Source organism: Globicephala melas, chromosome 8, assembly GCF_963455315.2.
Source record: "Globicephala melas chromosome 8, mGloMel1.2, whole genome shotgun sequence".
NCBI classification, from domain to species: Eukaryota; Metazoa; Chordata; class Mammalia; order Artiodactyla; family Delphinidae; genus Globicephala; species Globicephala melas.
This window is the reverse complement of record NC_083321.1, coordinates 68927246-69195726: the sequence shown is the minus strand read 5'-3', so window position 1 is coordinate 69195726 and position 268481 is coordinate 68927246. Positions and strand designations below refer to the sequence as shown.

Here is a 268481-nt window from a genome sequence, read left to right as displayed (position 1 = left end):
AGCCTTTTTGTAAATACTGCCTATCCTGTTGGGTCCTCTTTTGAGAAATAAGGTTGCAAGTCTAAAAGTAAGAAGGAAAATATTTTATAATTGAAATTAAAAGAGAAATCCTAATAGCTTACTTTAATAGTCCACAAAGTACTTGTAAGCATGATTTCTCATTTGGTGTTCACCAAAACCCTTCAGCCTCTGTAAAGTTGGTAAGATTATCCTCAATTTATTAGTGAGGAAATGGAGCCTAAGAGTTAAGTGACAAGCCAGAAACAAATAGTATTCACAACCAAACTAAAACAAAACCAAAATATTCTAAAGTCACACTGTCCATTTGCCCCTTTTCATTCAACAAACACTTATTATGCACTTACCGCATTCTCAGTAGGAGTCTATGATCTAATAATGAAAAAATTAAGTAACTACTCAGAGCAATATATGATTAAGTAAGTACCAATTGAGTGGTTGATGCAATGGATATTGGCTCAGTTTTTCTAGGAATATATTTGTTCACAGAAGGAAAAGATTACTGTGAGTCAAAGAGGTCAGAAAAACCTCATATAAAATGCAGAAATTAAGGAGAAGTAGGATTGGATAACAAAATGGAAAAGTTGAGGACACTGAGCAGGGACAGAGCATGAGCAACAAGGAGGAAGAAGTATGGGTGATGTGGGGGGAAAGCAAGTTATAGGCTGGGGCAGAGTTCTGGAAGGTGAGTAGCGAGAAGTATGGATGCATGTAAATTCTGGGGAAAGACTGATAATGAACTTTATCATATGGTTATCATAGGTTGAAGAATTTAGAATTTAGAATTGATCTTGGAAGAACTGAGGACTCACTGAGGTTTTCCATAAAATGGGTGACATGATAATCAGTATTTAGGAATGATCCTTATGGCAGTGGTGTGAAAGTTTTAGAGGAGTCAGGCAAAGGGGATAGCAAAGATGGGGGGCAGGGAGGTTGTCAGGAGATTAGGAAGATGTGATGCAATAGGAAAAAAAGGGATGGATGTGAAAAAAACAGGATTCTAGGACTTAATATGACCAGATGCCCTCCTGGGGTGAGAGGGAGACTCAGTCCCAGGGTTTGGGAGCCTGAGACAATAGCAACACTGGTGACACTATTTTGCAGGTGGTCATACCATCTTCCCCCAGGAGGTGGAACCCCCTTCCCCACTCTCAATCTATGTGATTAGTGCTCCAATCCCAGAAGTATTGGCTTCTGCTTGAGCAAGAGCTCCTGGGTGCAGCCATTCCAATGAAGCTGAGGCAACAGACAAGTCGCACTCTGGCACACACTCCTGCACACATGCATGCATTACTTCTCAGTCATTCAACAAACTGTAAGTATCTCAAGCCCTGTACTCAGTCCTGGGGATACAGAGAAAAAATTCAAAGACTTGAAGGAGCTCTCATTCTAGAAGGAAGAGTTATTGAAACCAAGAAGGACTCTATGGGGACTTACCAGTGACAGACCCCTGGTGGCCCCCACCTCTTGTTTGTAGAAAAGCTTTAGCCTCCTGGGCCTTCCCCAAGTTCCAAAGAGCAAATTTAATCAGAGAAGTGAGAAAATGCAGAAACAAAGGAAAACAGTCAAGCAAGACAAAAGAATAGTTTAGCTATAAAACAAAGTCAAGGACTTTTAGTTCCTCACCGGATGCTATAGAAAATACCCTGAGCCATATCCTTGAGTTGTTTTGCAGATACTAAAACCCCCACCAGGAGGAAGAAGTTAACTACATGCTGACCACCAGCACGTCAACCCCAGACCAGCTGGAACCAGGAGGGTGATGATGTCGACTCCCGAAACACCACCATTACCTCACCACCAACCAATCAGAAGGACATACACAAGCTGATCACACATCCCTCCACCTCACCTTTAAAAACCCTTCCCTGAAAACCACTGGGGAATTTGGGTCTTTTGAGCATGGGCTGCCTGTTCTCTTTGCTTGGGCCCACGTTGAGTGCCTTGCAATAAATGCTGTACTTTCCATCACCACAACCAGGATTAGTAGATTGGCTTTGCTGCACACTGGGTACGTGGATCCACGTTCGGTGCGGTAACATGAGAACACAGGCATATAATCTTGAGTGTAAGACAGATCAGATGAGGTTTCCTAGATGAACTAATGCCTAAATGTGGTCTCAAAGAGCAAAGAAGTGTTACCCAAGCAAAGAAGATGGAAAGGGCTGATAGAGCAGACATTTTGCCAACTCTGCACCCACACTACATTCTTTGGTCTAAGAGGACACCTTTCCCATTCTCATTCTATATATGCTTTGGGTGGGGCACCACACCCACCTCCAGCAATGGAGCAAGTGACTCACCCTAAACTATTAGCACACTAAGCCCCCTCATACATTGATGGAGGGAGGGCTTGTGATCCAGGTCTGGACAAATTGGTGTAATTCTTCCCCCAACCAAGCCACCCTGGACCACAGTGATTAGTTCAGGGACAGCTATAGAGTGGCTGATTGCTTCAATCTGAGGGAAACTAGGGACTTGTGAAGGATCTCTTTTTTTGTGCACTTGGAACTGGGGATGTGAGTCTAGAGCTTCTGGCAACCATATGGCTAATCCAAGGAGAGAATCTCCCAGAAACGTCTATGAGGGCTGGACCAGTTGGATGTAAAAGACCTTAGAAGATCTGCTCTATGACATTGCAACCCAAACAGTTGTGAGGCAACTCCAGACTCCCAGCTTCCCCCAGAGTGCCCTGCACCAATTCTTCCCCTGCCTCACCCCTCCCAGTATAGGGCACACTTTCCCCCCTTTGACTCCTCTCCCTCATCTGAGTCAGAACCCTAGGCAGATGCCATGATTCAGGTATCCTTGTCCTGTCCCAGGTCCCAGCCTCAGACATCAGTACGCAGAGCTATAAACCCTTAGATAGTTGGGGTTCAGTCTGTAGCTGGACCCAAGCCACATTCCCATTCTGTCCAGAGACAGACCCAGGAACAGTGGTCCTCCTGAGGTAGACATATTTCCTGGACCAGAATATATAAAGTTTATACCCATGTATGACTGTCTCCCCATGATAAGACAAGCACTTGACAACTTACATGACTACTGTGGATAGAGATCAAAAGGAAGACCCTCCCTGCCCCTGCAGTAGGATCTGTCTATCCCATCAGTGCACGTCACACCTTTGAGAACTCTCCCAGAGTTCTCACATGCATCTCCCCTATTTCAGTCCTGTGATGAGCTTGAAAACTGTTCTGCTGACTTTCAACAAGTACAGGTTGAGGACCTAAAGCATGTGAGGTGCAGGGCTAGGTGTTGCTTAGATAAAAATATGAACAGGACCCAAGGGACAAAGACAGTATTGGCTGCACAAGAGAGGTGAATAAGAATTATAAGAGGAGAACAAAATGCCCTGAGAATTTAGGAGAGAGGGCGAGACGATGGGCTCTCCAAGTGGAAGGGATGGCTTGAGCAAGGGGGTAGGGGAGCGGGAGAGGAATTAGAGGTCAGTACTCAATGGGAGTGAAATTGTAGTGAACTGTGAATGCTGGATTAAGGCATTAGTATATATTATATCTACAGTTAATAGCCCCTGAAGATTCTTGAGCAGGAAATTTGACCATATACTTGTTTTGGGAAGACAGTTTTGGTAGAACCCCATATCTGACTTCTCTTCATTGTACCCACCTATCTGATTTTGCCCACCTGCTTCTGCTCACTTGATCAAACTCCTTCCTGAGCTTCCACCTCTGAATACCAAGCCTACATAGCTGACCAAGGCTCTGTTTACCTTCATGGTTGATTTGGGGGATTTTCTTCCTTGGTGTCTGACCTCAGCTGACCTGACCTCAACTTAGCTGAGCCTCCCTTTCCCGGTGGCCCGGGGATGGCATCTGCTTGCCCTGTCTGATCTGGTTCTTTCTCTGGCCAACTTGGGAAGTTTCACTGTCTCTCTTTACTTCAACATCATGTTTTCCCAACTTTCCTCCCCTCCTCTTTCCTCTTTCTGGGTCCTATCTCAGCAGAGAATTCCTTTTTTTTTTGGCAGTGGAAGTGCTGAGTCCTAACCACTGGACTGCCAGGGAATGCCCTAGAATTCCTTTGTTGATGGAGCCATACCAGGTCTGATAGTCTCTGTATCAGCAATGGATTTCTGTTAGCTTCATTAAGCACGACAGATCAAAAAGCAAAATAACAGGTATTTTCAGGGCTTCATGTTCATCTCCTTGAAGACATTATCAAATGATCGTATACCAGTGACTCAGATACAAGCTCCCAAGCAGTTCCTACAACAAAGCTCCCCGCAGTCTCTAGTATGAATGGTAGTTTTGCCCACCCTGCAGACTTTTCAGGTTGATGGAGCCAGAGGTCAATGTGCTCCTCTCCTCTGCACACAGCCTTTCCTCCAAATAAGGGTTGAACAAATGTTTTTGCAGATATCAGTTGAAGGAGTCCCAAATTATTTATCTGCCCAGAACACCAGATTACTAGCCTGCCCAGGCACGCTCATGTGCCGACCCCACCCTGCCCTTTGTGTGGAGTCGGTATGGGGGGAGGTTCCTGGGACAAAGGAGGAAGCCATGGTTCAGGCCCCCACGGAGAAGCCAGGGATGGGCCTGACCAGAGAAAAGCCAGTGCTCCAGGAATCACAGGGCCAGTCCTCCCAGAGGCAGCAAAGCTCTCTCTCCCCCAGGTGCCAGGCTCAGCTTCCAATCCAGATAATGGAACTGAGAACACAGGAATCCGGACAAAAGGGTCAGAGAATTATAACGATGATTTTGGTAGCAAAAGCCTGGAAAGACAAATTTCTTCAGCTGGTGACTGGGAAAATAAATTAGGGCACAGTCATACCACTTAGCCATACAAAAGAACTAGGTGTTTCTACAGGTAGCAAGATGGCATGATCACCAAGATGCTAAATGGTAAGAGCAAATTGCAGAACAGCATGTAAAGTATGATCTCATTTGTGTGTGTGTGTTTTTAACAATGTACATATACATGCAAAGAAAACATTTGGAAATACGTCCAGGGAAACCATGAAGTGTAGCTTCTGGGACATGGGACTGAGGCCACAGACAGGAGCAAGAAAGGACGAGAAGTTTACTATTACTCACCCTCTACCGTACTGTGGGAATGTTTTACTCTGTACCATTGTACTTACTTTCATAATAAAAACAAGCTCACATTTTATTTAGACAAGAGGGTCCAGGCTGTTTGGCTACTGAGGGGTCAAACTTCTCTTCTTGTGTGCCTTCTACCTCTGAAAACACAGCTGCCACCACAAAGTGTGCTGTGAGGGTGGGAGCTCCTTCCCCACAGAGGAGATTGGCATCCTGACCAGGGAGCACAGCACCTCCTCAGCCTCTGGTTTGACAAATCCAAGTCCACTATCTAAGCATCAGGACCGAGGTCTTGGGGACACTTGGGTCTGTGCACATGAGGTCTTCTGCCTCTGTGTATCCACTGAGCCTACATGTGTCTGCCCAGGAGCAGGAGTTCACTTCTGCTCTACAAGGCAGAAGCCTACATTTCCGTGTGCAAGGGAATGGTATAAAAAGTCTGGATACCTGACAATGGGGCTTTATGATAGAGGCTCTTGTGTTTCCCAGCCTCACTTGCAGCTTGCATGGTCATGTGACATAGTTCTAGCCAATGAGATGTAAGCATATATCACTCCCTGGTACTTCTCTGGATTCAGCTAGTAGAGACCCTTTCTGTCCTTCGCTCTTCCCATTATCCATGCCCAAAATGAAGACATGACCACTGGAGCTTTAGCAGCCATCTTGAGAGAATGAGGAAGAAGGTCACACCCTAGGGATGGTCAAGTGGAATGCCAAAAGAACCTGGGACCCTGAAGTTGCCAACCTCTGGACTTCTTTTGTGTAAGTCAATAAATAGACTTAAGCCAGTGTTTTTTGGGCTTAAGAAAACAGTGTTTTTCTGTTAACTAGCAGCTGAATACTAGTCCTAACTGAACGGAGTGTTCAGAAGAAGAAGGAAGAAGAGCAGAGGGAGAACTGAGTCATCCTCAGGCTGGCTAATTAGTCCCAGAGTAGGCATAGTTGCCTGGCTTTATACTGGTCACCCAGTAAGTCAATGACAGAGCAAGGATTAGATTCAGAATCTCTGGTGTCCTCTCTAGGTTCAGCCTGAAGGGTAAAAAGCTATAATGAGATTATTCATAAGAGCTTGTCATTCCAACAGGCTCTGTGGGAAAGATGGACATCTGAGCCTCCTCACTTCTCTACTTCAGGTTCCCAGCATGTGTGACCATGCCTGCACACACATATACCTACATGGAAATGTGTGCTGAGCAAGAGTTCCTTACCATGAGTTGTCTGGCAAAGCCACCTTAACAACAGGCAAGCATATCGGAGGGAGGGGAAGTGTTCGCTGCCTTCCTACAACGCATTGCATATACTGCATATTTTAGTACTGAGTTATATGTCAACTTGTTTTGTGCATTCATGGATGTGTGTCATTCTTATCACTTAAACAGCCAATGGTCACTCCAAGAGAGAATTAGGTTTTCTATCATAGTTGTTCCTAAATGTCCACCCATGTACCAACAATATCAGAATTATCTGGGACATTTCCCAAAAATGTCACGCCCCACTTCAGGACAATTGAATCAGACTTTCTGCTGGCAGGACCTGTGATATCTTTATTTTTCCTCACCAAACAGTTCCTACAACAGGGCATTCTAGTGCTTGCCCATTCTGATTTTTCTTTCCTCCCATGAAAAGGGGAGATTAAAGAGCTTTCACAGTTAGGTGGGGCTATGGGATTTTGGCAAACAGGCTATGAGTGGAAGTAATATGTGTCACTTCTGAACCAGGGCATTTAACTGCCATTGCAAGACTCCTCACTTCCTCTGCTGTAGGGGAAGCCTCCAATGAAGATAGTAAGATCTCAAGATCCAAGCAGCCTGGCTGCTAGTTTGTTTGGGGAGGACAGCTGTCCTGGAGTCATTGGTCCTCTGTGAACCAGAGTGGATGAGAAATACACCTCTGTGATATCAAGCTCCTGAGATTTGGGGCTTGTTTGTTTCTGTAGCACAACCTGACCTATTCTGACTAATACAATTCCAATGTGCATACAAGTTTGGAAATCACATTTCTGTAGTACTTAGCATAAAACCCATAGTAACTATTTGAAACCATAGGAACTGTTTAAATCCATAGGAACGATAGAAAATGGAAAAGGTAGGGGAGAGAAGCAAGAAGAACTACAAACCTGCAGCCTGTGGAACAAAAACCACATTCATAGAAAGATAGGCAAGATGAAAAGGCAGAGGGCTGTGTACCAGATGAAGGTAAAAGAGAAGACCCCAGAAAAACAACTAACTGAAGTGGAGATAGGCAACCTTCCAGAAAAAGAATTCAGAATAATGACAGTGAAGATGATCCAGGACCTCAGAAAAAGAAAGGAGGCAGAGAGCGAGAAGATGCAAGAAATGTTTAACAAAGACCTAGAGGAATTAAAGAACAAACAAACAGAGATGAACAATACAATAATAGAAATGAAAAATACACTAGAAGGAATCAATAGCAGAATAACTGAGGCAGAAGAATGGATAAGTGACCTGGAAGACAGAATGGTGGAATTCACCACTGCAGAACAGAGTAAAGAAAAAAGAATGAAAAGAAATGGAGAAAGTGTAAGAGAACCCTGGGAGAACACTAAACACAACAACGTTCGCATTATGGGGGTCCCAGAAGGAGACGAGAGAGAGAAAGGACCCAAGAAAATATCTGAAGAGATTATAGTTGAAAATTTCCCTAACATGGGAAAGGAAATAGCCACCCAAGTCCAGGAAGAACAGAGAGTACAATACAGGATGAACCAAGGAGAAACACATCAAGACACATAGTAATCAAATTGGCAAAAATTAAAAACAAAGAAAAATTATTGAAAGCAGCAAGGGAAAAATGACAAATAACATACAAGGGAAATCCCATAAGGTTAACAGCTAATTTCTCAGCAGAAATTCTACAAGCCAGAAGGGAGTGGCATGATATACTTAAAGTGATGAAAGGCAAAAACCTACAACCAAGATTACTCTACCCAGCAAGGATCTCATTCAGATTCGATGGAGAAATCAAAAGCTTTACAGACAAGCAAAAGCTAAGAGAATTCAGCACCACCAAACCAGCTCTACAACAAATGCTAAAGGAACTTCTCTAAGTGGGAAACACAAGAGAAGAAAAGGACCTACAAAAACAAACGCAAAACGATTAACAAAATGATAATAGGACATACATATCGATAATTACCTTAATCGTGAATGGAGTAAATGCTCCAACCAAAAGACACAGGCTTGCTGAATGGATACAAAAGCAAAACCCATATATATGCTGTCTACAAGAGACCCACTTCAGACCTAGGGACACATACAGACTGAAAGTGAGGGGATGGAAAAAGATATTCCATGCAAATGGAAATCAAAAGAAAGCTGGAGTAGAAATAATCATATTAGATAAAATATACTTTAAAATAAAGAATGTTACAAGAGACAAGGAAGGACACTATATAATGATCAAGGGATCAATCCAAGAAGAAGACATAACAATTATAAATATGTATGCACCCAACATAGGAGCACCTCAGTTACTAAGGCAACTGCTATAAAAGAGGAAATTGACAGTGACACAGAAATAGTGGGGGACTCTAACCCCTCACTTACACCAATGGACAGATCATCCAAACTGAAAATTAATAAGGAAACACAAGGGTTAAATGACACAATAGACCTGATAGATTTAATTGATATTTATAGGACATTCCATCGAAAAACAGAAGATTACACTTTCTTCTCAAGTGTGCACAGAATATTCTCCAGGATACATCACATCTTGGGTCACAAATCAAGCCTCAGTAAATTTAAGAAAATTGAAATCATATCAAGCATCTTTTCTGACCACAACTCTATGAGATTAGAAATCAATTACAGGGAAAAAACCTAAAAAACACAAACACATGGAGGCTAAACAATACATTACTAAATAACCAAGAGATCACTGAAGAAATCAAATAGGAAATCAAAATTACCTAGAGACAAATGACAATGAAAACACGACAATCCAAAACCTATGGGATGCAGCAAAAGCAGTTCTAAGAGGCAAGTTTATAGCTATACAAGCCTACCTCAAGAAACAAGAAAAATCTCAAATAAACAATCTAACCTTACACCTAAAGGAACTAGAGAAAGAAGAACAAACAAAACCCAAAGTTAGCAGAAGGAAAGAAATCATAAAGATCAGAGCAGAAATAAATGAAATAGAAACAAAGAAAACAATAGCAAAGATCAATAAAACTAAAAGCTGGTTCTTTGAGAAGATAAACAAAATTGATAAACCATTAGCCAGACTCATCAAGAAAGAGAGGAAGAGGATTCAAATCAAAAAAATCAGAAATGAAAAAGGAAAAGTTACAACAGACACCGCAGAAATACAAAGCATCCTAAGAGACTACTACAAGCAACTCTATGCCAATAAAATGGACAACCTGGAAGAAATGGACAAATTCTTAGAATGGTATAACCTCCCAAGACTGAACCAGGAAGAAGTAGAAAATATGAACAGACCAATCACAAGTAATGAAATTGAAACTGTGATTAAAAATCTTCCAACAAAAAAAAAGTCCAGGACCAGATGGCTTCACACATGAATTCTATCAAACATTTAGAGAAGAGCTAACACCCAGCCTTCTCAAACTCTTCTAGAAACTTGCAGAGGAAGGAACACTCCCAAATTCATTCTATGAGGCCAACATCACCCTGATACCAAAACCAGACAAAGATACTACAGAAAAAGAAAATTACAGACCAGTATCACTGATGATTATAGTTGCAAAAATCCTCAACAAAATACTAGCAAACAGAACCAACAACACATTAAAAGGATCATACACCTTAACCAAGTGGGATTTATCCCAAGGATGCAAGGATTCTTCAATATATGCAAATCAATCAATGTGATACACCATATTAACAAATTGAAGAATAAACACCATATGGTCTTCTCAATAGATGCAGAAAAAGCTTTTGACAAAATTCAACATCCATTTATGATAAAAACTCTCCAGAAAGTGGGCATAGAGGGAACCTACCTCAACATAATAAAAGCCATAAACGACAAACCCACAGCCAACATCATTCTCAATGGTGAAAAACTGAAATCATTTCCTCTAAGAGCAGGAACAAGACAAGGGTGTCCAGTCTCACCACTATTATCCAACATAGTTGTGGAAGTCTTAGCCATGGCAATCAGAGAAGAAAAAGGAATAAAAGCAATCCAAACTGGAAAAGAAGAAGTAAAACGGTCACTGTTTGCAGATGACATGATACTATACATAGAGAATCCTAAAGATGCCACCAGAATACTGCTGGAACTAATCAATGAATTTGGTAAAGTTGCAGGATAGAAAATTAATGCACAGAAATCTCTTGCATTCCTATGCACTAATGATGAAACATCTGAAAGAGAAATTAAGGAAACACTCCCATTTACCATTTCAACAAAAAGAATAAAATACCTAGGAATAAACCTACCTAGGGAGACAAAAGACATGTATGCAGAAAACTATAAGACACTGATGAAAGAAATTAAAGAGGATATCAACAGATGGAGAGATATACCATGTTCTTTGATTGGAAGAATCAATATTGTGAAAATGACTATACTACCCAAAGCAGTCTACAGATTCAATGCAATCCCTATCAAATTACCAATGGCATTATCTATGGAACTAGAACAAAAAATCTTAAAATTTGTTTGGAGACACAAAGACCCTGCATAGCAAAAGCAGTCTTGAGGGAAAAAAACGGAGGTGGAGGAATCAGACTCCCTAACTTCAGACTATACTACAAAGCTACAGTAATCAAGACAATATGGTACTGGCACAAAAACAGAAACATAGATCAATGGAACAAGATAGAAAGCCCAGAAATAAACCCATGCACCTATGGCCAACTAATCTATGACAAAGGAGTCAAGGATATACAATGGAGAAAAGACAGTCTGTTCAATAAGTGGTGCTAGGAAAACTGGACAGCTACATGTAAAGAATGAAATTAGAACACTCCCTAAGACCATACACAAAAATAAACTCAAAATGTATTAGAGACCTATGTAAAACCAAACACTAAAAAACTCTTAGAGGACATAAATCACAGCAAGATCTTTTTTGATCCACCTCCTAGAGTAATGGAAATAAAAATAAACAAATGGGACCTAATGAAACTTCAAAGCTTTTGCACAGCAAAGGAAACCATAAACTAGACGAAAAGACAACCCTCAGAATCGGAGAAAATATTTGCAAACGAATCAACGGACAAAGGATTAATCTCCAAAATATATAAACAGCTCATGCAGCTCAATATTAAAGAAACAAACAACCCAATCCAAAAATGGGCAGAAGACCTAAATAGACATTTCTCCAAAGAAGACATACAGATGGCCAAGAAGCACACGAAAAGCTGCTCAACATCACTAATCATTAGAGAAATGCAAATCAAAACTACAATGAGGTATCACCTCACACCAGTTAGATTGGGCATCATCAGAAAATCCACAAACAACAAATGCTAGAGAGGGTGTGGAAAAAAGGGGACCCTCTTGCACTGTTGGTGGGAATGTAAATTGAAACAGACACTATGGAGAACAATATGGAGGTTCCTTAAAAAACTAAAAATAGAATTACCATATGACCCAGCAGTCCCACTATTGGGCATATACCCAGAAAAAAAACGTAATTCAAAAAGACACATGCATCCCAATTTTTATTGCAAGACTATTTACAATAACCAGGTTATGGAAGCAACCTAAATGCTCTTTGACAGATGAATGGATAAAGAAGATGTGGTACATATATACAATGGAATATTACTCAGCCATAAAAAGGAACGAAACTGGGTCATTTGTAGAGATGTGGATGGACCTAGAGACTGTCATACAGAATGAAGTAAGTCAGAAACAGAAAAACAAATAATGTATAACACAAATATGTGGAACCTAGAAAAATGGTACAGATGAACCAGTTTGCAGGGCAGAAATAGAGACACAGATGTAGAGAACAAATGTATGGACACCAAGGGGGGTAAGCGGTGGGGGATGGGGGGTGGTGATGTGAAAAAAAAAAAGGTAGGGGAGGGGTGGAAGTAAGAGAAAGTCTTTCCAGTGTCTATGCAGCAAACCACCCCTAACAATACATAATACATATGTAACAATAGGATAGAAGCTCCAGCTCTTATGAGTCTTAGAAGATGCAAATCATGCCCAAGGAACAAAGCAGGTGGGTGACTTCAAGGGGCCATCCACAGGAAGCAGCCTCCGGTTTAGCTTGAGTGCACTCATTAGAATGCCCAAGTTGTTGGGTCGTATATTGTATTTTTAGTGTATCTTCAGGGTGACCCCACTCTGAGTGACTGAGTAATCACCACGCCTCAGATTCATCCTCAACCTACATTCCAACATTTTGACTCAAGCTGAGGATGTGTCTATTTCCTGCTGTGAAGGAATCCAGTGGGGTTGGGAAGTGTCCCATTAACTACTGCTTTAAAGACAAAATGTTTACATTGCCAAGGCCAGGGGCAATACCGTGAAGGGAGACACCTTCCATAGGCAGGTGAGATCAATCATTGTCAGAACGAACCTGCCTGTGGAAATCCTCTAACCAGTGCAAAGGTGGGATGCCAGTTTAGATTCCGAGGGGTTTGTAGCTCACTGGGGCTGTGCAGCTCACCAGCATCTCCATCCCCCACAACCTGGATCTTTTAGTGGGATTTTTTTTCCCTTCCATTCAACCATCGAGCAGTTGTTGAACCTCTACTGTATATGGGACATTAAATTAGAAACTGGAGTCAAGATGTATAATTCTCAGTCCTTGTATTCAAGAGATTTCCCATCTGGTTGGGAAGACAAAACATAGGCATTGGTGAATGAATAGCAACACCGAGTTTTCTATATTAAGGGACAACTAACCGTATAGAGCCCAAATGTCTGAGTGTGTGTTGGGGGGATGCAGGATGAAGACGAGTTGCAAAGTAACATCAGCAGAGGGTGTGGTCAGAGCAAACATGTGAGATCATGTAGTCACAATAAGGACAAATGGTGCTGTCTGAGCTTGAGATGGACTGAGGTTCACCAATGAGAAAACAGGACTAGATTGGGACAAGTGCCACGTGGCAAAAGGAAGGGTGAAGATGGCAGTTTCGAGTTGCAGCTCGGGCACAGCCACGGCCTTAATCAGATTAATAGTTTTTGAAGCTATCCCATCCAGTGATGCGCTCCTCTACACCTTGCTCACCCTGGTTTCCCCCTGGCATCCCCTAAGTCTTGAGTTCCCCCTTCTCCCACTTCATTTCCACAGAAGCCCCCCAGGCACCAAATACACACAGTAAAGGGAAAAGAGAATGAGCTTGAATTCCAATGCCTGCCTTGATGTTGTGAGGTCTTGGGGAAGTGACTTAACTTCTCTGAACCCCAGTTTCCTCAGCTGTAAACTGCTGACCATGGCAGAGCCACTGTGAGGGGTAAATGAGATGTGGAGCCCCATGCACAGTGTCTGGGAGAGTTAGCGCTCAATCAGTGGGAGTCAGGGGAGTTATGATCGTTTCTGGCAGAACTCTAACTAGAAAAGAGGAAAATGTGACCACCTGAGGTCTCTTTCCCATGGATATCCTGCTCTCCAGAGAACCCCTCAAGACAGGAGGGCTACCATGAAGACAAACATTTCCTGAGCGCTAACCCAGTGCCCGGCACCATATCTGAGCATTTACATATCTCCTGATACCCACCCTGTGGTGGGCTGATGATGGCTTCCAAAGATAAATTGACATCCTAATCCCATTATTTGGAGAAAGAGTCCTTGCCGATGTAATTAAGTTAAGGATTTTGAGATGAGGAGATGATCCTGGATAATCCAGGTGAGTCCGAAATGCCAGCAAAAGTGTTCTCATAAGGAGGAGATAAGACACACACAGAGGAGAAGGTGATATGAAGACGGAGGCAGAGATTGGAGTGATGCCACCACAAGCCAAGAATTGTCAGCAGTCCCCAGAAGCTGAAAGAGGCAATGAGTGGATTCTCCCTTAGAGCCTCCAGAGGGAGTGTGGCCCTGACAACACCTTCATTTCAGACTTCTGATCTCCAGGACTGGGTGAGAATAAATTTCTCTTCTTTTAAGCCACCTAGTTTTGTGATAATCTGTTCCAGCAGCCACAGGGGATGAATATACCTTCCCCCCACCCCCATGCAAGGACTGTCATTATCCCCATCTCACTAATGAGAAAATTGAGGCAAAAGAAGAAAGAAGAAGAAGAAAGAAGGAAGAAGGAAGAAAGAAGAAGAAGGAGGAGAAGGAGGAGAAGGAGGAGAAGGAGAAGAAGGAGAAAAAAAGAAGAAGAAGAAGGAGAAGAAGAAAGAAGAAGAGGGAGGAGGAGGAGGAGGAGGAGGAGGAGGAGGAGAAGAAGAAGAAGAAGAAGAAGAAGAAGAAGAAGAAGAAGAAGAAGAAGAAGAAGAAGAAGAAGAAGAAGAAGAAGAAGAAGAAGAAGAAGAAGAAGAAAGAAGGAGAAGGAGAAGGAGAAGGAGAAGAAAGAAGAAGGAGAAGGGGAAGGGGAAGGGGAAGGGGAAGGGGAAGGGGAAGGGGAAGGGGAAGGGGAAGGGGAAGGGGAAGGAGAAGGAGGAGGAGGAGGAGGAGGAGGAGGAGGAGAAGGAGAAGGAGAGGAGGGGAAGGGGAAGGGGAAGGGGAAGGGGAAGGGGAAGGGGAAGGGGAAGGGGAAGGGGAAGGGGAAGGGGAAGGAGAAGGAGAAGAAGAAGAAGAAGAAGAAGAAGAAGACTCAACTACTTGCCTAGTAAATGGAGCAAGAATTCTAAGCTTCTCAGTTGATGCCAGAGCCCCACACTCGCCAGGAGGCAAGGCTGCCTTGGCATCTTGTTAGACCACTTGGACTACACTTGGCTAAGGAAAACTTTCCTGGGCCTCCTGGTCCCCCTGACCAGGGCAGGAGATCTGTCACCCCTATACATGGCAGGGAAAGCTTTAATGACAACTCCTGGAATATAGTAAGGACTCAAGGATATTGTATTGTCTTTGAGTTCTCTCAAACCCCACAGACCTTGGTGTCCCACTACCCAGAGGTGAGAAAGGGAAGAGGGGGACTAAGATGGTGTTCATGAAGGATGGGGAAAAGGGAGAATTAGGGAGGGGAAGGTGGCAGGGACTGCCAGCTGCCTTATATTCTTGCTCCCTTTCTTAGTAACAGAATCAAACGCTGCTTTTATTCAGGCCCAAAAAAGCACAAAACTAAAAGACTATATTTCCAAGCCTTCTTTGTGTCTTTGAGTATCCAATGAGATGTAAGTAGAATTGGTTGGGTGGGGTTTTCATGAGAGCCCTTTAAAGGGCTGATGCAGCAGAAATTATGCCCCTTCTACCTTTCCCCTTTCTCTCTTCCTTCTTGGATAACAGGCATGAGGGCTGAGTCCTAGCAGCCATTTTGTGACCATAAGCTTCCTTGAGGAGTAAAGTCGCATGCTAAGGATAGTGGGTCAGAAACATAGAAGGCCTCTGAAATCCTATCATGCCACCTGTCCCACCAGCCTTAGACTGGCCACCTCTGCATTTCTTTCATAAGAGTATATCAAACCCTAATTTATTTAAGCCACTCTAGTCTTGTCTTTACTGGCAGCCAAAAGCAATCACTAACTGGTATAGTAACCCCAAGAGATTCCCGAGGCATCAGGCCCAACACATGATTTTTTCTGCTGATAAGATAGAAGTTGAGATTTGAAAGTCATCATCTGTCTAAGACCAAGCGCTAATGAGGTGAGATCCTTCTCTTTATTTCAAAGCTTATAAAAGCCTTTCTCTTCCTCTACCTGCTTCCCTTCAGTTGGCTCTTCTTTCAGGTAAACATACAGGGCCTTCCCCATCCTAGGGCCTGCTCATAGGGGGTGTTCAAAACCCTTTACCGTCAACTGGGCTGCCACAGTGATATGGCTGGGTAAACTCCCTTAACAGACCCTAACTTGGGGTTTGAGTAGTCATCAGTTTCACTCGTGTCTAAGTATGGGTCTGCCCGTGAGTTAGCACCCACGAAGACCCCTGCATTTCACTGGGAAGAAAAACAACCTGCTTGTGTGTTGGTGGCCTAAGGAGATCTTGGTGAGAATTGTAACTTTAAATAAGGTGATCCACTCTGGTTCCATTAAAGACCAGGCTTTACCACTGAAGCACAGTCACACCTTAATTAAGCACTTTATGAGCAGGACTGGCAGGAGTGAATCAAATGCTAACACCATCCCCAGGCAAGTCAAAGGAGCCCTGTGTCCCCATTAAGCCCAATGGTGAAGAGGAGGAATATATTCATCAGGAGAAAAATTTTCTAAATAGAATGTAACTCCTAAATCCTATATTTTCTAGGAAACCTCCATGCTTAGAGTCTCAATTATGTTTTTGACCCCTATGATCAAGAAAAGGTACCAAGTGGAAAGTTCAATGGCACCATCTGATGGCTATCATACCTTGGTGAAATGATTTCAATTTATTTCTTATCTCATCCTTGTGAATCAGGATTTATTAGGCTCTTGGCACTGCCTAATTTTGGTTTCCAAGATTTTTTACATCACTGAAACTTTGGCACTCACCTTTCTTTCCCCCTAATTTTTGCCCATTCCCCTTATTCAAAGATAAAGCAACGAGAACAACTAAATTGACAGTGATTAGTTCTTACTTTTTGTGTGTGTGTGTGATCAGTAAATAGCAATTTTTTTAACATCTTTATTGGAGTATAATTGCTTTACAATGGTGTGTTAGTTTCTGCTTTATAACAAAGTGAATCAGCTTCGAAGCTTCGAAGCTTCGTAGTGTATATATGTCCATGCCACTCTCTCACCTCGTCACAGCCTCCCCCTCCCCCTCCCCATATCCTCAAGTTCATGCTCTAGTAGGTCTGCGTCTTTATTCCCGTCTTACTCCTAGGTTCTTCATGACCTTTTTTTTTTTTTCTTAGATTCCATATATATGTGTTACCATACAGTATTTGTTTTTCTCTTTCTGACTTACTTTGCTCTGTATGACACACTCTCCATCCACCTCACCACAAATAACTCAATTTCATTTTCTTTTTATGGCTGAGTAATATTCCATTGTATATATGTGCCACATCTTCTTTATCCATTCATCTGTTGAGGGACACTTAGGTTGCTTCCATGTCCTGGCTATTGTAAATAGAGCTGCAATGAACATTTTGGTACATGACTCTTTTTGAATTATGGTTTTCTCAGGGTATATGCCCAGTAGTGGGATTGCTGGGTCATATGGTAGTTCTATTTGTAGTTTTTTAAGGAACTTCTGATTCCAAATGACCGGCCTTTCTCAGTCCTCCATGGGTCACTGTCACTGACAAACTCTGTGTAGGGAAGAGGGGTTATTTTACATATGCTGGGTCTTCCTCTCCACCAACAGAGCACTCATCCTCCAGCTGCAGAGGTGACTGGTGTACATCAAACCACTAGAGAGCAAAGCAGGGAGAAGGAAACACTGTGTCCTAGGCCAGATAAAGACACCAGATAAAGCTCCATGAGGGGTTGGGAAGGAAGCTGATCAGAATAAGCCAGGGCTGTGGGGAAAAACTCTGTGGGTGAAGTGAAGAATTGGAGACCGTTCTTAAAGAATAGGGAAAAAAATGAATGGGTAAATAAAAATATAGAATACTTCAAAAATTGTCACATATCCCCACTCTCAGGCTTTCTTCAACTCTGATTTCTAGGCTGAACATTTGCAAATCATCTCTCCTTGCATTGCAAAAAATCTTTCTAGAACTGGCAAGTAAGGTAAGATGTTTTTCATTTGGTTTTGAAAATTATGTCTAATGCCTTAGAATTATACTTCTCAAGTGACTTTAAGGATTGTGTTTCAACTCCCTTGTTATACAAAGTAAGGAAATTGATGTTCAGAGAGATTATGTGACACGTTCAAGGTTACACAGCAGGTTGGGGGCAGAGCAAGGACTAGAAGTCAGGTCTCCTGGTTTCTAGTCTAGGCTCTTTCCACTCGTAATGGAATACTAGGCACCCGGCTGTCATGAACTTCTAAATATTGGGCACTTTCTGGGTGTGAATATCTAACCAGCAGAGAGTCCTCAGAAGTGCTGTCTACTCATCCTGCAGAAGCTAAGAGGCATGGTCACATCACCCAAGATGATTCGTTGCTCTGGGGGAAATGGCACAATGCAGAGCACACATAGTGAACTCCATACTTGTCCCATAATCGTGACATCTTCACATATGTCACCAGTGGCACCCATGACACTTGTGAACCATGGCACCTGAGACATGTGTCCTGTGGTCTTCAAGCAAGAGTCAGCAGCCAACCACAACTGTACCTTCTTAGAAACTTGCCCTGAGCCACTGGCCACATGAGTAGCACTTCCTGGCATGACTGCTGCCAAAAGCCAGCACGCATCACATCCTCACTCAGGCTCCCTTTTAAGAGTCAGGAGTCTGCCCCACATAAACATTGCTCCTTGACACACCAGAAGGGAACCCTTGGGGACCTTGGCATCCCATGTATGACATCTAGTATGCCAGCTTCTCCTAAAGGGCTGGAGTACTCCTCTATGGAACCACAGCATTTGTTAAACCACCTTACTCTAATCTGATGACAAACTGTGTTTTAGTCATGCCTATTCTCTTTTTTTTTTTTCTTTTCTTTTTCACCATAACTATTTTCATACATTTTATTGTAATTTCTTCAAAGCACCATATTCTGGCTGAAATGATCTACAGAGATCCCCTAGCTTCTTCCTGCACCCAGCCTTGTGAAAATGCCATTTTAGTATTTGAGTATTTAAAGTACTCTGGGTTTTTAAACAGACTCCCAGACATAGAAAACAAACTTATGGGTACCAAAGGGGAAAGGTGGGGCAGAGGGAGGGATAAATTGGGAGTTTGGGATTAATATATACACGATATACACACTACTATATTTAAAATAGATAACCAACAAGGACCTACTGTATAGCACAGGGAACTCTGCTCAATTCTCTGTAATAACCTAAATGGGAAAAGAATTTGAAAAAGAATAGACATCTGTATATGTATAACTGAATCACCTTGCTGTACACCTGAAACTAACACAACATTGTAAATCAACTATAGTCCAATATAAAATAAAAATTAAAAAAAATAAAGTACTTTGGGTTTTTGAATGAACCCAGGTAATTGGTTTGGTCACTGACACCAGTGATCATTTTCAATGTCTTTCTGGAAAGAGTGACAAGTGAGACTAAACCTGCCCTTGGTAAAGAATTGGGTCTTTCTAGAAAGTTCTTATTAATGGAATCCCTGACTTCCCTCAAAGTTGAGTTTAATTCAATGGGAAAGGATCACCTTTGCCAGGAAAAGTTTGCATCGTGAAAAAATATTGGCTCTGAAGTCAAAGCAATGTGAGTTTGGTGCTGCCTTTTACATTATAAACAAGTACTTAACTTCAGAGCCTCAGTTCCTTGTTTGTAGAGTGGGAATAATAACATCTGCGAGCAGTAATGAATTAAAAGTCTCTGGTGCAATCACTGGGTCAGAGTAAATGTTACCAAACAGCTATACTGGCACGGGCATTTCAGGAGAAAGATAGAATTCTGTGCATATGGAAATGTGTCCAATCACATTGCGCTTAAAGACTACACTCACTACCCTCAATGCACACATCTTGAATATTTTCCCATCCAATAGCTGTCACAATGATCATTTTTCTATTGATGCCTTTTTGAGGACAGCAGAGCTCTATTTTCAGGGAAAACCCCTGGCAGTTAGGAGAGTCTTTCAACCCCATATCCATGTGTCACAGTACAAACTACAACCATCAATTGTCAGCAGATGTGAGATTGAAAGAAGAGCATTCTCTGGAAATAGCCCCTGGACATTAAATTTCCTGGTACAAAGCTTAAGGAAAAGTCTTTCTTGGTAGCCTGGCTGGCATGAGCATCATCCTTTTTGAATAAACAAAACATGACTATGCCTCTTTTGTGTTGTTAGAAAACCTGGAAGCCGTGTGTCCAAGCCAACTGGGTCTTTGGTCTTTCCCCAGGGCAGGGGGACCTGGCATTTAAAGACCTGCTGGCAGACCCCATGAATCTTAGCAACTAACCTCATCTTTAAAAAGTGGAACTTGGATTTGAATGCACTGGGCTCTGCCTATCAAGAAAGGAACAAGCATCCGAATATATGACTATTTGCCAAAACATCTCAAAAGATGTTCTAAGAACTACGACGTTGAAAATATGCACGACAGTTCTGTAGCCAGCAGGTGATTTCGGAGGGAACTCCAGGGAGCAAATGAGAGATTTAAGACACAGCACTCTGGGAGGAAGAGGGGTAACAAGCGCTATTTTCTGCAAAAATAAAAAGTCAGGGACATAGAAGACTGCAGCATCATCTCACCCAGCTATGCCCTGGGCTCTGGAGATAAATATTGCCCTCAGATTGAATGAGCTGGGGCTGGAACAAACCTCTCACCAGCAAAATAAAGCCATTTCTAAGTGGACTCAAGGAAACTCTTAAAATACCAGCCAAATCTATTATAACTGTCCCCCTTTTTTAAACGTTACAAAATAAAATATAACTACCTAGAGCATACTTATCTCTAATTATGATGTTTCATTCCAAAAATAAAAACTAAGAAAACATTATGTGTTTTAACAGTGAAGAATTCTTGAAATTTCTCAAATTTTTATCCCAAGTTTTAACTTTTTTTTTAACACAGTGAGTCCAGAACCCCTGGAAGTTCTTAGTGGTACCTAGTGAAACTTGTCCATATAGAGAGTAAGCCATTATTCAAAACACATGGTTTTGTACATGGCTCTTCACAGACGAGGCTGTGAATAGATGGAGCTAAGAATGTCTCTTCCAAATTACACACTCGCCCATGCAAAGGCTCTCCAAGCAAACACAAAACCCCTCCTGTTGATTTAGGTCAACTCACTCCCACTGTAGCCACCCAAGGTATACAACCTTCCCCAAGCAGATTCAAAAAGGAGCCAAACCTGGGAGTCTATGGGGACCCCAATTTCACTCACTTGTCTTCTGCGAAACTTTTCCCAGTAATAACGTTCTTTCCTTGGGGTACATAGTTCCAGTATTCTTCCACAATCCCAATGTGGTATGTTCTGGTAACTGCGCCAACCATCCCAGACAGACCCAGGAATGTAAGGAGAAGGATGCAGCCAGCTGGCCGCTTCCGAGGCATTTGTGGATGTAACTCGGGCAAGCAGCCTGCACAGGAGACAACACTGCCTGTCCCTCCCCCTCACTCAGAGCTAGTTATAAATAAGGAATGGACAAGGTTCAGCTCCTCCTACTTAGGTAGTTTGGGGTTGGGACAGAGGCTGACAACTTGTATAAGCAAAGCAAGCTCCATGGGGTAGCTGCTATGATGACCAAACTTTTGCCAGCCATCCTAGTAATGTAACTGGCTTATTTATTTACTCTCCAAACCAAGCAGACTTGTTTCTGTAAGGTTTTGTGCTCTGCTCTGACATTAGTCTTTCATCTTTGCCAGGAATGTCAGTACAACAAGTTGGGCTGATGGCTTCCCCCTGCTTTCTCTTTTTTTCTCTACACCTATTACAAGAACATATTAAAATTGGAAAACTGGGTTGGGTCTGCGTGAAGCATCAGGAAATAATCCCAAGCATTAAAGAAGACTTCATCTCTGTCGAAAAGGCAGAGGGAGTGATGTAATCATCCTCCACCTTCTCCAACTTTCATGAGGCTTTCATGTTTCATGAGGCTACACGAAACAATCAACTCACATCATACAGTTTATAACAACATTGTAAAACCTCACTAATTCTCCATTGCTCGTGCACCATCTTCCCCAGAGGCTCTCAAATCCCATCAGCAAAAATGAGGCACTCAGTCGCCCAGCTCAGCCAAAATTTTAGAGGCCATCACCCCCAAGGGCAGAGAGCTGCCTTTCTTAGAATGAATGAAAATAATAAGGAAGAAGTACCCTTCAGGCACATGAAGAAAAAATTCAGTAGCAGGTCTTAGGGTCAAAAAGGTGAAGGGATGCTCATTCTTCTATTTATTCTAATCTGTGACCTAGAATCTCCGTGTTGAAAGAGACCTCATCCAACCCTGGAAGAGAGCCAATCTGATTCCCATGCAGAGTTACTCTTGAGGCAGCAGCCATGGAATGAAGGAGACAGCCTCCTGGCTGGGCTTTGAGGTTAGACAGACCTGTGTCTGAATCTAGTCCTACCAGTTACTAATTTAGTGGCACTGAAGAATAACTTGACCTCACTAAGTCTGGGTTTGTAAAATGGGGATGGAGGGATTGTTAAGAAAATTTAAAGGATGATATAGGAGCAAATCTAGATGAGTTTGGGCTTGATAATTTTTTAGATAAAACAGCAAAGACATGATCCATGAAAGACATAATTGATAAGCTGGACTTCAAAACTAAATTTCTGCTCTGTGAGAGTGAAAAGAATGAGAAGAAAAGCCACAGACTGGGAGAAAATACTTGCAAAATACACATCTGATAAAGAACTGTTATCCAAAACATACAAGTAACTCTTAAAACTCAGCAATAAGAAAACAAACAACCTGATTAAAAAATGGGCAAAAGACCTCGACAGACGCCTGGTCAAAGAAGATATACGGTTGGAAAATAAACATATGAAAAGATGCTCCACATCATATGTCATTAGGGAATTAAAATGACAATTAAAATGACAATAAGATGCTACTACACACCTATCACAATGGCCAAAATCTGGAACACTGAAAACACCGAACGCTGGTGAGAATGTGGAGCAATAGGAACGCTCATTCATTGTTGGTAGGAATGCAAAACGGTACAGCCATGTCAGGACACAGATTGCCAGTTTATTATAAAACTAAACGTACAGTGCACATTAAATACTCTACAATTTTATTTGTCAACTGTACCTCAGTAAAACTTTTTTAAAATCCCTAAAATTTTGCCATCTGATAGCAATCACATTCTTTGGTATTTACACAAAGGACTTGAAAACTTATGTCTAGACAAAAACCTGCACAAAATAAATGAACAGTAGTTTATTTATTCCAGATAATGGAATATTATTCAACAAAGAAATGAGCTATCAAGCAATGAAAAGACATGGAAGGACCTCAAATGCATATTACTAAATGAAAGAAGCCAATCTGAAAATCTACATATTGTATGATTCCAACTAGATGACACATGGGCAAAGACAAAACTATGGAGACAGTAAAAAGATCAGGGATTATCAGAGGTTTGTGAGGAGGCAGGGATGAATAGGCAGAGCACAGAGGATTTTTAGGGCAGTGAAACTACTCTGTATAATACTACAGTATGTGGTGGATACAGTCACTATACATTTGTCCAAACCCACAGAATATAGAACACCAAGAGTGAACCCTAAAGTGAACTCGTTATCATTGGGTGATAATGATGTATCACTGAAGGTTCATCGATTGTAATAAATGTACCACTCTGGTGGGGATGCTGATAATAGGGGCGCTCAGCATGTGTGGGGGAAGAAGGTGTGTGAGAAAACTCTGCAGCTCAGTATTGCTGTGAACCTAAAACTTCTCTATAAGAGTCAAATCTGTTTTTTTAAAAGAAGATCTGTAAAGATGATGTCTGCAAAGTGCCTACCATACCCACAGAATAGGTTTGCAATAAATGTTAACGTCCTTATTCCTCATCTACACCCTCTAAGAGAGCCTCTGCCTCAGCCCGTGTGATAACAGATGCATTTTCACCAACATTCTTCTGTTTTCTTTCCCAGAGTCCCATCCACCACACCTCCCACTAGCCTCAAGTAAGAGAGTTCTTTCTCTTTAAATAGTAGGTGTGCTATAGATATGCCATAGCATGGGTTTTGAGTTGACATCCATCTTAGCTAATAAAATACATGCTGAGTATCTTGTTTCATAGCCAAGCTCTTAATAACTTTGATTTATTGATTTGCTTTTATGTCAGGACACTTGTACAATAGAATAATTTCCATAGCACATTACCCTTTAACTCAGATCTATTCTTTAGTATAAGTTTGGAAGCTTTGTGTGAGTTCGTCACTTTAATATCCACTGCAGAGGAAGGATTCACAGGGCGAACCTGAGCACGACCTCAGAAGAAGTAGGGCTTCAGGAGTTCTTGGAATTTGGAAATGTCCCAGAACAAATAGCTTTTTGTTTATACCCCAGAGAAGCAGACTATTTTGGGCCAAACAGGCTTGACGTGGTATCAAAAACTTCATTAGGACATATTGCACACAATTCTTGTAGACGGGAGAAACAGGCATAAATGACACAAATCAAAAACACACCGTTAACTTTTCTACTCAGGATACTGAATGCATATAATGAAGACCCTGAGGAAGGCATCACCTAACTTCTGATTCAAAATGAGGCCCACAGAGAAGACCCAGAGCACGGGAGGTGCTGTAGCCGATAAGATGAGTGCACTCAATCCATTCGAAGCAGAGAACGTGGTTCCTGAGGGGCAAAAGAGCCAGGGAAAGTTTACTAAAAGTGATGAAATAAAGTTCTGGAAATTTCTCTGACTTTCTTCCTTATTCTAGGACAATAGCATCTGAATTACCTAAGAGCTGAGGAGCAGAAAAGAAAGGTGTGTGAGTGAATGAATTGTTCCTGTAACACTCATTTCTGAAAACCCACTGCTGATTACAAGGCGTCATGGACAATGTTGAGAGTTTGATTAGGAAGTCTGTGAGTAATAATGTGAACAAATACTTTAAACTCCATTGGACACTCTTCAGACATAAATAAAGCAGAGAAATGCAACATTTATAAAGCACCTACTATGTGAGATGGACAGTCCAGGTATTCACTCCCTGATTTCCTCAGTATACTCACCAGGTTTAAGACATGGTAAATCTGATGCCATGCAACAATAGGACCATATTATATTTCTCTGAAACATACTACAGGATACTTAGAGAATAAAACTTTTAGTGGGAGAAGCCAATTCAGATAAATAGTATTCCAGCTAGCCTTAGCTGAGGTGTCATTTTAAGTAATAAGTAAACTGTGATTGACAAAATTGGCTGTCCCATTCTTTAGACTTTTTGCGTGTGTTAAGAGAAATATTAAATACTCCTTAAGAGATTTTCGATATTCCAAACTCCGACCAAAAGCTTTCACTGGTCTAGCCCTCTCACTGCCCTGCCACAGTAGATCATGGCTCTTCAACCTCCTTGGGTCCCGTAGTTTCTTTTTTTTTTTTTTCGGTCCCGTAGTTTCTTGATGGGATCTTTTTATTTCTCACCTGGAGGAAACTTAGACCTTTCTAGTTGCTCTCACAGGGCCCAGAGTGATCATCCTGAATGGAGATGGGACCAGGTTTCTCCACTGCCTGAGATTTTTCAGTAGCTCCCCATGGCCTTCAGGATAAGGGCTGATAGCTTTGACTTGACTTTCAAGACTGGTCCTGATCTGGCTCCTAGGGACTGGAGCCCTCTCCTCAACATTTAGCCCAGGCTCTCATCATCATCATCGTCGTCATGGCAACCAGTTTGCCCTTCATCTGTGCTCCCATCATCACTTTGTGTGTGCCTTTGCCATAGCATTTATCACACTCACATAGTGCAGTAATCATCTGTTTGTCTGCCCTCCCACACAACACTCATCAGAGGCTTCTTATGCGCAGGGACTGAGCCTTGTTCATCCCTGTGTCCCCGGTGTCTGATGTTAAATGGTGAACCAACGCATGCGCAAATGAATGAATGAATACATTAGATGCTACCAGTATGTACCACGTGTGTGTTATGTGGTGGTTTCTATGCTAAGCCCTTTACGTGTATTATCTCATTTAATTATAACAACATCTCCATCAGGTGTGCACCATTTTATCCATTTTACAGATGAGGAAACTGAAGTTTAGAGGGGTTCCATAATTTTCTCAGCACCCCACACTGGTAAGCGGTAGAGTTCTGTGAGACTCCAACACCAGCATTTCTACCCAGACAAAGGAGAATGGGGAGGTCAGAGTTTATGTCTTCCTGCTTTATACTACTGAGTGGGACCCACTCTCTGTAAAGAAATATGAACCAGGACTGTTCAAGGACCTGTCCATTAAAGGAGGATCCCCAAATGCCACCCCACCAGCCCAGTTCATGCACCCCTGACAGCCAGGGAAAGTCCTAATTATTACAGAACACCCAAACATGCCATTCTGCTTCATGCCTCCTGTTCTGACCCTCCACCCGCTCCATGTCTCACCCGCACTAAATTCCTCACCAGCCTCCTGAACCTTCCTAGGCGCTTCCTCTGGGAAGCCTTCCTTGTTTCCTGCTATACCCACCACACCTTCCCTCCCATGTGTCCCTCCTCTGTGCTTCTTCTGGACTTTGCATACATGCTTATCCTTGTTTATATGATTATTTGCTTACATGTCAGTCTTCCTTACTAGGCTCTAAACTCCTTGAGAACAGGGTCTGACCAGCCCTCAACACCTCCCTCCTGCTATGCCTGAAGTCCTAAGACTTTACTAAAAGAACTCACTGCTCAGGGCCTGCTCCAGCCTCCACTTGCCACCCCTGGGTCCCCCATCTCAAAACTCTTGCTCTCCTGATACTCTCACCTGCCCATTCTTTTTGCACCATCCACTCACCTGGGATGGGATTTTGCCCTCCCTCCTCCCCTCCCTTCCTCCTTCCCACCATCCTATCTTCCACTCATGCCTCTGCTCCAAACTCTGAGGTCTGAGAACCAGTCCTGCCTCATCCCTACATCCAGTTCTGTGCTCAGGCCCCTTCATATGTGGATTGGGAGATTTGAAAGGCATCCTGTTCATCTCTGCATCCTCAGTGGTAAGCACAGAACCAGTGGTTAGCAGTATGCACTGAGGAAAAAAAGGGAATAACAACTGTAGCATTTACAACACACCAGGCAAGGTACTAAATGTTTTACATACATCATTTCTTATTCCTTACCACCACAATACTCTATGAGGTAGATATTTTTGTTCTTGTATTGCAGGTGGGAAAACTAAGGTTTGGGAAGATTAATAACTTGCCCACGTCACACAGCTAGAAAATAGTAGAGCCAGGATTCAAACCACGGTCTGTCTGATACAGAAGCCTACACTCCAGACCACCACACTGGACTAAATGAAAGCCAAGGCCAGTTCAGGAGACCATTCCAAGAAAGGAAACATGAGCAGTATACAGAAATTTCTCCAAACATAAACATGACCTACAATTTTTAAAGAAGCAGAATGTAGAATGCACATGGACAATCACTCCACCAAACAAAGGTCCAGTGATGAAATCATTCATTCCACTATTTGAAAATATTTGCTGAGCACCTACTTTGTTAACTGTTCTAGTCAACTGAGAATGAGACAGGCCCTGCCCTCAAAGAGTTTATGTTCTAGTGAGGGAGACAGACTGTCGATAATAAACAAGTACTAAAGTATTTATTTAAAAATATTAACCAAATATCATGATGAGTTCAGTGAAGTTCAAGTAAAATCCAGTGTGAATGGTGTGGGGAGAATGTCAGGGCTGTACCCAGGAGGTGTCTGAGAGGTTTGGGGAGGTGGCCCAGCAGCTTGCTCTGAAGCATGCTGGTATTTTATAGAGTGGAATATAGCATATTAGAGACCCATCCCTAAAGCCTCACCCACTGCCATCATCAAAAAGGAAGGAAGGAAGGAAGGAAGGGGGAAAGAAAGAGAGAGAGAGGAAGAGAAAGAAAGAAAGAAAGAGGAGAGAAAGAAAGAAAGGGAGAGAGAGAGAAAGAGGGAGGGAGTGAGGGGGGGAAGACGGAGGGAGGAAGGAAGGACGGAAGGAAGGACGGAAGAGAGAGGAAGAGAAAGAAACAAAGAAACAAACAAACAAAGAAAATAGAGCTGCAATGAACATATTGGTACATGACTCTTTCTGAATTATGGTTTTCTCAGGGTATATGCCCAGTAGTGGGATTACTGGGTCATATGGTAATTCTATTTTTAGTTTTTTAAGGAACCTCCATACTGTTCTCCATAGTGGCTGTATCAATTTGCATTCCCACCAACAGTGCAAGAGTGTTCCCTTTTCTCCACACCCTCTCCAGCATTTATTGTTTGTAGATTTTTTGATGATGGCCATTCTGACTGGTGTGAGCTGATATCTCATTGTAGTTTTGCTTTGCATTTCTCTAATGATTAATGATGTTGAGCATCCTTTCATGTGTTTGTTGGCAATCTGTATATCTTCTTTGGAGAAATGTCTATTTAGGTCTTCTGCCCATTTTTGGATTGGGTTGTTTGTTTTTTTGTTATTGAGCTGCTTGTAAATTTTGGAGACTAATCCTTTGTCAGCTCTATTTATAATAGCCAGGACATGGAAGCAACCTAAGTGTCCATCAACAGTTGAATGGATAAAGAAGATATGGCACATATATACAATGGAATATTACTCAGCCATAAAAAGAAACGAAATTGAGTTATTTGTAGTGAGGTGGATGGACCTAGAGTCTGTCATACAGAATGAAGTAAGTCAGAAGGAGAAAAACAAATACCGTATGCTAACACATATATACGGAATCTAAGGGAAAAAAAAGTCATAAAGAACCTAGGGGTAAGACAGGAATAAAGACACAGACCTACTAGAGAATGGACTTGAGGATATGGGGAGGGGGAAGGGTAAGCTGTGACAAAGTGAGAGAGTGACATGGACATATATACACTACCAAATGTAAAATAGATGGCTAGTGGGAAGCAGCCGCATAGCACAGGGAGGTCAGCTAGGTGGTTTGTGACCACCTAGAGGGGTGGGATAAGGAGGGGGGAAGGGAGGGAGACACAAGAGGGCAGAGATGTGGGAACATATGTATATGTATAACTGATTCACTTTGTTATAAAGCAGAAACTAACACGCCATTGCAAAGCAATTATACTCCAATAAAGATGTTAAAAAAAAAAAAAAAAAGTAGTTCCCTTCAGGCTCGAGGGACTTTCTGTGGGTGACAAGCAGTGTGGTGGAGCCCGAGTGCCCAGAATGTAACTCTGGTGGAAGAGCTCAAGATCAGAAGGTAATCTCAGTACCACAGGAAGAGCACAAAAATGAGAACCACGAATTCTCTCTTGGTTTCCCTGACCTGAGGCACGTCACATCTTCTCTGATCCTGTTTCTCCATTTGAATAATGAGGAAAAAATAATATCGTCCTGACAGCCCCCTGAGGCTGCTGACAGAGCAGCCTAGGCACAGCATAGCAAAGCACTTTGCTGCCAAGGTAGGTTACCAATTACGATACAGTTAGGCTTTGGGAGGCAGGTATCTGATCATAGAATCACTTGGTTCTTCTTTCTCAGAGGTTTCACAGCACCCTGGGTGTCACTGTATAGGAAAAATAAAACTTGGGAGATGACCAAAGGGAAATGTGCTCTCATGGGCAGGAAGGAGTGGCAGCAAAAGACCAAAGACAAAGAGGGCTTTCTCCTGCAGCCACGCTGCTCACCGACTGGGAAAGCCGAGATGGAGGCCAAGCAGCGCCATTTGGGGCTCATCCCACTGGGCAACTGGGTAACCAGATTCCTGGCCCTGAGCCCCACACGGTTACACTTCCTCCATCTCTTGCAGCATCAATTTCACAGCGTCAGGGGCTGGAGGGATGGGTGAGAAGCGGGAGGGGGCCCACTTGAGAATCCATTTCCTTTCCTTGGCTGGCTGGGGCATCAGGTCTGGCTGGAAGACCAAAGCACGGCCAGGGAGCCGCACTGCACATCTATGTGAGACGCCATTAGCCGACAGCTTGGGGTCTGGAGCAGGGGAGCTGGAAGATGAAGAGGTGGCGAGACCCTGCTGCAACCCTCCCCGCTCAGTAACTGGGACCTTCCCCACACGTGTTCACGCAGGGCTGGTGGGCCCTCCCTGCCCACCCACATCCCCTCCCTTCCCGCATCTCAGCTGGGTGGAAACACATCCGCCAGGGAAACTTTTCAGAGGTTATCAGGAATGACCCGGAGGGAGGGGCGGAGCACAGTAAGTGCACACGCCTTTGTGGCTGGGTGGCTGAGCCCTTCCCCTGGGGACGTCTGGCAAGGGAGGAAGTGCTGGCTCTTACTGGGGGAATTTGAGCCACTTTGCCGAGACTGGGGGAGAGCAAGAGAGACGTGGGTCCAGACAGGAAGAGGGGAGCCCTCTGCCCCTCAGAGCTCAGCGTGCTGTCATGCTGAGGGGCCTCAGAAGGACCTGGAAAGGCCTTCAGACTCTAAAGAGACAAGAGACCACCTCACAGGGGGCCTTCAGGGAAGAGAAGATGACAGCTGTGATTAGATGCATAAATGGTCCTGGTGCCTGGGACCTATTGCTCCCCAGCACCTATTAAGTGTTCACTTTGAGCCTCCTGAAAAGTGGAAGGATCCAGGGCTCACCCAGAAACTTCCAGCGGCTGAGCTAGATTCTCTGGAACTGCAACACTGCTGCTGGCCTGGCCGGGCCGGGGTGCCTTGCCCAGGGGAGGCTGCCCACTGGGCCTGTGCCCAACCCCCACTGACCAGGTACTGGGTGGACGGGTATGTCTGTGTGTTTCTGCTTGAGACTGGGCAGGATTGGTGTTGAAAGCCGGTCCCCACAGCCTGGAGCTGCACAGCTGGCCTAAAACCTCAGTGCAGCAACCATGCTGAACAAACCCAAGCTTAGGGTGTCATTGTCTGACACGTATGAATATGATGATACAGGGAGCATGAGGCAGATTATTTGATGTGAAGTCTGTGATCAAGGAACTCAAGGGCTTGTGACTGTCCCACCTGTTGAGGCCACAAGCTATGGGGACCGGACAACCTCAGAAGACGAGCTGCCCCGTTACAAGCTCCTGGGTTCTTGGAGCCTCAGAATGTCCAGCAGCAAATGAATAAATGAATAAAATAGGCATAATCATGATGTTTCTGTCACTGAACTATGAAAGGATCGAGTGAGAGCATGCCTGTGAACAGGAATGTGACTACTTTTGCTGTGATTTCCAACTATCTAGCTATATAACCTTGAACAAGTTATTTCAACTCTCTAGGGCTATGCTGCCCAGAAAAGGAAGGGACTAAATTTCCACGAGTCCTTAGCAACTCTAACATTCTCAGCCCAAGAGAATGACTGGCTTCTCACAGTTTTAATTAGGTGCTGTCAGCTGAAAAAAATGCACCACCTAAATTTGAGAGTTATCTTGTATTCAGCGGACAAAACTGAGGACTTAAGCCCAGGAACAGCATCTCAGATAACTCTGAGGGACCGCTCGGAAGAGGTAAGGGGGGGAGCCAGGATATAGACGAGTTTTTGCAACAAAGACCAGGTAGTCAGAACATCAAAAGATTACCGTTAATGAAAGAAAACCAGACATCTCAAGTTAAGGAATTTAGCGCTTTTCTAAGTATGGGAAGATGCAAAGTCTGGGCTCATTTAAACCATTCCTTTAATATGCACCTCAGTATCCTGTGCTTCTCATCCTGAGTCTCCTCAGGGTCCATCTTCAAGGGTGGCTACAGTGGCTGACGGCTAGATGGGGGGCAAATCCTGCCTCCATCCTCAGTTCCCTCAGGGCTCACCGTCAGGGTGGCTATAATGTGATGGCTTGACGGCTGCAACATCCTTTGTTTACTGATACGGCAAGTGGCATTTTTAGTTCATGGTGCCAGCCAACCTTGGGGGCTGTGTGGTTCCCTTTCCAAATGTGGCCACAGTCTCAACCCCTACTCCCTTCCCTCCTAAGAAGATCTGCAGTTTTCCAGGAGGGTGAGGACTATTGTATTTGTTATTGGAAGAGCTGGGACATCTAGGTGTCAAGGAGCCACAGGGGCTGTTGGCTTTGTATCCTTTTACAGAGTGTAAGAAGGCTCAACAGCACTGGATTCCCAGCGCTCCCAGTTGTTAAGCATCTGCCCTCACTGGGAATAACTAGAAGTGGACACGAGCAGACCTACATTTGAGGATCGGCATTGACATTTACGGGCTGGGAGACCCTGCAATCTTGTTTAACTTCTATAAGCCTGTTTCCTCTCAGAGCTAGGGAGCTATTACCTCATGGGGCTGTTTGAGGATTAAATGAAATGATGCATACCCTGTGTCTGGACAAGTGGCAGTAGCTGTGTGTTATTGTTGCTCTTCTTACAGTATGGGATCCCCGTAAGTGTTAAATTTTCATTACCGCTACTCTCAGTGATCACAATGCGAGTGAGGTCAGCAGTTTCAACCTCCCTCATCCAAACAGAGGTGGCGCCCCATTCAGGCATCAGCTTTCTGTAGCCCTGAACTTGGATATCAGATAGAAATAAGACCCCAGGCATTACCACCCTGCCTAACCCATTGTGCATTAATACCTTTGACTCTTCTGGGGGAGTAGAAAGCTAAGGCTGGACATTTCTCAATTTGGTCCCTGAAAAGAGGTCCCTGGCTCTACAAATTGTTCCAGGTCCCTCTGCTCCCCACCCACCGCCCACCGTGGGAAGGGCCATTCGTGGCACCAGGCCTCTGTGTCTGGGAGCCGGGTAGTGAAGGAGCTGCTATTCAGGAGTCAGTTAACAATCTCAGCGTGAATCTGAGTCAAGAATGGGCACAAAGGGCTGTTGGGAGAGCGCCACCTAACACAAAACAAGAACCCTTCCCTGGGTCTCAGAGGAACATTCTGGAGCCCCTGGACCTCGGCGCAGAGCACCAGGGCTCACGCTGCTCAGGCAGCCTTCACCCGGCAAACAGGATACTCAGTTTACTCCAAACTCATTTATGCCCAGGAGAAAAAAAAATGCATCATTATGCAAAGATGCAAAACCTTTCCCTCTTTCCCTCTTTCCATCTGCCTCCAGCCTGGCTTCTCAGAAATCTCCAGGCTCAATAATCTCTACTGACAAAGACATAAATCAAAGGAGAGGCCAAGATGATTCAGATTTGCCTTTAGTTCTTTCTTCTCCAGCTACCACACGTTGACAGCCTTGTAGGAGAACATTTTGAAAATATTATTTTCATACCCTCAACAATTCCATAATGTGAGTGCTATTGTCAGTCCCATTTTGCAGATGAAGAAATTGAGGTGAGAGATGTAAAACAACTTGCCCAGGGTCACACAGCTGCTAAGTGATGGAGCCACAGGGTTTGGATCAGGATCTAGTTCATAATCACTAGGGGAATTCCTCTGGGAGTGGATGAAAGAACCCGAACAGGGTAACAGCAAGTTCCTAAACATCACCTCGATTGCCCCAACCCTTTAAAGAAACCCTATTGAACATCTGCTAGAGCCAGGTGCTGTCATGTTGATTTTACCTTCTTTAGTCCACGCACCGCCATCTGTAAAGTCAATGTTTTCTCTGCTTTACCGAGGAAACTGAGGCTCAGAGCGGTGAGGTGCTGGCTCCCCAGGTCACACCGTTTACCAGTGGCAGAGCTGGACTCGCCGTCTTGCTCTTGGGGCTCTGAGGCTGACGCACCCTCTCCTGACTCTGCAGTGCCTGGAGCAGGCAGCTTCCTGGTGTTGGTTGTTTCTTTCTCCCTTCCAGGGAGGATCCACCATGTGTTCTGAGACGGGCTCCAGGTACACGGGGCTGCTGCTCTTGGCCTTGGCCATCGCTGCCATCATCGCCAACCTCCTGCTGTACTTTCCCAGCGGACAGGTGCTGGAGCCTGCCAAGATCACAGACTTCGTCTGGTTTTTCCACGGCTTTCTTGGAGCTGGACTCTTGGTAAGCATGAGGTTTAACTACCTTACCTCCTCCAGGTGAATGATGCCCCTAAACAACCTTCAAGTCACAGTGCAATTCATCTCCTCATAGGGCCACGCTCCTAGGGCCCCCAGAGCATGGTCGGCTGCTCCTCCTCTGTACCCCACAACATGTGATACATAAACACCCTCCACACTGGCACCTCGTACTGCAAACATCTCTTTATGTGTCTGCCTCCCCCATTAGCTGTGAGCTCCTTAAGAATACAGTCCAAGTCGCATTCACTGTGGCCTCGAAATTACCTACCTAGCAAAGTGCCGGCTTCGCCTAGAGCTTAGTATGTGGTTGTTATAAAAGATATGCATTAAGAAAAGCACAACAGCAGAGCATTTGTCAGGTCACCAGTTTTCAAGATGGTCATCTCGAAAAATAAATTGTGTAGCTCCCATCAAGTCTTCCCTCGGCTAGGTTATGGGGTTGGCAAGTTTTTTCTGTAAAAGGCCAGAGAGTGACTATTTCCAGCTTTGCAGGCCACACGGTCTCTTGTTTCAACTACTCAACTCTGCTGTCCTAGGGCAAAAACCAGCCATTGACGATATGTAAACAAATGGGCGGAACTGTGTTCCAATAAAACTTTATTTATAAAAACAGGCAACCTGCTGGATTTAGCCCACAAGTTGTAATCCGTTGCCCCTAAGGTAGACATTGAGTGTTTTTCCTTCCTTTCCACCTTTATTTTCATCTGGCTCCTCCTTTCCCAGGCATCCAGAGTCCCTTAGGAAAAGATCATGGGTTAATGTGAGACCCCAGTGCTGGGCACTGAACTCAGCAAATGGAAGGATGAATGTATGAAGGATAAAGAACCCTCAGAAAAAGGTGACCACCTCCCTTCCTGTTTCTCCTCCCCACGCAGTAGTAGACGCAGTGATGTCTCAAGTTTCATCCAGTGGCCACCTGCCCCTCCCATCCTAGCAGAGCTGGGCCTTCTCTTCCTGCCCAAGAGAACCTCTAAATCAGCAATGCCTCAGCAAAGGTTGTCTGTTTCTCAGCTCACAGCCCTACCTAAGAGGCAGTACAGACCTAGTTGTCAGGACAGGTTTGCATTTCTCAGTTCCACCGCCAAGCAAATCATTAAACTCCCCTTAGCTTCACTCTCCTCATCTGTAGAATGTGTAGGTCCATCGGCACCCAACTTCTCTCAAGACATAGATGAGCAAATACAGTGACTATTGAAAGGGGTTGAGTAGCTTGAGGGAATTTAGGCTTCTTATTTGCAGAATCTTAGAATGTTCACTGAAAGAAAGTGACTCAGAGAGGACACTCCCTGGTCCTGGGGAAAGCAGAATGGAGCCTGGCTCAGGCAGGGACCAGACACCCTGTCTGCATAGCAACCCCCAATACCAGCCAGCTGTCCAATCCTCACTCCAATTTTCCAACACAACCTCCCAGGATTTCCTGAAAAGATGCTTACACTTGTATATTCACGGCGAAATGGGGATAAAATAAACAGGACCAAACCAGTCCATGCAGTTGGATAAAGTAAAAACCAATGAGCTATCCCCTTTTCTCTTCTTTCTTTCCTTTTCCTTTTTCCTCCTTTTTCCTTTTCTTTGTTCAGTCCACTTTAGTGTCTACTCTATGCCTTCACTCATGCCTGGCTCTAAGACCAGCTAAGGCAGTGGCCATGAGGTTGGAGAGAGGAAGGTGCAGAGGAGTTGGCAGGATCTGAAGAGTGATGGAGGTAAGGGGGCACAAGGAGAAGTCAGGGTGGCTCTGGCATTCTCGCCTGAGCAGCCAGGGAGATGGTGAAGGCGTTCCCTGGGGCAGGGACCTCGGGGGGGAGGGCAGAGGCTGAGCTTTGCTCCACATTCGCCCTGAAGGAGCAGAGGATGGTTGGGCTGGGACTGGAGACCTGGGGAGAGGCAACCTTGAGAACCACCATGGAGAGGTGATGTAGAACCCCAGGGGACAGCGGGTTTGCCCAGGGCTTGTGAACTGACTGAGAGGAGAAAGAAGCCCAGGTCGAAACCCCAGGAAACCTTGCAAATTGAGAGTATGCAAAGGGAGGGGAGGGGAGGAAGGAGACTGAGAAAAACAGCTAGAAAGTTTCAGGCAAAGCGAAAAAGTGGAAAGTGAGAAAAGTCGGAAAAAAGAAGAGAGAAAGTTTCTAGAAAAAGAGAGGAATCCCAGGGTCAACTGCAGCAGAAGGGACATAGCTGGGACGTGAAAAGCATCTGGTACCCAGCAAGGTGCTGACGGCTCTTGGCTGGAGCGGTCCTGAGGGAGGATGGGGACCCCAGACTGCAGAGGGCTGAGGAAGGTGTGGAGGTGAGGAGCTGGGCTCTGAACGGAGGAAGAGAAGCCAATAAGCAGAGCTGCCTTCCTGATAACAAAATAAAAGGCCAGAAAGATCTCAAAAGCCACAAGGGACACTGCAGGCAATGACAAACACACTATCCATTTATCATCAGCTCCATGCCAAACACTGTGTAAGATATGGAAGGGAGAAATCCTGAATTCACAGTTCCTGCCCTTTAATAATCATTGTAACAGCCGTTTGCACAAAGGTTTCGAGTGTATCAAATGCTTGCACACACGTTATATCATTTGTGAGGTGGGATCATCACCTCCATCCTATGGGTAAGGAAATGAGGCCCAAGCAGATTAAGTCATCTGACTGCGGCCACGCAGAGGGAGCCCAGCAGAATTAGGACTTAAAACACTCATCTGAGCCCAAAGCCCATAACCTCTCCGTTTCTCCCATTTGATGCACACGTGCGCTTGCAACACGGGACACAGAGAAAAAGATGAAGCTAAGTCAGCAGAGCCCTGATGAAACAAGACAGGAAAGTGCCTGTGGGGGGGCTACTCTAGACAGTGCTGCTTTCCAGATGAGAGAGAAAAACCGGACCACATGAGTCACTGTCTCCCCACCCCCCCGCCAGGAGGTCAGCCACTCAGGGGCTGAGTTTATACACACAGGGCTCACGGCCATGGTGTGTAAAGTCACATCCAGCAGTATGTCATCTCCTAGTCCCCATATGATTGCTGGAAGGCAGCCTCGGGACCCCAGCAGGGTAGTTGTCTCAGCAAAGCCACGGCCAAGGATCACAGCTCTCTGTTCTCATGAGGCCACAGGCCAACCCAGAATGCCTGGCAGGCTTCTGTGGTTAAAACAGGGCACCTGGGACTACCATGACATAAACCGAATTGGTTGCTCTAGGGACTGAGATGCAGGGCCCCAGTTTCTTCCCATAGGTAACTAATGGCTGTTTTCCAGCAATATTATTTGCAGACTTGGCAAGACCATTAGGAGGGAGAGGTTAGAACTAGTCCGTGGTGTGGTTTGGGATCACTTGAGGTCTGATTGGAGGTGGAAGGTCTGCAAGAGGTGGGGGTCTGCCTGACCCAGCAGAGATGGCCCCTAGGTTCCTTCACCAAGGGAGATGGGAAAACACACAACTAATTCAGCCCAGTGGGGTGAGTACCTGCCACAGTGGAGGCCTGGAGTCTGCAGGAGAGGGAACAATCAACTCTACCTCTGGGAACCAAGAGAGGCATCCCAGGGAAACAGGTATCTGAGCTGTACTGTATAGAGTTACAGAATTAGTAGGTATTTGCCAGGCAGAGAAGGGAGGAGCGTGTTCCAAGCAGAGGAAGCAGTTTTTGTAAAGGCAGAGGAGCATCACAGAGTACGATGCATTCATGGACACTGTGCAGTTTGGTGTGACTGGAGCAAGGGCTGCTCACATGAAGAAGGGATAGGAAACGGTGCTGAAATGCAGACTTAGGCAACATTCCATTTGACCTTGCGTCCCATGCTGATGAGCCAGTCCCTTACCCTTGAGTAGCTGACCCACAAATATTCACTGAGCATCTACTATGTGCTAGCACTGTTCTGGGTATTACAGTTCTACTCTCCTAGGGCTTACGTTCTAGTAGAGAAGAGAAAGATCATAAATAATCCACTATGTGCTGATGTCAGGTGGTGAGAGCACTAGAAAGAAAATAGAGTAAAGGAATAGATAGACAGCGAGATACTGCCTGAGGAGGTGGTGTTTGAGAAGCCACTTGAATGAGGGAAGAATAGCCACGCTGATATTTGGGGGAGGAGCATTCCAAACAGAGGGATTGGCACGTTCTAAGGCCCTGAGCTGGGAATGGGCTGAATAATTCCTAGATCTGCAAGAAAACCAGTGTAGCTAGAACCACGTGAAAAAGATTTGGAAGAGAGGGTAGGAAATGAGGTCAGGGGAGGAACGAGCATCCACTAGAACTTTTAAGCAGGAGAGACGCACGCCCAGGTGCCGTCAAGCTATGACAGTTCTGACTTGAATCCATCGCTTCATCCTGACCCCCGTGTTGGAGCCTGGTTTGCTGGAAACGCCAAGCTATGCTCCCCAGAAGGTGCTTGGAAACACTCTCAGCACCTACCTTCTCCAGGGTGGTTCCAAAAGCTCTCATTTGTCAGGCCCAACCTTGTACCCTTGCCACACAATCTCCAGTTGACCCTCCCATTTGACTCAAGGGAGCTTTGGGTCTCCCAAAGGCCCAGCATAAGACAGAAGAATCAGTAATTCCTGTTGCCAGAGAATCACCAGAACTAGGAAAAGAAACTCAAAGAAGGGAGAGCATTACCTCATCTCCAGGTTATGAGTGTACAGCGACCTGAGGCTCAAAGCTGCCCTCAGCCATCCCCCAGGGAAGCCAGGAGTCCCGGCCCATCTCTTCCTACCTGGGAGGTTCCTGTCAGCTCTATATCCCAGCACAGAGTTACCATGAGATAACTGAGAATCTGAGATTTTTGTGAAATGGGTCACCTTGGTGAGAAGTAGGGATTTCCCAGATGCCTGCATCAGCAAACACATTTACCAACTATCTCTCAGGGTGAGGTGATTTTTTTTCATAAAGTTAAGTTCATCCATTATGTATTTATTTCTTGCTCCTGACCCATGGCCCTATCATGCCCCTACCTTCCTGCTACCCCACAGTGCCAGAAGAAACATGGTGAAATGTCATCATAGATTTCACCACCATACCACTGGGTCCTGATTCCATGTTGGGCACCGTGGGAGACGCTGCTGAACCAGCACTCAGAACCCAGTGGTAAAAGGAGAATGAGCACGCTCAGTGCGACAGGATGGAGTGACTGGAAGGAAGGAACCATTCATGTTGCCGGGGGTGGATGAGGGGGTCACTGAACAGTACAAAGAGGAGATGTATTGGTTTCCCATAGCTGCTATAATAACTTACCACAAACGTAGTGGCTTAAAACATCAGAAATGTATTCTCTCACAGTTCTGGAGGCCAGAAGCTCTCAGTAGATGTGTTGGCGGGGCCCCCTGTTCTCAGCTGTAAGGGAAAATCATTCCTTGCCTCTTGCAGCTTCTGGTGGCTGTTGGCATTCTTTGGTTTGTAAAGACATTGCTCCAGTCTCTGTCTCCATATCCCCTTCTCCTCTGTGTGTCTCTCAGAACCCCTTCTGCTTCTCTCTTGTAGGGATACATGTGATTGCATTTAGGGCTCACCCAGATAATCCAGGATAAACTCCTCCTGTTAAGATTCCCAACTCAGGGACTTCCCTGGTGGTGCAGTGGTTAAGAATCCGCCTGCCAATGCAGGGGACACGGGTTTGAGCCCTGGTCTGGGAAGATCCCACATGCCGCGGAGCAACTAAGCCCGTGCGCCACAACTACTGAGCCTGCGCTCTGCAACAAGAGAAGCCACTGCAATGAAAAGCCCACACACCACAAAGAAGACTCAAGGCAGTCAAAAATAAGTAAATAAATAGATAATAAAGATCCCAACTCAATCATATCTTTTGTCATATAAGGTAATATTCACAGGTACCAGGATTCAGAAGTGAATATATCTTTGGCAGGGCGGGGGCGGGGGGAGCTTTTTTATTCAGCCTAGTACAAAAGATAACATTTGAACTGACCCTTTGCAGGTGAATAAGAGTTTATCTGATGGCAAATGGTGAAGGGCATATTCAAAAGCCCAGAGGCAGGAAGGTCCCGGGTGTCTCCTGGGGGACCATAAGGTGGTGTGTCAAGAGGTCTCTATGGAGGAGAGGTGAGGCTCTGGTGGCAGGTCAGGAGCAGGGCATGAGGGCTCACATACAATGTCCAGGACCTGTGTTGTGTCCTACAGGCAATGAGGAATCATTAGACATTTTTAAATAGCTTGAGTTTTGGAACTTTGTTCCAAAATGGTAACATTCCCTTCATTACAAGAGCATCTTCTTTGCCACAGGTTATGGTGCCAGCACTGATAATGTTGAGGGGAGGTGGAGAGGACTGCTGTGCTCACAGATGCGGGGTAAGTACTGTGGGGTCTACAGAACGTTTCGACTCCCACCCATACCCCCAAAAGGGCTTACTTCCCAGGCTGCAAGCTTTCTCTCTTCTGAAGGCCAGACTATTAACCCATTGACCATAGTCTAGTACTTCTAATACCCTCCTTTCATTTATTTAGTTTTACTGAAGTATAGTTGATTTACAATATTGTGTTAGTTTCAGGTGTGGAGCATAGTGATTCAGTATTTTTGCAGATTATACTCCATTACAGGTTATTACAAGATCATGGGTATAATTCCTTGTGCTATATAGTATATCTTTGTTGGTTATCTATTTTATACATAATAATTTGTATCTGTTAATCCAATATGCCTAACTTGTCCCACTCCCCTTCCCTCTCCCCTTTGGTAACCATGAGTTTGTTTTCTGTATCTGTGAGTCTGTTTCTGTTCTGCATATACATCCACTTGTATTATTTTTTCCACATCTAAATGACAAATACTTCCTTTTAAAGTACAGTGATATTATGCAGGGCTCTCTCCAACAGTGATGAGGGTTATTGCATGAGATCCCAGGAAGAATGAGCCTGGAGAGGGTATAAAGAGAGCCGTTAACGCACAAAGCCTGTGAGCTCTGGTGGACCAGCCTGCCAGGGTTTGGCTGGTTGTTTCTATCAGTCTGTCTGTCTGTGGGAAGGTCTAGGACCCTCCATCCTCTGGCTTTCTTATTTCCCTAACAGCCAGTAGATTAACACATCCTAGAACTGGGATTTGAGCAAGAAGGGAATTGGAGATTTTACTGTCAAAAACTCTTTCACAGATACTCTCTTACAGTCGCCCCATGAAGAACAGAAGGCTGACACTCTGTAAGTGTATCCATTATGTATTTGTGTCTTGTTCCTGACATGTGGCCCTCTTATACCACTGCCCTTTCCACTGCCCAACACTGCTGGAAGAAACCAATGGAACTGTCACCACAAATTTTGCAAACTTGTCTACATTTGATGAATAGGAAAGGAAATGCCCAGAGAGACTGAGTGGCCTGCCCAGATTCGCATGGCTGTAATCTCAGAGCTGGAATGGACATATAGGACTATTTACGCAACTCCAGGAAGAATATAAGCTGCTTTCTTCAAGGCAAGGTCCACAGTTATCATCTCCATACTCCCAGATGCCTGAAACACGGTCGGCTCTCAAGACACACCCAGTGAAGGCAGGTCTGGCTGAGCTGGGACTCGTCTTGGTCTCCTGACCCCCAAGATTGTGCTCTTTCCCACATACAAACCTGCTTACCAAGGTCCCTGCTCACAGCGAGCTGTTCACTGTTCTTATATTCCTAGTTCATACACTGTCTCACTTCTTTTCTACTCCCAGAGTCCCCTCTCCCAACCCTTGCAGTCCCCAGTCAGACCCTCCAAAGAGACCTTGGTCACCAGGTCATTTGAGGACCATCTCCAAGGAGCTCCCTGAGTCATTCCATTCAACTCCAGCCAGCCCCTCCCTCCCTTCCTGTGGTAAGAAAGACACAACATGGATGTGTCAGGAATAAGAGCTCATGTTTTGAAGCAAACGAGTCCCTCAGCTTTGCCCCAATTTAATGCGCTAATATGCCAGGAGGTCGCCTGTCCCAGACACTTGCCTCGCTGTCACACTCATTCACCCGTCCAGTCAACACGTTTATGGAGTTTGTACACAGTACAAGGCCCTGTGTTGATCGCTGACTCAGGCATTAGAAAAATGATTATTCATTTATTCATCCAATCATACAATACTTACTGAACATCCACCACCAGGATGGCGAGTAGGTTTCATTTAGGTTTCAAACAAAGCCAATACCAATAGGTCAGTTGCTCTGTTTTGAGAACTGTGGCACTTTTTCTTCTAGGGGAAGAGTACTGAGATCAATAACTGATGTCTGCTGTGAGTGCAGACTAGGAGACTGGAAGCACACCTATATTACGTGCCAGGCAGTGTGTAGGCTCTAAGAGTTCAGTGATAAATAAGTTACATTTTCTGCTCACAATTTTGTAGTGTGTGATTTCATTCATTACAATTGCAAATGGAACACCCATTTATGATTAAAACCCTGTAGAAAGTAGGCATAGAGGGAACCTACCTCAACATAATAAAGGCCATATACGACAAACCCACAGACAACATCGTCCTCAATGGTGAAAAACTGAAACCATTTCCTCTAAGATCAGGAACGAGACAATGATGTCCACTCTCACCACTATTATTCAACAAAGTTTTGGAAGTCCTAGCCATGGCAATCAGAGAAGAAAAAGAAATAAAAGGAATCCAAACTGGAAAAGAAGAAGTAAAGCTGTCATTGTTTGCAGATGACACGGTACTACACATAGAGGATCCTAAAAATGCTACCAGAAAACTACTAGAGCTAATCAATGAATCTGGTAAAGCAGCAGGACACAAAATTAATGCACAGAAATCTCTTGCATTCCTATACACTAATGATGAAAAACCTGAAAGAGAAATTATGGAAACATTCCCATTTACCATTGCAACAAAAAGAGTAAAATACCTAGGAATAAACCTACCTAGGGAGACAAAAGACCTGTATACAGAAAACTATAAGACACTGATGAAAGAAATTAAAGACGATATAAACAGATGGAGAGATATACCATGTTCTTGGATTGGAAGAAGCAACATTGTGAAAATGCCTATAATACCCAAGGCAACCTACAGATTCAACGCAATCCCTATCAAATTACCAATGGCATTTTTTACAGAACTAGAACAAATCATCTTAAAATTTGTATGGACACACAAAAGACCCCAAATAGCCAAAGCAGTCTTGAGGGAAAAAATGGAGCTGGAGGAATCAGACTCCCTGACTTCAGACTATACTACAAAGCCACAGTAATCAAGACAATATGGTACTGGCACAAATACAGAAACATAGATCAATGGAACAAGATAGAAAGCCCAGAGATAAACCCACGCACCTTTAGTCAACTAATCTATGACAAAGGAGGCAAAGATATACAATGGAGAAAAGGCAGTCTGTTCAATAAGTGGTGCTGGGAAAACTGGACAGCTACATGTAAAAGAGTGAAATTAGAACACTCCCTAACACCATACACAAAAATAAACTCAAAATGGATTCGAGACCTAAATGTAAGATCAAACACTATAATACTCTTAGAGGAAAACATAGGAAGAACACTCTTTGACATATATCACAGCAGGATCTTTTCTGATCCACCTCCTAGAGTAATGGAAATAAAAACAAAAATAAACAAATGGGACCTAATGAAACTTCCAAGCTTTTGCACAGCAAAGGAAACCATAAACAAGACGAAAAGACAACCCTCAGAATGGGAGAAAATATTTGCAAACGAATCAACAGACAAAGGATTAATCTCCAAAATATACAAGCAGCTCATGCAGCTCAATATTCAAAACAACAAACAACCCAATCCAAAACTGGGCAGAAGACCTAAATAGACATTTCTCCAAAGAAGATATACAGACTGCCAACAAACACATGACAGGATGCTCAACATCACTAATCATCAGAGAAATGCAAATCAAAACTACAATGAGGGGCTTCCCTGGTGGCGCAGTGGTTGAGAGTCTGCCTGCCGATGCAGGGGACGCGGGTTTGTGCCCCGGTCCGGGAAGATCCCACATGCCGCGGAGCCGCTGGGCCTGTGAGCCATGGCCGCTGAGCCTGCGCTTCCAGAGCCTGTGCTCTGCAACGGGAGAGGCCACAACAGTGAGAGGCCCGCGTACCACACAAAAAAACAAACAAACAAACAAAACTACAATGAGGTATCACCTCAGACTGGTCAGAATGGCCATCATCAAAAAATCTACAAACAATAAATGCTGGAGAGGGTATGGAGAAAAGGGAACCCTCTTGCACTGTTGGTGGGAATGTAAATTGATACAGTCACTATGGAGAACAGTATGGAGGTTCCTTAAAAAACTAAAAATAGAATTGCCATATGACCCTGTAATCCCACTACTGGGCATATACCCTGAGAAAACCATAATTCAAAAAGAGTCATGTACCACAATGTTCATGCAGCACTATTTACAATAGCCCGGAGATGGAAGCAACCTAAGTGTCCATCGACAGATGAATGGATGAAGAACATGTGACACATATATACAATGGAATATTACTCAGCCATAAAAAGAAATGAAATTGAGTTATTTGTAGTGAGGTGGATGGACCTAGAGTCTGTTATACAGAGTGAAGTAAGTCAGAAAGAGAAAACAAATACCATATGCTAACACATATATATGGAATCAAAAAAAAAAAAAAAAAAAGAAGGTTCTGAAGAACCCAGGGGCAGGATAGGAATAAAGACTCAGACGTAGAGAATGGACTTGAGGACAAGTCCTCAAGTACCCTTAAGGGGAAAGGGTAAGCTGGGGCGAAGTGAGAGAGTGACATTGATATATATGCACTACCAAATGTAAAATAGATAGCTAGGGGGAAGCAGCCGCATAGCACAGGGAGATCAGCTCCATGCTTTGTGACCACCTTGAGGGGTGGGATAGGGAGGTTGGGAGGGAAACGCAAGAGGAAGGGGATATGGGGATATATGTATATGTATAGCTGATTCACTTTGTTATACAGCAGAAACTAACACAACATTGTAAAGCAATTATACTCCAATAAAGACGTTTAAAAAAATAATAATTGCAAATGGAGCAGATGAATGGACATATGTCTTCTCAGCTCTAGTGCCCCCATTTTTTGTGTGCATTTGGGAAGCAAAACAAGGATGCCCACCAGGTCAATTCCCCTCTTCAATTTGCCAGGAAACTCAGGATGGATCTTTCAAAAGGACCACCTTTTGAAAAGGTGCTGCACTGCTGCACTGAATTTCTGATTCTGTTCCATTGCAGATGCTGTTCCCTGTGCTCCTGGCCATACAGGGCACTGTGGGCGCCGTGTACTGTGTGGTCATTTCTTCACTGGGTTTGCTCAGTGGCCCCCTCTGTGACACAGGCAGTGGAAACTACACCTACCCGTTCAGGAATTACTCCCTGGAGTGAGTAGCATTTATGGCCTTGGGTCCCTGTCTAACATCTAAAGATGACACCGTGATGACCACAAAGAGTGTGTGCTCTGAGAATTGACTATGCAGTAGTGGGGCCAGGTACCTCCATTCATACTTGGTGTCTTGCTCCTCTCTCTGTACCAGATTGACACATTTATTCCCAAATCACCAATCTCTAGAGGTGACTGGCCAAGGCAAGGTGTGCCCATGAATTAAGCAGTTCACCCAAGGTATTCAGTACAATACCTTGACTTCATTTTCCCCCATTATTTTTTTTTTTTTTTCTTTTTCTTTTTGCGGTATGTGGGCCTCTCACTGCTGCGGCCTCTCCCGTTGCGGAGCACAGGCTCCGGATGCGCAGGCCCAGCGGCCATGGCTCACGGGCCCAGCCGCTCCGCGGCATGTGGGATCTTCCCAGACCCGGGCACGAACCCGCGTCCCCTGCATCGGCAGGCGGACTCTCAACCGCTGCGCCACCAGGGAAGCCCCCCCATTATTAAACACAGGTGAGCACGTGCTGAGGGCTTGCTTAGTACTGACTAGGCGCTGTGATAAGAGAAGGGATTCCAAAAGAGGGATAAGACCACTTGCCTATTTACACCTTGCCTGTTCACAGTCTAATTGGGGAGACAATAGTCAAATTTGGGGTTTGTTTTGTGACGACCTCAGCCTATCAATAAGCAGTGTTGTGGCTGGACCAGTCCTTATGGTTCTTATTATGATTGCAAGACGCCCTTTAGCAATAACCATCAAGAAACTTTGAAAAAATAAAGATTTCTTACATACAGGACCTGGAAATTACACAGCACACCTGGGGTCACACAGCAAGGTTGGGGGGAGGGGAGGTGGCGGGGTAGGGAGCGCAAGTGCATGGGCCTGGGGTTCTGCTTTTATTGGGTTTGAGGCTGGGGGTCTAGGGTTTCACAGGCTCACTCTTTACTGATGAATTTACAACATAAAAGCAGGAATTTAAAGCACAGGAATAGAAAAAATAAGTGGCCCAAAAGGTCGGTTACTGAAATCAACCAAGATCGCTAAAACAAAGGAGCCTCAGTCAGGCTTTTACCTAGGTGTGAAGCTGGCACTGTGTTTATCTGAGATAGCCCTCCTTGAAGCGGATGCCTCACAATCAAAGCTTAAATCAGGCACTTGCATTACAAAAAGAAAAACCAACTGTCAGGGTTTACGCTGCAGGGTTGCACAGATTATCCTTAAATGGCAGGCCCTGTGACGCCCACTGATTTTCCTAAAGGAATAAGGAAAGAAACCCAGCACCAATGATTGAGAAAGACACTGCTTCTCCTCTCATTTCACGTTCTCTCCCTGGTAGAGCTCATCCATCCCCATGGCTTTCCGAACCCTCCATCTACCCATATAAATAATCCCCAAATGCCTATCTCTAGCCCAGATCTTTCTTCTGAATTCCTGATTCAGAGACCAAATCACCTCTTTGAAATTTCCTCTTGCGAATTTCAGATCACTTCAATAGTTATATGTCCAAACCCTTGATGTTCCGTTGCCAGTTTCCTCTCTGTCATCCCCAGCCCGTTAGACGGCACCCAAAACCTGTGAGTCGCTGATTATTCTCCCTTCTGCACCCCAAGTTCAATCCACCACCAAATCCTGTGAGTTCTACCTCACCAGGGCACCTTGAATCTTGGCCGCTGCGCTTCGCCTAGTCTGTCATCACCCTGTTCCAAATCTGCAACACCCTTTGCTTCCGTGTCTACACCAGCCCTCCAGCAAGCATCCCAGCTCCATTTTCCGCTTCAATCCTTTCGCTGTAGATGAGCCAGAGGGGCTTTGTAAAATGTAAAAGTACTCATTAAGGCCAAGAAATCCTTACATTTAAGGAACTTGCAATCTCACTGAGAACTCAATAGACGAGAATGGATATGGGTGAAGGCGGAGATTTAAAGGCAGAGATACCAAATAGTATATAACTATGAAACAGGGCCTGAAAACCTATTCCATTTTCTCTTTGTCCAGCTAGAACCCTCTGATTCCAAATATTCCTTAGAGTGTTTGTTTGCCTGCTGTTTCCTCTTATAATGCACTGGCTGCTGCCTCCTTCGAGGCCAGGTGACTCCATCCTTCCCTCACGAAACCCTGTCCAGCTACTCTAAACCTCTAGACCTCCCCGTTTTATGATAATAATGATAAATATATTGCCTACAGTGCCTACTGCATGGCAGACACTGTGCTAATATCTAATCCTCCCAACCCACTCCATGGTACTGATGTTATTTTTTAGCCCCATTTTACATATAAGGAAGCTGATATACAGAAACACTTAGGCAACTATTGGGGCCAGGGAAGGCTGTACATTGACACATATATCAATCAATGGTATATTGATTATTTTGAGTGAAAGTTGCTTAAGAAAGAGATGATGCAAGAAGCCCATTCTGACCCTCCTCTCTTGTCTCCCTGAAAGCAGGAAATAAATCTCATGTGAAAGGTGCACTCCCTACATCGGGGGCTAAAAGGACACCCTTACTGCCAGAGATAGAGCATTCAGGGCCAAGGAGTCTATATGAACAGGCCTTGTTACTTCCTTAATTTACTACCAAGCTCGAACTGTTTAGATTCTTTACTAATTAAGCACCCAAACCTAGGTTTCTTTGTCCTGTCGATTCCTCACCAATGTATTGTTTCTTTGTCTGAAGAGTGTAAAAGCTGCCTCCTTTGGGGAATCCCCTGGTGGTCCAGTGGTTAGGACTCTGCGCTCTCACTGCTGAGGGCCCGGGTTCAATCCCTGGCTGGAGAACTAAAGTCCCACAAGCTGCGTGGGGTGTGGGCAAAAAAAAGGCTGCCTCCTCTGGCCACTACTTTAGGTCTCATTTCTACGAGATCTCCAGGGGCATGCATTAAATTTTGTTTCTCTTTCTCCTGTTAATCTGTGTTGTGTCAATTTTATTATTAGTCCAGCCACAAGAACTCAAGATATGTAGAGGGGGACATTTTATCCCTCCCTGACAAAGCTTATCAAGAACTTCCTAGTGAAGAAGCTGGAGTTAGGATCTGGGTCTGTGGGACTTCAGAGCCCGAGCTCTTAACCAATCCTTACCACCCCTGAGATCTTTTGAGCAGTTCAAATCTTGCACCACACAATTTCCCGCTTCTTCCTCTGCTCCCTTGTGTGGCTATGTCGGTACCCACAATGCCTTGCTCAGATGCTGTGCTGTTACAGGGAAAGATGGTGTGTTCGACCCTCGACCAATGGGCAGTCATGAATGTACTATCCTTATGAAGATGAGAGCGATGTGATAGACTAGTGCCTCTCACATGCTGGTAAATGGCAGCTCTCTACCTTTCCTGGCTCTCAAACCAGGCTAATTGTCTCCCCTGTCCTGGCAGGAACAGCTACTTACTCAACCAACCCACCTGGGCTAACTGCCAAGAGCCTGAGCACATCGTCCTCTGGAACGTGGTCTTGTTCTCCATCCTGCTGGGGATCGGCGTGGTAGAAGCTGTCCTTTGCCTCAGCCAAGTCGTCAGTGGACTCTGTGATATCTTCTGTGGTACATGCGTCCGAAAAGGACAGGTTGGTGCTTCTAGAACACAGGAATGTTCAAGTCATTTCCCCTGACCTGTTTCTCACATCTCCCTCCCGCCCCAGCCTCACACTCCCAGAGGTAATCCGGTAACCAGGAAATGCCTTTTGAAATGTCGAACTTCATGTGCCACTTGGGGCTTAATTTTCTTTCAGGTGACCATAACTGGCTTATGACCAGCCTAAGAGGACACAACCGATTGGCAGAGTTCCCCGGCTTCAGAAGGACTGGATCCGGTGACTATCAATCCCCAGAGTTCTGAGAAGCTGAGGAAAAGCCCCTGATTTGTACAAAAGTCAACAGTTTTGATCTTCTTTGCTAGAATCAAGATGGTCATTTCCCCCAAATGATCTCTAAGAATAATATAAGAAGTCATAGGGATGTAAATAATAAAAAAATTTTAATAATAATATAATAATAGATACTTAACTGTATTCAGTTGTTACTATATCCCAGGCCTGGTGCTAAACACTTTATCTACGTTATTTCAGTTAATCCTACGAAGCAAGAAGCGTGATAATGCCATCTTACGGATGAGGAACTCAGGCTCAGAGAGGTTCAGTTACTTGTCCGAAGTCAGCAAACCTAAGTTTTGAACTTGAGTCTGATTGAAAGATTTATATTCTTGACCACTCTCTCCAGTGGTACTCAAACCACTGGACTAGTTCTGTGGATTGTAATAGGTGTCATTACACCCCAAAAAAGGGGTGGGGGAGACTCTGTGGTCAAGTTAATTTGAGATACACTGGATTAAACAAAGTGTAATCGGTTTCTCTACTGCAGGACTTGTCAGAACCTCTACAAAGCCAGTGTGTATAGCTAATTTCCAGGAAGAGAATAGCAAATGCACAATTTCCCAGAAGTCTTATTTGACCACAAAACCCTCTTCTCCTGGAACAATTTTTTTTTTTTTTTTTTGCGGTACGCGGGCCTCTCACTGTTGGGGCCTCTCCCGTTGCGGAGCACAGGCTCCGGACGTGCAGGCTCAGCGGCCATGGCTCACGGGCCCAGCCGCTCCGCGGCATGTGGGACCCTCCCAGACCGGGGCACGAACCCGTGTCCCCTGCATCGGCAGGCGGACTCTCAACCACTGCACCAGCAGGGAAGCCCTGGAACAATTTTTAACGGGGTTAATATTCCATGGAGCCCACTTTGAAAAGGAATGCATCACTTAGTGATGAGGTAGAACCTACCTCACTTAACCCATGAGAATCCAAGAGACTTTTCCAAACCACCAGAGAAGCAGAAAAAACATGGGATGAAACAGGTTAAGGACGACTCACCTGTGTTGAAAAGAAAAAAAAGTTTTGCTACAATTGCTGGAATCAGAAGTTTTCTTTTCAGGCTTCCTTACTGTCATTGCAGCAGACATTTATTTTTATTTTTTTAAATTTCTATTGAAGTATAGTTGATTTACAATGTTGTGTTAGTTTCAGGTATACAGCAAAGTGATTCAGTTATACATATACATATATCTATTCTTTTTCAGATTCTTTTCCATTATAGGTTATTATAAGATATTGAATATAGTTTCCTGTGCTATACAGTAGGTCTTTGTTGTTTATCTATTTTATAGATAGTATTGTATATCTGTTAATCCCAAACTCCTAATTTATCCCTCCCCTTTGATAACCATAAGATTGTTTTCTCTGTCTGTGAGTCTGTTTCTGTTTTGTAAATAAGTCCATTTGTATCATTTTTTTAGATTCCACAAACAAGTGATATCATATGGTATTTGTCTTTCTTGAAACAAACACTTTTAAGAACTTAATCTACCATACAAGCCATGGCAGTTCCCAAAGAGGCATCAGATAGGGTTTCTGCTTCAGGAAGCCTGCAAACTAATAGATCTTGCATAGCTGACTGCTTCCACAAATGATATCCAACTTTGTACAAATAAGAAAAAAAGCAAATGTTATAGCTTGGTAAGTAAATAGAGCCAATGGCAAATTTTTAAAAGGTGACTTCTCCTCCAGGTTGATGCCCATTTGGGGTGGAATCATGTTCCCCCCACAATTCATATTTAACAGGAACCTCAGAAATGACCTTATTTGGAAATAGGGTATTTGTTGATGTGATTAATTAAAATGAGGTCATACTAGATTAGGTTGGACTCTAAATCTAATATGACCAGTGTCCTTGTAAGAAGAGGAGAAACACGCACAGAGAAGGCCACATGAAGATGGAGGCAGAAATTGGAGCTATGCTGCCACAAACCAAGTGATGCCAAAGATTGCTGGCAACCATCAGAAGCTAAGAGAGACACATGGTGCAGATTCTCCCTCTGAGACTCCAGGACCAGCCACATCTCGATTTCAGACTTCTAGCCTCCAGAACTATGAGTGGATACATTTCTGGGGTCGTTTGTTTGTCTGTTTGTTTGTTTTGGCCATGCCATGCAGCTTGCAGGATCTTAGTTCCACGACCAGGGATTGAACCCCTGCCCTCAGCAGTGAAAGCACAGAGTCCTAACCAATGGACCACAAGGGAATTCCCAAGTTTCTGTTGTTTTAAGACACCCAGTTAGTCGTAGTTTGTTACAGCAGCCCTCAGACACCCACACACAGTCCCACACGAGGGCGCACGCGAGCCGGGCACAGGCTGGATCTCAGACCCCCCACTCAGGCTGGACCACTGCCTTGTACAGAAACATTTATCCTACTCAAATGAAGGTGGCCCTGCTGATGTCACAAATGCCCGGCTGCCCTGCTACCCCAGGCTGTTCCTTCAGCTTCCCTTTAGCCCTCCCACTGACACGAAGCAGATACACAACCCCCAGAAAGAGAAGTATCCAGAACCCTGCAATGAGCCCAGAACTGAACTGGCCCCCGAGACAAGCCCTGACAATGCTGAGGTTGTCATCCCTGTAAGAAAACTGGGCTTATGGAGGGGAAGTCTTTAAAACGGTTGGTCCATCAGATTGAATGGCTCTATATGGCCCAAATACCGTCTCCCTGGGAGGGAAAAAATCCAAAGCGAAAAGTTTTATTAGCTTTTTCCCATTAAAACACCCTCTGTGTAAAGTGATAGATTTGAAGCAAGGGAGGAGAAAGGTTTTCTGCCTCTGGCAAAAGTCCCTCTTGTGGTCCTTCCTTTGGTGAGTAAAAGGAAATTGGAGTTAAAGACACCAAACTACAAACATTATGTGGCTAATAAAGTGGACCCCAGCTCATAAAGGCAACAGAGTTCGGCTAATGTGCTCCATCAAGGGCTTTGGAGGGCGGAAAGAGCGTCACCAACATCTTAAACGTAGGGCCAGCTATAAAATGAGTCATGATTAATCCATTAAAAAGTGTTTATTGCCAAATGAAAAATAAATTAAAATAAATCTGAAATTAAATATAAACAGTTGATTTTTGAGGCTGACTTAGGTCTACTTCAGCTACATGTCAATTATTTCCTGAGTTCCTACAATGTGCAAAGCAAAGTGCCTGGAGAAAGGAGGGATGGACAGGGCTCTCAGTTCTGAAAGAAGGGGTTTAAGCGGAGGGAATTTTTTTCAGCGCACAACTACCCAGATGTAAGGCAGAAGAAGCAGGGGAGGTGGTAATTTCCACTTCAATCTCTGTATCTTCAAGCATATCTCATCTTTTTAAGTTCCTTACTTTCTCAAGAGAAACCACGTTTTCCAGATCAGAGTTGACTGACATTGCTTTTTCCAAACCCATATTCTGGATGTTTCCAGTGTTTATATAACATGGTACATCTGTTACTGGAAATATGAAGAAAATAGCTCTTCATGGTGAGTTTAGAGATTCTTTACTCTTTATACTTTGCTACAGTATAAAAATGTCCACATTTTCCAGAATGAGCACTTAGACTTTTATAATTATAAAACATGTGAAAAAAGAGATTTTACCATTTTATGAAAATCATCTAGAACACTTATCGGTCTGCCATGTCTGGTGAAAAGCTCTTATAGTTATGACACTGACTTGAGAGAAACGTCATGGTTCAAAGGCTCATTGACAAGCCAACATCCAGTATTTCTCCCAAGTCAAATGGGAAGAAATCATTTTAAAGGAGGGAGATGCCCTATAGGGAGTGGGGGGAAGAAAATGAAACTAACCTAAATAGCTTTGGAAATTTTGGAAACCTTGATTTGACTAGAAACCATAAGGCTAAGGACAAAGGGAATTGTATATAAACACTGTACTCTAAAACTGCTTCTCACAGGGGTATGAGTTAACAATTATGAAACAGCTATGCATATATAATGGAGTTGAATGGTGGATGGTGGGAGCCAGGTTTCTCACTGTCATAGGGATAATTCTCACAGATAAGCAAAGAGGGAAGGCTAGAATAATCCATGTAGTACTGGATTAGAGTCAAGGACATCAATATAAACTCATGTTCGGCTTAACATAGATACAGAGGGATAAATACAGAAATATGTGTGTATGCATGGGTTATTATACATATATATTTCCTGCTGAGAGAGCTAGAAGCAGTGACAGCCCAGTAGCAATGAGCACACCCAGTGCCAAGGTCTTGGTTTCTAATGCCATTCTCTACTGAAAGCAACTAGGGCTCCTTGAAGAAATGACTGATTCTAGGGGTGAGAATGAAGAATAAAGATGAGCGTGGAGCATATTGCTGTGCCAGAAAGCAAGGAAGTGCTCAAAAAGCAAAAAGCAGGACGTGAAAATAAACAAACCAAGGGGACACAGAAGCCAACCTGAAATGGCTCCCAAGGGCCAAAGCAGAAACAAATTGAGCAACAAAATAAATAACATAGTATTAGGTTATAGCCCAAATATAAAATAAATATCTATGAGTCAACGCTGATATAAATAAATGATTAAATAAATAGGGAGAAAGAGACAAATCTTCCTTAGAGAAAAATTTCAAATAATTTATATAGATACTCCTGTCTCTTTGAAATGGAGTTCTGTATCCCACCCCTTTTAGTGTGGACTGTGCTTCCAAAAAATAGAGTACGGAAGGTGGGGGAAAAGTAATTTTAGAGTGGAGAAAATTAGAAAATACCACTTTGGCCAGGAGACATTTTAATTGATATTAACATCACCAGTGATAAATCATGTTGATAGCAAGTACTCCTGATATTACATGATAAGGGCACTTCAGCTGTGTGACCTCCCCAAATCCATAAACCCATTCTAACTATGAGAAAAATATCAGACAAACAAACAAATGAGGGGCATTCTACAAAATATCTGACCACCACTCCTCAAAATGGTCAAGGTCATCAAAAACAAGGAAAATCTAAGAAACTGTCACAGCCAAGAGGAGCCCAAGGAGGCATGACAACTAAATGTACTATCAGATCCTAGGTGGGGTCCTGGAACAGAAAAAGGACAGGGCTGCCCTGGTGGCGCAGTGGTTGAGAGTCCGCCTGCCGATGCAGGGGACGCGGGTTCGAGCCCTGGTCCAGGAAGATCCCACATGCCGCGGAGCAACTAAGCCCATGTCACAACTACTGAAGCCCGTGCGCCTAGAGCTCATGCTCCACAGCAAGAGAAGCCACCACAGTGAGAAGCCCGCACATCAATATGAAGAGTAGCCCCCGCTCGCCACAACTAGAGAAAGCCCGTGCGCAGCAACGAAGACCCAACACAGCCAAACTAAATAAATTAATTAATTTAATTAAATATTTTTTTAAATCTTTAACTGTCATTTAATTAAAGTATATCACTAATTTGAAATAATTTATTCAACTAGGCCCTTCCTAGTAAGATAATATGGTTGACCAATAACAAGTAAACCTCCTCTCCACTACCTGGGTCTTAGGAAGGAAGAAGGCAATGAGAGATAAGCCTCTGGATTCCAAGATAACAAGCTGGCGGAGGGGCAAATGCAGAGCTCATTCTGCTCTAATGGACAGAAACTGGGGAGAAGCACTATCAAAAGAGTTACCTCCGGGCTTCCCTGGTGGCGCAGTGGTTGAGAGTCCGCCTGCCGATGCAGGGGATGCGGGTTCGTGACCCGGTCCGGAAAGATCCCACATGCCGCGCAGCGGCTGGGCCCGTGAGCCATGGCCGCTGAGCCTGCGCGTCCGGAGCCTGTGCTCCGCAACGGGAGAGGCCACAACAGTGAGAGGCCCGCATACCACAAAAAAAAAAAAAAAAAAAAGAGTTACCTCCTTGTGACAGACTATTGTAAGTGGGCATAACCCCGTCCTGTTGGCATGACATCCTGAATCCCAATATCATTTCTCCAGCTTTCCTGGGAGATAAAGTATGGTAACCCATCCAACCAAAACACTGTTCAGAAGAAGCCGTTAATACCATAAACCACATCCAGTCCAAAGGGAAGCATGAGAAAGCCCATCGGAACCTTCCATCTAAGGACCAGGGTGGGCAAACAGAAGCTGGCCAATTGACAACATCCATATACTTTCCCCTTTGTCCATGCCCCCAGTAAATGCCCTTCCTGTCCTTTTTAAGCTGGTGTTGAGTTTAGGAAAAGATTATTTAGGTTAAACTTGCAAATGGGCCAGAGGAGAATTGAAACAGGCTAGGTGAGTATTCCTAGAGCTAGGCAGGGTCTATGCTAAGCGCTGGACTGCACTAGTGAACAAGCTGACCCAGGTCCTTGCCCTTGTGTTGGTTACAATCCAGTGATGTTCAAACACTAACGCTTGGAATCGCTGGCCTCAGAGCTCTTGTTCTGCAGTGGACCCTCAGGATCCATACAAGGCATTTAGGTCTGGTGGTGTAGGCAGGAGACTTGGAGCAAATGAGACCCGAGTTCAAACTCCAGAACTTCCTACCTTGAACACATGTCTTAACCCCCCTGAGTCTTACTTTCTCATCTGCAAGGTATAGATGGTAATCTCATCAGCTACGTGGAGTTGTTGGAAGAACTAAATGAGATGATGTATGCAGAGTATTTTTTTTTTTGCGGTACGCAGGCCTCTCACTGTTGTGGCTTCTCCCGTTACGGAGCACAGGCTCCGGACGTGCAGGCTCAGCGGCCATGGCTCACGGGCCCAGCCGCTCCGCGGCATGTGGTATCCTCCCGGACCGGGGCACGAACCCGTGTCCCCTGCATCGGCAGGCGGACTCTCAACCACTGCGCCACCAGGGAAGCCCCCAGAGTATTTTATATGGCACTTGCCACATGATAGCTGTAAATAAATGGTAGCTATTATTGTTAATAAGAATAATTTTGATCCCCCAACCATGAATCTCTTTAGAAAAAAAGTAAAGCCCAGCAGAAGGCACACACTTAGGTGTCAGGGAGTCCCAAGTTTGGTCTCCATCTGCATCTTCAGATGTGTCCCAATCTTACTACCTCAGTCTTACCAGACAGAGAATGGGAATAACACTCACTACCTCCTAGGGCTGTTGTAAGGAAATATTAATTACTTTTTGCAGGGCCCTTTGAAGTTGAAATTGCTGAGTAAATATCCCAAAATAGAAAATTAAAAGGTATATCAATTGTACCAAGGCAAAACATCAAACTGGTACCTGACCCTTTGTTACCAGGGATATGGCCCCTGCAGCACCATCTTCCCGTCTTTGACTAATGCTAAGTGCGATCAGTTCAAATAACACGACAGTAGATGTCACACTGCCACCCATCACTCACCTCCAGCCCAGAAAGGGAATGAGCATTTCAGAAAACATTTTTTGACAAAAACGTGCTTTCAAATTTTTGACCATAATAAGAGATTACACGTGCATCCTAAGATGTCCGTGGCCACATTCCAAGGAGCTTTGTATTAAGTCAGGGTACTCCAGAGAAATGGGACCAACAGGGATGCATAAAGAGAGAGAATTGGCTCACGTGATTATGGAGGCTTGGTAAGTCCAAAATCTGCAGGGTAGGCTGGTAGGCTGGAGATCAAAGAAGAGTTACAGGTCAAGCCTGGAGGCCATCTGCTGGCGGAATTCCCCCTTCTCTCAGAAAGATCCATCTTTTTCTATTAAGGCTTTCAGCTTAGAAGAGGCTTTCAGCTTAGAAGAGGCTCTCCCACATTATGGAGGGTAATCTGCTTTACTTAAAGTCTACCGATTTAAATGTTAATATCATCTGAAAAAAAGCTCTTCAGATGCTCTAGGATGGTGCCCAGCAACCTGCTTTTAAAAAGCCCTTCAGGGGATTCTGACAGGTACTGAAGTTTAGGGACCACTGGCTTAAGAGCAGAACAAGTCCAACAGGTGCTGTAGGAAACCAGCTCTTGGGACCCCAGTTTTTCTTCTTTTTCTCAATACACTTTGAAACTGTTTAGTGAATGCCTTCCATTTGTGATATTTCAGGGTTGGTTTCTCAGCAAGCCAGAGTTTTTCAAAATGTGAATCCCATTTGCTATATACCAGGCACTCTTCTAAAGTGCTTTAATGACATGCATTCGATTTCATTTAAAATGATGTTTTTTCCCTAAGTTTGTAGCATGTATTCTGAAGACAATATGGCTTAAAATTGCACTAAGACATTTGGAACATCCCCTAACAACTCATCCTTACAACAGTCCCATAAACCAAGTACTATGATTATTGTCACCATGTTACAGATCAGGACACTGAGAAGCAAAGAAATGAAGTCATTTTCCAGGGAACCTGGCTTCACAGTCACATCTCCAACCACCCTACTGCCTGTGTGGCACCCTTCTCTTAACTTACAAACTGCTTGCACCTCAGTCCTGAAGGCTGATTGGACCCACAGTGGACTGAGGTGTCCTCCAATGTCCATATCTAACCCCAATGGCCTCCACTGGCTGTGGCTTGCTGGGTGCACTTGTTTCCAGAGCATTCCCCCAAGGGCCTGTGTGCCCTCAGAGGTATGTTGCCAGCATCACTAAACCAAGTAATTTGGTCAAACTATTTCAGCAGCTCCCACCTCCACTGACCAAAGTGGTCAAGGGGATTGTAGATTGTTAGAAAGAGTTTGCATTGGCCCGACTTCCCAACTTTGTAGGGCACAGTACAGTAGCTTAATACAAAATATCAATATTAAGTATTAAGCTAATATTTAGTAGTATTTATTACAAAGCAGGAGCGATCGCCAAGGACTCTTCCCACTAAGCAAACATTCTAGTTACTGGAAAGTTGCCATATGTTCTATCCAAGGATTGTTAAATTAGACAAATTCTAGAATCATAAAGCATATATTTTGGAAATTTGAAAAAGACCTTCTGATTTAAGTCAACACACCTTCCCAGTGCCTGGGTCCTCTGATCATAGTCTTTGGCAATTATTCACTCAGACATTGATTGATGGGAATCTATCCCCAAGGCCATCCATGCCACATCGGGCAGCCAGATTCTAGAAAGATCTTCATTCTAACGGGCCAAGGGCTATCTCTCTGCAGCCTCAGAGTTTGACCCCTGTGTTTAATCTGTCCTTCACTTCATCCTCAGATGCTTGAAAACAGTGATCATATCTTCCCCAAGCCTTCCTTCCCTCCAGCTCTCAGCTCTGCAATTCCTTCTACCAGCTGAGCGTCATCTCCAAACTCACCCGGATTTTGTCCTGTCCCTCATCAAGTGCGGTATCCAGAACCGAGCCCCATACTCCAGGACATGTTCTGATCGAGAAAAAGAAGCACAAAACAATCCCCTCCCAGTTGACAGACTGGGATACAAATATAGCTAATGCCATCTTGATGTGTTTTTATAGGCACAGATACAGAGTTCATTTCGGATTACATGCATAGAAAAAAATTCTAAATACTAGGAGTCTGGTAAATGACAAAAAGCATTTTTAAATATTCGAAAAATTTTAAACAATTTAAAAACACATGGTTGATCCTCACCCCTCCCGCGCTCCTCTGTGCCTTCCCTTTCAATTAATGTCATGAGCGTGACAGCAGTTGGTTGGAAGATTCTGGAATTTCAGAGGATCTAAGAGCCACTACAGGAGCTGCCCCAGGTCCTCCTACCTGCATATGGAGATGTTCCTCCCCCGCCCCCTGAGTTACTGGGTCGGGAGGTAGAACCTGCCTCACTTTGTGATTCATAGTCATGAGCTTACAGTAGATGAAGCAGCAATGGGACTCAGCCACTCCTGGGAGCCAGCCCTGTGGTCGGACATCCTGGGCATTTGCTCAGCCGCTTTACAAAAGCAGATTCAGGCCTCTTCAGCCACTGAGGGCAAGGGAAGGAAAATGTGTTGAGCACGATTATGTGCCAGGCACTATGGTGTTTCAATGCCTTCTATCTCCTAGTCCCCTCACCGCCTTCTGAGTGATGTGTGTTGTCCTCAAGGAGCAGAGAGTGGGTGTGTAACCTGCCCGAAGCCCTGCAGCTGGTTAGAAGCATGTGGGATGAGAACAGTTGCCCAGGGTGACGCATCCCTCTGACAGGCCCTCCAGGGAGGCCAGATGGGTCACCACTCTCCAATGCAGCCTGCAGTGAACATCGTGCTCTGTGCGATGAGGCTGGAGGGGCCTGGTGGGAACCACCAAGGAGGCCCCTTCTCAGGAGCAGAGACCCCGAATCCCAGGAACCCCAGGACCCAACAGGCTCTTAGCCCTGCCCCATAATAAGTCACTTTGCTACCCACCTTGGGAAATGGGTCCTTGGCTGGCTCACAGATGTTTGGGTTTTCTCTGTGGTCTGGGAAAATCTTGGGCCACTGCTAAGTTAATCAGTGCAAATTAATTAACAACGATGAGCATTTTTCTCCCCTCCCTTCACACTTAGTGAAATGCCTTGGATTAAGCAGATTATTCATGATACATAAAACTGCCACTTTTGGGCTTCCCTGGTGGCGCAGTGGTTGAGAGTCCGCCTGCCAATGCAGGGGACACGGGTTCGTGCCCCGGTCTGGGAAGATCCCACATGCCGTGGAGTGGCTGGGTCCGTGAGCCATGGCCGCTGAGCCTGCACGTCCGGAGCCTGTGCTCCGCAATGGGAGAGGCCACAGCAGTGAGAGGCCCGCGTACCGCAAAAAAAAAAACCTGCCACTTTTCAAGTCAGATCATTCTGGGGGTATGTCAGAGGAAGGTGGATAAGAGAGATTCAAGTCACATGTAGGATGTCTGTAGATTCCCAAGGCATTAAAGGTTTCTTGTGTGGCCAGCCTGGAGGTTGTAATGTCTCTTGTCTGGATGGGGAGCTGTGATGCAGTTAAATAACTTAAGAGGGCCATCTCCCAGTGTGTTTGAAGAAAAAAATACCATTAATCCTAATGATGGGTACTTACATGGGCCTTTCATCTGTGCCTTTCAAAGTATCTTTAATCACCATTAATTATACCTCCCAACATACCTCTGAGGCAGATGAAAACCATCATACCCATTTTACAGGTGAATAAAGGACTACCAGGGAGGGGAGGAGGAGTGAATTATCTGGGGCCACACATAAACCAGTGGCAGAACAAGCAATTCCAGCCCCCTGGTCAGAGCCTGGGCTGCCCTGTTCTTGTCGGTTCTTCCCTCTGAAGGACCGGGCTCTGGGAGAGAATCAAAGATGCTATTGTGATGCCACTTCTAAGGGCCAATGGAATTGATCACTCTAAGCCTTACAAAAGAAAAGTGGCCTCTTTATGGAAAGCATAGAAGCAGAATATTCTCATGCTTTGGGCATTGTCCCTTATGCTAAAGGTAGCCAGTGATTATCGGGATGTTTGGGACACATCTTAGACTATGACTCAGCGGCTCTGGGCCCTGACCAAGATGCTCCTTTCAATGGAGTCACAGAATCGGGTGTCAGAGTCAATCTGAACAAGAAGATGTTCTGTGCAGCAGCTCCTCCTTACGTCCAGGGCTTCATCTTCTCCCAGTGTCTTCCCCTTTGCTTCTAGGCTTTGGTTCCCCATCCGCACACCATAGGAGCACATTAACACTGATGTCTGACCTAATCTTGGAGACTCAGGGAGAGCCCAAAAGAAGAGCACGAGGGCTTCCCTGGTGGCGCAGTGGTTGAGAGTCCGCCTGCCGATGCAGGGGACACGGGTTTGTGCCCCAGTCCGGGAAGATCCCACATGCCGCGGAGCGGCTGGGCCCGTGAGCCATGGCCGCTGAGCCTGCGCGTCTGGAGCCTGTGCTCCGCAACAGGAGAGGCCACAACAGTGAGAGGCCGGGGTACCGCAAAAAAAAAAAAAAAAGAAGAGTACAAAAAAAAAAAGAAGAGCACGAGTAAGCTGGCAGAGGGATGGGGTCTAGAGATGAGAGAGCACTAGCACAAGGGACGCAAGGAGTTCTTCAGAGAAGATACCCAATGCGCGTGAAGGAAGAGTGAGTGTAGGATCCAGAATAAGGAATTTTACAGAAGGGCGTCATTAGAGAGTGGTGAGCTGTGTAAAAACACAACCAAGTCTGCATGTTTGGAATAGTTTGTATATTGGAAGCTCAGGAGGAGGCCCAGGTGTGGGTGGAGAGCTGAGCTCATTGGCTCATGCTAACTCTCAGAGCACCCAAGTGCAGACAGCTGGTGGGCTTCAGGTCCAGAGGTCCAGAGGTCCAGAGAGTTGAACTAGGGATAGAGACTTGGGGTCATTAGCTACCACTGATCCTCAGGTGAAGATGGGATCACCAAAAGAGGATGTTACAGTGAGAAATGAGAGGCCTGAGGATGCAACCCTGAGGTCAACCAACATAAAAGAAATCTATTCAAAAGCAGGCTTCCTTAGAGAGAGAACCATATAAACTGTGTCCTTGCAAAAGGACCAGCAAGCACGGTGCCTGGATGTAAATGTTTGCGGAAGGAAGCGGGGACAAAGGTGGGAAGGAATGAAGGGAGGGAGGAGGGAGGGAGAGAGGGAGGAAAGGATAATTTCTACGAGGCTCCTTATCAGAAACTATAATCCAAGAGGCAGCATTGCACAGTGGTTAAGAGAATCAGAGGACCTAGATTTAATCCCAACTCTGTCACTGACTCGCTCTGTGGCCTTCAGCCAGTTACTTAATCTCTCTCTCTCTCATTTTCCTCGTCCATGAGTAACAGTAATTCCTACCTCGGAAGTTGTTGTGGGAAGTAAATGATGTAAGACAAACCTGTTTTTCTCACAGTTTTCCCCATCTCATGAAATGACAATTCCATCTTTCCAGTTTCTCAGCCCAAAAGCCTTAAAACCACCCTGGACTTCACATTGTTTTCCCTCACACCCTACATCCAAGGGATCAACCATTCACGCTGACACTATCTGCAAATCATCTCTAGAATCTGACCACTTCTCACTACCTCTGCTGTTATCACCCTGGGCCAACTCACTATCTCTTTCCTGGATTTTGGTCACAGCCTCCTAACTGGTCTCCCACCTTTTGTCCTTGCCCCTTTACGATCTGTTCTCAGTGGACAGCCAGAGGGCTCCTGCTAAAACAGAAGTCAGACCACTTTGCTCCTCTGCTGGAAACCTCCCAGCAGCCCCCATCTCACTAGCAGTGCAAGCTGGAGCCCTCGACTGGGCTATGAGGCTCTACCTGATCCGGCCCACCTCCTCTCTGCCCTCACCTCCCACCCTTCTTCCCCTCATTCAGCCTTCTGGCTACTCATCTCTCAAGCAAGCCCTGCTCCCACCTCAGGACATCTGCCCTTCTGTTTCCTCCACCTGTAAGCTCTTGCCGCAGCTGGCCACATGGCCTGCTCTCTCACCTCTTCAAAGCCTTTGCTTAAAGTCACCTTCGCATCAGACATTCTCAATCACCTGTTGAAAACTGCAGCTTCCTCTCCTGCCCAAATGCCAACCCACCTTAGCCAGCTTCATCTATCTCCCCCAACCAGCCCCATCCTCATAGCTCTCGATGGCTTTAGTCTCACAAATCATTTGAAACTCCCTGGATAGCTCTAAAATATAAGCTAAATGAAAGCAGGGATTTTTTACCAGTTGTGTTCTCTATAGTGGAACAGATCCTAGTACATACTAGGTGATCAATGAATATTTATTGAATAAATCACTTCAACAGTGCCTTGTGCATGGAACATATTCAGCTTTAGCTAATTAAAATTGATCCACAAAAAACGTATAAAGGTCATTATTGGAACGAGTAGGAAATTTTGAATATGGATTATATGTTGTATAATATTACTGTACCAATATTAAATTTCTTGAATGTAATTATGTAAGTTATGTAAGAGAATGTCCTTGTTCTTAAGAGATACAGACTGAAGTATTTAGAGGAAAAATGTCATCAAACCTACAACTTACCTTCCAGTGTTTCAGCAACATACGTAAATATTGAGAGGTGAATAGAGGAAAACAATTAATGAGTCTAGATGAAAGGCATACTGGTGTTCATCGTACTGCATTTTAAAAATCATCTTCAGTTTGAAATTCTTCAAAATAAGAAGTCGATGCAGTTGTTTTGTAATGTGTCAGCTTGGCTCGGCTGAACTACATTTCCCAGAATTCCTTTTCCTGTATGATTCCAGTATCGATGGGCCACAAGGGAGACTCTGGTGCAAGATGTGGAGGGTGGAAGTGGAGCAGCAGCCAATATGCAGCTCACACGCCTTCTCACTCATCTGCTAGGTCACCTCATTGGCATGAGGAAGCCGTTTCAACTGCTACCAAGCCTGGGACTCCTTTAAGAGTCTCTGACTCCCAGGCCAGGTGTGTGTGTGTTTTCAGCCCCAGCTGCTGCAGGATACCCATTCCATCAAGATCAAAGGCCACAGGCACTCCTGGGCTTCACTCCATCCTTATGGGCTCCAGCTCGCTCTGTGGGTGCCAGCTTGTTCTTGTCTTCCTCCCCTTTAAATCCATCTGCCTGTCCCAACTGCCTCCCAAGCATCAGCATCAAATGAAAAGGAAAAGGATGATAATCGTCCTTACAGAGACTGCTTAACTAGCTCCCACAATTGCATAAGATCATGTTCTTCTAACAGATCCCCTTACACACACACAGATCCAGAATTTGGTATCAGGAGTGGGGTTTACTCACAAATCTCTTTGAGATGAGCCCTCCTCTACCTTGGCCTCCTACTGAGACCCCTAAGGAACAACATTCTTAAGCTTCCTGGAAGCCCTATTATTTGGTTGAGGATCTGTAAGGCACACACTTAGTCCTTCTAGAGGGTCTTTTGCTTGATGAAATGGTACTGTGAGGCGAAATATCTTTGATAGTTCTAAGACCTTAACAAAAGGTTTACAGTCATGCCCTTGGCTTCATCTTCAGGTTTTCCTGGCAGTGTCCTGGATTTGATCTCTGCTTAGAAGGCATTTCTTAGTTTTAGCACCATTTGCCATCTGGAGAGGCTGAGAATCCTCCAATCCATCAGGTCCCAGCTTCTTTTTGCTTAACAGTCCTTCCCTTGATTTTTCCCTCTCCCCTCACATTTTACAATAAGCAGCCAGGAGAAATCGGGAGGCACCTTCCACTCTTTACCTGGAAATCTCATTAAATAGATCACTTCATTAAGTATATTTTCTACTTTCAACCTTGCTGCAGGCAACAGTGTTCCTAATGATTTCTGCTGCTATGTAATGAAGATCTCCTTTCTTCTTTGAATTTCCAATAAGACTTTCCTTACTTTAAGCCCTCAGCAGCAGCTTCTTCAAAGTCCAAAATTCTACAAGCCACGTGTACCTAATGCTTTCACTAACATTCTCTTCAAAACCCACAGCCTGGGCTTCCCTGGTGGCGCAGTGGTTGAGAATCTGCCTGCTAATGCAGGGGACACAGGTTCAAGCCCTGGTCTGGGAGGATCCCACATGCCGCGGGGCAACTAGGCCCATGAGCCACAACTACTGAGCCTGCGCGTCTGGAGCTTGTGCTCCGCAACAAGAGAGGCCGCAATAGTGAGAGGCCGGAGCACCGCGATGAAGAGTGGCCCCCGCTTGCCACAACTAGAGAAAGCCCTCACACAGAAACGAAGACCCAACACAGCAAAAATAAATACATTAATTAATAAATTCCTACCCCAACACCTTCAAAAAAAAAGAAAACCACAACTTTTAAAAAAAAAAACAAAAAAAACCCCACAGCCTGCTTCCAAAGGCACACCCACATTTTAGGGTTTTGTTATGGCAGCACACCACCTCCAGGAACTGTAATCTGCATTTGTTATCTACTGCTTTAGAACAAATTACTCTAAAACTTAGCACATTAAACAATAAAAAATATTATCTCACACAGTTTCTGATTGTCAGGAATCTGGAAGCAGCTTAGGGTCTCTCACAAGAAGCTAGTTAAAGTGAAAGCCAGGGCTACTGTCACCCCTAGGATTGGCTGGAACTGAAGATTCTGCTTCCAAGCTCATTCCCGTGGCAAACCTCAGTTCCTCACTGGCTACTGGCTGGAGACTTGAGTTCCTTGCCATGTGGGTTACTCCACAGAGTAGCTCTCAGCACGGCAGCTGGCTTTGCCCAGAGTGAGAGATTCAAGAACATGAGAGAGAAAGAGAGAGAGAGAGAGAGAGATGGCCCTCAGAGTGCCTCCCCTCCAGCTAGTTTAAGTGGAAAGGGATTTGTTATGGAATGACTTAGAGTTATTTCTGGGAGACACAGAACTAAGCTTGACTGCTACAAATTCAGGACAAGTCATCCAAGAGATACACACAACCACACCATGAGACTATTCTAGTAGAAACCCCACCGCTGCTGCTGTCTGCACTTCCCGTCTATGGAGCAGGGACCAGAGAACAGATGCTCCACCACAGCATCCAGGAAGATCCAGTCTCTCCACACGGCCACCACCTACATTCCTCACTTCTGTCATCCAAGTCTCAGAAAGCACATCTCGGTCACATGCAGAACCCAAACTGTGGCGAAGTCTGGAAAGTATTATTAGCAGTATCGTTCCTGCTACACTGAGAACCTGTGTCTGAAGAGGTGTAAGATGATGAGAGACTTCAACAGGCTCATTCCCCAATGACTACGGGTATCTGAGGCCTTGTAATATTCCAGATAGAACACCTGAGGGCCATAAGGTAAAGAGACCCTGGCATGAAACAATAGAAGGTGATAGAAAACATTGGGAAACTGGAAGAATGCAACGCTTTAAAACAGAAAAAGAACTAAAAACTCTTTATACTGATATACAGTCTTAGGATGGCCCATTTATAGAAAAAACAGTAGAACTAGAATGTTCTCAATCCTTCCCAATTTCAAATAATCTCTCTCATAGTCGACGTATGTACACATACTTTTGACAGACATTGGGTTGTAGTTGTTTTAATACTACGTTTATGCCCCCCAATTTCTACATGGTAGCCCTGTCACTACCATGTCTTTGGAGGACTCTCTCCTTTGGCCTCTTCAGAGAATAAATCTCCTATCTTCTGCCTCACTTTGTGGGTGGAGGAGGGCATCCGGAGTCTAACACCTACTTAAACAGACTTGTAGCCAATCCTCTAATGTTTAGCCTCACCTTTACCCCTCTTTCCAGAAGGACTTAGTGCCACGAATGTCTGAGTCTGTGGAGGGTCTTGTGGCATTAAATGGGTCCTTGGCTCTTCCCCAGAATTTCTCTTCTGCTGACCCAGAATTAGCTCCATTCCTTTCCATCTTCCAAAGCTTTGTTTCTATCATCTCTTTTCTCTTCTATTAATCCTTAAGAGTGTGTGTCTTTTTTTTTTAAAGTCCTCTTCCCATTCTTAATTTAGAGAGATTTCAAGAGGGAGCAGATATGAATGGATGTGTTCAAACTGCCTCCTTCAGTCAGAAGTCCAGACCCTGGGTTTTGGTCCCCGTTAAGTTAGCTTCAATTACATTATCACTTTGGGTTGAGCATTCTTTTCCTTAAACCTGTCCTGGAATCTTTCATATTCTAGACCTGGGTCTGGGAGCAGAATGGATGGTGTTCATCATCTGAGAAATGTGACACTTGTCTCCACTACTTTCCATGAGGATTTCAGGTGTTACCCCAAAAAGGACGTGCCTTTAATGGCACACACTTTGGAAAGATCCTTTTTAGCCTAAGTATCTCTCATATCCATGTTTAATCGCATCATTTACAATCAAATGAATGGATTGGATGAGCAGTTAAGAGTGGGACTCAGTGATTTTTCTATGGGGAGATGTCTAATGCAGAGACTCTCAAACATCTGTCCACAGGCGTCTCCACCAATCCACAATAAAATGAGAAAAATAGGACGTTGTATTAATGTTCATTCAGCCAAATGCATTCAATGTATAAGGCTATTTTGTGATTAATCCTTCCCACCTTGGTGTTAAATTTTTTAATGCCATGCTAGAAAGAGTGGATTTTAGTTAGGGTTTATTGCTTTGCTGATTTTTGTTCTTTCTCAGCAAAATAAAATGTTGTCGGCCTTATTTTAGCTAATTTTTAAAAATTTTGCAGTTCCATGAAATTCATAAGCCTGGGAGCTGTGGGTGTAATAAGAGTTCTCAGTGGAGAGGACTTTCTGAGTCATGGAGGGGGCAGGAATGGGGCCGGCAGCGGATAAAACAGTGGCGTCAGCCTGCTGTGGTTTTCATGCCTTCCCACAGCCGCCCATTTCACTCTTCCTCCTCCCTCCCATGAAGCCTTTCTGGGGTCACACCCAGCTCTGAATGCCTCCCTTAATGGCCGCACTGTCCAGACTTGAGAACTGCCTGTCTCCTGTGACTGCTGTTGCATGTTGAGAGGTGTTCAGGGAAAGAGGCTGGAGGAGCCTCACTCATCACTGTGTGTCAGGTTTTATTACCTTGTCTCTCACTGGGGTATTTCTACCTCATCTTGGCCCCATATTCTGGGACTTCCTTTCTATATATACAACTTGACACATTCTTGCTGTGAAAACAATGTGATGCAAGAGAAAGAACACTGGACTCAGAGCCAGAGCCTGGACACCATTTTCCAGCTGTGTGATTGGGGTAACCTCTCTGAACCACAATTTCCTCATCCCCAAAATAATGATGCCACCTTCATGGTGTTGTTGTAGGAATTAAAATTTTTTTAAATGTATGTTTTAGTCTGTTTGGGCTGCTATAAAAGAAGTACCATAGGCTGGCTTAAACAACAAACATTTATTTATCACAGTTCTGGAGGCTGGTTAAGTCCAAGATCAAGGCATCACATATTCTGTGTCTGGTGAGAGCCCCCTTCCTGGTTCATAGACAGCTGCCTTCTCTCTATGTCCGCACATGGTGGAAGGGGGCAAGGGGACTCTCTGGGGTCTCTTTTATAAGGGCACTAATCCCATTTGTGAGGGCCCACTCTCATGACCTCATCACCCACCTCCTAATACCATCCCATTGGGGGTCAGGATTTAACATAGGAATTTGGAGGGGACACATGCACTCAGTCTACAGCAGGATGTGAAAGCAGACATGGTCTCTGGCATCTCAAAAGTGCTCAGCAAACATTATTTGAATCTGATGGTAAGAATACAAGAGCTGGGACTTCCCTGGCTATCCAGTGGTTAAGACTCCATGCTTCCACTTCAAGGGGCACGGGTTTGATCCCTGGTTGGGGAACTAAGATCCCACATGTTGCAAGGCATGGCCAAAAAAAAAGAATATAAGAGCTGAGAGCAGTTCTTCCCCCATACTCCATTTCCCTTTTCACACAGGATGAAATGCTGAAACAGAAGTAGCTAATGGTGGAGTTGCAAATGTGGATGACAGGTTACGAGGGAGCTGTGAAGCAGATCCTGACTCCTCAGCTCAAGCCCTTCAGCCAGCCCTTGTCTTCCCACTGTCTGCTCACAACCTCCTCACACTTGAGTCCCCTCAGTCACTGACTTGCTTGGCCTCCCTCTTAACTCTAATCCTCATGTTGTAACACCTGGGATTTAATAACTGGGGCAAGAACCTGGCCTGAAAACCTACTGGGCTCCACTTCCATTTTTCCCAAAATTCATGGGTATCACACATCTACTCTGCCCTCACCCAGACCTCCCCTCTGCTCCCCTCACACAGCCGATGGGGGAAGCCAAACCACAAAAAGAATGACAGTGTAACACGAGAAACCAGAATCACCAGGCTTTTGGTGGGCCTTCCTGCCACTGTGCCCAGCAAAGCCCTTCTTTTAGGGTCAAGCAGGGCCCATCCCTAGCAGGTACAGGTGGCTATATCAGAGGGCATTGCCTGCCCAGGTATGTTTGGTCTGATTCCTTAGTCTAAACTTGAGTTACCACAACTAGCTGGTGAGGAGGAGATATCAGTTATAGGAACTAAAAAGCCATGTTTTCTTAGCACATCTCAGTGTAGCATGAAAATGTTGACCCTACCTCAAAGAGAGGGTGGGTTATTCATTTAACAGCTGTCTCTCCTACTGGACCTTGCTGGTTTTACTCACTATTGCATTCCCAGAGCCCAGCATGTAGTAATAATTAAAATTTTTTTGAAGAATGAGTAAATAAATGAACAAAGGAAAGAATGAAAGTGTGGGTGGACAGAATCACCTTGGCCGAAAGAAAAGATAACTCTTCTAGCATCACGGGAGGAGAGCAGAGGGAGGATAGATGGGAATATGAGTGATGAGCAGATTCAAAGGTGCAGAGTTAGGAAGCTGAGTGAATCTCCACAAGATGTCTTTTTCTTTATCTGTGAATTGGAGGGGATGGGGGGCGAGGGGTTGTCTCCTGAAAGGAGGGGTGGTAAGGAACAGGAGGAAGGATTGAGGACAAAACCGAAGATCTGAAACAGTTACTGTGGGGAATAGGACTAACTGTCCACCAGAGACTCATGAAGGGATTGCTGAACAGAAGGGTGGCCCAGAGGATCCAACCGTGATACCAGGGCAGCAGATGCCAGCAGCCCAGAGAGGGAACAGAGGGGGATGAAGCCTAATTCAGGGAAGAGTTATAGGGGTTCAGACTTGCAGACAGAGCTAGTCATCTCAGATCAAGAATTTGTCAGGCTCCGGGAATAAAGACACAGACCTGCTAGAGAATGGACTTGAGGATATGGGGAGGGGGAAGGGTAAGCTGTGACAAAGTGAGAGAGTGGCATGGACATATATATACACTACCAAATGTAAAATGGATACCTAGTGGGAAGCAGCCGCATAGCCCAGGGAGATCAGCTCGGTGATTTGTGACCACCTAGAAGGGTGGGATAGGGAGGGAGACGCAAGAGGGAAGAGGTATGGGGACATATGTATATATATAACTGATTCACTTTGTTATAAAGCAGAAACTAACACACCATTGTAAAGCAATTATACTCCAATAAAGATGTTAAAAAAAAAATTTGTCAGGTTCCTACTGTGTGCTGGACCTGCTCACTGAGTACAAAGAAAAATCGGAGAGCCCTGACTTGGAGGAGCTAGAAAATGCATCAAGTATGAGGGAGTCAAAAATGCCTAAATATTAAAAAAAAAAAAAAAAGAAGCCTAAATAAAACCACAGGAGGTGTCAGACTATGGCTCAACTGTGAATGCAAAGGATGCCAAGACCAAAGGTGTTTTCTCTTCTTTCTCTCCATTCTCCTTTCAAACCAAAAATCACATCCTTGTCTCCGTGTCCAGAATTCTTTCTCAGCAAGTACGACTGACACTAGGCAGTCTTGGAACGCCACCTGGTGGGTCTTCAAGATATTACATATTTAGCTTCCAGGCGAAAGGGTTCTAGATTATAAGAACAGGAGAAAAATGCATTCATTCAGCAATATTTATTCCCTAAAACTCTGTAACAGTCCAGAAATACAGAGATACCCTCAAGTTTCTTCCAAATTAATAAGAAAAAATTTAATTGTTTATTAGAACTTATACTAATTTAGTAATTGAAAGTATATATGAATTCAAATGTAAGAATTAAGATCTGTTGACTGAATTATGGTTCCTCATAGAAGAGAACATAGTATCCACTGTTAAATAGAAAATAGAAAGTCTAGTCCATCTATGTAAGCTGTTTGTTTGTTTCTTTGTTTTTCTGAGCCTACTCTCATCTCTAGCTTCCCAAATTTTACTCTGACCAGATACTACAAAACACCATATCTTCAAAGGTGTCAACAGGGGGGTAGGGGAAAGAGAACCAGACTGAAGTAAACAGTCCTGAAGTTGAGCTAAATAAAGCCAGATGAACTTGAGCAAGTCTTTTTATGTTTCTGAGCTTGTATCCTCACTAGAGAAATGAAAATTAAAATATTTACCTTTCAGGATGGTTACAAGCATTAAATAAGATAATAAGGTAGGGGGACTTCCCTGGTGGTCCAGTGGGTAAGACTACGCTCCCAATGCAGGGGGCCCGGGTTCGATCCCTGGTCAGGGAACTAGATCCCACATGCATGCTGCAACTAAGAGTCCGCATGCCACACTTAAAAGCCCACATGCCACAACTAAGATCCTTTGTGCTGCAACGAAAATCCCGCATGCCACAACTAAGACCCAGTGCAGTCAAAAATAAAATAAATAATAAATAAATAAATATTAAAAGATAATAAGGTAGGAAACACATTTCAAAGTGCTGATCAAATTTTGGTTATTACTGTTGTAAGTCCATAGAAGGGTACCTTCCATAAAGGAAAAACACATCCCTTTCTCACTGATGAGCCATCACTGACCCCGGTAAATGAGGAAAAGGTGAGGTGAATGCCATGAACATCTTTTCATTCATTCATTTTTCATTTCACAAAAAATCGAAACTACATAGAAAAATTATCTGTATCTATGGCAGACAGATTCTACCTTTTATAAGCACATCAAAAAATATGAAGTACATAGGAATAAATAAACCAAAAGTTGTGCAAGATTTTAACAAAGAAAATTACCAAACTTATTGAGAGACATTAAAGATAACTGAATTAAATTAAGAGATAGACCATGTTCATGGACTGGAAGACTCTATATTACAAGATGTCAATTCTTTCAAATCAATTCTAGAGTCAATGCAATTCCAGTTAAAATTCCAACAGGTTTTTTTAGTAACATTTGACAAGTTAATTCCCATCTTACGCGAAGATGCAAAGGGAAAGGAACAGCCAAGATGTGCTACAAGAAGGAGAGGAAGGAGGATGGGGGTTGGGAGGAGGAGGAGAAGAACCAGAAGGAGAAAAATGGAGGACTCGTACTACCAAATATCAAGATTTGTCATGAAGCTATAATATTTAAAACAGTATGGATTGGTACATGGGTCAACAAACAGACCCATACAATAAAGTCCAGAAGAACTTTGTATTATGTAAGCACTTGATACCTGATAGAGGCAGGCAAAGGACAGTTTTTTAGTGAGTGCTGCTGGGACAATTAGCTACCCGTATAAGTTAAACAGAAATCAACTCCAGATGTATCCAAGTCCTTAAGGTAAAAGACAAAATTATAAAGCTTTCAGAAGATAAAATGGGAGAATATCTCCATGACTTTAGAGAAGAAAGCTTTCTTAAACAATTATAAGATGTACTAATTGTTAAAGAAAACACTGATAAAGTTTGACTACATTAAAGTTAAGAAGTTCTGTTCATCAAAAGATACCATTAAGAGAGTGAAAAGGCAAGCCACATAATCACGACATATATAACTGATGAAACGATTTGTATCCAAAACATATAAAGTAGGGACTTCCCTGGTGGTGCAGTGGTTAAGAATCCACCTGCCAATGCAGAGAACATGGGTTGGAGCCCTGGTCCTGGAAGATCCCACATGCCACAGAGCAACTAAGCCCGTGCGCCGCAACTACTGAGCCTGTGCGCCTAGAGCCTGTGCTCCTCAACAGGAGAGGCCACCGCAATGAGAAGCCCGCACACTGCAACAAAGAGTAGCCCCCACTCGCCGCAACTAGAGAAAGCCCGTTGAGCAGCAAGGAAGACCCAATGCAGCCAAAAATAAGTAAATTTATTTAAATATATATATATATATATATATATATAAAGTACTCCTTCAAATCAGTGAGAAAAAACAGACAATCCCATAGAAGAATAGGAAATATATTGGAATGGAATCAGTATTTCGCCAAAAAAAGGAAAAAAAATATATGTCCAATAAACTTCATTTACAGAGAAATACTAGATTACAATGATAATGATACAACACTACAGACCCACCAAATAGGTAAAAAATTTTTAAGTTGGTATCGTTAAGTGTTGGGGATGTAGAGCTACTGGAATTCTCAGACACTGTTGTTGGGAATATAATTGGTACAACCGCTTTGGAACACTGGAGTTATCTACTAAATTTGAATGTGTGTATATTTTCACTCTTAGATACCTTCCTTATAGAAACATATGTACATCTGTACCAGAAAACATGTACAAGAATATTCATAGCAGCATCTCTCAGGAGCCAAAACACTGTAGACCACTCAAATACCCCTCAAGAATGTAACAGAAAAGTAAATGATGGTATATTCATATACAGCTGGGCTCAGGAAACGTTTCCTGTGAAGGGCCAGAGAATAAATACTTTAGGCTTTGCGGGTCTCTGTCTCAAAATCTTAGTTGTTTTTTCTTCCCCAACTTTATAAATATAAAAAGCATTCTTAGCTCATGGACCAAACAAAAACATGGCCCATGGGCCATAGTTTGCCAACCCCTGATGTAGAAGAAAACTATACAGCATTGAAAAGGAATGAACTACAGCTACCTGCAACCCTGTGAATGATTATTACAAACATGACATTGAGCTAAAGAAGCGACACAAATACACATACATATATACAAATCACATATAGAAAAATCATAAATAAAAACCATAGGAATATAATTCCATTTATATAAAACAGGCACAATGACACTATAGGATTTAGAAATGTACAGATAGGCCTTAAAACCACAAAGAAAAGCAAGAAAATAGTTACCATACAAATCAGGATCAAGGATGCTTATATGTGAGGGAGGGGGTTGTGACCTGAAAGGGACCTCTGGGCGTCTGGCAGTATTTAATTTCTCGACCTGGATGATGGTAACAGAGGTGTTGGCTTTATCACTATTTGTTAATTTGTACGTTTGTGTTTGTTATTTGTCAAATTGTGTGTTTATGTTTTATGCATCTTTCTGTGGGTATTGTGTTTGGATGGATCATCACCTAAGGTCGACGAAGACAACAGTACACGAGAGAGTTGAAGACAAACGTCTGGGCAGATGGCATACCACTCAAGTAACATGGGAGGGTGTCTGAAGGGAAGAGGATGATGTCCCTAAGAATAGAGGAGGCTGGTAATGTCCAAATATATGGACTTCAAAGGCGGAGACGCTATTGAACCAGAAGGAGAAGCCCTAGTTAGAAAGCAGCTTTGGGCAGTGGGGAGAGGGCTGCCTGATCTTTCTGGTCCCAGTTGGGGGCTGGTACTGGAAAGTCATTCTACACATTTTACCAGAGCATAGACACTGGATGGGCTGGAAGGACCATCAGGAGAAAAGAACAGGGCTGACAGGGCGTGGCAGGGCAGTTTGGGGCAGGCCTGAACAGTGTAAGATGATAAGCAGTTTGTGCCCTCTCTGATGCCTCAGCCCCCAAACACTCCTTCATGGGCACAGGGAAGCAGGCAGAAGAGCTGTGTGCAAAGGGAAGAGATAGAGATTTTTTTTTTTTTTGCAGTACACGGGCCTCTCATTGTTGTGGCCTCTCCCGTTGCGGAGCACAGGCTCCGGACGCGCAGGCTCAGCAGCCATGGCTCACGGGCCCAGCTGCTCTGCGGCATTGTGGGATCTTCCTGGACCGGGGCATGAACCCGTGTCCCCTGCATCGGCAGGCGGACTCTCAACCACTGCGCCACCAGGGAAGCCCCAAGATGGAGATATTTTAAATACATATTTCTTAATCTCTATTTTACAGATCAAGAAATTGAGAATCAGGAAGGTTAAAGGATGTGTCCAGGGTCACAGATTAGTAAATGATGCCTGGGACCCCAACTGGTAGATGTAGTAGTCAGAGTTCCCAAGAAAAACAGAATAGATAGGGGAAGGAGAGAGAGAAAGAGACAAAGACAGAGAGACCCAGAGAGAAAGAGAGATTGATTTTAAGGGACTGGCTCACACCATTGGCAAGTCTGAACTCAGTAGAGCAGGCCAGTGGGCTGGAAACTCAAGCAGGATTTCTATGTTTCAATCTTGAAGCAGAACTGCTTCTTTCAGAAAATCTCAGTCTTTTGCTCTTAACACATTTAACTGAGTGGATGAGGCCCACCCACATTGTGGGGCGTAATCACCTTGACTTAAAGTCAACGGAATAAATCATAGAAACCTTCACAGCAACATCTAGATTAGGGTTTGACCAAACAAGTCAGCATCATAGCCTAGTCAAGTTGACACATAAAATTAACCATCATAGCTGGATATAAGCACCCAGGATTGACGGACTCTGGCCTAACACACGGTGATCGAGTAAACTTAAGCAGGTGTCTCAGGTAGGGAGCACGGCCACATATGTGTTCCCACCATACAGTGAGGAAAGCGAGGCAAGGCCGTATTAACTGACCTGCCTGGGCCTCCCAAGTAATTAGCGTCAAGGCTGGGTCTGGCTCCCAGTCTCCAGCCTCCAAACGCCCTGCTCTCTCCTCCCAGCCATGCCACTGTCTGTGGCTGCTCCTCACTTTCCCTCTGCTCTGGAGCAGCTCAGGTGCTAAGCCCAAGCCTGCCAGGCTTGGGCCTTGCAGTGCTGTCCTGTTTCACCCTCCTAGTGAGAACATTGAACTGTTCTTGGAAATTCATTTCTTTCTTTCTAGACTATTCAGCAGAACTACATGAGGGATGCTTAATGCTAAATCATGCAAACTCCTGTGTCAGGAATGGCCTCCCTTCTCTCTGGGCACAAAACAATCACTAGCCATCCTGTGGCTCAAGGGTCCACAGAGGTCCAGGCCTTCTCTCTCCCTCTCTTCTCACATGACCTGGTGGCCCAGGTTCAAGAACAAGTCCATCAGGTCAGAGACTCTCTCTGGACCACTTGGTGGGGCATAGTACTCATCAACCAAGGGTCCCCAAAGGAAGCAGACCACTCCTGAATTTCAAAAATCAACCAACTTCCCGTGAAAGAGTGACCCTTGCTTAGCAAAGCCAAGCCACACCCACTTGCGGGTTCGGACCTAGTGAACATGTTTGGGCAACTGTTGGCCAGGAGCCAGTTTTACATCAGGAACAAGTAGCATCTTGGCAAATCATTTATCCTAATAGGAGAGTCCCTCATATTTGAAGGGGTCAGCGACATTGGAGGAGAGGCGTGAATCTCAACGCTGGGTGATGTCTACCTCTCAGATTGTACATTAGGAGCTATAATGAGGAGTGTGGACAAGAAGTGAAGGAGTGGTTTGCCTGCTACCTCTGCAGGACATGTGCTCTGCGGCTTGTGCAGGAAACACTGTGCAACACCAGTGGGAGTGAAGTGTACTTTCACCGCTTGGAGTGAGGGCTGCAGCTCTTAGGGGCATGAAAGGGAAATGGTGGGGGATTGTCTCTTCCAGAGACAGATGGCTAGAAAAGCTTAGTGGATCATAGGTCAGTTCAGATCAGATCAATTCCCCTCTATGTGCCAGGGCCAGAGATGAACAGATGAACAAGACACAGCCCTTGTCTTCCCAGAACAGACCAACTGGTGGGGGAAATAGACAGATAATATCAATAAGATATAGTATGAGAGAGACATACCCAGGGTGCCATGGGAGCCTGGTGGAGGGACACCTCATCACGAAAAGGGGTTGGGCTACGTGAAGGAAATGACACTTGGGCTGAGTCTTTAAGTATGAACAAGAACTTACTCATGGAAGAAAGTGAGAAGAGCACACAGGCAGGAACAACAGTGTAAACAAAGGCCCAGAAGCATGACCAGCATGGGCGAGTTAAGGAAACGAGCTGAGAGTTCATAGGTCAGAAAGTAGGAAGGTAGGAGGGCAGGGAGCTAAGGCCGTTAGTGAGGGAGGGGCCAGGCTCTGTATGCCAAACTAATAAACAGGTTAGACTTTATTCTATAGGCTATAAGGAGGCCCAACAGGCTTTAAATAGGGGTAGGACCCATTTATAGAGTTCCAAATTGCAACAGGTGTCATTGATTTCTGTATGCCCACCTTCAGACTATCAGGTTCCAGAGTGATCTTTCTAATGCACAAATCCAATGATATTGCATGAGTGAATCAAAAGAGTTATTCAGGAACAAAGAGAAAGGTTGTCAAGCTGCACTGAGGATCCCGCGGAGATGAGAAATCATGAATTTGCAGAGCCGCCAACTTGCACTGCTGTGTCATGTTCTCCATGATGGAGACAGAGTCAGAATTTTGCCATGTCAGACTCGAGAGTGAAGAGTGCTGGTGAGAGAGTAATTTTGATAACTCACCACAGTGGTGAAGGTTGGGTAAGAAGGAGCATAGCGACGGCCCAGCACCTGAGTCCTGGCCTCGCTCTTTCCTCACGGGACAAACAACATGAGCTTCAGTGCCCAGTCCACCTTCTCCAACTACCGGTCCCTGGGCTCCACGCATCACCGGGCCACCGGGTCCGACTGGTCACCAGCGCTGCCAGCGTCTATGCAGGCACCAGGGGCTCGGGCTCCCGGATTTTTGTGTCCCACTCTACCAGCGTCCAGGGCGGCTAGGATCCAGGAACATGGGCACCAGGATGGCCAGGGGTCTGGTGGGTGTAGGGGGCATCCAGGGCGAAAAGGAGACCATGCAAGACCTGAATGACCGCCTGGCCTCTTACCTGGAGAGGGTGAAGAGCCTGGAGGCCGATAATAGGAGACTGGAGTGCAAAATCCGGGAACACCTGGAGAAGAAGAGACCCCAGGTCAGAGACTGGGGGCATTACCTGAAGACCATCGAGGACCTCAAGGCTCAGATTTTTGCAAGTTCTGTGGACAATGCCTGTCTTACTGCTGATGACTTCAGAGTCAAGTATGAGACGGAGCTGGCCATGTGCCAGTCTGTGGAGAGTGACATCCACAGGCTCCAGAAGGTCATTGATGACACCAGTGTCACCTGGCTGCAGCTAGAGACTGAGATCGAGGCTCTCAAGGAGGAGCTGCTCTTCATGAAGAAGAACCACAAGGAGGAAGTAATGGGTCTGCAAAATCAGACTGCCAACTCCGGGTTGACCGTGGAGTTGGATGCCCCCAAACCTCAGGACCTCAGCAAGATCATGGTGGACATCCGGGCCCAGTATGACAAGCTGGTTCAGAAGAACCGAGAGGAGCTGGGCAAGTACTGGTCCCAGCAGACTGAGGAGAGCACCACAGTGGTCACCTCGCAGACTGCTGAGACAGGAGCTGCTGAGATGACACTCACGGAGCTGAGACGCACCGTCCAGTCCCTGGAGATCGACCTGGACTCCATGAGAAATCTGAAGGCCAGCTTGGAGAACAGCCTGAGGGAAGTGGAGGCCCGCTATGCCATGCAGATGAAACAGCTCAATGGGGTCCTCCTGCACCTGGAGTCGGAGCTGGCCCAGACCTGAGCAGAGGGGCAACGCCAGACCTAGGAGTACGAGGCCCTGCTGAACATCAAGGTCAACCTGGAGGCTGAGATCAACACCTACCGCCGCCTGCTGGAAGATGGGGAGGACTTCAGTCTTGGTGACGCTGTGGACAGCAGCAACTAAATGCAAACCATCCAGAAGACCACCACCCTCAGGCTTGTGGACGGCAAAGTGGTATCTGAGACCTCAGACACCAAAGTTCTGAGGCATTGAGTTAGCAGAAGCAGGGTGCCCTGGGGAGCAGGAGGCCAATAAAAGTTGAGACGTTACTGTAAAAAAAAAAAAAAAGGAGCATAGCACAGTGCCTGGTACACGGTGGGTGCTCAGTACATTTTTGTTGAATGATGAGAAGATGGGAAGATGCGAATGACAGTTACCAATTTTACTCACTGGTGAGTGTGTGTCGTCCCATCTCCCCCACCCCCCCCACCCCCCCACCCCCCCCACCCCCCCCCACCCCCACCCCCAGTCTTCTAGTAAGACACACCCAGTAGTAAGACCACTGACACGTGATCCAGGGCTGGCCAATCAGAGTACTCCACTCCTCTCCCACGACCACGATAGGCCCCAAGATGGTCATGTGACCCAGAGCAGGCCAATTAGTGTTCTTCCCAGCACTGCAACTGGGACTAGCTGGAAGCCAGCCTTTTGCCTGTAGAATTATACTGGAAGGATGAAAGTCTAGGGCTCACCACAACCATCTTCACCACACAGAGGAGCCCTCTCTACAACAGCAGGGAATGACAGAGCAGAGCTGAGAGATGAAAGCACTGTGCTATGCTCCTTCTTACGCAACCTTCACTGCTGTGGTGAGTCATCAGAATTACTCTCTCACCAGCACCCTTCACCCTTGAGTCTGACATGGCAAAATTCTGACTCTGTCTCCATCTTACACATCTGTCTTTTCTGCTGGTCTGTTGCTGGAGAACATGACACAGCAGTGCAAGCTGGCGGCTCTGCAAATTCATGATTTCTCATCTCAGCTGGATCCTCAGTGCAGCTTGACAACCTTTCTCTTTGCTCCTGAATAACTCTTTTGATTAATTAATTCATTCATGCAATATCATTGGATTTGTACATTAGAAAGACCACTCTGGAACCTGATAGTCTGAAGGTGGGCATACAGAAATCAGTGACACCTATTGCAATTTGGAACTCTATAAATGGGTCATACCCCTACTTAAAGCCTGTTGGGCCTCCTTATAGAAATGAAAACACTGGCCAGGGTCATCCCAGCCTATATAACACCTTTGTGTGAATTACGGAAAAGCACCTTTGCCTCAAGTTAAAAAAGCTCTATGTTAATATATCAGGGTACAGGGAATTCCCTGGCAGTCCAGTGGTTAGGACTCAGCGCTTTCACTGCTGTGAGCCCAGGTTCAATCCCTGGTCAGGGAACTAAGATCCTGCATGCTGCACAGCACTCGGCAAAAAAAAAAAGAAAAAATATATGTATGTATGTGTGTGTGTGTGTATATATACACACACACACACATCCATATATATACACATATATATCATTATATATTCCATATATATCCCATATATACATATATATCAGAGTATAACCTGAACAACCGTAAGTCATGGGCCCTGGAAATAGAAACAGAGGTGGCTATGCCCTCTGCCATGTTCAGTAACCATGAAGGAATGTTCTAGCCCCAGTGGCCATCCTGCCCTCTGAGGAAGGCTGGAGTTGGAGGGCAGGGGGACAGGAACGTGTCTCTGAGAGCCGCAGGTGAGAGAAGCAGTCTTAGGGGAGGCAGGAAGTGGTTGGGACATGCACGGTTGCACCTGTGTGAACATATCTCCTGAGCCTGTTTAGGGCTTCGGATGCCAACGTGGCTTTATTAAAGAGGGGATTCTCCCTCACTGCTCCAGGACTCAGCTGAAACTGTCCCACCTACCTCATGTGGTAGGTGAGCTCTGACCTCATTCACATTGTATGTGAATGGCATGTATTTCACATACAATGCCATGGGAATGGCCCCCCTTAGATGTGGTGCCCTTGTGCAGTATACAAGCTGAACAGTTGTACAGGGACCCTGAGTCTGACAAGCTCCTCTGACCCTAGATATCGTACCCCTGTCCTTCCCAGTTAAAAAGCCAGCAAAACTCTTTCTCTCTGAGCAAGTGTAAAATGGGTACCTACCATTTGCCACTGGAAAAGCCCTGACTATTAATACACACTGACAAACAGAATGAAGTGTAACAGACAGATCAGGGCCCAGACCCCAGGCTCTGGAGGTTTCTGTAAGTATTAAAATGGGAGTGGGAAGGAGATGATAAGAAAGCTGTTTAAGATATCTGAGGTAGAGTTGCTCTTGGTAACAGCAGAGTTGGAGATGGGCCCTGGGGGTGGGGACTGAAGCAGATGGAGGGAAGGGGAGAAAGTTGAGCGGAGAGGCTGGGCCACCCTCACAGGCACTGAAATTCCCCAGGCTGGTTGCAGGCATGACGTAATCTACCTCAGAGAATTATGGGTAATTTCCTTTCCCCTCAAACCCTTCCCCTCCTCTGTCCCACTTAAACTTGATTGGTTGGTTTGTGCCTAAATTTGCAAGGAAGCCCAGCTACCCCAGCTAATGAGGACTGTTTACTCTTTCTATCGCTGGAGTGGGGAACGGGGGAGCCAAATAAAATCCAGGGTGTTCATCCCACAGGGAGGAAATCCCAAAGTGCCCCTGAGGCCTGGAGACGCACAATTTGCACCCTTCGATTCCCACCCCATGCCAGAGGAACTGTAATTTGCTGAAGAGTCTCAGAAACTTCGATGTTATCACTTTGCTCATCTCTTTCCAAAATCACCTCGAGTAACCATGATGCAGTGGAAAAAATGTGAACTTCAAAGTACAACAGATCTAGTTTGAATTCCAGTTCTGACCTTGGACAAGTTACTTGATATTTCTGAACCTATATTTCCTTAAGTCTAAAAAAAGGGGGAGTGGGGCACTGCGGAATTCCCTGGTCCAGTGGTTAGGACTCAGTGCATTCACTGTGGTGGCCCAGGTTCAATCCCTGGTAGGGAAACTAGGATCCTGCAAGCCACGTGCTGTGCTCAGCCATAAATAAATTAATTAAATAACAATTCCCATCTCATAAGGCTGTTGTGATAGTTACATGAAATCATTTCCATAGAGCCACTCCCTTAGTGCCAGCACAGAGTTCCCACTTCTACCACTATAATCCTTCCCCCCAAAGCCCCAGTGGCATCAGACCTCCCCTTCCATTAGCTGTAACTGAACATGAGGATGGCCACATGGAGTGGAGAAAGAGAACTGGCTTGAGGTATTAGGAGCCCTGCACTCCAGATGTGGCTTTAGGACTTCAACGCGCAACACCCAGCCTGTCTGGTCCTCGATTTCTTCATCTGTAAATGCAGGTGGTGATTCCGGCCATGCTCAACTCACAGAATGGATACGAGTTTTAAGGGAGCTAATGTGATTTGTAAATATCAGCAAAAATGGACATATTAAAGTACTAGTGAGTGACAGCAGTTTAGAGTGCTGCTTTCCTGAGAAGTATCGCATTTTCCCCTGCAGTAAAATGGAACCAGCCATTCATTTAATAAAGCTGAATTGGGGCATCCATCATGTGTCCAATCCTGTGCAAAGGATTAGCTCATCAATAACCCTTCTTCCAGGCTTCCCTGGTGGCGCAGTGGTTGGGAATCCGCCTGCCGATGCAGGGGACACGGGTTCGTGCCCCGGTCCGGGAGGATCCCACATGCCGCAGAGCGGCTGGGCCCGTGAGCCATGGCCTCTGAGCCTGCGCGTCCGGAGCCCGTGCTCCGCAACGGGAGAGGCCACAACAGTGAGAGGCCCGCATACCACAAAAAATAAAAAAATAACACTTCTTCCTCGGTGCTACTGGATACATGGGTTGAACATTAATTTATTCATTAAATAAATAAATCTTTACTGAGCTTTTGAGACTTGAAAGGAGTTACTACCATATTTATCTCTTATAGGACATATTTAAGTCTTAATAATTTCGTTGACTGTCACCTCTTTCTGACTAGACTGTGAGCTATTTGAGGACAGGTGAGATTTGGGCAAGATTCAGTTTCTGTTAACTGACCGAATGTACCCACAGGACTGACTCAAATGACACGGTTGCCATGAGCTGCTTCTCTCTGACCGTTAACTATACTCATGGGGGCTGCTTGTCACCCTAGTCAGACCCAGGAGAGGGAACTGGACTCACCACGTTTCCATCACCCCAAAGGAACTACTGTTTGCCTTCCAGATGACTCAGAAGTCTCAAGGCCCTGGCCTGGCATCAGACCCCAGGTTAGCCCAGGGTAGTATCCTCTCTGTGAGCACAGCCTGGCATCTGCCCAACCAACATGTAAGCTCTCTGGTCCCTCTGCGGCTCACGAGGCTCAGGGGCCATTAGAGCTGGCTGGGGCCTCTGATATTAATGAGGGATGCTCTCAGCACAACTCAGCGCTGCTTCCTGGGCATCAGCCCACCAGGAGCAGAGACAGATCTTGCTGGCAAATGAGCTTCCCTCCAGGGCTGGGACAATCCAAGGCAGCCCACTGGATGGGTGGTGTGGGAAAGATTTTGCTTCTCTTTTTCCCTTTGTCTCCTCCCTTCCTCCATCTCCCATCTCCATCCTCCCTTCCCTTCCTTGTCTCGCTTCACTTTCTTTTTTTGTCCCCTCCCCTCATGCACACTTCTTCTTACTCTCTTTCCTTATCACTTTTCCTGCTGTCCCATTGTCCCCCTCCTCCTTTATCTGGTGCCTACCTCCTTTCCTTTGCTCTTTATTTTTCTCACCTTTGTCTAATCCCATCTCTCTGCCACCTTGCCTCTTTCTGTCTTTTGTATACGTCTGCCTCTGTCTCTCTTTCCCTGTTTTCCTCTTTCTCCACTCCCTCTACATTTCTAACCCTCTCGCCCTCAATCTTGCAACCACTACAGAGGTAGGAAAGCATGGTTTAGGGCACAAGAAAAGTCCAATTCTAATAGGACACAGAACACATAGAGGGGGTAAGCAGAAGAGCCTGGGATGGTATTTGAAATTATCTATGAGACAACCTTGAAACCAGGTTAAAGAGGGTTTTCTCCTTCCAAAATAAAACACAATATCATTTCGCACCCACAAGACTGGATAAAAATTTGACTTGACCATTTGTTGGCAAGGATGTACAAACAATGGAACTTTCATACGCTGCTGGTGGAAGTAAAATGTAAAATGATGCAACCACCTTGGAAAACTATCTTTTTCTTTTCTCATAAAGTGCAATGTACATCTGCTCTATGACCCAGCAATTGCACTCTTTGGTATAAACCCAAGAGAAGTGAAAAACTATGATCACATAAAGACAAAACATAATCATAGCAAACTGATTCATAATAGCCAAAATCTGGAAAATACCCAAATGTCCACCAATAAGAAAGTGGATAAATAATCATGGTACATTCATACAATGGAATACTACTCAGCAATAAAAAGGAACAAACACGTAACATAATGACAAATCTCTAAAACGTTATGTTGAGTGAAAGAAGCCAAACACAAAAGAATATAATTCCATTTATATGAAATTAAAAAATAGACAAATTGCTCCAGTTGATTTTGATTGCAACTTTGTGAGACTCTGAAGGAGAGGGCAGAGGTTTTTTTCATGTCATTAAAACTAACTTACTGTGATAAAAATGAGGAGGGTGGTGGCGTAGTACTGACAAGAGGGCAAGGGCAGAAGGGAGATTAACTGGAGAAGGAACCTTCTCAGATAATGGAAATGTTCTCTCATTTTGGATGACATTTATACAAGTGTATACAGTTATCAAAATTTATTGAACTGGACACTTAATATTCTATTGTACGTAAACTATGTTCGTTTTTAAAATCACCCATAATTACATAATCCACAAAAAAATACTGCTATATTTTCTTTTTTTCTATTCATATACAAATATATTTTCATAACTGAGGTTAAATGATATATACATCATTTTAACATCATTTTGTGCATTTTCCCACATCTTTAAAATTTGTTGAAAAGCATCCCTTTTAATGAATATAATAGACCATCCTAGAGATGTACCATAATTTGTGCCACCAGTTCCCTATTATTGGACAGGTATGTTGTTTCCATTTTTTCACTACTATTAATGGCAATGTCATGACAAACATAAACGGAAATGTGCAGGTACTGAAGATTTTTTTACATTAAATTAGTGGTTTAAGAGCAGACCAGTTAGGTTTGACTCTCAGTTCCACCATTTACTAGTTGTGGGACCCAGGCAGGTCACTTAACCTTTCTCTGCTTCAATTTCCTCACTGGAAATGATGGAGATGTTAATAGTAATTTACCTCTAGGGTTGTGGTGAGGTTTAATGGGGTAATAGATATAAAGCACTTAGACACGTGCCTTGCGTTTAGTAAGTCCTCGAGAGGTATTAGCTATTGTATACAGTATTAGGAGGAAAGAAATACAACTGAGCTTAGAACGATTGATGTTGCAAACAAGTTAAAAAAAAATTATTGTTGTTGGAGGACTGGGGGAGACTGGAGAGAGTTTTTAGATTACCCCCAAAGTCTATATTTGGGTTGGCAGAGTGTAGACTAGGGATGGCATAGCCCACATTTGCCACATCCCTTGACCTTGGCAGATGTTACTATTCAACTACCACACCGCTCCCATGGAGCCCAGATATAGGCTCGTAATCACTTTCATCACTCTAGATTCACTACTCTTTAATCAAGCTGAGATAAGGGGTGGGCTTCTTTACATTCTTGTTCTAGAGCAATGGTTCTCAACCCTGGTACATATTGGAATCACCTGGGTGGTGGGGTGGGCAGCCTTCCAAAATAGCCCCCAATGATCCCCACCTCCTGCTAGGCAGGCACGTCCCTGTGTACTTCTCCCCTTTTTGAGTGCGGGCTGGACCCAGTGGCTTGTTTCTAATGAATAGAACATGGCAAAAGTAAGATGTAAGCTATTATATATAGAGTGGATAAACAACAAGGTCCTACTGTATAGCACAGGAAACTATAATCAATATCCTATGATAAACCATAATGGAAAAGGATATTAAAAAAAGAATTTGTATATATGTATAACTGAATCACTTTGCTGTACAGCAGAAATTAACACAACATTGTAAATCAACTATATTCCAATAAAAAAAGAATAGGGCAGGGCTTCCCTGGTGGCGCAGTGGTTGAGAGTCCGCCTGCCGGTGCAGGGGACACGGGTTCGTGCCCCGGTCCAGGGAGATCCCACATGCCACGGAGTGGCTGGGCCCGTGAGCCATGGCCGCTAAGCCTGCGCGTCCAGAGCCTGTGCTCCGCAATGGGAGAGGCCAGAGCAGTGAGAGGCCCGCGTACCGCAAAAAAAAAACAAAAATAAAACGTACAAACTTCTCATTATAAGACAAGTAAGTGCTAGAGATGAAACGTACAACATCATTAATATAATTAACTGCTTTATGTTATGTATGAAAGTTGTTAAGAGAGGAAATCCTAAGAGTTCTCATCACAAGGAAAAAGTATTTTTTTCTTTTTCTTTAATTTTATATCTATATGAAATGATGGATGTTCACTAAACTTATTATGGTAATCATTTCATGGATGTATATAAGTCAAATCATTATGCTGTACACCTTAAACTTATACTGTGCTGTATGTCAATTATATCTCAATAAAACTGGAAGAAAGAAAAAAAAAGAAAATAGCTGTTCCCTCCCTGAGGCCTGGCACTGGCTCCTGGCTGATCATTTAACATTGATTGGTTTCCTGTGGTTCTTTGTGAATTGCTTACAATGCTAACCTGGATACCCTCAGGATCAGACCCCACTCTCAGGCCAGCTCCCAGATTGCCTTAAAAGGGCCTAGAGAGTCTCCTTCTGGGCCAAATTATGAACAAAAATTCACAATCAATGTACTGGAAAAATATGTAATCAAACTGATCTACTTAACAAACTTATTATCCTTCCCAGTACTTAAATCATGTCTCAACACAAGAAACGAAAATGTCAAGAGGATGAAAATAATGCAGTGTATCACAGTCTACAAAATTCTATTGAATTTTACCTGCTGCAATTTTGCACATATGGTCCTGAAATGATAGGTAAATGGTGGGATGTTTGGCATCTTGCTCTGTGACTTTATACCTAAGGAAGAAGGAAACGAATATTTACTGTGAAGGTATTATGTGTCAGGTACTGTGCTGGGCAATTCACATGTTATCTGGTTTACTAGCCTAGAGAAGCAGAGTAACAGCGATGGGGAGAACAGTCTCATAAGCTAAACAGCTGGGTACAAGTGAAGCTCTGCTCTTACTAACTCCTGCCTCCATTTTCTTATCTGTGAAATGGTCAGAATGATAATAATAGTACTTTCCTCATGGGGCAGATGAACTGATTAACGAATTACATGAATTATTACTCATAAGACACTTAGGACAGCACTGACTTTCCATGTTTAATAATCTACCTTTAGGGCTTCCCTGGTGGTGCAGGGGTTAAGAATCCGCCTGCCAATGCAGGGGACACGGGTTCGAGCCCTGGTCCGGGAAGATCCCACAGGCCGCAGAGCAACTAAGCCCATGCATCACAACTACTGAGCCTGCGCTCTAGAGCCCGCGAGCCACCACTACTGAAGCCTGCCCACCTAGAGCCCGTGCTTTGCAACAAGAGAAGCCACCGCAATAAGAAGTTCGTGCACTGCAACGAAGAGTAGGCCCCGCTCGCCACAACTAGAGAAAGCCCGCGCTCAGCAAGGAAGACCCAACGCGGCCAAAAGTAAATAAATAAATTTATTTGAAAAAATAATAATAAATCTACTTTTATGTTCACAGCATACTTGTGAGATAGTATGACAATGCTCAATTTACAGATGAAGTAACTGAAATTCAGAGATGTGAGGCAATTTGCTCAAGGTCACAAAGTTAATAGTGCAGGAGGTATTTGAACTCAGGAATGCTCCAAGTACAGCCCAACATTAAATTCCTGGCATTATTCAATCCTGAGCTCCCATGATGTGTCAGGCACTGCAGAGAAAGCGAAGAACTAGAAGATGAGGTCCTGTTTGTTTTAGGGAAAAGAGGGGAGCCCAAAACAACCAAACAGATGAAGAAAATTTCAGACAGTGACAATGCAATGAAGACAATGAAACAGACTGACGTCAATAGGCAAAAACGGAGAATGACCCAAATGTTCATCAACAGGAGAATGAACACACAAATGGCAGTAATATATCCATACAATGGAATAGCAGGGAATGAAATTCTGACACACGTAACAACGTGGATGAATCTCAAAATCATTATGCTGGGCGAAAAAAAGCACGTGCAAAATACTACATGCCGTATGATTCTATTTACATCACTCTAGAGAATGCAAATGAATCTATATTGACAAAAAACGATCCAGTGGCTGCCTAGGGCTGAGGGCAGAGACAAGGATGGGCTGACTGCCCAGAGGAAACTTCTGGAGTGAAGGAAATACTCTGTTTCCTGATTGTGGTGGCTGTTTCATGGGTGTATACATATAACGAAAGCCATCAAACTGCACATTTTAAATGGATACAGTTTCCTGCACATTAATTAAGCCCCAGTCAAGTTGATTTTAAAACATGGAATAGTGACTGTGCAGGTTGGTAGGGCAGGGCTACTTTAGGTCTCTCGAACAGAATGAAATTTGTGCTGAGAATGTAATGATGTTCAAGCGGTAAGAGATCTAGTCCAAGGGCACCCAAATATTCTCAATCCACGGTAAGCCCAGGGCAGGGGGCATCTGGTCCCTGATGCAATGAGGAGGTGCAGTGTCTAAAAAGAACTTAAAAATAAGAGTAAGGCCCACTTAAGAAATTTCATTACCACCATGCACCGGCAATTCTAAACAATATCAGTGACAGAATACTCTTCCCTGCTCAAGCAGACCACTCCTACAACCAGTGTTTTCGGTAATGGTCCATGGGATCAGAAAATTCTGTGTGGCATATAGTTAACCTTAATTTTTTTTGAGTACAGTGGTAAACCATGATTTTAAAATATGTCTCATAAGGCTTTCCTGGTGGCGCAGTGGTTAAGAATCCGCCTGCCAATGCAAGGGACACGGGTTCGGGCCCTGATCTGGGAAGATCCCACATGCCGCCGAGCAACTAAGGTCGTGCGCCACAACTACTGAGCCTGCGCGCTAGAGCCCGTGAGCCACAGCTACGGAGCCCGCGTGCCACAACTACTGAAGGCCGCGCACCTAGAGCCCGTGCTCCGCAACAAGCGAAGCCACCGCAATGAGAAGCCCGCGCACCGCAACAAAGAGTAGCCCCCGCTCACCGCAACTAGAGAAAGCCCGCGCTAGAGAAAGCCCGCGCGCAGCAACGAAGACCCAAAGCAGCCAAAAATAAATAAATAAAATTAATTAATTAATTTTAAAAAATATGTCTCATAAGCTTTTATCGTACCTATTACAATTTCCTTCACAGTGCCCTGCCTTTGCGACTTTTTCATTGACTTTTATTGAAATTAGACTTGAATAGCTCAATTCCCATCTTGTACATGGGATACCCAGCCCATCTGGGTCCCTAATGGTCATGTCAGATCCTGCTGGCCAACCAGCTCACAAATGCCAGCGAATTCAGGAAAACTGTTATTTGTTTTTCTAATTTTTATTTTAGTTTTGTTGCGTTTGACTGAAAATCTCCTGCAGACCATATTCTGGGATCAAGCACCTGGCATCTGCTCCAAACCATGCATTCAGTGACTAACTCCTCATTTTTACCAATGAAGAAACGGAGACCCAGAGATATTAAATCATTTCCATAATGGAACAGCTAAGACCAGGATTCAGGTTAGACTTTTGCCATCCACCACACTGCCCCCACTGCATATTTACTGAACACCTTCTACATGCCGGGCGCTGTGCAGGAAGAGACAGCCCATAGAAGATCTGAAAGAAATGGTCTCTGCCCTTTAGAAGTGTAGTCTTAGCATCCAAGACTAAAAAGGCATGAATCCACCAGGGAAATGTATTCAATTGCTGAGCACCTATTATACAAGACACTGAGCTGGACGCTGTGATAATAACTGACGTGGATCAGGGGTTCCCGTGCAACCATCCCACTTCACACCTGTGTCTTATTTGACCCTCCCAGCAGCATTACTAAGTAGTAATATCAGAATCCCACTTTTCAGAGAAAAAACTGCTGTAAAGGAATGTTAAGTAGCTTGCCTAAGGTCACACAGCTAGGAGTGGAAGCGCTGGGCTTTTCCTGGGTCTGTCAGACTCCAGAGCCAGAGCTCTTATCCAATGTTCTGCCCAGAATCACTATTATCACGCAGAAGGGATATTAAGAGAATAGCACCTGCACTTACCCTTAAGGTAACCGTAGGCTAGTAGGGGATAAGGCTTGCCTGCTTCATCACCACAACTCCTGCTCACAGAGGCTACACCCAGGCTGCGCGGTACAGGCAGTTTGGACCAGCCAAGTCCAAGGTAGAAAGAGAATTGCCATTTTGGATCTCCCCCTTAGCAGGCTTGGCCTCCATATGGTCCCAGAGTGACATGGGGAACACACACCAGCTCAGCTTAAGAGACTTAGGGCACTGTATGGCATCATAAAAGCCTGGCTCAAAGGAACCAATTTTAACAAAGATTTGTATAGGTCTTTCATACTGTAACATTCAACACAATCCCCTCCCACTTCAACCACCTGTCTGGCACCCTAATACCATACACACACACATAATAAACTACAAGCATATTTTCAAGAGAGACCAAAAAAAAAGCCCAAGAACTTACAGGTTATCTAAATGTGGTCATCAATTTTGCCAAACTGAACACCAAGATATACGGTCTCACTGGAAGAGCATATTTAAAATCAGGGCTGTCCTTGAACATGAGAATTACATGGGGATATATATGGCTGTCATAAAGCTAGATCGCTATAAACACACATCATTTTCTTCTTCTGGAAGTGAAGAATGGCTCCTAAGGTTTTGAGAAAATAAACACCGGTGGATGTTTTTTTTTAACCAAGTGGTTGATTGCTCAGAATAGGTACCAAATATCTGAGGGCGAAAGTTTATGTCAAAGACTTCAAAGGAGAAGCCTACATTTCATACTAAGTATGAATCTTGAATTATACCCTTATAGCAAAAACAAGCATCCTCAGTATCAGTATACAGACCCCTCAAATCTTAGTCCCAACATGCTTTTCTAGTTTTTCTCCCTATTCCTCCCTCTCTGCCTCAACCAGACTACTGCCATGCCTGGGATCTTGTAGGCACTTAACTAAAAGTTGTAGGAAGAAAAGAAGGAAGGAAGGGAAGGGAAGGGAAGGAGGGAGGAAGGTAGGAGAGAATGAACAAATGAAATAGTAAATATAATCAGGGCTTAAATGGACTCATGCTATCTCCCTCCTCCCCTCTATGAAATCCTACTCTATATAAAGGCTCCCATAAACTCAGATCAAAGTATCATTTGAATATGACACAAGAAGCTTCTAACTAGCCCAGAGCAGTGTTTTTCCATTGTGGCAGCACATTAGAATTATCCAGTGAGCTTTCAAAAAACAATAATGCCAGGGCCCCACCCCAGAAAATATGATTTAGTTGAACTGGAGTGAGGCCCAGGCCGTGGTGCTTTTTTTCTAATGTGCAGACAGGGTTGAGCATTTCTGATACAGCCCAACCCCCTCAGAGATCCAGAGAGTTGATGTTACTTCTCCAAGGCCAGAGAGCTGGTGGGTGACAGAGGCAGGACAGGAACTCAGAGCATCACTGAGTCACTTTAGCCTTTATCAGCTCTTGATCTCATGAAATTCTTCCTGCTCTCTTACATCTCTCAGACTACAGTTTTTCTAATTCATGTGCCAGGTGCCAGGTACATGGCAGTGAGCAAAACAGCCAGTTTGCTCTCATCTCGGCCTCAGCAGGAAGAGCCCATATACCTGGAGGCCTTTCTCAATCTGGATCATGCTGTCTACTTTGTGAGTTTCTTGGTACCAGGAGCCATGAGTTAGTTATTCATCTTTGGAGCTGCAGGGCCTAGCATGTAGCCTGGTACGGGGTCAGATCTTATGACAGTTTGATGAATAAATAAATGAATGCAAGTGATTCCTGAATCCCCTTACATGGAATAAAAAAAAAGAAAAAACAGAAAACTGTCAAGAAGACCCCTTGTATGCGTCAGGACTTTCTCAATTTTATGTCAGAGAAATTCAACTTTTTAATTTTTTGAGGCAAAAGAGGGTATTTATTTGCTCATAACTGGCAAAGGCTAGTGTGCAGGATCCCAGAGCTCAATCCGTGTCATGAGGGCTCTATCTCTCTTCTCCGCTCCCAGCTTAGTTTGTACCATCTTGGATTCATGCTTAATTCAGGACCTTTCCAATATTCCCAGTATTCCCAGGTTCATATCGTCTCATTTTAGCAATCCCAACAATGACCACATATCATTCCCAGGGAAGACTCTGAGGGCCCTGTCCAACCATCCCTGAACCAAACACTTTGGCTGGTGAAAAGTGTTCTCTGATTGGTCAGCCTGGCTCACAAGCTCACCCAGGGGCGGTCGGCAGGGTACCACTACTGTCAACCTCACCAAGAACACATGAAACTGGCAAGGAGTCCCCCTTAGGAACCAGAAGAAGGAGACAGGAAAGTGTGCCGGACCGCCATGGTCTTCTATCTTTCCATCTTTCTGCTCCATCATCCTACTTGGCATGATGGCTTTCATCCTCATCCATGCAACTTCATGGATACAAGATAGGTGCCACAGACCTAAATGTTATGATGTCTTCAAGGCAGGAAGAAAGGGAGAGGGGCAGCCCTAGCCTTATCTGTCACTTTTATCAAGAAAGCAGGGACTTTCCTGGTGGCACAATGGTTAAGAATCCACCTACCAATGCAGGGGACACGGGTTCGAGCCCTGGTCTGGGAAGATCCCACATGCCACGGAGCAACTAAGCCCGTGCACCACAACTACTGAGCCTGTGCTCTAGAGCCCGCGAGCCACAACTACTGAGCCCACATGCCACAACTACTGAAGCCCGTGCACCTAGAGCCCATGCTCCTCAACAAGAGAAGCCACCGCAATGAGAAGCCTGCCCACTGCAACGAGTAGCCCCCGCTTGCCACAACTAGAGAAAGCCCGCGTGCAGCAACGAAGACCCAACGCAGCCAAAAATAAAAATAATTAAATTAATTAATTAATTAAAATAAAAGAAAGCAAAAACTTTCCCAGAAACACCCCAAGAAGACTTCCCTTAACATCACTGGCCAGCACTGGACAACTCTGCTACCCCCAGCTGCAAAGAAGGCTAGAAAATCTAGTTTTAACAAACTGGAGTTGAATTTCATGACTAGCTGGGATCAATACTAATTTCTCCTCCACCCTGTACTCTCCCTCCCCAGGGTTAATTACTCTTGCCCTGAGTCCCCATAGCATACCGGGCCTCCCTTATCAAAGAGACATATGCACGGTACAGCAATTGCTTGTTTTTCCAGCCCTACCCCTCGCTAGGATTTCTAAAGACTTCTATCTTATTCATAGTTGTATCCCCAACCTTTAGCACAGTGCCCAGCTTCAATCCACCAATATTTTATGACTGTCTACCACGTGTCAGGCCCTGTGCAGATAAGTAGGCTCTCAGTGAACACATCTTGTATGCATGGATGAATGGAGGTGTGGATGGGGGGTGGGTAGATAGTGGATGGAAGAAAGGTGGATGGATGGTGGATGGATGTATAGATGGATGGATGGATGGGTGGGTGGATGCATGGATGGGTGGGTGGATGGTGTTTAGATGGCTGGAGGGTACATGGTGGGTAGCTATCATCACTGTCCAGTGGCTCCACCCCGAGCAGCCTGAGGCTCCCTTGTCCTCTTCTCACCCCTCTCACCCTAGGCTGTCATTTCACCTACCTGAAAGCCTTCTCATTTCACATGGAACCATTAGATGGTCCCTCTTGGTCCTCAGGCAACAGCTAATACCTTCCCTTCCTTCTGCCACCCAGCATCCAGCTGAATCTTGAATCAACACCAGTCAAGTGGGTGTGAACGGAAGGAGACTACTCATTTTTTGCTATTATTTACCTCTGAGTGTGTGCATTCCAACTGCTTCCTCTCTCTCTCTCTCTCTCCCTCCCTCCCGCCCGTCTCCTCTTCCTTCTCCACTTCTTGGGAACTGGTTCAACCAGAGTACACCAGCTCATCTGCATCTGGCCTCACAGGACAGGCAGGAGGCAGCGGCGGAGGAGGAGCGGGCGGGCGGGCGGCCAGGAGCTGCAGCGGCTGCCACGTGAGCGCACAGCCGGGGCTGCGCCGCGCCGCGCCGCCCGGGACGCCAATGCCGGGCCGGCGGCGCGCGGGGCTTGCTCATGAGGCCTCTGCCGAGCCGGAGGAGGAAGAGCCACGGCCTCTCGCTGGGAGTCTTCGCCCTCTGCTTGGCCGCTGTCCGCTGTCTGCAGAGTAAGCAAGGGCCGGACCGGGCGGGGGCGGGGGGCGCGGGGCGAACCACAGCTTTCCGCGGGGCTGGGCGCGGCCTGGAGCGGGGACCCGGCCCGGCGAGGATCCCCCAGACCCGCTCCCGGGTCACTCTGGGTACGCGCCCCGCCCCGGGCGTTATCAGAGCCGGAAGGCGCCCGGAAGATGTGGCCGCCTCCTCTGCAGCATTTTTTATTTCTTTTTCCTGGAATAACCAGACTGCAGCCCAGGCATCCGAGACCCCCCAGGGCACACGGGCCCCGCCCCCTACTGCGGGAACCCTCCCCCTCTCCTTCCCGCGCCTTCCCCGGTCCGCGGCGCTGCGCTGGTCCCTGGTGCTGTAGGCCTCCCCACCTCTCAGAGGAACCCCCAGCAGACTGTCTCGAAGAGGAGGGGTTGTAGGGGTTTGGGTTGGGTGTTGGGGCCTGAATCCCTCAGGCCGGCGGTGATCCTCACCGCTCTGCCCGGAGCTGAGGGTTTGGATGGGCTGTCCCCGGAATCCCCCGGCTTGGTGAGTCTCATGTAACGCACAGCCCCACAGACCACCATGGACCCAAACCACAGATTTGAATGCAGTTCTGCTTTCTCATTTAATCGTGATCCTTATGACCATTCTCATTTTACAGATTAGTCATCTGAAGTGTGGAGACTGACCAGTGCAGGGCCACTGGCGGTGGGAGGGTCTATAGTAAGGGGCGGTGCTTACTAAGCACGTTTGCGCTCACTGCCCCCGGGGCTTGACAACACTTCTTTCATTGAATCCTCGGAGCAACCCTACGAAAAAAGTGCCACTCTCATCCCTGTTTCACAAGTGAGGAAACTGATGCACAGCCATCACCAGCTAGGCCGTGGTGGAGTTAGGATTTAACCCTGGGCAATCTAGCACGCTTGACCTTTACGCCTCTCTAGCTAGAGCCCAGCTGCAGATCTCAGAAACCCAAAAGGACTGGGAGGGGGGCATGTGCCTCTGGCTGTCTGTGGAGCAAGGAATAGCCAGCTCGTCCATCAGGTGGGTGGGTGTGTTTGGCCTTGCAGTGACCTTTTCTATCATTTTTCAACCCTTCAACATGTGTTTCCAATCAGGCATTCTCATGCAACATCTGTACAGCTGTCCCAGGCATTCAAGGACCAACGATTCACCACAGTGTATACTTCATCTATTCACTCACTCATTCGTGGCACCCTCTGCTTCCAGGAAGCAGGCCACAGTCGTACTGGGGCTACCATGGTTCCCAGTCCTGTCCTCAGACGAGCAGACAAGAGTGCCGGCTTGGAGCGGCGCGTCCTGAGAGGCAGGGAGTGCCAAAGTTCTGGAAGCCCTAGAGGCTCAGGGGAATGAGGCCAAGCCTCCCAAAGGGAGCTGCACCTACCCACTGACAGATGGACAGGAGCAGCCAGGGGAAGGGGCAGAGGGAACACAGCACGTCCTAGGTAAAGAGGGAGTACATGCAAAACCAGGAGGAAGGGTCAAAGTTTTGCAGTTCTCCATTGAATAGTGACTCCTGCAAAGCTGTAAACTCCAGGAAGACAGATTCCCAGCGCTTGTCCAGTGCCAGCCAGAGTCTACCCCTTAAGGATAGTGAGTGGGTGTGCACCTGCCTGATGGGGGCCTGTGCTTCCGCGCCAGCACTGATGATGTAGAGGGGGCCTCCTCCCCATCACCAGCTCCCTCCATTCTCTGCCTCTTCAGGCTCTGCCCAAAGCTTCCACCCAGAAAGTCAGATATTCATCATTTACACTGAAGTCTGTGTGAAAGCATGCTCCACAAACACAAACACACAAACACCCTGCATTTGAGGCCTTTTCTCTATAAACGGGACTGTTATGGACTGAATGTTTGTGTCCCCCTGAAATTCACATGTTGAAACCTCAGCCCCCAATGTGATGCTGTTTGGAGGTGGAGGCTTTGGAAGGCAGTTGGGTTTAGAGGAGGTCATGATGGTGGGGCCTCCACGATGGGGGTAGTGTCCTTATAAGAAGAGGAAGAGACACCAGAGATCCCTCTCTCTATCTCTTTCTGCCACGTGAGGACGAAGCAAGATGGCAGCTCTCTGCAAGCCAGGAAGAGAGTCCTCCAAATCTGCCGTCACCTTGATCTTGACGTCCCAGCTTCCAGAACTATGCTGTTTAAGGCACCCAGTCTATGGTATTCTGTGATAGCAGCCCAAGCTAAGACAGAAATTGGTACCGAGAAGTAAAGTGCTGCTGTAACCAATACCCAGAAATGTGGAAGCAGCTTTGGGACTGAGTAATGGGTAGAAGCGGAAGAGTTTTGAAGTACATGCTAGAAATATGGACTCTAAGGGCCATTCTGGTCAGGTTTCAGATGGAAATGAGGAACATGTTACTGGACAACAGAGAAAAGGTGATCCTTGTTAGAAAGTGGCAAAGAACTTGGCTGAGCTGTGTTCATGTTCTAGTGTTCTGTGGAAGGTAGAGCTTGGGAGTGATGAGAAATTAGATATTTAGCTGAGGAGATATTAAGCAGTGTCGAAGGAGCAACTTGGTCCCTCCTGTCTGCTTATAGTAAAATGCAAGAAGAGAGAAGTGACTTGAAGGAGGAATTCTTAAGCAAAAAGGAACTAGAACTTAAAGATGTGGAAAATTCTCAGCCTATCTGTGTTACGAAAAAAGAGAGCGTGTTCAGAAGAGAAGACGTAGATTGCGGCCAAACACTGATAAGATTAGCCTGGGTGTGAACCACGGGCCTAATCAGCCACTCCAGCAGAAACAACTCCAGTGAAACTGAAGAGGGTGAAGACAGAATGGAATGAGGGAAGGCTGTCAGATTTGATAGACCCTACAGGGCTGACTGTATTATCGCTGTTTAGCTGTGTACACTATTTTTCAGGCTAAGAAAAGAATGACTCTGAGGACAATTCAGCCAGCATCAGAGCTGTCTCCTCGGTTTCAAAAGACGGGGGTGGGGCATTGCCTTAGTTTCAACAGGCAAGATGGAGGCCTTGCAGAGTCTCCCGGGGACATGGAAATGCCCAGCAGAGCTGCAGGGGTGAGGGTGCACCCCTGTCTCAGTGGGTCCTAAAGGCAGAGCATTGAACCAAAGAGCTAACGGCATTTACCTTGCTAGGTTTTGGGCTCACTTGGGACCCGTCACTCCTTCTTACTTCTGATTTCTTCTTTTTGCAGTGGGAATGTCTATCCCATGCTTGTCCCACCACTGCATTTTGGAAGTACATAACTTACCTGGTTTCACAGGTTCACAGCTGGAGAGTAATTTTCTTTTAAGATGAATCATACCCCAAGTCTCTGAAAGGAGTTAAGACTTTTGGAGTTGTTGGGATGGAATGAATGTATTTTGCATGCAAGAATTCATTGCATGAATTTTTGAGGGCCAAGGGCAGGATGTTATGGACTGAATGTTTGTGTCCCCCAGAAATTCATATGTTGAAGCCCTAACTCCCAATATAATGGTACTTGGAGGTGGGTGGGACCTTTCGGAGGCAATTAAGTTGAGATGAGGTCATGAGGGTGGGTCTTCCATGAGGAGATTAGTGTCTTTATAATAAGAGGAAGAGACCAGCGCTCCCTCTCTCTACATGTGAGGATACAGCAGGAAGGTGGCCATCTGCAAGACGGGAAGAGGGTCCTCACCGAGAACTGAGTCTGTTGGCACCTTGACCTTGGACTTCTCAGCCTCCACAGCTGTGAGAAGTAAATGCCTGTTGTTTAAGCCCCCCAGTTTTTGGTATTTTGTTATAACAGCTCAAGCTGAATAAGACAGGGACTTAAAGGCATATCCCCTCTGAAAGCTGGCAGGCCTCCCGCACCTGGCCAAGGTGGACGCTTTTCTAGGACCCTTGTTCATTTCTTTTCTCAGCTCTCAACATGGGAAGTTATCCATCAGGCCTCCTCCTCATCAGTGCGCCCGCTCATTTGGAAGCAGATGATCCAAGACTCAAGCAGGAAAGTTTTGGGTTTTTTTGTTGTTGGTTTTTTTGTTTGTTTGTTTTTAATTGAAGTATAGTTGATTTACAATGTTGTGTTCATTTCTGCCATACAGCTAAGTGATTCATATATATATATATTCTTTTTTAAGTATTCTTTTCCATTCGGGTTTATCATAGGATATTGAGTATATTTCCCTGTGCTATACAGTAGGACCTATTGTTAAGTAGGAAAGTTTAGCTAATGGCCCGGGCCAAGTCAGCTTGCTTCCTGTGCTCCAACCCCAGCTTCTAAAAAGCAGCCCACTCCCCCAGCATGCGCACACAGCCACACATGTGCACACACACGAGTGCCCTTTAACATCCCCACCTTACCAGGGTGGAGCCAGGGATGGAGGAGCTAGCCCCACTGAGTCACTCATGGCCCAGTGCCCAGTAGCACAGAGGAGCAGCGTGGGGGCTGAGCCTCGGTCTGGGGAGGGAGTTGATAGGCCAAAGCGGCCACAGCCAGATGGAGCTATGGGTTCTGGCTTAGCTGGAGCTGCCATGGGAGGGGAGGGAGAGCCGATGTTGGAGGTATCCCCTGGAGACCCCGGGGAGACACCGGGATCCATCATGCCAGGACAAGGCCCCACTGGTCACCTATGCGGCCGTCCACAGTTACTAAGCAGTTATGATGTATCGGGCTCTGCACTGGCCCAGGTGAAACAAATGAGGCGTGGTCTCTCTCTGCACTGTCCTCTCTGATTTATAGACAATGGTCTTGCATACCTATAAAGGTACCCACCCAAAAGAGTGGTGCTTGGGTGTGCTTTTAAAAATGCAATAAAAAAAAATGCAGTCATGCTGTGCTTGTTACTCAGCAACTTACTTTTTACAGCAATTTATTTATTTATTTATTTTTGGCCATGCCACACCGTTTGTGGGATCTTAGGTCCCTGACCAGGGATTGAACCCAGGCCTTTGTCAGCGAGAGCGCCGAGTCCTAACCGCTGGACCGCCAGAGAATTCCCTTCTTACAGCAGTTTTTGATCTCTGTCCATGTTGATAGCCTAGATCTTGGTCCTTCCTCTCAACTGCTATCCGTATGTCATTGTATCCACCTGCTGCTTCTTCCTTAGCTAGCCCCCTTCTGATGGACATGTCAGCATTCAGATTTTAGCCCTCCCTGCGGGGAGAACAGAGCCCTAATACAGAGTGCGGAGTGCAGTGCTATTGATATGCACATCGTATGGAGGATGAGGAAGGCCAGGGGCCACCTCCAGGCTGACAGGTAGCCCCTGCACACACACCTCCTCCCCTTGGGGGTAGTGCTCAAAAAATGCCTGGGGGATTACACTGAAGCTATTGAGGGAGGGGCAGAATCAACCAGAAAGTCACCCAAATTTCTTCATTTCTGGTCTCCAAGGGAGTCCTGAGTATATTCTCTGCTGGTCTGGGAAGGGGCTGCAGTCAGGAGACTCTCCTTTCTCCGTTGTCCCCAGGACTTAAGGACACCTATTTATTTCATCTGCTCTAAGACTTTTTTTTTTACTTTTAATATTCCGATATATCTAAAGTCAAGATGCATGTTATAAATAAATAACTTTGCTGTAATCTCTGTCAGCCTGGACTGAAATTGAGTCCTTCCCGAATGTGTGTTGCTTCTGTCAGTCACCGTCACTGGGAAGCATCCTCCTACCTGGGGAACGGGAATGAAGAAGGTGAGGTTGAGTCTTGAAAGATGAGTAAGGGTATACAGCAGGACAGGGTGGAGAAGAGAGTTTTAGGCATACAGCAAGCGCTCAAAAACTAGGTTCAGGACTTCCCTGGTGGTGCAGTGGTTAAGAATCCGCCTGCCAATGCAGGGGACACAGGTTCGAGCCCTGGTCTGGGAGGATCCCACATGCCGCGGAGCAGCTAGGCCCGTGCGCCACAGCTACTGAGCCCGTGTGCCACAACCACTGAAGCCCGTGCGCCTAGAGGCTGTGCTCTGCAGCAAGAGAGGCCACCGCAGTGAGAAGCCCCCGTACCGCAACTAGAGAAAGCCCGCGCAGCAGCAAAACCCCATCCAAAAAAAAAAAAAAGTAAAAAAAAAACCCTCATGCATCCTCTTGGGGCCTGGCAGGGTCTGGGTGTGCTAAGCGAAGGAAGAGGAAGTGGGGAAGTGGGAGAGTTGCCTTGGTAGGCACCTACTGGAAACTTAACTGGTCCCCCACTCAGAGACCCCACTGACACTGCACCCCCGTAGCCTGTGCTCTCAAACACTGGGCTGCCTGCACCTGGGTTTTCCCTGGAACACAGTCTCAGGGTCAGAAAGTATTTACTTACCTAGCAGAAATTGGAGTGGGAGAGAGGCATCATTGGCAAGTATGAATTTGGGCAATGATTTTCTCCCGTAACTGGTTTGCTGGGCTGGGAAGGCACCGGTCAGCCCTGTGGGCAAAGGGGAAAGGACACACTGGACCGTAAAGCGAGCACAGAACATTCCTGCTGTTTACTGTGGTCCAGGGAGCACAGTGGCCTTTCCCCTGCTGAGGCACATCCCTAGGGGCAGCTCAGGCCAGTGACATGCTAATCCCAGAGGAGCCCCGCTGCTCTGGGGCTTCCTGGGGAGTCCCCAGCTGGGAAGGGGCAGGGCCTGAGGGGCTGGTTCCAGTCCCGTGCTGGCAGTAAACCCTGTATATGGGGTCACCTTCATTCTCTCAGAGCACAGGGCCAGGAGGGTGGGCTGTTTAGTGGTTCTCAGCCAAGGCTGCACATGAGAACCTCCTGGAGGGCTTGTAAGACCTACAGATGCCCACACCCTAACCCAGATGGTTACATCTGTCTCTTTGAGGGCAGGACCTAACACTGTTTCAAGTTAGGCTCCTGGGGTGACTCTAATGTGTGGCCAGGCAGAGAGTTCCCGGACTAGACCATTTCCATGTCCCCTCCATTCATCTTATCTTGAGGAAAGAGCTGGGCATGAACAGTGCACCTTTCTCCCATCTTCTGTTCTCAGAACACCCAGCATTGAATGCAGAGGAGTCTCGCTTATGCCTTATTAGTAGTTTAATCCTGACAAACCCATGATACTCTGCCACCGGGCTTAGGTCAAGAGAGAAGGCTGCTTTGCTCTGAAGTTTGGTTTGGTTCAGTAAATGGTTCCTGAGCACCTACTGTGTTGGGAGCACCATGCCAGGAGCCAGGGGTACTCAGCACGGTCCCTGCAGTGGGGGGAATCACATGACCCAGAGGGGAGGTCAGATCCTACCCAGATGATTTGAGGTCAGATGCCCAGGGAGTACTGAGAAAAGCATTTAGCTCAGCTGAGAGTTAGAAGGAGTCTTCTCAAAGAAGAAGCCTCGAAGGCAAAGTAGGAGGAAGCCAGGTGAGCCGGGAGGTGGAGGAAGGTTCTGAGTGACAGGAAATAATGAGCACAGACACCGCACCGCCACCTTCTCGCTCTTGGGGCCAGTAGTGGGTGACAATTCTTTAGTCAAGTCAGGTTTTTCAGCTCTGGTCAATTTCTTCATATTCAATCTGATAAGTTGTCTTAACAGTTAAAGGACTGGGGCTTGGGAAGGTCTTGGATCTTAAGTGCTGGAATATTTCCTCTGATAGACTCTTACACTAGTGCCAGGGGATCAGGAGGGAGATGTGGGTCCCTCGGCACCAGACACTGGCCAGGGGACCTAACGTGAGCCTTCTCTGGCTGTTTGCCCTTCTGTCCGATTGCAGTATCCCCACCCCAGGCTCACTGTGGGACTGGAGCACATTCCTTTTGGAGGCCAATGCCCCAAAGCAGAACACCAGACCCTCTCTTCCTTCTTGCCATCAAGCAGGCCTTCTGCATACTCTGGGATGGGAGTTCAGGAGTCCTTGAACCAGAGCTTGTTATGTCAGGTAGACTGTCCATTCAGTTTGACAGCCCCAGTTTGAATGAGCCATCCGTCATGTCACACACGGCTGGGGTGCTGGCGGTTCGCACCTAAGTGTGTGCTCGCCTGCTCCTTCTAGCGGGGGAGATGGGCAGTCACTCATCCAACACGAACGCAAAGCCAGCTGTGGGAGCCGAGTGGGGCCTGGCAGAGGAGTGACATTTAAGATGGGCCTTTAGGAGTGAGCAGAAGGCTGAGAATGGGGATGGGTGATCTGAGCTGAGCTAGAGGGAGTAAGCCACAGTGGGGAGTGGTCCACAGTTTGGTGCAACTGGAATTGGGGGATGGCAAGGAGTCTTGGGAGATGGGGAAGGAAAAGAAGGTTGAGGCGAGACTTTTTAGGTCTTTCAGAACCAGGAGAGACCCAGCAAGATGTGTAGTTTAGAAAGATCACTAATAATAGCCTCTAGCCAACTGAAGAGAAGAAAAGCCAGTACCTCCTTTTATAATTGTTAATAACAATGACAAGGCAATAATATCTGTGACTGTTTATTGAACACCACATACTTTGTGCCAAGCACTGTAACAGCTGCTTTTCCATGCAACTTCACAGTAATCCTGCAAATAGGTATTATTAGGCCCCATTTTATAGACGGGGAAACTGAGGCTCAGAGAGGTTGAGAGACTTGCCTAAAGACATTCATTCTTTCATCAGGTGTTTATGGGAAGCCCAAAGTGCCAGGCACTGTGCCAGGCCTGGGGGAGTCAATGAAGAACAAGATAGACCAGCCCCTGTGTTTATAGCTGAAAGTTGATCTGGGACGATGGAGCATTAATTAAGAGAAATTACAATGGACAGGGATAAGTTGATAGAGAGGGACAGAGAGCCATGGGAACCCAGAGCTGGGACCCCTAACCTGGTGTTGAGGGACTATGGAAGGCTTCCTGGAAGAAGTGATGTTTAAACTAAGACCTGTAGGATGAAGAGGGATTGGCCCTTTAGTCTCGTTGAAGGAGGAGCTTTGTACTCTAACTGTGGTACCCAGTCACATGTGTGCCCGAATTATCTTTTGATCACTCGACACCCCTCTTCCAAGAGCCTTCAGGCATCCTGTAAAAAGAATTGTTGGGACGTCAGCCACCTCATTTCCTCCTTCATCCTCCTGTTCCACACAGTGGAACAGCTGTTGATCCAGGGTGATCTCCTGTTCCACACAGAAGTGGAACATTTCCACAGAAGTGTCTGAGGAGCACCCCTCCTCCTGGTTCCCCAGGCTGGCCACTGACTCAGGCCCACCATAAGTCCTGCAGCCCAGATCTGCAGAGGTAAAACCCAGCAGCACCCCATCCCCCAAGCTTGGGCAGGGCCAGGCAGCCACCTTTGCCATACCTGGCTTCCTTGACATCCGAGTAGAAACACAGCAGTGACTTGACCATAGCCTGTGACCATTCAGAAAAGTGTTTGGCTTTCTAGCAAGGGTGGCTCTTGCTTAAGTCAGAAAGATTCCGGAAGGAATTCCACAGGGAGGAGTTTCGGGTTACCCAATCTCTTGCCACACCTCCACAAGTGGATCACAGATTTACAAATGCTGATTCAAATTCTATACGTGTTATGTAATTTGGGCTGGAAGAACGAGCGTCCTTCACTCAACACTCCAGCTCCCAGTCTCAGATCTACTGCTTCAGTCCCTGGTACAACTCCAGCTTCTGCTTACACACCCATGAGGATGGGGAGCTCACTACCTCAATAAGCAGCTCAGTGCATCTTCAAAGAATTCTCGTTCTTTGAAGAATAATCGTTCAATAATGATTGAATGGGCACCAAGTGTTAGGAACTGTGATAAGCTCCTTATATGTCTTGCCTCCCTTAAACTTCATTCTGCTGCCGGAGGTGGGCACGACCCTATTATAGTATACTTATTTCATTGGTACGGTAACAGAGAGTGAAAGAAACAAATTTACCCCACGTCACACAGCTGGTATTGGCAGACTTAAACGTTGAGGATAAGTCTGCCTGACTCCAGGTCTATGAATGCACGCGTTATACACACACGCTCTCAGTTCTCTTCACCGGAACCCATCTTCTTTCGATCTTTACACACTGGTCCTCGTTCTGGCAATGATTGGGTGTCTCAAGTCTTCCCTTCTCCAAGATGAGAAGTTCTGCAGCAGAGGCTCTTTCCCTGGCTGGCAGAAGTGGTATGAACTGTACTCGGGAAGGAGAGGAGGGGCCAGCTTTCAGGGATCCTAGCAGCATCCTCAGTGCCCCCTTTGCCCAAAGTTCTAAGGGCGTTGTCCTGGGACCAGCAGCAGCATTACCTAGGAACTTGTTAGCGATGCAAACTCTGGGGCCTCACCCCAGAGCTGCTGAATGAGAGACTAGGGATGGGGCCCAGCAATTGTTTCAGTAAGCCCTCCAGGTGATTCTGATGCAACTAAATGTTGAGAACCATTGCCTTAATAACATTGCAGAGAGTAGAGGAGGCAAAGGGAAATACTTAGGTCGCTCGTTCTTCCTCCCTAACCCAAAAGCATCTCTAGAAATAGGACCAGATGTAATAAAATTTGAGGGATGCCAGAAAGAGCCCATTTCCCCCAAATATCTTGCTGAAAGGCTGTCACAGGGCCTCAAACATTCCTTTTTCACACAATGGCCCTTCATTCCTTTGGTTTATGTGTTGTTAAATGCCCCTAGGAAGTGGGTCTGGGCTTCAGCTGCTAACCCCTTAGTGCGGGTTCGTTCAGTGGTTTTCAGTCTTGGCTGTACGCTAGAATCATGTGGGGAATTTTAAAAATCACAGAGGCTTTGGTCTCACCCCCGAAGATTCTAAACTCACAGTCCAGGGTAGGATTTTTAAAAGCTTCCCCAAATGGTCTAATATTCAAAGATTGACAATAACTAGATTAGATCAGGTGGCTCCCCTTGGTCCAGTCTGCTGGCTGGGGAGGTGGGTTTGCCGGGCCTTCTCTGCGGGGCTCTGAGAAGAGATTGGGTGGAGCTGGTCAGATGCCAAAGGAGCTAATTACGGATTTGCATGTAGCGTGTGTGACTCCGGGCTGGTGCTCCATCAGTGTCAGTCCCCTTGACTCACTTTCCCGAATGCTTGTTGAATGGGGAGAGACTGGATTGAGTCTGGGTGAAAAATCAGAGAAGGGAGCTCCTGTGCCCCCTGGAATTGTTCCTGGCCGTCAAGCTCTCTCACCTACATTTTTTTTTTTTTTTTTTTTTGGTACGCGGGTCTCTCACTGTTGCGGCCTCTCCCATTGCGGAGCACAGGCTCCGGACGTGCAGGCCCAGTGGCCACGGCTCACGGACCCAGACGCTCCACGGCATGTGGGATCTTTCCGGACCGGGGCACGGACCCGTGTCCCCTGCATCGGCAGGCGGACTCTCAACCACTGCGCCACCAGGGAAGCCCTACATTTTTTTTTTTAATTGAATCTTTAACAGCCAAGCCATGATAATCCTTAATTACAAATGAGGAAATAGTGGCTCAGAGAGGGGAGGGGATTTGCGCAGTTGTTCAGCTAGGGCCTGGCGCAGCTGAAACAGTACCTGGGTCTTCGGATTCCAGGGCTTCCGCAGCCGGCATCTTCCCCTCCTCTGCCACCCTCTGTCCCCACAGGCAGGTGTGCCTTCCCGGCATCTGGGGAGAAGGGCGGCGTTTCCTCTCTGCCGGCAGAAAAGGAGCTGAGGAGAACATCGGGTGAGTGTGGTGGCCCAGGAGCCACAGGGCGTTGCAAGCAGGAGACGGTGCTCAGTGGTGTCCCAGGAGGACGAGGTCATCTGCTGGGAATGAGGAGGAATTTGGAGGTCAAAGAGATTGGAGGGACATAATAACCATGGAGAAAGGAAGAGTGAATTTACGTGAACAATACATTAAGATGGGCAGTCCGGAGGGCCCTCTCGAATGTGCACCGGAAACCGTGTGCGCTGTTGTTCCGGAGAGTGTTGGCCGTGGGATGTTCTGCCCTGCTGACTGCTCAGGTCTCAGGTCTGGGCAGAGAGGAAGTGAAGAGCTGTTGATCCAGGGTGAGGGTTTTGCTAGTAGATGTGATTAAAAGACAGAGGCCACTGGAGTTTGAAGAATCTTGGCAAGAGTGTTTGGGACATGATGGGCTATGGAACCCAGGCTGGAGAGGGAGGGATGTGAGAATGATGGATTGGGAAAGGTAGAGAGAGTTGGAGTGGAAGGACTGAGGAGGCCAGTGGGAGATGTTGAACAGTAAACAGGAAGGAGAGAAGGTTGTGGTCAGTGCAGGCTGCTCTACTGGAGACTGAGGTAGAGGGAGAATCTTCTTGTAGATGTTAGGAGAATAGAATTAGGAGAATCTCCTAATGCCAGAGGTATGTAGGATGACGCCATACTTTGCAGTAGAGTTGCTAACGTGTTTGAAGAGTGAAGAGGAGACTGGGGGAACAGAGCACTCACAATGACGAGGAGGCGAGAGGGTGAAACAAACTCAAGGGAAGAGGATTTTCCTGAAGCGGGTGGAGGAGTGATGGTCTAAACCAATGGTATCCAATAGAAATATAATGTGAGCCACACATGCAAGACATGTATAGAATTCTAAATTTTCTAGTGGTCACATTAAAAAAGAAACAGGCACAGTTAATTTTAATATATTTGGTTTTACCCAATATGTCTAAAATATTATTTCTACACATATATTCAATATAAAAAATTATTAATGAGATAGTTTACATTCTGTTTAACATGCTAAGTACCAAGTCTTCAAAATCTGGTGTGTATTTTACATGTAGAGCACATCTCAATTCGGACTAGCTAATTTCAAGTGCTCGGTAGCTACTGCAGCTTGCAGCTACCATATGGGAAAGCCCAGGTCTAGACTCTTGCTTCTTGTCACATCTGTCTCCCAAGTCCTTACCAGCACTGAGTGATGTGCTATTTTGGGAAACATACAAGAAGTGAAAAACTCCACCTCTATACTCAAATTGCCTTATCTTATTAGAGGCAGCTGTGGAGCAGTGAAAGGAGAGTTGGGTTCCAGTCTCAGCTCTGATTTTCTACTTGTCAGGGATTTGGACACTTAGAGTGTGACTCAGCCCCAGTTTCCTCATTTTTTTTAAATGAATAAATATACTGCTGGCTTAATAAGATTTTGATTATAAAACATTCTGATCACCAACTATCTTTTTTTTAAACTGAAGTATAGTTGATTTACAGTATTAGTTTCAGGTATATAACATTCAATAATTTTATTGATTATAATCCAGTTATAGTTTAAAATATTGGCTCTATTCTCTGTGCTGTACAATATATCCTTGTAGCTTATTTATTTTATATACAGTACTTTGTATCTCTTAATCCCCTACCCCTATTTTGCCCCTCCCCCTTCCCTCTTCCCACTGGTAACCACTAGTTTGTTCTCTGTATCTGTGAGTGTTTCTGTGTTGTTATATTCACTAGTTTTATTTTTTAGATTCCACTTATAAGTGATACCATACAGTATTTGTCTTTCTCTATCTGACTTATTTCACTGAGCATGATACCCTCTAAGTCCATCCATGTTGTTGCAAGTGGCAAAATTTCATTCTTTTTTAGGGCTAATGTTCAATATAAACTATGTATTTATACCACATTTTCTTTATCCATTCATCTGTTGATGGACACTTAGGTTGCTTCCATATCTTGGCTATTATAAATAATGCTGCTATGAACATTGGGTGCATATACCTTTTCAAGTTATTGTTATTGTTTTCTTTGGATATATACCCAGGAGTGAAATTTCTGGATCATATGGTAGTTCTATTTTTAGTTTTTTGAGGAACCTCCATAGTGTTTTCCACAGTGGCTGCACCACTTGACGTTCCTGCCAACAGTGTCCAACAGTTCCCTTTTCTCCACATCCTCACCAACATTTGTTATTTGTAGTTTTTGATGATGGCCATTTGACAGGTGTGAGGTGATAGCTCATTGTGGGTTTTTTTTTAATATATATATATTTATATTTATGTATTATTATTTCTTTTAATTAATTTATTTATTTTTGTCTGCGTTCAGTCTTCGTTGCTGCACACAGGCTTTCTCTAGTTGCGGCGAGCGGGGGCTCCTCTTCGTTGCAGTGCGTGGGCTTCTCATTGCGGAGGCTTCTCTTGTTGCAGAGCATGGGCTCTAGGAACCTGGCCTTCAGTAGTTGTGGCACGTGGGCTCAGTAGTTGTGGCTCACGGGCTCTAGAGCACAGGCTCAGTAGTTGTGGCGCATGGGCTTAGTTGCTCCGCAGCATGTGGGATCTTCCCAGACCAGGGCTCAAACCCGTGTCTCCTGCATTGGCAGGCGGATTCTTAACCACTGTGCCACCAGGGAAGTCCTCATTGTGATTTTGATTTACATTTCCCTGATTAGCCATGTTGAGCATATTTTCATGGGCCTATTGGCCTTCTGTGTGTCTTCTTTGGAAAAATGTCTATTTAAGTCTTCTGCCCATTTCTTAATTTGGTTGTTTGGGTTTTTTTTATAGTGAGTTGTATGAGCTGTTTATATATTTTGAATATTAACCCCTTATTGGTTATATCATTTGCAAATATTTTCTCCCATTCAGGTGTTTGTGTGTTTTTGGTTTTTTTTTTTTTTTGTCAATGGTTTCCTTTGCTGTGCAAAAGCTATTGAGTTTACTTAGATCCTGTTAGTTTATTTTTGCTTTTGTTTCCTTTACCTTAGAAGACAAATCAAAGAAATGTTGCTATGTTTTATGTCAAATAGTGTTCTGCCTATGTTTTCTTCCAGGAGTTTTACAGTTTCAGGTCTTACATTTAGGTCTTTAATCCATTTTGAGTTTATTTTTGTGTATGGTGTAAGAAAATGTTCTGATTTCATTCTTTTACATGTAACTGTTCAGTTTTCCCAGCACCATTTATTGAAGAGACTGTCTTTCCTCCACTGTGTATACTTGCCTCCTTTATCATAGATTAATTGACCATAGGTGCATGGGTTTATTTCTGAGCTCTCTATTCAGTTCCATTCATCTTTGCTTCTGTTTTTGTGCCAGTACAACGCTGTTTTGATTACTGTAGCTTTGTAGTATAGTCTGAAGTCAGGGAGCATGATACCTCCAGTTTTGTTCTTCTTTCTCAAGATTGTTTTGGCTATTTGGGGTCTTTTGTGTTTCCATACAAATTTTAAAATTATTTGTTATAGTTCTGAGAAAATTGCCATTGTTTTGATAGGGATGCATTGAATCTGTAGATAACCTTGGATACTTTGGACATTTTAACAGTATTAATTCTTTCAATCCATCTTACCATGGTATATCTTCCCATCTGTTTGGGTTGTCTTCAGTTTCATTGAAGACAACAGTGTCTTATAGTTTTCTGAGTACAGGTGTTTTACCTCCTTAGGTAGGTTTATTCCTAGGTATTTTATTCTTTTTGATGTGACGGTAAATGGGATTGTTTCCTTAATTTTTCTACCAGATAGTTGGTTTTAGTGTATAGAAATGCAACAGATTTCTGTATATTAATTTTGTATCCTGCAACTTTACCAAATTAATTAATGAGCTTTATAGGTTTTTGCTGGTATCTTTAGGATTTTCTTTGTATATTATCATGCATAGTATCATGCAAACAGTGACAATTTTATTTCTTCCTTTCCAATTTGGATGCCTTTTATTTCTTTTTCCTCTCTGATTGCTGTTGCTAGGACTTACAATACTATGTTGAATAAACGTGGCAAGAGTGGGAATCCTTGTCTTGTTCCTGATCTTAGAGGAAATGCTTTTAGCTTTTCACCATTGAGTATGATGTTAGCTGTAGGTTCGTTATATATGACCTTTATTTTGTTGAGGTATGTTCCCTCTATGCCCACTTTCTGGAGAGTTTTATAATAAATGGATGTTGAATTTTGTCAAAAGCTTTTTCTGCATCTGTTGAGATGAGCATATGGTTTTTATTCTTCAGTTTATTAATGTGACATAGCATATTGATTTTCTAATGTTGAACTGTTCTTGCATCCCTGGTATAAATCACACTTGATCACGGTGTATGATTGTTTTAATGTATTGTTGGATTCGGTTTGCTAGTATTTTTTTTAATTTATTTATTTTTATTTTTTTGGCTGCGTTGGGTCTTCATTGCTGCATGCAGGCCTTCTCCAGTTGCGGCAGGCGGGGGCTACTCTTTGTTGTGGTGTGCAGGGTTCTCACTGTGGTGGCTTCTCTTGTTGAGGAGCCTGGGCTGTAGGTGTGCAGTCTTCAGTAGCTATGGCTCATGGGCTGTAGAGTGCAGGCTCAGTAGTTGTGACACATGGGCTTAGTTGCTCCGTGGCATGTGGGATCTTCCTGGACCAGGGCTCAAACCCATGTCCCCTGCATTGGCAGGTGGATTCTTCACCACTGTGCCACCAGGGAAGCCCCTGTTTGCTAGTATTTTGTTGAGGATTTTACCTCTATGTTCATCAGTGATATTGGCCTGTGTTTTCTTTTTTTGTGATATCTTTGCCTGGTTTTGGTATCAGGGTGATGCTAGCCTCGTAGATGAGTTTGGAAGAGTTCCTTCATCTGCAATTTTTTGGAATAGTTTCAGAAGGATAGGTGTTAATTCTTCTCTAAATGTGTGGCAGAACTCACCTGTGAAGCCATCTGATCCTGGAATTTTGTTTGTTGGGAGTTTTTAAAATTACTGATTCAACTTCATTACTGTTAATTACTCTATGGATATATTTCTTCTTGCTTCAGTCTTGGGAGATTGTATGTTTCTAAGAATTTGTCCATTTCTTCTAGGTTGTCCATTTTATTGGTATAAAGTTAGTAGTAGTAATCTCTTATGAGCTTTTGTATTTCTGTAGTGTCAATTGTAACTTCTTTTTCATTTCTGACCTTATTGATTTGGGCCCTTTCTCTTTTTTTCTTGATGAGTCTATCTAATGGTTTATCAATTTTGTTTATCTTTTCAAAGAACCAGCTCTTAGTTTCATTGATTTTTTTCTATTTTTTTAAATCTCTATTTATTTCTGCTCTGATCTTTATCATTTCTTTCCTTCTAATTTTGGTTTTTTTGTTGTTCTTCTTTTTCTAGTTCCTTTAGGTATAAGGTTAGGTTGTTATTTGAGGGTTTTTTTTGTTTGTTTCCTGAGGTAAGTTTGTATTGCTATAAACTTCCCTCTTAGAACTGCCTTTGCTGCAACCCATAGATTTTGGATCACTGTGTTTTCTTTGTCTCCAAGTATTTTTTTTATTTCTTCTTTGATTTCTTTAGTGACCCATTGGTTGTTTCATAGCACATTGCTTAGCCTCCATGTTTTCATGGTTTTTGCGGTGTTTTTCCCTTATAGTTGATTTCTAGTCTCATAGCATTGTAGCCAGAAAAGATGGTTGATATGATTTCACTTTTCTTAAATTTACTGAGACTTGTTTTGTGGCCTAGCATGTGATCTATCCTGGAGAATGTTCCGTGTGCACTTAAAAAGAATGTGTATTCTGCTACTTTGGGATGGAATATTCTTTATATATCTATTAAGTGCCTCTGGTCTAATGTGTCATTTAAGGCCAGTATTTCCTTATTGGTTTTCTGTCTGGATGATCTGTCCATTGACGTAGTGGGGTGTTAAAGTCCCCTACTGTTTTTGTGGTACTGTCAATTTATCCCTTTATGTCTGTTAATATTTGTTTTATGTATTTAGGTGCTCCTATGTTGGGTGCATATATTTAGTGATCAAATAAGTAAGTACCTGTGAAGCAAAAAGCATGGGTCCTTAACCCCAGTCCCCTGCCTGTCTCACAGGTTGAGATAGTGCCTGTGAAATACTTTGTCAATTGTGTATATGTGAATTACTAACATTATCAAATGTGAAAAATCTGGGACTCTGACCCAGTCTTGGCATTCATTTTATTTGTTGTTTTCCTTTAAGTAATTCAAAACTCACTAAAATATTCTAACTGATCAAAAGGATATAAAATGAAATGTAAAGCTTTCTTCCACCCCAGACACACAGTCCCCTCCCCAAAGACAACCATGGCACCTGATTTTTAGAATACCCTTTGGGAGATGTTCTGTGCATTTTATGGATAAATGTGCAGATCTCTGTGTGTGTGCGCACACGCATATATACATATCATTAGTTTATTCAAATGGAAACAGTCTCTGCACACTGTTCTGCTCTGTGCTTTTTCATTATTTTTGAGATCATCTAATATCAATGCATATAGATCTACCTCATTTTAAAAGTGCCGCTGTAGTATTCCCAAGTATGAATATTGATAATTTATTTAACCAGTTCTGACTTAATAAGAGATATATATTTGATCTCTGCTCTGACACAGAGCTCCTAAAAAACCTAGTAATTTCCTGGGTGATAGCAGCAATAGGACCATCTTTTGTTATAATATTTGGTCTTAGTCCCTGGTTCCAGACACATAAGCTTCTAAGACCCTTGGATTCTCCAGAGTGATGAGTGGGTTTTTTTGGGGGGTTTTTTGTTTTTTTTTTGCAGTACACGGGCCTGTCACTGTCGTGGCCTCTCCCGTTGAGGAGCACAGGCTCCGGACACACAGGCTCAGTGGCCATGGCTCACAGGCCCAGCCACTCCGCGGCATGTGGGATCTTCCCAGACCGGGGCACGAACCCGTGTCCCCTGCATTGGCAGGCAGACACTCAACCACTGCGCCACCAGGGAAGCCCAATGAGTGTTTTTTCGATTGTTAATGATGTGACTCTTAGAAGATGAGGGCTCGTTTGCAGAGAAACCAACCATGTGATTAGAAAGTTGTAATTTTAGCCCCATCCCAGGAAGGGAGAAGGGCTGGGGATTGAGTTAATCACCAATTGCCAATGATTTAATCATGCCTATGTCATGGGATCTCCCCAAAAAACCCTAACTGAAGGGAGTTGGGAGAGCTTCTGGGCTGCTGAACACATGGAGGTGTTGGGAGGGCAGTGTGGCCCAAGAGGACATGGGGGCTCCACGCTCCTTCCAATATACCTTGCCCTGTGGCATCTCTTCCATGTGGCTGTTCCTGAGTTGTATCCCTTATAATAAAGTGCTCATAGTAAGTAAAGTGCTTTCCTGAGTTCTGTGAACTGTTCTAGCAAATTATCAAACCTGAAGAGGGTGTCATGGGAACCTCCAATTTATACCCAGTTGGTCAGAAGTATAGGAAGCCTGGACTTGTGATTGGTGTCTGAAATGGGGAGCAGTCTTGTGAGACTGAGCCCTTAACCTGTGGAGTCTGCACTAGCTTCAGGTAGTAAGTGTCAGAAGTGTTCCTTGTGGAGTAAGAAACAGTTTTCCTTTACCTATGAACACATAGGTTGTCACCAGTCTTTTGCTACTGCAGTTGACTATGCTGTGCTTCAGTGACAATATGTACACTTATAACTTTGCATCTATGTGCCCTTATTACTTGTAGGATAAGTTCCTAAAAGTAGCATTTCTGGGTCAAGAGGTATGTGCTATTTAATATTTCTATAGGTTTCAACATGTTGCCCTTCAAGCAGAATATACCCATTTATAATCTCCACGGTAATGATTGGGTATAACTTCTGCACACTCGTGCCAACATAATGTTATCAAACTTTCTCATTGTTCCCTGTCTGATAGCAGCCAAGTCATTCAGCTTTCCCAGCCCGGGTTTCACTGAGCTGTGATAAATGTGTATGACAGCTAGTACTTAACAAGTGTTACCAGTAGAAACGGTGTGTCTTGCTATTTTGCAGTGATTTTTCTGGTTGGGGTACAAGTACAGGAACCCGATGAAGGAAAGCAGCCTGCCAGCCTCGATCTAAACCTGCATCTGTCCATTTTGTTTGGGTTTGGCTGATATCTGGGTGACTTCCCAAGGCCATTATATGGCAATATGGGGGAGGCGGAGGAGCTCCCTCAGGGAGGAGCTGAGCTCTTTGGTCTCTGAGTAACCAGGCACCAAGAGGGGGAATTACTACCTGAGCTAACAGGAGAGATAGGTACCCTGTAAATTTTATGCAAGTGTCGGTCATCAACACTAGTCATGGCATCTAAACCTGAAAGCCATTATTTGGGGTTTCTGTGTTGGCCCCTCATGAAGCTGTGTGTCTGAAATTCCAGGCTCGCTTGTTTCAGGAATGGCAGAAGTTAGGCAGGGACATGAATATATTAGTTGCAGCTTAAAACCATCCCATTTCTCCTCCTAGCTATTTGACTCTCAGCAAACTTGGGGCTGGGAAAGGGGTCTTGCCAGCTCTCCCTCAGCCAGACCTGTTGCCCCCTCAACTCAATACAGATCCAACCGCTTACTTTCCTGATCTCTCCAAATGGGCAGCAGTTCAACAGGCAGGACATGCATATTTGTTTATTTTATTTATTAAAGGAATTTTGCCTTTTTTTAAATTTATTTATTTATTTATGGCTGTGTTGGGTCTTCGTTTCTGTGCGCGGGCTTTCTCTAGTTGCGGCAAGCGGGGGCCACTCCTCATCGCGGTACACGGGCCTCTCACTATCGCGGCCTCTCTTGTTGCGGAGCACAGGCTCCAGACGCGCAGGCTCAGTAATTGTGGCTCACGGGGCTAGTTGCTCCGCGGCATGTGGGATCCTCCCAGACCAGGGCTCGAACCCGCGTCCCCTGCATCGGCAGGCAGGTTCTGAACCACTGCGCCACCAGGGAAGCCCTGTTTGTTCTTTATTCATTCTTTCATACAGGCATGTCGTGAGCACCTATGAAGCGCCAGACCTGTGCTGGACACTGGTGTTTCTGAGACGAATCGGAAACGAGTTCTCCCAGCAAAGATCTCACAGTCTAGGGCAGATCTGCCACGCACCTGTGTGCTTCCTGCTGCTCCCACCACCCCGTCTCCCCAGTCCAGGCCAGAGACTGGCCCAGGTCTGGCCACACTCAGCACCTTAGGCTGTTCCCACCTGTTTGGGCTCCAGCCATGAGCTCTCCTGAAGGTGCATAGGACAAGCACATGCGGTGAGCCCAGGGCCGTGCAGGTGAGGTGTGTAGATGATAAAATCGTGAATTCTGCTGCCAGATTGCCCTTCCTGAAGCCCAGTTTAGAGCATGCCATGCTTCTACTTGAATGCCATCCTAGGGCCTCACTGCCCGCGGATAATTCCTTCGGTTGATCCCCAGCCTGTGACAGATTCCTCATGGTATAGCCCATCTTTGTTTCTTACTCACCAGGTCCCAAACATGAGGATCCATCATGCTCCTCTAGGTGGGCTCATTTCTTTCTTAGCTGGGATTGCCCTTCCTCCCTTTCAAAATCTTATTCTTCGGGCTTCTCTGGTGGCGCAGTGGTTGAGAGTCCGCCTGCTGATGCAGGGGACACGGGTTCGTGCCCCGGTCCGGGAAGATCCCACATGCCGCGGAGCGGCTGGGCCCGTGAGCCATGGCCGCTGAGCCTGCGCATCCGGAGCCTGTGCTCCGCAACGGGAGAGGCCACAACAGTGAGAGGCCCGCGTACCGCAAAAAAAAAAAAAAAAAATCTTATTCTTCAAGCCCTAACTGTAATGATGTCTTCCCCATTCCCAGCTCCTGCAAACATCCTGGCTTATTATCGGGACAGTTGAAGAATACCCCGATTTCCATCTCTACTCAGCCACTTACTGTGACATTGCACGAACTACCTAACCTCAGTGGCTTGACCTTGCTCCTCTCTAAAACGGGGGTGATGATATACTCTTCACCAGGCCAGCGCCCACAAGCCAGTGCCCTGCCATGGAGGAAGCGTGGCAAGTGTGGGGCTGGGCTCAATCACTGGTGGGTGGTCCCCACTAAAAAGGGGATGCGGTGAGATTGCTGACTCATGCAAGATGTGTTCGGAAGCCAAAGGGTTAAGGGAAGAAGGGCTTTTGTCCTCTCTGTCTACCCAGAGCTGGCTGTCTCTACACCCCCACTGTGGAGCCCCCTTGGGTGCCTCAGAAATCAGCTGTTGTCTACCTTAGCATTTTCTCTTTGCTCTTCAACGTTTCTTTGAGTCTCAGACGGGGTGACCAGCTGTCCTGTTTTGCCCATGACTGTGCTGATTTTAGCACTGAAACTCTGGAATCCTGGGAAGACTCTCAGCCCTGGGCAAACCCTGAGGGTTGGTCACCTGAGGCTGGTGACACACTGACGGAGAGGGGTGAGCAGTGGGGACTGCAGCTCCTGGACGGGTACCTTGTGCTCAGCCCTGCTGGGCCTTACATGTGTTGTGTCACCTCATCCTCACAGCCCTCCTCCTGAGGTTTCCCAGTCCTCATTCCACCGCGGAGGAAGCCGGGACTCTCAGCCGTGAACGCGCCGTCTCTAGGTCTCGACAGCTAAGAGGTCCCCAGGGTGAACCTGTGTGGATCCTCCCACATCAGGTATCTCCACCGCACCTCACCGCACCTGGAATAACCCTTTTGTGATGTGACTCATCACTTCACCAACCTGCTCCAGTACTTCTGAATTAGGACCCCTAAACTAGGCTTTCTGACTTCTAGTTTAGTTGCCTACGGTCTTGATAGGATGCTGATGACGATGGTGCTTGTTTCCTGGTTCTCATCTGATGATCACACTGGCTGGATAAGTGGCTTTCCAGACAAGTGAGATGAAAATGAGTTGTCCTGGGACTTCCCAGGTGACGCAGTGGTGAAGAATCTGCCTGCCAATGCAGGGGATACGGGTTCGAGCCCTGGTCGGGGAAGATCCCACATGCCGCGGAGCAACTAAGCCCGTGCGCCACAATTACTGAAGCCTGCGCACCTAGAGCCCGTGCTCCGCAACAAGAGAAACCACCGCAATGAGAAGCCCGCGCACCGCAACAAAGAGTAGCCCCCACTCGCTGCAACTAGAGAAAGCCCGCGCAGCAACGAAGACCCAACGCAACCAAAAAATAATAATGATAATAAATTAATTAATTTAAAAAAATGAGCTGTCTTGATTAAGGTGTATCCTCCATGGCAGGCAATATCTGTCTCCCCTTTAATTGATGCTGTTGTCCCCCCAAATTGTGGTGTGAACAGTATTAACCTTTATTGTGATTTCAGGAAATATATCCTTCTTAAATAATACATTTTTAAAAGTAGCAAAGTGCTACCTCTGTAATGTACTTGTAAGAAAAGGAGTAAGGATTACTCCTTTTAGATTAGATTAGAGTATTAGATTCCAGCCTGTTGCTCAGTAGCTGGCTTCACCTGCCTGGTACTTTCTCTTTGAATAGTTCCCAAGGGGTGTCACCAGCTCTAGGAAATCAGGCTTTCCAGAAGCCCCTTGGTTCAGGTTCCAGTGACTTCTGCCCTGCTAATGTCTTCAGTTACGTGACCTCTTCCTTAAAGGAAGCGTTTACATCTTTCTGGGAAATTTGTAGAATTTAGTTTTTCTCTTCTCTCCACATAGAATTCAAGTAAAGATGAAAAGCAAGGTAAATTTTAAACTTTAAACTTTGCTCACCAGATATCTTGGTCTAATCAGGAGAACTTTAAATGATTTTTAAAACATTGTCTTATTATCAATTTAATCAATGTGAAAATGCAAAATGATATAAATGTATAACTTGGAAAATTTCTGGTGCCGTCCAATCTCTAACGGATAATCCCTGTTAATATAGCATATATTACTCCAACACTTTTCCATACTAAATATATACATATTCGCACATAGTTACACAAATGTAAGTAAGATTATAGCATATTGTTTTATTTTTTTTTATTTTTTATTTTTTTGCGGTACGCGGGCCTCTCACTGTTGTGGCCTCTCCCGTTGCGGAGCACAGGCTCCGGACGCGCAGGCTCAGCGGCCATGGCTCACGGGCCCAGCCGCTCCGCGGCATGTGGGATCTTCCCGGACCGGGGCACGAACCCGTGTCCCCTGCATTGGCAGGCGGACTCTCAACCGCTGCGCTACCAGGGAAGCTCTATAAATTTATTTTTTAACTGAGTAACATGTCACAGACATCTTCCCTTGTCTGCACAAAGTTCATTCTTGTGCATGGCTGCCTGGCATCCATTGTACACGTAAAATCTGATTTATTGCACCAACCTCCTTGAGTAGAACATTTGAGCCAGGTCTGACTATTGGCCTAGCCACTAAGTTTCTCTGGACTTGTTCGGGAATGATTTTAGCATGAGGTGCAGGAGTGGTTACTCATTAATTCAACTTTTTAAACAGTTGACAAGCAGTTTGCCTTTAAACTCTTGGAACTGTTCATGTTCCATCTTTGCCATAGACCATTTATTCCTACTTCTAGGTGTCAGGAAGAAGAGGAACTCTTTGTTCCTAAAACCTAGTTAAATGCCTGATTAATTTGTCAGATTAGGAAGAGGGTTTTCTAGTCAAAAGAAAATATAGAAGCTAACAAGAACCAGTTGGGCAGCTTCCAACTGTGTCAGCATCTGAGAAACTTGGGCATGTTATTTTTGTTTTTCAGTTTTGCCATTTCTTGGGACGAAATAACTGAAAGGCTCAAAATGGAGATCCCTAAGGCTATTAAAAGGGCTGCTACTCTCCCAGGAGACTGGTCTGTCAGTAACCTTGACTAACATGGTTAACACAGGATGTACATGTAATACAAATAGTTGATGATAGAGATTTGTCATTAGTTCTAAGTATGGTTTTCCAAATCTTACGGTAATCATAATCCCAGCTGCTCATATGTGAGGTCAGGGAAATCAGAAAATATAGATAAATAGATGATAGATCAGTAGTCACCAAGTAGAGTGGAAAAACTGTGGGTTTTGAAACAGACAGAACTGCATGCAAATCCCACCTTTGCCATTTCCTAGCTACATGGGCATGTTGCTGACTCCTGTAAAAAATAAAAGAGAAGGATTTTAAAATACATAATAAATAGATAATAAAGCAATGGACACATAAAGCCTTAAGTAAATTACAGTTCTCTTTGCTACGTGTGTATAAGCTTTTAGATGTGCCTAATTTTTCAAACCACCCAAGCAGCAACATTTCTATCAGATCGGCTCGCCTTCTTGCTGCTATAATTAGTCATTCACTTATTCATTCAACAAACGTTCATTGGCCAATCACTATGTGTCAGGCATTGTGCTGGGTACAGGGAACACTGAGATGAAGAAAGCACCTAATTCCTGCCCTCCAAGAGCTGACCTGGAACTTGACCTCTGTTTTCTACCTGAGAGAGAGAGAGAGAAAAAGCAAATGCGACAAAATGTTAATAATTGGTGAGTTTAGGAAAGGGTATATAGATATTAATAGTACTTGGCTTTCAATCTTTCTGTGAGTTTAACATTTTTTAAAATAGGGTTGGGGAGAAAATATTTTTCTGTTACGTGGCAGCTGTATTTTTTTTTTTTTTTTGGCTGTGACGGTTCTTAGCTGCAGCATGCGGGATCTCCATTGCGGCATTCAGGATCTTTCGTTGAGGCGCACAGGCTTCTCTCTAGTTGTGCTGTGCAGGCTCAGCAGTTGCGGCACACGGGCTGTCTAGTTGTGACGTGTGGGCTCCAGAGTGAGCGGGCTCGGTAGTTGTGGCGCACAGGCTTAGTTGCCCCATGGCATATGGGACCTTAGTTCCCCGACCAGGGATTGAACCTGTGTCCCCTGCATTGCAAGGCAGATTCTTAACCATTGGACCACCAGGGAAGTTCTGGCAGCTATAACTCTTGAAAGCCATTATTACCTCCCAGTTTTTCAGCATGGAACTTATCGGATTATCTCCAGCCACTTAGCCGAGCCTTAGGAGAGGGATGGTAATGGGATATCCTGGGGATGGGAGAAGACAATGAGAAAAGTCTGGAAAAGTAACAGGCATGGTTACCTGGAGCCACACAGCAGGGGCCCAGGGGCAACTGGGCACCCAAAGGGTGAGGGGCTAAACAGGAAGTAGAAGTGGAAACAGAGGCATGGGCTCCAGCTTGAATCCTGCCCTATTCACTATCCAGTCTCCAGCCAGCCCTGACGTTCTCTGTGTGGGGAGGGTGGAGGTGGAGGGAATTTGTCACATTCTGTACCCTTAACTGCCAACCACTGACCTTTGACTTGAGCATAGAGGTTAAATATCTGACCCTTGGAGTCAGCAGCCCTTGTGTGAATCTCAGCCTTGCAGGGTCAACCTGGACAAGCTACCTAATCCTGTTGACACTGAAGTTTCTTATGTCCTTGATGGAATTGTAGTGGGTTGTGTGACACTTTAATGACGTGGCGTGTGTAAAGCAGTTAGCGCAGGGCCTGTGCATGGTACCTACTTAATAAAATATTTCATGACATATATTACCTTAGCCGGTGGCTCTGCTGTTCATCTACACACTCGTGCAGAAATCTCGGCTTGACGCCTCTTTGCCTCGCCCACTGCCACAGCTAGTTATCAGCACGTTCTGTCCTCTTTACTTCCAACTGCATCCTAAATCAGACCACCTTTCACTGTCTCCAAGGCTATGTCTCCATCTCCTATCTAGTCTCTGCGGCAGCCACCTGACTGTTCTTCCTGCCTCCACTGTGGCCCCCTCACCCCCAGATGCTCTCCACAGCGGACTTTCTCAAGCTTAATGGAGAATGTCACCTTCCCACCTAAGCCTTCCTATGGCTTCCCATCGCCCTTGAGTAAAACCCACCCCTGACTCTCACGTCTTGACCCAAGTCCTGCCTAGCTCTCCAGCCTTGTCTCCTGAACTCGCCCCATGGCTCCCTGCATCCTGCGTTTTGGCCTTCTTTCTGTCCCTCAGACATACCAGTTCACTCTCACCTCACTCTCTGTAGTTGTTCCCTCTGCCTGAAGCGTGTGTCTTCGCGTGGCTACCTCCTCGACCTCCCTGTCGTTTGGGTCCCGGTTCATTTCCTCAGCGAGGTCCTCTCTGACCATCCTGTCTCATGCTGTGTACCACCTCCATCCCCACCCGCCACTAGTACCCTATTTTATTATCTTTAAAGCACTTGTTATCTAAAATGATCTCATGTGTTTATTTAACCCTTGTGTGTCTCCCTTATACAATGGAAGCTCTAGGGAATAGTGAATAGTAACCATGTGTTTTGTTCACTGTCCTAGCTTGGGCTGCCATAACAAAATACCACAGACTGGGGGCCTTAAGCAACAGAAATTTATTTTCGCACAGTTTGGGGGCTGGAAAGTCCAAGATCAAGGTTCTGGCAGGGTTTGGTTTCCGAGGAGAAAACCAAAACTGCTGGTTTCCGAGGAGAAAACCAAAACTGCTTTCTCACTGTGACCTCAAATGGTCCTTTCTCCATATGAGCCCATGGAGAGAGAATGAGAGAGAGAGAGACTTTTCTTATGAAGACACCAATCCAGGGGACTTCCCTGGCTGTCCAGTGGTTAAGACTCCGCGCTTCCAATGAAGGGGACTCAGGTTTGATCCCTGGTTGAGGAACTAAGATCCCGCATGCCATTCGGCACGGCAGGAAAAAAAAAAAAGACATCCAACTGGAGCAGGGCCCCACCCTTATGACGTCATTTAACCCTAATTACTTCCTTAGAGACCCATCTCCAAATACAGCCACACTGGGGGGTTAGGGCTTCAACATAGAAAATGGGGGGGGGGATACAAACATTCAGTCCATGACATTCACCATTGTAGCATCAGCATTGGAACCTAGAAGAGAGCCTGGCATGTGACAGGCACTCAGTAAGTGCGTGCTAAATAAATGAATGTGTTACAGAAGTTCACTCCACTGTGAGTCCATGTGAGTGGTGCCAAGTCTAGCACTCCATCCCGCAGGTCAGGGCGTGTCCCTGTACATTCCCCAGGCAGCCATCAATGCCACGGTGGAAGAGGACATCCTGCTGTCGGTTGCATACTCCTGCCACGGCATCCCCACTATCGAATGGAAGTATACGTCCAACTGGGGAGTGCAGAAGATCGTGGAGTGGAAGCCAGGGACTCAGGCCAACATCTCCCAAAGCCACAAGGACAGGGTCTGCACCTTCGACAACGGCTCCATCCAGCTCTTCAGTGTGGGTGTGAGGGATTCCGGCTACTACGTCATCACGGTGACCGAGCACCTGGGGAGTAGTCAGTTTGGCACCATCGTGCTGCACGTGTCGGGTAAGACACCCCCAGGGGCCCCGGCGCCTCTCAGAACTGTGAGTGTGCGGAGGCCGACTTCACGATATTAAAAGAGACGTTATCTCCCCCTCCCCTCCCCCCGCCCCGTAGAGATCCTCTATGAAGACCTCCACTTTGTCGCTGTCTTCCTTGTTCTTCTCGCTGCCGTGGCTGCAGTGTTAATCAGCCTCATGTGGGTTTGTAATAAGTGTGCGTATAAATTCCAGAGGAAGAGAAGACACAAGCTCAAAGGTAATTCTCTGGGCCTTGTGATAATCGATTCATGGCTTGGATGGCCAAAGGTGGCCCTTGTCATCTTGTTCTCACCAAGAAACCACCCCCGGCCGATTGGCAACTCATGGATGTGTCTTTTGCTTTGCAGAAAGCACAACGGAGGAGATCGAGCTGCAAGATGTGGAGTGTTAGCCAAGGCTGGGCCCAGTTACATTCCTACCTCAAGAGGAAAACGTTATCTCCCAACGAAAGGAGCAAACACGGCCAGTCCACCCCGAGCCTCTTGTGCCACACACTGGTTCCTGATGGGACACCTGGATGTTGGCAAGGTTGACCGCCTGAGCTGGACTCTGGATTGGACGAAGGCAGTTCCAGTGGCATGGAGTTCAAAGAGGAGAGGGGTGGAGGCTCTGAGCCAGAGCTGTGCTTGGCCGCGGCTCCCGGGCCATGCGGACGCATCAGCGGTGACCCCGTGCAGGCCCTGGCTGCTTCCTCACTACGCTCTGCTCTGGCGGGGTGATGGCCATTGGAGGGGTCCCCGTACCAGAGGCCAGAGTATTTCCGGATCAGGTGTGCAGCCAGCACCACAACAAGCTCTCTGTGCTCCGGTCTTCTCTGCCTGTGGCCTCCTCCAGCCCGTTGCTGTGGGAGCTACTGTGAGAGCTGAGGCATTAGAGCACCTGCTCAGAGCAAGGGAAGGACCCCCCGTCCCCCACTCCGTGGCCTGGAGCTTTAGGGAAAAGAGTTTAATTTGTTCCACGGGGACCAGCATTGGGAACAAGGAATAGGGAGAAAATTATCTTTCTCGTTCTCTCTTACTCCAATGTTAATTAGATTTTCCCCTTCTACGGCCCCAGCGTAGGCCAGTGTGAGGAACAGTTCATCTCCACCATGGGCAGAGTCTGGCTTCCAAATGGCCTCCTGACAAGCTGGGTGACACTACCTGTGTGAAGGCTGGGCCTGCACGGTGGGAGGGACAACTGGAAAGTCAGCGCGGGCTTCGAATCTGTCCCCCTCAGCCACTCACACTTCCTGTCAAGTCAGAGCCTTGCTTGCTGCCAACTGGGCTGAGGAACACTTGACCCTCACCTACCTCACCCTCAGCGTATCAAGTGAGGCCCACAGTAGCACAGAGCACTCCGAGCAATGGAAGGAAAGCATGAGGACTCTTCCAGAGCCTAGAAGGCAATAAGCACTATGTTGAGTCCTGGAAAATGTAAGATACCCTGGGGTATTGGGGCTCCAGGGGAAAGTGGGGACTGGATCACAGCCGGCCTTGGTCGTTATTCTCTGAAGTTGTTGGCCACCGCGTTTGCCTGAGTTTCTCCATCCCAGCTTCCTTTCGGCAAGCTCTAAAGCAGGCGTGAATTTATCTTCCATTCTCTTCTCCCTCTCCAACATTCTTAGCTACAGATCAAAGGTACCATCCCGATTATTGGTGGAATTTGAGCTTAGTAGCTCTGTCCCCAGCCCTCAGCTGCAAATTTACCCACACAAACATGAAGGAGAGCCAGAACATTCTCTTCTCCCTCTCTTCAAGTCCCCAACGTCCACATCTTTTCCAGAAGTTACCTGGAGACGTTAGTATGAGGCTTTTTTGCCTGAATACTGAATCCGGGGTTACAGGAAAGGATCTTTTGGGGCTATCAGTGATCTAGAGCAGAGCTCCAAAGGCACTACTTGACTCAGAAGGTGAGAGAGCAGTTGATCTACACGACCGATTTGTAGCCTAAGTATGGGACACACAGAAGGGTCTCACCTCAGGCCACCTCCTGGACACATGTGTAAACACACACACCTGCACCTTTTTCCCTGGACAGCAATCAGAGGAACCAGACCTATGCCACGAAGGATGGGTTTCTTATACTGGTCTCCAGTGCCGGGAAGAAGCAGGATAGGTGCCAGAGAGGGTCAAGGATAATCTGATCATTTCTTTGTCCTTTATCACACAGCACACCCATCAGCAGGAAACCGGACTGGATCTGGGTAGCTGCTAGAGCCTCTGTCCTCTTGACACTACCTGCTTTCCAGAACTCTACCTCTCAGCTTATGAGAAGTCAGGGGTGGTAATCTTTGGAATAAAAGGAGAAATGGAAACGAACACCCAGCGAGAGGCACAAACCCAGATGTAAATTAAATCTGTGCCCCACCCCGCCCCAAATCTTCATGGAAGTTTATTCGCTCAGCTTTCCGTGTCTTTTTTGCACTTTTAAGCTCCCCCATCTTGAATATTCCTGTGGAAAGTTCTTGATTCTTGAGCCTGGGGGTTTTGTCTATTGAAAAAAAAAGAAAATGTTAAATCCTAGAGGTTTGGCCACTGAACATGTTAAACTATAAGTTATGTTTCAAGCTGTGAGGAGGAGAAAAAAAAAAAAGTTTTAAAGACTGAAATAAAGCCTGCAAACAAAGCTCTGGCCCTTTGTGTGTGAGCCCATCCCTGCGGAGAACTCAGAGGCCCTGGGAGAGGTTTCCATCAGCTGTAGACAGAAGCAAAACCCTCAGCCACAGCCAGGGACCTGACAGGTTTTTTTCATGACAATGGAGTTAATCACATTGATTCTAACCATAAACATTCTTCAGCAATTCAGAAAAGCCACACTTCATTAGCGCCATTATTCTCCCCTGTATTGTAACCAGAAGACTAATTTGAAGTTTGTCCTTCCGGAATGTGACTTGTGACTTAATAGAGTCCTTCCTGCTTCTAGAAGGGGCTGAAACGAGGATGCGGCAGTTGTTATCACCTCATTCAACGGATGCCAGAACTTTCTCGTGCTTTGTCGACAGAATGTCCTTTCAGAGATGGTGATCTAAGAAACCCAAAAGGGACACACAGTTCTTTCTCATTTCATGGTGTTCCAGGTATGCAAGGATTGCTGAAACAGAGCACCCCTGTCCTCTGGAGCCCGCATGAGATGCTAAATACTCCACAAGACTTCACGCTTGCTCTGATTTGAAATGGTACCTCACAAAGCTGAGGAGCTAAGGCAGTGAGAGATAAGAAGGTTACCAGGATATCTGGCTCAGTGCAGGGATGTAGAGACAAGCCCTGAGAGAGGATAGGGTTTGGAAAGGCTAGATAACTGTAACGAGGGCAGAGAAGACGCGGCAGAATAGAATGTTAGGAGATGGAACCAAGAGGAACCAAATGTGATGGGGTGAAACCCCGGGGCCCAGATGCAAATACAGCCCCCTTTGACAACAGGGGAGGGGAGACTGGGGGAAGGGAAACCCTCTCTCTGTCATCAGCCTTTATATATCCAGCATGTTTCTTCGCCCAGTTTCCAGGGAAGCCTCAGACGCCTCTAGTTTACTGAAAGCAGAGCAAATTCCTGTGGTAGTTGATAGTGTGTCGATCCAGAGCTCAGCTTCTATTAAGGGACAGTGCGAGTCTCCAGCACATGCACCTCTCTGCACACCCATAACCCACCCCACTGTCAACTTTTCCAAACCCTGAGAACATGGATACTGAGTCCACTATTTCCACTGCCTTTTATTTTATTTTTATTTTTTTATTAAATTTTTTTATTGGAGTGTAATTGATTTACAATGTTGTGTTATTTTCAGGTGTATAGCAAAGTGAATGTTATATATCAGTTATATATATATATATCTCCATTGTTTTTCAGATTCTTTTCCCATATAGGTTATTAGAGAATACTGAGTAGTGTTCCCTGTGCTATACAGTAGATCCTTATTAGTTATCTATTTTATATATAGTAGTGTGTATATGTTAATCCCAATCTCCTAATTTATCCCTTCCCCCCATGTCTCCCCTTTGGTAACCAGAAGTTTGATTTTGAGATCTCTGAGTCTGTTTCTCTTTTGTAAATAAGTTCATTTGTGTCATTTTTAAATTAGATTCCACATGTAAGTGATATCTCCACTGCCTTTATTTATTTTAAAAAGTATTTATTTATTTATTTATTTATTTGGCTACGCCAGGTCTTAGCTGCAGCACGCGGGATTTTTATTTGCAGCATGCGAACTCTTACTTGCGGCACGTGGGATCTAGTTGCTCCCTGACCAGGGATCCAACCCGGGCCCCCTGCATTGGGAGTCTTAGCCACTGGACCACCAGGGAAGTCCTTCCACTTCCTTTTCAACATTAGGTGGGTGTTTGGTTTAATTACAAAGGGGATGAATCGTTCTTTAAAATTAAAATGATATTGGAGTCCATATATAAAGTAAAAAGTAAAAGTTCTCTCTCCTTTTTTCCTATGCAATAGTTAAATTCGGGTGTATCCTTCTAGACTTGCTCACGCATATATGGAAATATCTGTCTATATATACATGGACCACAATATACATATTTAATCTATTTTCTTTTTAGGCAAATGGGATTCTATTATACACATTACCCTACAACTTGCTTGTTCTCCCTTAATGTTTCTTGGGCATTATTTCATGTCTCTGCCTATTCCTAAATATTCTTATTGCCTCCACAATGCAATTCATAGCATGGATACATTGTAATTGTTCACTGAAAAATTTTATTTCAAATGGTATATACAAAAATAAATATCTTGGGCAATCTTCCTATCACATCAGACTTGTTCCTTCAGCCAAGATGGCTTCCACTTGTTAACTAAGGTGCTCAACTCCATTGCCTGTGAATCTCTTCCTCTTTCAGGAAATTCAATGCTTTATAATATTAAAAAAAATTTTCTTGAAATATAGTTGATTTACAATGTTGTGTTAGTTTCAAGTGTACAGCAAAGTGATTCAGTCATACACATATATATTCTTCAGATTCTTTTCCGCAATAGGTTATTACAAGATATTGAATATAGTTCCTTGTGCTATACAGTAGGTCCTTGTTGTTTACCTATTTTATATATAGTAGTGTGTATATGGTTTTCTTCTTCTTTGTTTTTGCTGTGCTGCACAGCTTGTGGGAGCTTAGTTCCCCAATCAGGGACTGAACCCATACCCCCTGCAGTGGAAGCGTGGAGCCCTAACAAACTGGACTGCCAGGGAATTCCCAGTAGTGTGTATATGCTAATCCCAAACTCCTAATTTATCAACCCCTCTCCCCGCCTTCCCTTTTGGTAACCATAAAATTGTTTTCTATGTCTGAAGTCTGTTTCTGCTTTGTAAATAAGTTCATTTGTATCATATTTTTAGATTTCACAAATAAGTGATATCATATGATATTTGTCTTTCTCTGAGTTACTTCACTTAGTATGATAATCTCTAGGTCCTTTCATGTTGCTTCAAATGGCATTATTTCATTCTTTTTTATGGCTGAGTAATATTCCATTGTGTGTATATGTGTGTGTGTGTGTGTGTGTTGTATATATATATATATATATATATATATACACACCATATCTTCTTTATCCATTCATCTATTGATGGACAATTAGGTTGCTTTCATGTCTTGGCTATTGTAAATAGTGCTGCAATGAACATTGGGGTGCATGTATATTTTTGCATTTTGGTTTTCTTCAGGTATATGCCCAGGAGTGGGATTGCTGGATCATATGGTAGCTCTAATTTTAGTTTTTTAAAGAACCTCCATACTGTTCTCCATAGTGGCTGTATCAATTTACATTCCCATCAACAGTGTAGGAGGGTTTCCTTTTCTCCACACCCTCTCCAGCATTTATTATTTGTAGACTTTTTGATAATGGCCCTTCTAACAGGTGTGAGGTGATACGTCATTGTAGTTTTCATTTGCACTTCTCTAATAACTAGCGATGTTAAGCACCTTTTCATGTGCCTGTTGGCCATTGGTATGTTTTCTTTAAAGAAATTTATTTAGGTCTTCAGCCCATTTTTTGATTGGGTTGTTTGTTTTTTTGAATGTTTTATAATATTGGTGGGTTTTATGTAAAGTTTAGCAAAGACTGAATGTTGGGAGAAGGAGAAAGAGCACTACTAATGTATAATCAAAAGATTTAGCTTGGGCTTCCCTGGTGGTGCAGTGGTTGCGAGTCTGCCTGCCGATGCAGGGGACACGGGTTTGTGCCCCGGTCCGGGAAGATCCCACATGCCGCGGAGCGGCTAGGCCTGTGAGCCATGGCCGCTGAGCCTGCGCGTCCAGAGCCTGTGCTCCGCAGCGGAAGAGGCCACAACGGTGAGAGACCCGCGTACTGAAAAAAAAAAAAAAGATTTAGCTTCAGATTTGACCTTATCAAGTGCACCCACAGGTAGGTTAAATTCTTTTGATGCAAGACTCCTGGTTGTTCAGGCAGTTCTGTCCCTAAATATGCTAGGAAGTACTTTTCCCTCAGGTACCTCATGGTTTGAAAAGACTTTTTCTTACTAAACAAAGTGAACTTATTAAATAATAATTAAGTTTCCTGTTTTTATTCAATAACAATGCATAAATGCCAGTTAGAATTCCCGGTCAACATGGGATTATCAGGAATACCACTTTGATTTCATGGTGTTCTGGCAAAGAAATCTGATGGTGAAGTTTTAAAGGATAAATATATGATTTCTGTGAGGCTTGTTACCACAGATCAGAGCTCTCTCTTACTGCCTCTTTGGGTCTCAAGGGGATTGGGATGGGACTACATGTAAAGAAGGTTAAAAGAGAAGCCATGAATAGAGTGGAAGAAGAGATTCTGCCACTGGCCTAATCTCCTTGGTATACTCAGTAAGTTATCAGGAAGTTTTCCAGATTATACGTTACTTTTCTATCTCAAACTTCTCCCTCATCTACCAAATTTCAGGCCAAGTATAGTCTGTTCTACAAAGCTCACAATCAGTAAATAGGGAACGAGGACAGTATAACACGGAAGTTTTTCTGGTGCGTAAGCTAGGAAGCCGGAATACCGGGAGTAGAAAAACTTCTCAGCCATTTGAGCTCAACGTTTAGAGAAGTAAAAATGAGTGCCTGCCTCTGGGACCCCTCTGGCATAATTTTAGTCATTCTTTCAGATGTTTAGATTGGTCTCAGTTTTTCACTTTTACAGACCTCCTTGATAATCCTTACACAGTGATCTTTGTGAAGTATGTCTATAGGATAAATTTCTGGAAGTGAACTTGCAGATAGGAAATAGCAAACTTTAAAGCAAAGACCCAGCTCTGGTCACTGACTTGTTTTTTTTTGCGGTACGCGGGCCTCTCACTGCTGTGGCCTCTCCTGTTGCGGAGCACAGGCTCCGGACGCACAGGCTCAGCGGCCATGGCTCACGGGCCCAGCCGCTCCGCGGCATGTGGTATCCTCCCGGACCGGGGCACGAACCCGTGTCCCCTGCATCGGCAGACGGACTCTCAACCACTGCACCACCAGGGAAGCCCTGGTCACTGACTTTTGAGTAGCACTTGTGTCACTGTGTTTGCAGCTTCGAAGAGACAGGGTTTCTCCATGGTGAACTTCGTCTTAGTTCCCATCCTAAAGTGAGATTCAGAGACTTGAATGTAGCTCCAAGTATTTAAGGTATCAACAAAGAACAGGAGTAGGAAAGTAAAAGTGAATGAAAGACCAAGAGAGAGGGTGTAGAGAGAGGTCAACCACAGAGAGTGGCTTTAAAAATAAACTGGAGAAAACAAATCTTCCACCCACAAATGCGCTACCTGTCTTTACCATTTGTAAATTTGAATATAGGACATGCTAAAACATTTTCTCCTAATGATAAATAAACATAAAGCTGATGTCTTAACCATTTTTCCAACTTCTAATTAGCTCAACTTTTAGAAAACAGTTGCTTAATGCTTTATATTCGCACAACACTTTAGAATTTAACATCCATTACCAACCATATTGAAACCTTTGAACCACCGCTACGGTTACCAGAGGCATCCTTGTCCCCATTTTATATTCATGGAAACAGCTTCAGAGAGGGTAACCCTGCCAAGCAGACACAGCTGAGCAGATGTAGAGCCAACATTCCAACACAGCTCCTTTGCCAGCCTATTAAATACTTGGTGAGGGACTAATTGGTTTTCTTCCAGCCTCTCTCCCAAATTCCACAGCACATCCTTCCAACTCCAGGTAATTCAGGTTGAAACATTAAGCTGGAAAATGTAGAGTTGCTGCCACAGCAACTGAGCTGCCTGCCATTTCCCCCATATTTACTTTAGTTTTCACTATTCTTCAAGTGGGAAGTTGCTATTCTCTAAACAGTGACTTAAGATAATGGGGACAGGAAGGCACTTGGAGATCTTCTTGGTCTTAAGTTATCCCAGTCCACTCAGATGAAGTGTAAATGAGCAGGTGGTAATGTCTATGCGTGTATTCTCATCAGCTCTACTCAAAGTGTGGTCCTTTTACTGGTTTATAAGATAATCATAGAAACAGAAAATAAAACATTCAAACATTTTTATATTTGACAGCCATTTTATGTCTATTATAATAAATGGGGCTTTTATTTTGTATCTCAAAATTTTTCTAGTAATTAATTTTTATTGTATTTTACCAAAGTATCAATTTGCAATGGATGGAAATTAAAAAAAAAACAAAAACAAAAAACAGTCCTTTGGTGAAAGCTTGAGAATCACTGTACTGCAGTGTGAGCCTTCTTAAAAGACTCCTTATGTGAGTAGAAATGTACAGATTAGCTATTAATAAAATTAATAGCTATTAATTAGCTATTAATAAAATTAATAAAAATAATTTTAAATTAAATTAAATTAAAATTAAATTAAATTAATTAAATTAAATTAAAAAATAATAAAATTAATTAATTAGCTATTAATAAAATTAATAGCTATTAATAGCTATTAAATTAATAGCTATTAATAAAATTAGCTAAGGCAACTTTTGGTCCACCATAACTTATGAAGCACAGAAATTTTTAAAATGACTGCAGATCCATACCAATCTTTCAATTTCCATGGGTAGAAAGATGTAGTACCTTAATCAGGAGGGAAAAAAGCAAACAGACAGAATGGTGTTAGGTATTTTATGGCTTACAAGCTCTATTTATCTTTTAAAAGAAAAAATGTAGAGAAATACAAAGGGCTTTTTAAAAGTTACTTCAGGCGTAAATTATTAGAAAGGTGTCTTTTAAAAATTGAAAGCTACAGATTACTTATAGATCGTTTATAGTGGCACCAAAAGGCCCATAAGGCTAAATCTCTTATTGAAACAAGAGGGAAGGGGACAGGGCACAACCATGAGAAGAATGACATGGCCATAGGCATGACAAAAACTAGTTAGAACTCACTAGATCCAAGATGGCGGGAGATTCGATTTCCAATGGACCTTGAGCCTCATTATATGCTCATTGTAATATATTAGCATACTAAATGACACACCCACCAGCACCATGACAGTTCTGAGGCTAACCATAAAAGGCCATAAAAGACCAAAAAGTGGGCAGTGGCCCAATTCCTGGAAATCTCTGCCCCTTTCCCCCCAATAATTGGAATAATCCTCCCACTCATTAGCCTATGAAATTACCCAGCCCATAAAAACTAACCACACCATATTTGGGGACCCTCTCTCACCTCCTGAGATGGCCCTCGCTCTGTCTGTGGAGTGTGTTTCTCCCAAGGCCTCTCATCTTCTGAGATGGTCCACACTCCACTTCTTACCTATCACTTCATCTCCAAATTCTTTTAGAACGAAGCAAGAACCTCAGATTCACTGGGAACATATTGGTGAGCTAGGCAGGAGAATTCGGTAAGCCTCAGCCTCTCGCCTCCCTTGCGCTTGAGAGGGACGACTTTATTTCCCACTATTACTCTCCCATTCTCTCCTACTCTCTCCCTTACTCTCTCTCTTTTGCTTTCTTACTCTCTGTCGCCTTTTTGGACTGAGCCTCTCACCTCCCTTGGGCTTGAGAGGCACAGCCTTACTGCCAGTCATCCTCACAGGCATCTAGGGACCTGAACCACAGGATCTTTGCCTTCTGGGTTTGCCTCATCCACCATTTAATTAACTGTTAACAGGTCCAATTGTGTAAAAATATGGAATACAACCTTACTTAGAGTTTGTGCCATGGTTACAGCAGCTGCAATCCCTTTGGGAGCTCCCTGAAGCAGTAGGCTGTCTGTGCGCATACCCCTGGGTATTAGGAGGGGGATGGTTCCTCCCCACCATGGTGGTGGGACCATCGTTCACCACCTGCCTCCTGGCATTTGTCCGGCCCCCTCCAGGGTCCACCCTGACCCCACTGCCACCACACCCTGTTAGGGCGGGGCAGGCGACTCAAACTGCATGACCACACCCCAGGGATACATGCCTGAGCAATGACCCGCATCTGCCGTGCTTACCTCCCTGAGGTCACGTGATTGGGCGTGTTCTTCTAGGGTTGCGGGGGGCCCTCCATCCCCCTAACGACAGTCACGGTGCCTCTGCCTCGGCTGCCATGTCAGCCCCTGCACCCAGCCCCTCTGCCCGCTGGCCAGAGCATGTGTGGAAGGGGGTGAGGGGGAGGATGGCACCAAGGTCCCAGGGGTGCTGCCCACAAAAGGGAAGGGAAAAGAGAAGTTTTTTCTTTCTCACAAACCATCTGCCTTAATGGCCAGTGCCTGTTTTCTGAAACTTACCACCTTTTTAGGGAAAAAGGTTGGGACTTAAGTAAGTCTTAGAGCCATGAGGATGTCCATTCCAGGGGAACATATCCCAGAACACAGGAATTAATCTATAGACTGTATAGAGAAACCTTCGGGACGGTCACTCATCCTGGGTACCACAGACGCCAGGATAGGATACAGGCCCCAGGACTTTGGGGCCAACAGGACCGCCACATGGGGGCGTAGCTAACCCCCATTGTGGATAAAGTCAACAGGACTAGGTGGATGGGAATGCCTGGAACCGGTCCTGTCTTAGAGAGCCCCCATGGGACCTCCCAACCCTAGTGCTCCTGTCTGGTACAGGAGCATCCTCCCCATGAAGGAACCATGGGAAACACCTCCTCCATCCCCAAGGACTCACCCCTTGGTTGCAATCTGAGTCACTGGGACAAGTTTTCTCTAGATTCTTTGAAACGAAAAAGCTCATTTTCTTTTGTAATGAAGCCTGGTCCCAGTATAAACCTGAGGCCGATGAGGCCTGGCCAGCAAATGAAAGCCTCAACTATAGTACCAGTCCTACAGTTAGACATCTTCTGCAAAAGGCAGGGGAAATGGGACAGAAGTTCCTTACGTACAGGCTCTTATGGCCCTGAGAGAAAACCCGGAGCTTCGCAAGTCCTGGGTTAGGGAACCTGGCCAGCTGGGACCCATTTAGGCTACACAAAAGCCCTCTGTAGTGGCACACCTGGACGAACAGGAGCCCCAGGCAGAAGACCCGAGCCCCAACACTCTTCCACCATCTTCAGCCTCTCCCCCGCCCTATAAGCCTCTTCACCCTTCCGTACCAGAAATGCAGCCAGAGCCTGTTTGCCCCCTTCAGGAAGTAGTAGGTGGGCCTCAGGGAATTACCAGAATCCACACCCCGTTTTCCTTGTCTGACCTTAACCAATGCCACACCTGCTTAGGCAGATTCTTGAAGGACCCTGGCCAGTTCACCGAAGAATTCCAGGCACTGACTCTCTCCTTTGACCTTACCTGGAAGGATGAAAATATTGTCCTTTCCCACTGCTGCACTAGTGAACAAAAGGCCCGTATTTGGGCACAGGTTCAAACATATGCTGATGAATTACATGTTGCCCAACCACATCGATATCCTTTGGGCCTGACAGCAGTGCCTCTAATGGATCCCAGCTGGGACTATCAACCAGGCCAGCCTGGTATCACTAGTAGGGATCACATGATCCTTCACCTCATTGAAGGGATGAAATGATGCGTAATTAAACCTGTTAACTATGTTAAGGTTAAAGAGATCACCCAAGGCCAAGATGAAAATCCAGCCCTATTTCAGCCCCGATTGGTAGATGCCCTCAGAAAATATACGAATATAGACCCAAATATTTCCAAGGGACACATGGTATTTGCAACACACTTCATTAGCCAATCAACCCTGTCGGAAGCTTCAAAAGCTTGCCATGGGGCCCTAAACCCCTCTCAACCTTCTTATTGACACAGCCTTCAGTGTTTTTAACAATAGAGATCAAGCTGAGGAGGAAAAGAAGGAACAGCATGATTTAAGGAAGGAACAACAGCAAGCCAGGCTTTTGGCAGCTGTCATGACGAGACCTAAGCCACCTCCTTCCTGGTCACCCTAAAAGTACCCCTAGAAGACCTCCACCAGGGAAAGGAGACAGTTTCAGCTGTGGGAGTCCTGAACACTGGAGCAAGGAATGCTCAGGAAACAGGTCCCAGCCTACACCCAAAACGCCATGCCCACTCTGCAAGATGGGCCACTGGAAGAAGGACTGCCCCCAGCTCCAAAGGGAGTGAGGGTATTCCCCCATGCCAGTCATGGCAGTGGTTGATTGACAGGACCTGGGACCTCCCAAGGCTCCTGAGAAGACAGTCATCATACACGGGAGGAACTGTGGGTGACCACTGATGTGGCAGGTAAGCTTGTCCAATTTCTAGTGCACACAGGAGCCACTTAATTCTGTCCTGACTTCTCGTGCTGGGCCCCTTGCCCCTTGCCCCTGCTCTATTGTTGGGGTTGAAGGAAAGCCAAAATTAAAACATTCCACCACCCCTCTAACTTGTACCTGGGGAAAGAGTCTTAAAACTCACAAGCTCCTTGTTATGCCTGAATGCCCCAGCCCATTATTGGGAAGGGATTTTCTCAGTCTTGGGGGCAACTCTTACTCTCCCTGAAGACCAAAGCCAAGGAGTGTTTTCGGCTGGACTATGTATTATACGAGACATGGACAGTCCAACCCAAAATATCCCCCCCAGAAATTGAAAAACTTACAGATCCACAGGTCTGGGATCAGGGAATCCCAGGGAAAACAAATTTGTCACTCCTATAAAAATCACCTTACAGGAAACTAATTACTTCCCTTCCGGGCGCCAATACCCCATAAAACCAGAGGCTCAAAGAGGCCTCCAACCCCCCTAATCTCAAAATTCATTAATTATGGGCTTTTGGTGCCATGCCAATCTCCCTGTACTACTCCAATCCTACCTGGTCTTCTCAGGAATCCTTATCTCTGCCACCTTTTTAAAATGCAAGTTTTGAAAGAGGGTAAAGGTCTTCTCAGGAACCCTTATCTCTGCCATCTTTTTAAAATGCAAATTTTGAAAGAAGGTAAAGTAATTTTGAATTTGACTTGTCAAGGATCAATAGAAATCCTAAGTGTCTTTTCTGTAAATATTAGTAAAAAAGGTTTAGCCATCTAGACAGGTGACCTGGATTTGTTCCATCTGCCAGAAGCCCAATTTGAATCCAACTCCTTGTAAATGATGGGTTTTATATTACTGTACCTGACTCGGGGGCTGAAATTTTGAAATGGGAACTATGAGGTGTCTGTGTTTGTGTGTTCGTATGTATCTATGTGTGTTGTAGATGTATGCTATTACCAAAATTAATTCATAAAAGAGCTCTATTTCATTGGCTTAAAGGAAATTAAGTCCTTATAGCTTATATAAATACTCAGAAATATAAAACTGGCCAGAATGAATTTCAGGCTCACGTCTTCTGGGAAATATTCAATACTAGACTGATATCTGGTATTAAAGGTGGCTTAAGCTGGTTGGTCTGATTAATATAGACATGTCTTTAGAGTCATCAATGTTAAGTATAGTACTTCTGTTGTACCCAGGTTTATTCGACTTCCAGTGGGCCTTGAGACTCATTATACACTCACTGTAATATATTAGCATGCTAAATGACACACCTACCAGCACCATGACAGTTCTGAGGCTAAGCATAAAAGGTCAAAAAGTGGGTGATGGCCCACTTCCTGGAAATCTCCACCCCTCCCCCCAAAAAACTGGAATAATCCTCCCACTCATTAGCCTATGAAATTACCCAGCCCATAAAAATGAACCATGCCGGGCTTCCCTGGTGGTGCAGTGGTTGAGAGTCCGCCTGCCGATGCAGCGGACACGGGTTCGTGCCCCGGTCCGGGAGGATCCCACATGCCGCGGAGCGGCTGGGCCCGTGAGCCATGGCCGCTGGGCCTGCGCGTCCGGAGCCTGTGCTCCGCAAGGTACGGCCCGCGTACCGCAAAAGGGAAAAAAAAAAAAATTAACCATGCCATATTTCAGGGCACTCTCTCGCCTTCTGAGATGGTCCACATGTTTGAGTGTATTTCTATCTAAATAAATCCACTTCTTACCTATCACTTTGTCTCCAAATTCTTTCTCGACAAAGCAAGAACCTCAAATTCACTGGGAACATTATTAAGTGAAGTTCCTCAGACATATTTTAGGACTGGGGCACTATTTCCAAGAAGTTCATGTTATTTATTCTTTGCAAAATGGATTCCATTACTCCATTTGTATTTTCCCTGGGAAAATGCAGAGAGCTAATGGAGTAAGACAGGACAAATCTTTAGTCGGAAGAAGCAATCCAGGGTTGCTGGCTGAAGCTGAGGGCTGCCAGGGGCAGGGCCAGGCAGGAGCAGGTGCCTAGTGGGGCAAGGCAAATGAGGTCTTTCAAGTGGGAAAACAGACCAAGGAGGGACCTGAGGAAACACTAAAGATACAGTCTGCCTTCCAGGCCTTCAGCTGGAACTCTCCAAGGAATTTCTCAAAGTAGTAGACCCAGGCATGCATAACAAAGACAATCAGAGGAAGAGGTACTTTATCCACTAATACAAGAGCTCGCTTTAATAGCTCTGGTAGGGAGTGGAGAACAGGCTCCTTTGGCTGGAGAGTACTCTGTTGCACTTCAGGGAAAGGATCTGCTTCTCTCAACTGGAGGGAATTCCTGTATGAAAGCTGGGTCTTAAGAGTGTTTAAATACTCTTAAGCAATAAATAGTGGAATGAAACAAGTCAATTAAAGACACAATTCACTGAGGTTGAGTTCAGAGTGTCTGGAATTTAACCATATGCTTTATTTGATGTCAACATCAAAGGAATATTTTTTTTTTTTTTTTTTTTTGCGGTACGCGGTCCTCTCACTGTTGTGGCCTCTCCCATTATGGAGCACAGGCTCCGGACGCTCAGGCTCAGTGGCCATGGCTCACAGGCCCAGCTGCTCCACGGCATGTGGGATCTTCCCAGACCAGGGCACGAACCCGCGTCCCCTGCATTGGCAGGCGGACTCTCAACCACTGCGCCACCAGGGAAGCCCCAAAGGAATATTTTAAAAAGCAAATTCAAATCCATAAGTTAGTAACAGTTCAAGTTAACTGCATTAAAAAAAAAAAGTATTTACATCTATCCATACTTGTATACCCTATAACTGTAAATAAACTTTTGCATTTCAAAGCACTTGTCACTTATAAAGTGAAAGTTTTCAAAATGCTAGGTAAACTTTTGCTAATTATGACTTTTTAAAAACAATACTCCTTTGGAAGATTCTTCTTCCTTGTGCTTATAGTTGATCTGCAAACATTTCTCAAAGTTTCTGGAAACTTCTCTGGAAAAAAATATCTGGAAACTGGTCTGGAAGAAAATCATAGTAGACAAGGGCTAAGTGCAGACATAAGCAGCTCCATTTTGTAAACAAAGTTCCGGCCTTCCATTTTATTCCACTGAACTTCTTTGAACGGTCCACGAAGATGATTCCATTTGCTATCTTGTAAAACATCACTTTTTGGAAGGTCTTTACACTGGTTACGGGGAAACTGAACCATAATCTTGCTGCCACTTTCAGGGCCATTACGAACTGTGGAACAAAACCAAAAATTCAATATACTCATTTTCCAAGCTAGAGACAACAAAGATCACACAACTTCATTTTCCATGAGTATAAAAACCTTGTTTGTCTATCAACTTGAAAGTGCTCATGTAAAAGTGCTTTTCAGGTTCAATATGCTGAAAGAAAATTTACTAATTTATAGATACTAGGCTGGTATAAATACTCATGAATTACCATTTGCACTATAAAAATGTGGCAAGATGAATGTTGGTTTAGGAAAGTCAAATGTCCTATATACATTTTCAGAACATCATTATTTTTTTCTAAAATACTTGACAACCCAATCATTCAATGACTTGGTTAATATATACCTACTATGTGATAAACTCAAATGTTCAAAATCAGAACTGGAAAGGATGGAGGAAAGATTATTCCAAATATAAACTTTAGGTTTTAATGAGGCTTTATAACCCAGGAAAGAAGAAAAGAAATTATCAGTAAGGGCCTAGCAATGATCAAGCCTGCAGATTCACAAGCTCTGATCCTGTGGGGAAGAATTTCTGATTATCCATTCTTTCAAATATTTAGAGCAGGTATTAGAAAAGATCACACTAAAACCATATATAATTTTCAACTAGACAGTATGTATACATGCCTATCAAAGTGCCCCACTCATAGTAGGTGTTTCATAAAACACCTCTCTGTTCCATCCCTTGACCATCTTTAGGATCAAATATTATTCTTGCATATTTGCAGCAGTATAGATATTTTATCTATGTATCTATCTATCTATTTTTGGCCATGTGGCTTGTGGGATCTTAGTTCCCTGACCACGGATTGAACCTGGGTCCATGGCAGTGAAACCATGGAGTGAAAGCACCGAGTCCTAACCACTGGACCACCAGGGAACTCCCCAGCAGTGTTTTTTTTTTTTTTTTTTTGCGGTATGTGGGCCTCTCACTGTTATGGCCTCTCCCGTTTCGGAGCACAGGCTCTGGACATGCAGGCTCAGCGGCCATGTGGGATCTTCCCAGACCGGGGCATGAACCCATGTCCCCTGCATCGGCAGGCGGACTCTCAACCACTGTGCCACCAGGGAAGCCCCTCAGCAGTGTATTTTTAAAAAGCATTTATCCATTAAAAGTTTTGGCATTTTTCAGGTAATCTCTTAGGAAAATGTGTTGCCAAGCAAGACATTTTTTATAACTACTAGAAAAGAGAAGTAATAATCGGTTGCTCTGAATAACAGCTATGATGAGATAAATGCTCAGTATAATTACTGCATGAACTCACCTACTGCAGAGATAAATTACTATTAAGTAGAGTAACTGTTAAAGCTAAATGTTAAGGCCAAACTCCCAAAGGTCTCTTCACATTCAGAGAAGCAGAAAGTACCTGAAATAGCATAGTCACCATTCGGGGAGGCCACTGTGATGGCAGAGGCATTGCCAATGCTCTCTATGGGCCCAAGGCCCACGTGATTACTGAAGCTCAGGACCTGCCAGCCCATAACCTTGGCTAGCTGCTGAACTGCATGCACCTGATGCTGTGACATCTGTGAATGAAAAAGGAAACTTCATTGACAATCAGCGTGGGTATTTACTTTGCAGTGACTTGACATCGTGACTGTAAAATAACCTTCTGTTGGGGTTTTCAGTGCCTAGCACAGGAACCCTGTCTTATGTTTGAGGAATCCTCCTGTGTGACCCCTGAGGGAAGCGAACAGCACCCCACCTTCTACTGCAGAAGCTAAAACAGCCTAATACCCGCTTTCCTGTCCACTGGCAGCTGGAAGACAGGCATACAACCTGAACTTGGCCAACTGGAACCTCCCACCTGGATCACTGATTATGAAGCAACAAGTAAGTAGTAGCAGGGTGTGCAGCTGAGTATCTTCCATTAACCCCCTCAAGTCCACTCTCCACCCTGCTCTGTCCTGGGAGGCTGATCCATATGGCTACACTACCAGCTTTTATAACTAGGTCCTCAGCAAACAGACACTCTTGAAATTATCCTGAATGTGCCACTTATTTCCGGTTAAGACCCTGACTGGTACACGGGGCAATTCAAGAGTGCATTCTGTCCCAGCGATGAAGGCAGTAGTGCTGGGATGGCATCAGTAGTGGCACTGCCCTGGCTGTGGTTCTATCTAGCTTCCTTTGATCCTGATCCATTTGCAAGTCTTATTCTCTAGACTTCTCATCAGTTCTGGAAGCTATTCAGTAGGCTTTCAATATGTTTCTGCGTGTATGCGTAAGCCGACCAAAGCCATTTTAGGTGCAATCAACCGAGAGCTGCCATACCTCACGAATGCATTTTTTTCCCTTGGTACCACGTAAGCCATCAGTATAAAAGATTATTGCTTCTAGGATGAAGTGTGTCAGTATTTTCAAAAAATTTTATGTGAAACATAAATATGTGTTTTATGTGAAAGATTCATTAGCATTTCAAAACCTACCCTTTCTCCCATAACTCATATTTCAATGGGTCATCACAACTCCATGAAGAAGTAGGAAAAATACTGTTCTTACTTTACAGACGAAGAAAGAAAGGTCCAGAAAATTGTCCAGTGTCACAAAGAAGGTTTGTGACGGCACTCTCCATACTGTCCCTTAATAAGAGGAACACTTGCTTAGGGCTCAAGAGGAAAACATTCCACTTATCATTATGGAGAATGGACACTATAGCTTCGTATCTGATCTCCCTTTCTCTGGTTTTCTTGGGTTAGTAATTCTAAACTTTCACGTGGTCCTGGAGGGGTGGTATATCTTGGCTAACATGAGAAATGAAAAAAGTCTGATAGTCTCAGAACTGGTCCTGCATCTTAAATACAAACTAAGAGTAGAAACAAATCTAGGATAGTTTGTCAACACTTTCAATTAGCCCGTAGGTTGTAAAATGTGCACTAGACATTAGGTGGCAGGAAAAAATGGCTTTTTAAAAATAACTGTACTTCTTCCCCACTGTGTTCGTTCACTAGTTATGAGTGGAAGGGGCTCAAGACCTGTAGCTGTAACTATTACCTGAGACAGAAGGAAGTCCTGCAGCTCCTGCTCCTGATGAGACAGAGTGATGACTCTTCCATCTCTGTGTACGACTCGGATCTGCTCAACTCCAATATTCAACTGCAGCTGAATGGACCTTTAGAGACACATATACTAAACATCAGAAATGTTGCAAATTACCTTACACAATGCCAAAAACCTTAACGTCAAAGAAAAAGAATATAACAGACAGTTTTGATAACCTACACCAACACCCACGGGGGAGAGTTTTCTTAGGTTCAATGGAAACCATCAGACTCTCTCTAAACTACTGTAGGCCACGAAGCAGCAGTCTACTCAGAAGGATACGGTGGGGGAAGCACAGCGTGCCAGCAGGCCAACAGCCCTTGCTCCTCTTCTACGGCAGGCCTTCCAGCTGTCAACACTGCAGCAATACACCATTGCTGCAATGAAATGAGATCCACGTTGAGAATACGTGGGACCTGCCCTGACGCAACAACCTGGTTCCTCACAGGAGCCACGCACCCTTAACAGCTCCACAGGCATGGTTTCCAGGGTGCCCACCAGAGACACTGCCCACTGTTAGAAGTCACGCCATCCTGGGAAATCCAAAGCTGTCCCCATCAGGGATTTATAATTTCTCCCAGTCCAGAACCATTTTACCAATTTGGGATCATTTCTGCCATAAGCAATGTTGCCTAGTAACACACATGGCATCTTTCCCTATCAAGTTACTAGGAGACTAGAGCGAGAGTTAACCAAAGGTCGAATTCTCATACAGAAAGGAAAATAGGGTTTGTTAACGTCACTCTCTCCTGAAGTAATCAGCAAACAAGTCAAAATACGTACGCTCTATAAACTAAGCTAAGGTCAAACAAAGAAACTCGTAAAATAGCCAATGAATATATACGCAGATCACAAAACTCTTCCAAGCTAATTTATAAATTTTTAGCATATGACACGTACATGAAACACAAAACTCTCCAAATCAAATAACCTAGATGAACAAATGTGGAAAAAAATAGCATTATTTCTTTCCACATTTGACAGTACCTCTTTTTTTCTAACTTTGTTTTACAGCAAATATTTAAGAATAAAGCATTTTGGCAACTACCTATATAAAACTGTAATCTTGATGAAGTTTACATATTTCTTTCCAAGAAAAAACACAAAAATTCAGAAGGCTTAAAGGAAAAGACTTATAAATCTAACGAAATTTTAAAATTCTCCTTTTTTAAACAAAAAGAGGAAGAGGGATTTGTAACCACTTTGAAAAGCGAATTGGTAACATTAATCAAAATTTTAAATGTCCTTATCTTTTGACACAGCAGTTACACTTGGAGGAGTTTATCCTATAGATATGCTTACATATGTACAAATTATTTTGCTGGCATCCAACTAAAATGGTCAACAATAGAAAGTTGGGGAGCTTTAAGAAAGAGAATTACTTTCAATTTTAAATAGCATAAGATGACCCCACCAGCTATAGAAGATGGGGAAAAGGGCATTCTACACTTCCTTCTACTTCCTCTCCTGTCCTGATTCTATCAAGGCTACATTATCACAAACCTTTCTTCACAGAAGTTTAGAACGTTTACACTGGATTCTATAACCATAATCCCATAGTTGTTTGGTCTTAGTTCTAGATGTAAATAATTCAATGCTGATCAATTTTTTCTTTTCCTCTCCTTTGTGCTCACTAAGTTTTTATTATGGAAAATTTTAAACACACACAAAAGTATAGTATAATGAAAGCCGATGACCCCGTCACCTAGCCTTAACAGTTAAAAACGTACACTAACTTTGTTTCATATATTCAACACTTCCTCTCCCACCACACCCCCAAGGCACCCCAATTATTTCATTATTTCTTTAGGTAGAGGGGGAAGAAAGCCATGATCCACTCCACCAACCTTTTCCAAGAAGTTTCAAGACTGATTTCCTTTGCATTGTATACTCTTTTCCCTTCTCTATTTGATCTTTAAATCATGTTCGTCTACTATCTTTCATTTTTATAAAAAAAGAGAATTAAAACATCCCTATTAAAATATAGTGTTATTATACTATACATTATTATAGTATATATTATTATATTCCCCGACTCCTGAGGGTGGTGATTTCGTTTCCAGTTGTGTTTTGCTCACTGAGAGACCACTGTGGCTAGTTACGTCTGCCTGAAATAAAGCAACTAAAGCTTGAAATATAAAACATACAGACCCTGATAAACATACTCACTCTCTCAGACTGACCTGGAGGAGGGGACTCAGCTCCATCTTTCTAGTTGTTAATTTTCAAAGAGGCTGAAATGGAAGCCCAAAATGTCTTTCATGGCCACCAGCTAATTATATTAACAGTTTTACTGCCCACAGTTTTACTGATATAATTGACAATGTCATTGTATTCGTTTAAGGTGTACAACATACTGGTTTGATATTTGTATATATGGCAAAATGATCACCACCATAAGTTTTTTTAGCATCCATCACCTCACATAGTTGTTAATTTTCTTTTTCTTGTGATTATAACTTTTAAGATTACTCTCTTATCAACGTTCAAATATATAATAGAGTATTACTAACTATAGGTTCCATGCTGTACATTACTTCCCCAGAACTTAATTTATCTTATAACTGGAATTTTGTACCTTTTGACCACCTTCACCAACTCCCCACCACTGCAACCACCAATCTACTATCTGTATATTAACTTGTGATTTATGAATATAAATCAAGTAGACTGCTCCTCCAGGAATGCTGGGGACAAAAGTCATTAAGGGCATAATCATGAACTGGATTAAGACACAGGGGTTGTTTTAGGCACACTATGGAAAGGATAGGCTCTAATATAAACGGCCCTCCTCACCTCAAATACCCCAGACTAGCCACAGCCTCTAGGCAAGAACTGAAGCGGATCGGAGTCTGAGGAAGCGTGGCAGCTTTCCGCTCAAAGCTGGGGTTCCTTCCTTACCACAGCTCAAATATGTGACATTTACCTAACAGAGACTATTTTAGACATTCTTACATCTTTTTTTTTTTGGTTTATTTGTTTTTTTCCTGTGTATTTTGGCCGCACCACGCGGCATGTGAGATCTTAGTTCCCCAACCAGGGATAGAATCAACGCCCCCTGCAATGGAAGCGCGGACTCTTAACCACTGGACTGCTAGCGAAGTCCTTACCTTTCATTCTTAAAAACACTCTACAGCTGACATAATTTACTTGCATGTTATGCCACCTTGGCAAATAAAAACCAAAATCTTGATATAATCACTCAGCAAACATCAATACATAAAAAGCAACTTAACATATTAAACAACTTCTTTTTGATACTTACTTGCATATTTGTTCATAGCCTTGTGATGTGATTAAGACTTTCACACTAGATTCATAAACATCATTAATATTTGACCAGTGAGCCTGTATCTGAGGATCTTCAATGCGACTTGCTAAGCTGTCAATGGTTGCAGCAGTTCTTTTAAAGAAAATAAGTTAAAATTTTTATAAAGTTACCATATAAAATAATAAGATGATAAATCACTTATCAGTTTTACGATTATTTGAAAAACAGATGACTACTTTTTGAAAATACCATCATTTGAAAAGCAAAGATTTGAAAGAAAGGTCAGATGTAGCTCTGATGTGCTGGTTCTCAGTTTCACATCACGGCACATTCTCACGCCACGCTGATTTCCTTTTAACTCCATTTGTTTTCTGCCACTCAGAAAATCTTACCAGAACACAAGTGAGAAGTATACTTCCAGGGTACTAACCTCAGCTCTGTAAAGAATATAAATTACTCATAATTTACTCATAATTACTCACAATCAATATCAGTACTTGATTCCTGGTAACAAGTGACTTGGGACATACCCGCACCTGGAATTATAATTCCATTACTGTCATGGAATTATAATCATTTTCAAGAGAACCTAGAGAGACTTATTGCACAATTAAAACCTATACTCCAGGAAAGATAAATATGGTAAGCATAAATGAAAAATAAGACCCTTCAAGTGATAAAAGATAAATATGGTAAATATAAATGAAAAATAAGATCCATACAGCGATAATTATGTACCAACTGCTATAATAAGTGCTTTCATGAATTATTTTAACCTTACTAACAATAGTAGACACTACTATCATTACCTCCATTTTTCAGAAGGAACAAAAGCAGTTTAGCAATGTTTAGTAACTTGCCCAAAGTTTGTAACTGTTTGGGGCACAAAACCTGAAAGTCTAACTCCAGAGCCAATAATCTTTCCTTTATATTTTATACACACTAATGAAAAGCCACTGCCTAGAACCAAAGCATCAAATATGTAAGTTAACCAAATTACTGAGATCCTCAGTTTCTAAAATGTGATTCTAGCACTTCACTGGAAAGAGAAGGAAAAGCCAGAAGGAAATGGAAGAAATGAGAACAGCCCCTGAGGACAAGGGGTTTTTACACCAACAGGCTTGGGCTTTGCTCTTTTATCCTGCTTCTGCTCTAGTACTGGTTTCTTTCAATCCATTTTTAACTTTACCTTCTTTTTCTGTGATTTGTTTCCCTGGCAGTGCTTCAAAAATTTTTACAGCAGATAAATATGTATGTGAGAGTTTTGATCTCAGTATTATATCTATCAACAAACTGGGAATAAAAAAGTATCTAGCAATTGAGAACTGTTAAATGAAATCATGGATTAGTCACACAATGGGCTATTACACAGCTATTAAAATATCTCTGAAGGCAGGGTATAAAACTTTATGATACCAGATTTATTAAAAAATAAAAAAGATACACATGCCCTGACACATATACTGTTGACCCATGAACAATGGGTTTGAAATGCACCTGTCCACTTATAAGAGAATTTTTTTCACTAAATAATTACTACAATATGCACAATCTTTGGTTGGCTGAATCCACGAATGCAAAACCTGGGAGAAGGAGGAACTGCCTATTTGGTGGCCGACTGTAAGTTCAACTGTATAGAGAGGGTGGCACCCCTAACCCTTGTGTTGCTCAAGGCTCAAATGTATGTAAAAATATATGAACATGTTAATTGTATGGAATTATACAGATGGGTTGATACATTTGGAACATTATTTCTATATATAAGGGGAGAAAAGGGAATATTTTTAAAACTTTGCTGCTTCCAAGATTACAACTACTATTCAGAAATTTATAAGCGTTCTAAAGATAACTTTTTCCATGCCCTTCATTTATTTCAGGGAATATTTAACTTTATGGTTAATCAGAAATTTGCAAGATTAACAATATACTCAAAATAATAGCTTTTATAATGGAAAGTAACAACAATAATCTAACATATAATATTCTTACTGCTTATAAGGAACTTCTGTATATACTGTTCAATTTGATCCTAAGACCAGACTCGTATACCCCCAGTTGCCAGAGAAATAGAGGGCCACAGATATTAACTAACTTGCCCAAAGTTACTTAGCAAGTCATTGAGCCCTGGCTTAAATGCATCTTTTACCCTAAACTCCTTACTCCTTTCACTGTATCATGCTGTTGTCTCTAACATGTCTTCCTAATTCATTTTACTAAGTTTCCATTCTGAGACCAAAGACTAATATGCTAATAAAACCATGACTGTATTAACAGGAAAAAAACAAAAATCAAAAATCAAATGTCATTCACAAAAACAGTGTGCCCACACCTGTTGAGTACCACCAAGGCGCAATCGTGAATGAAGTAAAAACAGACCTCTTCACTAAGCGCCCAATAATAAAATAGAAGAGCACCCTTTAGCATTTGGAAGTGAGACATTCATTTAGGTCCAATCATGCAAGTTTTTTTTGTAAATGATGTGTATGGAAGAAAGAAAATGAGCTTTGGGGTTACATAAACGTGGGCATAAATCCTGATTTTGCTAACCTTTTAGCTGTGTAACCTTCAGCATGTTGCACAACTTCTCTGAACCCCAATCTTCTCATCAGTAGAAATGGGTTAACATGATCTGCCCCAGAGCTAAGGATTAAATAAGTCAACATATAGGAAAGTGCCGTCCAAAGTCCTGAAATGTGTGACAACCAAAAAATAGGGAAAGCTTCAAAAAAGGTTTAAATCAGTTCAGGAAGAGCATCCCATGGACGGGTTACTGAAGAAAGTTTGGTGTCCCACGGCAGGTCCCCTAGTCAGTCACCTTTGGAAACATTAGTGCCAGTGTTAGAAACAATATATTAAGTTACATGGGCAATGGCGCTAACTAAGTCTTCCCCAAACTTGACAGGACCATCTACGACCATAAACTCTTCTACCATAGCCACTTCCATCTCCCCAGAGAAAAAATTAAAGCATGCCAAAAATAATGTAACTAATAAAGATAACTAACAAAGGAAAAAGGACTGCAATTTCAAAGAAAAATAGTAACTCTGTCCTTACCTACTCCTCAGAAATATATGCTTTGCTTGTTTAATTATTTTTTCCAGGAGCCCTTCACTTGACTGTATTGAATTAATTTCATTTTTATCAAAAGCTTGAGGACCCGAAAGTCTCATTCTCTTGTGGCCGAAAGGTGCACTTGCTGGATGCGGCATCATGATGGAACTCAAGGTCTGTTTATGAAACTGTAACAAGAACAGCCGTTTTAAACAGCCAATACCCACATATTAACTACACAATGTTCGATCAAAACATGGCTCACATTTTGGAAACATGAAAGCAATGGATCTGAACCACACATAAAGGCAGCCTTGGCACACAGATAAATGTTAACATCTACTAGGCCACATTTAATGTGAGTTTGTAAAGAGAAGGGTCCCTCTCAAGCTGAAATCAATAGATAATTATTCCACCATACCCTAGATTAGAGGTTCCCAAACCTGGCTACAACAGAACCATCTGAGGAACATAAAAAAATACTGATTCTTGCACCACCACAAACGACTGAACCAGATTTTGGGGTGAGGCAGAGAAGGCTGGAATATGTACTTCTATTAAAAGATTTTCAGGGGAGTCTTTTGAAATTATCCTAAACTGTGAACCAGCACTCTGGAAACATAGTTCTAGATGATGTGTAAGTAGAATACATCCTGAAATAACTCAAGTAATCCTTTTCACGGGCTCTGGCAAGATATTTTCCCTGATTACCCAATCAGAATACCCTCTAGCATGCATTTCTTACACCTCTCTATAAAACCTGTGGTGTACTTCTGCCACTAGAAGCTATGCTTGGAGATAGAGACTGTATTCTGATTATCTCTGTATTCCCTGAGCCCATAGCAAGGATCTTTCACAGCACAGCTACTGAACGTCATCGCTATATGAATAATGAGGACTCAGCAGAGGGGAGTGTGTGTACATTCACTGCTGTGGATACTCTTACCACAATGCAAGGAAAAACATTTACTTCATTACCTCTCTAATCAGTAGATGCAAATTGTGCTCTAGGACATAAAGATGGTCCTCTGGACTTTGCTTCTCAGTAGCAGATTTTTGGGATTTCTTATCATTTGAAGAATGGCACAGAGAAATAGATAACTGCAAGCCTATTTATAAAAATAAGGACAGATATAAATAACCTATAATATGGAAAGGCACAAACTGTTTTCATAAAGTATAATCACAGCCCATTCTCAAAAGATACATTCTGAACTTTAAAAGGACGCTTTCGTGATCAACATTTTTACACCAAAATGACTACTCATGAATATAATAAACTACCATATATTTTAACAATTCAAATTCTGTTCACCTACAATGTGGCTGCTGACTTTGAGCTGTGGCTAAAGACAGGTGAACGGAAACTATATGTTAATTTATTTCTTCTAGATGTTAAATTAAAAACGAAATGAAACACAGAGTTAACATCTGGTCTTACTGACTAGAAGACATATCGTTCCCTGTTCCCATGAGAATCAGGATGAAATTTTTCACTCCTAATACCTATTCCCTTGACAAGATCTAAGAAGATACTCAGAATTTATGTAAAAAACAAGTGCAGCTAATTACAAATTGATCTCTAGGTAAGTCTAACTGCTTTTGAATAATATTTTAAATTCAATCTCTACAAATTTAGGAATATTATGGATATTTAATTATGCATTTTCTAAACAGAAACACTAATTGGAAAACATACATGCACCCCAATGTTCATAGCAGCATTATTTACCATTGCCAAGATATGGAAGCAAAGTAAGTGTTCATCAACAGATGAATGGAAAAAGAAAATGTGGTGTATATACAATGGAATACTACTTAGCCATAAAAAAAAAGAATGAAATTTTGTCCTCTGCAACATGGATGGAGTTTGAGAGTATTATGTTAAGTGAAATTAGTCACAGAAAGACAAACACTGTGTATCACTTATATATGGAATCTAAAAAATAAAACAAACTAGTGAATATAACAAAAAATAAACAGACACACAGATAGAGAGAACCTAGTGGTTACTAGTGGGGAGAAGGAGGCAGGAGGGGCAATGTAGGGACAGGGGATTAAGAGGTACAAACCACTATGTATAAAATAAATAAGTTACAAGGGTATATTGTACAACACAGGGAATATAGCCAATATTTTATAACAACTATCAATGGAATATAACCTTTAAAAATTGTGACTCACTACGTTGTACACCTGAAACTTATATAATATTATACATTAACTATACCTCAATAAAAAAATAAAAACTAGGGACTTCCCTGGTGGCAAAGACTCCACGGTCCCAATGCCAGGGGCCTGAGTTCGATCCCTGGTCAGAGAACTAGATCCCACATGCATTCCGCAACTAAGAGTTCGCATGCCACAAATAAGCCACAACTGAGGAGCCCGCCTGCTGCAACTAAGACCCAGCGCAAATAACCAAATAAAAAAATAAATAAAATATTTTAAAAAATAAATAATTAAAATAAAAAAATTTTTTTTAAACTAAGCATTTTCTAATTGACAGCTCATTTAGACAATAAGACAGGATCCCTGAGAAATCTTCCACAAATGGTGCTGGCACAGACACCTCAAAGCAATTGTTACTCAATAACAGCCTTGCTAGGACAAACTTTAACTTATATTGTTTAAAGCCCAGGAGTGACACTACTGAGGACCCAGAACAGAGTCAGCAGTGCAGACTGTGTTGCATACTTCATTGGCTGTTATTACGGACCTCACACTACCTCTTTGCTCTAACTGTTCCTTCAGCACACCCAAATAGCTACCCACTCTGTCCTGTTCCCCAAACCACAAAGTCCTAATTATAAATCTCAAAAGGGTAGGCTGCACTTACTTGGAAAGGGCTGAGAGATAATCTGGTTTTTCACCACAATGTGAGGGATCTGTGATTTAATTTGAACAGCTTCCCGAGAGAGCTGTGCAAAAATTTCTTTACATAAGAGAACATTTTGTGCTGCTTCTAATTTCGTCTGCCAATGTGGGGAACCTGAAAGACAGGGACATACGTATATATTAATTAACTAATTATATTAGGTATTAACTAGCTTAAATGATGATTTGGATACATATGACAAAAGTTTAGAAAACAGTGGGTTATGGCATATAAAACATTTTACTTCTTTTACACAGAGAAAACTGGTAAATAAGTTCAATCTTTAAAAAAAGATCACACAGCTATTCACTAATGGTTAATTAACAAATTATAAATACTTACATTTCCAATTGCTCTTATTCCTAAGTACCTATTTTTCCTATCTATGTTTATCTTCAGTTCATTTGTAAATATAAGCTTAGATAAGACCAGAAGTTAGAGGATAGAACATAACTATACCTGGTTTGGATTTAGGCAAAGGTCGTTTGAAGAGGTTAACTGTGCCAAGATCACCTATGTCCGGAGCCTGTTTTTGAATTGAAACCTATGTGATGATAATAACATGAAAAAATGTTAGCACATCAGCTTCTGGGCTATTAGTAAGAAATTACTTGAAAAATACTTTGACAAATACCTTGATATATGCAGACCCCTCTAAATCACTAGGAATCTGGACATCAAGGGGACAGTAATCTTCAGGTATTTTCTTGTCCAGATCAATATCTGTATTCTTTATTACTTCAAATGTACCATGATGGGGAAACAGAGATCCTAAAGGCGTATTAAAAATAGCAAAATGAAAACCAGTTAACATGTTAATTTAACACAAATTATTAAGTGTATAATAATATTTCACATACACATCACTGAAGCATAAATTAAGTTCCCATGAAAAACGTGTGTTTTGGGGGAAGGGAGAGGCGTGGTAAACAAAAGGAAGTAAGGAAGCAGGAGAAAAGAGTTATTTACCTTAAAAAAATAACATGCCTTAGTCTAATGGTATCATAATAATATGAACTCTACAGGCCATCCAAACTGTTTTATTCAAATGGAGTTTTGACAAAATGAATATAATTCTAGAAGATACTTCCATAAATTTAAACTTTGGAGATTAAAAACTTCTGGAGCTCAGTCTCTGTAATACGGTTGCAATTAAAGGGTTCTGAATTCAGTAAGAGAAGGACAAAAGGAAAGTGTGTATACCACCGTTTTTTCAACCAATTCCTAGACTTTCATGTGATATCTTTTTATGTAGGGCATAAGTTTGGGATAGTTGTTTTGGGCTGCTGAATTACCAGAGGAGTGGGTAGATAAATGTAACTGCTGTTTTATAACAGGGGAAGATGTTCAAGATTTTCTTGCAGTTAAAACCAGAATGTAATCAAATCCTTTTATAACACAGGTGACTATCCCATAGAGAGAAATTAGGTAAAGTTCTTGCACATAATTATTTGTTGGGAAGAGCTTACAGTGTTCAAAGCCAGATAGCACTGCTTCTACAGACTACCTAATGTAAAAATGTCTTTGTCATCTCGAATTCATCTTTGTGATAGAACTTTACCTTCAGAATTCAAAATTTCCCAATTCACATCAACGTTAAGGCATGTAGGTCCTCCAGTACTTAACTACCTCAATTTACCTTCCTTTAATTTTGGGATAATGATGGCTTGCTCTGACAAATGAATCCTTTTAAAATATCACTCTACTATTGTTACCCCAGTGATCACAGCCAGGGCTCCTTGCTTTTTTATCCCTTGACATTCAAAGTTTTTACCCCATTGAACTGTGACTCATAAACTTTTCCTGTATCCTCTGAATATACTTCAGCAGCTTAAAGACAGTACCATAATTACCTCGAAAAACCTGCTATTATATATCATAGCTCAACAACAAAGAATGTATACCAAAAGATATTCAAGATTAAACTCTGATATACTTCAACAAAGTATATTCCTTAAGTTAGTGTTGCAACCCTGGCTGAATAGAAAAAGGAAGGCGAAGTGTTTTCACCACTGTTTCTCCTCACCCAGGATATGAAAACAGCTTAGCAGACTTTAGGGAGAAAAACAGAATAAGGAAGAATACAGAAGTTTCTTTTCTCCATTTATGCCCAGTTTTTGAGGGTTACTGGTAAGCCTGTGATTGAGAACTCTAACCCTACCTCCTTATTTCTGACTTAAATGTCAATTATGGTTCAGGGTATATGAGCACATAAACCCTATCTCTAAACTTTCAATTAAATGTATCTAAAGTGTTTCCAAATTGAATATAAACTATTTATACATATATTTACATAGGTTGTGATAAGGGTAATTTTAGCTTTTTCAGGCTTATGGGCACAGAAATTAAAACTTCAAAACGTAACATGTAACTGAGAAATAATATTATTACAGAAGAATATGTGGGAGTTCCCTGGCAGTCCAGTGGTTAGGACTCGGCACTTTCACTGCCAAGGGCCCAGGTTCAGTCCCTGATCCGGGAACTAAGATCCCACAAGCCATGTGGTGCGGCCCCGCTTCCCATCCAAAAAGGTAACATTACAACCTACCATTTATAGTTTTTGAAAAACTATATTTTAAACAACAATCTATACCTGCACTTCTGTAGCTCAGATCTCCAAGAATTTTATCTCCAACTTTTCTAAGTTTCCAGTGTTGCCGCAGTCTCAAAAGCTCAGAGTTGAAGTCTCTTTGTAGCTTATTTTCTTGGTTTTCAGTGACTGATTTAGTCAGTCTTTCTGCCCCCTTCAGTAGGATTTGTGCTGCTCCCGCAAGTGACTTCTTTTTAGATATCAACTGCAACGTCTGAGGATTCTATCAAAAACAATCCAAAAGTGTAGCTCTGTATTATTTTTTAAATGATTTTAAAATGATACACTTTTCTCAACAATAAAATACCTACTCAAGGGAAAATTTAAAAATTAAAGAAAAGCACGGAGAAGGGCGAAAAGCACATATAATAATTTTTTTTTTAAAATAACCGCAACCTATTTCTTTGGTCAACTCAAATAAAGATTTGTGTTAAACCAAATCACCACAGTGGACTATAAATCAGAACTTAACACTGCATCAACCTGGCCCAGCCTAGGTTAGGTTCCACTCTCCGTACTGCCATTCCTCTCCTATGTATGCCACTCTCCCCCCGACCCACACGTACACTCTTTCGAGGCACTCAGTACACTTCAGATCAAAGTCCATAACTGGAAAACTGATGAGAAATCAAAATCTATGTATTATATATATCCACAATCACTACCAATTCATGGAGACATACTTCCAAAAAGCCAAGTTTAATAAAAGTTTTCTGGCTGCTGCATGAGTCAAAATAATAAAGTTTCATAAAAATGTCACAATTTTTTGATAATATTACAGTACCGGATTTTGAGTTTTTGGAGAACTCAAGAGAGTTAATCTTTAAATCTTCATCTGGACTTAATTTTGCATTTAAGGAAAAGGAAACAATGGGCACACAGTCTAAAAGATGGTCCTGGGACTTACGAAAATGGCACCATTATTCAATCAAATCCCACAAATACCTGTTTTGGAGGAAGTGCATCCTGAGAGACAGGATCAAGAGTCATAAATTTTTTATCCCTAACAATACTGAGAACATCATAGAGAACACACATCTCTGTCAGGGCACTTCTCAAATTGTTCCTCACTGAATCCCAAGGCCAAAGGGAAGGCTGAAATTTCACCAACCCTAAAAAGAGAAAGAAAAAAAGAGAAATACACAGGTATTAGTTATAGAAGGCTCATTTAGAGGTTTAAAAGTACTAAAAGAAGAAATAATGAATTCTATTTTAAATTGTTCCCTATTTTATCTCATTCTCTCCACCCTTTCTTGAATCTTGGTTAACATTTAAGTTAGTATTCCTACAATGTCAAAACAAATATGATATCTAATTTCCTAAGTTAACTCTAACATTACAACATGATAGGCTTTCAACCTGTAAGAGTTATGCAAGCCTTCTTAATAACTTTTTTTTTCTTCCAGCTTTCAAAACCTGAAAAAGTAATTGTTGAGTTTCCAATACACAGAAAAGTACAAAAATAAAAATGACCTATAATGGCAGCATTCAGATAGTAAACACTAGTAACACATCTTCCAACCTCTTAATCACTTTTAAAAATTAAATTTCATGAATACAGGCTCATTGTACAGAGTTCAAACAATAGAGTTATAGAGTAAAAAGTGAAAGTTTCCCTTTATTCCCCACGCCTAATTCTCTCCCCTCCTGACAGGCAGTCACCATTAACAGTTGGGGCGTACCCGTCCAAATGTTCTCCTATGCATTTACATACATATACTCCCATTTTTCTGTTGCTTGCTTCTCCCCGCCACCCCACCAAGTTAATATGTCCTAGAGACACTTCCAGATCTACTTCATCCTTTTAACACTGTATGATATTCTGGAACATCGGTGTACAGTAAGTTTACTCATTTTTGTTTAATTGTCATGGAGATTGGTTGCAACAACGCTAGCAGTGGTAAACATCTTGAACACACATCTGTGTATACGTCAACTTTTTCTGTAGGTTAAATCATTAGCCATGATATTAGTGGTTCAAAAGAGATACACACTGGCAGTTCCCTGGTGGCCTAATGGTTTGGATTCCAGCTTTCACTACCATGGCCCGGGTTCAATCCCTGGTGAGGGAACTGATATCCCACAAGCCGTGAGGCGTGGCCAAAAACAAACAAAAACAAGCAAACAAACAAAAGAGATGCGCATTTAAAGATTCTGATACATACTGAACTGCCAAACTGTCACCCAAAAAGGCTCTAAAGGGCTTCCCTGGTGGCGCAGTGGTTGAGAGTCCGCCTGCTGATGCAGGGGACACGGGTTCGTGCCCTGGTCCGGGAAGATCCCACATGCCGCGGAGCGGCTGGGCCCGTGAGCCATGGCCCTGAGCCTGCGCGTCCGGAGCCTGTGCTCCGCAACGGGAGAGGCCACAACAGTGAGAGGCCCGCGTACCACAAAAAAAAAAAAAAAGGCTCTAAAAATTCACATTCCCAATACGAGATATTAACAATCTTTTTAAATTGCTACTAATCTTATGCATGAAAATAGTATCTTAATGATATTTTCATTTGCTTCTCCCTACTAGTGTGAGATCTGAAGTCTTTCCTCTGTGAGCAAACTGTTTATATCTTTGGCCTATTTTTCCAATGAATTGCCTTTTTCTTTTCAGTTTCAAGGGACTCTTTGAACATAAGGGGTGTCAACCACTTGTGTGTCATATGTGTTGCATATACTTTTCCCAGTCTGTCATTTATCTTTTTACTTTGTTTATGGCATATTTTTCCATTATTATTTAAAAATTTTATGTAATTAACATACCTATTATTATACCTATCTTTTCCTTTATAATGTCTGTGTTTCCTATCTTGCTTAAGAAGATCTCTCCTAATCCCGAAGTTATATGATTATAACTTCTTTCCAATATTTTGTTTTATTCTCTTCACTTGCATTTCAATCCTTGCGGAAATACTTCTGTGTGAGGTCTGAGGTAGTATTTACCTTTTATTCCCAAACGGATCCCTAATTGTCCTAACACGACTGGCTTGAAATGCCATCTTTAAATGCCCATTTACACAGGGTTTCTTCACATAACTAATTCAAGAACTGTTAATGTTTTTTTATTCTTGACAATAAGAATACAAAAACCACACATACTTCTATAATTCTCTCCTAACTAGTTTTATTTTCCTTATAATCCATTTACTATATAGCATCCAGAGTGATCTTTTGTAAACAAAATCATCTGTCTACTTAAAATCCTTCAAACTTTCAGCTGTCGTTCTAATAAAAAGCAAATGCTTATCCTGGCCTACTGGCTCTACATGATTTGGCCTCTGCCTACCTCTTAGATCTTATCACATACTCCAGTCAATACAAATCTCCTTTCAGTAGGTGTTACTATAATCATCCACCTTGCACAGGGAAACAAAGTAACTAGTCCAAGGTCCCATAGCTAATACGTATCACAGCCGAGATGTGAACTACTGGGCTCTGAACCAGGGTGTGCCACACTACAGACGCTCTATTAAAAACGTAAACACTTCACCAGTGACAGTGTCCCTCAAGCGCTCCCACTCAAGGAAACCTGCAGAAGAATAAGGAGTATTAAGAGTCATGCAGTGCCCTAAATTGTCCAGGTGACGAAGAGCACAATTAATGTTTCGCGTACCTGCGTTCGAAGTACTTCCACGCACAGCATCTCACCTGGCGCAGGAGAGGCAGAGTGACATTACCTGGGCGGGTACCGGGACCCCCAGACCCGGCCAGCAGACTCGAGCAAAAGACACGGGCCTTACCTTCCTCGTCGTCCTGATCCGCGCTGGACCCGGCGCCCGCCCAGTCCTGCGCGTCGCCATCTGCCCCCGCCGCCTCCTCCTCCTCGGAGCCCGAACCCTGGCTGAAGTCGATCCGCTGGGCCAGACGCGCCAGATTCTGGGACATGGACAGCGGCTGCAGGTACGTCTCAGTGCCATCCAGGCCCACCTCCTGGACCTGCTTCTCGCAGGCAGACTCAATGCTGATCCGCACAGCGCGCACCCCAGACATGCTGGCGGCGTTGGCAGGACCCCAGCGCCAGCCGAAAACCGAGGGAGGAAGTATGTGCGCCTCTGTGGGGAGCCGGGAACCCGGGAACCCGGGAACCGCACCTTGGAAGAGCTTTTGTGAAACCAAACTCGGCTCTAGAGCCGGAAACAAAGACAAGAGCGCTGAGACTTCCCCAGAATGCACTGCAGGCCCCTTCGCGCTCCCCCCTTCCCCCCTCGTTGGAGTCTCGCGGAAGGAAACCTGCGGACACGGGAACTCTGCACTTCCGGACGAGCGCTTCCGGTGAATCCCACTACGTCGTCCGGAGAAGCTTCCTGGTCTGTAAGAGGCGTGGCTGGCGGTGGGAGGGTGGGATTCGGGTGCAGAGAGCTTGGGGAGGCGGGTCCCTGGTGTCCACCTCTGTTTTAAGTGTTGCTTGTTGGAAGGTGATGTTGGATAGAAGGATGAAGACGACCGAAAAGAGGCAGGGAAAAGGAGATGAATGGGCCCCTGGATCCTAGCTACGAGAGGCCCTCTGAGAGTGCTGAGATTTGAGGGCTTACACCTGGGGTAGAAACAACATGTCGAAGAGTTAGAAAATAAGGGCGTAGTTTGAGGAAAACAATTAATTGTGCTTATCACTACTTAAAATTATACTGCATAATTAGTTATCTAAACTCCCGTTAGTGGTAAACTCCATGACGGAGACTATCTCTGACGTGTAATATGCGCATATTTCTTTCATGCCGGAGTTAAAATAATATTTATAAGATTAAGAAGCACTGATGTGGGCGTGGGGGTGGTGGGATGAATTGGGAGATTGGGGTTGACATATATATATACACTAATATGTGTAAGATAGATAACTAATAAGAACCTGCTGTATAAAAAAATAAAATTCAGAAAAAATATTTTTAAAAAAAAGAAGCACTGTTGAGTCCCTGAGAAAGTATTTCATCAGTAGTAATTCCACAGGGGAAGATGAATTCTTTTATGTTACAAAACTCTACTTAATTTAAGGAATTATGTATATCATTTATCATGAGTCTCTCCAAGTTTTGTGCTAAGGTATATTTAAGTTTTTCAACTCCTTTTCCAAGGTATTTAGGAAAATACAGTTGTCATGGTGTCAGTCTCTACCTAAACAATACATGTGGGGTGTTTGTTGGGGGTGTGTGTGAATTTTCGAGGGAGGAAGCTCAACGTTGGCAAGCTCAACAGATTCTGCTGGACAGTCATGTTTGAGAACTACTTTACTTTATGCATAAGTTTGTAAAAGATTTTAATACCTTATTTCAAAATTTGATTAATATTTATCTTGGGCTCTATTTGTGCCAGTCACTGTGCTAAGTGTTTTAAACATATTTCTCCTTTAATCTTTATAAGGTGCTCATACTTATGCAGTTTGGCTGGGGCGTCTGCTGTCTCAGCTGGGCTTGACCTGAGGGTCAGCTGATCTAGGCTGGGCTCAGCTGGTTGCTTCTACTTCAAGTTATAGGTCTACAGTCCATTTAGAAGACTGTGCCATGTGTGTCTCGTTCTTCTTGTACTAGCAGGCTGGTCAGGGTATGTCCTTCTCATGGAGACGGTAGAGTCACAAGATGTAAGCCTTGCCTGCATTACATGTCTAAAATCCACAAGTCCCATGGCCAAACCCAAAAGTCAAGGGTGGGAGAGGGGTTACACTCAGCTTTTTCAGTTGCAGAAACTGCAGAGTTACATAGAAAGGGGTGTGGATGATGGGAGGAGCAGGGGCAACCATCAGTCACATATGGAAAATAATCCAGTTGCATTCCCTTATCTCACATCCTAAATAAAAATAAATTCCAAATGGAGTAAAGATCTAAGTGTAAAAAACAGTGAAGTCGTCTGCAGACTAAGATACACATAAGGTATATACATACCTAAGTCCTGCTTAGAGGGAAGTGTTCTATAAAAAATATTTGTCAGGGGGCTTCCCAGGTGGCGCAGTGGTTGAGAGTCCGTCTGCCGATGCAGGGGACACGGGTTCGTGCCCTGCTCCGGGAAGATCCCACATGGCGCGCAGCGGCTGGGCCCGTGGGCCATGGCTGCTGAGCCTGCGCGTCCGGAGACTGTGCTCCGCAACGGGAGAGGCCACAACAGTGAGAGGCCCGCGTACCGCAAAAAAAAAAAAAAAAAATTTTGTCAGATTTTGAGGGTTCATGGAGCTCAAATCTACGAAAGGGAAGAACTGAACCCCACACCATCTTTCAGGATTGAGGAGGCAGAGATCTGCCAGGCTCTGAATTAAAATCCCGGAAGTAACAGAGTAACAGACTCTAGGTAGAAGTGGCCTGAGTTTTATTTAAAATGCAACTGAGCCCCAACCCAGCTCCTTCTCTGATTACAGTGAGGTAATCAGTCTCACACTTCATCTGCCTAACAAAAGAAAGGTGGAAATCCTCACTGGTGAAAGATACCATCTTAGCAGAAGTAAGGGGTAGGAAAGAGTGACTGATAAAACATAAGCAAAAACAAATAATAGGAACTAATTCATGAATGATCAAAACATTGGTGATGGAAGACAAGGACTTTAACAGATTAGTATGTTAAAAAAAAAATAGAGGACTTTTCTGGTAGTCCAGTGGTTAAGACTCCGTGCTTCCCATGCAGGGGGCATGGGTTCAATCCCTGGTCAGGGAAGTTCTGCATGCTGCACAACCAAAAAAAAAAGGAAAATGGACAAAATGGATGAAAAGATGGGCAGTTTCAACAGAAAAATTTCAGTCTATAAAAAAAAAAAGATCAAATGTACATTCTAGACTAAAAACTAGATGCAATTAATAACCCAAGGTTTACTAAGAGATTTGACACAGCACAGAAAAGTATTAGTGAACTCAAAGATTGGACAATGGAAAAGTCCAAAACACAGAACGGAGTGTAAGATAATTTGGGATACACATTCAAAATTCTTACAGACATTAATAAGCTAATAAGGGAATACTGTGAATATCACCCCTTTTCCTGCTTCCTCTGGCCACAAATACCAGTTTTTCTTAGTTTTAGTGCCCTACACCCCAGACTGTAATGTAGTTCTTCACAGCTGGGGCCACCCTCCAGATGAAGCACCAAGAGAAAAGAGAGAAAAATGGGACCACAAGAAACCCATTTCCTGATTCCTCTGGAATCATTTTTCCTTGGTGTTTTAGGTAACAGCTACCCTGATACCACTGGTACAGCAGTGCAGCTCTGACTGCACTGGGACTAGCCTCTGGGCAGAGCCAAGACATAAAAAAGAAACAAGAAAAAAATGGAGACTTTCACACTGTGGCCTGCTGAGGCTCCCTTTCCTGGTTCTCTGGCCAAAAAGAACTGTCTCTTGGGAGTTTTTGCTGTCCATGCCCATTGCGTAGTTCTGTGACCCAGACTGCCTCGGATAAAAGAGGAAAGAAAAATCAGGAAACTCATCATCAGTATTGTTCATTCTTCAAGTTTTGACTTCCCTCTTCAACCATTCAGTCAAAATGGTTTAATTTTCAACAGTGTTCTGGGAGTTGCTTTTTGTATTTTATCCAAGTTTTGTATTTTGGAATTGTGGAAGAAATAGCCTGTTGTGGGCTTATTCCATCTTGGCCAGTACCAGAAATTCATGTGTTCTTTAGTAAATTTATTTTTGTGTTTGTGATATGAAGTGTCCTCTAATGTACAATACCTTACAGGGTAATACTGATAGGACTTATCCTTTTTTATTTTAATTGTTTGTTCATATGTCAGTCAGTGTCCCCGCTGACTGGGGTAGGCCTGGTACAATGCTTGGCACATTGATGGTGTTCAGTAAATTGTCCTGGAATGAATGGTAGAACAAGCCACACGGAGGCATCACAGAGAAACTGAAAGGAAGCTGGGCTTTTAAAACCAAAAGCAAATGAGAGTCTGCTTTTATTTTTTTTAATATTTATTTATTTATTTGGCTGCACCAGGTCTTAGTTGCAGCACACGGGATCTAGTTCCCTGACCAGGGATCGAACCTGGGCCCCCTGCATTGCGAGTGCAGAGTCTTAACCACTGGACCACCAAGGAAGTCCCCCTATCCCAAATATATATATATATATATTTTTTCTTTCAGTACGCGGGCCTCTCACTGCTGCGGCCTCTCCCACTGCGGAGCACAGGCTCCGGATGCGCAGGTTCAGCAGCCATGGCTCACGGGCCCAGCCACTCTGCGGCATGTGGGATCCTCCCGGACCGGGGCATGAACCCGTGTCCCCTGCATCAGCAGGCGGACTCTCAACCACTGCGCCACCAGGGAGGCCCAATCCCATATATTTTAAAATGAACTGGTGAGGCTCTATAAAAGCCCTACTGGGATTAGACTGATGTTGAATTGAATTTATAGGTTTGAGAATTGATACTTCTGTGAGATTGCATCTTCCTGGATGTACGTTTATTTTGATTTCTTTGAGTTTTCAACAGTTTTATAATTTTCTCCATAAAGGTTATATATAATTTTTGTTAAATAAAAATACTGCTGTGTACTTTTGGTAACATTGTAATTGGTATCCTTTTCAGCTTTCCTTTTTTTTTGGTTTTGACCATGCCACCGAGGCTTGCAGGATCGTAGTTCCCCAGTTAGGGATCTAATCCCGGTCCTTGGCCCCGAGAGCACGGAGTCCTAACCACTGGACCGCCAGGGAATTCCTGCCAGATTTACATTTTTAACCTATTTTTTGTTGGTATGTAGAAATACAACTCATTATTGTATATTGATTTTACATTTAGCAACTTTTTTTTCCCTTGTTGAAGTATAGTTACGATATTGTGTTTCATGTGTACAGCAAAGTGGTTCAGTTATATATATTTTTTTTCTCAGATTATTTTCCATTATAGATTATTACAAGATATTGAATATAGTTCCCTGTGTTATACAGGAAATCCTTGTTTCTTATCTATTTTACGTATAGTAGTGTGTATCTGTTAATTCCACACTCCTAATTTATCCCTCCCCCACCCGCTTCCCCTTTGGTAACAGTAAGTTTGTTTTCTATGTCGTCTGTTCCTGTTTTGTATATAGATTCATTTGTATTATTTTTTAGTATATGTGCTGCCGAAGCGAGCACATTTGTATTTTTTAGATTACACATTTAGGTGAAATCATACATTTGTCTTTGTCTGACTTACTTAGTATGATATTCTATAGGTCTATCCATGTTGCTATAAATGGCAGTATTTCATTCTTTTTCTATGGCTGAGTAATATTTATATTTAGGAACCTCTTTGAACTCAGTCTGATAATTTAACTATAGAGTCTCTTGGGTTTTCCAAGAAGTCAATCATGTTTTCTGCTGAAAAAATTATTTTTTCCTTCCTTTTCAGTTGTTATACCTACTCTGTCTTTGTCTTCTTTTCCTAGTTGAAACTCCAGTAGTTAATGATATTGGGCATCCTTGTCACATTCCTAAAGTGAATATGGTATTAACATAATTTTGCAAATATCTAGCTAGCTAGCTAGCATTTTAAAAATTGCTTCTCGCAATATGCGCTAGATGTTAGCTTCATGGAGTTCAGGTGATCCTATTTTGTTTACAATGGCCTCTGCCATTTTTTGAAAATACCAAGTCCTCTTCTGCCTCTGAGCCTTTAAATCTGCTAGAAAAGATGTTCCTCCAAATAACTTCATAATAATGGCTCACTCTCTCAGTTTTTTCAGGCCTTTGTTCAAATGTCTCTTTATCAGAGGCTATCCCCGATCTCTCTCTATAAAATGTGTCATAGAGTCTGAGTCCACCTTTGATGTTTGATTGCCGACAGCTGTTAAGCCTTACCCCACTCCTTCCTCCCCTTCTGCCCCACGTTTGTGCAGTAAAGCCTGGCTGCTTCTTGCTTTGCCACCTGTGGGAAATTCAAACTGCATGCAGAACCATCACCCTGGCCCTACCCCGTAACCACCATAAAACCCCCAAGCCAGTCTCCTCTCTCTGTTCTCTCAGGCCATTTTTGGACTTGCTTGGGAGCTGCCCTGCTTTCCCCAGAAAGCCTTATTATGGGAATAATAAAGTCTGTCATACAACCTTGGTATGTGTGTGACTTCATCAGTCTCAACATCTGAGCTGAATTTTGGGTGGGAGTCCACCTTTTCTCAGTGTGGATGCCCACAACAAAATAACATCCTCCTTCACAGTCCATCTTCTGCTTTATTTTTTCTTCATAGCACTAGTACCACCTGACATAATATGTATTTGCCTTCCCCTACTATATAAATGACTGAATGATAGATCCCAGCATCTAGTGAAGTATCTGTCATAATCATTCATTCAACAAATATTTGAGTGCCCACTTTGGCCAGGTTCTCTTAAAGGCAATAGTGCTATAGTGGTGATCAAAGCCCTTGCCATGGAGCTTACATTCCAGAGGGCAGGGTAGGTGTTCATTCAGTATGTATTTGTTAAATGAATGAATACTAATATTATTTTTGTCTGGAGGTAGGATATTAAAAAGAAACACAATGTCATATTATGAATGTAAAATTTTTATTCATTTCTTTTGGTGCAAACTAGTGTTTATTAAAAAATAATATTTAGGAATTTATACTCACTGGACATGTTATAGTTAACATCCAAAGACAAAAAATATTTGTTATAGTTAACATCCAAAGACAATTTATTATATGCTTAGTACTAAAAAGCTCCTAAATCAGTGTTGGCATTACAAGATTAGAGAGTTGTTTTTGGCTCGTGATTATTATAGAAAAACACTGAGGAAAACTTCAGTCATTACAATTGGTAAAGGTATAATTTTACATTTCATGAAGGATAGTAGTCATATTTGGTAATAGCCTCATTTATAAATTAAAGTATATTCACTTCGAGGTTGTATTTTGATGCTGTTTCTTTTCACTTCTCGCAAATAACCAACAAGGCACAAACTGCTTCCAATTGACAGTCCAAACAAAGGAGGAATCATGGCTAACCATCTGGTTGCTAATATTTGTTAAAGGCAAATTACAAACTTCAGAGTATGGTTCAACATCACCAAAAGGAGTAAAGTTGCTCCCTCTGACCACCTTATTCCGTGAAAAAAGTGTACTTTGACTTCTAAAATGGATTTTAAAAATTCAGTAGAAAGATTTAACAACTATCAACATTTCCAGCACTGATTTTTCTAATACCCAGAAACATCCACTTAGCAGTTGTAAGACTAACTTGAAAAACTGAATATACAAATGTAAATTATTGCCATTAGCTAGTAGGAATCATCACTTGATTCTTAATCCTGTTTATATTTAATTATAAACATAAGACTGATTTTTGTGTGTGTGTGTGGTATGCGGGCCTCTCACTGTTGTGGCCTCTCCCGTTGCGGAGCACAGGCTCCGGACGTGCAGGCTCAGCGGCCATGGCCTACGGGCCCAGCCGCTCCACGGCATGTGGGATCTTCCCGGACCAGGGCACGAACCTGTCTCCCCTGCATTGGCAGGCGGACTGTCAACCACTGTGCCACCAGGGAAGCCCAAGACTGATTTTTAGAATAAAAAGAATGAAGAACATCTCCATCATGTGTCTTTGTTCCCAATAATCCCTTTCAGATAGATCTGTGAAGTAATACAGAGCACAGTGTCGACATACCTTTCATTTCAAAGGCCGAAAAAAATAGGGCTTATTAAGTAGTGAGATCATTTCTATTAGGCTTTATATTAGTATCAATTAATGAGTTAATCAGTCAAACGAGTATCAGTTGATTTAATCTCGCCCAAATGAATGGGTCTCTGTTGGTTGATCAATGCGATAGAGAAACTCTGCAGGTAAGAAGTATCCAAGATATTCCACTATATCTGGGGTGGTGTCATAATGGTAGTGTCCACCTTCTCCATGATGACTAAAACAATGAGTGTGCTCCAACCGCAAATCAAACCCCTAGGACAACAGAGAAGCTATCTGTTAGTATTCCAATTATTTTGCATAGAACTTGTTTAAGGGGATGGGAGACCTTTTTAATTTATGTTACAATAATTTTTATTTTATTTTTTTTAGTAGGTAATACAGTCACATGATTCAAAATTCAGAGGGTGCAAAAGCATATATTCAGTAAAATGTATCTTTCCATTTCCTGCCCTCACTTCCTTTCCTAGAAGGCAACCAAAGTAAGCAGCTTCTTCTATATCCTTCCAAAAGGATTATTTTTAATTTATTACTTGTATGGTAGTACTCTGCACCTACTGTGCTGTATGTTGCTCTTCTTCATTTAACAGTATAGCTTTCAGATCTTTGTATATCAGAACATAAAAGAGCTTCCTAATTCTTTTATATCTATGGTATTCTATTGTATGCGCATACCACTTTCCAACTGACATTAGATTATTTCCAGTTCTTCTGCTATTACAGCAGTGCTGTCATGAATAACCCTTTTAACTAGTCATTTTATGCACATAGCCATATATTTAACGATAAATTCCTAGACATGTAATCACTGGATCAAAAGATATAGTCAGTATTTTCGTAGGTATTTGCTTTAAATTAGTCTATATTATTTTTCTAGGGTACAATATTAGGATATAATGAACAGTATATAGAACAGCAAATAAGATGATAGGACACCTGAATCCTGTTCTGATTCTACTATTTAATAATGTGACTTTGGGTGTTATTTAAAATGCCTGTGCCTTCAATTCTCCAAAGGTAAAATCTGCTCTGCCAAATCATAGGTGGTCAGATATTTGCTCCCTTACCTTTTAAGACAATTCTACAGACTACACTAGTTCTTAAATAAGAACACAAAAAGTGCCTAATTCTAAAAGAATATTCTAAAAATTAAGCATTATTGCAATGTAAAAGACAGACATAGACTTACTGGGTCTCTGGAGATAAAAACTGGCAGACAAACCAAAGGGGCCTTCATCTCATAAAAACGTAACCATTTATTCACGTCTTCATCAGAGTTCAATGGGCAGGAAGAAAATTCTGCTGGCTACAATAAAAGGACATTAAACAAGTAAACATCGAATATTATTGAGCTAAAAATTTATATATAATTTCATTGTTAAAACCTTTAAGCCTTCTTATACATTCTATTGCTATTTTTGGCACCAAGAGAAGTTATATACCCTAGTTTTCAAAAGGACCACCAATCAATGTGTACACACTAAAAGATATGAATGAATAAATAAAGGAGTTTCTCAGTTTTCCTATGAGTATATCCTCATCCCAGTCTTAAATGTCATTATTGATACTGGTAAATGAAAAAAAAGGAAGGCATTGAAAGTGGGGTAGAAGCATCAAACAGAATAAAATACTTAGAAATAAACTTAAGGAGGCAAAAGACTTGTACACTGAAAAGTACAAAGCATTGCTGAAACGAATTTTAAAAGACTCCAGTAAGTGGAAAGACATCTTGTGTTCATGGATTGGACAACTTAATATTGTTAACATGTCAGTACTATCAAAAGCAATCTAAAGATTCACTGCATTCCCTGTCAAAATCCCAATGACGTTTTTGCAGAAATAGAAAAATCCACCCTAAAATTCATATGGAATCTCAAGGGACCCCAAACAGCCAAAACAATCTTGAAAAAGAAGAAGGAAGTTGGAGGTCTCACACTTATTGATATCAGGCTTGCTACAAAACTATAGTAATCGAAATAGTGTGATACTAGCATAACGACAGGCATACAGATCAATGGAATAGAATAGAGATCCCAGAAGTAAACCCTTGCATATATGGTCAAATGGTTTCTGACAAGGATGCCATGACCATTCAATGGAGAAAGGGCTGTCTTTTTAACAAATAGTGCTGGGAAAACTGGATATCCACATGTAAAAAAATAAAGTTAGACCCTTACTTTATATCATATACAAAAATTAACTAAAAATGGATCCGACACCTAAATATAATAGCTAAAACTGCAAAGACTCTTAGAAGAAAACAGGAGGGAAGTTTCATGACATTAAATTTGACTTTTTGGATATGACATCAAAAGTACAGGTAGTAAAAGGAAAAATAAACAGGTGGACTACGTCAAACTAAAAAGCTTCTGCACAGTAAAGGCAACAGTCAACAAAATGAAAAAGGCAGCCTATGGAATGAGAGAAAATATTTGCAAACCATATATCTGATAAGGGGTTAATATCCAAAATATATAAGGAATTCAATAGGAAAAAAAAAGCCCAATTAAAAAATGATCAAAGGACTGAATTAGACATTTTTCCAAAGAAGACATACAAACGGCCAACAGGTATATGAAAAAGCACTCAACATCACTATTCATCAGGTAAATGCAAATCAAAGCCATGAGATATCACTCACTCTAGTGCAGATGGCTGTTCTCAAAAAGGCAAGAGATGAAAAGTGTTGGTGAGGATGTGGAGAAAATAGAACACTTGTACACTGCTAGTGGGAATGTAAACCGGCACGACCATTACGGAGCTTCCTCAAAAAATTAAAAATAAAACCACCATATGATCCAGCAATTCTGCTGGGTATATATCCAAAGGAAATGAAATCACTACCTTGAAGAGATATCCGCACTCCTATGTTCACTGTGGCATTATTCACGTTAGTCAAGATTGGGAAACAACCTAAGTGTCCATCAACAGATGAATGGATAAAGAAATTGTTATCTGTATCTTTTTAGTTGTGATATGTATATGAAATATTATTCAGGCTTAAAAGAAGGAGGAAATCCTGCCATTTGTAACAATATAGTTGAACTTGGAGGACATTATACAACACTAAGTGAAATAAGCCAGTCACAGTCAAATACTGCATGATATCACTTATATGTGGAATCTAAAGAAGTCCAACTTAGAGAAACAGTATAATGGTGGTTGCCAGAGGATGAGGGGGTGGGGGAAAATGGGGAAATGTTGATCAAAGGGTACAAACTTCCAGTTATAAGGTGAGTGAGTTCTAGAGAGCTAATGCACATCATGGTAACTATAGTTAATAATAAAGTATTGTTTACTTGAATTTTAAGAAATCCTATAATCCTTTGGCATTTACAAATAGATTTCTCTATAATTTTGTCGTAAATTGGAAAAGTAAGTAGTTTCACAAATGTGTCTTTCTATGCAGAATCAGCTGGTTTGCCATTTAAAATTATCAGGATAAAAAACATCAAAACAAATACGTTTTCTAATGGCTTCATTGTTAAAACAAAAAGGACATTAAGTTATAACACTTTTACACTTCATTCATTTATTCGTTCACTCACCTACCAAAAATTATTTTAAAAATCCTAGATGACCTGGTCTGTCTTCATATAGTATTCCGTCATTAATGCCTTATAAACTTATTATAGTCAGCCCATAAGATTATCATTTTCATGAGTTCTTTCCCTAAAACCACAACCATCGTAATAGCAAAGTCTATATAGGGATTCTAGCAATGAAAATAATCAGTTTCTAAGGCTTATACTCACATCTATCTCAATCTTTAATACAAACAAATTGAGAAGAAAGTTCTAATATATTAATATGAAAAAAGGACTCCGGCTGGACATTATCATACAAGTTGCTTTACAGTATTGTCTGTCATTTAAATTTGATCACAGTAAAAGGGTTTGTTCAGGATGTCTTTAAAAGTTAAATTCTCAGGTCTTCCCTAGTGGTCCAGTGGGTAAGACTCCGTGCTCCCAATGCAGGAGGCCCAAGTTCAATCCCTGGTCAGGGAACTAGATCCTGTATGCATGTTGCAACTAAGAGTTCGCATGCTGCAACTAAGAAGTCCACTAAGAAGCTGGCATACCACAACTAAAGACCCTACATGATGCAACGAAGATCCCACGTGCCACAACTAAGACCCAATGCAACCAAAAATAAATAAATAAATCTTTTTAAAAAAGGTTAAATTCTCAATGTATATTAAAAAAATCCTACGATCTTAAGCACGTGCGCGCGCGCGCACACACACACACACACACACACACACACAGGCCTTTACCATAATATGAGTCTTCACTTTTCCCTTCTGAATCACGAAAGTACCTCCCATTCCTACAGGCTTATCTCCATAATGTTTTTCAAGAGTCTGTCTCATACAAGTCACAAAGTTAAGTTTTCCAGTTCTTCTTTTGGCTTTCACCTCAATGACCTAGAGAGGACATAAATACACATACCATTGTTCTAAGCTGCAAAATATTATGTAAATAATTACCCAAGTGAAACATTATATAATTCAGTGCCATCAAGCAAATATTCACTTGTTTGCTTCGAGCACCCAGATATGAGCAGAAGTGTCTCAATCCTCTAAGTCTTAATAATATATATAGTATTATATATATATATATATATAAATTATATATCATTTACTCTAATAATGTCGTATTTGTGCTTTCTTGGACTGAGAGAGTTATAGCTAAATTTTATAAATTTATAGCCAAATTCTACACTGAACTCTAGAGATTCTTATATGTCAAGGTGGTAAAAGACTGAGAATTCTTTGGTTTAAAGGGATTAACTTCTGATAACTGGAGGGAGGAGAAATGATTATGTTTTCTCATTTCCTTTAAAAATCTGGACTGCTGTTACCTCCACTTTATTAGGTATTTTTGCTTCACTATCTCATTTCCCAAAGTGGCTGAAGTAGTTATCTCTACAAGATCTGGGAGTTCTCACAACAGCTAAAACTGAAATAATCTTTAAAAAAAAAAAATAACAGCTTTATGGGGGATATAATTCACATACCATACAATCCACCTATTTCAAGTATACAATTCAATGGGTTTCAGTATACGTATAGAGTTGTGCGACCATCATTACAATTTTGGAACATGAAATCATCCTTTTTTTTTGTACTAACCGGAAGTAAATATGAAGTGAGGCATTAATTCTTCTCACATCTTCTATAATTTTTTGCTCCCATCATTTCTATCTCAATCAATGTCTGATCAGTCTGAAATAAGTAAGTTACATATATACCAACTATATAGGTAGACATTATCTACTTCAGCTGCATGGTTCATCTATTTGACTAACTCACTCCCCACAGGAACATCCTATTTTAGTTCCTTGGAAAAAAAGCTATTGCTTACTAAGTATTATTTTTTTTTCTTTTTAAAATTTTTGTTTGCGTGTGTCTTTGTTGCTGCGTGCAGGCTTCCTCTAGTTGAGGAGAGCAGAGGCTGCTCTTCATTGCGGTGCTAGGCCTTCTCATTGCGATCGCTTCCTTGTTGCAGAGCGTGGGCTGTAGGCGTGCTGGCTTCAGTAGTTGTGCCGCATGGGCTTAGTTGTTCCGTGGCATGTGGGATCTTCCCAGACCAGGGCTCGAACCCGTGTCCTCTGCATTGGCAGGTGGGTTCTTAACCACTGTGCCACCAGGGAAGCCCAAAGTATTTTCACTATGCCTGTAGTACTTCCTGAATCTTTCATAACTGTGTTATTTAAAGAGGTTTGGGACTTAGGTAGCTTTGGATTTCCTTAAGAAAACTACAGTAGTAGCAATAAGCATGCAAATTTTTAGCTATCTGAGAACTCTTGGAGAATACTGCATTTTTAGAACAAAATCACCTTTCCAGGCTGGCCTTCACTGGCAAAAAGATTAGCCAGTAATGCAAACCCAAAATCATGATATTTCTCACTGTATTTCTCAAGTAGGCACCCTCCATCTGCAGAGTTAACATGAGCAAAGTAACTTCCATTCACAGGAGGTTTGTGTTCACTTTCTGTTTGAACAACTGGCATAAACTGAAAAGAAAAGTAAATAAGGTAATTAGTCAAGCCTAGTATCTCTATGCAAAGAGAAGATCTTGAATAATGTAACAAAATATTTTGTCCTAGACTTTAAGACATTTTATTTCAAGATCTAATAATAGAACATGAAAAATAAAATATTTAATGTCAGATTCAAAATGTTAAAGATTTACAAATATCAAAAAAACTGAAAAAAAATTTTAGAAAATGTTTACAGTATTATAGTGTTTCTATAAGATTGTGACATTTGCATCAAAATTTCTCATTTTATTACTTACTTATTTACTTACTTACCTACCTACTTACCTACTTACTTACTTAGTTCCCTGACCAGGGATCGAACCCGGGCCCTTGGCAGTGAAAGTGCCGCGCCGCGTCCTAACCACTGGACCGCCAGAGACGTCCTTAAAATTTCTCACTTAAATTTTAAACTTTTTCTGTCTTGAACACTAGGCAAATTATATTAATGTTTCTATAAAAGGACTTGTATGATTATTGACTAACAGTCATAGATGTAAGAGGCTGTGAGAGAATGGGCAGACTGAGCAGGTTATTCTCCTGTTCGTGAGATGTGAAGAAACAGTGATGTTTTTATGTTGGAAATGTGTTAACATACATAGTGATAGATACTACCTTTTGTAAACAATAATCATACTACTGGGGTAGGTCCCTGCAATTTGGTCTGAAAGAGGGATTTGATTAGACAATTAAATATTTCATTCATCTTCTGATTGCAAGCTGCCCTTATACCAGCAAAGATCATAGAGAAGTTAGGAATCCTCTGATGTGTAAGGACTGAAATCTTTCACAGTCCAGAGTCCTCAGCAAATCACAGTAGGACCTTCGATGGACTCCTCGAATACTGAGCATGTGCCATAAGAAAATCTAAATTAGAGATGAGTGCTCCATTTCAGTTGGACTAATTGGAGCATGTGCTATACTCCAAATCTGTATCAACAGTAACAAATCTGTAGAGAGGTATGACATCAACCACTTACAATTCATTCAGAAGACAAGATTTCTGATAGGGCAGTAAAAGGAAAAAGGCAAACTAAGTGTCAAATCAATAAAATAAAGTAATTATATATATGCTGACCTCAGAATTGAATCCAAGAGTCTGAAATGGGCCTGCTCCTGCTCCAAGAACAAAAGCTCCAGGAAGCTGGATTTCTTTTGCGATTTTATTTAGATCATAAACCTATACAAGAGGAAACGCATACTATTTAAATCTTACTTATATCAATTCCCAGATTTACTTTTTATTACTACATCCATTAACACTTCCTTGTCACATTGGTCAGTGGACCTTCTAATAATAAAAATAGGAATCAACCCGATTTTCATAATCTCCATGTGAATGTGAAAAGTAAAAGAAACTTACTTTTTTTTTATTTGTAAGAGGCAATAAGTAAGGTACACCTCCTACTTCTGCAATTCTAGTTTTCCCACAGATACCTAAAAAAAACAAATAAAACAAGCCATCTTAAAAATAGGCAAACATCTAAATTTAAGTATAAAATGCCGGAAGACACTAATTTATTAAGAGTATATAACTTTTCAGTTCATAGTTTTACAAATAGCAGGGGTTGGAAAATGTAAGTAGCTAGGATCCCTGTCCTACGCTAACTTCCTGTGTTTCTAATAGTGTCATAACCAAGCATGACTTGATATAGTTAGTAGCATAAAGGCAATCGAAAGTTGATGATACATAACACTGTAAAGCAACTATACTCCAGTAAAAATTAATAATATAAAAAAAGAAAGTTGATGATAGGGCAAGGGCTAGAACTGGAGCCAATGTTTGGATGAGGTTTCTAGAATTAGTCTATAATGACTTATTCCTTTAAAAATCTTTCTTTTGGGGGAGGGAGGGTTTTAGCTAAAATTATATTTTAATTTAAAATATTTTGGTAAAATATTACTTCTTTTAAAAATCCATATTGAGAAGTCCTCTTGTTAGAGTTGTTTGTTCCAAGGTTGTTTATAAAAATGACAAGTAATTTTAGGTAACTTCAGATGCTAGGAACTTTCTACTTACATTTTTAATTAAACGTCACAGGTACAGCTAGACACTGTTTGGGAAAAGATCCCCCAGTGTTCTCCTTACTTGCTGCAAGTGACAATAAGTCCTTCCTTCTCTAGTGCTTTGGTTGTGTCTATTGGCTCAACACCCACCAAGAGGTGAACCTGGTTTTCGGGTAAAACGACGAAATAATACTAGTAAACACGCCAAGATCACTAGTGACAAGACCAGTTCATGTAGAAAGTACCTAAATATGTTTATGAAAGATCATATATGTAACATGCATACATATCTGGCTTCCTTAGTATGTAATTTAAAGACTCACAAATTATTGACAAGAACCTAGAAAACTCTTTTTCAAACCAACCCTTTGGGTGACAAAATTAAGATTAACTATTTTTCCTGTACTCTTCTGTGTTTTCTGGTTTTTATTTGAATTATTTAATCAATTATTTATTTTGGGGTAAAATATATTACCCTTATAATTGGAAGAAACAGAGCTATAAAAAAGTATTATGATAGGGACTTCCCTGGCAGTCCGGTGGTTAAGACTTCGCCTTCCAATGCAGGGGGTGCGGGTTCAATCCCTGGTGGGGGAGCTAAGAGCCCACATGCCTCAGGGCCAAAAAACCAAAACATAAAACAACAAAAAAAGTATTATGATAAATGCTTTTAAGGTGTGAAGAGATATTGCCATCTGGTACATAAAACTTCTAGAATTTACAGGTCTACTTAAAATCAAAGACTGTTTGAACTAGAAAGACCCAAAAAGAACATTTAACCCAAATCTCACTCCCCCCCACCCCCATTTTAATGTATCTGAAGCCCAGATACATTAATTGGCTTACCCAGGGTAATGAAACCTTAAGTGGCAGAGAAAGAACTAGAGTCCAGGATTTCTACGTAAAACTGCTTTTTAACAAAGATGTCAATTACATAATAAAAGAGTGAGTAAGTGTGACTGTTCCAAATTCCTCATTACAGTAGGGTATAATGAGAGAATGTTGGACTTTGGAAGCAGACAGATCTGGATTTGAATCCTGATTATGATTCCCACTGAGATTACTTAGCCTCTCTTCAGCTTCAGTTTTCTCATCTATAAACTGGGGCTAGTACTCACCTTGCAGTGTTAGTATAAAAATTAAGACATCAAATATAGATATCCATCATACTGTCTGACAAATTATATTTACTTAATATTGAAACTGAATGGTACAGATGAACCGGTTTGCAGGGCAGAAATAGAGACACAGATGTAGAGCACAAACGTATGGACACCAAGGAGGGGAAAGTGGCAGGGGTGTGTGTGGCAGGGGGGGCGGGTGGGGGGCAGTGGTGGTGGTGGTGGTGGGATGAATTGGGAGATTGGGATTGACATATATACACTAATATGTATAAAATGAATAACTAATAAGAACCTGCTGTATAAAAAAAATAAATAAAATTAAAAAAAAAAAAAGAAACCGAGCAGGACCCTGTGGGGCTCCTGGGCACAAAAGTCTTTTCGTGTCCCCTGTTTTTTTGTTGGTAAGAAATAGGCTTCATTCGGCTTCGGTGACCTTCCCTGAGTTCCACAGGGCAGGTTCAAACAGTTGCTAATCAGGGAAGGGAGGGGATGAAGAGACAAGGGAGGAGCAGTCAAGAAACAATAGTGTAGCCTTGGGGCAGGGTCCTGGTTCCTCCTCACTGGATATACATAACTGTATCTTTGAGCTCTTGTGCAGAACTAAAACCCCTACCACATGGAAGATGTTAACTACTTGATGAAACATTCTTCATTCCAGAGAGAAGGTTACAGTTCAATAACATAGAGAACCATAGATCACGGGACAACCTGAGATGATCCTTAGACTGAAGGAATGCAGGCCTTGCAAGTGAAATGCCCAAGGTCGCGAGGCCCCTCCACAAGACCACCAGAGTCGAGAGTCAAAGCCAAACGGCAAGGGTCATTTATTGCAGGTTCGAACCTGGACCTCCGCGCACTCGTTGCCGGTGACGCTAAGAGGTCCTGGCGGAGTTTAGTACAGCTCTTTTATAGACCGGTACAAACATAGTCGCCGATTGGTTGACTTTTAAACAGAGACACTAGTCGCCGATTGGTTGACTTTTAAACAGAGACACTAGTCGCCGATTGGTTGACTTTCAAACAGAGACACTAGTCGCCGTCTGATTGGTTGGACGGTTGCGGGGGGGGGGGGTCAGCAGGCGTAATTACAGAAGCGAGAGCGGCTGGTTAAGTTTCGGTTTCCTGAGGTTTTGTTTCTTAATTAGAAATACTTAAGGCGGGGCCATGGTCGCAAAAAGAAATAGTGCCAACAGGAGGACTGATACAACCCTAGCAGTGCTGCGGCCTCCACCAGCCCAACGGCAGGGCGTCGGGAGGCTGTGCGCCCAACTTCAGGCGGCGCTCCCAAATGTGGCAAGCCCAGCGCCGCGCCCTGGAATGGTCCTTTTTCGGCCCTTCCCCTCCGGAAAGAACAGAAAAGAAATTCCAGGAAAAGCACAAATTGAATGCAGGGCGTCAACTCAGTCCTATTCTCACCAAACTAGAACATAGCCCCCTCACAAGCACTCTGATCCTTATGAGAAGCCCCTCCCCTTGACTGTAAGACTCCCCACACCTGCCCCCCCACTGAGTTTGGGACAGTTTTGAGGGCATTAGGCCTCTGTGGCCCCCTTTGCCTGGCAAAGCAATAAAAGTATTCTTTTCTACTTCACCCAAAACTCTCGTCTCTGAGATTCAATTTGGCAGTGCTGCACAGAGGCTGAGTTTCAGCATCAATATTAATTTCCCTTCTCACTTTAAACACTGGCTGGATAATCACTTGACAAATTTGTTGAAGGGATATTAGTATTTAATGGATGATTCAAATAAATACAAGGCTTTTAAGATCACTTCTGGTCTTGAATGAATGAATGAATAATAAATAAATACATAAATAAATAAATAAAAATTACAGTAAGTTTCCATAACAGTCACTTGAATGATTAAAAACAAAACTCTCATGTGATATTCAGGATTCTAGCCTATTGAATATCTATTATATAACCTGTGAAAGTTACAAAAGTACATAAAAAACATATTTTTCTACAAGGGTATAAAATGAAATTTGACCAATATTAGAAAACACAGAAATTAAGCACAATTTAATCTAAAAGCTGGGTCAATATCCTTTGCAGATACTGCTTACCTTTTACAGGAAAGGTAAATGGCTCCTTGGTCAAATTAGGGCAATCAACTACAGAGACCTGGACATCAGCAAAGTTATCCGTTAGCCCCTTCTGCAGAACTAATAAAGACAAGGAAAAGGGTTAAACATTAGGTAGAAATTTGTCATCACATATCAAGTCTTCCCTCAACTGTTTTGTGTGTCATACTTCCAAACTAAACTTGTGTAATTTACTACTTTTTTTTTTATTTTTTGGATACGCCACATGGCATGTGGAATCTTAGTTCCCTGACTAGGGACAGAACCTGCGCACCCTGCAGTGGAAGCATGGAGTCTTAACTGCTGGACCGCCAGGGAAGTCCCTAAACTTGTGTAACTTAAAAGGAGGGGGATAAGGGACTTCCTTGGTGGTCCAGCAGTTAAGACTCAGCACTTCCACTGCAGGGGGTGCTCCCCACATGCTGTGCAGCGCAGCCAAACAAACAAACAAAAGGAGGGGGAAATGGTCTTATTAATGAATACAATCAGAAACTGGACACATAATTAATCACAAGATACATATATTAAGGTACATAAATACTTCCATAAATAACACTGTAAACTGTAGTGATTAGAAACCACTGAAGATAAACACTGCACTCAGGTGAGGACTACGTTTCTTTTAGGGAGAGGATTCCAAGTATTGAAATGTAAGTATTTAAACTGCAAGAAAGTAAGCAATTACATGCAACACCTTCATTAATGCTTATAGAAAAAATGTTGAGCCAAAGAAGTAAGACATGGGGCTTCCCTGGTGGCGCAGTGGTTGAGAGTCCGCCTGCCGATGCAGGGACACGGGTTCGTACCCCGGTCCGGGAAGATCCCACATGCCGTGGAGCGGCTGGGCCCATGAGCCATGGCCGCTGAGCCTGCACGTGCGGAGCCTGTGCTCCGCAACGGGAGAGGCCACAACAGTGAGAGGACCGTGTACCGCAAAAAAAAAAAAGTAAGACATGAAAGTATGTGTTATATGACTCATATGTATTTCAAAGACAGGCAGCTAATCTAAGGTTCTAACAGGTCAGAACAGTTCAGAACAGTGGTCACCTCTTGGGCGGCTGGGGGAGGGGAAGGGATCCCACACGCGAAGGGGGAAATTGGGGAACCACTGGGAGGGCAGAGGATCAAAAGGGAGCATGGCCAGGTTTCCCCTGCCCACTTGGACCCCCAGGAACCTGTTGAGATCCCGGGCCTGATCCTCTGCCCACCTATGCCCCCTCCAGCTGTGTGGGTCCTGAGGGAGCGAGAGGGAGGGAAGGGGGAGCAAAAGTAAAGGCTGTATCTATGGCACCGGCACCCCTGAGGGGTGGCCAGGGGAGGGAAGGAGTTACTACGCCCAGTGGGACCCAGTCATGGTTAGGGTTCCAGCAGTGATGGGGGAGACCCTGGGGGAGACAGTGGGGGAGGGGCACAAACGAACGGAAGGGGACGGGGCCACTGCTTTCCCTGTCCTCTTAGGCACCAGGGAGCCTGTTGGGCTCCAGGGCCTAATCCTCTGCCCTTGGAGCCTCTCTCCTGCCATGCAGAGCCTAAGCCTCACCCCTACACCCCCACCCATGGCCCCACCTCTACACTCGAAGACCCCCTCTGAGACCCCCTCCAATGTGCTGGGCATAAACCCCACCCACACACCCTCACTCAGGGCCCTGCCTCCAAACTCCAGAACTCCACACTCCAGGGGCCCTCCTTTCAACATGCTACCTCTCTCCTTCTGCGCAGGTCCTAAGCAGAGGCCCCGCCCCATGCTCCAACATCACCCTGCCTAGGCCCTGCCCCATGCTCAAATGTCACACCCCCACCCGCCTAGGTCCGACCCCACCCAAAACCCCACCTCTGCCTAAGTTCCACCCCCTGCCTAAACTCTACCCCTATAGCCAAGACTTTTTTTTTTTCTTTTTTCTTCTTTTAGATTGGGGCTCTGTTTTACCTTGTAGATTCATTGTTGTCGATTCTTTTATATTTTTATTTTTTCCTAATCTTTTATTTTTCTAATTTTATTTTATTCTTTATACTTTGTTAGTGATCTCTCCTTTTGGCTTGTTCCCCCACACCTTTATTTATTTTTCTTTTTTCTGTTATTTTACCTTGTTGCAGTTGTTTCAATTATAATTTTATTTTTCTAACATATTTTTTATCTTTCTAATTTTATTTTATATTCTTTCATATTGTACTGCTCCATTTTTTCTTTCTTTCTCCCCCCCCCCCCTTTTTTTTTCACTGTGCCATGAAGCTTGCAGGATCTTGGTTCCCAGGCTGGAGGTCGGGCCCGAACTCCTTTGGTGGGAGCTCTGAGTCCAAACCGCTGGACTAACACAGAACCTCAGACCCCATGGAATATCAATTGGAGTGACACCTCCAGGAAATCTTCATATCAGCATCAAGACCCAGCTCTATCCAACTGCATGCAAACTCCAGTGCTGGACATCTCAGGCCAAACAACCAGTAAGACAGGAATACAGCACCACCCATCAAAAAAAAAAAAAAAAAAATGAAACGACAAAAAAATTTGTTACAGATGAAGGAGCAAGGTAAAAACCTACAAGACCAAATAAATGAAGATGAAATAGGCAAGCTACCTGAAAAAGAATTCAGAGTAATGATAGTAAAGATGATTCAAAATCTCAGAAACAGGATGGAGAAAACACAAGAAACATTTCACAAGGATCTAGAAGAACTAAAGAGCAAACAAACAGTGATGAACCACACAATAACTGAAATTTAAAATACTCTAGAAGGAATCAATAGCAGAATAACTGAGGCAGAAGAACGAATAAGTGAGCTGGAAGATAAAATGGTGGAAATAATTACCAGGGAGCAGAATAAAGAAAAAAGAAAGAAAAGAATTGAGAACAGTCTCAGAGACCTCTGGGACAACATTAAATGCACCAACATTCTAATTATAGGGGTTCCAGAAGAAGAAGAGAAAAAGAAAGGGTCTGAGAAAATATTTGAAGAGATTATCATCAAAAACTTCCCTAACATGGGGAAGGAAATAGTGAATCAAGTCCAGGAAGAACAGAGGGTACCATACAGGGTAAACCCAAAGAGAAGCATGCCGAGACACATATTAATCAAACTATCAAAAATTAAATACAAAGAAAAAATATTGAAATCAGCAAGGGAAAAGCAACAGATAACATACACGGGAATCCCCATAAGGTTAACAGCTGATTTTTCAGCAGAAACTGCAAGCCAGCAGGGAGTGGCAGGACATATTTAAAGTGATGAGAAGAAAAAACTATAACCAAGATTACTCTGCCCAGCAAGGATCTCATTCAGATTTGACAGAGAAATTAAAATCTTTACAGATGAGCAAAAGTTAAGAGAATTCAGCACCACCAAACCAGCTTTACAACAAATGCTAAAGGAACTTCTCTAGGCAGGAAACACAAGAGAAGGAGAAGACCTACAAAAACAAACCCAAAACAATTCAGAAAATGGTAATAGGAACATACATATTGATAATTACCTTAAATGTAAATGGATTAAATGCTCCAACCAAAAGACATAGACTGGCTAAATGGATACAAATGCAAGACCTGTACATATGCTGCCTACAAGAGACCCACTTCAGACCTAGCGACACATACAGACTGAAAGTGAGGGGATGGAAAAAGATATTCCACGCAAATGGAAATCAAAAGAAAGCTGGAGTAGCAATTCTCATATCTGACAAAATAGACTTTAAAATAATGACTATTACAAGAGACAAAGAAGGACACTTACATAATGATCAAGGGATCAATCCAACAAGAAGATATAACAATTGTAAATATTTATGCACCCAACATAGGAGCACCTCAATACATAAGGCAAATGCTAACAGCCATAAAAGGGGAAATCGCCAGTAACACAATCATAATAGGGAAATTTAACACCCTACTTTCACCAATGGACAGATCATCCAAAATGAATATAAATAGGGAAACACAAGCTTTAAATGATACATTAAACAAGATGGACTTAATTGATATTTATAGGACATTCCATCCAAAAACAACAGAATACACTTTCTTCTCAAGCGCCCATGAAACATTCTCTAGGATACACCATATCTTGGGTCACAAATCAAGCCTTGGTAAATTTAAGAAAATTGAAATCATATCAAGTATCTTTTCCGACCACAATGCTATGAGACTAGATATCAATTACAGGAAAAAAACTGTAAAAAATACAAACACGTGGAGGCTAAACAATATACTACCAAATAACCAAGAGATCACTGAAGAAATCAAAGAGGAAATCAAAAAATACCTAGAAACAAATGACAAAACACAATGATCCAAAACCTATGCGATGCAGCAAAAACAGTTCTAAGAGGGAAGTTTATAGGAAGACAATCCTACCTCAGGAAACAAGAAAAATCTCAAATAAACAACCTAACCTTACACCTAAAGCAATAGAGACAGAACAAAAAACACCCAAAGTTAGCAGAAGGAAAGAAATTATAAAGATCAGATCAGAAATAAATGAAAAAGAAATGAAGGAAATGATAGCAAAGATCAATAAAACTAAAAGCTGGTTCTTTGACAAGATAAATAAAATTGACTCATCAAGAAAAAAGAGAGAGAAGACTCAAATCAACAGAATTAGAAATGAAAAAGAAGAAGTAACAACTGACACTTCAGAAATACAAAGGATCATAAGAGATTACTACAAGCAACTATATGCCAATAAAATGGACAACCTGGAAGAAATGGACAAATTCTTAGAAAAGCACAACCTTCTGAATATGAACCAGGAAGAAATAGAAAATATAAACAGACCAATCACAAGCATTGAAATTGAAACTGTGATTAAAAATCTTCCAACAAACAAGAGCCCAGGACCAGATGGCTTCACAGGCGAATTCTATCAAACATTTAGAGAAGAGCTAACACCTATCCTTCTCAAACTCTTGCAAAATACAGCAGAGGGAGGAACACTCCCAAACTCATTCTACAAGGCCACCATCACCCTGATACCAAAACCAAAGAAAGCTGTCACAACAAAAGAAATTACAGGCCAAATATCTCTGATGAACATAGATGCAAGAATCCTCAACAAAATACTAGCAAACAGAATCCACCAGCACATTAAAAGGATTATACACCATGATCACGTGGGGTTTGTCCCAGGAATGCAAGGATTCTTCAATATACACAAATCAATCAATGTGATACACCATATTAACAAATTGAAGGATAAAAACCATATGATCATCTCAATATATGCAGAAAAAGCTTTTGACAAAATTCAACACCCATTTATGATAAAAACTCTCCAGAAAGTAGGCATAGAAGGAACCTACCTCAACATAATAAAGGCCGTATATGACAAAGCCACAGCCAACATCGTTCTCAATGGTGAAACCATGGTTTCTGGAAACTGAAACCATTTCCTCTAAGATCAGGAACAAGACAAGTTTGCCCACTCTCACCAGTATTATTCAACATAGTTTTGGAAGTTTTAGCTACAGCAATCAGAGAAGAAAAGAAATAAAAGGAATCCAAATCAGAAAAGAAGAAATAAAAAAAAAAAAAGAAGAAGTAAAACTGTCACTGTTTGCAGATGACATGATACTATACATAGAGAATCTTAAAGATGCTACCAGAAAACTACTAGAGCTAATCAATGAATTTGGTAAAGTAGCAGGATACAAAATTAATGCACAGAAATCTCTTTCATTCCTATACACTAATGATGAAAACTCTGAAATAGAAATTAAAGAAACACTCCCATTTACCACTGCAACAAAAAGAATAAAATACCTAGGAATAAACCTACCTAAGGAAACAAAAGACCTGTATACAGAAAACTATAAGACACTGATGAAAGAAATTAAAGATGATACAAACAGATGGAGAGATATACTATGTTCTTGGATTGGAAGAATAACATTGTGAAAATGACTCTACTACCCAAAGCAATCTACAGATTCAATGCAATCCCTATCAAACTACCAATGGCATTTTTCACAGAAGTAGAACAAAAAAATTCACAATTTGTATGGAAATATAATGGACCCCGAAAAAAATAAAATAAAATAAAATAAAATAAAAGACCCCGAATAGCCAAAGCAAGATTGAGAAAGAAAAATGGAGCTGGAGGAATCATGCTCCCTGACTTCAGACTATACTACAAAGCTACAGTAATCAAGATAATATGGTAGTGGCACAAAAACAGAAATATACATCAATGGAACCGGATAGAAAGCCCAGCGATAAACCCATGCATATATGGTCACCTTATCTTTGATAAAGGAGCCAAGAGTATACAATGGAGAAAAGACAGTCTCTTCAATAAGTGGTGCTGGGAAAACTGGACAGCTACATGTAAAAAATGAAATTAGAACACTCCCTAACACCATACACAAAAATAAATTCAAAATGGATTAGAGACCTAAATGTAAGGCCAGACAGCATAAAACTCTTAGAGGAAAACATAGGCAGAACACTCTATGACATAAATTACAGCAAGATCCCTTTTGACCCACCTCCTAAAGAAATGGAAATAAAAACAAATATAAACAAATGGGATCTAATGAAAGTTATAAGCTTTTGCACAGCAAAGGAAACAATAAAAAAAGATGAAAAGAACACTCAGAATCAGAGAAAGTACTTGCAAACAAAGCAACTGACCAAAGATTAATCTCCAAAATATACAAGCAGCTCATGCAGCTTAATATCAAAAAAACAAACAACCCAATCCAAAAATGGGCAAAAGACCTAAACAGACATTTCTCCAAAGAAGATGTACAGATTGCCAACAAATACATGAAAGGATGCTCAACATCACTAATCATTAGAGAAATGTATATCAAAACTACAATGAGGTATCACCTCACACCAGTCAGAATGGCCATCATCAAAAAATGTACAAACAATAAATGCTGGAGAGGTTGTGGAGAAAAGGAAACCCTCTTGCACTATTGGTGGGAATGTAAATTGGTACAGTCACTATGGAGAACATTATGGAGGTGCGGCGAGCCGCCTCCGACCAGCAGAATGACGAGTCGCCACACGCAAGATTCTTCTCGTATCACACTTTATTGGAGCACAGCTTGGTTAAAGAAAAGATGGAAGGAAGACCCCGCAATCCTATAGCAGTCTGCTTATATAGGGATTAAGAACATGTGTCGCTCTGTGATTGGCTTTCGCTGATGGTGCGACTTGTGAGCCAGCATCGGATAGGTCGCTACTTTAAAACCTCATTAGTATACTTAGCGCAAGCGCAGTGGCCACAGGAAGGATGATTCAGCTTGCTTCAGCTTCCTGCTGCGTGGCAGTTAGCTGACCGCGCCCTACATCTCCCCCTTTTTTATTTACTAGGATCACCAAGCAGAATGTAGCCCGTACAAGTGTTCACCTCATGATGTGCTCACTGTTCGAGGGCAGTCTTCCGTTGGCATGTCTGAGACACCTTCCTGCGTGCAATGCCAACAAGGGCTGCAGGGTGCAAAGGCTGACTCAGAATAAGTTTTGATTCCCTATAGAGGTGCAATGGCAACAGGGCCTCTCTGTGCAAGGGCAATCAATTCGAACTGTTCAGGACGGAGACCCAGGCTGCGGGAGAATCACCTTCACTAACAGCCAAAAGCGCTTGAGTGAGTAGGACCTTATCTCGATGTGCCCTGACGCGCATGCGACAGACCAACCAGAGACATATTATAATCAGAGCCCAAAGATCCCCACCCCTACCCACTCTTTAAAGAAGGAAAAGGCAGAAGAGAGCCAAGAGGTAAAATCTCCAAAGGTAACGGGTTCCAGCTTGGTAGCATTCAGTTGCATAATCTGAATCTTTTGCTTAAATATCATCCGTTCAGCTTCTTGAGACCAGTTTCCCTTTAGGAATTCTCCAATCTCTGCACTCCTATTCAGGGCATCTGTAAAGTGGCCAAAGCAGAAATATCCATGCCTACTCCTGCCTCACTAACTAATAACCAAGAATAAAATGGCCATCCTTCAAAATACCACTTTGTACTATCATTTCCTTTTGTCTCATTAGTATCATTTCCTTTTTCCTTTCTTCCCATATAGGACTTTAAATCAGGGGAAAATTGAAAGCCTGAACTAAGTTCATACTTAGCATAAGTTCCCCCCTGACAAGGGGTAAAGACTGGGGGTGTTGATGTGACTGGCTCACAATAGGGGGCGATAACAGTCCTGTTGGCACTTGTTTTATCAGAAGCATTATTTCTTAAAGGAACTATCCCTGTATGTTCCAAAACTAAAGTGGTAATATTCATCTCATTTTCACTGGAATTCCCTATACCTAAACCTGAAGTGTGGCCTTGAGTTATCTTGCTCAAAGCTTCATTCAACATATTCAATGGAACCAAATTATTTCTAAGTGGATTGTTCCAAGTGGTCAAGGTTATCCTGGCCAAAAGGATACAATCCTTTGTGGAATTCCAACTAATACAAAGACTTCGATTCAAAATAAAACCACTGGCATTATACGGTGCCCAGTCATAATTCAATGGCTGGGTACAGGCCGTATTCATTTCACAACTAGTGGAATAAAATATTGGAAGAACTCTGCTCTGAGAGTGAACCGGCATGGGAACTGGCCAGGTCCGGCCAATTCCCCAGAACGTCATATTCTCTGCCCTAAGCAAGGGAAGAATCATCAGGAACATCCAGCTCAGCATCTTCTCTGAAGTTTTCTTCAACAATTCTCGTCAGTCTTGATGGCACCCAGATCGGATCTTGATCCGACGGTTCACTCCGTGTGTCGAGTTCTGAATCGGTCCTCCATGCAGGGCGCGAAGTTCCCGGGTTTCGGCACCAAATGCGGCGAGCCGCCTCCGACCAGCAGAATGACGAGTCGCCACACGCAAGATTCTTCTCGTATCACACTTTATTGGAGCACAGCTTGGTTAAAGAAAAGATGGAAGGAAGACCCCGCAATCCTATAGCAGTCTGCTTATATAGGGATTAAGAACATGTGTCGCTCTGTGATTGGCTTTCGCTGATGGTGCGACTTGTGAGCCAGCATCGGATAGGTCGCTACTTTAAAACCTCATTAGTATACTTAGCGCAAGCGCAGTGGCCACAGGAAGGATGATTCAGCTTGCTTCAGCTTCCTGCTGCGTGGCAGTTAGCTGACCGTGCCCTACATGGAGGTTCCTTAAAAAACTAAAAATAGAACTACCATATGACTCAGCAATCCCACTACTGGGCATACCATGACAAAACTATAATTCAGAAAGAGTCATGTACCACAATGTTCACTGCAGCACTATTTACAATAGCCAGGACATGGAGGCAACCTAAGTGTCCATCGACAGATGAATGGATAAAGAAGATGTGGCACATATATACAATGGAATATTACTCAGCCATAAAAAGAAATGAAATTGAGTATTTGTAGTGAGGTGGATGGACCTAGAGACTGTCATACAGAGTGAAGTAAGTCAGAAAGAGAAAAACAAATACCATATGCTAACACATATATATGCAATCTAAAAAAAAAAAAAAAAGTTCTGAAGAACCTAGGGGCAGGACAGGAATAAAGACGCAGATGTAGAGAATGGACTTGAGGATACGGGGAGGGGGAAGGGTAAGCTGGGACGAAGTAAAACAGCAGCATTGACATATATACAGGACCAGATGTTAAATAGATAGCTAATGGGAAGCAGCTGCATGGCACAGGGAGATTAGCTTGGTGTTTTGCGAGCACCTAGAGGGGTGGGATAAGGTGGGTGGGACGGAGACGCAAAAGGGAAGGGATATGGGGATATATGTTTGCATATAGCTGATTCAGTTGGTATACAGCAGAAACTAACACAACACTGTAAAGCAATTATACTCCAATAAAGATGTTAAAAAAAAAGTTAATAAAGCAATATTGTACAACTTTTGGGCACCACACATATTTAAATCATGGATTACCATATTCATTTTCATTCTGTAAAGTTCGTATCTCATCAAGAATCTGAATCGTGAATTTAGATTTTTTTTGAGGGGCAGAGTTTTGGACTCTGTCAATAAAAACAGTACAGAACGAATACAGAAAAGGAAAATTAGTTCTGTATTGAAAGTACTATTGCATAAAGCTTATCTTAGAATGTTTTTATTTAAAAATTTTCCTTAGGATAATTAAAAAACTCAGTATTGCATTTACCTCCAACAAGCTCCTCTAGACTTGGCACATGAAAAGAATACTCAGCACAAGACATCTTCTTTCTGAAACAGGAAGGGGGCAGGACACAACCTTTAAAAGAATGACAGAGCTGTTGGGGGACACAAAAATTAGAACCAGCTAGGTCCAAGATGGCAGACTTCCAGTAGAACTTGAGCCTCATTATATGCTCATTGTAATGCATTAGCATCTAAATGACACACCCACAGGTGCCATGACCATAAATGGCCAAAAGTGGGCAGTGGCCCAATTCCTGGAATTCTCTGCCCCTTCCCCCAAATAGCTGGAATAATCCTCCCACTTGTTAGCCTATGAAATTACCCAGTCCATAAAAACTACCCCATATTTCGGGGCCTCTCACCTTCTGAGATGTTCCACACTCTGTGGAGTGTGTTTCTCCCAAGGCCATCTCACCTTTTGAGATGGACCGCATTCTGTCTATGGAGTGTGTCTCTCTAAAAAAATCCACTTCTTACCTATCACTTTGTCTCTCAATGAATTCTTTCTGTGATGAGACATAAAGAACCTGAGCTTCGTTAAGTCCTGAGTGTGTGATCTCAAAGTACAGTGTGTTCAAGTCCCAATCTGAGTTTTGGCTGGGGTCAAGTCTCAGCCCATGGGCTCAAGTCCCAATCTGAGTTTTGAGGTTTCACGAGGATGTACAAAATAAAGCAATTGTAGGCTAATTATTGCAGTGCACCAAGCATGAACAGCTGCTGCTCTGGAAATGAAAGAGTTCAGTTATATAAAGAGGGCAAAAGGGCATTTAGGTGTCCTCACAGAAAGGCAACCATAACTTCTTGTATTTCATATTCCAAGTGAGAAATGTCCAAGTAACCTATTTTAATACTAGTACCTTAAATAGCTGACATTTAAAATAGACAAGAGGAATACCAAACCAAGAGGGTACATGATTCATTTTCTTCAGTCATGTATCTGGATTGAACATGCAGCTTTCTAATGGTTGATTTAAGGAATATAGATCCTGAAGCAAAGGTAGTTATTAAGGTTTATGAATAACTGTTTAAATGGTTGTAGATAACAGTACAGGATGCTCAGGTACTTCTATAACAGATCATTTATTTGTGTTTTCTATTCTATATTTGACATTTAGGCTAAAAGTTAAACAAGTTTCTTAGACTATCACTTTTACAAGAGAAAATTTAAATTACTAAGAGAAATGGAAACTCCTACAAATTATTAGCTTTTGAAATTCAAATTATTTCATTTACAAATAAACATTTTCTTGGTAAACAGCTTCAATGTCCAATTATTCTGATAACCTAACCAATTATCATTTGATTTTTAAAAAATATATGCTAAATATATTTTACAATAAGTAGACATATATGCACAGAGATTAGTATCTTACCTCAAGTGTACAGGTGATGAGGTGTGCAAGCAGAGAGAGTTAAATAAAATGCAGGCAAAAAAACCCAAACAAACGAAAGTAATATGAGTTGGGCGGGGAATCCCACTGGAGGCCAATCACAACAAGGAATAAAGACAAAACTCTTAAGGCTGTTTCTAAGAACACTGTTGGAGTTCTCATTAAAATTGTTAATGAAATACCTCGTTAATGTGAATAATCTCTGATATACCATTACTTAGTAAGCGAAAGATGGTCCTTCAACATCACTTGAAATACTCTTCCAAAAAAAATTTTTTTTTAATTTTCCAAAGATTCAGTTTTCTTAGAAACTGGATTTCTAATTTTGATGATATCAAATAACACATCCTCCACAAACATACATTTAAGACCCAACATTTCTTTAGTACTTTATCAGATAATACTTTATTACCCTTTATTTACTTAATATGCATAATTTGGTCTCCCAAAGAAAATGTGAAGTGTTGATAATGGGCCCCAAACCCTATATAATCATAGTTAGATGATCTCAAATATATTTTATTTTTTTTTGGCCGTGCATTGCGGCTTGCAGGATATTAGTTCCCTGACCAGGGATCAAACCCTGGCCCTCGGCAGTGAAAGCGAAGCACAGACTCCTAACCATTGGACGGCCAGGGAATTCCTGAAAATATATTTTCGAATTGAATAAGCTATAATTGTTTAGGAATGAGCCATTTTAACTTTATTGAAATAATTTCAGATGGACAGAAAATACGTACAAATAATCTCATATATGCTTCACCTAGATTTTCTAAATGTTGACATCTTATATTTTCTTTCTTTCTTTTTCTTCTTTTTTTTTTTTTGTCTGCTCTGCGAGGCATGCAGAATCCTAGTTCCCAGACCAGGAGTGGAACCCGTGCCCCCAGCAGTGGAAGCATGGAGTGTTAACCACTGGACCACAAGGGAAGGCCCATCATCTTATATTTTCTTTATTAGAAACCAGCAAGTACTAATTAAGAACTTGTGAAAATCTGCTCAGTGAATACATGTTTACTTAAAATGAAGATAATAAAAGCACTCTAGATATTTCTACTTACAGTAGGAATAATAAAGACTCAAGTTTAAATTAAATACAATCCTAATGATCTCAGGTGGCCTCGGCCTGCAGGGGCTTGAAGCAAGATCTCGTTCCCCAGCGAAGTCAGGCCATGGCAGTGAGAGCACTGAATCTTAGCCCCTACACCACGAGGGCCAGTGGCTAGTGACAAGGCCCCTGGCTTGTCTTATTTGTAAAAGTTAATTTCAACAAAGAGACTGAAAGTAGTGAAACAAGCAAAGTGTTTATTAGGAGGGAAAAAAGTACATGTGAATAGACACACATGGGTGGACTAAGAGAGTTGCGTCTTCGTGGTAGTTTAAATCACTTACATGGGGCATTTCTTGGGGGTTTCCTCTGGCAAATGTCTTGCTTTGCCTGGCTCTGAGGCCGTATTTGGTATAACTCAGGGTTCTCCCCTGTATGTGCGCACATCTCTTAATGCAGAGACCTATGGGAAGGTTGACATCACCTACTATGGGGTGGTGCCCCCTCCCTTCCTTACACCCCCAGCCTTTCTGTACCTGTATAGTTGGGAAGAACTCCTTGACCTTGAGAATGAGAAATCTGTGGTCTCTTTATCTTTTTTCTGGGTGGGACTGAGCTCCTCCCAGCTCCTGGCATTATATTATCTTGGAGTAGCTGCCCACACAGGACAGATTTCAGCTGCTCAGCCTGCAGCCCATCTACATCTCCTCATCACTAATTTTACACCCTTTACTATCTTTCAAAGGTCAGGTTTTTGTTTTCTTTCCCCACCAAAACAGAAACAAATTCCAACCCTAGGAGGCTACAGTCTGAATAACTGGTTTAGAAATGCAAGCCAAAAGCCCAGAAGGCAGCGTGGTAGTGTGTATAAGTGTGTTTCTGTGTGAGTGAGAGATAGGGAAGAGGAGGTTGGAGTTGGAGTGATGAGAGAAAAGGGTTAGAAAAGTTCTAATACAAATCCAGAGTGGCTCTAGGAGGACAGCTTTGGGCCACATGGAGGCAAACAACATTTACTCTCCAGATTCCACTGCTGGGAGTCAGTGGCCCAGAAGTAGGGTCTAGAGAAGGGAAGAATGGAAGATAGGAGGCAGAAGGATAAATGGAGCTGCAGAGGCAATGCCTAAAGGGGTAGACCAACTATGGCCGAAAACTATTGACAAACTGCATTCTGTAAACCAGACAGTATGTTAGACACTTTACAGACATTCCTTCAAAACCTCACACAACGGACATATTATCCTTCTCATTTTACAAGAGGAAATAGGCCAGAGAGACTATATTATTTACTCCAGATCACTCAGCTATTAAGTGGCAGAAACAGAATTCAAAACCAAATCTAGCCCACTGTAAACCCAGAACTCATCACATTATACCTTGCCATTAACTGGTGAGGGAATGATACAATTCAGCTCACAATAAGGGAAAGTTTGTATAGAGCAACTTTTAGCACTCAGTATACCTCTGGTCATCTGTTTGCTTTGTTTCTGTCACTTAGACTGTGATCTCTTTGAAGATAGGGCTGTATTTCTCATATTTGTCTTCCAAGTACCTAGCATACAATGGATACCAGTTCAGCCTTAGTTTTTTTTATTGAACATTTATGATATTCCAGACTCATAAGGCTCTGGGACACGGCTGGCTCCATGGATGTGCAACTAGTGAAGTTACACAGGACCATGTGTTCAGAATAGCACGTGGTTTATGCTCCATTACCACCATCTTTAAATTCTTAACTTTAGGGACTTCCCTGGTGATCCAGTGGTTAAGACTGCAGGCTCCCAATGCAGGGGGCCCAGGTTCAATCCCTGGTCAGGGAACTAGATCCCGCATGCCATAACTAAGAGCCTGCATGCCACAATGAAGACCCCGTATGCCGCAACTAAGACCTGGTGCAGACAAATAAATAAATAAAATAAATATTTAAAAAAATTCTTAACTTTATATTTTAACTTTTAAGATGGATAGGACAATGGAACATGCTTGGGATCAGAGGAGAGAGGGTCTATGTGCATGTCCACCACCACTCCTTGCTTCCCATTCACAAAAAGCGTTTAAGTCCTGTGAGCATAGAATGCTGGTGGGTGCACAGTCCAAGGGAGTTCATTGAGACTCAAATTCCCTGGATTCCGTGTCGGTAGAATGTGCAAGCATGGAGAAGTAAAATAAATACAGGGATGCTAGTTTTGTGCAGTATCCAGTGTTCTAGTAAGAACAAAATACATATGCCTACATAGTATGAATTGTGAAATTTCAGTTAATTCTGCGTACAAGCTAAATGTTCTTTTGTTTGTACTTAAAACTGGTATTGCAGAATATAGAGTGGTAAATCTCATGCTAATGAGTTAAACTCAATTTTTCTTTACTTAGAGTGACAATAAATAGTAAATTAATGCTATTAATAATAGTATAGTTAGTGATTAATAATAAATCAATAAAATAGAATGTCATTAATAATTAATAATAGCAAATTAATGCTATTAATTAAAACATCATGACAAGTGGAAAGAGGTACTACAGAAGAAAGGAGACCGCTTATATTTTAGTACCTTTAATGGCACTTTCTCCCTGCGTTTTGAACAAGGGGCCCTGCATTTTCATTTCGTACTGAGACTCACAAATTACATAGGCAGGCATGTTATGGAACATGGCAGTGAATAAGACATGCAATCCCTGTTCTGCAGCTAACGGTACTTCATAATGCCTAGAAGACTAGACTGTCTGTGCCTGGAATTGTTCAACATTTAGAGCAAAATTGAGTAAAGAGGCTAGATTACCCTCCAGGTCTGTCCAATCCGAAGATGACACTAACCATAGATTAAGACTAGACGGCTTTCCTGGTTTTTTCATACGATACAAGAGGTCTGAAAGTGGACAAATCAAGCCAGCTCATTCCTTTTTGTAACTACTGTGGGGAAAAAACCCCCCAAAATACCAAAACTAAACTAGTTTAAACTTTTATCTTAACATTCATTAATCATTCAGGGAACTAAGGGAGAAAACAAACAAAAAAATTCGCCGCTGGTATCTCTTGTGATATGTTAACCAACCCCTGGGAGGCTGACACTTAGCTCTGAGTGAAAGAGTAGTTAACAAAAGTCCGAAGGGGAGAGGGGACCTGGATGTACTACGGGTAACACTGGCTTCCAGTACAAAGGTTACACATTTTGAGTCTCGGTCAAAGCATGATCGTCTTACAATTTAACGCAGAGCAGATTTCTGAAGGCAGAAGTAGACATAATATGACAAAACACACCTGGCACCGTACACACACGCACACCCCCACACACACTCGAGATCAGATTTTGGGAAGTCAGAGGACAGCTCAGCCAAGGCGAGACCACTGGAAGCAAAGCAGGTGGAGTGCCTGTTTCCTTGCAGCTCACAGTCATTCCGTTCACCTGACCCCACAATTTATTTCTTGTAGTTTACCGAAACATTCTTGTCTACTCCACTTACCTAATCCGTGAGGGAAGCCGACACCTGAAACCCGATCTTGCCTCAGTCAACTCCGCCTCCTCTGGATCCGGGAGATCAGACCCTGCCCACTCGAAATCGCTCCTCCTCTCACGGAGATCAAAATGGCGCCCCGCGGGTCGCCACTTCCCACCTCTCACTTTCTTCCTGGAGTCAAATTGTTATCGCGAGACTTCGGTCTCCCTATTAGCTGGGGCACGCAGCCCGCCCATCCTTTTCTCTAGCGCGGTAATGGAGGTTGGTGGTTCTTAAGTTGTTGGAGTGAGGGGGGATTCCGGAGGTTGCTGAATGCGGACTTCCTAGGGAGGGGTGGCGGGTATCTGGTACGCAGCTGAGGCCCATGCCGAGCCGGCGCTGGTTGGTGCAAGCTGTCTGCCCTCTCGACGGGTAGGAAAGAGGACGGGGGCTTCCGGGCCTTGTGGGCGGGGGAGGGTTTCCTCTTGTAGCTTTTCCCAGGCCCCTGCGTGGCATATCGGGGTCCAGCCGCGGAAGTCAGTCCCCGAAGGCGGAGGGCTCGTGGTTTTTGTGGACTTCGGGCCTAGTGGCTTTACTGCGGCCCACAGTACACGATTATAGCATGGGCGTGGTCCGTTGTCTGGCATGTAGATGTTAAAAATGTGGTACATACAATACACATTTTCTGAATTAATAGGGGTTAAGTGCGAGGTAACCATTGCTGACGCCGTTCTTCTTGTACGAGGTTAGGCGCTTCCTGGAGACGCTCGCCCCAGAATCGCACAAAGTGCTGAAGGGGAATTGTTAGAGCCAGTGAAGAGCACTATTGCCATGTGCTTCTCGCAGAATCTCGGAATAGGAAGCCACACTTCGTAGGAATGCTTTCTAGTTTCCGAAAAAGAGGTTTTGAGTCAACTTTAATTTTGATAATACGCTCTGATTTTTTTTTTTTTAATCTCAAGTATACTATCAGTGCCATTGGATCCACTTGTTGAATTTCTTTTTGGGCAGTTATTTCGTGACTTATTTCTTAGATTTTGCATTTTAGAAAACTACGATAGAACATCATGAAATTACCAGGAGTCCGTTGGATATTTTGCGAATCTGAGAGCTCTGTGACCTTATTGGCTTCCTATGTTCGAAGTATATTCTTGTAGGATTTCTTTCATCGTTGCTCATTTGTCATTGCCAAGAATGCTAAAGACTAAGAACAATATACAAATAGGAAGAATGATGGCATCCCCGATAAGGGAGATGGAAAAGTAAAATTAGACATTATCTTTTTTTTAAATTTTGTCCAAACTATTGTATCTAAGGAGATTACAACAGTGCTCTTTGTCTTTTTTTTATTATTATTTGTAAGCCTTTCATCGAAAAGTTTGAGAATTCAGAACTTTTGTATTAGTACCCATTAACAGCAAATTCCAGACCAGGAGTTTGGATAGAGGTAGTTAAGTCCTGCTGATTATTTTCCCGGGTATACTGAGGCCATACTCCACCTTCTGCCTTTGTATGCAAAAGATTTTCATACTAGTTCCCAACTGATGTTGAAAAATGGCTTTTTGGCCGTTGTATGGCTAAGGGTAAAATTACATTTTTTACTGTTGCGGAAAGCTGTATGATACTTTCGTTGGAAATTACAATACTCTTCTGGAATCTAACATTGGATAGATTAAGGAGGCAAAACTGAAAGAGAACTTGTGAATAAAATCTCTAGATTTTAGGATAGACCTGAAATGACAGTTCCTACATGAAAATATTAAAAGCCTTGTATGTGATTATTGCCTTAATTTATGTGTAATTAATTTACATAATTGTCACAATGACATCAACATTTTCATTACTCTGATACTAGCTGTTTGCATTTATTCAGGGAAACAACATCACATTTACTGAATTTTGTATGGTCAGAAATCTGTTTAAATCAAAGGACAATTGACAACAAATTTGAGAGGGGCTTGGAAAACACATACCAGGAATGGATTCTATCAACTATGCAACGGCATCTGACTCAGCTGTGGAAATTGAGAATCAAAGGTAAGTGCTTTCTTTTTTTTAAATAACAATCACCAGATTTTTCTGGAAAAGAGACTAGATGGTAATTTTACTGTATTTGAATTACCGGGAAAGCATAAATCATTGTAGATAATGAGTGGTGGTAATGGTAATTTTCATGCATTAGAACAGAAAAGGAAAACCTGGTTTGCACAGGCCTTTGAAGTTTTAACTACTTATATTCGTGGGACACATCGTTAACTCAGGGAAACAGGAGTATATTCTCCGGGCCAAACTGCTATCTTCCTCATTAAATCATCCTCATTTTATAAGAAGAAAATGGATATCAGTAGGGAATCTTGTTTTAAAATCAACTTGTTCCTATATTCCACGTTATCAGGGATGCTGGCTTATGTATATGATGAGAGGTATCTAGTCCTAATTGTTGTTGATCTCACTGGGAAAACAAATGAGCATTTCTAGTATACTCACTACATCTCTCCGCTACGATACTCTTGTTTTATTTAGAGGAGGCTTTGTCTTAGTTTAGCCTCTAGCAGTGAACAAGGCTGCCTTTGTGGAACTTACATAAAGGAAGATGATTTTTTGGCTAAGTGCTATGGCACATGGCATTATGGGCCACTTGTGGTAGAGTGGTCAGAGCTAAGTGATTGGCTAGTACTGAGCCCATCTTTTAAAAAATTACTTTGAACATGTTTTTCTGCTTTGATTTGTAAAAGAAAAGTATATTACTGGTAATAAACAGTAATATAAGAGGGTACAATTACTCTTTCCCTGTTTTCTAGTGATAACTCTTCCTCTGGTAGCAGCTTATTTAAAACTCAGTGTGTTCCTATCCCACCTAAAAGGAGGCAAAGAAACCCTATTAGAAAATTTGTTCACACACCTGAAAGTACTCAAGCAAGAGATTCATCTAGTGACTCATCTATAGAGCCAAGACCATTGACTTTAAAAGCTATTTTTGAAAGATTCAAAAAAAAGAAACGTAAAAAGAGGAAATACAAGCCAACGGGAAGATCAAGGGGAAGACCAAAAGGAAGGAGAAACACTAGAAGCTCACAAATAAATAAGAAACAATTTAAAGACAAAGGATCTGGCTTCCCATTTTTAGAATCAGAAAATGGAAGAAAACGATTACCTTGGAGAAAAATTTTAACCTTTGAGGTGAGTCTTTATATATGCTGATGCACATAGCTTAAAATGTCTGAAATGAGTTGTTGGTCGCTTTTAGGATTTAGATGTACCTGGAACATACAGTCTTCAACTTTTATAATACTTCTCTATACTGACTATACTGCCGCTTAAATGCCATCCCCCTCCTTCAGCTCAAAGTTCACTTGGACTTCTGGGTGGAATCTTGCACTGGTAACACAGGGTGAATGTACCTGTATATGAAGTGCTCTAAGGCTGATTTTATACCTTGATCTTATCGTGTCAGGGCTGTAAACACCATTCCCAAAACTCAAATGCCCAGTTGTTTTATAGTAACCGAAGTGAAACCCACACCTGCCTTTCATGTTCAGTGGCTTTAGGATTTCATTTTGTTCAGATATTTCAATTTCTGACAGAATTACCAGACAAATAACGCCAGTACTTAGCAGTAGACTCTGAAATATTTGAGATAAGTGATTGCATAATTTGTAGTCACTTGTTCTAGAACCTGATTTATTGGAAAGGATTAATACTCATTAACCTCTTTATGTTTTAAGGTGATTAAAATAGACAGTTCTCTGCATTAAAAAATATCTTAAGTAATGCCCAAACGATACAAGATTTATGCTTGTTTTTCTTGGTACTAACTTTGATAACTTGCTAGGTAGAACAGTGAATTGATACACGTGATCTCCATATGGCAGAGTAGTTAAATCAAGATCACTAAGGACCTTGTTATGGGGATCCTTGTCATTTAGGAACATAGGCATTTGCTGAGTGGAAGAAATTTTTTTTAAGTCCTTGACTTAAAATACGGTGTTTTTGGTACATAGCAAGCAGTGGCAAGAGGATTTTTTAACTACCTTGAAAAACTGAAGTATGAATACCATCTCAAGGAATCCTTGAAACAAATGAACGTTGGTGAAGATTTAGAAAAAGAAGACTTTGATAGTCGTAGATACAGATACTTGGATGATGATGGATCTATCTCTCCTATTGAAGAGTCAGCGTAAGTTCTATCATGGATTGGAATAATTTTGGACATAGGTTTTATAAGATTAAGTGCTTTTAAATTTTAATGTTGGTCCATATGCTATCAGTTTGTTTATACTTTGATTTAATAGTGATGTGAACACAGATAAAATATTAATAGACTTAACTGGTATTGCTGTTTCAGTTGTGTGTCATGACAGTATACTACTCATTGGGTTATAAAAGATTTGTCATCTGAGTGATACACTTCTTTTTAAACTATTGGAGTATAATTGCTTTACATGGTATGTTAGTTTCTGCTTTATAACAAAATTGAATCAGTTATATATATACATTGAGTGATATGCTTTTAATATTGCAGAGCAGAGGAGGAGATTGCAACAAATCTTGAACATGATGAATGTGATATTAAATTGGTGGTAAGTGACAATTTTATCCCACTTCATTTTGGGAGGACAGCTGTTGACAAAGGGAGAATTTTATCCTGTTGTGTTACTATCTGTATTTAAGTTTTGAAAGGTTCAGTGCCCTTGGTGCAGGAAATGCAAGAATAAAAATAAGAATTTTATGGATAATTGGTGAGAACATGAATTATCAATACTATATCAGTAAAAACAATACTATTGTAAGTTTTCATGTGTGGTGTTGCTACTAGGATATCAGATGAGAAAAGCAGCAGAAGTTAATTTGGATTTTTAACATCCAGATGTAGTATCCAGGTTATTTTAAGTAACCTAGAGTTTAGTTATATGTAATTACTAACGCGGTAAAGTTTCAGTTATTGCTTAGTATTGTTATTTCTTATGCAGGAGGATAATTATTTCATAATAAGTTCTGAAATACCAAAGAAGAAGAATGTATATTTGGAACAAGAGGAATATACTGAAGAAGCTGCATTGCCTAAAAAGAGAGCATCAAAATCCAAAAAACACTGGACAGAGGACAGAATGGCCTGAAAATAGATAGGATTATGACTACCAGACAAGGTAAACAGAATAGAGAAAAAGGAACTTTATAGAAAGAAAAGATGATAAATGTGAATACATATGCCAGCCTTATGATAAAAAAGAACCTTGTAAGAAAATAAAAAGAATAAACAAATTTATAAAACTCCTGAAGTAGTAATTATAAGAAAAATAATTAAAACAGTGGGATTATGTAGAAAAAACATTGAGGCTGTTACAGCAGATATAATCACTTCCCCCAAAAATAAACAACGTCCTGTTTTTGCATATGGTGGTGTATTTCTGGGTAAGAGAACTTAAAGGTGCCATTTGAGCTTTGAATCAAAGAAATAAGATTGTAATCCTGAAAAGAAAATCTTAGTTGCAATAACCACTAATGATAATTCTCCTTAGAGTACCTGCAACTCCATTTTTATTTTTTTCAGAGAAATTTAGTGTGAAATGCCTATTAATGTAATAAGAACTTAATATTTTCTTTTCCTAAAAACTACCTATAATATTTCAACTATCATTTTCATCACCACTGTATGTTGCAGATTATGCGACTCTATATACTTCATTTTACCATAGCACTTGTGTTTGTTTTTGTTTAATTTGTGGACAAAGACTTCTAGACAGGTGCACAAATAAATCCTCTTTTGCAACCCAGAGCTCATTGTTCAGTATGAGTTTTGATACAGATAAGAAGGAACATGATACCTAAGAGAGTCAAGTGATGGGGGTGTATTGATAAACATAAAGATTGCTTCCAGGACTATAGAGCTGATAATTTCCCTCATATCTTAAGCTTTTAAATTATCAGCTGTATTGATTTAGTACTCTAATTTTAACGTTGACATGAAACAAAGATGGCTTCTTTTTTTAGGCTTTTTTATCTTGATCAGAGTGTCTGGATAATCTAAAAAGGTATGTCTTATGCTTTAGGTGAGTTTGGGTCCAATTTGTGTAAATGTGATAAATTGTCAGAATTTAAAACCTCCATAGGTTTCATTATTGAAAGGCATTTTTGCCAATTTTAAATTTCTGTTCATAATGTAATTTCAGAAAATGAATCTCAGGATTGACATGCTTTATAGTGACATTGTGCCAGTTTCACTTCGCTTGAATGAAAGGGTCCCAGAACTATAAATTAGGCAGTTGTAGTCAGAATCTTGGATATTCCTGCTTCAAGCATACACAACATATTTTTAATCTCCCCGCACCCCTATACAATATTTTTTAAGTTTATTGAAGTATAGTTGATCTACAATATTAGTTTTTGCTGTGCAACAGAGACTCAGTTATACATATATTTCTATTATGATTTATCACAGGATATTGAATATAGTTCCCTGTGTTATGTAGTAAGACCTTGTTTATCTGTACTTACATATATAAGTAGTTTGCATCTGTTAATCCCAGACTCCCAGTCCATCCTTCCCCCACATCCCCCTCCTTGGCAAACACAAGTGTGTTCTCTATGAGGCTGTTTGTTTCATAGATGTGTTCATTTGTGTGGTTTTAGATTCCACAAAGAAGTGATATCCTATGGTATTTGTATTTCTATTTTTGATTTACTTTGCTTAGTATGATAATCTCTAGGTCCATCCATGTTGCTGCAGATGGCATTATTTCATGCTTTTTCATGGCTGAGTACTAATCCATTGGTGTGTGTGTGTGTGTGTGTGTGTGTACGTACGTGTACCACATCTTTATCCGAGTAATAATCCACTGTGTGTGTGTGTGTGTGTGTGTGTGTGTGTACGTACGTGTACCACATCTTTATCCGAGTAATAATCCACTGTGTGTGTGTGTGTGTGTACACATACGTACGTACCACATCTTTATCCATCTCTTGATGGACATTTAGGTTGCTTCCACGTCCTGGCTACTGTAAACGGCATTGCAATGCATGTATCCTCTCAAACCATGTTTTTCTCTGGATATATGCCCAGGAGTGGGATTGCTAGATCATATGGTAGTTCTATTTTCAGTTTGAGGAACTGCCGTACTGTCTTCCATACTGGCTGTACCAGTTTACATTCCCACCAACAGTGTAGGGGGGTGTTCCTTTTTCTCCAACACCCTCTCCAGCATGTATTATTTGTAGACTTTTTGATGATGGCCATTCTTACTGGTGTGAGGTAGTACTTCATTATATTTACATTTCTAATAATCGGTAATGATGAGCATCTTTTTATGTGCCTATGTGTATGCTTTCTTTGGAGAAATGTCTATTTAGGTCTTCTGCCAATTTTTTGATTGGGTGTTTTTTTGTTATGGAATTGTACTATCCAATAGTTTTATTTTTATTTTTTAAATTTTCTGGCCATGGTGCTACTCTTTATATACTTAATTACATATGGACTGAACATGTTTACTAAACACGTCGTATGTTTTCAAGTTCTTCCTTCCCTTCAAATTTTGGTTTACCAAAATTTATGTTCTGCTATTAATTCACCCTCACGTGATGTGAAGAATCCCCAAATAACTTTTTTCTTAAAAACCTTATGGCCTAAATGAGATGAAATGTTGCTCCTAAAGATTATTTTATTTAATGTTATGCATGTTAATATGCTGAATGATTTAATAATTATAATTTTGATTTAATCTGACCTTTGTTATTTAGATTTGCAAAAGGGATATATTTTTCATACACTTGTTTGGCCAGTGCATTCTTTTATTTTTGGCTGCACCGAGTGGATTGCAGATCTTAGTTCCCAGACCAGGGATCGAACCCATGCCACCTGCAGTGGAAGCATTGGAGTCCTAACCACTGTACGCCAGGGAAGTCCCTACAGTGTTTTTAATGAATGCATAATCTAAAATGAGGTAGAAGATTTAAAAGTATAATGCTAGAAATGACTACACAGGACACAAAATTTCATGAATCTGAATGATACAAAGTTTAATTAAATACACCCAATTTGTCTTCAACGATTCCCCAATCGTCAGAACATCAGCCACATTAACATTTTTCTGTATTTTTATAATTGATATCAACTAATGAGAAAATGCTTTATATAGTTCTTAAATTAAGGCAAAAATTCAAAGTAAAAATTTTGCAGTAATCTGGGAATTGCATAGGCAAAATACATTGCAGTAATGAAGTTCTTAAAATCAAGCTTAAATTTATATGTGGAACTCTTCGTTTGGTTCATGTATAATAGCTAATAAGTACTTTGCATATTTTTACCTGTTAATATGATGCTATCTTTTCTAAGCATTGTAAAAATACCTACCATGTGACTAATTCATGGGATGATTTCCTTAAATTTCTTAAAACATCCTTTGTGATGTCTGTTACTGCACAGTTTTGAACACATCTAAGAGACTGGAGCTCTTTCAAATAATTGTTCTCTTGTGGACTTGTTCATATTTTTTAAAACGCAAGCAGTGGTTGAGGTCTATCCCGATGGGGCTTTTTCTGTAAACCTACATCGTTGGAAACGCCTCATAGATTAACTGTGTGGTTTCCTTTACTCATAGAACTACCTGTTAGATCTGTGGGAAAGAACTACAAGACAGAGCTGCCAAGTAAACTATGAAAAACCTAACGAACTTTTTATCTTAGGTATTGGCATATCCCAATGATCTGTACTGTTCTAGGGTGTGATGGCTTAGGTAAGTTTTAATCAGTGACAGTGTAATTTGTGCGGGGGTAGTGGGGGGACCATTCCAGTTCAGATGATGAATTTAACCGTTCAACTGCTGAATGATACAGACATGAACTAAAACTTAATTCTGATAGAGCTGAGTATGCTTAATATCTAAATATTTTAAGTTATATATTGAGGTTTTAATTTTTAATCACATGAGTATGGTATCCATCTTTTATTTGATATTTTATTTGCAGGAGTGAATATGATTTGAACTTAATACATTTTTAGAGGTAAGTGGAATATTTAATTTCTATTCAAATTAAGGATTCAGAAGTTCTGAAAAGAATGTAAATTTTGAGTATAGCATTCCATTACTGTTGTGACTGCTAGTTAATTAGGTATAAAACAATTATCAGGATTTCGGCCAAAAATACTGCTGTAATATTTGTGTTTACAGAATTGGAAAAAATGAAGAGACAGCACTGACACGTAAATATGTATAATCGGATAGTTTCCTATGGAAGTTCTATAGGTATAGAGAGGGTAAAGGTAGCAATGGCTAGGTTTATAGTTTAAAATGGAGTTAATGTAGTTGTCTCATTGGAATGACAAATAAACGCGTTATAAGAACTTAAATTTTTAGAGATGTGTGAAGATATTTCTCAGATAGTAACATTACAAACTTGAGGTTGAGGGTTTTTTCTGGTTCAGTCATAATTGCACTGCATGGTATCTGCATTCAGCAGTTTGTTCCTGCTGAGTGTTCAAAGGACAGTGCAATATAAATTCAGTATTTGGCATCGTTGGTTTTCTTGGCTTTGTGCATGTTAGACCTGGTATTTCTACTGATACAGTATTCCTATAGTTTCTCATACTGTTCAGTTTGACAGTCTTCAGTAGTAACTAATACTATTTTTCTAGGATGTCAAATTCAGAACCAGGCAGCTCCATCTCCTGACCCTAAACATGTAAGGATTTCTATTTCTGTTGCTTCTAGTAGCTTTCCTTCATTGATAGCATTGTTAGCAAAACAGCAGAACTTCTACACAAGTGCAGAAGCCTTTTGCACAGTGTATATATAAGCTTGAGAGAAATGTTTATAAAGCCTCATACAGTTGAAAATGGGCACTGTTGTTCATGGTGCCCGTAAATTGTTAATGTGGCTACATTGAGAACACAGGTTTTGCTTCCATCACTGTAATTTCATTGCGGTGGTGACAATGAGACCTGCAACATTTTTTTTTTTTTTGCTAGGCTCATGAGTAAAAATTGGATATAACAAGGCTTTTCAGTATTAGAAAAGATGAAGGGATAAATAGCAACATACTTGCTATATTTAATTTCTAGGGTCCTAAAGTAAATCACTTGAGGAAATTGGATCCCAAAGATTACAGGTATGATTTTAATTTCATTTTTTTCCCCTTGTATTTAATGAAAAAGACTATGACGTTAAAAAGGCCATTAGTTGTTTTACTATTTACCAGTAATGTATGATGTCATGATGATGGCAAAATGTTCAACTGCTCTGAATGGGCTGAATGAAAATAGCCTTTCTGAACATCCATCTTACATAAAGCTGTATTTTAAATGAAAGCTCTAAGATAAAAGTTGCCTGAAACATGCATGTTTGGAAACAATCAGCTAAATTTAGGTGTGAATGAAAATGGAACCTAATCAGTCCCAGTTGCCATTACAATCGTTTTCTGTAGGTGGGGAATTTTGAAGTGTGTCCATATTTCATTGGAGATCAAAGAAGCTTAACTAAAAGAATTGTGGTAAGTAATTATTTTTATTTTACACCAAATTATTTGTCAGGCTTTAATGGTCATTACCAAGGCTTTTAGAATGCAGTTTCTCATTTGCTGTGGACATGACCATAAAAAAAGTTTCCCACTAGGTTTTATTTCTGCTACTTTGTAGCATTCAGCCTGTTGGGAACATTTTATTATTATTTAACTTGTATTTTCATTGCCTAGGTCAGCACTGTTCCAGTATAAATAGAACACAAGCCATTTTTTTCTAATTGGATTTTACAATACTGATACATGGGTAGTGACTATTATATTGAACAAGTTGTGCCTAGATTGCTGGAGTTCTTTGTTTAATCCTGGGCTTTTAGTTTATTACATTACAGGTTGCCTGGTTACTAAAGGAGGGGAGGCTGGCTTACATGAGCACCTCTGAAAATGGACCCTTATCTTTATATTTGTTATACAGGGCTGACTCATATGATAACTTCTTTTTGAAAGGTATGTACACATTAAAGAAAATAATTTTATAGGTCATTTCAAAGAGGGCTGATGGGACCACATCCAGGAGCTCTTTACGCTGTGACCAAAGACTGAGTTCTCCACTGGATATAATAGTAACTTGATAGTGCTATGTTTTCCAGATGGAGATACAAGCCACTCATACCCATGATTAGTGATGTGGGAAAGTAATTTAAGTATCTTCCAACTTTAACCAGTGTCTACTCTCTTCTTTAGGGCTATTTTATGTTGAAGATTTATGAGTTTGGAGGAACTAAGGTGATTGGCAGTGGAAAGAATCAGAACGTGTGGAATTCCTTAAAAATTTATTGACTTAAATAACTTTGTGTTACACATAATAAAAAAAAAACCCTTTACACTTTGTGTGGAAAGTCAGCATATATTTTTGGCTCGAAGTTTCTCTAATGTTCTCTGTGGAGGGAATAATAACGTTTATCAGTTGTAGTTCTGATGTGCCTTAGACATGAAAAATTGGCAGGGGGGGGAGTGGCTGCTCACCTTATGAAATTCTTTTGCCCTTGCTCTGTTCTGGGCATATGCGTCTTGCTTTGCTTTCTCTTCCTTTTGCTTTTTCACTTCAGGTAACTGATGGTATAATCTGCAAGAAATTTATGGAATTAAAGACAGACACTTAAGCTATGTGAATTCATAGATCTTCATATATCCACATACATACCTTATAGCCCTTTGGTGCATATGGGCTTGTGCAGTCTTTCTGTCTTCAGGAAGAGACACTCTAACCTTGTTCACACCCTTTAGGTGACTGACAAATGAACCTGAGCGGAGAACAAGTCATTTAATATATATGTAATGCCAGATTCTCTTTGAAAACTGATGTGGAGAGTATACCTGTGGGTTTCTCCTTTACTATTTTGGTTTGAGAACTTCCAGAGACACGAATTTTATTCCTTATTTCTTTCTGTCTCTGTGAGGATCTCTCCATAAATGCTTTTTTTCTTTTCATAAATGCTTCTTGTAAGCTCCCTGGAGTAGCTGTAAAGTTTGAAAGGGTTTCTGTTTAAAAAAAAAAAAATCGAGGCTATATGTCAGCAATATACAAATGTGTGGGGTTTCTGCTCAAGTAGGGGGAACCCCGCTGGCCCCTGGGCTCACTAATCTGATGCTCGGGGCATACATACCTGCACACACAGCTGGTTTCTCCACAGGATGTTCTGATGCAGCTGGACAATCTGAGTTTTGTGTTTCTGACAGAAGAGGCAGAAATTCACTCACCTAATTGTGAGAAAGTCACAGACTTTACCACTTTACCTCACTGTACAGATTCACAGCAAAGGTTCTAAACTTTACCCATTCTAAACCCTAGGTCTTTTGGAACTGCCTTTCTAGAAAGTTCAATTGTCAGCTTGTCTACTGTGAGCACATTCATACACGATTCTAATGTAAGAAATGCCATGTAGAAAGCTAAGTAAAACTATCCTTTTCTATTCCCTAATCCTCAACTATGGGTTGCTGTATAAAATGAGAGCTATGAAATTTACCTGAAAAGAGCTCTTTGCCTCATTTTCTCTCTTTTCTTCTAGAGTTAAGTTTGCAAAATCCATTTCAGCAATACTGATATCACTGTTGCTTATCAATGTAAGTTCTGGTTCTTCCATTATACCATGGCCACATTCTGTCTCCTGTACAGTAAAGTTAAAAGGGAAACAGTATTCAAAAATCATACCCTCAAAAACACTCAGAATGTGAAAAATATGTACATTATGGAAGAAGAAGAACAGGTTCTTCAACTAAGGATAATGGAGAAGACAAACTACTCCGTGGGTTACAGAGCCAAGTGCCTGCTGACTGGGGGCTGTGCAGAACAGTGTGTGTATCCCCTACCTATCTGAATGGACCACCAGGGGAGTCCCTAGACCACACTTTATTAAGGAAAAACCCTTTCAATACTGAACAAGAATTTACAAAAAAAAAAAATCCAAAAGCTGCCAAGTCAGTCAGCTTATTTTTTGCTTATCTGTGGAGGGACAAACAGTACTAGAAGGTAAGCTGAAACCAAGTAGATTAATCCAGTGCAGCACAGTGAAGTTCAACACTATGTGCTGAAGCATAGGCTGAGCCGCCATTTTTCAGGAAAGCTGGAGAAAAGAAATGCGAACTGGGAAGATCTGTAAAATTCAGAGGAAGGTCAAATTTTAAAAATCTGCTTTCTTATTTCATTGGAGATTTCTAATGATTATGAGATTGACTATATCTCATATAGTAGCTCTGTTGCATCTCTTGCAATTTTGTTTAAAAAGTCTGAAAATGAAACCAAAAATTACATACAACACAGATTTCACTTACCCAGATTGGAATAGAGTTCTGTAGTGAAAAGGATCCAGAGCTTACAAAGAGCGCTGACTGTGCTTGTTGAGTTTGGTTTCCTATGATTGTTGGAGTTTCTGCAGTAGTTGAATCCTCAAGACATTTTTCATTCTGAACAGTGACTGAATGTGGTGTCTGAATTGAAGTTCTTACGCATAATTGTGGATTTATATTTAAAACGCCACAGGTTTCTTTATCATCAGTGAGCCCTTGACCTTGTAACACTGTACCAACTCCTCTTTCTGATAGTTCTTCAAAGCCCAGTCTTTCTTTTACTGAGCACTCACTAGAGGCAGAACCACATGGAGTGCTATGCTGTAGATTTAACTGATGAAATACATTAGCCTCACCAGATGAACTGAAGACTGAACTTTGCAAATTTCCTACAGAGAGCTGGAAATGAACACTTTTTTGCTTGTTTTGTAATATTTCATTCTGTTCAGAGGAAGAGTATTGATTTTCCACCCCTTGGGAAGAATCTCTTGCTTCAATGCTGCTAAAAATACTTGGTAAGTCAGCATGCTGGCTTCCTTCTTGTGAAGAAAATTCTGGCAGAAGTTGTTGAAAAGATTGTTCAGACCCTATAAGAAATCAGTTGATCATAATTATATGTTGTAAAAACTTCGATAGAGATACAGTCTCTAATAGTTGCTGAGAACACTGCAAATAATAAAGTCAGGTTACTTAAAATTTTAGGAATGAAAACTGATATACATAGACGTGAACAGAAAGTTAAAGGATGTCACAGAGATATTCGAATAACTACTGCTCACACCATGTATTTTCTGCTATAATAGTTAACAAAGGAACTATGACTATTAAACACAAGGGCTTCCCCCCCATAACAGACTACTGACTTTATAACAGAAAGACTTAAACATGCATGTGCATCTCATATATGTTGTGATGTGTGCATATATATAAAATTTGTATAAAAAGTTTTAGAAGGATACTTAAACTGATAACTGTAAGGGTTGAGGTAGGGAAGTTGAGCAAGAGGCAGCACTTTTTTTTTTATCAAAATAAAATGCAAACACTATATATTACTTCTGTTATTTAAATAAATATACAGAGAAACTGGTGAGGAGTGGAGACAAACCAAGAGCTACTAGGTACAATTTCCAAGGAAAACTGATATAAATAAACAACCATGAAAAACTACTGAGCTTTAACTTTTTTGAACTTCTACATACCTTCAATAACATTTTCTGTAGCAAAACTCTGAGCTTCCTCATGAGCCCAGTTAGGGTCAGGCTGCTGGTTCACGCTGGTGTTAAGAGAAGAATGCAGGCTGGTCCTCAGTGCTGTAAAAGAAGCTGTACTTTTGGGTGACAGACTAGAACGGAGGCTTTCACAGGAGGAATGTGACCTCTGATGGAAGACAACCGGGAAAGGCTGAAATATTAGTATTTACTATGTTGAATCAATCTTTTATGTTTCTTTGATATTATTCTTCCTTAATTACCACTTTACTACCACATAAACCACTTGCTTATTCAAACCCAATTCTTTCACTTTAGTAAATATGAAACAGACTTTTTGTTTAGAAAACAAATTGTGAATTAACAAGACCGAGTTCAGAATATGTTCAGAATATATCATTTTCTGATAAGCAGGAACTATGCAGAGCTACCTGGAAATAGAAAGACCCAGGTTTGAATCTTAGCTCCTTTATTGTATAGGAAGAGACTTTAAATTTTGCAAAATTCTGTTTACCTGACTGTTTAAGACTGAATTCCATTAAAGTAACCCCACCCCCCGAAACCCTGAAGACAAGTTTTTTTTGTTTTTTTTGCGGGCCTCTCACTGTTGTGGCCTCTCCCGTGGCGGAGCACAGGCTCCGGATGTGCAGGCTCAGCGGCCATGGCTCACAGGCCCAGCCGCTCTGCGGCACGTGGGATCCTCCCGGACCGGGGCGCAAACCCGTGTCCCCTGCATCGGCAGGCGGACTCTCAACCACTGTGCCAGCAGGGAAGCCCGACAAGTTTTTATGGGTCATCATAGCTGGAGATAAAACTATTGGGACAAAATTCTAATGCACCTGTTTTCAATCTTGGTTCTGCATTATAATCACTGTATCTGACCATTCCTAGGGATTCTGATTTAACTGGTCTGAGGTACAGTCTGGGCACTGGTATCTAAAAGCTTACCAGATGATTTTAATTGGCAGCCAAGGCTAAGAAGCATTGTTCTGTTCTAACAGAAGAAAAGACAGTTTTTGGAAATTCACTGCAAAGAAGCATCTACTTTATTATACCTGGTAAAAGTCTTTGCTGTCTTGAGAAATCCCAGAGAAAGATGATGACGAATCAAAATCTGGATGTGGTTCTAAGGGTTTAAACAGCTGACGATGCAAATTTGGAAAACTGTGCTCCAGTTCTGGAAAGTCAAAGTCAACTGTTGGAATTTTAAGGAAAAAGGACACTTATTTTAAAAATGAAGCCTAGAAAAGTAGTACTAAGAACATACTCATAAAGGTTATTTTAAGATAACTCCAATTCAACAAAATTACTTGCATTTTTTTCATTACCTGCAGGTGCTTTCAAATTAAGTCCTGCCATTATCTCTCATGTACAAAAGGGGCAGGTGGTGGCAGTGGTTTGACCAGAACCTTTGACAAATGCAAGTTTCCATTTCTACTAGCCTCAAGGTCTTTATGGGGTTAGTTAGGAGTAAGATGCCATCATGGTCACTGCTTTGTTACAGTAAGCTTTGTTATTCTCAATTAGCTCATTTCAGAATCAATGATTTGAAAAAAAGAAGAAAAGCTCACTGTACTGAGTGTTGCCACAGGCCAGACACTGCACTTTATGTGCATTATCCCAAACACCCCTCCTTCCACTAGAGACAAAAGAGTAAGCTGCCTGTGGTTTCACAGTTAGGAAACGGTCAAGAGGTCTGATTTCTGAGTTCTTGTGCTCAGTATTGGCAATACTGAGCTACTGTAGTTAACTTTGCAAAGGTGAAGGAAGATCTGCTCATCTCTTCTACACTGTCTCAGTCAGTTTCCAAAGCCCCTCTCTCACTAAGTGCTCTCCTCAGCAGTTTCCATGTTATAACTGCTACAGCAAGCCATCAAAACACAAAGCTCAATCACTACTTTCAACTAAAAAGGATGAAAGGTTAAAAGTTAAAAACACTTAGTTTACGTGAAAGTATTTGTTCACAAATAATTTTACCCCGCAAGTCTGTTTTTTCAGTCATCAAAATTGCTTCATTTATGTACTTGTCTATCATCTGCTGAATGTGTGTCTGACCAGATGTAAATGTTTCCAATGCAGGTAAAAGAGGTTTAAGGGAGTCCTGAGGGTCCTGTCTTTGATAAATAACTTGTGTTGAAGGAACTACAGAACTTAAAACATTTGTTTCCTCTTCTTTACTGGTGGGAGACTCTTGTTCCCTCTGGTCCACAAGCTCTGAAAACGACTCTGAAAACGACTCTGAAAATTGGGTTTAATGAAAATATTTAGTGTCTGGGTACTTCCTTTGAGACAGATTTTAGCAGAGAGGCATAGCAATACACATCCACAAGGAATCAGTGCAGCCAAGAAATGTGCTCCGTAGATTCCCACCAACATTAGCAGACCCTCCTCAACGTGCTACTGGAGATCAGCAGAGTGTCTCTGCGTCTGCAGCCCCGTGACTTCAATCACGATTAGCATGTCATACTGTCCTATATTCTAAAGGCATGATTACTTCTGAGATTTAAAGAACAATCCCTCTCAGCACCTTGTGAAAAGCAATGTTGGCTCTCACCACTGTACTGCAGTGCAACTGGTGCTTCTCTTTCAATTTATTTATAAACATTCTGATATTCTTACCTGTAAGGCTCAAATCTGTGTTTTCATAACTTAAAAAGCTCCCAGTAGAAACAGTTATTGAAGATAATGGCTCATGATAAATTTGTGTTTCAGCCTGAAAATTAAGGAGAACATTAGGCCACAATGTAGGAAGTAATATCTAGAAAAAACCCAAATCACCAACATTAGCAGTTATTTATTCTGAGCTCAGATCAAGTGTAGAAACCTTCATAGTTATAAAGGTCCGTAGTAAAACCTTTTCATCATTGCTCAGAACTGATCAGCCTTTCATACACACACCCCCAGCCCACTCTCACTCCCCCATCAATAAGTCCTCAGTCATCCACTGTCACCTTTATACACACACACACACACACACACACACACACACACACACACCTTATTGTTTTAAATTATTCTTTTGCTTCTCAGAACTATAGAGATCATGCATCAGGTAGACTAAGAGGTCTTCTGATGCTCAGATTTGGCTGTTTTCATCACTGATCCACTCCAGTAAGAGCAGATCTCAGAGAACATGGACTTTAATATTCCACAACTTCTGTAAACTAAAAAGACAACAGGAAGCCAAGCAACTCTAACAATGCAGTACACATCAAGACATGACTAACCTTATCATCTGGCTTCACATTTGGACCCAGGTACGTATGGTCTTCTTCCTCTGCAGCATAACTTAATACTGCATGACTCTCAACCGCAGCCTCACTGACCTTGACTAAAATGAGGAAGGAGGGGGAAGGTCTGGATTATGACAGATCAAATTTTTAGCACCAGAGGGCATAATTTCCTGCTTTCCTACAATTTTCTTTCATATTTTGCTTTGTAGAGCTGCCTTATCTTAGACCAAAAAGAAAAAAAAAAACTCATATTATTATTCATTAAAAGCATTTAGGACTTCCCTGGTGGCACAGTGGTTAAGAATCCACCTGCCAATGCAGGGGACACGGGTTCGAGCCCTGGTCTGGGAAGATCCCACATGCCTCGGAGCAACTAAGCCCGTGTGCCACAACTACTGAGCCTGCGCTCTAGAGCCCATGAGCCACAACTACTGAAGCCTGTGCGCCTACAGCCCGTGCTCTGCAACAAGAGAAACCACCGTGATGAGAAGCCCGCACACTGCAACGAAGAGTAGCCCCCACTCGCCGCAACTAGAGAAAGCCCGCGCGCAGCAACGAAGACCCAATGCAGCCAAAAATAAACAAAATAAATTAACTAATTAAAAAAAATTTATAGTTAGCACAATGTAATTTTTCATGGAAAACTGTAGTTGTCATTATTATTCTATGAATAAAACCCTTTAGAAAAGAGCCAGTATAATGGGAAACGCTTTTGTCATTAATTTTAACTGAAGAAGGAAGAATATTCAATTATAAGTACAGTGTGATCTCAAAGGTGAGACAAATGCACATAAAAAAGACAAAAACACCAAGTGCATCCAGTGGTTGCTTGAGAATGGTAGGACAAGGAGGAATTCTGCTTCTTTATAACTTGCAGTGCTGTCTAAAATCACAATGAGCATACACTGCTTTTATTATGAATTATCATTCCTAATTACACTTGACATATTAAAAATACGTAAAAATTATACTTTCTGTCTCACTATTAGTAATCCGGGTATTCTGAGTTAGTTTTTCTCTTACTCCCAATAGTCAACATTTGTGAGAAAGCCGGCCAAGGCATATAGTCATCTGTGGCTCTGAAACAGAATAAAATTAAAACTGCTCTGCCACATATAAACTAAAATTTCTGTCTCATTATCCCCATGATATTATTAAAAGAGATCATGAACATTAAAAGTATGTTTCTTAGATGTTTGTGTAAGAAATATTTTCCAAGAGGTAACCCAGGACACATACACATGCACACATATGTATCTGTGTGTAGATACATATATTTATTCATAAAATGATATCTATATTATGGATAGTAAAGTAAAAACAGCAAATATCAAATATTATATTTAAATTTAATTTGTTTTTAAATACAATTTTTTACCCTCTCCTAGTTCAATTAAAAATATATTACTGTGCTACAACTGATTTAACCATTAAACTGTTTTTTTTTTTTTTTTTTTTGCGGTACGTGGGCCTCTCACTGTTGTGGCCTCTCCCGTTGCGGAGCACAGGCTCCGGATGCGCAGGCTCAGCGGCCATGGCTCATGGGCCTAGCCGCTCCGCGGCATGTGGGATCTTCCCAGACCGGGGCACGAACCAGTGTCCCCTCCATCGGCAGGTGGACTCTCAACCACTGCGCCACCAGGGAAGCCCTAAACTGTTATTTGGTTGCTTCTTTACACACTAAAATTTTAAGTGAAGAAAGTAAGAGATGGTGAAACTTTATAGTGAGTTTTTATTTTTTCTTAAGCAGCTCATTTCAAAAGCTAGTTGTGAGATGAGAAATTACGGGTTCACCATTTCGTAATCACAGTCTTATAACTGTTATTATCTGTAACAAACCAAAGAAGATTCCCCCAGAGGAGGGTGACCAGGAGGTGACCAGTAGCACTTGGGTAGTGATAAGAATTGAAAAATAAAAATAAGGGAAAGAAGTAAGGTCAGAGTTAAATAAACTTCAGTGAAACTGCAGTTTTGTGAAGGTGTTAAATGAGGGGAGAAAAGTCTGAACATGTCTGAACATAGACAAAACCATGAATACCGTCCAAACCACTAAAATGACCTATCGAAGGGCTTCCCTGGTGGCACAGTGGTTGAGAGTCCACCTGCCGATGCAGGGGACACGGGTTCGTGCCCTGGTCTGGGAAGATACCACATGCTGCGGAGCAGCTGGGCCCGTGAGCCATGGCCACTGAGCCTGCGCGTCCGGAGCCTGTGCTCCGCAACGGGAGAGGCCACAACAGTGAGAAGCCCGCGTACCGGAAAAAAAAAAAAAAAAAAATGACCTATCATCTCCTTATCCTGGCTAACATGAGTGACTGCTGCTTAATCAAGTACAGCTTTACTTAGCCTAACTCCATTATTCCTACCTCTTAGGGAAGAATTTTGTAGGTATCCAGTAACAGGATCACCCTGGCTTCCTGATAATATCCAATACTAACAAACAAAGCCCTATTTCAAAATACTTAAACCCTCCTCAAAATCACCTAATAAAGCCCAAATCTTATAGTAAGTCCCTTCTAATACCCTCTCACTAATTCATTGGCCTCATGGTTCCCCATAGTGTGCATTCTCCCTCACTACAAGTCAAAGCACCCAGCTTTCTTCAATTACATGTGTGTTCTTGGTAGTCTTTGGCTAGAGGACATTGACAGGTAGAATAAAAAGGAATGCAAGTATTCACTGGCTAAATCTAAAAAAATGGTAATGGTTTTTATTTTAAAATGTCAAAAACTACAATTCATTGGAAATTATATTTTGTAGTTATTTCAATCTCCAATCAAAAAAGGAGAAGCTAAAGTCAATTTTTCTACAAACCCTCAAAAAGAAAATAGGTCTTGCTCATCTCTCATTGTATTAAACTCTAGATACAACTAAGATAACAATTATCCAAGTATATGTGACAGCTAAAATAAAAAGAAATCTGGTTAGAAAAGGCAACTACTTAAAAGGTGCTTTAGAACTAATGAAGCAGTACTGGAACTATGCTTTGCAGGGTCAATATTATACATATAAAATAGCTTGTTATAAATATGCACAAATTCAAAAGCGAGAAAATTAACATCAGTTGTCTGGGTGGCAGAATTAAGTGATTTAAAGTTTTTTCCTTGTAACTTGTTCCTTAATACTTTCCAAATATTTAAAACTAAACATAAAATAGCTCGTTTAGAATGCCACAGATAGAACTTTTAAAAGATAATACTCAGTAGTATTTAATTAAATGTGGATTGTTACAAATAGGCTTAAACACAAAATGTGTAGAGTTTGCCAACTGTAAAAACCTCATACCCTTACATACCTCCTACTAACACTTACTTATTTAGTGAAACAATTTAAAAGTGTAATTAATTATTCTCTAAATAAACTTCACTTCCCTCATTCAACTTTTTGTGTACAGAAATAATATAGGCTTCTTATGGAAAAATAATTTCACATTATGTAAACATATGAAATAGAAGTGTGAAACCCAACCTCCAACAAAGATTAACCCATACCTAAACTTTGGTGATTCTTATTCCAGACAGTTTTCAAATGCATGAACACAGACTTTTCTCCCCTCATTTTTAACACCTTCACAAAACTGCAGTTTCACTGAAGTTATTTACCATTTTTCATTACAAATAACACTACAATAACTATCTTTTGTCCACATATTCTTATGCACAGCAATTCCAGTTTCAACTTCTTTCTCTCTTACCTGCTTTATCAGAGGCATCACCACAGATGCTCTCCTGGACAACTGGGTGAAGATGACCAAATGGATCACAGTCCAGGGGGCTCCCAAGAAAACTCTGTTCTCGGCTTACTGAGACCCTCAGTGGGTCTCTGTCTTGGTAAAAGTCTGGTTTACCTGGGAGGGAAAAAAAATTGACTCACTGGATTTCCACTTACGTTTCTAGTTAAAACTAAAATGACAATTTAGATTATGGGTAAAAACCTAAACTCTTAAAGACTTAATCAGTGTAGCAAGAAAATAGTAACTGCTTGACTTTCACACAGCCTTTAATTATTTCAATTCAATTTTACTAAGTTTTTAACGAAACTCCTACTTCCTAATGATAGAAAATGCTTCAGTACTGACTAATCACAGGAAAAATGCCTGGAAAAATTATTAACCATTAAGTTTTATAAGGAATAATATGCATTCATAACATAAAGTTCAAAAACAGCTACAGCTAATCTGTGGTATTAGAGATCAAGATAGGGGTTTACCCTGGGGAGAAGAGGAGGAAGAGTAATTGTGAGAGTACGAGGGAAGAGTTTATGGAGTTCTCTAACATTCCAGTTCCTGACCTGGATGGTGTTTACCTGAGGGTGATTATCAAAGTACTAATCACTGAAATAAACACTTATGAAACAAAGGAAGGAGTGGGAGACACTCAGAAGTAGAAGCTAATTTACTGTGCAGAACCCCAGAAAAATTTGGGAATTAAAGGCAAGAGGTATTACAAAAGGAAGGTGTGAATCAGGGAACTGAAAACAGGAGAATGTTTAAAAACATGTACATGGAAAAGATCCCTCCCATCACCTGAGATTCCTATCTCTCAACATCATCCCCAGAGAAGACTAAAGGCTTATCCTCTAGAGAAACTGAATCCTATACACTCTGCAATCAAATTTATAGCAGACTCTCAAACTGGTAAAGTGTCAAAGGATTACCTTTCTAAGGGGAAAGGTGCAGTAGTTGACAGGATTTGGACCTGTGTGGGGAAACCCCAATGGATTTCTAGTCTATCGTCTTAACCACTTGGCCACAACTACATGAATCCAATACACTCTGAATTTAGGGGGATCAGGCACTGAAAGGGGCAAGGGTGGAGGGAAGAAAAAGAATGCCATAAGGAAATCAGAGGTACTAAAAGAAAGTTTGCACCCTCGACTCAGATCCCCCCAGGTCTGGCTCCATAAGAGCAACAGCCAGGCTTGTATCAAACTTGGAGGATCTTTCTTTGGAGAAACTAAACTGTAAATTGCTCAGGGGAAAGAACCACAGATACTAAGCTGAGGGTCCTCAAGGAAAAGCCACATTTTCCAGTGAAATCCAGAAGTAAATAAGGTCCCCACCTATAGAATTTCCAATTAGCCATTCAGTGTTCCGCTCAAATATGCAAGATATTAGAGAAAAGCCTCTAAAATTTCAGACAGAGAAAAAAAAGGAAGAACCCAGACAAACAGAGATAATACAGGACCCCAAACAAGCAAAAACCTATAAATATTCAAAGTAGGCAGTATTTTGCATCCATGAAACAAGAGCAGGATGCTACAAAAAGAAAATACCAGAAAGGAGGCCAAGCTTTTAGAAACTATACTTTGAGAGCCAAATAAAAATTCCTAAGAAATGTTACAAGAAAAAGCTGAGAAAATTCTCCCAGAAAGTAAAGCCTAAAGAAATAAGACTATAGGGAAGAAATAAGACTACAGGGACTTCCCTAGTGGTCCAGTGGGTAGGACTCCATGCTCCCAATGCAGGGGGTCTGGGTTAGATCTCCGATCAGGGAACTAGATCCTGCATGCATGCCACAACTAAGAGTTTGCATGCTGCAACTAAGGAGTCCACAGGCCACAACTAAAAAAAAAAGATTAAGACCCAGCGAAGCCAAAAAAAAATAAGTAGAATACAGAGAAGAAAATTGGAATATTATAGCTCAGTGTTTCTCAATATTAACTTTATCATCACCCACCTAAGGAGCCCTTTCAAGACTTTTTTCCTAATTGCCTCCTAACTCCATGAAACTTAATAACTATATATACTGTGTATCTTTTTTTTTTTAGTACTGTATATCTTTTTATGTACATTTGTGCTTTGGTACATAAAGAGTAAGACTTTTTCATCTCCCTGAGAAGCAATTTTCATCCCCTTTGGGGACAACAATAACCTTGTTAAGAATGTATCATCCAATATCGCACTAAAAGATGTTCTCACAAACAGAGAAAATGATGTGATCTCAAATTATTTTAGCAGTGTTTAATATTTGGCCTAATTTTTGCTAAAATCCATTGCCAACTACAGAAGTAAATACAAGAAGAAACACCTAGGAGACTTGAAAAGTGACTGTGTCTGGTGAGTAGCATCAAGGGGTGGGGGGGGGTGTAGGGGCAGAAAGAAATGCTGTTTCATGTTGTAACCTTTTAGCACTATTTGCCTATAATATTTTGACTAAAAGTATTACCCAAAGAAGTGTGATGAAGGCTATGATGAAAGCTCCCAAAGAGCACATGAGAGGGATGCCTGACAGCTCATGGAAAGTTTATGCCACACAAGTGGCACTTACCTCACCCCTGAAGGGAGGGAGTGAGACCATGAAGGGCCTTGTGGGTGAAGCTAGGGACTTAAGACTTCATTTAGACTTATTCCTCCAGTCAAAGGGAAACGAATGAAGAATTTAAACATGGAGCAATAGAGGCAGATTACTCTGAGTACACCATGGGAAAATGAATGAGAGTAATGCTAGACTGGAAACAGGGAGACATGGGGAGTTGTAGCAGCCCTTCAAGAAAGAAATGACAGCCTGAATTAAAAGAGTGGTAGTGGGAATAGAAACAAATGGAGAGATTCCAGAGTTGATCAACTAGAACTGAGAAGAACTGGTACTCTGTAGGTGTCGCAGAGGTATAGACAAGGAAACAGTCAAGACTTACATCTGGGTTCTTTTCATTGAAAAAAGCCTGAAGGATAAGGAGATGGAGGTGAGGGAATATATAGCTTTCCCTTTTAGATAGGCTATTTTTGCAGTCTCATACACAACTCATTAAATTATAGGAATCAATGGTCGGAATTTCCCAATGCTCATTCTGAGTTAGGGAAAGCACCAATCAATTCCTGAACAGTTGTGTTTACCAAATAGTGCAAAATGAAGAAAAGCTTCCAAAGCCTAGTAATAAATAGAATCATTACTTTGTTATAATTTCCATAAGACATAAGCAGAAAGTAAAAAGGGGAATGATTCTTAAGAGTTATTCTGAATCTCTACTTTCTTAAACTCTTTTAGCCCGAAACAAAGGTACAATATTTTATGGCTTTAAGACCAAAATAGCTAATATTAACATTACATTTCTAAGTACCTTTCTACTGACAAAGTTATTTTCCCCCTTAAAAAAGAATTTGCTTTGGGCTTCTCTGGTGGCGCAGTGGTTGGGAGTCCACCTGCCAATGCGGGGGATGCAGGTTCGTGCCCCGGTCCGGGAGGATCCCGCATGCCGTGGAGCGGCTGGGCCTGTGGGCCATGACTGCTGGGCCTGTGCGTCCGGAGCCTGTGCTCCGCAATGGAAGAGGCCACGGCGGTGAGGGGCCCGTGTACCGCAAAAAAAAAAAAAAGAATTTGCTTTGATAGATTTGATCAAGAGAATTATCTGGTTGAGTCTGAATCTAGAAATAATTATAAAATGAAAATAGGGCTATTTACTAAGGATCGCAGGGAGGAATTTTTCTAGATAATTGAATCTAGGAAGAAGTACAGTGAAGAAACATACATGTTACAACTGCTCTTAAAGCCAGGGTCTTAAGCACCATGATTATCCTGTGAAAGATACAGGAAAAGAGCAGTGAAGGTACTGAAGTGAAAGAGCAGCAAGGCAGAACAGAAAAAACTGGGTTATATCCTAGAGAAACTGGTTTAGAAAGGAAGCAGAGGGAAGCAAAAGTGTCAGAATAATGGATAGCAAAGAATTTTTGTCTACTATCAATTGCTTTTCCTCATATATAAAGAAACTAGTTACCTAATGATATATTTCTTTAAGTCCACATTTTAAATACTGTTTGTAGAAACCATTTTTTCCCCTTCATGAGTACTCATAGTCTAAGTTTCCTCAACAACAAAATATTTAGCATCCTGAAAAAACTGTAGAAAACTGGCAAATATTAAAAAATCATATTTTATCAAACCATCTGTTTACCTAGTATAGAAGTTCTGCCACTTGCTGGTGATTCTACCTCTTGTATGGCACTAAGTTCATGTTGGTTCAAGTCCAATCCACCTTTAACTTTTGCTACAGGTGGTTTTGAGGATTTCCCACCCAGTTCTTTGTCCTGATGCTCCCCTATCAAGTCAAAGACAAAGTTAGGCACAATACAAATCTGTTAACGAAACAAACTTCTTCAACCGGCAAGTTGCAGGAGGTTAAAATAAAGAATCATCATCAGGATAATCAGTACAATAAAATGCAATTATCTTACCACTTTGCTGGGCATTACTATCTTCTGAAAGGAGCTGATTATCATCACAGTTTCTCCTGCCTGCAGTACCAATGTTTTCCTGATTGTCTTTGGCTAGATCTTGGAGATGAACAAGGCATTCTCTGAGCTTCTTAGTTTCAAAATCATTTTCAACTGTGGGCTTACTTGTCTGAAAAAGTAAACAGACGAGGGTGGGGATGACACAAAATGAAGATCATGTGAAGAAGTCATTAGATTTACATCTCTCTTCTTCAGTTAGAACATCAACCACATGAACAGCTCCATCAACCACATTACTACAATTTTATCTATAGATAAAAAATGAGAAGTACTTCTAATATTGAAAGGGTAATAATTCCATTGAAAAGTACAACCAGTCACAGCCTCGGACCTTACAAACAGCCTCCACTGCACCTTTCAATAAGAGATTATACTTGAGCATCCCTCTCTGCTTTTCTTTTCCCATTCCTTTTCCTTAAAATGACCAGTAAATCCCCAGAACTCAAGTTCTCATGAACGCAACTCAAGCTTCTCCTGAGCATCAAAGGACTGTAGAATTCTGTTTAGGCTAACTCATAAATTTAGGAAGTGGCCTTTTAAAATAAAATGGACACATTCATATATAGGAGAATATACTGTCTCCCATATAGAGAAGCTATGAATAGTCATCTGAGTGACCACATCAGAGTCCTCTCAACAATTCAGTCACAAGCAGCCGGTCCGGCGGTCCATCAGCCTAAAATCACACCACTTTTATAACAGATGTTATAACAGATGTCACTTATGGAAAAAGATGGTACTGATTTTGATTCTACACAAATGTCAACAAAGTGCTATACAGAAAGCACAAAGTCTGCCATTTGCCTAAGACAAATTCTGCTAACTAGTTATTTTACAATTTAATCATCTTGTGGTAAGCTCAAAATCCTTCATAACAAAACTTCAAAAGGCAACCTACATTTTCCATGATGTTTGAGTTTGGTTGTATCAAACCAGTGGCTGAAATTAGTTGGGGTTCAAATAACTATCAACTTCATAAATGCCATGCAAGGTGGATCAATTTTTACCTTTTAATTTCCACGTTCTTTAAGGTAGAAAATTAAAGCACAGTTAAGGTCAAACCACTTATTCTCAGTAACTAAGAACTTATTTTGACCTAGGATTGAAACAAATATTTAGCTTGGCCGAGTTGGGTTGTTGTCGATGTTTAATTCTTAGATATTCAAGATTAATACATACCTGACTGTCTTTAAAGAAATCCTTCAAGGTCTCCTGATGTTTCTGAATGTGCTGCTGCAATGCTGTTTGTCTCTGTACAAGCAATTCTTCTTGGGCTTTTTGGCCATAATGCAGAATTTCTTTTTGTAGCTCCATCTGCTTCTGAAGTCCCAAATTATCTTGCTGAGCTAAGAGAGGTTGTGAAAAACTCAAAAATCTATCTTGAAGTCTTGGGCTCATAGAAGCACTTGAAGGAGCTGCATGTTCGTTCTTGGCTGAATACAATTCACAAACGTTTTTAGATTTTACTTCAGCAAAAGGTAGTGGAATAAATGAATGCTCTCTTTCCTTGGGTAGAAACATAGAGGGAACAGGCTGCTCAGAAGAGTCACCTGCAATCAGCTCTGCTTGCTTGTTTAAAAGCAGTTCTTCCTGAGCTTTTTCATTAAAACGCAGCACTTCTCTCTGTAAGCCCAACTGTGCTGACACATGATCTTGCTGAGGCAGAAAAGCCTGGGACAAACTCAAAAGCCTATCCTGAGACCCTGGAATCTCAGGATGACTTGAGGAAACAGTATTGTCACTTCTGGTTGGAAGAGATTTTTGGATTCTTTCAGAGTCAGCAACAGGCAGTGCTATGTGGGATAAGGATGAAGAGGTGCTGGTCTGCTCAGGTGAGACCCTTTTCTCCAATTTACTTAGTCTTTGCAAAAGCAATTCTTCTCGGACTTCCTGTCTAGAATGAGTGGCTTTCCTCTGTATGTCTAACTGCTCTTGAAGTGCCTTCAAATCACCATGGAGAGGTTGGATAAAATGCTCAGATGACTTTTCCTCAAATTTATATTGTCTGGGCAAAATCAACTCTTTCTGGGTTTTCTCTCTACATGGAAGGGGACCTGTCTGTGTATACACGTGTTCCTGTTGAAATGTAATCGGATAATCTTGTTGAGGTAAAACAGGCTGTGGTAAACCCAAAAGCCTATCAGGCAACCTTGGTATCTCAGAATGACGTGGGGAGACTATATTATCACCCTTAGTTGAACAAGGTTCTTGGATTCTACCAGCTTCACTAAGAGGTAATGGAGCAAAAGGACGCTGTACAACTAGGGGCAGGAAGGAAGAGGTGCCAACCTGCTCGGGAGATATTCTTCCCTTCCACTCACTCTGTTTATGCAGAAGTAATTCTTGCTGAGCTTCCTGTCTAGACTGAATGATGGCTTCCCTCTGTGTAGCTAACTGTTCTTGAAGTGCCTTCAAATTATCTTGTTGAGGCTGGATAAGCTGTGATATCTTCAAAAGTCTATCCTGCAATTCTGGGATCTGAAAATGGCTTGAAGGAATTCTACTCTCACTCTCTGCTGAAAGAGGTTCCCGGGTTGTAAGAGATTCAGCAGAAGGCAATGAAGGAAAAGAAAGCTGTTCTAACTGGGGTGTGAAGGAGGGGCCAGTTTGTTCAGAAGATACATTCCCTTGGGTCTTCTGGCTAAACTGAAGGGCCTCCTCTTCTGTGTCTAACCATTCTTGGTGTCCTTCCAAATTATCTTGTAGAGGTTGTGTATGTCGAGAAAACCCCAGAAGTCTTTCTTGAAATCTTGGGATCTTCCAATGGCTTAAGGGAACTGTACTGTCACTCCTGAATGACATATAGTCCTGGAATTTTTCAGATTCAGCTCCCTGAGACAGAGATAAACAGGTGCCAGTCTGTTCAGAAGGAATTTTTTTTTCTAATTCACTTTGTTTGTGTACAAATTCCTGAGTTTCTTGTTTACCACCAAGTATTACCCTCTGAATGTGCGACTGACCTTCGAGTGTTGTTAGATTTTCCTGCTGTGGCAGGCTATGCTGTGGAAAACTAAGAGGCTCATCCTGAAATGCTGGCATTACCAAATGACTTGAGGGAGTAACACTCTCCTTCTCAGAGAAATAAAAGTTCTGAATTCTTCTAGGCTCAGTTTTAGAAGAAGCTTGTGAAGCAACTGAACGTTGAGTGACCACTGGCAGGAATGAAGAACTCATCTGCACAGACTTAGAGTCTTGCAAATCCCTTTGTCTCCGTAAAAGTAATTCTGCCTGGGCTTCATGCCTGGCCTGAAGAGCATCCCTCTGTGCAGTCAGCTGTTCTTGGAGCAACTTCAAACTATCATGCAAAGGGTGGAACTGCTGTAGGAAACTTGAAGAGCCATCCTGAAATTTGGGGATTTCAGATTGGATTGAGAGAAGTTCCTTCTCACTCTTAGATGAATACTGGTCCTGGATTTTTCCAGATTGAGTACCAGCAGAAGGTAGTGAAGTAAATGTATGCTGAGCTCCTTGAGATGGGACAGAAGGGGGCTCAGTCTGTTCAGCCCATACTCTTCCATCCAATTCACTCTGTTTATGTACACATAATACTTCCTGGGCTTCCCGTCTAGCCTGAAAGCGGTCCCTCTGAATATTTAACTGTTCTTGGAGAAATTTAAAATTAAGCCTATCCTGAAGTTGTGGGACCCCAGGATGGCCTGAGGAAACTGTAGTCTCTTTCTTGGTTGGAGAAGATTCCTGGATTCTCCCTGACTCAGCTTTGGCAGAAGGCAGTGAAGCAAACGAATCCAGAGGTACCAATGGAAGGAATACAGAAAGGCCAGTTTGCCCTTCCAATTCTTTCTGTTTGCACAAAAGCAATTGTTCCTGAGCTTCCTGTCTTAACCGAAGAACTTCTTTCTGTAGGTCTAACTGTTTTTGGAGAGCCTTCATATTACTTTGCTGGGCTATGATATTCTCTGAGAATGGCAAAGACTTATCCTGCATTTGGCCAACTACAGAATGGCTTACAGAAACTACACTTTTGCTCCCAGTTGAAAAGCATTCCTGGATTTTTCCAGACTCAACTTTAGTAGGCAGAGAACTAAAAGAATGCTCAGCTACCAATGGTAGGAATGAAGAAGGTTCAATTAACTTAGACGATATACTTTCGTTGTTCTCTGAGAACATTTGCTGGGAGTCTAAAGTTTGAAAAGTTGTTGCCCCAGATGTTTCAGCTCTTTCTCCACCATCCTGTACTATCAGTGGCTTATCATGTGACAAAGCCCTTGAAAGTGTATGAGAGTCTTTAGGGACCAATTTATAGTCTCTCTGTTGTGTTTCAGTCTGTGAGAGTTGCTTTGGCTGTTCCTGTGATTCCAAAGCTTGCTCGGCTAAAACATCTGAAGTAACTAATGTTTTGGTTGTTTCTACCTGTCTTTGTGGAAAGTGATGTTGTCTTGGAACCTGAAAATCTTGCTCTAATTTGGAGATCTGTACGGGTTGCATAGGTTGTTTGTTAGGACTCAACTTGGGTCTCTGACCTTGATCCTCATGTTCTGATTTAACAGCGGGTCTTTCAGATTTCTGTGGTGGTACTGATGTAACAGAACCAGGTATCAATGGTGCAGCTGACATGGATAGGTACTTTCCTTTTAACATAGTCTGATAGTCGAGTAATCGTTTCCTGGCTGTTTCAACAGACTGTTTGTGAAGCCTACCCAAAACAAACAAGCATTATTCTTTTTGATTAAAAAAATGCCCCACATTCTTAAGTGTTTATACATTAAATTCAATCTAGGGGTGGCCATAATCAAGGCAGAAATGGAACAATGTTATTAACATTGCTCTTTGAGAAATCTACATGCCATAGTTCTAAAGGGAATCCTGATAAGACCTTCATATAAACCAAATAATAAATCCTGAAAATGTAGCCACACACTATCACATATAAATTGTACCCTAGCTAATACCTGTTTTGCTGTAATAGCTGTTGTTGATAGTTATAAATCATCTGCCTGTGATTATCTTCATCAGAACTTATGGTGCATGATGCTGGTGCAGTGCCAACCTAATAAAAGACAAAGATACTAACTAAAAGGCAAATCCAGAAATAAGTACTAAAGTACTTTACATAAACTGATGTTCTATAATTGTAAACTTCCATATAGCTTTATTTTTCATAAAAAAGACTGGTATTTCCATTGTTAAGAAATGAAGTAATCTACCACTCTCCTTTAGTGTCAAGCCCAAGAGCTCAACATACACATTACATACAAGTCATGGTCACATATATTAGCACCCTCTAGAAACTGAAAGATGAAAGTCATTAGGTTTGTATAAAGTTATTTTTACATATACATTATTTTTTTAAAAAATTATCAAATACAAATTAGAATTGCACTTTACTTTTCTGAATGCTAAGATTGCCCACACTTCTTTATCCCCCAACAATCTATGTAGGGATTAGATTTCCTGCATCGTACCCCAGCCTGTTGAGTTTTTTTTCTTTTTTCTTCTTCCAGCTGAGCTCTGAAGCAATCAGTTTCTAATGTTAATTTCTGTTGTTCAATTTGTTCAAGTAATTCCAACTGTTTTTGCTTTTGTTCTTCTATTTCCATTATCTAAATAACAAAAATACTATTGATTTATTAACAACAAACTCATGCCAAAGAAAAGTTTATATGCATTACAATGAAAAGAAACAGGTCTCATCACCAAGAGTACCAATTATCCAAGAAGAAAGTGGTGACGTTTTATCTGTTATTGCCACTGCCAGAGGGAGGACTGAAGCAAGAGACAGGAAAAGGGGAAAGGAGGAAAAGGGAGAGAAGTAAAAATAAACATATTAACTATTTCTATTTCCTGGGAGCACAGGGAAACCTTGATCACCACTGAAGCATCACCTCCAGAGGAGTAGCAAATTCTGTGTTCACATCTTTAATTTTACCTTGTTCTCAGTAAGAATAATGCCTAAGAAATTAAATATCGAGAATGCTCACAACACTTTGATTTCTTAGGCATACTCATAAAAGGGTGCCATTATCTACAAGCTAAATAAAAGTACAGTGAGCAACATTCAGTCCTTACTGTCAGGCATTAAAGAGATGGAAAATAATGGCAGAGTGATGACAAATAAACTCAAAATTATACCAACACATACACACATAAATCCAAGAACTAAAAACATGTGTTAAAGTAACTGTAAGATTCCTGAGGACAGGGACTAGTCTGTCTGGTTGCCTGTTAAATCCAACACCTAGTAGTCCTTGAAACATATATAAGACACATATACTGAATAAATAGAAAAGGGAATGTATGTGAAGTTTTATTAAGAGAAATACGTCTACTAGAGATAATGAAAAATGATCTTGTTTTCAAAATTAAAAATGTCTCAATATGATATTACCTATTCTTAATCAGGCAATAGTGGCTATAGCTTAGTTCCTATCTTCACCTTGCTTTCCTTCACTCATAGGAGCCACGGAATTTAAACCATTTACAGTTTTGTAGTAACTCTAGAACTGCACTATCAATATAGTAGTCACTAGCTACATGTGACTATTAAAATTTACATCAACCCAAAACAAATAAAATTTAAAATTCAGTTTCTCAGTTGCACTACTCATACTTCAAGTATTCAACAGCCCATGTAGGTAGCAGCTACCATACTGAACATAGATATGGAACATTTCCATTACTGTAGAAAATCTACTGGACAATACTGCTTTAGAATATTGATTAGAAAGCATTTATCTGAGACTTTTAAAATACTGGCTCATAGAATTGTCATCCCTCAGCTGCATTTTTATAAAAACTATGACTATAAACTGACTGGCTTAGTAACAATTAGCCTCTTTCGAGGTAATCTGTGTTAAGAAAATCTTTCATCAAAGTAGAAGGGACAAATATTACAGTTACGGAAGTTGAATTTAAAATTTTTCTTTGAAATACAGTTTTTCGAAAAAACTTTTGGGATTACAAAGCCCAAATCAATGTTTAATATTATGACAGGGACTCATTTATTCAACAAATATTTATTGAGTACTTACTATGTATAAAGCATTGTATAAGAAACTATGTAGGATAAATTGACTTTTTAAAAAAGACAGTCTCGGACTTCCCTGGTGGTCCAGTGGCTAAGACTCCATGCTTCCACTACAGGGGGCATGGGTCGATCCCTGGTCGGGGAAGTTCCACATGCCCATGGTGAGGCAAAAAAAAAAAAAAAAAAAAAAAGAGGGCTTCCCTGGTGGCGCAGTGGTTGAGAGTCCGCCTGCCGATGCAGGGGATGCGGGTTCATGCCCCGGTCCGGGAGGATCCCGCATGCCGCGGAGCGGCTGGGCCCGTGAGCCATGGCCGCTGGGCCTGCGCGTCCGGAGCCTGTGCTCCACGGCGGGAGAGGCCACGGCAGTGAGAGGCCCGCGTACCGCAAAAAAAAAAAAAAAAAAGAAAAAAAAAAAAAAAGATAGTCTCTGCCTTTAAAAAACTGATAAATTTTATAGGGAAGATAAGATACATACCAGAGTATAAAATACAAAGCAGAATGCAAAAAGGGTCAAATGAGTAGTACAAGTAAAGATGAAGTACCTTCTATCAAATGAATGTGTAAGACAAGGCAGAAGAAATGGTATCAAAAGTAGCCAGATGTTAAGACAAATTTCACCAGTCAAATAAAACTATAGTACATAGGGGAAGAAAGAAACCTTTAAAAATAAAATTTCAGGGACTTCCCTGGTGGTCCAGTGGTTAAGACTCCGCACTCCCAACGCAGGGGGCCTGAGTTCGATCCCCGGTTAGGGAACTAAGATCCCACTTACCTCAACAAAGCCTGAACACTGCAACTACTGAGCCTGCGCACTCTAGGACCTGCTCACCACAACTAGAGAAGCCCATGCGCCGCAACGAAGACCCAGTGCAGCCAAATAAAAAAATAAAAATAAAAATAAAATAAAAATTTCAAATTACCTGTTTCTGCCTTGCTGCCATTCTAATTCTGGCTGCTTCTTCCTGAGGATGAAGTAGAACTGAACTCTGAGCTACTGCTGTGATAGGCTGAGTCTCTTTCATTTCTAAGAGAATCCCCAAAGCAATAATTAGTTTCAATAATTTAGAATTTGATACCACTGTAATGTCTTTTGTTCATTACATGTAATTTTATTAGGAAAAAGATGTGAAGAATCAAGCAAGTTTAATTTGAGAATATGATAAAAGAAACACCTTGTTCCTTTTCAGAGTCTGTATTGAATGAAAGTGGTTTATCTTCACTAGTAAGTGGTCCAGAGTCAACTGTTAGCGTGTCACTTTCAACATCTGTAATAGATACATCATTATGAACATATTTTCACTGTCAAACTTAAATCTGACAAACGTAACAAAAATCTACATTCAGATTAACATTGGTCCACCTGAATGTCTTATTTAGTTAAGATCCAGCCACCTTCCAGAGACCACGTATTTTATCCAATAAATTCTAGCCTAATACAAAAAGACCTAAGACTAAAATTATAAACAAAAAAGAAAAAACGAAGAACTGACTTAAAAGGTAGGCTGACAGAGTTTCAAACACAATGGGAAAGCATAAAAAGAGCAGAGTAAGCAAGAGTAAAAAGAGAAGAAATTTAAGTGTATCTTTGACATACTTAGGTATTAGGATTTTTATTATTTATGAATCCAGAGCAGAGAAGGAAGTTAAAGCAGTATACTTTGATCACATCAGGGTAGCCAGAAACTGAACGGAGCATTCAGTCACCTCATTCGTTCAGCACCTACTTATGTGCTGTATGCACATTTACCATGGTCAACAAGAAAAGGCCTCAAAGGAGGTACATGGGGGACAGAACATTATATAATTATCCTAGAAAAAATTATAAAATTAGAAACGGTGCCAGTACTATATAAGAAAAAAGGGGGGTTACATAATAGAGTATTTCACAGGAATCTGAATTAGACTAGGAACTCAGATGAGATTTCTCTTAGGAAATGGCATTTAAGTGGACAGTTGAAAGGCAAGGAGGAATCAAGCAGGTAAAGATTGTGGGGATGTACAGGAGACCTTTCCAGACAGATCAGCAGGTATTAAGACCCTGTGAGGAGTGAAAAACTTGGCTCAGACAAGGGGAAGAATGAAGCCAGATGAGGCTAGAGAAAGCCTACTCACACAGGGCCTTTTCCAAAATAACTTGGTTATGGATTAAAGATGAAAGTGTCCCTTTGTATTAAATGCCAACACCATACTCTCTCTCCTTCTTCTCACTCCCTTTTACTGCCTTTGCTGCTTGCCCCTTTTCTAGCCATCTTCTAAATGATGCAGTCCCTTCAGATGGTCTTATAAGACCTTTTCTCACTGAATTCTTTCCCCTAAAGAATTCTTCCATGCCCATGTGCTGGAATATCATATGTATATCTGACTTCCAAACTTACCTCTCTTTGGTTTAGGCTAGTCAACTAATTCAACAAATATTAACTTAGCACCTTTTATGTATAAGGCACTAGTCTAGGCTCTGGGGATACAGCAATGAACAAAATCAAGCCCTATATTCCAGGACTGGAGGGTGAGGAAGGTGGAGAGGGGTAGGTGTCAAGACAAGAAGCAAATAAGCAAGAAAGTAAATTTATGGTCCAACAGATGTTAAGAGCTATGGAGTAGAGGTGATAGGGAGTGAAGATTATGGGGGTGGGGGAAGGCATAGAAGTTTGTTGTTTTACATAGAGTGGTTTGATAAGGCGTTATTGAGAAAGCAGTATCTGAGCAAATATCTGAAGGCAGTGAGACAGTGAACCATAAAAATATCCAAGAGCATCCCTCCCTCCCCCAGCCAAGACCAGCACTTGCAAAGACCATATGATTCGTATCTGCTGTGTTGGAAAAATAGCCAGGAAGCCAGTGTCTACGGTGCAGTGATTGGGGAGAAAATGAAGTCAGAGAGAGAAGTAGTGGGGAGGGGTGTGTGCACAGATCATGTAAAGCTTTGATGCCACTGTAAGCAAAATGGTTTTCCTGAGGGAAATGGGTAGTTGTTGGAGGGCTTCTCCCAGAGGAATGATAAGCTGATGTGTTTTAACAGGATGTCTCTGGAAACAGATTATTGCAGGAAGGTGCAAAAGCTGTGGATAGAAGACCAGTTAGGAGGCCACCAGTTAATACAGGCAAGAATCTACACTAGAGAATGAACATCACTTAAACTAGGATAGTAGGTGGTGAGAAACAGTTGGACTCTGGATATATTTTGAGGGTAGGACCGACAGGATTTGATGATGGTTTGGATGTAGGATATAGAAGAGCAGAACCAGAATGGCAAGCTTTTTGGCTTAAGCAAGAGAATTTTTTGCCACTTACTGAAATATGTAAGATTATATATATATATATATATATATATATATATATATATATATAATTCTACTACACTTAAAGTGCTCTGGAAGGAGATTCACTAAGGTTTCTAACATTTATTGCCTTTAAGTGGCAGCACTATGGGCTTTAAAATATTTTCTTCCTTTTGACCTCTATTCTTCGGTTTTTCAGAAATGAGCATATTTTTGAACAACTTAGAAAGGTAAAATGAGATGACTGGAGAGAACTACCTTGTTTCTGCCCAGAGGATAATGTTCTGTCTTCACTCACAGCTGCTCCTGATTCAACTGTCAGGGCTTTACTTTCAGTTTCACTAACAGTTGTAATCATTTCGCTTTCATCCTCAGACATGGATTTAATTGTCCAGAGAGACTTTTGGTTTCGGATCTTATTTAATAATTTTTTAAAAAGAATTTTTGAAGGAATCTGGTGGGTCTTCATTGCCAAGGGAACTAAAAGAAAAGAAAAGAAAAAAAAATTTATTCAGCATCTGTTACAAACCAGGTAAATTATTCTATCTTTATACTTAGTTACTATAACAACCACTGGTTAAAACAAAAGCACAGCTTTATTTTCCTCAATATTTATAATTTAACACAATTTTATAACCAGGAATAATTTTTTCAACTTAAATTTAAATAAGGACACCAAAATTCAACTATAGTTCACCCTTGAACAACATGCACTTGAACTGCACAGGTCCACTTATTTGAGGATTTTTTTCAATAAATACATACTACAGGACTGCATGATCCAGGGTTGGTTGAATCTGCAGATGTGGAACATTGGATACAGAGGGCCAACTCTCAGTTATATGTAGAGTTTTCGACTGCATGGAGGGTCGGCGCCCCTAACCCCTTGCTGTTCATGGGTCAACCGTATTTTTCAACAGTAGGCAGCAACATAAATTTCAAGCATAAAAATGTATCAGGAAGATGTTTATTCTGCTTGCTAAATGAGGACAGAATGCATATCTCTTAATCTGTAAGACTAGCATTCAAAATATGTGCTGTAAGGTTCCCAAGAAAATAAAAGATTCTGCAGAGGCCAGAAATGAAGTTTCAAGGGGAATTCACGGCAATTGAGCCCTAAACCCATCTTCTGAAGTTTATGCCAAACCACAGGAAGCTTACACTTTGTTTGGACAGCAGTGTGGGCACCGGAGACAGGGATAAAGCTTAGAGCCCTCACCCAAGGAGTCTAAGAGGAGACCCACATTAAATTGGAACCCCAAGGACTACCTATCCACAGTATAGGGTGAAGATGAAAAGAAAGCCAGAGTGGTTTTGAACAAAGGCGATACTCATAGGTATGGGGAGAAAAGAAGTCAAAAGGAAGAGGACTTGGTCTCTAAGAAGATGTGGAGTAAGAGACACCTTTATCTTTTTAGAGGTACCTCTCATGTCTCTGGCTTGGATTACTGCAGACTGTGATATCATCACTAACGTGAGGAAGGCAGGAAGACAAGGTTTCAGTAGGCAAGAGAAGATGATAAATTTATTGTCAGACACCAAGTTCTAAGTACCTGTGCAACAGCCACGTGAAAAAGTTCAGAATGGTGGAGATAGAGATGAAGTTTAGAAGAGAGGCCAAAGTTTGTGCTGATCATCATTATGCATGAAGTGCCTAGCAGTAATTAATATGGTAGGATTTCTGGTGATTTGATCAAAGTCTTAAAAAAAAAATGCTGACCTTTCAAATGAATTCAAAATTGATCATCTAACTTAAATAACCTAGAAATCTTTAGACTGTATGTACATATAAATAAAATAACATTCCTCCTATGTATATGAAAAGGATCTTTAGTGATGGAAATCTGAAGTTTCCTCCTTCCATCACTCCCATAAGTATTAGTTACTGTTTGCACTTAAAACAGACCAGACTTTCCTAACTGTTGGCAAATGATTAGCAACTTTTCCTACGAAATACTGCAATATTCAGCTCAGAAGTTTTTACCGTCTGCTTCACTAGAATGTATTGTTTCAGCTTCTGTCACTGGAATGTTTTCAGTCTCCCCTGAAATTTCTTGTTCCATTGAAAGGTCCAGTTCTTCATCTTGGATCTGATCAGTCACAGTGGGCAGAGATTCTGGTTCAAGGTGCAAAATCAGGTTTCCTTTCACCTCTCAATAAAGAAATACAGAGACATGTTTCCATTCCAAAATGACTAAGAACTTGAGCATAAAATTTTAAAGACCATCATAGTTTAAAGTCTAAAATATGAGAGCCTCTTTCAAACTGAGAACTTATTTCAAAATAAAAACTGCTTCAAGACAAATGTATTTTCCCACCAAAACGTTTCAAAGCATTGTTGAAAGTTTACTGAAAATATCTTACTCCTGTCTGCATTGTACATGTCTTCAAAGGCAAATTCTAGCTCTCTCTGCCAATCATCTTTCATTTCACTGCGTTTGTATGGGAGTTCAACTAGTTGTGGTGGCATCCGTGCTACCATCTGTCTCCTGCGTGCCAGGTCCTCTTGTTGTAGCTGTTTGAGTTCTTTCATTAGTTTCTCCTGATTCTTCAAGAATAAAGAGAATTAATTAACAACTGAGTAACACACTTTGGACAGTGGATAGTAACGTGAATAGTGAGGGAAAAGTGGAGAAATCATGAAGACAGGGACTTTAGTACCCTCCCCTCCTCTACCATTTATTCAAACACAAAGACACTAATTAAGAGTCGGCCCTCCATACCGGCGGTTCCTCCACATCCACAGATTCAACCAACCATGGACCATGCGATACCACAGTATTTACTATGGAAAAATATGTGGGTATAAGTGGACCCATACAGGGCCAGGGTCAACCGTATGATGTTAGTAAGTACTATGAGAAGACGGCTCTGGTTAGGCCACAGGGCTTCAAAGTGGCTGCCAGGCACAGGTCTTCTTCCTCAGGACAGTTATGAAGCTACATTCTAACTAAGCTGCCATCGCTCCTGCAGTGTACTTTGTTTCAGCTCTCCACACAGCCAGCAGCAGCAGCCAGTCTCAGGTGAGCACCAAGACCCAGCCAGGGTAACTGTGGCTTAACAGATATTTCTTGTTACTCCACACTCTTATGAGTCCTCAAGATTAAAGGGGACTTGTACATATCTCTTTTAAGTTTAAAGAGTCTGGCAAATATGAAAGTTTAAGCACAATGTTTTAGTGAAGCCATCTAACTTAATTTTGGTGGTGGAGGATAAGGAGCGGGGGATAAGGGAAAACCTCTCACCCCCAGGATGAGGATTTAGCCAGATATAAGTGGGTGAAGGAGGAGGAGTACAAGTGAGAAATAACAACTCCAGCACGGAATTATGTAGATGAAGGCATGGGCAGTCAGGGAGAGTACAATGGTCATTATAGATAGGGTATGGAGGTCAGGGATGGTTAAGGACAAAAGATAAAGTTGGAGAGGCACGTAGAGGCCAAACACACTATAGCAGGAAGATCCCAGGGCACCGCAGGGTCTGCAGCAAAAAGGTTCAAACAGGGGAACGGAAATCCTCTGTACGTATTGCAGACCATTCTTGTGTAAGAGATACAGTCTAGAAAAAGGTAGAGAGCCTGTATAACAACGTTTTTGTTAAGTGATTACACACTACTTATTTGTAAATATTTTGTCATTTGGAGATGAGTTTTTTTGCCCGACCTTGAAAAGAATCAAATTATGACCAAATTCATTTTTTATATTAAGATTCAAACCATATCATTAAATTAACTTCAAAGTTATTTGAATAAGCATACTATTTCTGGCTCACTGAAAGTGTGGCATAGTACTCTACTTGAATTATTTATAACAACTACTATGACCACTGACACTGTGAGCTTATGAAATTCTAGGCACAATTCTAAGGGCTTTGCTAAACTCGTTTAACCCTCATAAAACACATGATGAAACAGAACTCGGAGAGGTTAGGTAACCTGCCTGTGATCAAACAGCTAAGCAGTGAAGAAGGGAGGAAAATCCAGGAAGACTGACCACAGAGTCCACTTTCTTAACCACTAAACACTTCTGATTTATGGAAGAATGTGCTCTGCTTACCAACTGCTTTATTCATGTTTTTTTTTTTTCCTATAGGTTTAAATCTTAGATGAAAATTATGGGTAATAATTCAGACATTCAGTTATTTTACATTCAGTAAGTAACTGAATGTCTGAATTACTACCCATAATTTTCATCTTTTAGTTTTTATAAACTAGGGGTAAGTTATGATAATCATAACTTACCCTTAGTTTATAAGAACTAAAAATTTAAGGGAGAAGGTCATAATTCAGTTCAAACCATACAAAAGAATTTTAAGGCATTTAATTCCCATAGAAGTACTTAAAAACTCATTCTTCAGATGAATGTTTAAAACATCTAAATGCATTAGTCAAATTCAGACTTCTAAAAAGATGAATCATTTTTATGCTGTTTCAAGAATAAACACTGAACAATAAGCAAGACAGATGTAAAGCTGTGACTACAAAGCCAGTTTGCACAATACATATTTTACAGCTCTGCAACAAAGTCAAAGCTCCTTGACAGCAAGGATCATGACTCTACCTTTGAATCAATATTCTGCAAAGCCAACAAGTGCTTTGCTCAATAAATATTTAATGAATCGAATCTTAAAATTTGCACAGCACAAATGCAATTCAAATAATTAAATTAGAAAAGTGATTAATTTCTTCTTGGGCTATTTTTAGACTGATTAAAATATTAAACTTTTAATACATTCATCAGTAAAAATTTTAGAAGAGAAATGAGAACAGCTTCACCCAACGTGAATTTGAAACAGGAGGTAAAAGCAAGTTGGGCAGCTTGAAATGACACGAATCAGAGAGAATATTTTCCCATTCTTCACAACTCTGTCCTCTGAGCCTGTTCACTATCAGTTAAGTTTTACAGTGCCATCTCTAAGGCCATCAGTAGTGGTCACAGCCAGAATTTAATTCTTACTTGGGCCAAATGGATCTTTTTCATTGCTTGGAAACCCCGTGCATGTGCCTTCTCACACTGCTCCATTCTCTCTTCTGCTGCTTGTTTCTGTAGTTCTTCCAATCTTTTAGCCTCTTCTTTAGCAGCCAAATGAGGATCTGGCTAGCAGTCAATCAGTAACATTTTAGATAATTCAATAAAGTGTGAAACAAAGTGATAACTAAAAAACAAAACAACCTTAAAATCATGTTTTTCTACTTATATCGAATTAAATGATAACAAGTTATAGTTTTAAATGCCTACAATTATCAACAGCATGTACCTATGAAAAAAGTCAAATTGTTAGTGTAAAGTTTTACAAGTTGTTCATTTTAAAGCAGAGTAAACTATACTCATCCAAATACATTCTTCCACCATTTTTTTAAGAAATTCTATTAAAACAACAGTGTTGAAAGGTAAACACCTGCAAAGCTAGTAGTTAAGAAACCACAAACACTGAAGGTCATGTAAGCCATTTGGGGAAGCACTAAGATTTGTGTTTGGTTTTTAGCCAAAATGTACAGCTTGGCTTCAGCCTCAGGAAAGCCAAATCACCAAAACACCTACTTTAATATAATTTCTGGCTTCCTAGAACTTGTGCATAATCAATGATTATGTGGTTGCACAGTGAGCCATCATCTCATTGATGTAACAATAATATCAAATGTGGGAGGATATACAACGTGTATTACACATGAACATTCACTTTGTAAAAAATCTTATATATTTTATATGTTGACAATTAGTCAAGTGAAACAATAATGACCATGAAAACTGTTAACTATATATCTAAAATTATTTATAACTCTCAAACAGTGAGATAAATAGGTAAAGAGACAGTTAACGTATTCAGAAAGAGTAGGAACTTCCCTGGTGGTCCAGTGGTTAAGACTCCACATTTCCACTGCAGGGGGTGTGAGTGGAGAACTAAGATCCCCACATGCCGCCTGGTGCGGCCAAAAAAAAAAGAGTGCACTGGCCAAACAAGTGTATGAAAAATATTAAATACCTTTGGAGCTAATAAATATTTACGCAAATCTAAATAAACACAGGTCAGATTGCATTAATGCATAACATTAAATAAAATAATCTTTAGGAGCAACATTTCATTTAGGCCATGAGGTTTTCAAAAAAAGTTATTTGGGAATTCTTCACATCATGTGGGGGTGAATTAAAAGCTGAATGTCAATTTTGGTAAACCAAAATTTAAGGGGAAGGAAAAACTTCAAAACATACAATGTGTATAATAAACATGTTCAGTCCAGATATAATGAGGTTCATAAAGAATATCAAGTAAATAAAGGGCTAGAGAAAAATTAGGTACCCCAAACAAGTTTTAATCTGACTGCCCAATGTCAAAACAAGATTTTACAAGAATGTTTTAGAAAGACAATCCCTTAAAAATTTGTGTCAATACAATTAAAACTTTAAACAAAAATCTGGTTGAAATAATAGATTCCATTTTTAGCAGTTGAACTCAAAAGATATGTGAAATTTGCAAAAACCATGAATCCCAAGCAAAAAATTCTTTCTAGAAAACATGTTTCTGAAAATCTTTTCTGTGAACTGTAATCTGCAGTGCACAAAACAACAAGTGATTACTAAATATGCTACTTCTGCATCTTCTACATCAGACTTATCTTAAGTATGATGGTAAATTGAATTTAAGTGTTTCTGCTTGTCTGCTGACATTTCTGGGCCTCACAACAAATAATACAATGGATCTGATTGGAAAAATATTTCTAGGATGAAAAATCCATTTTAACAAGTGCTGTGTTAACTGTTGCTGACAAAGGAACAAACAGGATGAGGGGCACGAGTAATTCAGAAATTTCAAGCTACGAAGTTTTGTTTAACTGTGTGCATAGAATGTAAATGTAGCATAAAACAAAATTTAGAGAATAACTGGTTCTATGTAGGAATAGAGCAGGTCAAATTCATCACTCTTCTTCAAAGACAAATTTTATAACATACAAGAAATTTTAGAACCACTTTATCAAGATATTCAAACAAAAAATGATAGCAACTCTTACATGCTAAAAGGCTGACTGAAGAAAAAGGAACTAGCTTATTTAGAGAAAGCAGCTGAAGGAATAACTAAAATGTATGCCAAGAGTGCAAATATTTTTTATATAATACCTGCTGTAAAAATCCTATTATTCTACTCCAAGAAAGATTCTAAATTATTGTGCATGTGAAATAAGCTTAGATGCAGATGAAAATGCAGAGATTTGTTATATGGAAAACCAAGTACACTGCTCCACTGTCCCATTTTAAACCCAAGGTTTAAGGACAGATTTTTCCTAAGTGATGGTGTGAGGAAGTAAATAAAAGAAAATACCAGAATACTTTAGCTTGTGTGACTGTTTTTATAAAACTGCATTATAACTACTGATATAATCTTCAAGTCCAGAAATTAAAGAGAAGGTACATCTTTTAGCTACTGTTAAACAGGAAACTTTAATAACCTACTGTGATACCATCAGCGGCACCCTATATTAGAGCTAGAAGAAAAATGTCTTTCTTCATCAATCTTAGTATTAAACATCTATTTAATACTGTAAAAACATATGTAAAAACAATGTTTTAGTGAAGTGGACAAACATATAGGACAAAAGCAAGTTAGCAATAGATGGAAGTTATTATTTCTGTATTATAAAATACTGACCTTGTAATAATATTTTAAACAAGTTTCAAGATTTTCTCTTATTTCCTAGAAGTTAATTCTATGATGACATGCACAGAAAGACAGACAAGATGAAAAGGCAGAGGGCTATGTACCACATGAAGGAACAAGATAAAACCCCAGAAAAACAACTAAATGAAGTGGAGATACGCAACCTTCCAGAAAAACAACTCAGTATAATGACAGTGAAGATGATCCAGGACCTCGGAAAAAGAATGGAGGCAGAGATCGAGAAGATGCAAGAAACATTTAACAAAGACCTAGAAGAATTAAAGAAGAAACAAACAGAGATGAACAATGCAATAATGAAAAGAAAAATACACTAGAAGGAAAAAATAGCAGAATAACTGAGGAAGAAGAACAGATAAGTGACCTGGAAGACAGAATGGTGGAATTCACTGCTGTGGAACAGAAAAAAGAAAAAAGAATGAAAAGAAATGGAGACAGCCTAAGAGACCTCTGGGACAACATTAAACACAACAACATTCGCATTATAGGGGTCCCAGAAGGAGAAGAGAGAGAGAGACAGGACCCAAGAAAATATTTGAAGAGATTTTTTTCAAAAACATCCATAACATGGGAAAGGAAATAGCCACCCAAGTCCAGGAAGTGCAGAGAGTCCCATACAGGATAAACCCAAGGAGAAACACACCAAGACACATAGTAATCAAATTGGCAAAAATTAAAGACAAAGAAAAATTATTTAAAGCAACATGTGAAAAATAACAAATAACATACAAGGGAACTCCCATAAGGTTAACAGCTGATTGCTCAGCAGAAACTCTACAAACCAGAAGGGAGTGGCATGACATATTTAAAGTGATGAAAGGGAAGAATCTACAACCAAGATTACTCTACCCAGCAAGGATCTCATTCAGATTTGATGAAGAAATCAAAAGCATTACAGACAAGCAAAAGGTAAGAGAATTCAGCACCACCAAACTAGCTCTACAACAAATGCTAAAGAAACTTCTCTAAGTGGGAAATGCAAGAGAAGAAAAGGACCTACAAAAAAAAACCCAAAAGAATTTAAAAAAATGGTAAGAGGAACATACATATTGATAATTACCTTAAATGTGAATGGATTAAATGCTCCAACCAAAAGACACAGGCTCGCTGAATAGATACAAAAACCAGACCCATATATATGCTGTCTACAAGAGACCCACTTCAGACCTAGGGACACATACAGACTGAAAGTGAGGGGATGGAAAAAGATATTCCATGCAAATGGAAATCAAAAGAAAGCTGGAGTAGCAATACTCGTATCAGATAAAATAGACTTTAAAATAGAGAATGTTATAAGAGAAAAGGAAGGACACTACATAATGATAAAGAGATCAATCTAAGAAGAAGATATAACAACTATAAATATATACGCAGCCAACATAGGAGCACCTCAATACATAAGGCAAATGCTAACAACTATAAAAGAGGAAATCGACAGTAACACTATAAGAGTGGGGGACTTTAACACCTCACTTACACCAATGGACAGATAATCCAAACAGGTAATTAAGGAAAACACAAGCATTAAATGACACAGTAGACCAGATAGATTTAATTGATATTTATAGGACATTTCATCGAAAACTAAAAGATTACACTTTCTTCTCAAGTGCTCATGGAACATTCTCCAGGACAGATCACATCTTGGGTCACAAATCAAGCCTCAGTATATTTAAGAAAATTAAAATCTTATCAAGCATCTTTTCTGACTACAACGCTATGAGATTAGAAATCAATTACAGGGAAAAAAACTTAAAAAACACAAACACATGAAGGCTAAACAATACATTACTAAATAAGCAAGAGATCACTGAAGAAATCAAAGAGGAAATCAAAAAATACCTAGAGACAAATGACAATGAAAACACGACGATCCAAAACCTATGGGATGCAGCAAAAGCAGTTCTAAGAGGGAAGTTTATAGCAATACAATCCTACCTCAAGAAACAACAAACATCTCAAATAAATAATCTAATCTTACACCTAAAGTAACTAGAGAATGAAGAACAAACAAAACCCAAAGTTGGTAGAAGGAATGAAATCATAAAGATCAGAGCAGAAATAAATGAAAAAGAAACAAAGAAAACAATAGCAGAGATCAATAAAACTAAAATCTGGTTCTTTGAGAGGCTAAACAAATTTGATAAACCATTAGCCAGACTCATTAAGAAAAAGAGGGACAGGACTCAAATCAATAAAATGAGAAATGAAAAAGGAGAAGTTACAACAGACACCGCAGAAATACAAAGCATCCTAAGAGACTACTACAAGCAACTCTATGCCAATATAATGGACAACCAGGAAGAAATGGACAAATTCTTAGAAAGGTATAACCTTCCAACACTGAACCAGGAAGAAATAAGAAATATGAACAGACCAATCACAAGTAATGAAATTGAAACTGTGATTAAAAATCTTCCAACAAACAAAAGTCCAGGACCAGATGGCTTCACAGGTGAATTCTATCAAACATTTAGAGAATAGAGAACAGCTAACACCCATCTTTCTCAAACTCTTCCAAAAACTTGCAGAGGAAGGGACACTCCCAAACTCATTCTATGAGGCCACCATCACCCTGATACCAAAACTGGACAAAGATACTACAAGAAAAGAAAATTACAGACCAATATCACTCATGAATATAGATGCAAAAACCCTCAACAAAATACTAGCAAACAGAATCCAACAACACATTAAAAGGATCATACACCATGATTAAGTGGGATTTATCCCAGGGATGCAAGGATTCTTCATTATATGCAAATTAATCAATGTGATACACCATATTAACAAATTGAAGGATGAAAACCATATGATCATCTTAACAGATGCAGAAAAAGCATTTGACAAAATTCAACACCCATTTATGATAAAAACTCTCCAGAAAGTGGGCATAGAGGGAACCTACCTCAACATAATAAAGGCCATATACAACAAACCCACAGCAAACATCATTCTCAATGGTGAAAAACTGAAAGCATTTCCTCTAAGATTAGGAACAAGACAAGGATGTCCACTCTGACACTATTATTCAACATAGTTTTGGAAGTCCTAGCCACGGCAATCAGAGAAGAAAAAGAAATAAAAGGAATACAAATTGGAAAAGAAGTAAAATTGTCACTGTTTGCAGATGACATGACACTATACATAGAGAATCCTAAAGATGCCACCAGAAAACTACTAGAGCTAATCAATGAATTTGGTAAAGTTGCAGGATACAAAATTAATGCACAGAAATTTCTTGCATTTCTATATACTAATGATGAAAAATCTGAAAGAGAAATTAAGGAAACACTCCCATTTACCACTGCAACAAAAAGAATAAAATACCTAGGAATAAACCTATCTAGGGAGACAAAAGACCTGCATGCAGAAAACTGTAAGACACTAAATTAAAGATGATACAAACAGATGGAGAGACATACCATGTTCCTGGATTGGAAGAATCAATATTGTGAAAATGAGTATACTACCCAAAGCAATCTACAGATTCAATGCAATCCCTATCAAATTACCAATGGCATTTTTTACAGAACTAGAACAAAAAATCTTAAAATTTGTATGGAGACACAAAAGATCCCAAATAGCCAAAGTGGTCTTGAGGAAAAAAAACAGAGCTGGAGGAATCAGGCTCCCTGACTTCAGACTATACTATAAAGCATCCGTAATCAAGACAATATGGTACTGGCACAAAAACAGAAATATAGATCAGTGGAACAGGATACAAAGCCCAGAGATAAACTCATGCCAACTATGGTCAACTAACCTATGACAAAGGAGGCAAGAATATACAATGGAGAAAAGACAGTCTCTTCAGTAAGTTTTGCTGGGAAAACTGGACAACTACATGTAAAAGAATGAAATTAGAACACTCCCTAACACCATATACAAAAATAAGCTCAAAATGGATGAGAGACTTAAATGTAAGACTGGACACTATAAAACTCTTAGAGGAAAACATAGGAAGAACACTCTTTGACATAAATCACAGCAAGATCTTTTCTGATACACCTCCTAGAATAATGGAAATAAAAAGAAAAATAAAGAAATAGGCCCTAATGAAACTTAAAAGCTTTTGCACAGCAAAGGAAACTACAAAGAAGAAGAAAAAATAACCCTCAGAATGGGAGATAATATTTGCAAATGAATCAATGGTCAAAGGATTAATCTCCAAAATATATAAACAGCTCATGCAGCTCAATATTAAAAAAACAAACAACCCAATCCAAAAATGTGCAGAAGACCTAAATAGACATTTTTCCAAAGACATACAGATGGCCAAGAAGCAGATGAAAAGCTGCTCAACATCATTAATTATTAGAGAAATACAAATCAAAACTACAATGAGGTATTACCTCACACCAGTCAGAATGGCCATCATCAGAAAATCTACAAACAACAAATGTTGGAGAGGGCGTGGAGAAAAGGGAACCCTCTTGCACTGTTGGTGGGAATGTAAATTGTTACAGCCACTATGGAGAACAGTATGGAGGTTCCTTAAAAAACTAAAAATAGAATTACCATATGACCCAGCAATCGCACTACTGGGCATATACCCTGAGAAAACCATAATTCAAAAAGACACATGCACTCCAATGTTCACTGCAGCACTATTTACAATAGCCAGATCATGGAAGCAACCTAAATGCCCATCAACAGACGAATGGATAAAGAAGATGTGGTACATATATACAATGGAATATTACTCAGCCACAAAAAGGAATGAAACTGGGTTATCTGTAGAGACGTGGATGGATCTAGAGACTGTCATACAGAGTGAAGTAAGTCAGAAAGAGAAAAACAAATATCGTATATTAACGCATATATGTGGAACCTAGAAAAATGGTACAGATGAACCGGTTTGCAGGGCAGAAATTGAGACACAGATGTAGAGAACAAACATATGGACACCACAGGGGTAAAGTGGCAGGCGGGTGGGGGTGGTGGGATGAACTGGGAGATTGACATACATACGCTAATACGTATAAAATGGATAACTAATAAGAACCTGCTATATAAAAACATAAATAAAATTCAAGAATTAAAAAAAAAAAGAAGTTAATTCTACGATAATACTCATCTCATGTCTTGACCGAATACTGACCTGCTATTACGGAATTTGTTGAATTCTAACCTCCACATGAATGCTATACTATGAAAGTTTACTTTTCTAGTAGACAGATATATCTAATACGAAAAAAGTGAAAACCCACTGTTACAAAGAAATAGCAATTATAATAAGGAGTGATAATCATTTGTCACTCTTAAGACTGACAATAATTTTTAAACCACAACATTTCATACAGACAAGGGTATGATAAAATGGCCATTTTCATATGTTGTTGATGCTATTTAAAAGGCAATTTAATGATCTGTATTAAATATCTGTTATCAAATGTTATATAGTTTGGAACCTATAATTTCTCTCTAGGAATCTATTCTAAACATACAGTCAGAGCTGTAGACAAAATGTGCAAGATGATTATGTTTGCATTTATGAAGCCAAAAAAACCCACAATAGAATGGTTAAATAAATTCTATAATGAAATATTAAGTAGCTATTAAAAATCATGTTTTGAAAAGTATGTATATATGTTTATACATAAACACTATAACAAATCCATTAATGTATTAACTGCATTACTTTTTGGTGATGGAATCATGGGTGTTTTTCCTAGTTTGCGCCTATGTGTATAGTTTCAAATTTTCACAGAGTATGTATTATTTTTATGTCAAAAAAAGTTTTATGGTAAAAAAATATATTTTAAAATATAACTGTTTAAGTAGCCAACTCTCTTCTTTCATGTTAAATCAGCATTCATAATAAACATGACATCGTAAGTCAAAGCATATTGAAAAGTTTTTTTTTTATCACTATTACCCTAATATGGTTGGTAGAGCTTTTCAAATTTTGACATCTGAGAACAATAAACGTAGAACAAAGGTGTAACTCAATTCAATGAACAGAGAAATAATAAAGTGAGCGTCATGAAAAAACAGTCAATCACCTGTTTTGTGTCCATCTCTCTATTAACAAAAGTATAAAGATGATGGTAGGTAGAACTATTGGTTTTCACATTAGAAGTTTTCTTTACTTCAATGTTCTGAAAAATGAAACAGAAAATAGACTGTTAGGTTAAAAGTATTAATTTTCATTTAAAGCAGGATCCAATGAAAAATTAATTTTGTATTTTAATCAGTTATTCATTTTTTTCATGAGATCATGCACTGTATTTCCATTAAGCTGGAATTTAGGTTTAAAAGCCAGATTATATTTCTTTTGTTTTTTAAAATAAAATTATTTTATTTATTTTTATTTTTGGCTGCACTGGGTCTTTGCTGCTGCGTGCGGGCTTTCTCTGATTGCGGCAAGCAGGGGCTAGTCTTCATTGCAGTGCGCAGGTTTCTCATTGTGGTGGCTTCTCTTTTTGGGAGCATGGGCTCTAGGCACGTGGGCTTCAGTAGTTGTGGCACATGGGCTCAGTAGCTGTGGCTCGCGGGCTCTAGAGCGCAAGCTCAGTATTTGTGGTGCACGGGCTTAGTTGCTCCGTGGCATGTGGGATCTTCCCGGACCAGGGCTTGAACCTGTGTCTCCTGCATTGGCAGGTGGATGCTTAACCACTGTACCACCAGGGAAGCCCCAGATTATATTTCAACAAGAATACTGAATAGGTGATGCTATACAGTTTACTACATGATATTAGGAGGCACATAATGTCAAGGTGCTCTGCTATTATTGATTCTAAGTTTGATCATTTGGTTATGGTGGTTCATAATCACTGATAAGAGAAAGTTCTCTCTTCTTTTGTCTAACAGAAGTAGGCCAATGAATAAATGTAGAAGGGTGATAGATACCTATTTGGTGCCAAAGTATCATTTCCCAGATTACTTGGCAATTGAAAAGAGAAAAATATACCTTTATAATGGAGATCTCTTGTAGTCACATAACCACATCAGACAAATACAGAATATAAGAAACTAGTCTCGTCTATTCAAAAAGTCTGAAATAAAATGTTGGCTAGGGTTGGGGGAGATAATGTTTCACATTGAGAGAGACCAAGAGACAAAGCAAGCAGAAGCAACAGGTAAACCTTGACTGGATCCTGGTACATTTTCTTAGTGTGATGTTGTGGTTGCATAAGAGAATGTCCTTATTCTAGCAGAGGCATGCTGAAGTATACAGGGTGAAATGCAATCTCTACAATCTATATTCAAATGTATATATTTATTCATTCAAATGTATACACAACCATTTGAAATCTACACACAATGCAAAGAGCTGTTCCTTTGTACTCTCCTTTTAACTTCTCTGTATTTTGAAAATTTTCATAATAAAAAGTTGGGGGGGAAAAAGCACAACCACACTTTTACATATAATGCATATTTGCCAAATCATTCACACAGACAATATTTTGCTTGCTTTAAAATTCTGACCTTGGCTTGTTAGGAACATTAGGAATTATGACAAAAGTAATCAAAAAAACATGGATAAAATACTGCCTGCCTTTTAACAAGGTACTGAGGGAGTGGCTAAAATTTGCCTTTCCACTTGGATCTTGTTGGATCAAATGTCACATGGCAGATGGCTCAACATAAAAGCAGGAAGGCTGACAAAACCAGAGGCTTAAGACAAGAACATCTGGTACTTAGGCTGATCATACATATATAAAATACACTTGTCTATACAACTAAATTAGATATCCCTGTATGTGTATTTTTTTTTTTACTTCTACTTAACTTTTTTGATAAAAATAACTATGTAATTTTGATAATCATCCAAACTAGCCATTTTAATAACCATAACAAGATAATCTGAACGAGAGGCAAGACCTTTCAAAATTAATTTCTGCTTAATAAGTTAAATGTTTTTAAAAAAAAATAAGCTCCAAATCACAAAATCAAACATTTTACTCCCATAAAGAAACAGGCCTCTCTTATCACTTTACATAATCTTGTGTAAATTTATTAATTTATCTGAACCTAATTTATCTATAAAATGGTAACTATTTACAATAGTCAAATCTTGAATGTAGGAAAGTCTTTAGGGCAAATAATCCTTTTCTTTCCCAATAAAATAAAAAACATTACAGTTTTTCAAACAACAAAAGAAATTTTTGAGACAACTGGGGAAAACTGAACACAGACTGGGTATTGGATTATATTGAGAAAAATATTATATTAGCATTGTGCTTTTTAAAAAGTCCTTAAACATCAGAGATACATACTAAAGTATTCATAGGTAAAATGATATCTAGGATTATTTTTAAATATTCCAGATATGTGTTACCTGTACAGTTAAAAATTAATACAAATGGTATTTTGACCTACACTGAATTCTAATAGTAAAGAAGAATTATTATAACCTAGCTCGAATACTCAAAGTAATTCACCTCAAAAAGAGTTGGAGGAGGAGGTGGCAGACTTGTAATTTTGGCAGATCTCTCTTTTTCCGCAAGCAGTGCTTCTTTTCGAGCTTTTATATGCCTTAAAAAACACAAGATGTCATAAATTAATCTTTCAGATAATATTACAGTACAACTCTTAGGGTTAAGAATATAAAAGCCATTACAATCTCAAGAAATCCTCCAGTCTGATCCCACAGGCTCAATATGCTGTTTAATAAAGAGTCTATACACAATGAACAGGTAAAAAGATGTTTACCAAGTGAAAGAGGTGTATCTAAAGATATAAAGCTCCACAATGGGGAGTGACCCAACAAACATCTAATGTTCTTTAGTTGAGAATAATTTAGAGTAAAAAAACTAGAAATTATCGATAAAGATGGGCCACTGTATAAAATGACTACTGCTGACTAGTAACATGCTCTTTCATTTTTACAACATGCAAAAATCTCATCAATGACTTGCAGAGTCTACAACCTCTTTTAATGTTCATAATTGCACTGACTTTTTTCTTTTTATATCGGAGGCAGACAGATTTTGGTTGACTTGCATTCTAAACTAGTAATACATTTCTCCAGAAACTTAGTAATTGCCACTACAGTCAGACTAGAAGAGAAAGCTCATTTGTTAGTATGTTCATCTAAGCAACCACTCCCCCACTGCATTATTTTAAACCAAGTTTAACAAACACAATGGATATACTGACTTTTAAAAAGTATCCAATGTACCCTTTACTTCCAGCCACATCAGTTTCAGTGGAGAATATGGTAAAAATCACTATTACTTTACCAGGTTTTTTGTTTCATTAACATTTCTTTTTGATTTTTCTGTACTTTCAGGGCCTCTTTATGCCTCATTTCTGCTTTTTTTTTTCTTTCTGCTGCCCGGTGTGCCAGAGCATTTAAATCAGGCTCCTAAAAACAAATATTACTTAAAATGTCATGTTAAACAGGATTAAAATGTCAAATATATGATAATATGGGTGGTACCCAGTAAGGGCAAAAATCATGACGGTGTATTCAAATGAAACACTGCACTAAAGCACAAAATTAATGATGGCATAAATAAAGCTACAAAAATCTGATGTCAGAACTTATGGCTATTACTAAAAAACACAAACTAAAACCAGGGACCAAGAATATTTTGATTGCCACATTCTTTAAAGAGTTCTCTTATTCCCTAAAAGTTTGGTAACAAAGACATGCCTTCTTTGGAACCCAGCTTGTTTATTTTGTGTGACTACCTCTGGGACCACAATCTAGCATTTTCCAACCATAAAGCACAATAAACAACAAAATAAGGTCAGAGAGCAGTCTTAAATACTGAGTTAAGTTCTACTTTGCCTTTGTGAAAGTCATCAAAGAATTTTTACTGTCTGTGAATGAACTCAAGTGTATACACACTCCACTACCCGTTTTGGAGGTACGAGGAATAATGAATGATAATGAAAATGAAACCAGAAATCTGAATTCACTCCACTGAATCTGTCCAAAATCCTTGAAATGAATAACAACTTCTAATTCTGAAGGTTATTATTTTATTTACACAGACAGTTAAGGACTGGAAGAGAATAATGTTTGTTTTTTTAAAATTGAAGTATAGTTGATTTACAACGTTGTGTTAATTTCAGGTATACAGTACAGTGATTCAGTTATATACATATATATATTCTTGTTCAGATTCTTTTCCTTTATAGGTTATTACAAAATACTGAGTATAGTTTCCTGTGCCATCCACTAGGTCATTGTTGGTTATCTATTTTATATATAGTACTGTGTATATATTAATCCCAACTTCCTAATTTATCCCCCCCCCACCTTCCCTCTTTGGTAACCATAAATTTGTTAGAGAATAATGTTAACTTAAACATCACTGGAAACAGATTATTCTTGACATGACTCTTACTAGGAAATGAACCTAGCAGAATTCTTAAATTATATTAAATTTACAAAAAAGTTCAGGCTGCCCACAGCAAATTCTATACATGAAAACATTTTTATAAGTGTCTAACAACTGTAATCTGCTTTTAACAAGTATCACTACCACAGGAAGGTAGTCAAATAAGTGCTCACTTACATTTTCTTTGGCTTGTTGATGCCCCTCTCCCATATTTCTTAAACTTGCCAAATACAGTTTTTCCAAGTTCTTTATTTTCTGAGTTTGTGATTCCTCCCATTCTGTCCTTAGTTCTTCTGCCAAACGAGTGAGTTGCTGATTTCTCCTCTGTTTTATATCTTCTCTTATTTGTAAAGCAATATCTCTTTCTTGTTCTCGAACCTGAAGGATGAGTATTTAACACATTTTATGAAAAGAGGCTTCCTTCAACTTTTTTGAAAAGCTATTTGGAAACAGGAACTTAAATGAATTCTCTTTAGGTATTAGCTACGTCAATTCTCCTGAATATTCATATTATATTAGATAAGGCCTATTTAAAGCAGAAAATCCAAGTGATGGAGGAAAAATTAAAATCTCAAGACTACTTCTAAAGTTCCATGATTAGCAATTATGTTCCCTCCCCAGAGATCTAATCGGACTGCCATTATCATTCTAATACCATACAAGAGACTAAATTGGTAAGCATGATTCAATAAAATTTATAGCCCAGACAAGTACAGAAAGATCTAGATGAGAATTCCGTATCTGTAATACATCATCCCCGATTCTAGACAGAACGGCACCTAAAATGTTTCACAAAGACTTAACTACGTAACTCTAAAAAGACTCCTAAAGACGAAGAATAGACAACTTCTGAATAAATTTATTTCAGTAGCTAATTATCTTTGAAGAAGTAAATCTTCCTCAAAGTCATTCAAATATTCTTGCTCGAATCTTCATCAGTTACATATGATTTTTAAAATGAACTATTTTCAGCAATGGGGTTGGGATGTTGGCCTATGTTTTTGTATTGATTCATAGGTTTTTTTGTTTGGGTTTTTTTTGTTTTTGGGTTTTTTTTTTTTTGCCTTTATGTCAGATGATGTATTCTGCAAATTTATTGGGGGAAGATCTTGGGAAATAAGTATTGCATATATACGTTTTATAAATATATATATATATATATACACACACACACATATACATATATATAAAGAAAAAAGAAAAGAAAAATATTGCTAAATATTTAATAATCTGAAAAAATGAACTATTTCCTAATAATTACTGAGTCAGTCCTTATCCTCAAACTCTTCTTCAATATATTTACTGTTTCATCATACTTTTCAAATGTTCCAAAACTAATTAATACGCAAGAACCAGGGCTCTTGTACAGCCAGAAAAGACTGTTAAATGCGACATTTTATTTAAAACACTCTAATGTAAAAAATACTGATAATTTGGGGAAGACAAAGAATTTGACACTATGTTCCAAATAAATCTTACCTGTAGCAATCTTAGTTTTCGTCTTCTTTCATAATCTTCCTTTAAAATGAAGGCTTCCTCATTAGGACTCAATCTCAGCTTGCCAGCGGCATTCACCACCTTTCTCTTCATTTTCATGTAGTACTTTAAATATGAAGGTTCTAATTTTTAAAAAATATATATCTATTAAAGTAGGGCAGCAAAGATTAGAATAATTTTTAAAATTCATATTAATATTTTTTACCATTTAAAGGGCTGCGTACTTGCAAATAAAATAGTTTGGGTAAACTAAGTCCAACTTATTTACAAATAGCAATTTGTTTGTTGGCTGCATCAGGTCTTAGTTGCAGCACATGGGATATTTCGTTGCAGTGTGAGGGCTCTTTGTTGTGCCGTGCGGGCTTATCTCTAGTTGTAGTGCACAGGCTCCAGAGAGTGAGGGCTCAGCAGGTGTCGTGCAAGGGCTCTGTAGTTGTGGCGCGCAGGCTCAGTAATTGCAGCACGTGGGCTTGTTGCACCGCAGCATGTGGGATCCTAGTTCCCCGACCAGGGATCGAACCTGGGCCCCCCTGCAATGGAAGTGCAGAGTCCTAACCACTGGACCACCAGGGAATTCCCTTTCCGAAGCTTAAGCACCACTTATCCTTGAAGCTGCCCTCCAGTGATTCTTGTTCCACCCACCTACCACTCATTCCTGACTTGCCCACCTGTAATGAATATTACCTTCACATTCATATGGGGACTAACCTTATGCTATCTTGGTATCACCTTCCTCTCGTTTTTCATCAATTACAGCTTGCCCTTTCTAGTTAGATTCCTAACAATTAAAGGACCGAGGCTCTAGTTTTTTTTTAGTTTTAGTATTCAAATTAAAATAATAACAATGAATAACAACTACCAGGCATTATTTCACACGCTGTGGATAGATACTGCTTTCACTCAGGTGTAAAAACAGCAGCCAGAAGAAGCTGGGGTTATCTAATAGCAACTAATACTTTCTCAATGAATTTTCCACCAAAATGTAAGCTCAATGAGGGCAGGAATGATCTTATTCATGGTTTTATGTGCATAGCCTAAAAACAGTGCCTTGCGTGTAAGCAGGTCCTTCAGTGTGTTGACTGAATGAATGAATGACTCATTCAATGAGTTAATTCATGTAAAGTGCTACATACATATATGTGGTCACTGTTACAATCTGATGCCAAAAAAGGAGTAATCTTTTCCAGTGCATCCCACTCAGCTGACACTCACAAGGCTTTGGTAATGTACGCACAAAACTTTGGAAAAGTGCCAATTGTTCTCTTTATTTTAGACAAGAAGAAACAAAGGCCTCTTAAGTTAAAGGACTTGACCCAAGTGACAATATCTACTGGCAGAACCAAGGGAAGATCCCGTTTTCTTACTCCATATGGCTCCTAACTTTCTGAAATGCTAAAATATATAGAGTGAGGAAAATTCTGTTTAAGCCAGTATATTCTGCGAGTGGGGACTGAAAAACAGGTAAGAACTAAACAAAGAAGAAAAAATTGAGCAAGATTAAATTGTCTTCACAATGCATCTTTATTCATTTGTCTGAAGGTCTCTGAAAAATCACTCATATTCAAACTATTAAAACTAATTTCTGATAAGTCCCACATAGTACCAAAGGAGAAAAAAGCAAAAAAGAGACATATTATAAAATTCCATTTACATGAAATTCAAAAACAAGGAAGACCAATCCATGATGAAAGAGGTTAAAATAGGGGTCAGTCATCTTTCTGAGACTACTGAGAAGGAGGGGGCACAAAGGAGCCTGCTGGAGTACTAGAAATATTCCATATTTTAATCCGTATGATGATTTTACACAAGTGTAACAGGTGTATACATATGTAAGGATTCCTCAAACAGTACACTTAGGTTTGTGTATTTAATTCTAAGTTAAACCTCAACGAAAAAGAAAAAAACTTAACTTTTCAGTGTTTTGAGTATCCATCCATTTCATTTCCTAGAGGATTACAGGAAAACATAATACACTTGTTATTTTTACCTCCTAACATGTGATAGAATAACTGTTTTCTTTTGTATATCATTTTCTTAATTTTTGAACTTATTTGGAAATAATCTGACTTAGAATTCCCAGCTTCTCTAAATGTCAACCGTAGTACAATGACCAAAACCAGGAAATTAACACTAGCACAATACTTTTAACTAATCTACAGACAGTATTCAAATTTCATCAATTATCCCACTGAGGTCCATTTTCTGGACCAGGACCCAAGCCAAGGGAAACATATCCTTTGACTGTTGTGTTACTCTGGGTCCTGCAAGATGCCAAGATAGGATGAAACCCACAAAGATTTTATTAGGGGAAATTCTGTGTGAGGGAAAATGGGGAGGGAGCTGGTAAAAGATGGGAGCATTTCAGACTTCCATGAAAGTCAGACACTGAGTGAAGGAGGAAGGGAAAGTTGGATAGATGCCTCTTAGACTGCCATGCAGTCTAAGGAAGGTTCCGCAAGACTTCTGGGGAGTCCTTAAGCCAGAATCCCTTTTGTCTTAGGAACGGGCCTGCCTTCACATCCACACCAGGCTCAGTCATTAACTAGGAGCAGTCCATAGAAGGCATCCATGCAAAGAGACTTCAGAACACCGGGGCTGAGGGTCTATGAATTACGTTCTAATGGCTGCCAAGGTTGTTTTGCCTCCTTCAACTCCTGTAATCTGAGACCTTCCTCAGTCTGTTTTTTTTTTCCTCTCAAGATCTTGACATTTTTAAAAGATGCCAGTTATTTTGCAGACTGTCCCTCAATGTGGATGTGTTTAATCCCTTCTTGTGTTTGGACTAAGGTTATGCATTTTTGCCAAGACCACTGCAGAAGTCACTAGGCACCCTTCTCAGTGCATCACACCAGGAGGTAAGTGATGTTAACATGATGCAAATTTTGACCACTTGATGAAGGAGGTGTCTAACAGGTTTATCCACTGTAGATACTACTTTTCCTTTTTAAGTATTTGGTGGAGATAGTTGAGGCTATATAAATATCATGTTCCTCACCATACTTCTACCAACTGAGTTTAGTATCCATTGATGACTGCCTGAAACAATTACTAAGGCATTTGTCAAAAGGTATTCTCTATTTCCATTATTCCTTCTACACTTACCAACTGGAATCCTACTGTAAGAAAGAGTTTCCCCCATCCCTCACTTTAGTATTTATTCATATCAATATGGATTTTCAAATTGTATGTATTCTAACTGACAAATAATAAAGGTGATGCTACTTATCTTGCAAGACTTTGTCCTGAGGATTAAATGGCAGCTGGCACATCGTAATCACATATACCAGACTTAGAAGATCTGGGTTCAAGGCCCAACACTACCACTTTAAAGAAGAAAGACCCTTAAGTCACTTTGATCTCGTTTCCTTAAACTATATAAGGGGAATCACAATATCGTGTCCAACAGGTTGTTCTGATGATTATGTGACTTAACGAATATAAACTGCCAAATATTTTCTAAATATTAAAGATTCAAAATTCCCCACTGTTGTAAAAGCTCGCGTTTGTGGCAGGACTTAATATCTAAGAAATTAAAGGTGAGAGACACCGAGAAAGAGTACGCTCTCCGCATGAAACAATTCCAGGCAGTGCTCTTAAACGGCTACCAGGATTGAGGCCACTCCGCAGGTGACCGGGGGGCAGGGTGGGCAGGACGCAGCCAGAAGCATTCACAGTAGCGACCGCGAAGGCCCTCCCGGCCGCCTTGACTTGGAAGCTCAGGGACCCCGCGAGACCCGATCCCGGGAGGAGGCGCAAAGCCACCCGCGCCAAAGGCCCCGGAGTGACCTCTCGCACGAAGCAGGCGGGTCTGGGTCGGGACGCGCGTGCCCGCTGCGCCGGCGCCCCTCCCGGCCGCCTGCCCGACCCCAGCCCGACCCCAGCCGGGGCCCGCGGCCCGCCGAGGCCGGAGAACCGCGGGCCGTGCTGCGTGCGCGGCACCCCCTTCATCCAAAGCACACTCCCGGTTCCCGGCCTCGGGGAGTCGTGCACGCCCACGGCCGCGAAGGAGCCGGCGCGGCCGTCACTCACCCGGGAAACGGGACCCCGGACTCAGGAACCGCGGCTCAGACAGAGAAGGTCTCGGCGGCTGCCACACACCAGCCTCCCTACAGCCGTTTGTGCGCCTGCGTGGCGGCCATCGCCGAGCTCCCGTCACTTCCGTCATTCAAACCGCCCGCCAATGGCGCGGCGGAACCGCGGGAACCCGCCTCGTCCCGCCTCCTCCGGGGGCCGCCGGGACTGCCGCGCCGGAAAGCCCGCTCCCTGCGCACGCGCACGCGCAGGCCCTCCATCGGCCCGGTAATTTCTCACACCCGGGGCGGCTCACGGGTTTTACCTCACCTCTCACAACGTGCTCATTTTGCAGATCGCGAACAGAGGTCCGGAAAGGGGAACACGTTTACCCAGAGCCATGAGGGTGACGTTAGTCTTTAGTGCCATCATGAAGATTCCTTGGGATACGCATCCTTTTGTGTACTGGCTGTGCAATTCATGTGGTACTATTACAGTGCAGTTATTTATTTATTTTTTTAAATTTTATTGAACTATGGTTGATTTACAATGTGTTAATTTCTTCTGTACAGCAAAGTGACTCAGTTATTCACATATATTCTTTGTCGTTTTCTTTTCCGTTATGCTTTGTCACAGGATATTGAATATAGTTCCCTGTGCTATACAGTAGGACCTGTTGTTTATCCATCCTATATATAATAGTTTGTCTCTGCTAATCCCAGATTTCCATTCATTCCCTCCCCTACCCTGCCCCCCCAACCACTAGTCTGTTCTCTATGTCTGTGAGTCTGTTTTTGTTTAGTAGATACGTTGATTTTGCAGTTATTTTCTGATAGCTTTCAACTCGTGCAACAGTGAACCGTATCATGATACTCTGTGCCTCCAGAGGTCTGCCACACCTAGAACATGTCAAGGATTTATCTGCTGTAAATAACGGAGAGTCAGAAAGGGGGCACCTATTGGCACCTATTCTGTGCCAAGTACAGTGTGCTAGGTGCAGGGGAGACAAGGGTGAATGGATTATGACCCCATCCTAGATTTTGTCTAGAGGGTGAAACATGCCAGGGATCAAAGAATTGGAAAATGGGGAGTGGGGGAGAGGGAAGTTGCTGATATGATCAGATCTGGCTTCACTGTGGAGAAGAAGTCAGAGGAAGTTAAGACTGAAGCCAAGGCAGGGAAGCCAATTAGGATTCTGCTGCAGGAAGTGAAAGATGATCACAATAAGAATGGATAAGTGGATAGATTTAAGAGGCAAATAGGAGGTCAGACATCGGGAGTTGATGGTTATCTGGTTATGGAAGGCAAAAAAGAGGGAGAAATCAATGGTGATGCCCAAGTTCCATATTTAGCAACTGAGTGGATGGGGATAACATTCTCCTAGAACACACAGGAAGAGGATCAGGTTTGGGAAGGGAAAATGAGTTAAGTTTTGAACATTTTAAATTTGAGCCGTTTCTGGGATATCTTGGAAAAAGAATGAATTCCAGAAATATTTAGGTGGCAAAATAAGCAGTACTTGACAAACAATTGCTTGTGAGTTTAAAGGAAAAGGGAGAGTGAAATTAACTCACGGTCATTGGCTTGAGGAGCACTATTACGGTGCTGCCAGCAACCAAGGGAGGAGTCAGAAGTGGGAGTCAGTTTAGTGGGCAAGGTGATGAGCTCAGCTCTGGACATGTTGGGCTTCATGTGCCTGTGGAATGACGTGCAGCAAGAAGAGGAATACAATGGTAGACAGCCCACAGAACTGGGCTAGCGTATAGACTCAGGTTTCATTTCCATATAAGTTATAACCAAAACTATAAAAGTGGATGAGATCATTTAGGGAGAATTTGCAGAATGAGAAGAGCAATGAACTAAGGACCAAACTCTGAGGAACACCAAGACTTAAAGGAATTGGAGAAAGGAACTGTCGAGTACACAAAGAAGAAATAGTGTGGGGACTTCCGTTGTGGCACAGTGGATAAGACTCTGCTCTCCCAATGTAGGGGGCCCAGGTTCGATCCCTGGTCAGGGAACTAGATCCCACAAGCATCTTGCAACTAAGAGTTTGTATGCCACAACTAAGGACTCCATGTGCTGCAACTAAGGAGCCTCCCTGCCACAACTAAGACCCAGTGCAACCAAATAAATAAAATTTTTAAAATATCAAGAAAGAAGAGAAACCATTATGTTAAAAAAAAAGAGGAAGAAGATGAAGAAGAAATAGTGTGATCCAACTTGGTTTTACAGACAAGGAAGCTGAGTTACAGAGAAATTCAGTGACCTGGCCAAGAGCACATGTAAGGGAAGGGTACAACCAAGACTAGAGTTCATGTATTTATCCCAAATACTGGGGTTCTTCCTCCCTGCTTCCCTATCCGTTTCCTGTCACATTTATCTTAATGAATAGCTGTATTTATTCTAAACATACCTCTTCAACATCCTCAACACAGATTCATAGATACTCTCCCACACCCAACAAAAGGTGTGCCCATTATTTCATGCCTTGGGCTAGTTTTAGTGCCCACCATGTTTTCCAGGAGCACCCTGCACATTCCCCATCATGGCACTTATCAATTCTTATTGAAATGACCTGTTTATTAGGCACTCTGTTGATTAGACTCTGAATTCTTCAAGAACCAGGAGTGCATTTTGTTCAGTTGCCTGCCACATAGAGCTTCTCAAATGTTGGTTGAATGAATGAATAAATGAATGAATTATATGCATCACTTCCTCTACCTCCATCCTGGGCAGAAATCTTACAATTGAACGTTTTGAATTACGACTTGTTATGGTTTTAATAGGAGGCACTGAGGAATCAAAGAAAGCCCAGTGGGCCTAGAGTCAGAGTGTTTGGTTTAGCATCATAACTCTGAGACTTTCCAGCTGTAGGACACTAAGCCAATGAGCCTTAGTTTCTAGTTTGATTCTCTACTGTTGCCAACCAAGCCAACCCAGAATGTCCAGAATGGCTCACTCATTATGACTAGCAGTTGATCCTGATTGTCATTTGAAAGCTTAGCTGCAACTGTTGACTGAAGTGCCTTCATGAGCCCCTTCCATGTGGATTGGACTTCTTACTAGCTGAGTTTCAAGAGGGTGTCCAAAGAATAAGTTATTTCCAGGGCAAGAAAGTGAAAACTGCGAGTCCTTTTAAAGGCAAGGCTGAGAAATAGTTATAGTAAGTTATGCCACAGTGTACTGATTAAATTTCATAGGGCCAGCCCAAATTCAAGTGAAGGGGAAACGAAAGCCATCTCTCAATGAAGTGACAAAAAAATCTGCGGCCATCTTTAATTCACCACCGTTTCCTTAGTAATACTTGACCAGCCCTCTTCACAGGCTGGTTGTGAGACTCAAAGGCATGAATCAAAGAGAGCACTTATAGGGTTTCCCTGGTGGCGCAGTGGTTGAGAGTCCCCCTGCCGATGAAGGGGACACGGGTTCGTGCCCCGGTCCGGGAAGATCCCTACATGCCGCGGAGCGGCTGGGCCTGTGAGCCACGGCGGCAGAGCCTGCGCGTCTGGAGCCTGTGCTCCGCAACGGGAGAAGCCACAACAGTGAGAGGCCCGCGCACAGCTATTTTATATATAGGAAACTTCCTCTCCTATTCTCATACAGACCCAGCCCTCCAGGCCACAGGGGTAGGCATGTGACCCAGACTGGGCAAATCACAGTTCTCTATCTCCCTTGCCATTGAGATTGACCCAAGGATAGGAACATAATCTAAATTGGGTCAATCAGAGTCTTTCACAGGAATTTTCTTACTGGAGTCAGCAGGATGAATATTTAACTCTCTGAGCTCATGTTATGATATGAAGCCGGAGATTCCCCAGCAAGATTTCCCACCATGTGGTCACCCACAAGCTGGTCTGAAAGAATAAGTTTGACAGTCAGCCAGGAACACAGAGAGAGAATCCTGACAGTTGTCAAGTGCCTGGATCCAGCCATCCCTGATGTGAGCTCTTTCTAAAGCTTACTGGTAGGAGCCATTAAGTTCTCCCTGACCTTTTACTTAAGCTGCTTTGAATGGGAGTTTCTCTTATTTTTGAAAATTGAAAGAGGCTGTAGGTTTACATTTAAATTCTCACAGGCAAACGACATCTGGGCATCTTGGGAAATAGCATAGAATCAAAGTTAAGATATTGGACCTACAGTCCAACTGCCTGGGCTTAAATTTCTGGCTTAGCAACTCTGTGACCTTGAGTTAGTTCCTCAACCTCCTGAGAAGTCAGTTTTCTCATCTTTAAAAGGGATGTAGTAAAAGTACTCAAAAGGTTGTGAGGTTTAAAACTCCTAAGACAATGCTTAGCACAAAGCATGCCATAAATGTTCTTTTGTGGCTTTTATTTTAATACATTCATCTCAGACTGCAGGAGGCAAAACCAAAACCAAACCAAACCAAACAAAAAAACCTTTGAAATGTGTTTATTAGTGTTTGGGGTTTAATTTTTTTCCTATATATATACATATATATATTTATTACAGTCACATTATCCAACTTAGGTTGTTTCCATATCTTTGCTGTTGTAAGTAATGTTGGAATGAACATGGGTGCAGATATCTTTTCACATTCCTGTTTTTGTTTCCTAGGTTATTACAAGATATTGAATATAGTCAGGGTTTAATTTTTAATTAGGTCCTTTTGTATTTTGTTGGCTTAGGGATAGGTATATAGGTTTAGCTTCTAGTGTTGTTACCCCACTAGGAATGAACATTAATAAGCAATGATCAAGAGGAAGAGTTTCCCCTAGGCAGTAACAACATTAGTGTGACTGGTCGCTATGCAGTGCTGCCCCTTAAAAAGCAATGGAAGCCGTTCAGGATTGGAGCAGTTTAAGATGTTTCTCTGATGGTAACAGTTTCACTGTTTTCTTTTTTTTCCAAATACTGTTTACTTCACTGAAACCTGGAGACAGGGAAAAGGTACGTGAAAGTCTGGGCCACCAAGCCTAGGATTGCACGTTGACAACAGCGACATACAGGGCCAGGGTGCTGAGGGCCAGCAGCTCCGTCACCACCGCTCGGTCCAGAAGTGCCATCCAGCTGTCCAGGGAACACAGATGGATGAAGGTCTCCATGACGAAGGCCTTGTAGACGCTAAGGAAGGAACATCAGTAGGAGGACTGCTGGCCGGAAAGTGTGGTACAGGTCGTAGCGTGTTATCATCCACACCTGGGCAGATGCGACGATGTAATGGACCAGACTGATGTTGGAGTCAATGCTCATCTGGATGTATTTCCAGTCAAACTCAATGCCCCGAGCTCCAACCCAGAGAGGGATGCAGCGGGACATAATGAGCTCGACGGTGGCCCAACCCAGGGCAGCAACCATGATCTTGTATTCCCCCTTGCCGGCATTCCGGGACATGACAAGGTTTAGGCCCATCAGGTCTGCCACATCCACGCTGGCCTTCATGAACTCCCCAATGAAGTCATAGATGCCGCCTTCCCAGGTGGGAAAGAAAGTGGCCAGGAACAGCATCTTGCACAGCTGCACGAAGAGGTAGGTGACCCCGGCCTGGACGCACTTCCAGAAGGCGTTGTACTCGGACAGGCCGCTGCACTTGTAGGTGATGAAGTAGGGGAGGTAGGCCACGGCAAAGCAGTTACCGAAGTGGAACAGCGTCATGGCGCCGGCCGCCCGGCTCGCCGGAGCGCGCCTCTCTGCCTCGGCGTCCTGGCGCCCGAGCCCAGGCCTGGCGCCCACCGGCCAGTTCCACTGTTTTCTGAGTTCCTTTCATCTTTATCCACATTCAATATGGGAGATTGGCATTAAAGTTGGGGTGGGGGGCCCTCAATAATTCTCATGTATAAAGTCCAGAAGAAAGGGAATCACTGCAAGGAGAGAAGTAATCAAACTTCCATCTGACCATCTGCCAACTAGCCTTTCTCTCTCTCTGGCATAAACACCACAAGAGCTTAACAAGTGATAATATCTCAGAATAATTTACAGCCAGTAACAGAAGTGAGATTAAGAGTGCTCAGCAGGAGATGAAAGATGGGCTGGGAAAGGCTTTTAAAATCTATAAATATTTTTTAAAAAATGTGTGTGGGTAGATCCGGAGGTGGGAGGAATTGGGCCATTTATTTAAGGAGAGTGAGAATTGAGAGGAAAGAATAGGGAAATTAATTTTGTTTCATCTTTTAAATCTTTTTCAGCTAATATGATTTTTATTAATATTACTAATATTTATTAAGCCATGAGGGTGTAAACCATGAGTTACATACTTAAAAAAAAGACAGGGAAGTCTGAATGAAAAGCGTGAAAAAAGGAAATTGTTTACAACCCAGACATGTACACAGCAGTTGAGGAGGATTAGGTGGGCTGGGGAAGAGCTTTGCAGCTGGAGTCAGAAGATGTAGGTTTGGACATCTGCTTGACCAACAGTTAACCTCTCTGAGGCTCCATCTTTATCTATAAAATGGGGATGAAAATACCCAACATTTATTGGGCACTCCATGTGCCAGGGACGCTAATACCTTTCCTATCTTATAGAACAGTTGTAAAGACTACATTTTAAAAAGTTAAGTTATAAAAACCAACTAGGAAAGATTGTAAATATCCTACATAAAAACATATACATAACTATAAAAGATCATACTACAATTTGACCACCTGTGCAGACTCCGGGCAGGCAATGTCCACTTTGCAGTTTGTTTGTTACTGCCATTTGACCTGCTTTAACTGATCCAGCCTTTATACAACAAGAATCAGCATTATTTGGTCATAGTGCTCTTCATCCAAAATGATTTCCATTTCCCAATGAATATAACAATAATCTACACCCTTGCCACACAAAGTGTGATCCAAGGACCAGAAGCATTGGCATCACCTGGGAGCTTGTCAGAAATGCAGCCTCTCAGGCTCCATCCCAGGTATGCTGAGGCAGAATCTGCATTTTTACTAGATTTGCAGGCAGTTTATACACACATTAAAGTTTGAGAAACACTGCTTGACACAAAGCCCCATGTGGGGCAAATTTAGGACAGAGTAATTTATTGCCAAATAGGAATAGAAAAGGGGAAATAAATGAATCATAATATGAATAAGTAACAGAGGCAGACCAGGACACTATCTAAAATAGGGGAAGAGAGCCAAAGAAGAAAAAAGGAACAAAAATGATTACAAAAACAACCCAAAAGCAATTAAGAATATGGCAATACATAGATATCTATCAATAATTACTTTAAATATAAGTGGACCAAATGCTACAATCAAAAGATGTAGACTGGCTGAATGGATACAAAACCAGACCCAAATATATGCTGCCTACAAGAGACTCACTTCAGATCTAAAGACACACACAGGCTAAAAGTGAGGGAATGGGAAAAATATACTACCCCCTAGATCAGGGGTTCCCAACCCCTGGGCCATGGACTGGTACTGGTCCATGGCCTGTTAGGAACTGGGCTGCACAGCAGGAGGTGAGTGGTGGGCGAGTGAGGGAAGTTACATCTGCCGCTCCCCATTGCTCACATTACCACCTAAACCAGACCCCACCCCATCCGTGGAAATATTGTCTTCCACGAAACTGGTCCCTGGTGCCAAAAAGGTTGGGGACAACTGCCCTACATTTTACTTATACAGACCATGGCCACTTTGTTGTATAGGTTTATGGTGTGGTTGAAAGAGTATACTGGATTTGGAGTTCTTATTCCAGCTCTGCCACTTACGAATTTAGAATATCAGTCACTCTGAGACTCAATTGCCTTACCTATAAAATGGGGATTATAATATCTATAATTTACATGAAGCATTGAGCACAGAACTGAGAAACCATTGTTCCTTTCATCTCCCTTGATGGAGCATGTCCAGGAGGGTAATAATAGGATGGGTTGGTGTTATCTTTATGATGGATTAGCTCTCACCCAGAAACTTGGGAATGTATCTACATAGTGGGCATCTTAATAAGATGGTAATTGGGAATTCCCTGGTAGTCCAATGGTTAGGACTTGGCGCTTTCACTGCTGTGGCCTGAGTTCAATCACTGGTCAGGGAACTAAGATCCCGCAAGTTGCATGGCGTGCTTCCCCCCAAAGATGGTAATTATCCACTTACAAGCATTTTGGCTATGTTGTATTCATTCATTCATTGACTATTCATTGCGCAACTACTAAGTGCCAACCAAGTACTTTGACTGAGGATACAGTGAGGAACCAGATATTGAGGATATAACAAATGCACAGGACAGATATGATCCTACCCTTGAAAAGGCAGTGCAGACATGTGAACAGCCTCTCACAATACCTCATATTAAGTGCAACAGCCTGCACGTTCCTTGCTGGCTTTTATTCCCAGCTAGTGCCCTGTTTGAGTCTAAAGTGTGGTTGCCACATAAGTGGTGAGCTAGTGAGGTGGCCATCAGAAGTCTGTGGGCTTCCTGAGGGCTTAAATTAGCAGAAAGAAGGAAGAAATGACTATTGAGGAGACGATTGATGTGTCTGCTACCCCAGAGATCCAACACATATGGTAAACCCGTTACACTTTCCAGAAAGGAGGAACCCCAGCTATAAATCTTTGGCACCAGGAAGAAGACAGGTGGGGATCTAAGATATTCTAGCAATTTTAAAGGGAACAGAGTATTGATAATATAATGCATATGGTGTCACTGTGTGTAGATGGAGTAACATATTTATTTAAATGCTTGTAATGTGTTGAAACAGGCATATTGAGGAGAATTCTGCACTTCTATAATACAGCCAAGAACAGCTGAGAGAATTAATTTATGCTTATTGCAATCTCTGTATGGTTAGACTTGTATTTTTCCTCAGCATTCCAGAAAGTGATGACATGGGACAATCTTTCAGCCAGACAGACCTTTATAAGCATTCCTGCCCTGCCTAAAACTTACAGTGGTTCTCTTTACATAATACATCAACCCTAATGTCTCTCTCTTTTCTTAATTTAATTTTATTTATTTTTTTATACAGCAGGTTCTTATTTGTTATCCATTTTATATATATTAGTGTATATATGTGAATCCCAATCTCCCAATTTATCCCACCACCACCCTGGCTCCCCCGCTGCTTTCACCCCTTGGTGTCCATACGTTTGTTCTCTACATCTGTGTCTCAATTTCTGACCTGCAAACCGGTTCATCTGTACCATTTTTCTAGGTTCCACATATATGCTTTAATATACGATATTTGTTTTTCTCTTTCTGACTTACTTCACTCTGTATGACAGTCTCTACATCCATCCACGTCTCTACAAATGACCCAGTTTCGTTCCTTTTTGTGGCTGAGTAATATTCCATTGTATATATGTACCACATCTTCTTTATCCATTCGTCTGTCAATGGGCATTTAGTTTGCTTCCATGACCTGGCTCTTGTAAATAGTGCTGTAATGAACATTGGGGTGCATGTATCTTTTTGAATTATGGTTTTCTCAGGGTATATATGCAGTAGTGGGATTGCTGGGTCATATGGTAATTCTATTTTTAGTTTTTTAAGGAACCTCCATACTGTTCTCCATAGTGACTGTATCAATTTACATTCCCACCAACAGTGCAACAGGGTTCCCCTTTCTCCACACCCTCTCCAGCATTAGTTGTTTGTAGATTTTCTGATGATGTCCATTCTAACTGGTGTGAGGTGATACCTTATTGTAGTTTTGATTTTCATTTCTCTAATAATTAGTGATGTTGAGCAGCTTTTCATGAGCTTCTTGGTCATCTGAATGTCTTCTTTGGAGAAATGTCTATTTAGGCCTTATGGCCATTTTTGGATTGGGTTGTTTGTTTTTTTTAAATTGAGCTGCATGTGCTGTTTATATATTTTGGAGATTAATCCTTTGTCCGTTGATTCACTTGCAAATATTATCTCCCATTCTGAGGGTTATTTTTTCATCTTGTTTGTAGTTTCCTTTGCTGTGCAAAAGCTTTTACGTTTCATTAGGGCCCATTTCTTTATTTTTGTTTTTATTTCCATTATTCTAGGAGGTGTATCAGAAAAGATCTTGCTGTGATTTATGTCAAAGAGTGTTCTTCATATGTTTTCCTCTAAGAGTTTTATAGTGTCCAGTCTTACATTTAAGTCTCTCATCCATTTTCAGCTTATTTCTGCATATGGTGTTAGGGAGTGTTCTAATTTCATTCTTTTACATGTAGCTGTCCAATTTTCCCAGCACGATTTACTGAAGAGACTGTCTTTTCTCCATTGTATATCCTTGCCTCCTTTGTCATAGATTAGTTGACCATAGGGGCATGTGTTTGTCTCTGGGCTATTTATCCTGTTCCATTGACCTATATTTCTGTTTTTCTGCCAGTACCATACTCTCTTGGTTACTGTAGCTTTGTAGTATAGTCTGAAGTCATGGAGTCTGATTCCTCCAGCTCTGTTTTTTCCCCTCAAGACTGCTTTGGCTATTCGGGGTCTTTTGTGTCTCCATACAAATTTTAAGATTTTTTGTTCTAGTTCTGTAAAAAATGTCATTGGTAATATGATAGGGATTGCATTGAATCTGTAGATTGCTTTGGGTAGTACCGTCATTTTCACAATACTGATTCTTCCAATCCAAGAACATGGTATGTCTCTCCATCTGTTTATATCATCTGTAATTTCTTTCATCAGTGTCTTATAGTTTTCTGCATACAGGTCTTTTGTCTCCTTAGGTAGGTTTATTCCTAGGTATTTTATTCTTTTGTTGCAATGGTAAATGGGAGTGTTTCCTTAATTTCTCTTTTAGATTTTTCATCATTAGTGTATATGAATGCAGAGATCTCTGTGCATTATTTTGTATCCTGCAACTTTACCAAATCCATTGATTAACTCTAGTAGTTTTCTGGTAGCATCTTTAGGATTTTATATGTATAGTATCATGTCATCTGCAAACAGTGACAGTTTTACTTCTTTTCCCATCTGTATTCCTTTTATTTCTTTTTCTTCTCTGATTGCCATGGATAGGACTTCCAAAGCTATGTTGAGTAACAGTGGCGAGAGTGGACATCCGTGTCTTGTTCCTAATCTTAGAGGAAATGCTTTCAGTTTTTCACCATTGAGAGTGATGTTTGCCGTGCGTTTGTCATATATGGCCTTTGTTATGTTTAGGTAGGTTCCCTCTATGCCCACTTTCTGGAGAGTCTTTATCATAGATGGGTGTCGAATTTTGTCAAAAGCTTTTTCTGCATCTATTGAGATGATCATATGGTTTTTATTCTTCAATTTGTTAATATGGTGTATCACATTGATTGATGTATATTGAAGAATCCTTGCATCCCAGGGATAAATCCCTCTTGATCATGGTGTATGATCCCTTTAATGTGTTGTTGGATTTTGTTTGCTAGTATTTTGTTCAGGGTTTTTGCATCTATATTCATGAGTGATATTGGTCTGTAATTTTCTTTTCTTGTAGTATCTTTATCTGGTTTTGGTATCAGGGTGATGGTGGCCTCATAGAATGAGTTTGGGAGTATCCCTTCCTCTGAAAGTTTTTGGAAGAGTTTGAGAAAGATGGGTGTTAGCTCTTCTCTAAATGTTTGATAGAATTCACCTGTGAAGCCATCTGGTCCTGGACTTTTGTTTATTGGAAGATTTTTAATCACAATTTCAATTTAATTCCTTGTGATTGGTCTGTTCATATTTTCTGTTTCTTCCTGGTTCAGTCTTGGAAGGTTATATTTTTCTAAGAATTTGTCCATTTCTTCCTTGTTGTCCATTTTATTGGCATAGAGTTGCTTGTAGTCGTCTCTTAGTATGCTTTGTATTTCTGTGGTGTCTTTTTTAACTTGTCCTTTTTCATTTCTAATTTTATTGATTTGAGTCCTCTCCCTCTTTTTCTTGATGAGTCTGGCTAATAGTTTATCAATTTTGTTTATCCTCTCCAAGAACCAGGTTTTAGTTTTATTGATCTTTGCTATTGTTTTCTTTGTTTCTATTTCATTTATTTCTGCTCTGATCTTTATGATTTCTTTCTTTCTACTAACTTTGGGTTTTGTTTGTTCTTCATTCTCTAGTTCCTTTAGGTGTGAGGTTAGATTGTTTATTTGAGATTTTTCTTGTTTCTTGAGGTAGGCTTGTATTGCTATAAACTTCCCTCTTAGAACTGCTTTTGCTGCATCCCCACATTTTGGATCATCATGTTTTCATTGTTGTCTGTTTCTAGGTATTTTTTGATTTCCTCTTTGATTTCTTCAGTGATCTCTTGCTTATTTAGTAACACAGTGTTTAGCTCCATGTGTTTGTGTTTTTTATGTTTTTTTCCCCTGTAATTGATTTCTAATCTCATAGCATTGTGGTCAGAAAAGATGCTTGATATGATTTCAATTTTCTTAAATTACTGAGGCTTGATTTGTGACCCAAGGTATCATCTATCCTGGAGAATGTTCCATGTGCACTTGAGAAGTAAGTGTAATCTGCTGTTTTTGGATGGAATGTCCTATAAATATCAATTAAATCTGTCTGGTCTATTGTGTCATTTAAAGCTTGTGTTTCCTTATTAATTTTCTGTTGGATGATTTGTCCATTGGTGTAAGTGAGATGTTAAAGTCCCCCACTATTATTGTGTTACTGTCTATTTCCTCTTTTATAGCTGTTAGCAGTTGCCTTATGTATTGAGGTGCTCCTATGTTGGATGCTTATATATTTATAATTGCTATATCTTCTTCTTGGATTGATCCCTTGATCATTATGTAGTGTCCTTCCTTGTCTCTTGTAACATTCTTTATTTTAAAGTCTATTTTATGTGATATGAGTATTGCTACTCCAGCTTTCTTTTGATTTCCATTTGCATGGAATATCTTTTTCCATCCCCTCACTTTCAGTCTGCACGTGTACCTAACTCTGAAGTGGGTCTCTTATAGACAGCATATATATGGTCTTGTTTTTGTATCCATTCAGCGAGCCTGTATCTTTTGGTTGTAGCATTTGTATCCATTCATACAGCATATATATAGTCTTGTTTTTGTATCCATTCAGTGAGCCTGTATCTTTTGGTTGTAGCATTTGATCCATTCATGTTTAAGGTAATTATCGATATGTATATTCCTATTACCATTTTCTTAATTATTTTGTGTTTGTTTTTGTAGGTCCTTTTCTTCTCTTGTGTTTCCCACTTAGAGAAGTTTCTTTAGCATTTATTGTAGAGCTGGTTTGATGGTGCTGAATTCTCTTAGCTTTTGCTTGTCTGTAAAGCTTTTGATTTCTCCGTCAAATCTGATTAAGATCCTTGCTGGGTAGAGTAATCTTGGTTGTAGGTCTTTCCCTTTCATCACTTTAAATATATCATGCCACTGCCTTCTGGCTTGCAGAGTGTCTTCTGAGAAATCAGCTGTTAACCTTATGGGAGTTCCCTTGTATATTATTTGTCATTTTTCACTTGTTGCTTTCAATAATTTTTATTTGTCTTTAATTTTTGTCAGTTTGATTACTATGTGTCTCGGCATGTTTTTCCTTGTGTTTATCCTGCCTGGGACTCTCTGTGCTTCCTGGACTTGGGTGGCTATTTCCTGTCCCATGTTAGGGAAGTTTTTAACTATAATCTCTTCAAATATTTTCTCTGGTCCTTTCTCTCTCTCTTTCTGCTCTGGGACCTCTATCATGTGAATGTTGTTGCATTTAATGTTGTCCCAGAGGTCTCTTAGGCGGTCTTCATTTCCTTTCATTCTTTTATCTTTATTCTGTGCCACAGCAGTGAATTGCACCATTCTGTCTTCCAGGTCACTTATCCGTTCTTCAACTTCAATTATTCTGCTATTGATTCCTTCTAGTGTATTTTTCATTTCAGTTATTGTATTGTTCATCTCTGTTTGTTTGTCCTTTAATTCTGCTAGGTCTTTGTTAAAAATTTCTTGCATCTTCTCGATCTTTGCCTCCATTCTTTTTCCGAGGTCCTGGATCATCTTCACTATCATTATTCTGAATTCTTTTTCTGGAAGGTTGCCTATCTCCAGTTCATTTAGTTGTTTTTCTGGGGTTTTATCTTGTTCCTTCATCTGGTACATAGCCCTGCCTTTTCATCTTGTTTATCTTTCAGTGAATGTGGTTTTTGTTCCACAGGCTGCAGGATTGTAGTTCTTCTTGCTTCTGCTGTCTGCCCTCTGGTGGATGAGGCTATCTATGAGGCTTGTGCAAGTTTCCTGATGGGAGGGACTGGTGGGGGGTAGAGCTGAGTGTTGTTCTGGTGGGCAGAGCTCAGTAAAGCTTTAATCAGCTTGGTTGCTGATGGGTGGGTCTGGGTTCCCTCCCTGTTCATTGTTTGGCCCAAGGCAACCCAACACTGGAGCCTACCTGGGCTCTTTGTTAGGGCTAATGGTGGACTCTGGGAGGGCTCATGTCAAGGAGCACTTCGCAGAACTTCTGCTACCAGTGTCCTTGTCCTCACGGTGAGACACAGCCACCCCCTGCCTCTGTAGGAGACCCTCCAACACTAGCAGGTAAGTCTGGTTCAGTCTCCTATGGGGTCACTGCTCCTTCCTCTGGGTCCCCATGTGCACACTACTTTGTGTGTGCCCTCCAAGAGTGGAGTCTCTGTTTTCCCCTGTCCTGTCGAAGTCCTGTGATCAAATCCCCTTAGCCTTCAAAGTCTGATTCTCTAGGCATTCCTCCTCCCATTGCTGGACCCCCTGGTTGGGAAGCCTGACGTGGGGCTCAGAACCTTCACTCCAGTGGGTGGACTTCTGTGGTATAAGTGTTTTCCAGTTTGTGAGTCACCCACCCAGCAGTTATGGGATTTGATTTTATTGTGATTGTGCCCCTCCTACTGTCTCATTGTGGCTTCTCCTTTATCTTTGGATGTGGAGTATCTTTTTTGCTGAGTTCCAATGTCTTCCTGTAGATGATTGTTCAGCAGTTAGTTGTTATTCCGGTGCTCTCACAAGAGAGAGTGATAGCATGTCCTTCTACTCCACCATCTTGAACCAATCTCCCCCTAGTGTCTCTTAATAGCTTTCCAGAACCTCCAAAATATGGCACTAAAAAGAGCAGAGCTCAGAGTTTGAGTTTGCCACTAATAGCTTTGAGCCTTAGTTCCTTTATTTGTAAAAAAGGAATAATAATATCCACCATGCCAAACTCACAGGAATGTGTTAGAGTCGACCAAACTGATGCATCTGACAGCACTTTGCAAAACACCAACACAATGTTAGTAAGCAAATGTGATTATTATTATGATGGTGCTCTTATCCATCCAAACTTATTTCATGACACCCTTCACACTGCTCTTCAGCTGGACAACGATGTGCTGTGACCATTCCCGTCTCTGATTTGGGGTTCATACCAGTCCCCAGCACAGTGGGGAAGAGAGCCCACCCTGAGGCCAGACTGGCTGCGATCTGGATGATAACAGTACTTGCCCTCAAGGCTGTAGTGAGGATTAAATGGGTTCCTGGGGTAAAGCCCCTAGAACGTGCTTGGCATGTCACATCACTCCTGGCACTGTTGTAGCAAGTGCTTTTCATACCATACCATGTCTTCCAGTTCTAGTTCATGTCCTGCCTCATCCATGAAGTCTTCTCTCTTGGTTTTCTCCTGCCTATAAAATGTTATACGTAGAGCTATGTCACATAGGTTAACTATTTGTTTATTATTTCATGAGATGATTGTCCTACCTCGTTAGATGCATTAATTCAACATTTAATGAACACCTGTAATGACCAGGTTCCTTATTAGACCATGAGAATAAGGAGATACAAGACGCAGAGCCCTCTCTGTAGGGATGATGATCACTTCCCCATCTGTGGTCAGATGACCAAGCAGACAATTCAGGTATAGACTGAATGTTTGTCTCCCCCCCAGATTCATATATTAAGTCCTAACGTCTACTGTGGTGGTGTTTGGAGGTGGAGCCTTTGGGAGGTGATTAGGTCATGAGGGTGGGTTCCACATTTGGGCTCCTGTTGACTCTTCTCCTTTAGAAAAATCCCCTGTCTTATTTCTGTGAGTTAAATCTCTTATCTCCAATAGCCCTTCTCAGGTTTCAAGTTTCTGTGCTCTTTTTTCCCCCTTTTCTTTCCCTCCCCTTCCATCTTTGCTCCTAAGACTTCACTATTAGAACTCCACAACTGAAATTTCCCTCAAACCTTCCAGTAGGGATCTACTCATCCTGTGCTCTCTCTCCGCAGCTTTTACTACAGAGCCTAATGACTTTATAATCCATTCCCTGATGTGCTAAAGCCCAGCTCAGATAAGGGGTGTCTGTTTTAAGTACGTGCTCCTCTTTCACCTTCAACACCAGTCCCAATATACCGTGTTCAGAGAGACTTAAAATAACAAAACTGTTACATGATCTATGGCTTAGCAAGCATTTCACTGAGAGCAGAATTATCACCATCATGCCTGTGCTGCAGATGGGGAAGCTCATGCTCAGAGAGACTAAATAGTGTGCCTGGTATTACACATCTTGTCTTCTGCTCTTTACATTTGGAACAGCCAGGGGACCCCTTTATGCCTCACTTTTTGGCTGACTTCCCATGGAATTTCCTGACCTCATCCCACTGAGTCTCATTCCTCAGGCTGGCTACATTCAAGCTAAAGGATTCTCAGACAGACCACTCCTCCTAGGCATAGGCATAGGCACAGTTGTGTGTTTTCAGAAGGACCGTCAAAACCTTAATACAAGGAAGTGAGCAATGGGCTAGTTTTAGGCACTTTCCTCTCTTTACATGGTGGTGGCAGAACCAGTAGTGGGAGGTGAGGCGAGCACCTCAGATGCTGGCCTTTATGCCTTTATGGGCATTTTCTATTTCAACTCCAGTTGGGGGAAAAGTGGTAGAAATTATTATGTTTACCACTAGAGGGCAGATTAGTCAAATTTTAGAATGTCTGCTGGGCATTGAGAAGCCGTGGGAATGTGTTTTGTTTCACATCCCCTCCACCCTCTGCCCTGCCCCACCATTAGACAAGAGAAGAGAGACAAGGGTCACCAGAAATAGGAAAAAGCAAAGGCAGTGCCACTGCTGTTGATACGAGCGGGTCCTCCTCATCTTCTCTACGTGTGTACAACATGCTAGACCTGCCCTAGGGAAGCAAACAGGGAGTACATCCGGGTAATAACAGCTTAGTATTTAGGGCCTGTTATATGCGAGGTACCTTACTAGGCATTTTACCTACAATATCTTCTCTGATCCTCACAACAGCCTTCTGAGGCAAATTTTTAAAATCATTACTTTACAGGTGAAGAGACACGCTTGTTCAAGTTAAATATATTGCTCAAAAGCAAGTGACTAAGTGGCGGATGTGGGGTTTGAGTTGATGTTTATGAAGGAGGGGGTTGATAGGAAAGGGGGAGTCTTGAAAGGGCCTGAAATTAAGTGGTAAATTACAATTCAAAGCCTCCAAGAGGGCTTCTGGGCTGGACACTGTCTTATGGTAGCCGCTCTAAGTGGAGAAAATACCTTTAAGCAAATTTTGTATATTCACTGTAAAAAAAACCCAAAAATCAACACAGAATATCTAAAGAGGAAAGTAAAAACTATCTTCAAATCTTATCATCTAGGTAAAGCGTGTTTAACCAGTTTTAGTCAGGCTCCTACGATACTGTTTTTATTTTGCTTTGTTTTTTTATGAATGGTTTGTTTTTTGTGGATCCGTGTCACTACATGGATACATTACCATGTAGGTAAATACAGAATCTTCACTATCAATTTTAATGATTGTGTTTTAATCTATTGTACTTAGATCCCTAAAATATCTTATCCAGTTTCTGTTGATAAACTTTTCATTAATTTCTGGTTTCTTTTTTTGCCATTAAAACAATTGTGTAACAAATTCTTTGTATCTGCTTCTATCCAAATCATCCTCCTCTTTTGTTAACTAGATCCCATCTCATCTCCCTAAATTCCTTTGCTATTTTTTCCTTTCTGCTATACCATTTCTTTAGCAAACAGATATCAGATAATAGCTCCCATCTTAAAAAAAAATCTTCCCTGATGTCACTCCACCTCCAGCTGTAGCCCATTTTCTTTGTTTCTCCAGACACCTAAAATTCTTGAAAAGTTGCTTAGACTTGCCAATCTCACTTTCTCCACTTCTGCTTTCTCTCCAATCAGATTTTCACCCATGGTCCTCCACAGACAGTTCTTGCCAAGGTCACTGTGACTCTCACGATGTCAAACTCAATGGTCATCCTCCATCTTCATCTTTCTTGCAGCCTTTGACGTATTGGCCATTCCTTTCTTTTTTTGGGATTCTTCACTTGCCTTCCAGGAAACCACTTTCTTGGGTTTTCTCCTGTTTCATTGGCCACAGTCCGCTTTGCCTGTTTCTCCTTGTCTTCCTGACCTCCAAATTTTGGAGCATCCCAGGATTCAGATCTCAAACCTCTTCTCTTTTCTATCTACACTCATCTGGTCTCAGGACAAAGAACTATCTATATGCCAGACTTCTCCCTGAACTCCAGATTCATATCCAAGCGCCTTCCTGACAGCTCTACTTTGATGTCTAACAGACATCTCAAACGTGGCAAGTTGAAAGCCGCGATCTGTCTGACCTCACCTCACCCTCTTCCTACAGACTTCCTCACTTCAATAAATATCATACTTCTTAGCCCCAAGTCTCAGTCATCCTTGGCTTCTTTATTTCTCTTACAACTCACATCTGCTCTGTCAGG

At 41.9% G+C, this 268481-nt stretch overlaps 6 protein-coding genes, 13 non-coding genes and 2 pseudogenes across 29 annotated transcripts; 12 read left to right on the top strand and 9 right to left on the bottom strand.

Moving 5' to 3' along the window:
* Positions 1–33475: 33475 nt before the first annotated feature.
* LOC115867490 (transmembrane 4 L6 family member 1-like) lies at positions 33476–49118 on the top strand. Its single transcript, XM_060304344.1, has 5 exons — positions 33476–33646; positions 39881–39946; positions 44811–44956; positions 48326–48512; positions 49014–49118. Exons 1-5 carry the CDS (start codon positions 33476–33478, stop codon positions 49116–49118), a joined length of 675 nt encoding a protein of 224 aa, XP_060160327.1.
* Positions 49119–76603: 27485 nt separating this feature from the next.
* On the top strand, positions 76604–77864 carry LOC115867530 (keratin, type I cytoskeletal 18 pseudogene; annotated as a pseudogene).
* A 15052-nt stretch (positions 77865–92916) lies between these two features.
* VSTM5 (V-set and transmembrane domain containing 5) lies at positions 92917–126202 on the top strand. Its single transcript, XM_030883756.3, has 4 exons — positions 92917–93079; positions 120441–120767; positions 120879–121019; positions 121150–126202. Exons 1-4 carry the CDS (start codon positions 92989–92991, stop codon positions 121191–121193), a joined length of 603 nt encoding a protein of 200 aa, XP_030739616.1. The 5' UTR covers positions 92917–92988; the 3' UTR covers positions 121194–126202.
* Positions 126203–134931: 8729 nt separating this feature from the next.
* On the bottom strand, positions 134932–155600 carry MED17 (mediator complex subunit 17). Its single transcript, XM_030883754.2, has 12 exons — positions 155149–155600; positions 152363–152529; positions 151421–151640; positions 149462–149598; positions 149287–149371; positions 148789–148941; positions 146928–147058; positions 145953–146137; positions 142893–143030; positions 139580–139697; positions 137952–138111; positions 134932–136583 (listed from the first exon to the last, which is right to left on the bottom strand). Exons 1-12 carry the CDS (start codon positions 155396–155398, stop codon positions 136372–136374), a joined length of 1956 nt encoding a protein of 651 aa, XP_030739614.1. The 5' UTR covers positions 155399–155600; the 3' UTR covers positions 134932–136371.
* Positions 155601–159345: 3745 nt separating this feature from the next.
* TRNAA-CGC (transfer RNA alanine (anticodon CGC)) lies at positions 159346–159418 on the bottom strand. Its single transcript has one exon. It is a non-coding gene; the product is annotated as a tRNA-Ala (tRNA).
* Positions 159419–161852: 2434 nt separating this feature from the next.
* C8H11orf54 (chromosome 8 C11orf54 homolog) lies at positions 161853–190397 on the bottom strand. Of its 2 annotated transcripts, XM_030883773.3 has the most exons (9): positions 190269–190397; positions 184357–184418; positions 174232–174330; positions 170399–170472; positions 170114–170215; positions 168835–169011; positions 167270–167419; positions 164183–164299; positions 161853–163248 (listed from the first exon to the last, which is right to left on the bottom strand). In XM_030883773.3, the coding sequence occupies exons 2-9, from the start codon at positions 184409–184411 to the stop codon at positions 163075–163077; spliced, it is 948 nt and encodes a 315-aa protein (XP_030739633.1). In that variant the 5' UTR covers positions 184412–184418; positions 190269–190397; the 3' UTR covers positions 161853–163074. The 2 variants fall into 2 exon arrangements, with proteins under 2 accessions (XP_030739633.1, XP_060159905.1); XM_060303922.2 differs by lacking the exon at positions 190269–190397 and having other exon boundaries at positions 184357–184805.
* Positions 190398–190533: 136 nt separating this feature from the next.
* Positions 190534–203722, top strand: TAF1D (TATA-box binding protein associated factor, RNA polymerase I subunit D). The gene is given in 10 exon segments (XM_070046176.1): positions 190534–190673; positions 192115–192278; positions 193043–193421; positions 194243–194418; positions 194764–194821; positions 195212–195334; positions 195337–195388; positions 199203–199238; positions 199870–199916; positions 200296–203722. Coding segments are annotated over 7 exon segments (864 nt in total). The 5' UTR covers positions 190534–190673; positions 192115–192219; the 3' UTR covers positions 199220–199238; positions 199870–199916; positions 200296–203722.
* On the top strand, positions 195936–196062 carry LOC115867556 (small nucleolar RNA SNORA40). The gene has a single exon (XR_004045187.1). It is a non-coding gene; the product is annotated as a small nucleolar RNA SNORA40 (small nucleolar RNA).
* LOC115867553 (small nucleolar RNA SNORA18) lies at positions 198746–198876 on the top strand. Its single transcript, XR_004045184.1, has one exon. It is a non-coding gene; the product is annotated as a small nucleolar RNA SNORA18 (small nucleolar RNA).
* Positions 199028–199099, top strand: LOC115867557 (small nucleolar RNA SNORD5). The gene has a single exon (XR_004045188.1). It is a non-coding gene; the product is annotated as a small nucleolar RNA SNORD5 (small nucleolar RNA).
* LOC115867562 (small nucleolar RNA SNORA8) lies at positions 199667–199804 on the top strand. Its single transcript, XR_004045192.1, has one exon. It is a non-coding gene; the product is annotated as a small nucleolar RNA SNORA8 (small nucleolar RNA).
* Positions 200052–200186, top strand: LOC115867551 (small nucleolar RNA SNORA1). The gene has a single exon (XR_004045182.1). It is a non-coding gene; the product is annotated as a small nucleolar RNA SNORA1 (small nucleolar RNA).
* Positions 200440–200511, top strand: LOC115867561 (small nucleolar RNA Z40). The gene has a single exon (XR_004045191.1). It is a non-coding gene; the product is annotated as a small nucleolar RNA Z40 (small nucleolar RNA).
* On the top strand, positions 200771–200891 carry LOC115867552 (small nucleolar RNA SNORA32). The gene has a single exon (XR_004045183.1). It is a non-coding gene; the product is annotated as a small nucleolar RNA SNORA32 (small nucleolar RNA).
* On the top strand, positions 201228–201354 carry LOC115867550 (small nucleolar RNA SNORA25). Its single transcript, XR_004045181.1, has one exon. It is a non-coding gene; the product is annotated as a small nucleolar RNA SNORA25 (small nucleolar RNA).
* Positions 201507–250096, bottom strand: CEP295 (centrosomal protein 295). 10 transcript variants are annotated; one of them, XM_060303921.1, is made up of 30 exons: positions 249967–250096; positions 245920–246059; positions 244618–244818; positions 243331–243455; positions 242530–242623; positions 240148–240243; positions 231427–231567; positions 228836–229019; positions 228456–228623; positions 226730–226951; positions 224366–224458; positions 224114–224217; positions 221632–221769; positions 221119–221216; positions 217388–220862; positions 216149–216317; positions 215869–216012; positions 211673–211825; positions 207973–208076; positions 207365–207458; positions 206723–206983; positions 205801–205922; positions 204737–204914; positions 203523–204124; positions 202718–202858; positions 202358–202451; positions 202068–202232; positions 201895–201994; positions 201717–201816; positions 201507–201629 (listed from the first exon to the last, which is right to left on the bottom strand). In XM_060303921.1, exons 2-30 carry the CDS (start codon positions 246034–246036, stop codon positions 201591–201593), a joined length of 7722 nt encoding a protein of 2573 aa, XP_060159904.1. In that variant the 5' UTR covers positions 246037–246059; positions 249967–250096; the 3' UTR covers positions 201507–201590. The 10 variants fall into 10 exon arrangements, with proteins under 10 accessions (XP_060159904.1, XP_060159901.1, XP_060159894.1 ...); XM_060303918.1 differs by lacking the exon at positions 206723–206983 and adding an exon at positions 247848–247882 and having other exon boundaries at positions 204737–204938; positions 205801–205940; positions 249967–250035; XM_060303911.1 differs by lacking the exon at positions 206723–206983 and having other exon boundaries at positions 204737–204938; positions 205801–205940; positions 249967–250095.
* Positions 207546–207615, bottom strand: LOC115867554 (small nucleolar RNA U2-30). The gene has a single exon (XR_004045185.1). It is a non-coding gene; the product is annotated as a small nucleolar RNA U2-30 (small nucleolar RNA).
* LOC115867555 (small nucleolar RNA U2-19) lies at positions 207770–207849 on the bottom strand. The gene has a single exon (XR_004045186.1). It is a non-coding gene; the product is annotated as a small nucleolar RNA U2-19 (small nucleolar RNA).
* Positions 212655–212736, bottom strand: TRNAS-AGA (transfer RNA serine (anticodon AGA)). Its single transcript has one exon. It is a non-coding gene; the product is annotated as a tRNA-Ser (tRNA).
* TRNAG-UCC (transfer RNA glycine (anticodon UCC)) lies at positions 246437–246510 on the bottom strand. The gene has a single exon. It is a non-coding gene; the product is annotated as a tRNA-Gly (tRNA).
* Positions 250097–254847: 4751 nt separating the features above from the next.
* Positions 254848–255603, bottom strand: LOC115867536 (BOS complex subunit TMEM147 pseudogene; annotated as a pseudogene).
* Between the last annotated feature and the right edge of the window lie 12878 nt (positions 255604–268481).

Coding starts and splice junctions, on each gene's coding strand:
- LOC115867490 (XM_060304344.1), top strand. CDS start 33,476: ATGTGTTCTGAGACGGGCTCCAGGTACACGGGGCTGCTGCTCTTGGCC. Junction 39,947..44,810: donor GCTGTGCTCACAGATGCGGG/GTAAGTACTGTG, acceptor GTTCCATTGCAG/ATGCTGTTCCCTGTGCTCCT. Junction 48,513..49,013: donor CATGCGTCCGAAAAGGACAG/GTTGGTGCTTCT, acceptor ACGTTATTTCAG/TTAATCCTACGAAGCAAGAA.
- VSTM5 (XM_030883756.3), top strand. CDS start 92,989: ATGAGGCCTCTGCCGAGCCGGAGGAGGAAGAGCCACGGCCTCTCGCTG. Junction 93,080..120,440: donor CGCTGTCCGCTGTCTGCAGA/GTAAGCAAGGGC, acceptor TCCATCCCGCAG/GTCAGGGCGTGTCCCTGTAC. Junction 121,020..121,149: donor GAGAAGACACAAGCTCAAAG/GTAATTCTCTGG, acceptor TTTGCTTTGCAG/AAAGCACAACGGAGGAGATC.
- MED17 (XM_030883754.2), bottom strand. CDS start 155,398: ATGTCTGGGGTGCGCGCTGTGCGGATCAGCATTGAGTCTGCCTGCGAG. Junction 143,031..145,952: donor CATATATTTCTGAGGAGTAG/GTAAGGACAGAG, acceptor TTTCTTTAAAAG/AACTGCTGCAACCATTGACA. Junction 138,112..139,579: donor AGGACTTCCTTCTGTCTCAG/GTAATAGTTACA, acceptor TTTCATTCACAG/ATGTCACAGCATCAGGTGCA.
- C8H11orf54 (XM_060303922.2), bottom strand. CDS start 184,564: ATGCTAATGCATTACAATGAGCATATAATGAGGCTCAAGTTCTACTGG. Junction 174,331..184,356: donor TCTAGAGGAGCTTGTTGGAG/GTAAATGCAATA, acceptor TGTCTTTATTAG/TTCTGCAGAAGGGGCTAACG. Junction 164,300..167,269: donor AAGTGAAGACTCATATTATG/GTAAAGGCCTGT, acceptor CTTTTATTGTAG/CCAGCAGAATTTTCTTCCTG.
- CEP295 (XM_060303921.1), bottom strand. CDS start 246,036: ATGAAAATGAAGAGAAAGGTGGTGAATGCCGCTGGCAAGCTGAGATTG. Junction 220,863..221,118: donor CAGCTATTACAGCAAAACAG/GTATTAGCTAGG, acceptor TGTTTTGGGTAG/GCTTCACAAACAGTCTGTTG. Junction 204,915..205,800: donor ACAGCAAAGACTTTTACCAG/GTATAATAAAGT, acceptor GTCTTCCATCAG/AGGTCACATTCCTCCTGTGA.